The sequence below is a fragment of the Motacilla alba genome, chromosome 3, assembly GCF_015832195.1.
Source record: "Motacilla alba alba isolate MOTALB_02 chromosome 3, Motacilla_alba_V1.0_pri, whole genome shotgun sequence".
Taxonomy (NCBI): Eukaryota; Metazoa; Chordata; class Aves; order Passeriformes; family Motacillidae; genus Motacilla; species Motacilla alba.
The window spans coordinates 19,448,598-19,736,955 of NC_052018.1; the positions used below are offsets into that span (position 1 = coordinate 19,448,598).

At 36.3% G+C, this 288,358-nt stretch overlaps 1 protein-coding gene across 4 annotated transcripts; it reads right to left on the reverse strand.

Moving 5' to 3' along the window:
- Positions 1–4,331: 4,331 nt before the first annotated feature.
- On the reverse strand, positions 4,332–230,928 carry SNTG2 (syntrophin gamma 2). 4 transcript variants are annotated; one of them, XR_005256365.1, is made up of 18 exons: positions 230,810–230,922; positions 138,455–138,592; positions 122,944–123,000; positions 122,799–122,856; positions 112,085–112,128; positions 111,934–111,975; positions 95,897–95,984; positions 92,501–92,592; positions 80,362–80,489; positions 70,252–70,381; positions 62,503–62,541; positions 55,040–55,156; positions 45,701–45,772; positions 42,080–42,289; positions 27,366–27,458; positions 23,222–23,332; positions 10,377–15,920; positions 4,332–7,854 (listed from the first exon to the last, which is right to left on the reverse strand). XR_005256365.1 is itself a non-coding variant. In XM_038132325.1 (17 exons), exons 2-17 carry the CDS (start codon positions 138,490–138,492, stop codon positions 15,789–15,791), a joined length of 1,446 nt encoding a protein of 481 aa, XP_037988253.1. In that variant the 5' UTR covers positions 138,493–138,592; positions 230,810–230,928; the 3' UTR covers positions 4,332–15,788. The 4 variants fall into 4 exon arrangements, 3 of the variants coding, with proteins under 3 accessions (XP_037988253.1, XP_037988252.1, XP_037988254.1); XM_038132325.1 differs by having other exon boundaries at positions 4,332–15,920; positions 122,944–122,995; positions 230,810–230,928; XM_038132324.1 differs by having other exon boundaries at positions 4,332–15,920.
- Between the last annotated feature and the right edge of the window lie 57,430 nt (positions 230,929–288,358).

Sequence of the window (288,358 nt, forward strand, 5' to 3'; positions counted from 1 at the left end):
AATGAGCAATAAATTATTTATTCAAAAACATCGATACAAAATAACACTCTTGGAGATATACACTTTTACATTTTTAAAGTGCATCTCTTCATTGCTACAATATTTGATTTGCTAATTTACACTGTACATTCATAATTTATAAAAAAAATTGGTGAATATTTCTCCAGTTGGATGCTAATAACAGTGATGGGGAGCACATATTCCATTGTAGAAATCACTTTTGAAGTGTGTACATATACAAACCATTCATATCCAGTTTAAAAGACAATACTGTGACAATAGCAAGAGTATCACTACAAAGTGAATTACAGTGTACTGTATGATAATAGATTTTTGTTATAAAAGGTTTTTTTAAAAGTGCAAAATATATACACTCTGCCTTTATATTACTTCCTAGTTTAATTTTTACTACTTATTAAATCCCTTTCTGACTTCCTGAACAGATAAAATTACAGTAATTTTACACTATGCAAATCTATAATCATGCACATGTTGAGAGGCTGCATTTCCCATAAAAAAGGAACAAAAACAAAGCTGCACACACAAAAAATGCTGCATTTCAGATGTCTTATTTGCCAACTGAAACACATAAAATGTGTAGTAAAATATATAATGAATGCCATTTAGATGTGAAACACTATGAGTATGAAAAATTTTTTGTTAGTTTCATATTGATCATTACAGGATTACTTGCAAGTAGTTCCCTGTACTAAGACGATCACATATATGGGCTCATTTTCTTGCATTGCAGTCCCCAGTACCACCTTCCTCCAAAAAGGAAAGAAACCTGCAATATACAAAACCCCAAAGAGCTTCAACAAAAATTTAACTACCACATGGCAAAGATGAACAACATTCAACCTTTATGTGTCTATGTAGAATTTTGACACCTATTTCGGTTTGGCTCTATTATGAACTGCTGAACCAATGCATTTTTAGGACAGAGGTAGTGAACTGTCAGGAAACATTTAATAAGGTATAGTTACTGGCTGCAATGGAGTATGCTAATTCAAATCTTCTTCAAAAAGAACTTCTGAGATTGTGTTGTATAAAGTTTTAAAACTGAAAATCTTGTGCCAATTACCTGCTGTAGATCACTTTTTCCCCTGATCCATAGACTGCAATATACTTGATTGTTCAAATCTTATGTCAGTTACTGAAGAAAAGATGATCTTTCCATTTCAATAAAGATTTACAGGGTATGAATAAGAACAAATGGCAATTAGAGGGGAATACCTGAGTATTATGTCATCACTGACTATTTGATCCTAAAGCCCTGAGTTCTTAAGGAATTCTGCCAATGCCCACTGACTTTCAAAGGCATGTCTGGAAGTGGTTTGAAACATTTCCTATAAAGTGTATACATATCTTTTTGTTCTTTGGGTTAAAAAAAAAACATTAAAAGAATATCTGAAATATACACCTCTTTTCCCGTGAACAACAGTAGTTACGAGTCAGACTTATGCCACACTAAAGGTTACTGATCAGAATATGAACCAACCCTGGACATCACTGTCAATGATGCTCATACACTGGAGAAAAGCACCGATTTCATTAAAAATCTCCACGCTTCTCCCCCATCATATATTCTTGCAAGTTTTCACCAAGAAGCAGCAATTGCCTTTCACTTTGCAAACAAGATGGCATGATGGAGGGGCGGAGAAGCAACAGCTGCATATTTCAAACTGATTATTTTGGGATGGAAATTCCCACAGATGCACTGTGTGGCTCAGATACTGATGGTGCCTGCCACCCACACTGAACAAACTGCGGTATTTAAGATAGTAATTCCTGGGAATATTGATACAAAAGCACATGTAGGAATGCTCCTAATACAAATTTCAAGGACACATAACAACTAGTTTTTTCAAATAAAAAGTCACGTAGCATTCCCTTCTTTTCACTTTCAGAAAGAATAAAGTAATCTCCATTTTTACAGCTAAGTATAACCTGAGAACATCCCGAGAACCTTAAATTTCTTACTTTAAATCATAAGTGATTTATGGATTGTTATCTCTATCAACATAAGTCATTGGTCATGTTTCTGTTGAAACAGGACTAATACTCAACTAATATACTGCAAAATATGCAAAAATAGTTAAATTAAAATGAACTTCCCCAATGTCATTGCAAAATGTTTCTTTTTATTTTTAAATTAATTTCCAGTCAATAGAAAGATAAATACAGATCTGAGCATCTAACATCATAAATTGCTATTCCCTTTTTATAAAAAATCATGGCTTATATAACAAATATCCAATTTGTTCATGTAATGGAATAAAGAGAATGCAATAAGCATGAATATTTAATCATTTATGTACACCTGATAATGTCATGTCAGTGTAAAATTTTGAAATAACTGACATTTTGTATTGTCAATAAAGTAAGCTATCAGAAAATTCCAAATAGGGCTAAAACTCCTATCTCCATCTGTGTTTGAGAGATTTAAGAATTCCAAAATATTGGTTGCAAATAAGAAGTTTTGATTAAATTGATTTCTAGAGGCACTAGACAAGATATGAAAAAAACCTCAACCACTCAAGGATGCTCAGTGAAATAAATACAGAAAACAGCAGAAATACATTTCGTGAACAGACACCTGCCATGGGAACAGTGAATGCAGAGGAATGACATGAGAAAATATTCAGTGACCACCATTGATTTGACCTCTTGGAGAATGGAATTGCATCCTCTGAGAGAACATCTGTAATTTTCTCCAAAAGACATAATTGATATTATAATCTCAGGAATAGGGCAGTGAATTATACATTTACAGCCTTCAAGAAAAGATACATAAAGTACTTGCACTTGCAAAATCACTCACAAGCACAAAAAGGAAACCAAAACCCAAAGATTTCTCTTTCTCTGATAGGACCACTGCTCCAGAACAATTGAACAGTATTTCTGCTCACACTATGCAAGTAATTGTTGAATAATTCTCCTTTCCTGTTCTCCACATTTGTAACCATGTATGCTGCCTACTCTGGTCTTCATAACAGCTTCTCAGGATTCAGCATATTCCCAGGCATCTGGTTCCATGCTGCTCCAGTTGAGCTCATTAGTTTGCTTTTTTTTGGTTTGTTTGTTTGCTATTCACATCCCGAGTCTTTTTACAGTTTATGTATATATTTCCCCACCACTGAATTAATATTTAAAATTACGTTTAAGTATCAGTGGTGTACCTGTTTATAAAGCAGAGCACGTGGTCCTGTTCTTTATTTCAAACACTGCCACAGCTATGGCAGCAATGCCACATAATAAAGAATATTATTCAACAGGAGTAAGTTGGCCATACATAAAAGGCGGTTAGAAGCACTTATTTGTGCTTTTGCAGAGCTTTGTGTTCTACAGAAAAGAGCTTTGTGAATGCAGCTATCTCGTTTACGAGACGTTTTTAAAATAAGTTTTGCCTTTATGACTGTAATCACATATTGAATCACAACTACTCTTTTCTCACAAAAAAAAATTAATTATGTAAATATTAAGTGTTTGAAATTAAATGACAAGTTGCTCCAGTGGACTGGTCTCTATTTATATACTTAAAATTAGCCCATTGTTGCCTTTACAAGGTGAACAAGAGACAACTGCACAAATTCTAGGCTGTGAATTAGCCCAGCTCGATGTCTTTGGCATGAACAGGCACCACTTTCAACAGTGGTGGGTGCTGTGATCATCATGGCAATGAAAAAGCTGAGGATGCTCAGCAAAAATCATGGAATCATATGGAACCAAGACAAGCAGAGACAGCACAAAGAGAAAGAGGGCATTCAGGCACCTCTCATTTTCAGTACTTCATAACACTGAATTTGCTTCTGCTCTAATCTGCAGTATGGGAGGTTTTAACGAAAAAAAAGGGTATTTCTCTGTTTCTGACTGGTTACCCCTAAAGCTGTGCTGTTATTATTTGAGGAGAACTTGGAAAAATCTCTATCATCCAGGGCCTGTTTTCTGAAATGAAGTATGGTGGCAGGAAAACTGAAGGCTGAAAATTCCCCAAGTGCTGGATCCTGGAGCTTCAAGTCTCTGCCGTCTGGACTTGGGCAGATTAATTGCTGGTTGAGAGGCACTGCCAGATGCACAACAGATGTACTGGGATGCATGGAAATCTACTTCATTTATTCATCCCAGTAAGTACTCCTCCAAATTCATCTTATAATGAATGTTAGAGTATCAGAAAAACTTTTTTTTTTTTTTTTTTTTTTTTTTTTTGTGAAGGCAGAACAGTTCAACTAGGAAAAGAAGCCAACAAAAGTATATTACAAGTACAAAAAAAGTACAAGAAAATAAATCAAATTAGTATATGTTTCTCTAAAATTATTAATCTTCCTTCTCCTAGTAAGAGTTGAGAATCATACCTTTGTTTCACCCTGTGAGTGTAGAAGACAGGCTGAGGCCATGCTTGCTAGCACCTTTAAACTGCTTGTAATTCCATTTGACTAATTCATGGAGGCTTCGGGGAACGTAGAAAATATTTAGGAACACTGTGCTAAATTGAAGGGGTTTTTCCCTCCCTTTAAGATAGCTTTTAGAAACATAGGAACCATTTGGGTTGGAAAAGAATATTTGCCTCCTTTTCTTTTTCTTTTTTTTTTTTTTTTGTGTTTTAGTTTTGATAAAGGGAAGGAAAGCATTTTTCTTCTATGTCTAAACATAAAACTTCCTCACTTTCAAAAATATGAGACAAAATGCATCTAAGAAATGGTGGCTCTTTGCTTTCTAACATAGGAATGAGCAGGATGAAGGGCCTCCAGGAGTAAGTGGCGATGGCTCTGGATAACGACACAAATGAGTCAGGCATGCATTTAAAGAGAGAAACATAAGCAATGATGCAGCTGAACAAACAGGTGCTCTGAATGACCTCTCACATTTGAAAATGTGACAATACTACAACTTGAAGTATCACTTTCCTACACTTCATAATTATGTTGCCATGAGTACAAAACAGCTCATTTTTATATGATTAGAAATCCTTCAAGTTTCAAAACCTAAAGATGGATTTCAATAGACTTTTCAAGTACATCAAATGTGCTTAATTTCTTCTACTCTTAATGCAACTACTTGCTTGCACTCACCACACTAAGGAATATTTTGCAGAAAAATTATTATATTTTTAATTTAATTTCAAACCCACCACTGAAGCACACTTCTAGTGGGGCTAACCTATTTGACCTGAGAAGTCCAAGGATGGATACGCAAATAAGCAACTGTAGGAAATCAAGCTATTGCAGCTTAATGACGATTTCCACTCATCCACTGAGGCACAGCAATCATTTACATGCACACTCCCAGCCGGCTGGTGTTATTAACTGAAATATGCTCAGTAAACAACTGTGAAGGTCTAAGAATTAAAAGTGAGAGCCTAGTGTGAGTAGACTGTTGTAAAACTAGCAAATTTCATTTAGGGTGATTTAAATAATCACTTACACATAATAGTAGAACTGCTAGATCTAATTCCCATTGCAAGACCTGCTCAGCAAGGGAGAAGTTGATTACGGAACCCTGTTTCTTGAGCTTCCTGTGAAGAAACCCCCACGGGCATCTAACAGTTTGGATTCTCACTGTTCTCACTCACTAGAGTTCACAGACGATTATATATATATATATAAAATGTATATATATATATACATATATAAAATATATAATATATAAGATATATAATATATAACACATATATGTTATATATAAATAAATAATATATAACATACAACATATCACATATATCTATCTGTTGATATAACTACAGTTATATCAACACCTGAGGAAGGTTTTGCTTGACAAACCTGATGTTCCCCTATGACAAAATGACCAGCTTAATTGATGAGGGAAAGGCTGTGGATGTAGTCTAGACTTCAGTGAAGTTTTTTGACACCATCTCCTAGAGCATCCTTGCCGAAAAACTGGCTGCTGGTGGCTTGGATGGGTAGGGTCTTCCAAGAGTAAAAGCTGTCTGTCTGGATCCAGAGAGCTGTGGTGAATGGAGCTCAATCTGGCTGGCAGCTGACACTGGCAGTGTTCTCCAGGGCTCAGTATTGGGGCCGGCCCTGTTTGACATCCTTATTGAAGACCTGAACATTGGGCTTGAGTCCACCCTCAGTAAATTTGTAGATGATACCAAGCTGGGTAGGAGGGAGCATTGATCTGATTGAGGAAGGCAGGAAGCCTCTACAGAGAGACCTGGACAGACTCCATTAATGGGCTGAGGACAACTGCAGGAGGTTCAATAAGGGGAAGAGTCCTGCCCTTGGGTCATAACAACCCCCTGCAGTGCTACAGGCTGGGGGAGGAGTGACTTGAGAGCTGCTCAGCAGAAGGGGGTTGGAGGCGCAGGTTAACAGCCAGCTGAACATGAGCCAGTGTGTGCCTAGATGGCCAAAAGGCCAATGGAGTCCTGGCCTGTATTAACAGCGTGGCCAGCAGGGCCAGGGCAGTGGTTGTCCCTCTGTACTTAGCACTGGTGAGGCCACACCTTGAGTACTGTGTCCAGTTTCGGGCCACTCATTTCACAAAGGTACAGGAATGAGTCCAGAGAAGGGCAACAAGGCTCATGAAAGGACTAGAGAACATGTCCTGTGACGAACAGCTGAGGGAGCTAATTTTGTTTAGTCTTGAGAAGAGAAGGCTCAGGGGGGACCTCATCACTCTCTGCAACTCCGTGAAGAGGTTGCAGTGAGGTGAGGGTCAGTCTCTTCTGCTGTGCCTGCAGTGAGAGGACAAGAGGAAATGACCTTAAGCTGAGACAGGTGAGATTCAGATTAGTTATTAGAAAAGAAAATGTCATTGTTAGGGTGGCCAGACATTGGAATAGCTTGCCCAGGGAGGTGATGGAGTCACCATTCCTGGAGGTGTTTATAAGAGGCGTCTGGACCTGGAGCTGTGTGATGTGGTTTGGTGGTTACAGTGGTAGTGTTGGGTGGGCAGCTGGACTTGATGATCTTGGGGATCTCTTCTAACCTTTATGACTCTATGACTCTACCCTGGTTAAACGCTCTGTATCCTTTGTGTGGGTGTTTAAAATACATCTTTTACTTGTTCTTTGTTAGATGGAAGTTGATCTCTGATGGAAAATCCCACAGTCTGCAAATTGCAAGTAGCACACCGTGAATGCTGCTGGGTTATATTGTCAGGTAGACTTCAGCTTTTAAAGTCTGGTATATGATGCTTTAAAATGACAGATACAAGACGTCTACACAAGAAATTTTCTGAAGAGTTTAATTTCTCTGGGAAATTCCTTCCTATGTACTTTTTACGGGTCCCTGGCTTTTCTAGGTGATACAAAACAGCCAGACACAAATCGGTAGTTATATCCACATGGTTTGCAAAACATTTTAATATTAAAAAAAACCCACATGCCTGATACCAAAATGTCCCCTCTTCCTTATGCTATAGAAATGTTCCTAGTTTTTGCAATGTTTAATGAAACACCCATTTCCTCAGTTGGAATTTTATTTGCAGTTCAGATAATTAAAGTAGAGCTCCACACAGTTCTGGCAATTTCCAAATTCTGGTGTCAAACAATAATGTACAGTAACCTGCCCATGTATGTACTTGTGAGGTTATTTCACACAGTTTCAATTATTAATTTTTTGATTTTGGACGGTGCGATTTCCTGCCACAGAGACATAATTATGGGTGTATTTTGAATGTCAGGATTAAAAAGGAATGTGGGAAAAAGAAAAATAGGATGGAGCATGCAGCTTATTATTCCACATATAAATTTCTTCTCATTTTTTGTCAAAAGAAAAAAAAAGAAAATGAAGAGAAAAAAATAACATCAATGAAGCAAATTGTTGGAGAGAACGACAGAGATTTTTTTCAGGCAATTGAATTTTTTCTGACCAAGAGATGAAATAGTACCTGTAAAAGAAAAAAGTTTGATTGATTTTTTTTTTTAAAGAGCTGTGACAAATGAACACAACATATAACCTTTCATAAAAATGACCTTGATAAAATGGCAGTGGTATGATAAATCTAGGGGTAGTGTTTATTGCAGATTAAAATGCACCAATAAAAATTAAGAAACTGATTAGCAAACCTTAGGCAAAAATGGGACTCTCTCTTAGACACAGTTTACCACACAGGGATTTTCAGCCTATTGGGAAAGTAGTGCAGCTTCGGATGGTAGAGAATAGACTGTGCTTATTGAAAATAATTGAAAAAAATAACATCAATACCTTACCTACTTGCCTGTATTGTTACAAAACAAAAGATGTCATGTCAAACTAGGAGAACATTTTCTTTGAAGGCAGAGGAGCTAAGCAATTCTGAGTGAAAAGAACCACTTGGTGACTGGCCATGCTATTTAAATAAAGAAAAAAACCCCAGAAAATCTATGTGTCTTTAAGATAGATTAAGTAAAATCACATGAAAGCATGAAACATAAATGGATTTACTACTGATGAAAGGCACATATTGTTGGAGGCTGTATAATAATTAGCATGGGAAAGACCTACTACACTGCTGTGCATAGTATGACATACCAGACAAAAGTGAAGTATAGTTCAAATTTTTCCAAGAAGAAAATTAGTAAAAAATCTTCATGATTACAGCAGAGAAACCTTGGTCAGATCCTTTTCATATGAGCATTCAGAAACTGTCTTTTTAGGGCTAATTTCCTGATTGCAATTGTAGATATTTCTCTACAGTATATAAAATACTGAGTGAGAAACTTATTAAGAAATTAAAAGAAAATTAAAAATATTGAAAGAATAGGAATGGTTTAAGTGGCAACAAAAGGCATAGAAGCACTTGGCTTTATAGAATTAGGGTGACAAATATTGTAATGAAACAAAAGAATGTTAAGAATATTTTCTGCTATTAGTAAAACTCTAAAGTGCAAAAGAATACAACAAGCAAATAAACTAAGGGAAATTATTTGCAGGACTGGTAAGAAATTAACTCTGAGTGAACAGGAATGCAGAATCTGATGCTGTCATAAGAACATTTTTACCTACCATATGGAGTGATTTAAATGAAATTCCACAGTGCCTTGGTCCAAAGGAAGGTAAAGGGCAAATTAAATATAAGCTTGGGTATGAACCTGATTGCTTTTCCTTTCAACCTGCTATAAATATCCCAGAGATGGGGAGAAATAAATCTCTAATAATAATAATACAAATGCTGATAAAAATCATTGACTTGAAGCCCAGAAATGTCTGTGACATTCAACTCTGCAGTCATTTGGATGTTGCTGTTTCCTACTTCTCTTTGGCTGCACATATTTCCTCCTTTGAGTTCTGTGAAAGCATCAATATATCTCCAGCAACATGATGTGCTAATAACCGCTGGGGCTTTTGTGGAAGCCACTATTCTTTTAGTTTTAGACAAATGAGAAAAGTTTCTGCCTTTATTCCAAAGATTCTTCATTGTATTGAAAATGGTTAGAGTACAAGACAGATGCAAATGATAGCACTTCTCCAAGTCTTAGTGAGAAAAATTTAAGAACAGCTTTTTCCAGTTCTATCCAGCAATAAAACACACTGGTTCAGTAAAGGACTTCTACTTTAAAAGACAGGGAAAGTTTTATCCCTAAAACTAATTTGATATTCATATTCACTCCACCAGGGAATACTTGTCTGTCTTCTGTGCAAAAAGAAAACAGTGAGCTGATTATGTACTCTACTTATGAATGTTGTAGAGTAGTAATTTAGCTCAGTTTTGAATGTTAATTGAACAAAGTGCTTAGAGATACAGTAGAATGTCTCTAATATTTTTTTTATGAGTAGCTCTGTGTTCCAAGAGTCAGTGCATCTCCTGAGACACAGAACTCATCCATGAATTAATACAATTTCTACTGTATTATTTTAGAAATTTTTTCTACTATGCCCCAGGTAGTAACTCCTAGCTGGTAAAACAGGTTAAGACTTTTTTCTTCTCTCCCCTCTGCCAGTTAAATGGGATGACAAACTTCTGATTTAAATTTCATCACTTCCACATTGTTTTATTTTATTCCCATAATCCTGCAACATTGCTCATGATTGCTACTTTTATTGTATTGGTACATAAATCTGATATCAAACCTATCTATAGAAAATTGAGCTGCCGAAAATCTATGTGGTAGTGTAGTTTGTTGATGGAGAAAGATGCCTTCTCAGAACATTATTTATTCCACTAGTTTTAGGCATCTATTGCAGTAAGGAATAAAGCACTCAGATTTGCTGGTTTCTATCCACTGGTTATGGGGTTGAGACCAGATGATTAACAAAGACTGCACACCTAATTTCAACATTAATTCCTTAATAAATACTGAGTATGACATTTCCATCATAGTTGGGAATTTAGAGACTTGTAAGAAACAGTCAGTTAGTTAGCCTAGAAATATAACAGAAATAATGTTCCAAGAATAATCGGCAGTGAGGAAAGAAAAATAAAGTTCTTACATTTGACTTCCTTTCCATGCTTGGTTGTCTTGCAATCCTAGAGATCTATGCAGCTGAGATGCTTCTGCCACTCCCACCTCCTGATGTGTAAACTTGCACAATAGATCATGTCTTTGCACTGAAAAAATATCTGTGGTCCATTTAAACTAGAGGTCGGAATACCCGCATAAGTGCAGCTTGTACAGGGCATCGTGACAGCTGCTCCAAAAAAAGATTATGGCTTTCAGCCCAAATAGTTCTGGTTTTGATACCCTACTGAAAAGTCAGCAGTTTTTTCAGTAGGAATGAGTCCTTTAAGTGAACATGTAGGCAGCTGTGCACTGGGGCAATATTAGAGAAGAAAAGCATTTTGGTTCCTCTGTTTATTATTTAAAATCATTTATCTTCATTTCAGACAAAGTCCTGTAGAATTTACTGGGACTTAAAACAGCAGTGGATTTTGGCTCATGTCCATGGAGTTCGATAACTAAAAATTTCATAAAAATATTTTACTTAAGAATTTTTTGTGGTTGAACCATACTAGAATACATATTTGATTTCATCTTGCATGCTACACAAATCTGTTTTGCACTTAATAAATTTACTACAAGGTCTTTAGTTCACATAAGATAATTTCTTCTCTACATGCTTCAACACAAAAGTACCTAAACATTTTGAAGCATTGTTTAAAAAAATACACAATTACATGATACATTTTACATTTTTGCTTTGCAGTCTTTAACTCTTCAGCATCCATAGCTCAATAATAGCAATTCAGAGAACTACACTGAAAGATTAATTTCCTGATGAAGTTCCAAAAATTTGTCAAATGAGTTCCAAGAGGTGTTTTGCATACCTTAGTGAAGAAGTTTTTTAAGATTTCACAGTCTGTCTGTCTGCTTCCATTTTTCAGTGCTTTCTCCCATTTCTCATGTGCAGGAAAGAGGTACAGAAATCACCACTTTTCCTCTCATGAGAGCATGGAGAAAAGTGCTTCCTTGCTAACATTCGCCCTCTCTGCTCTGAAAAAGCTTACTGGGGGACACAGGCAAACTATATTAAAACAAAATCAACCACAGAAGTAAACAAAAAGCAGAAAAATGGCATTGCCATTATACACACCTCACTTTGAGCACTGTGAAAGAGGAGATACTCAGGTGGGCAGGAAAGTGTTACAAAATACTGACAGCATTTTGATAGAAGCATTTATGGACATGTACTTAAACAGAAATCCAGGCAATTTTAAATTCTGCTTAACCCACTGCAAAAATCAGATTACACATTAAAGGTTTTGTGGAAAAAGCATGCCTTTGTCTGAAGTTACTTATGAATTAATGTAGTTCAGATATAATACAGGATTTTAGATTAATGGTTGCAAAATTTGGCAGAGCTTAGTCTTCTTCCCACAGAAAATTATTTTTTAAGCTTCAGGCCTACTGGCTCAAGGTTAAGAATAATTTTGAAATACTTTTTCTAAGATCCTAACCTTAGAAGAATTCAGTCAGATTTCTAAGTTGAGCTTTGGATCAGCACAGCCTCAGCCTCCCAGACTTTATGATGATAGGCAAAAAAAAAAAGAAATATTATAGGTCAGATTAAGTCCCTGAAATGCTCTGGTAACATCTAAATTAATAACTAACATTGTCAGAGCTTGTTTTTTATCCCTGGGGCCATCTGGCACAGCCTGGCCACCTTCCCTCTATTAAATGCTTTGGTGTTTTCAACAGGGTAGCACAACCATGCCATGCACTGAGAACAGAGCCGAGCTGACTTCAGCTTGATTGTGAATACGTTTTTTTCCGCAGATTTTAATCACATTAGAGAAAAAAATGCCAGAAATTATATTAACAAATCATCATGTATCATTCAAGTCCAGTGCCTAAGTCTAGGCTGTGCACCTCCTTAATTTATAAGTCACTGATGAGCCTTGTTCTAATTTAAATCAACAATACTACCCATTTGCTCAAAATCACTTCAGTAGATGGAATTATTTTTAGCCTTTTAACCAAGTCCTGAGTTTCAATGAAGGCATAAAGATAATTTGGACATACAGAGACTGTCCTGTTTTCACTCATTTCTAATAACAAGCAGCTATCTTGATTTTGTGATGGGGCCCAATTTTATAACACTATGTTTGTATGCTTCCTTCCCCAGCTTGCTGTTTATGGTGCTGCTTCAGTAAATGTTTGTCTTTTCTTACTACATGTTTAATTCTGGTACGCCTTTGTCACCCTAGAAAAATATAAAGGAAAACTATACACAAATACATAATGAGATGGTAAGACTAAAGCTTAATATATCACAAGTATGTAATAAAGAATATAAAAATTTGTTTTATGATCTCATTAGAAATTAAATATTTGACATTTGAAATACCTAAAGCAGTTGTCCTCTTCCTCAGCCCACAATTCCTGAGGGGTGACTGAGGAAGGTATCCACCAGCAGATCTATTTGTGAATCCCACTATTTTCCTATTTTGAGGTGTTTTGCCAACTGAAATGTGGTGCAGACACTCAAAACATTGACAGAGAAAAATATATTAATGATATATGATCCATATTCTGAAGGCAATGACAAACTAATATGCTTTACTGATGATTAAAAATTTATCAAAGAAACATAAGCAACGGAACAAATTGGGAATGCAACATTTTCAAATATCAGGTATATGACTAAGAAATACAAGGTGCTATGGAAGTCCTACACAGCCTATAAAATAGCTGAGTAACTAGCAATTTATTAGCTTTTCCCAACCTCTGGCAACTTTCTCAAAAAACTGGCCTTTAGTCCCGGCCTTCAGGGTGTTGCAGAATGTGAAAGAAAGGAAAAAGCAAGTGAGCTAATTGGGATCTTCAAGTTCCCCATTAAAAATATGTTTGGAGAATTGTTTCTTAAATACAATGCTAAATTTCAGCAGGTGAATTTATGAGAATTTTTTTCTCTAATACTCCTTGAGATGGATTTGGACATACAGAGGAAAACTTCTGTGTTGCAAAAACATTAGCTCATCAAAAGACTAAAAGAATTTAGAAATTCCATTAAACAAATAACAAAATTAATTAAAATCAGCATAAGCAAATTCATATAAGAAATTTGAAAGTGCTAATGAAAAAGTGCAATATCCAGCTGCTTTGGAGAAAAAGATCAATAATGCTCTTTTTGAATTGCAGAACTTTTTTTGGTAGAAATGAAAGATTACTTAATAAATTAGGCCTAATTTATTTTAAGGTTTTATTACAGTATTTGGGGAGATATGCTACTTTATAATCACATGATTATTTAAACATTAAGTCTAGATGTCTGACTGTAGTACCAGTTCAGTACTAGCTGGTACAGTTTTCTACTATAATTAGCATGTTAGTATTGAACGTTGTCTATGAGAAGATATTAGAAAAACAAAACTGAATTAATTCCATAATTCTTCATCCTACTGAAACTGTGATGCTTCCAATTATTCATGCTAATAAACTGAACTGAGAATTGGCTGTAAGAATGATGTTATAATGTTAATGCTGTAATTTGTGAATGTTAAAACTTCAGTAAATACAATGAGCTGAAAATAAAAAAGAAATCTGAGAATTAAATGAAACATTTTGAATGTTTCATTGTTTCATTTTTCAATTAAATGAAACCATGCATGTTTGAAAAAGAAAACTTTTAAAATTATTTTCTTGAAATAAAATTATTATAAAATTGAGATTATGTATGTTAAAATACAATAATGGCTATAAAGATTTATTTAAAAATAATAAAAATATTTATCACATTTGCTAAATACTGTTTTACCAGGACTTAGCATGCCTCAATGCGAACAACACTGGAACCCTAAACAACGCTGGAATTACAAACAGAGTCCACTCCATTCAAATTAATTTCTCAATGGAAAACACTTAGAAACAAGTAGTCTTCCTGGAGGGATTAAATCACCGGCATCAGACACTTTATTTGTGCCCAAGCTTTAGGTGGACACAGACACATCTGTTTGAAGTAAGTGCCCCACTGCAGTCTGAAAAGACAGCTCAGACCTGAAGGAGAGAATTTCTCTGACTACAATTAAGCACTGAGTTTTGTAAAAACACACCTCACTTGAGATGTTTTAGAGGCACCAACCTCTTTTCGTTAGCCTACAGTAACATTAGGCTGTAACTTTATCAGGACACCTGACAAGACTCCTAAAATTTAGGGAGGACTTTGATGAATTCACTCCTTATCCATGGCTTCTACTTAAGATACTTGTTTGATTTTGATTGTTTTATTTTCTTGATGCTGCCTCAAAAGTACAAGTGAGAAAAACTGAAACTTCTATTACAAAAACCTGCAATATCTGCTATCACTTACAGGGAATATACCCTAAGACTAAAATATCTTCTTTTTTAATCATTTTTCCAATAGCAGGAGGAATTATCTGTGCATTTAAGATTATGATTTCAGAAGGAAGGTTAGGCATATGTCAAAAACAAACCAACATTTTTTTCCTCAGCACAGACAAAATTCACTTTTCTTGCATAAGAGTCAAGGTTAAAGCTATAGGATAAAGAAAGGCAGGTGTCTCAGAAAAATATTTATGTTTCGTTATGTTCGTCTTATCTTGGAAGCTTGTTTCTCCAAATAAAATTGTTCCCAAGCATACAGAGCATTACATCAAAGGATAGGTGTCAAGTCAATCTATTAATGAATAAATGAATGGGTCATGGAAGCTTTATTAAAAGATAAGAAAACCCTATGTCAAGTTTCTTAAAACTAAGTGTCTATAGTCAGGCTTCTTAGCTGAGTCTAAAGCTCTTCACAGTTGATACTTAAATACACTCTTAACAATTAGCTTGCAAATACACTGGGGCTACTGAGTATTCCTAGAGCCAAGTGTGTGCTTAGCTATGTTCCTAGATCTGAAATAGAGTATTTAGTGTTTTGCAAGAGCTAAACTCTCAGGCCTTGAAAGAGCCCAACCACAAAACTACAATTTTTCTAAGATATAGAAGGAAGATGAAAGTTCAATTCCTCCAGCAGTTGTCTTCAATAATTACTTCTTTTCTACAGTGAAGACTGTAGAATTGTCTGTATGCCCAACACTTTTTAAAACAGACTTAGAGGCCAAATTTTGGACATACACTTTTCAAATGTTACTCCACATTACTATGTAATAAAGGGTAGAATGTATCATCATGAGAGCAGAAATCAAAATGACTCTACAAATATTACTGAATGAATATTCACTTGGAATTTTCGATCAATGGTGAAGATAACAAACTTTGACTCAGTATTTTTTTAACTTATAGATTCAAAATATTTATCAGATTGTGAAAACTCTTAACATTACAGATAACACAACTATAGGCTTCTTATAAAATCACCAAGTTGCAATATCGTGAATGAAATAACTACTTTTGTTAAGAAAATAATTTATTTTCCATAGTCACAACATATAATCTAGTATCAGTTACTGTACATATATTTTCTTGCAATACTCTGACTGTCTATGAATACTGGATCCACAGATGCCACTTTTGCTGCTATAAAGGAGTGGATACAGTGTAAAACTGCCGTCAGATCCTGAAATTCAAGTTCCTGAAAGAAGTAAGAGAAAAAAAAGGAAAAAAAATTAATTCAATTCAGTTTTATGAACATTTTACATTAATAAAGAGCAGACTAGTTAGAAAACAATAATGGCCTTAACATGATCATTGAATTTTTATAGGAAAATGTAAAATTAAAACTGTTAAGAATAAAAACTGTATATCCATACCTTGTTTACTGACACTGCTGTGTGTCAATTTAGTTTTCACTCTGTGATACTTTATTGCTTACATTGTACTCAGCTTGTACAATGAAATCAGTCAGCTTGAAAGAACATTCAAATATTGCAACATAGAATAACTCAGGATGGAAAAGGTCTTGAAGATCGCTGAGTCCAACTATTAACCCAGCACTGCCAAGTCTACCAGTAAACCATGCCACTAAGTGCCACTTCTACACTTGACATACCTCCTGGGATGGTGACTCAACCACTTCTCTACAAAGCCTGTTCCAATATTTGACAATCTTTTTGGTGAAGAATTTTTTTCCTAATATCCACTCTGAACTTCCCCTGGCACAAGCTGTGCCCATTTCCTTTCATCCTATCCCTTGTAACTTGTTTGAGACTGTTACAGAGAGTGGTAAGACCTTTTGTGAGACTCCTTTTCTCCAAGTGAAAAACCCCCAGCTCCTTCAAGCACTCCTCAAATGTTATGCCCATCCAATCCTTCACCAGCTCCATAGCCTTTCTTAAAGTGAAGGGCCCAGAACCAGACACAGCACTCCAGGTGTGACCTCACCAGTGCTGAGTACAGGGGGACAATCCTTGCCCTGGTCCTGCTGGCCACACTACTGCTGAAACAGGCCAGGACTCCATTGGCCTTCTTGCCCACCTGGGCACAATGGTTCGTGTGCTGCTGCTGTAAACCAGCACCCCTTTTCCCACCAGGCACCCTTTCCCCTGGTCCTTTCCCACCAGGCACCTTTCCAGCCACTCTGCCCTCAGCCTGCAGCATCGCCTCGAGTTGTAGTGACCCAAGGGCAGGACTTGACACTCGGCCTTGTTGAACATTATTAAATTATTTGACGAGTTAAGGCTGCTTGAGGATGATGAGGTATCAAGAAGGGTAAGGTGAGGAGATCACATCTTTTGTCAACCTCTGAACCAGAGATGAGAAGCCAGAGGCGGGGTGAAAGATAAGGGGAAGTTACACCACACCCTAAGGAAAGAAACAAACATGGCTGGGTATTCAGATGCCCTGATTCACAAAGAAAGGCAGAATTATGCCTAAACAGTTTTCAGATTTGCTTGACTCTGTACAACATATTTCATCTTCTGTGCTCAAATTAATTTTCTTTTTCCCTATTAACCCATACAGTAATAGAGAATAGTCTGACACAATGACATGTAAATATAATATAAAATATATATATAATGTAAAAACATGTTCAATTTAAGAGATACTACTATGTGTGAAGTCTGCAGTTGGTAAATATATTGTGGGGACACTTGAGACACTTTTTGGTTTGAGCAGACTATTTTCAACAATCTGTTGGCTAAGTAGTTGTTTGTTGAGGCACACTCTGTATGCTTGTTTTTCAGCAAAAAGCAAAGCACTGGACTTCTGCTTTCTCTGTAACAGAACTTTATAGTATGTTCTAAACAAAATTGGGCCAAACAGAATATTTGGAATTCAAACTTACTGAGAAAAGTCACACCATCACACCATTTTGCTATCCAAGGCCAGGTATTTACTAGGCATAAGTGGTCCTACTACTAATGAATTGTTCACTATTTGTGGGGCATGGTTTTGTGACCCTGTTTGGGGCACAACAGGGAGATTTTTGGGAGTGGAGGGACCTGCATGCACAGCCTCTTCAAGGAGAGACCAGAGCTGCCCTGTGCCAGATACAGCAGGTTCTGGCCAGGTCCAACTAATACACCACCAGGCATGGCTGAGCCCCACAGTGAGACAGGGGTGCATCAGGGTAAATGTAGGTAAGAAAGGGCAGAAAATTCCCCAAAAAACCAAAAAGGCAAGTGAAGTAGAGGGTGCTCCATGGCAGAGCAGGTAACACCCCTGAAAGGACTGAAACTGATGGAGGAGCCATAGTGAAACAGAGGAAAACATGAGTGTATTTGAGCCCATGACATCTTTGTCCTAAATTCTGGGGACAAAAAGCTTCTGTTTTTTCTGTTTTAACTGACATTTAACTGACATTTGAGGAGCAAATATGGGAGGAGGTTTCTTAAAATACATTTTATTGACAGCAGATGTTGACTTTGAATATTAATATAAATTAATATAAACACTTCCTGGAAAAAACCCTACAATGCCACTATTTAAATCTCTTTATCTAAGTTTAATAAAACTAAAATTATATACATAATCATGATTGTTAATGAAATATGAAATATGAAATGTAGGCCTCAACACATACGTTTTGGCTCAATCAAATGTTTTGCATCTACTGAATTTCCATCTTCAAAACCAGGGAATTAAAAAATATTACCATTCCCATGAATCTTAGATTTGCTCCAAAATAACTGAAATCACCCAACAATTTCACCTTAGGTTCTGATATTCAACACACTGACCAAACACAGCCAAACAAACTGAGAGAAGGGAGCCCTTCAGAGTTCTCATTTCTCTACTCCAGCTTTATGCACTTCCAATCTATAAATGTTTATGGAGATAAGCAAACAGAGGGAACCTAACACAGACTGTGGACAGGATTTCAGACTGTTCTAACAACATTATTTGGAGAGCTTTAGGTTTAGAAAAGGACAAAGACAGGAACACCTCATCACTGTGAGTCAGTCTTTCCCAATGTCCCAACTGCAGAGTCCTTTCTCTGTTTCCATCACAGTTCAGAGCATGGATCAAACTGCAGTAGCCCCTCCTCTGTATCTGAGAGAAGCTGTCTAATCTGTTGTAAATAACCTTTTGAATACTAGTATGCTCTTGTTTCTGTAAGATATAATCTACATAGAGGTGGAAGACTAGCAGTAACACTAAACCTATGTTTTATGTGACAACAACACTACTTTCTGCAGTTAATACTGCAAGTCCCCTATTTTTGGATTATTTTCAAGACTGGTGCCAATTTTGAAAATTATTACAGAGCTGAAAAGCAAAACGTGTGGCATATATAAGCACTCCTCACAGCAGTTTACCAGCTGGTCCACTCCTCTTGTCTCTTCACTATTTTATGTTTGGTTTGAGAAGGATGAGCAACCCTCTGGGATCATAAAACAGGAGGAGACCTCTGGAGATGTTGTCTTACAGGCCTCAGATAGATGTGGCCACCCATGGTGGCATCAGAAAAGTGGGGCTCATCTGAGGTCTCATGCACCAGAAGCTTCTAGAAATGCAGCTTATAACAGTAGTATTTGATAAGGAAGTCCATAACGGGGTGATGCTGTGGAGCTTTGTGTCTGAAGGATGTTTGATGCCTGTGCTGGCTGCCTGTGCAATAGTGCAGCTGGCTAGTCAGGTGTAGGTAATGAGGAATAGCCACAAATAGCTGAGGACAAGCTGGGGTAAGGATTTGCTTACATGTCGATTACAACAGGGAAAGGGGAAGAGGACTGGGGATTAATTTGAAAATATGAATTTAGTAAAAGATAAGGATGCCCTTCTGACTTGGGAAAATATAGCTGTTGCACAGTCTGAAGACTGGGACACAATATGTCTTTTTGCCATCTTGAATATAGTTTTTATAGATGGAAATGTAGCCTCTTTAGCGTTGGAATGTAATATGAATTCTTCCTAGAAAATAACACCAATGACATTTCTTTCAAACAAATACATTGCTCTGATAGTTGTTTTTTTTTTAAAGTAACATTTGTCTCCGTAGTGAGTCAGGCAGATGAGTAACTGATCTTTTTTTTTGCATTACACCATCTAACAGCACCCTTATGTTTGCTTTCCTTATCTGAGTTTGCTGCTTTTTTCTTTGAGATTGTCAGTTTTTAAGGAAAATCTGTGCATGTCTAATATTTCAATAACCAAAGCTCTTTAGGTTTACTGTATGTTCTGTAATAAGTGGATTAAGTACAACAAAGGCACTGGAAGGAAGACACTGAGAAAAGAACACAATAGATTGGATTAAAGCAGTGGGAGGACAAGACTGCAAAACTTCCTGCTGCTACTGAAAACACAAAAAATGAGCACACTGCACTGACCTCCTTCACTGCATGTGCACAGCCAAGGAAGAAAAAGATATGTTCTTATTTCATCCACCCACTAGGAGAGTTGGATTTATTACATACCATAAAGAGCTTGACAGGCCTGCTGCATTATTACCATGCATGCAATTTTATTGAGAACTTCTGAGAGCTGTTGAATCACTGTTTGAACAAGACAAGCCTGTATCACATGAAAGGCAAATAATGGAGATGCTGACAGATAGTGTTACTGTGCCCTGTGCATTTCATCACTTTAAGGACACCAGTAAGCCTCAGTGTATGTTATTTGTTGACCAGAGCAGAACTGTTGCCACTGTATTATTCAAGATATGTCTTCCAATCAGACTGATTTTTTTAGTTGTTGTGGGGTTTTGTTGTTGTTGCTGTTGTTTGTTTGTTGGTTTGGTGTGGTTTGGGTTGGGGCTTTCTTTCAGGTTGAAAGCCCAAATAAAGATATTCAGATTTTAGCTGCAGACAACATCAAAGTCAAAATGGAAACCAAAATTCTAAATTTGATTCTATATCTCAGAAAATGTAGTGGGGCTTGGTTGCCATTTCATGGATGAGAAGAATATGCAGGGTTCTTAAGTTATCTTCTTGTAATAGATAAGAAATTTATGAGACCAGCAATATCTGGTTGAGGCTTCAGTATGGCTCACAATACTCTATTGACCACAATGGTTTCTTACCTTTCTTCAATACATATTTAAGACTAAGTAAGTTGAAAAGAAAAGGGAAATGCTTAATTCAAATAGGCTTGTTAAAAAAGTCTTATTTTTCAGATATATAGCTACAGTTTAGCAAAGGGAAATAAAACATCAATACAAACCTGAAAGTATTATTCTTACTTTTTTTTCATTTTTATGAGAAACCTTGAAATTTTGGGTAAAGAATACTATTAGTAAGATTACTTGTAATTTCTCAATACTAAAGGCAGGGTAAGTTCAGGGAAATACTGAAGTGGGAAACTATAAGAAGTTGTAGGGAATATGAAGAACCTGAAGGAGATAAAACTGACAGGAATCCTTTCCTTATTACTGTTCACCTAAAACTAAAATTCACAGGAAGAAGTACTTTGCTTAAAATTTAGAAGCCAAAACAGGAGAAGAAACATCACATCTAGCTACTAAACAAGACACAAAAATAGAATTCCCAAGTGTAATTTTTTTTACTCCCAAGAATTCATAATAATATAGAATTATACACAGTTTGGAAAATTCTTTTGCAACCAAGGGAATGTAAGTCATCTGCATCAAGCTTCTTTTGTTCATGGTGGCTCATTTACCCAGGAAAAATGAAACTTCAATTATTTGATAACATTTTTAATTCTTATTATTGGCTGCATTTCACCATATAGCACCATCTGGCCCTATAAAATCCCTTTCAGTGCAAGAAGCAGAGGCAAATACTGGATTGTATAATGGGTATTAGTGCTGGGCATTTTCCAGCCAGCCTGCAACTCTCAAGTTTAAGAAATCATACCAGTTAGGTGGTGGGCATACAGTTGATGATATATACCAGTTATCTGAAGTGGAGAGGCTGCACAGCTGTGTCTCAGTCCCATTTAATGTGAAATCCTAGTGGGTACATTGCACTTTGCAGAGGCAGCTGTAAAAGGTGCAATCACTGAAATTCTGATAAATCTTTAGCTACTTAGTATCAGCCTTTCTTCTGACCTTTAATGAGCTTTTTCTGGGATATTCCAACATTTGCAACACATATGTACTTTTAGGTCCATAGATATTAAGAATTCTGTATGAACCAACCCCTTATCAACTTCCATCTGATACTTTCAAGGTGAATTTTGCCAACAACAAGATGTTTTCATTAGAGCTATATAAAAGAATAATTTTAAATATTTTAACAAATCTGTCCCCTGAACAAAATTTACTGCAAAATTATCATAAGGACTCATTTATAATAAATTTACAGATAACCAAATTTTCATAAAAATGACAAAATTTACAATTTTTCTGTCAAAGAGTAAAATCGAGTAAAACCAATTAAAAACAATCTAATTTGCACAAAAATAAAAAGAAAATAAAATTTTAAAAATCAGATTGTTTACCACAACAGAAAGAGGAATGATACAGTATTAAAGTAACAGAATTCTATTACAAGCAATGGAATTACAGCCCTTGGCTAATCACACACAGGGACTATCTAATGATTTAATGCACAGAGATACACAAAGTAGCTTATGCATGAGTACAATCATCCTGTCTGACCTGAAACAAGTTATGTAAGCTCACTGCAGCAGATGATCACATATGAAATGAAGACAGTAGTCCTTTTCTGTCTCCAGGGACTACTGTGAGAAATGAAGCGGAAATGGCCTGCTACTGGACAAATTATTACACATAGTACCCTTTGTAAGAGATATTATAATCTTTTACAGTAGAGCCAAGAGGCAACTCAGGTCAAGCTTGCTGATGAAATCCTGAATAATTTACTAATATAGATGTATAAAGAAAGATATATTGCATGTACTGTAACTTTGTGAAAAATAAGGAAGTTTATGGACTTCCTTACAATTATTTTAAACATTAGAAGAATAGGTAACATATATCTGTTGTGTATGGTCAGTATAGAAAAATATTACTTTACAAGTGACTTTAACCTGTACAACTCCAGGTAAGAGTATTTGAAAACTTTCATAGGTCTTCAGATACTTTTCTCTTGTGTCACTGGCTTTTGTCAACCAAAACCCAGTTGAACCACAGCCTTATCTTCCTTTTCTATGTCATATCATGCCAAAGTTCTCCTCCTTCTTTTTAAAGCCACATAACTTAAAAACTGTCTAGTTTTTTTTATTCAACAGCAAGCTTGGGATCAAATTTTATTTTTACTTTATCTTTTTTAAACACAATTTTTAGACATATCAACTATACGTTGACAGACTAACTTCAGAGACACTATCTTTCTGAAAAAGTAAAATACTATCACAAGACAACTTATCACAACTGGCTTGTAGAAATAGTGCAATAAATCTGTTGGTATTACATTGCTTCCATTTATTGTGGAGTTTCTAAAGAGTTGGCAAAAAAAAATAATCTGTGATGTGTTCACCATATGCATGTGCCAGTAAATGGGATTTCTGATGCCTTGACAGTAATTTTATGTCATGTTTAACTAAATTGAAAAAGAGGATGTTGCTTACCTTTGTCTCAATTTGTTTTGTGTCTAGATTTTGAAAAAGCAGCTTTACTCTTGTTTTCCCATCATCTGATGAGCCTTTGAGCTGAGAGAATTTAAACCTCCACAGCACATTCTAAAGAAAAAGAAATTTGATTAGGGACTCTGCTACATGTTTTTACCTAGGACTATAGAATGATGATCAATATATGTGTACTAAAATAAAGCACTACAGCAGCAATGCAGTGCATGATAACAGGCTCTTTGCAGAGCAATTAAAATTATCATTTCTGTACCCTTTGTGAAAGCAAAAGATGCAATATTAAAATCCATTAATTAAACTATTTTGAAATTCTCTGAGATATAAATGTTTCAATTGCCTACATAGCATAAAGATGGCAAAAGCTTAATTCCGTAAAGATCCATGAGGATATTTGTATCAGTTTCAGTATGAATACATCTCCATGCCGTATCTTGATCTTTCGTATTTCAGTTGACTCATTTGCATAACGCAGATAATTGTCTTACACAGATATTGCAAAGCTGAACTTACTGATGTGTGAAATGTGGTTTGAAGTTCTCAGAAAAGCTATAGAAATGCAAAAATATTATTATTGAACATAATCTCAGAAACCACAAAAATGTGTCCTACATTACATAATGGTTTGTAAAATAGATGACTTCTAAGTGTCTTGGTCTCCCACAGGTTTATCCATGGCATCTTAGTAGTGCTGGCAAACTCTAGATTGACAGATATGCTTTATTATTTATGAAAATATTTTGTAAAAACAAAAATTGGGAAATTATTTTTGAAATCAAGGTTATTTTCTGTATTTATCTGAATGTTTTCTATTCATCACCTTAAAAGGTGTAATTAAAAAAAAAACCCACAAGGTAACAACTTGCACCTGGACTTCCTGTTGATGTTTCCTTTAATACCCATAACTGTAATGAAAATTCTCTGCACATGGTAAAGTGTGCTTCAGGTCCTGGACACTGCTGAAGAAAGACAATTTAAATACTTGGGAGCTTATTTCAAAAGCATACATGGAAAAAAGTTTGCTCTGGTCCATTTTCCAACATGCCTCTTCTCAAAATATTTTTGTCAAGTAGACCAGTGCTACCAGTGGGCTTCAGAACCCTATTCATAGTTTAAAATGGAATGTCGTATAAAAAAAACCTATCTCCTGGTTCCCTGCAGACATAAATGTCACTGAGTTCTTAGAGAGATATAACAGAAGAAGAAAAACTGAAGTAAGCTACAGCACTGGGATGGTGCTTAAACTTTACATTCATGAACAGATTTTAACTGGGTCCAGAGGGCCTAATTAGACCACCTGAAAAGTGTTAAAAGCTTAAATGAGTTTGGCTCTAAACAGGATAGATGAATGTTTGCTATCTAATAGCTGCTAAGGTGGAGATGAATCAAGAACTTAGGAACAATTTAGTAATAATAAGCATTGCTGGAGTCATCATCTCTCTCAACAGTTGACACCGAGTAGGGAAGACAACAAGTAAAGAGTGCTGGAAGATGGCAGAAAATGCACACTTTGGGATCCCTTTGTATTGGAGGAGTGGCTGGAGGCACAGGATGGGGAAGATGAACCAACCAAGCTGACAAGATAAAAAGAATCTCTACAGTGAGACATAAAGCAGATGCAGGCTACAGAAGTAGCTCAGTGATGAGCCAAAAAAAGATAAAAGCTGAATGAATTAAGTCCATCAAGAGCCTGGAATAGAATATGCAGGAAAAGAAACTGTTCTAGAAAAGTTCTTTAAAGATATTTTTCTTGTGCTGGAGAGATGAATGAGAATATGGGAGAGAAAAAGCCCTGCAGACACCATGGTCAGTGAAGAAGGGGGAGGAGGTGCTGTTCCTGAAGGATTGCACCCAGTGGGAAGAACCCACGCTGGAGCAGTTCATGAAGAGCTGCAGCCATGGGAAGGACTCATGCTGGATTCTGGAGGACTGTCTCCTGTGGAAGGGACTCCATGCTGGAGCAGGAGAAGAGTGTGAGAAGTCCTCCTCCTGAGGAGGAAGGAAGGACAGAGACAACATGTGGTGAACTGACTACAGCCCCTGTTTCCAACCTGCCTGTGCTGCTGGAGAGGAGGAGATAAAGAAAACTGGGAAGCAGAGAAGTGTGGGGGGAAGGTGTTTTAAGATCTGGTTTTAATTTCTCATTAGCGTACTCTGATTTGATTGGCAATAAATTAAACTGATTTGCCCAGGTGTAGTTTGTTTCGCCCATGATGGTCACTGGTGGGTGACCTTTCCCTGCCATTATCTGGACCCACAAGTCTTTAGTTGTATTTCCTCTCATTCACCTGACTCATGAGGAAGCCAGGGTCACTCCAAAGCAAAATTTTTTGTGCTTTTTATTTCAGAATTTGTAATAATAAGGCCCTTTTAAAATTGTTTTTCAAAGTGCAAAAAATAACGTTTTTCAATGACTACATGAGCTGGTTGCCCAAAATTTGAGATCCAGTTTTAGAGTCATAAAGCAGATAGGGGACTGGCCTGTATTTTAATAATCTTCTTTGAACACCTGCTGGGGTGTAAGAGCATTCTTTACATCAATAGAAGACCTTATTTTTTTTTCATTAACTTCAAGAAAAAGATAGATTCTTCAGTAAAACTTCTATGCTCCTAATGAACTGTTAAATGCTTGACCACTTTGAGATTCTTTTTTGCGTTGGTAGGAAATATTCTAAAATAGCTATGCATATGGGGAAACACAGTAAACTTCAGCTGACAATTATGGGAAGTAAGATGAACTGCCGAAGTTGCCCATTACTACCTCACTCAGGCTTGAGGATGCAGAGAACATCTCTGTCTCTCACACAGAGGAAGAATAAATGTGAGCTCTTGAGCTCTCCAGAATTTTTACTGTTTAGCAATGGAATTGGTCTATCTGCTGGTATTCTGTGTTTCTCCTTAGGTGAGCAACAAAAATTCATCTAAATCCTCCTCATCATCAATACTGAAGGTAGGTACGTGACACAAAGTCCTATTAATAGAGTAATGTTATAATTTTAAAGGTGAGAGTACATGCAATCATTCTTCACATTTAAAAGAAACCCTTTCAATAGGCTAGAGAGCTTACTTTTTATAGTTAATTTGTGGCTTCATGCAAAATGTTTATAATTGTGTAAGAAGCAGGATTCCAGAATGCAGTATCATCTGAGGGAGAGAAGTGTACACAAAAGTTATGTTCTGAAATTTTATCCTGCTGCATGGGATGCACACTTAATTAGTCTAAATTTTCATGCAATTTTGGTCATTATTTCTCTGCATTAAGATTTCAATAGATTTAAAATTTGGGGGCATTTTAGTCCCAAACCTACAAAATGCCAACATGCAAAAACTAGATCCTGCATCAGTATTTCAAAATGTAGTGTGTTCCCTCTTTTCTCAGAATTACTGACTGAATTTTAAAAAAATATTTGAGAAGACTGACCTTCTACTGAATAGCCTTATTAATGCAGAAACATTTTTTGTATATATGTTTTCTTCTACTATCAAAAAAATGTTAAAATCCACTTAGAATAATATACTTTAAATTATACACTAAATTATACAGAAAATAGTAGCATTGTAGACCGGGCTTGGAAGTTGGCATGTATCATTAACTATTCTCTGTAGGCACTTTCTATATAGCCACTGTTTTGCAAGATAAGTGCATGTAATCTTTTAGATTCTGACTTTAAAAAACATTTGCCTGTATTCTGTTAATTTTAGACATGACCTAAATTTCTTATGACGGAAGAATAATTAATCCTATTTTATATCCATAGCTTCAAAACAAATAGAATCAGGTGACATTTCATTTTTTTTCATTACTTGTAATCTTTTATAAATCTTTAAGTTTCTTCACTATAACAAACCAAGTTCTCTGCCAAGCATAACCTTCCTTTGCTTTTATTACTTGAAAAAGAAGTTAATTTTTTTATTTCTTTCTTCAAAACACATCTTTACATGCTATACAACTATACTCACCCCTTTGATGTCCCAAACTGACAACATTTCAGTAGGGCTAAATAAATAAATAGTACAGTATATTGGAGGAATAAATACTGGACATAAACATAAAGAAAATGCAATAGATGATAACTTCAATAACTATAAAACAAAACAGAGTTATGTTTTCTTTTTCTTTTACTCTTACCTTTGTTTTACTGTCAAAACAGGTAAATCCTAGAGCAAAGTCGATTGTGAAACACAGGGTATCCCCTTGCCAACTGCACATATATGTTTTAGACTGAAAAAAAAAGGTATGAACTTTGAGAGGACAACCATCACTGTAAATTATCATATTAAAATAATAATTTATGCAGATATTTTTGGCTGGGAAGACACTCAGCTGACAGCACTGGTACTGCTTTATATTACTATGTTTGAAAATGGTCAAAAACTTCTGACTGTAAATCAGTGTTCCATCTGTCAGCTAGACATTAACTGCAGATTTTTCATATTCAAGTCACTCTTCTACAAAATTAATATATTCTTGAAAACCAACCCTTGCAAAAAGCAACATAGAACAAACAAAACCAGATCTGACTACTCTAAACTGCTTAGACCTGAACTATTAATGACTTCTGATATCCCTTCCAGCAAATGTGCAGGCTACAGTGCCTAAATGTTTAGTCACTGCAATGTAATTATAGAAAAGCACTCTCCCTGCTTGACCTCTCAATCTGATTTAAACTTTGTAGAGAATCTTTCTATTTTACAGCACTTTTTAATTTGGGTCTGTTGACATGCCGACGCAGCCCTATGCTAAAGTCAGTTAATGTAATTTCACAGTAAGACCTAATAGCTATCACGTCTTGGTTAGTTTAGCACTGATACCTGCCATACCTGCCATACACTGCTATCTGTTCACCAATTCCATGATTAGCTTTCAGATCAGAAATGAAAAAGTTTGTTTTATCAACAAAACTCCAAAGTTCTGGTTAAACTTATGAATAAGCTTTACAGTAAAAAGTCACTTAACTCTTTCCAGACATTTTTGAGGCTCACTAACTTAGGTATATGACAGATTCTGGAAAGACATGAACGAGATTTGCTGTAATATGGAGCAGCCTGATGACATTCACCGTCGACAGCCATAATAGCAAAAGTCCCATTGTCTTCAGCACAAGTAGAGATCGGATCCTGTCTCCAGGCCTTCCTTGCCACACATTACCAGCCATTTTTAAGATTATACCCTTGTGACTTATGAAATTTGGATTTTTTTTTTTCAAAGGAAGCATTACGTCACTGTGTTTGATATATCATAAATTTCAATGTTGCCTCATGCTTAGACATTTGTTTACACAAAAGTTTTGTATCTGGATAGTTTCTTTTAATTAAAAAAACAAAACAACAACATCTCTTTACGTGCAAGAATTCCCTAGAGGAGACTGAAAGCATTAATAAAACTTGCTTAAAATGCAAACTACCATTTGAATTGTTTTTAAAAATTTTTAGTATAGTCTAAAACTTCTGGATGATTGTAAAGGTTTCCTCACTCCAATATTAATAAAAAAAGTTAGTCATACTAAAATAAGCACTTTTGAGTTACAGTTATGACATTTTAAAAAGGATTTTGAAAGGGCTAGGAGTAAAATCAGTTTATAAGTGCAGATTAGTATTATAATAATCTCCACAATAATGGAGATGTATAATATTTCTGAATAAATTAATTTGCTCATTGGTGTTCAAAGATAATATTATTTGGCATTTAAAAAGATTTCAGTGATTGATTTTCAATTAGAATGACATTTACATATCCTTACATTTCATACAGTAATTAAAAGGTGGCATTAAGCACCAGCCATAACTTATTCTCCATTATTCTCCAATTAAAAAGGTCATACTAGCTGAGCTCTGACTGAGCAAAGCAATTTTTAAAATGAATAAAATTAGATTCCCCTAATGGGTAAGCATCAAATTGCTCAGCCACAAACGGTGAATACTAAAATGAACTATGCACAAAGAATCAGCTTGGAGTACTTTAAAAATATTCACAATTGGGAATTAATGGAACCAGTCTGGAAATTATTCACAAATTCTAGAGACAAACATAATATGCTTCATTTTCACTGTTATTAAAAAATATATATGTGTTTTGTACTTACAAAACAGACTCTCAGGGTTTTCTTTACAACAGAATTAGTTTGTATTTTGCCATATAAATTTAAAAGCTTCCTCCTGGCATCTCCTCAGTGATTTTGAACAGATTCTCAGAAAGCTCTATGCCAAGAACACTCATCTTGACTCACTGACTCTAGGACAGAGCCTTATTCCTTTCCATTTTTGCCATCAGAATAAGCTTCCTATACACTTGCAATTGTGATCCCCCTTGGCTATCTACAATTGTTTACAATAATTGTGGAAATTTAACATCAGAGGTCTAGGTTCAGGTGTCTTTAAGTGAATTTGGAAAAAAAAAAACAACAAACCACAAACCACTACATATCAGCCAGATAGCTAAGTCACAGTTTAAACAACAGAGAAAAGAATAGGCCTCATAGTGCAATAGCTAAGAAAATTGTACTATATGATGTAAATCAATCATCTGACATTTTCTGGGCAATGTAAAGTTCCATAGAACATTATATTTGTAATAAAAGACAATAACAAAACTTTTACCTGCGTAATGTTCAGGTATCAGCAAGTTGATAATACCACTGTTCAAATACAAAAAGAACACTGTATCTGACTAATTTATAACAGAATTCCTCAGACAGATTTCTTGTTGCTGATCAGAAGCATGACTCTTGTCTGTCTCTGGCTCTGGCATCTGTCCTCGAAGACCCTGAGAGGGCTTGATATTTACAATGACTACACATATACACTCATTCCCACAGACAGATACTTCCCTGAAATAATTCAGCTTTGAACTATATTTGGTGGTCAAGAAACAACCAGACATAGCGCTTGGTCTATGTGCTCTATGTGGTCCATGGTCTAGTTAACAATGGTGGGGATCAGTCTGGTTGGACTTGATGATGTCACATGTCCTTTTTACCAGTTTTTACAAAAGGGCAAGGACACGGGACAGTTTGCTTCAGTACTCTAAAAGAATGACTGATGTAGGATTCTGTCTAACAGTAAAAGACATTACAAATATAAACAATGATGAGCCAATTAATTCCAAAACCAGCTTTTATGCTTATGAGTTACTATGACTCTTTGCCTCGTGGGAAAGAATGTGTTTATAAACAGATCAGCTAACACAAAAAATTAGGGCTTTGAACTCTGTTTAGCTGTTAGGGACCCAAGACAAGAGGTGAGGTAAACACTCAAACTGGAAAGTGAATGCATGGGAAGAGATAACAAGAGGGCTTTATTTCCACTCAGAGAGGAGACCACCAATATACCTCAGACACGTGTGAGAGACAAAGCCTGAAGGACAAACAGAAAAAGGGACCCCTTCGTGGGGAGTCACCAGGCTGTGATGAGGCTGAAGCACAAAGACTGGATGGGTAGCAAGCACTACTGCAGCCCAGACACAGATGTCTGGGGAAGGAAAGGCAAGAATAAAGAGGAACCCTCCTCTTTTTCAGCTTCCTTCTTTGTGTTGGTGTCCTTGTCCCCATTAAGCTGAAGTACAATGGCAGAAGGAAGCATGAAGGCCCTCTGGAACACAGACAGGCCTTCTGATTTCTCCACACATGTGGGTCTCCCATGTAGGCTGAAGCCATAAGTACATTTGGTTTCTTCTGGGACCGGGCAGTCCAAATACTTCTAAATACATCATGACATGCAATAGATTTTTTTTGCAATAGACTTTTGTTATTGCTGGAATATGAGTTTATTGCAGTGCTTTAGATGGAGGGATTAAAATTGCCCATGTTCTGCCACAGGCATCCAGTGTAGTATCTCTGGATTCTTTTTTGAAGACTTAGAGTCCTTAATGTTACTTAATGATGTGGGATTGTATTCTGTCCAAGAAATAGGGGTTCAACTTGCTTTTGTTTTTCAGTAAAATTCTTTAAAGTAAAGATTAATAACAATAACTTTCAGTCGAGGTAGCATATTCTGAGATCATCAACAAAAGTTTGTAGTAAAAAATACAATTTAACATAATTTTTTAAGACTCAGGGCACCAACATTTTCAGTCAGCACTCCTTTTTCTAAGTTCATGGCAGTAAGTATTTTAAGGATCAAGTGAGACTCAGTGATGTTGCTCATCTAAGTGTAACACAGAAAAATGACATAGTGTATATTCATTTTAAAGGATATTACTTTTACAAATCTAATGCTGTTGGTCCAAATGTATCATCAGATTTACAGTTTCAAAAATTCAGCGGGTGATTTGCTACATTGCAGTTAATTATTGTCTTGCATGAAGGAAACCCTCATTTTGCTTTAACTACAGCACCAATATGCAATGAATTCGTTAATTTTGGACTCAGACATGTTCTGTTGAGCAGGAATTTTAGTGTTTTTAATCAGCCAAAATACAGAAATAATATCTACCTTCTAGTCTAAGTGAATACAAATTGGGCATGCACATGATTTTGCTTGTTTATTTTCCAAAAAGCAATTGGAAAGTTGGCAGTACTATTACACTTTCCTGCTTGAACTACATATTTTCCCTGCTATGCTGTTAAATACTTTATAGATAAAGATGTACCTTTGCTCTAAGATGAGCTGTAAAGTTTTATTACATGTAAATGGGATCACAGACATTATTTCTCACTATACTCATGATATAGAATTTAGCACATTAACATTTTCTAAAACTAAATTCTAACCAGATAGGACAGCATTTAAGCAATACCCATATCCATGCAGTGCACATACTGCATTCTGTATTCACTTACTCACTTTAAGTTAAAATATGTGCTATGCCTCTGTGTGGAAATACTAGGCCATCAATGTAAAAATTGCTAAAATCTTTCTGAAAATTTGCCTTTTCTTAGAAAAAGTATTTACATTAAAATTAAATTATGCTATGAACCCAAAGAATATATTTTTGGAGTAGAACACTCCAGCATTGCCAATTTGAACTGATAAAATTTTAGCATCCTCCAAATATCACTTCTACTTGTTTCTTTTTACTTCTGAGACCAAATCTCTCACCACCTTACATTTAATATTTTTCTTCATTTTTCTGTCAATGTCAGTAAAAATTGAAAGGAACTTTGTAGGACTTGTCAGAGGAATTTAAATGCCTTAAAGAGAGAAGAACCTAAATGATGTGTTATTTTATTCTGCATTAGAAGTAATGTACACCAGCATTTAAGATACAGTGACAGGGAGGGAAAAAATTGTTTGGAACACAGATTCTTGCATTAAGACTTTATATGGAAGCTTTTCACAAGCTTCTAAATCATACAGGAGTGACAGAAGTAAGGTGTCTTAATGCATCCAATGTGTTTACAAAAATACAGAGTTTGGTAAAAGCCTTAATATGGGACCAGATATGTCAAAAAAAGTATTTTTGAAAATTCCCCTTTTAGCATTAAAAAAATCCAAGCAGGATGTGAAAATAAAGATAAGAGCAACGAGAGTTATTATGGTTGTACTGAGAAATATATATCAGCCCACACATAGAGAGAGTACTAGAAGGCAAAATTAAACCCCTTAATTCTGAACACAGCCTGTAAAACCTCCAAGAGTCTTTTTGCATAGAGTCTTTTGCTAAACAGAAAGGTTTTTAAAACTCTTTGAAACAGCAGAATCACTGAATTAAAAATGTAGATGCTTTGGCATTCTCATATTAAAAAATTGGGTTTTTAGCACAAAATATATATAGTCTTTTTTAAAAAACAAAACTTTCAGAACTTATAAAGTACACCAAAAGCATTGTTACTCTGAATTCACATTATATGTAAGAAAATGAAGCAACAATGAAATCTGTCATTCACCAAAAGCATGAGAATTTTCAGAAATTTCATCTAGAACAGACTCCCAAAGCTCAGGTGTATTCCTGTTTCATATATCAGTAAAAAAAGATCAGTGAAATAATTTCAGTGAGAGTGATCAAATGAATATCATCTTCACTTAAAAACCGTGGCAGATCCACTCATTTGCCCACACCTTTAAGGAATTCATCATGTCACAATTAAAAGGTTACAGAACTTTGGTAATTATGGATAGATACAAATAAAACCACTTCATCAAAACAAACAAGATCGGATTTAAAATCTTGGATTACATCTTAATATCCTAAAATGTCTCTTTTTTGCATACCTTGCTGGTGTTAGTATGAAAAGTGCATTCTCTTATAAAAGATGGTACTGTAATCTGATGATTTCAAGAAGACATTATAGTTGTTTTTTTAAACATTTATACACATTTGTGGTTCAGCACATATATATACAGAAGACACTCTGGCAGTAAAAGTAAGATTTTTCAGAGGACTAAAATGATGGCTCATTATATTTTCACTGAATTTCAAAGAAATTTTCTATTTATTTCAGTAGAAGTGGGACTAGCTCAGCGCTTTAGAAAATAAGACCTAGGTTCAATACATCCATGTTTTAAAAGCTTGCTTTTTCAGGATACTGCTCAACTTGAAACTTTTTCCTTTAGGTCCTCTATTGAAATAACTATTAGATCTATTTGTATTTTTTAATGCTCATGACATTATAGCAGCTAACTGCAAAAATGGTTTGCTTAGTAGAGCATGTGTTGGACAGACTGTCTTTTCAGAAACTTTCAGCACCACTGAGATAAGGCATTAAACCACCATTCAGATATTAGGATTACATGTCCATGTGGGATGAAGTGAATTTTACCCCACAGGGAATTGTGTTTCTGTAGGAAGACTGAGGTGAACTTGCAGGTTCAGCTACCCCTTGGCAGGAGAGATAATGCAGTGGTGGATGCCTACTGTTGGCCAGGGCATTCTCTCTGTTGTATGAACCTCTGGCTACAGTAAATCTGACAGAAGAAAAGACTTGCTACCCTCTTTGCTGAACAGGCAGACAATGGCTTAAATTGGTTGTAGGAAAAGGCATTAAAAAAATGGATGCAGAAGGACAAAATCTAAGGGCAGCAGCTTAGAAATGGTTATCTTCTAGTAGGGAAAATTCAAATGGTGTTCTTCAGCCTTCACTTATGTCAGAAAGAGATTGTGCTTCCTCATCTCTGTGTCTAAGGAATACCCTCATTATTTTACAGCAACTCATTCTTCCATAAAGAAAAGCAAGAATCAATAGTGACTTCAATGTTAAGAGCTTCCTACATGATTTCCTACCTTTCCTACATGTTTCCTACATGTCCCAAGCATATTTTCAGAAACCTGAGGCAGATTCTCAGTGGTAATCACAGTAGTCAAGCTGACACTGCTTGTTTTAATAGAACCAGTAGACCACTACTGGCTTACTTCAGCAAAGACAACGACTTCATTCTGATGCATTTCTTCTCTGGTGATCTGTAAATTCTGCAATTTCATAGTTGAAAAGGGAATTAATCAGAAATATCATCAAGAGACATTCCTGGGTACACAATTCACGTTTTAACTGGGAGTTTTTTCTTTTGCCTGATTCTTATAAGTTGTGGGTAGAGAATGACAGGGAACACCAAAATTAAAACCATAAAATCCTTATTTTAAAAGCATCAAAATTCTAAGGTAATATTACCCTATAAATTTGAAGTTCCATTACAATAAATTCTTCACAGCAAATTCCTGACAGATTTAAAAGAATCATATAATGGTTTGAGTTGGAAGGATTCCAAAATGGGCCCACCCACCTCAGGTAGGGACTGTACTTTCCAGTACATCAGGCTCATCAGAGCCCCATCCAACCTGCCTTGGACTCTTCAGGGATGGGGCATCCACAGCATCTCTGGGCAACCTGTTCAGTGTCTCACCACCTTCCTGTACAGAATTTATTCCTAACATGTAATCTAAACCTGCACTCTTTCAATTTAAAGCCATTCCCACTTGTTCTATCACTACGTGCTCTTGAAAAGAATCCCTCACCTGCTTTCTTGAGGTTTCCTCTTTATTCAAATCTATAGGATCCTCTGGAAAATAATAACAAACCTGGATTCCCATGACATAATTTTTATCTAAATATTTGGATTTATAAATAAATATATGTGATATGTAATATAAAATTATTTAGATTTATTCTTTCAATATAAATAAACATAATTTTAAGAATACCTTATATTTTCAGAAATAATGGTCAACATTTTATATTAATCATGTCAAAATACAGAATATAGAAACAACTTTGAGTTCAATAGCCTTGAAAATTGGTACATTTTCTTGCTGTTTTAAAAGTTCTAATAAATGCATTGTTTGATTTTCATCTGTTATGTGAATTGTTGAATTATTAATAATTATTGAAAATGTATTTACTATTAATCTGTATGGTTCTCAGAACCTTTCTTTGTGTTAGAGAATGGTGAGTTTTTTGCATCAGTGTGGAAATGAATTGGAATCTAACACCACTTCTAAAGGTGACCAGTTAAATTGTAATTGTAATTGTAACTGTAATAAGCTTTCTGTGCATAATGAAAACAATCTAAAACTTAATTGTGTAATTAAACTGAGTGCTTCTTGTAACAAACTGGAGAGTATCTTTTAATGACACTATAAATCTCACCTAATCTAAATGCTATTTAATATCTTGCCTAAATATAAGGAGAATATTTCCTTTGCTTAAATGTTTGTCTCAGAAATTAGTTCTGAAATTAGCATATGGTGGCATTTCCCTCTTAAAGGGACTCCTACAGGACTCCTACATAAAACTCTGTTTCATATATGCTTTGTAATCATCACAGAATAAAAAAACAAAACCCCAAACCTTAGCCAACCGTATTTAATATTTTTGCAATTCAATACAGTATTTGCAGCTCACAGGGCTTACACTGTGATCAACTAATCATGATTTATTCAACCTCTCAGGTCACCATGAAGAAGTAATAAAATCATAAATGTCCACTAATGGATCATAGAAATGACAATGGCTTCCTATCATGATTACCTAATTTCTGCTAGATTTTGTTTATTTAAGTGGACTTCTTTTGGCTCAGTCTCCGAGAGTGGTTTAGACTACTCTGCTACTATTTTGCAGCACCACTTAACTCCCAAAGATGTCCAGAAACAATGAGTGTGTTTGTTTTGATGTCAGTGTTACTGAGAAAGCCAAAGTTCTGAGTATCTCAGGAGGCAGGTATTTAGAAGACTTAAGTAAGCTGTGATAGATAAGTGGAAACATAACTAATCTCTGACAAAGTTCCAGTGGGGACACAGTCTCTAAAATCTATTCTGATTACATCTAACTTGAGTTGTAGTAAGATGAATTAAAATGCCAGTAGAGAATGACTAGAAAAAACACATTTTGTATAATGTTGCAGGAAGGAGACACAGGAACTGAACTTCTTGTCGGCTGTCTTGATGTGAATATCACAAACTCTTCTGTTTTCTCTAAATCCAAAATCTTTAATTGAACTTGTACCCTTCATGCTAAAAAAATAGTTTCAGATGGGGCTAATTCCACACTTCCATGAAGCTTAGCTCCCATACACTGAGAATGCAAGGAATCTATAACCCTGACCAGCACACATCACTATTTATATTGGCGACTTGTTGAACACTCAGTGTTAAGCAAATATGAAGGCATGTTGATAAAATATGCATTGAAGTTTAGTTTACAAAAAAATATTTAGGAGCCATTTGAGCTTCTATGTAAGAGATTTTCTCCATCTGGCTCCCAGTTTTGAAATCATGAGGAATTTACAGTTATCTCCAGTGGACAAATACTAAATGCCTAACTAAATTAATTTTGGCTCTTTCTTGAGCTGCTCAAGATATGGGAGCTATTTATCCATTAATTTTGTGAAAATATGAAGTCTTAAAATATCAGTGCAATTTTATGCATTTCTTTATTTTTGATCTTTCATCATTATGTGGTTTTACATATCATAGAAGCAAGTATGTGATTTAAAATATAAACACTGCTTTTCATGTTATGAATCAATTATTGTTTGTGACTGGTTAGTAAGTAGCATGTATGCATACAGTCAATACTACACTGTTATCTTATGCAATATAGTCAACTGAATGCTTTTAAAGGGAAATTATGACAAAAAAATCTGGTTTCCTTGAAAGGTTGTTCAGGTCAATTGGAAAGAACTTCCTTCTCTATGTCTTAAATTAATTTTAGTGAACCCTTTAAGAAGATTTTCAATAAGATATTAATCTAAAATGAAGTAACGGTCTAGAACAAAGAGGAGGTGTTGTAATGAGAAGGTTGCACAGATTATTTCCAGAGCTGAGAAGGAACAATGAGAAGGAAGCATTACATGGACAAGTTTTATAAAGAAAACTTTAAACCCGTGAGTTTTACTAGAAAACCAAGAGGTTAAAATCAACACCTGTCAACAGTATTCTGAAAGGATTTGTATAATGAACAATAAATTTTTCATGGAAAGAAACTTCATTTTCTCAGATGAAAATATTATGAATACATTAGAAATTAATTCAAACTGATGAACTAGCAAAATCTATGACAAGGTATTATAAAGAAATTAAAAAGATGGATAGAAGAGAGGATACCAAAGATATCCAGGACCAGATAATTAATGAAAAATAGTCCATCAAGCAAAAAGGCAAAGACATATAAAGCTGAGGAAAGGTTATTGAGTTAACCACTTCTTCAAAATAGTTACATGATTTTTTTGGTTGATTGGTTGGTATTAATCATCAATAACATGATTGCAGATTCCTTATGCATTTCGTACAGATCAGCCTGAAGAAGACACGGTTTATAGAGGGAAATGTTAAAGTGGAACAGGAAGATGGTGAACTAAGCATTGTGTAAGCTATGTCATTCTTGTGTCTGTCATCTTTTTTAAGCATATAAGACAAGTTCACAGAGGAAAACAGTGACTAGCTGGAATACCTAATATGCAAAAGTGATAAATTGTTGCTTACAAAACAAAACAAAATTATCAATTGTGCTTATCTATTTTGTATTTTTTTAGGAATTTTCATCATGGTGTTTTAGCAGTACAATATTTGTAGAAAGAAAATTAAAAGCCTAATGTGGGAATCCTAAAGAAACAAAGCTCTAGGTCTCCATGCACAATTATTCCCAATAATTATTTTTGCTTTATCCAGAATCAGACATAATCTGTCTGAGAGCAATTCTGAGTCACAACAATTCTGAATCATATATGCAGCATCAAGAATCTTACTACAGAGAATGGTTTGGTGTTAACTTCTCGGAAAATAAAGACATATTAAAATGCATACAAAAACATAAAACATCCACAGAATATGGGATTTATGTTAACTGATTTTAAAAGAGGGATATGCCAGGAAAAATGCATCATACATTTATGTTTATTATAAAATGATTTTGTATTTCCTATCATGTTAAGTGAAATAACTTGCAACATTCATTAATCTTCATTTGTTCACTTTGCTTGCTTAGTTTACTTTGATTTTATTTGCAATGTATATTCTTCACAGGAGGACCCTGTATAATTTCAGGAATAAGAATTTTACTGCTAACATTTCTCTATACATTCATGTCCCTGACTTAAAAAAAAAAAAAAAAATTGTCTTTCAAGGGTTTATTTATCTGTTGATGTTAGGCACTGAATCATGGAACAAAATGGAAAGAAATTAACTAGAAGTACTTACCTTTAAGCATGGAAAATATTGAGGCAGCAAAACTTCTTGATTATTCTGCTATAATTTAATGGGATCCAGCCTATTTTAATTCTTGGAGTAACTCATATTAAAAAAAATATTTTGTCCAATCAACACAAATGTTTTCAACACAGTAGGTTATTCAGCTGTATGGGGGTTGGAAAGAACTTGCAGCATCTTCACCACAGCTGGAAGTATGAAGGGAAAACTTTCTTTTGTGTTAGAATGGCCAGTGAGGGGAGTATGCAACCATGTCTTATCACTATATACCAACTGCAGGTACTTTAGAAACACTGTGGTAGATGATTTTCTCACTGCATGGTTTTTTTCAGTCTCCTGATAATTCTTTCATTTGCAAAGCAGATTCCTCTCCTCTGTCCTCTTCCAGCCATCAAACAAAGCTTACGTGTACAAAGTTTCAAGATGACAAAACTGTTGGTCCAATTTTTCTACAGCTGACAGTAAAATACATTACTGCCACTCTTTCCTCTGTCCACTATTCAAATATTCTCCTCCATCCTCCTACTGAACAGAACTGATCCAAATCATCCCTTTGAGATGTTTCTGCATTAATTTAATAATCATATCCAAGACTCAGATGAGCCAAAAAAATTTCCTTTGGAAAAAAATAGTCAGAGGCAAAGGAAGAATACTGATTGAGAAATTTAAAAAAGACAACACTGAAAAAAATGTGGAATAATACCCTATGCTACTGACAAGACCAACCTGAAGGGTCAAAGAATTAGTAAGAGCTCTGGAAAATGTGCTAGTCTCTTATTTTTGAAGATTTTCTATACCATAAAAATCTTGGAAAAAAAAAAAACAAAAGAAAAATTACCTAATCTGAGCATCATTTATTCATCTTGCACTGTTTAGGATGTTCCAGGTGAAACAAGCATTCTTGCTGGGATTTGCAGGAGATGATTTAACTCCAAGATATGACTGAGAGGATTTCATTGCCTATTTTCCACCACTGCAATGCTGAATTTTATTACCAGCCTCATGGAAATACTTTTTACAACACTTTTTCTCTCTTTCAATTGCCTTGCTGCCTTGCTTTTCCTCCATTTTTATTGCCCCCATCTATCCAAGTTATGCCATCAGCAACTACAATAGTTTTTCTAGGAAAAAACCTCATTTATTTCTAGTACATGGATTCAACATCTGTTTGTTTGTCATCATTGGCCGCAAATAGATTAAATTTACCAGGGTCGCTGAATTTCAGAATTTCTTTGTAAAATTCCTGTAAAAATTGCAGCTTGAAATAGGGGTTTAAGATAGCTGAAAGGGGAGCAGTATTGTGAGGGATGTTTCTTCCTGCTTTATTGCATTCTTTCTGTCATCTACTGCTGCTGCCATTATCAAAAGAAATGTAAAATAATCACATCACATGGGCAGAAAAAATTCAAAAGGACCACTGCACCTTAGCATTTCTCTTCATAGACTGCATAAGGACAGAAACTTCTCAGAAATACAGCTCTTATTACAGAAACACCAAATACAAAGGGTATGTACAAGAAAAGGTAAACAAAAACTCATAGGGAAGATCCTAACTACACTCAACATCAAACAGGACCAAGCTCCATTTAAATAAGAATGGCTGAAATGGCACAATGCAATCCAACAGCTGCCATGAATCTTGCCCAATCGTTTATGAATAAAAAATAATTTCCAAAATTCTCCAAAAGAAAGAACTTTTACAGACTGACATACCAGTGACAAGCTTGAATTTTCTGAATACTGGAATGCCAGTTCTTTTTCTATGACTGGAAATATTCTATGTAATATTAAATTGCACCTCATTCATGCCGCTCTTGACATCATTCTGAAAAGAAAGGCACTCATGACAGAATTTATGCTTTGAAGGAAGAAAGAAAATAGTGCACCAAAAGACTTTTCACTGCTGGAGACTGACCACAGTACTCTGAACTCTACTGACATAGTAGTTTATAGTAAATTTGGATTTGTCTAACTATGTGAGAGAAAATTAGGGCATAGGAAGACACATATGGAGACTTGAGCACTGTAACCAGGATTTGATTTCAATGACTTTCCTGGTGGTTTCAGATAGGTAAAACCACAGCTGTAGGAAATTTAATGTCTTTTGTGTGAAGTGAGTCTAGATGACTGATTCAAATGAAAAAGATCATTCCACAAGCAAGATATCACTCCCTAATTTTAAGGATGTAAAGGAAAAGCAAGTTTTGAGATTTAACAGTAAATAGTAAGAAATTCAATCAGATAAAGAGGCAGCTAATCTGCATGCTTGTTATACTTAATTTTAATATATCTGGTTTTTATATGGATAATATATACAAGGATCAATTTTTTTTCCTGAAGAACTGCATTCCTTCTCAGAAGTTCAGGATTAGGAACTGTTAAAAAATCTTTTTGTTTCTTTATTAGGTACCTTGTTAGAACCTAGAAACTTGTTTAGAATCCCAGAGATTTGGAAATTTAGACGAGCTGATTAACCACCTGCGATAGGACTCCTGCTACTTGCAAATCGTGTTAATACAATGCTGTGATCCAGTGTTCTCGGTGTTTCAAATGTCTTTAGGAGGTTCACAGGGCACTGGAAACCTGAGTACACCAAATCAAATTTGCATAAACTGGGCAAATATATTTTTAATTGGAGAAGGCCTATAGTTTCCACTAATACACTCCTATAACATTCATCCAGTTCACTTGAGAGTATGGATCTAGATTTACTAGCCAGAAGAAAGTGATAATCTGCTGTTCACTTCTGAGAATTCAAAGCTATTACAAACTTCTTTTCACTTTTATACTGTCTTCAAACTCTTCCAATGTTAACAAGGACAACCCCAATTTATAATTAACAATATAAGAGCAAAATATTTCTTCTTTGAGTATAGAAGCATTATGTAAAACATATCATATTTACCTTATGTGAGAAGAAAATTAGCTTTCTGGAAGAAAATGTTCGAGTTGGACTAAATAAAGTCCTGAGAGTTTTCCAATGGTAAAATGTATTAATTTCCAGTTTTTAATAATCAAGGTGAACTTACAAATGATTACTTTCAATTTTCAATCTGTCATAACATGCTCATTGACTGGTACTACACAGTCATTGACAGAGAAATATTGATGTGATGATGAAGCTTTCAGAAGTCTTCAGTGTATTAAATGTACTCAGATCCTTAGTCGTGGAGGACATCAATTGAATGCAATTATTAAACATACAAATAATTCAAAATCTTGTTATACCTATTTTATAGATTAAGTGATTTAAATTGTTCGCTACTTACCCCCGTTCTTTGAACTTCCAAGAAAATTGCTCTTTGGAATGATTTCTCCCACACTGCCAATTCACTGCCCAGCTCTACGTTGAAATAGTGGCTCTTGCCATGTCCAACCAGAACACTGAAACAATACGGCCTCTGGTCTTCAAGATCAAAGTCCTGGTGAATACCTAAATACAAGTTTGCTTGTAGCCAGCAATCATCAGCAAGCCAGAGCTGAAAGATATGTTTTAGTATGTGATTCTTCATCTGGCAAAACCAAACAAGTGACGCAACACTGTCTTCTGTAAGTGATGGGTACTTGGATATACTATGCCATTATGTCAACAATTGAGTTGAAGAAATGTTCTAGGAGTTAAATAATTCTGTCAAAGACAGCTTTTCTCTTTGCTTCTTATTTGCTTTATCCTCTATCTTTTAATCCAAGCTACTACTGCAGTTCCAAAATACTGTCAAAATTACCTAAGCAATACATATATAATTTAAAGGGAATTTGAACAAATACATTGTTTACAGTAAAAAAGAAGGAAATCCCTGAATGTTTCAGTACATTGCAGGAGCTATGTACGAGCTCTACAGGAGTCTATAATTACTCCATTCTACTTGGGTTCCAATATGCTAAACCCCAAGGAATGCAGTAATTTATCAAGCAACCCAGGGCTAATTCTGGAAATGACAACATGAGCATGTCCTCCAATAGCTGTCAGTGCTGTTCTGTAACTACAAGGAGACTGAGACAAGATCCTGCCGTCACCTTCAAGATAAAGAAGAGAAACTTTACATTAAACTTTTATAATAAAAAATATGCCTGCAATAAAATGTTTTTTAAATGTAAAAAAATTAATACAAGAAACTTCCCTAATATTTCAAGACTTCAGTGATTAACATAAATATAGAGGAAAATAAAACTAAATTAAAAAGCTACAACTTATATATCTAAGTACTTTCACAGCTTGAATTTCCAAATTACATATATTTTTATTTTTCTGTTTTTCAGATAGAACCCTTCCCTATCCCTCTTTCTCTGTGATTTTATGGGGCAGAAAAGACTGAAACCCCAAAATAATTAGCAATGATCCATGGGGCATCTTGGGAGGAGCACATATCGCCACCAGGGTTCAAAGCACTGGGTTGCCAAATTGGCCCTGCTACTACCTGAGGAGAGAATAGACTTGATGAAGCTCAGGTATTTTACAACACTCCTTTGTACGTTGTAAAGGAAGTTGAAGAAAATTCCTGCATATATTCTGGTGTTCAGCAGCTATGGAGTGACAGGTATTACATCTGCTTCAAGACTCAGTGCTGCATATCCTGGCTTGTAGACTACTATATTAGCATCTTTTAAAATTTGCATGTGAAAATACCAGGCAATAAAAGAAAATAAAATCTCTTTATGACCAGTGATTTTGAAAATGTGCAGGATTACAGTAAGAATTTGAATTATGAGGCAAGCTATAAGAATAAACACATGTGGTGCAAGACATTACATTTCAAATCATCTGGCTGTTTCCACCAAATGAACAGAAATATGCAAGGGCATATTATATATATGAATTTTAATTCACATATTTGTGTATTTATATGTATGTATACATGCATTCAAATCTAAAATATATCAAACATTCTGTTTTAAAAATTAATTTCCATATTGGATTGATATTTTCAATTTTCCTTGCATCATAATAAACATAGATGAAAAGCTAACAATTAGGTGTGTGACAAGAACACTTCTCCTTAAAATCCATCTTTAATGAGAAGATACAATAACACACTCTCCCACAGCTGTGCACTAGTTCTAACCAGCTTATGAAACTCTTAAAGAACCCCCTCCCCAAATGGCAACTTTTATAACATAAGTCTATCAAATGCAGAAACCTTAATCTCTCACTTTTTTTTGGATTTGTTCTGTTTGCCTCATTGTCATTTACACCAAAGAATCAACAGAAAAGAGGTTAAGGAGTTCAATTCGAGCTTTTGCCCTTTAGCTTATGTATTCATGAAGACTGGCAATTAAGCATTCATTTATTAAAATGTCAAAAACATTAAAAGAGTTGAACTGTGTGTAGTTTATTTCCCAACTTCTTTTTCTTAAAGAAAAAGTACTAGAGAAGTTGCAGAAGGACAGAATATCCTTGAAATTACCATAATATTCCAGGAAGAACTGAGTTTTAGCAGTAACACTTATAGGAGAAAAACCAAAATCAAAACCCAAGCCACAGGAAAATCTTCCCAAAAGACTTAATGTGTATATATTTCATTGGTGCCTGACTTATTTATGAGCCAAAAGTAAAATTATAAAAAATTTGAAGGAGACTAAATAAATTATCTGTGACAGAACATCTACTTTTTGTTGGTATGTTAGTGATGGGCAGGACCTGAATTTGCCCATATGTTCCCAGCTGGAGACATGGTCACACAAAAATAATGCCATGCCTACAAGAACATAGCTCTGCTCCTGTGCCTCTGGAGCTGAGCTCTAGTCCTGAACTCCAGGACTACTGTTCTCTTGGCATGGCAATGCCAAAACACTTCCTTCCCATGTCCTGAATAATCTGCATCAGCAAAAAACCCAACAAATAAAAAACCCTTACAACACAAAAAAACCTACACACCCCACACCAAACCAAACCAAACCAAACCAAACCAAACCAAACCAAACCAAACCAATCCAAACCAAACCAAAAACCCCCCCACCAAAACCAAATCAAAAACCTTAAGTACTCTTGCTTCAGTGCAGGATCTGTTACAGGTAACAGCAACAACCTGCCTTTTCCACCACATCAGTGTGTGGTCAAAGAGCAACAGCAGAGAAGGGCAGCAGCTGATGAGAACTAAAGATGAGCTTTAACTTTTCACTGAAATTGTATTTTATCTGAAAAGATAGGTTTTTTTTCTGAAAATATTCTTTACTCTCCTAGACAAGTAGGCTCTCATAGTAGCCTTATCTCACCTGCAAATGTTTTGTTTTTGTTGGAGGACAAAATTAATCTATTTAATTTATTAGACAATATTTTCTATAAGTCAATTATTCACACAAAGTGCTTATATTTTGACGCAAATCTTTAATTGGGACAAGCTAGACAGAAAACACGACTTTTTCTAGCTGGGGGAAGAAAATTCATTCTATGGGAAACAAACCTAACATGTTGCCCTTTATAAAGAAAAAACCACTACAATACTTGATACAACAATCAATACATATGATACAACAGGGACATAATTTTATATTTTTAATTACTGAAATGAAAATATCTTTATATGGATCAAGAATGACAGCAAGAGCATTTTTCATCATGTTTGCTTGAAAATCTGACCCACTAAGAAAAATCTAATATCATTATGCTTAGCAGTGAGTCTCACTGATACTTCATACAGCTCTTATACTGAAAACTTGCTTCAATAAGAAAACATGTTAGTAACTTGTTCACTTGAAGCTTAACTTATGTTCCATATTTTCTTGTACTTGCATAGCTAATGCACTAGCAATTGCAAATAGCTTTTTATAACAACAGATGAATTGTTTCAATACTAGTTATTCCGAGTTAAGATTAATTTGAGCTTATCATCAACAGGAAAAGGTAAACTTTCTTTACTAAATAAAATCACTGGAATCGTTGGAAAACCTACCTTGTGAATTTTAAATAGAACCTCACAGAGGTTATAGATTTTTTCAGCTCTTACCCAGTCTAGTGTGCTCACCTATAATAAAAAAAAATAATTATCAGCACATTTTTTATTTGAAAATCATGTTCAGAAGAAAAAAAATCTGAAAAGGTTTCACCCATCATTATTCTACTGGATCCTTTAAATACAGGCACATCACTACATTTCATATCCAGTATTTAGAAAATCCTGTGAAATAGTATTAAATTTTTACAGAAACAGGAATTAAAAATGTTAAATAATTTCATGTTTTCTTCTCCTAGTATGATGGAAATGTCTTTGTAATCTCTGTGGTTAGTTACATAAGCATTTTTATTTCTCAAGATGCTAACACAGAGAACTCAGTCTCAAACATGGAGTCATTCAGCTTCATGTCTCAATATGAAAAAAATCTTACAACCAATAAATAGATCAAGATGTATTCCTAAATTCAGTTTTGAGTTTACATGCACTAGGGAGGCAATAACTCAATATTAAGTCTAAAACTGGAAAAGGACTATGGGACTGCAATATTTATAATTAAGAAAAATTTCAACTGTGTGCTCAATAATATTAAAACACCTATATTGTGTTTTCTTTTAATTTCATTACCTAATCCTGTTGACATGACAGGCTGTTAAAATCTGAATAGCAAGAATGATGTTTAAAGTTTTTACCAAAATCCTACTTAATTACATGATGTGATAATCTGTTTTCTTTTAAAAACAATACCCAGCCTACATAGTTCAAGGGAAAAAATTTTCAAGGGAAAATTCTATGGGAATATGTATCATTTTTGCTTGTATGTTTTAGTAAAAAATCATAGCTCTTGGGGAATGCACAGGAATGGCTGCATAGATAGATGAAGGATTTGACTAGGTTGCACCTCTGAGACTTCTGGCATATAGGAATAAGTATTTTGGTAACTTTAACAGTAACTTGGATAATTTAAAATTCTAGGGCTTTTACAGCTTTGTCCTATTCCCACATCCCAACCAACAGGAAGAAAGCAGAAAATATAAATTAAAACAATTAACATAAAGAAAACATTTTCTGTCAAACATCTGGTTTATGTGGATGAAACTTAACTAGAAAAAACTATGAAATTCAATCACAGATTCTTTTTCTCTGTGTTCACAGTAGCACATAATTCACCTTTAAAAATTTAGTATTTCTCCTGATGATTTACATGAAGATATCAACATGTTTTGGTTCTTTTAAAATTTATTTAATGTTTAATTTTCAAGTCTCTTCAAATTCTAAGCTGTTAAACAGAATTGTAATAACTTGATGAGAATCCAAACCACTACAACACTTACAGGCCTCTAATGGGACTTCTGTTATGAAACGTTATTTCAGAGTCCTTTGGAGGAGTAATGTGAACTTGGTGTTAGTTTCTTTCTAATCTTAACAATCTGAATTAATTCTTAATAATCTAACCTTCTTCCAAATTCTCTTAGGTTTAGATTAGTTTTTTTAGATTATTAAATTTAGATATTATGAATCACCTACTGAAATGGGACTGAAGAACTCTAGAAATTCTAGTACCACATCTTTTCAGGATATAGAGGGACTCACATTCTTTGATTCTCCATTTCACAGTTTCTTTATCAACTGGCAAACATCACTTGAATACATTCACAAGAATATGTAAAACAGATTACGCACTTTGTTTTACTATGCACAATGTCTCAAAAATTAAAGCTCAAAATGTTACATACAGGTAATTTTAAAACTACATGATAAAAGCACACAGTACTACTTAAACTTTTTCAAATTTAAATCTAATGTCAGCTGGTTTAGCAAATTAGAAATTTTAGGTACTAAATTGTCCTCCCATCACTTTATAAAAAGGTAGAAATTTTTAAAGACATACCTTTCTATTTTTTAGGTTTCCATTTCTACTTATCTTCTTGTAAGTCCATTCAATATTTTATTTGAGTTTTGCAATTTAATTATTGTACAAATAAGAAATAACCTAAGTTTTGAAACAACTGAAACAGAGGACCTATAAAGTTAATTGATAAATAAATTCACATTTAAACAGGCTCACAATAGAGTAAGCACTGCGGGTCTTTGCTTAATGTCCAGGGAAATATTTTGCACTTTGCTGGCTGTTTTGAAAAGAAAATAATTAAATAATACATGTTTTTCCCCATTATTGTTGATCCTCCAAAGGGATATTCATGCTTCTTGTAAAAAAGTTTCGTGTAGAATGGAGGCTAGTTCATTATTTGGTCTTGAATTTCTCAAAGGGAAAGGATCTTTTCCATCTCAGTTAACAGCAGGAGAACCCTTTATTGCTGTAAGTGGCTAACATAGAAGCATAAGGACTGATTCATTTGCTGTTTATGCCACTGGCTTTGGTGACATAGGCTATGACCTGAAAGCTGTTGAGATATGAATGGACTTTCATTTGCTCATATTATTTGTTTTGATTCCTGAAGATGAATTTTAACTGTTGGGAATCTTTGCACTAGTAATGATGGATGAAGGTGACACTGCTGTGCCATTAAATTTTCTCTGAGTACTGCAGATTTCTTCCCATTATTCCATGCATCTCTTTCATCTTTTGATGCTGTATAACCTCATATGACTTTTTCAGCAAAGGCAGGCAGTGATAGTGACAACTGCTGTCACCTATGTAAGCCAAGGTTTTCTTTACCTGTGTATGTCAGAGAAAGGCCACTACACTTAGAGAGTGAAACGGTCTGAATACCACTGTGTGCAAGGTGCTCAGAACACAAATGACATGTTGAGAGGAATTTTAAGGAGGCAAAATAAACATATTATAAAGGAATACTAGAATCTAAACAGACAGCTGACATTATTTACAGTTTTATCAGCACTATCATAGTGTGTCTAAGTTTAAAATGTTACTGTTACAGACTGCTTCACTTTTAAAACCCCACAAATAACCATATACTCCTAGTCAAGAAGAAAAGCTGGAAATAATCAGGAAAGTTCATGAAAATTGCAATAATCTTCATTTGATTTAAAAAATGTTCCAGTTTATTGCAGGTTATCCATCATCACACATATAATAACTGGGTAACAAGTACCTAAGATAAATGAGATACCCAAGCATATTTCTTAGACAATAAAGTAGTTTTTCTCATTATTTCCCATTGGAATTGTTTCTGCAGGTATTCTATACATTGCAATTTCTTGGCATAACAGTGTTATTATTTTTTATGAAGCATTTGACAAAACATTTCAAACAGCTATATTCAGAATAGATGACTCAATGAGAAATGCTTGCATTCATATGAATTTAGTTCAGACAGTTTCAGAAATAGTGTCAAAATTCATGAGAGTTTCAATTATCATTCAGTAAGCCTCTACTTTAATTTGTGTTTATCTACTATACGAATTTATGACCAAGAGATGAACAACATTATTTATATTATTGGCAGACCACCTCCTTAGCTAACCCAGTGCAGTATGTGTGGAATACTTGGTTCTGTAGACATTTAGCTATATTAATCCTTTCAGGAACATTGCAAAACTAAGACATTTGTAAACTCAGAGGAACACTGAGCTGATCAGAAAGATAACAAAACCAAACAGGGTTACAAAAAATAGGAATCTGAAGTTACAGTTCTAAGTCTCTAATGAGAGACTAAAATAGGTACATAGAGTTACAAAAGTTCCAAGTGTTGCAAAAGTACTTTCTACTTTAGCATGAGTTTCTGCAGTTTCCTCATGATTTAAAAACAGGCATTACAGTGGAGTTCTGAAAATAAACAAACTGATAAAATCTAGCTTTACATAGACCAGGTGATCTCATCATCAGTTCAAACTCATATTCCAAATATACTTACCTTTCAATATGTGAGTTAATAATTGGCTTTTCTTTAAAAAGACATTATTTAAAATCGAGAGAAAACAATGAAGTTAAACTCACTTTGACACACACATGCAGTAAACAATTAGCTGACAAAGTTACTCCCTAGAAGAGAACTCTGCAATTATAAAGTAGGTGTTGGAGTTCTGGATGCTGAGAATTTTAGACTTTCTATGCTGACAGACTCTGACTCCCAGGAGAGCACTGCATTTGACCTGAGGCCGTGGAGAAGGCTTCCAAAATTGATTGATAGCACTGGGATTACAGGTAGTTTGTAGTTACAGGTGCAGTGTAGTTTGATTAGAAGTGTGTAATATCACAGGGTGTAAAACTTAAAGTTTTAGAATATAGTAATATATATGGAGAAAGATGGAGGTTTTAGGGCAGAGGCTGGTCCTTCTTCTTTACCTTCTTCCTTCTTCTGCATGGGTCTGGGTGGTACTTTGTAATTGGACAGAAAAGTCTGCATTGCAGACTTTGAGTGATTGGTTATTGGGTTAAAAGTGAAGATAATTTAGGTGTCGTTTCTTTAATTGGATAGGTTAGCCTTAAAAGACTTTGTAAAAAAAGATAGTTAGCCATTTTGCACCTTTTTAGTGAAATACTGCAGAAATCCCTGCCTGTGAGACTGTAACACAGACAAGAAAAAATAAACAACTAAGCCTGAACACAAAATACCATCTCAAGTGCCTTCAATCCCGACCTCAACAGAGGCAGAGAAAAGCAGCAGCCAAGAACCAGCAATAAAAGACTTTTGTGCCTGCTCAGAGATCACCACTAAATAAAGAAATATGGGGTGAATGTAAAAGAGAATCATACTTCAAAAATCACTGAAATCAAATTAACATAACATACTCTTGGACTTTCTCTGAACACAGAATCTGATTCTGGAAGTCTCCAGAGCCCCCCAAAATATTAAAAATATTTGAATAAATTTAAAGAAAAAAAATTAAGTGCTGATCGTATTTATTACTGGAATACAGCAAATTCTGCATTATCTGAGAATTAAGCAGAAGCATCCAACCTGCCTAGAAGTACTAAAAAGATCTAAGGAGAAGACGAAATACTTCTAGGTAAAGAGTAATTGATTTCACAGGTCTCTTCACTCCTTAATGGCAAAAAAATAATCCAAGAATAATTAAAAAAATACTATTTTTAGTATTTAGAACGTACATGGCAGCATTAAAAACACTTGTTGTCTTAATTACATTATGCAAGCTTCTCTATGCCATCATATGTGAAACTATTTCTGGTACTTTCACAATATTCTTCTATTTATTCTTTTCTTAAAATTGTAAAAAGACTATGCACTGGTTGTCTAGCTGTCTTCATGTTTAATCACTTCAGTGCTATTTATTTAATCACATTGAAAAAGATAGTTTTGCAATTGAGGGTTACACAACTGATCTAAGGTTATGGCTACTTGAAAACTTTAATGCAAAAATCATGATGAACTGTAAGGGAAACATAAAACAAAGTAAAGAGTAGAAATCTCCCCTCCATCTAGCCCATATTCCATAAAAACATTAAATTATTTTTTGGAAATTTTGAAAGATATAAAAAATAGTTTGATTTTGAATGATAATTTAGAATATTTTTTCCTCAGTTTCTTCCAGAATATGAATTTAGAACTTTTCCAATATCTGAAAATTGACAGGAATTTTATAGATGCCTTTAGAATGTAATAAAGTACTGCTTGTATATTAAAACTGACACAAGAATAATTTCTATTGGTTTAGTGGTGTTTTTCAGATTTTCAGTTTTTAGACATAGCTCACATTTCTAATATAGCAGTGTGTAAATGAAATCTGTAAATTTCTTAAATACAATCAGATAAGCCACTTCAGGGATGCAAAAAGCCCCTTCTCTGTTAATCACATGATTCTTGATATTTACTTCTGTGGTGAAGCATCTACATTTCTGGAATCACCATCTGAGATATCATAGAAATAGTATATAAATAGAATATTACTTGTCATAGTGAATTATTTCATAGTATAATATCCACTTTATTCCACAATTTTCCTTATTTTTGCTCATATATAACTATGTTTTCCATTTTTATGAAAATTAGCAGCTGTGTTTACAATCACGTCATCTTTTACACACAATGAAATAGAAAAAGAGTGGAAATTGTACTACATCCTTTTACAAGCAGTTGTAAAATTATGGATAAAGATAAGTGTAGAATTTATAGGCCATCTGCTCTGTGCACACCACATTGATACACTGATATGCAACATTGATTCAGAATACAAATAGCAATAGCAATATCTTTGAAATAAAACACGTTAAACTTGTATCTTCTAAAGAGCAAGCAAGTTGAAACATTTGTATTTTTGTTTATTATGGTTTTGTATATTAATGTTTTATTAAACAATCTTTTTTTTTGTCCTGCTTAAAATAGTTAAAGAAAACAAACCTCAGTAGGAGCAGTGGTAAGAGCGGTAGCATCAAGTATCTCTAAAACAGTGAAAGAGCTTCCTGCAGTTTTCTGGGGGTACCGTTGCTTCCAGCTACAGAGCGAGTGCCACAGGAGCTGTCTGGGGTCTGTCAGGGCAGGATCCCTGCCAGACAGGTCCCAGCTCAAGGCCCTGCAGTAGACTGACCGTGTCACACAGCCAAACACCCACACAGATCAATTCATGCAAAGGCAATTGCACACTGTTCACCCCAAGCAGACCAATGCCCAGCCATTCTCCATGCAATGGCTACTTTTGAAGACCAAATCCCCATTTTTTATTGCTGAGCATGATGTTTCATGGTACAGGCAATCCCTTTTCCTCTATTTAAATAATCCGTCCTGGCCGTGTCCCCCCCAGTCTGCCCCAGCCCCAGGCAGTTTGCTGGGTGTGCGGTGAGAATGGAAAGGCTGCACCAGCCCAGCTCAGCATCAGCCCAAACACGGCTGTGTTAGCTCTGCTTTAGCCCCAGGAAGAAACCACTGCCACATGGGCTGCTCTGAAATGGTGACCTCCATCCCAGCAAGGCCCAGCCAGGAGCAGGGCAGCCATGGGGACTGGGGCAGCCCCAGCTCTGGGGCCATCTCCCTGGGAGCAGTGACAGGCTGAGACTGGGCCTGGACATGGGTCCCTGGCTGGCCCTGCTTGTGGGACCATGGCTGGGCAGGGCAGGGCTGTGGAGACTGGCCCTGATGCACTGCAGGGCTGCTGTGGGGTTTCACCCCCGGACTGGGATGATCTCAAAAGATGGAAAAGTCTTTCCTCCAACCCGTGCCTTCGAAGAAAGACTCAGTAATCTTCTGTTGTTTGTTAAGGTTGTTTATTGTTGGTTATCTAAAAGATTCTTCTCCCTGAACTGCTGTGGCTCGTTTAGCAGTTCAGACAAGGGCACACTGCCCTCCTAGGGGGCTGGTGCTATCTTTTATATTATATATTATGTACTACATGTTTATGTTTTTTCTTTAATACTTACTATTTATATTGAATGGTGACTTTCTACTCTAAACTAATCTGTGAGTGCTAACATCACCAAAGACATGGAGGTTAGGAAGGAGAAAGAAAGAGGATAGGACACACCCAAGTCTCTCCATCTTAGATCTCCTTACCTCCATGTACAAAACTTGGACCCCTGCGTACAAGGCTTAAAACCCCCCTGTACAGCACTCAAAAATCCTACCCTTTACTTCGTGACTACTTCTACTACAATATCTAAACTTTTGTGACTTCTTGTTCTTCTTGCAAAGTTGGTAAACTGTTCCATGGGTTAGATTCAAAGCCACAGGGGTCTCTGGCTGCATGCTAGGGTCTCAGATGCTTTTGACCTGGGTCTGGTACGTCCGAGAATGTCTGTGGGACATTCTGAGTTCCGACAGGCTGCACTGCTGGGCTGCAATGGAATCGTGGAGTGAGCCACAGGGAAGGGCAGCAACAAAAGCCAGGGCTGGAGGTGGCCTCAGGAGAATGATAATCAGCCTCAAAATGTGGCTTTAGATCCAGGTTTGAAGTCTCCAGATAGGAGGGTGCTGGAAACTGAATTTGGTCTTTAGTTTTTGTGGGCTTTTCCCTTGATGACAGACATCTGGGGAATGTTAAAAGAGCAAGAAAACCGAACAAGTTTTATGATTTATAGACTCTTTCACATTTACTGGAGCATCATAGTATTGAGGTGACATAACAAATTGATCAAAGGGATCCCCTTTGTTCATGTTTTGAAAGCCAAGGCTCCTACAAAAAAATTTGTAAGAGGATAATAGAATCTATCAAGTAATTTCTACTACCACTTGTCTGTTGGTAGAGTGCTGAAAATGGTAAATGTAGTAGTTTATCCCAAATTAGTACCATATAGATGTTCAATTTTAATTATATAAAAAATGTGTCTTAGAAACAGGTCTGAAGACAATAAATAAAATTTATAGAGGAAAATAATTGATGTGGTGTGATATTTATTTGTTTGATATTTCTGGATAGTTTTCACATTTTTATTAAATTGTAGTAATTGAATCAAATTTTAGTTCCTTAGCTTAACATATAAAACCCCAATTTTTAGAGGAGAAATCCCCCTGCTTTTCTCAGATGTGTTGTCTCATTTTAAAAAGAATACTATTGGCCATTTTAGAATGTTTAAATTAATTGGAATCATTGGATTAATGATTTTAATCTAGAGAGGAGGACATTTTACTTATTGCATCTCATTGAGGTTCACAAATAACTTTTGAAAAGTATGCACTTCCCAAAGGTACTGCAGAGACTACACATATAAAGGATCAGAGTTTCTTTGGACCAGCAGACAAAATCGGGAGAATGAGCACCTTCTGAGCAAAACTGTAAGCAAGTTGTATGATTGAAATTTCATGCTAAGTCCACATTTTACTCTTTTATGATTCGTTTAAGGCAAAGGTTTTCTGGAGAAAAAAGAAAGAATTAAATGTGGTAAGTATGGGTAATTTTTAAACAGTTTAGAATTCTACAGCTCATTTCCATTTCACCCTTCTAAATTAATTTTTAGAAAAATATTAGATAAGGCACCTGTTGTGAAACAGAATTCTTGTTATGAGGTACAAATTATACAAATTATAAATTATATAAATTATCAAAGCAAAACTTGTACACTTAGCACTTTGATCTCTTGCTTGTGTGAAAAGTCCACAAGTATCATCTAATAGTATGGATGGTTTATTTCATGAGGGATCTTGTCTTTCAGAAAGCAGAGTAACTACCAACTCATTACATCTATAAAATACCTTAGAATAAATAAGGGAATAAATATTAGGTCTAACCAACCAAAATAAAACCTGACCATGACAACTTCAAAAAATATAACATACAGCAAGCTTTTCAGAGGACCTTGAAAGAGGCTAAATATCTACAGTTTATTGAAATTCAGTGGCATCTGTGACTTCAACTTGCATTGAAATCTCAGCTGAAAACTTCACTTGATAAAGGAAAACAAACCTAGACGTAACAAACAGGTTTCCATTTACAATGAAACTAATGCAAAAATATAAATTTTTTTACCGGTGGAGTGCTGAAAATGTAGAAGGATGAACCCTTCAGGGCCAGAAACTTGAATTTGTAGAGTTGAGATGAATCAGTTCCTTCAAGTCTCTCATTTACCCATCCCATATGTATGACCTGTAAAAGAAAGTAATTGAAAATTAAAGATCTCTTTCTCAGTGGATCATGAGTCATTTTAGTAGCATGGGATGCATCATCTACTTCACATTTTTCTTGCAACCATTTGGATATTCTTGAAGCATACAGTATAATGCCAGTGTGTCAGAAGTCCTTGAAGAGACTTAAAGTTGTAGTACAGGTAGTCTGAATCTTATTTGAAATAACCTGCCATTTGAAGTTTTTGGGAGTGCTCACAAGGCATTATACTACAAACTATCCCTTCTCAGCACTGCTTTCACTACTGTTTGAAAATTACCTGCCATTTGAAGTTTTTGGGAGTGCTCACAAGGCATTATACTACAAACTGTCCCTTCTCAGCACTGCTTTCACTACTGTTTGAAAACTACCCATACGTCAGTGATATGATATTAAGTTTCTAACATGCTCTAATACACTTTCCAAAAGTTCCTGTAAGAGGAAAATGAGCAATGGCACTCATTACAAGGAGATAAAACAAGTCACTAAAAAATGTAATCCAATCATAGCAGATAAATGAAAGTTCTTATTTGCACTTATTGTTTTCCTGCAGCAATAAAGCATCTAGATGCTGCAGTGACTGGAAATTTAATGTGTTAAATTTAATAAAGCAGTCAGTACATTTTGTATTTAGTACTTTTAGTTAAATATTTGTGAAAATTAAATGAAGCAAAACACTCAGGATGGAATTGAAGAAAAAAAATCAAGTAGATGTCTATGTATGACACGTCAGAACAGACAGATACACTTATGTAATTAAAGTGGGATAAGAATCTACAAGAGATGCCAGACTGACCTGCAAGTTAAGAACCAGTGTCATACCATTAGGCACAATGGAACTATAACAAATTAAGAAAGCAAAGAGAAGTACATCTTGAGGCATCTTAAATAATTTTGGGGGGGTCTTTTCCAAAACAAGTGGTAAATGGTATATTTTGAAGAGAACAGCTGTTGGGGCAGGATTGGGAGGGGGGACAAGCAGTCCTTATACATACATAAAGTTTAACTAAAAGTAAAATAAAAATAAAAAATAAGATTGTAATGCTGTAAGTTTTGTTGTATTACATTACTGTTTTCCATTTTACATCAGTTGCATTCAGTTATGTCTGAATGGCTACTATTCAAAACAAAATGTTCTAGAAAGCAAAGCATAGAGGAACTTAGAAATTATGACACAAGTGTCCTTTGTGCTTTCGTTCAAGAACGAAATTTATAACTCCAAGCTGGGCGCAGTTTGAACACCACAAAGAGCAACATATCCACTCTATGCTGAAGGGAACTATGAAGATAGGTATGTACCTGAATTCATGCATCTTCCCAGGCATTGTCTGCCTGGGCAAAATTTAGATTAAAAGGTCCTTTTGGGTAGCAATAAGAGTTTCTAGTCTTTGTTTGCTTGTTTTAACAGGAGGCTGGTAAATTGGTTCTGATGTCTCTCACTTTTACTCATTACAGCCTTCTTGTTCAAGTTAGGATCCAAAACACAAAACTCTATCTTGAAGACAGCTACAACCAGTAAATTGCCTTAATGGTTATGCACTCTTATATGATAGCAGATCAGTAGCACTACTTATGGAGCAGGAACTAACCAAACTAAGGAAAAATAGAAAACTCACATCCTTCACTTTTTTTTCCTATATGTCTGCTTTGTATTTTAGAAATATTACAACAATGAGTGTAAAAATAAAGAAAAAACTATTTCAAACTATAGCTGTTTATCTCACAGAGCATATATACCTCACAGCACGGCATATCAGCTGACTAGGGGTTTAAAAGCTCAGTGTTTTTAAGGGATTCTTCTTCTGTTTAAGTTTTTTCAGTTGAGTATCTGAGGCGCCAGAAAAAGTCTCTGAAGCAAATCAAGGCAATTTCATTAGGAAATAAAAGCTGTCCTCCCACAAACATAAAGTCAAAAAATCAAAGATCTCAATTCTATCTCTATGTGGTCTCTTTATGGTTAAAGGAATTTAGTCCTGCTCCCTTTCTACAGGTGTAAGTTGTAAAATTATAGTCTTCAATAACCTAACTTTTCCGGACTAACCATTAGGATAAAGTAATTTTATTGCTATTTGTTATATTTTTAGAAACATTTTTCTCTTTTTTGAAAAAAAAAAATAAAGAGAAAGGAAGAAAAAATGGTCTTTCAAGAGTAGGTGTAGGGTGTCTTGTATGCTGCAGGACGAAGCCAGGCAAACATGTTCATGGCACACCTGCAGCAGCAGTTCTGCTATGAGGAACAATGAGAAAACTCTTCATATTTGAAAAGCTTCTTATTTAGAATGATGATTTTATAATTATCCAACACAGAGAAGTATTTCCCATGTCAAGCATGAATCAACCTCACTGTAATCACAATTATTGCCCTATCCACTAAAGACTAAAATGATTTTCACCTTAGAGTGGAAAAACAAAAAAAACTTACTCAGTTCACAAATGGAGCAAAAATCCACAAATAAGGATATGTAGCTTGTGTGGCCATCATTCTTTGCTGCTTTTTACATGTTATTCTCTGAGCAAAAAGTTATCATTATTGAATATTTCTTTCATAGTTCTGTATTTTTTTCAACCTGTCCACAGAGGCCACAGAAAACCCCCGGTCAACAGCTTTTCAGAAACACAGTGCACAAAATCAGAGGCAGTATTCCTGCCAAGGCCCTACAGCAACAGGAACAGGTAGCATGTTCTGCAGTAGCTGGCTTAGGCACAGCCCACAGTGCCTGCCTTTCTCAAAAGCCATCAAGCAGACATGGTTGTTCTGGCATGCAGGTGAGCAGCCAGCCTGGCCTGATGTTAAATTGACAAGGTTACAGTGTGAGAAACTGCTGGACATCGCTCGCGATGCGAAGGGAGGAGCTGGCTGGAAGCTAAAGCCAACAAGGGGGTAAACATCAACATGGGGGTAAACTAGAAAGTGAAATACACTAAAAGAAAGTGAATAATGGGTGAAGAATGCTGAAAGATAATGAAAAAGAGGACTGATTTGCAGACAGCTGCAGTGCTATAACCGATTAAGGCTGAAATAACCAAACGAGCATGTAAAATTCAGAAAAAATAAGGGCCAATGGAGAAGCAGTAAAGTGTGGGTGAATTCCTTATTTGCAAAGGGCAAAAGGGGGGGGGAAAGAAATATTAGGTATACCAAAGGAATGCAAGTTTTTGGGGTGTCTGTTGGTCAACCCTGTACCTGATTACAGCATGCTAATGTAATAATAAACCATAATGATAAACCATAGTAATAAGACTTAAAAATGAACCTGTTGTTTTTCCTATTATCTCTATCTGACTGGCTTCTGCAGATAGGGTCATCTCTGAGTTCTAGTAAAACAATGGTGGATGAACAAAAACCTTTCTAAAAGAATTTATCCCTCCCCTAGATAACCATCAAGCATTTTGCAGTGCACCAAATCTCTCCAGTTTTTCCAAGTCTTTTACATACACTTAATTATTCTTGCATATATGCCATGTCCTAATTGGCTTCTATCCTAGTTTTCAGAGTCACTCTTCAATATGGCAAGATCATTCATACATTTAACATGGTGTTTTAAAGCTTAATGTCTGCAAAATAGGCTTATTTTTGCAAATGCACCATAAAGGCAGTATTCAAGGGAACTGGATCCAGGTCACCTCTTCAGCACTTCTAGTCAATATGTCAGTTTTGGAAATGAGCCATCTATACCTAATATTGGATTATCCAACAAAATCTGTACAACCAAATCCATATAATACTTGTTTAAAATATTTTAATGTCAGAAGTTGTCAAAAACCTTGCTAGAATCAAGATATGTTGCAGTAACCTCCTGTCACACATCCACAGGATATGTTACATGTTCACAAAAGAAAATTAGATTGGTTGTCACAATTTGTAATTGAAAAATCCTTCAGGGCAGTCATTTGACATCTTTCTGCTCCACACAAGTATTTTGTTTATTTATTTCAAATTTCTTTACAGGTATTGAAGTCAAATTGAGTATCTAATTGTCCAATTTCCCCTTCTTTATTCCATTAGCAACCATAATGTTTGCCCTTTCCTAATGTTTAGATACGTCCCTTGGGAGACACAAATCCCCTGAAATAATAATGATAAAAATTTAGGTCTTAAAAACAAAAAACTATCCAGCAAACAAACAAAAAAACCATTGCAAGCATTTTTTTCTGTACAAAGAATGAATTTGTTAATTTACTCATAAAAAATAAAAATCAATCCAGCATTTCATAGTTTTTGAAAACTGAGTCCCAAATCTAACAAAGAATCAAGTGCTTTCAAATCTCTAGAGCATTTTAATAAATTATATCAAGCAAAATCAAAAGTTATGATGCTTAGATGCTGTGTGTTTCATCATTGACACAGGTTACATAGACACTTAGAACCAGAGCTTCAGCAGTGTTACTTATTTAATACCTTCCAAATTTGTGTAATCCCTGAATATTTCTTAAAATCTTGTAGTCCTTGACTTGGAGTAACTATCAGGACATGTTCTGGTATAACTAGAACTTGCCAAACAATTTCCACAGATAGTCTGGGATTTTAGCTTTGGTGGAAATAATTTCCAATAGGCAGTTTAAATGAAAACACCCTACTTTGGTGGAAAAAAGTAATTTAAAAGTGTGGAAGTAGCCAGACCAATTAACTTCATGACCTGGTACTGTCAATATAAATTGATTTGTTTAACAATATTGATATGTTTAAAAATATAAACACATCAATAATAACTACAACTTCTACTACCTTCCCTAATACCTCTAACTGTGGATCATAGACACAGGGCAAAGTCATAGAATCAGGGAATCTTAGAAAATTCTGAGTTGGTAGGGATCCACAAGCATCATCAAAGTCTAAATTATGGCCCTGCACAGGCTAAGTATCCCACCATATTTGTTTGACATCTTTTGGCAAAGAGACCCATAAATAAAGCTGGTTTAGACCAGAACCAATACCTTAGTCCTATCCCTTTTTCTTTATTTAAATGTGTACAGAATTCATTATGTACTGGAGATTCAGTTTGCAAAAAAAACCAGTCAGAGGCAATGTAAAAGACAAAGAATAAAGCCAGGTTTAACAAAGTAATTCTTTACATTCTTGATAGCCCTGAATCCTAGTTTTTTTAATGGCCAGTGAAAAACGGAATCTGAATGAAACCTATCCACATCCAACTTCTCCCTTTATGAAAGATTAAGTTGGACTCTAAAAGCAATGAAGAAAACTCACCGCAGGCAACACAGTAATGAAACTCTAAGGATCTGTTTAATTCTTCAGGAATGTCCATGCTCAAAAGGAAAGATAAATTTGCTATCGTCAATTTTACTTCAAGGCAGTTCTTCAAGTGACCTTCAATCTCTTAAGGTTATCCTTTCTCTAAATTTTAAATCAATTGCCTTAATAAGAGCTATTCAGGTCTGTACAAACATTATGTAACTGACACTAATAGGCTCCATTAATCTAGGCCAGAAAAAGTTCTCTTCTGCTTTCAGTTATCATTGACAAATTTTATATGATGCCTTTGTGATATATATATGAGAATTCACATTTTGACTGCTTTTAAAGCAAATTTTAACAGGACATATAAAGTCTGAGTTGATCACAATTTCTCCTTTAATATTTTTATGTTTTCTAGTTTTGTTTACTTGATCTGCCCAAATTAATTATAAACTTTTTTTTTTTTCCTCACTTTTTGGCAGAGAACAATCCAATGTTTGTTGCTGTCAGTTGTACCTTAAATTTTCAACTTTTAAAATTAAGGTCCTAATTGTCCTTCTTTTCATACTTGGAATGGAAAATGTGAGATAAATTTGAACTTCCTAACTTTAGGCACCTACTTTAGATGGTAGGCCGAGGCAAGTGAAGATTAGCGAAAGTGACTCCTCTAAAGGATGATTTATAGCACTGATGTTCAAGTTTCCCACTTGAACAGCTCTCTGGAACAGAATATGTTTCTGCACTGATTATTTAGGCAGTTTATGGAGACTAGCCTTTTAATTTAGGAAATAAAACTATTTATCTACTGATATAGTTGTATGACTGTCTCCAAAATTTTTTGAAAATTGAGGGAGAGTATGTCCTGTTTTTTTTCAACTGAACTCATTATGTGTGCCCAAACTGATAAGGAAAAAACTTTGAATAGCTACTAAAGCACTTGTAGTAGACAGTTAATCCAATAAAAGACATCCAAATCCAATACCTTTTCCCCTGGCATTCATAATCACCTGTTTTTCATATTGGTTTAATTAATAATTAAAAGCCATGACATAGAGAGCAATTAAATCACAGAATTATAGAACAGTTTGGGTTGGAAGGCAGCTTTAAATGTAGTGGAGGTCAACCCCACTGCAAAAAGCTGGCACATCTTCAAATAGATCAGATTGCTCAGAGCTCCACTAACTTGACCTTGAATGTTTCCACAGATGGGGCATGCAGCACCTCTCTGGGCAACCTTTGCCAGTGCTTTACCACCCTTAATATAAGAACAGCTTCTTTTTTATAGCTAAACTAAATCAACACTCTTTCAGTTTAAAATTTCTACTTCTTGTCCGGTCACAATATGTTCTGCTAAAAGTTTATCCGAGACATTCTTATAGGCCCCCTTTAGATACTAAAAGCCTGCAATAAGGTGATCCCAGAGCCTTTCCTTCTCCAGGCTGAACAGCCCCAGCTCCCCCAGTCTCTCCTCATAGAAGTGGTGTTCCATCCCTCTGATTATCTTTGTGGCACTCCTCTGGATCTGTTAGAGCATGTCCTTCGTATTTTGGGAGCCCCAGGGCTAGATGCAAAGGTAGAAGGGTCTCACAAGAGCAGAGTAGAGGGGCAGAATCACTTGCCCTGACCTGCTGGCCACTCTGCTTTTGATGCAGCCCAGGACACAGTTGGCTTTCTGCTCCCCAAGTCCTCCCTGCCCTTCAAGTGCCTTATCACAACTTCTAGGAGGATCTGTTCCTTGATCTTCCCAGGAACATGGATGAGGCTGATAGGTCGGTAGTTACTGGGTTCCTCCTTTCTATCTGTTTTAAAAGCGGGTGCAATGTTTCCTTTCTACTTCTCACCAGGGGCTTCACCTGACTTCTATGACTTTGCAGACATCATGGAGAGTGATGGCCAATTCTCTTAGGACTCTGGGAAGCATCTCATCAGGTCCCACAGACTTGTTCAGGTTCCTGAAGTGGTCACAAATCTGATCTTACAGTGGGAGGGACTTTGCTCTCCCATCACTGGTCTTGCAGTCCATCCACTAGTCAGTTTTAAAACTGACTAGATGTGTATATGCAAGCTCTACAAAATTTCCAACAATGTAATCACACAAATTAAAAAAATTTGGATACTGTAATGGTAATCTTACCTGGTCAGAGGGAGAACAGCATTTATTTGCCATTTTCATCTATGAAAGAGAGGGAAGAACACATTGAGTTACTAATATGCTGAAGAGTTTCTGTGCTGGAATTACCATTGATTGACTTACTATATTATTACTTCCAAATACTATATTAATACTTCCAAATTATGTTTATAAGAAATTTTATCATTCAGTGCTTAAATACTAGATTTTTTATTAATATATGAAATTTGCAAAACCAAGGACTTGAAAGACAAAAGCCTTTAATCAGTTTTCCCTCAATATCTCATAAAAGTTTGCATTTTTGAATTAAACTTTGCCAGTCTAAGTGAAAATACTATACTGTACCGTAGACATCTCACTTAGGTCTCAGTTAAACAATTGCTTAAGCAGATTCTTAAATGACATCTGTAATTAAGTCCTTGTGACCACAGAGTATAAGATGTATTTAAAGATGAAATGAAAATTGCATGGGATTTCCTCTTAGTTTACTCTTCAAGACAAAGTTTTTCCTCTTTGTTTAGATAATGAAGAGTTTTGATCATTTTGACATTTCTCTGACAGTCATAGTTTGCGCATATGAGTGGTGGACAAACACTGACATACATAGTATAAAAATACTTCTTTGAAGTGTAACATTTTTTAAAGTGCAATTTTATTAAGAGTAGATAAGAATTTAGAAAGAAATATATTAGACTGTAAAACCAGACTTCTCTACATGCTAGGAGTAAACTGAAAACTGTCCTAGAGTTGATAAATACTTCCAAAGGACCTTGTTGTCAAAAAGCTTGTTTTATTAGAAATGAAAAGCTTGTGATAGAAGACCAAAACCCTACACCTGTGAACAGGGAAAACTACAATTGCTATAGGAAATGAACAGAAGGATTCATGGGCTATTGCTTGTATTCTGGGTACACCAGATTTGTAAGAATAAATCTGTGGATGTAACTCATGGTGATGCCATTGACTGCTGTGGTGGGTTGACTCTGGCCAGTAGCTGAGCACCCACATAGCTGCTCACTCCCTCCTCCCTACCAGCAGGAAGGGTGAGAGAATAGGAAAAGCAAAAGCAAGAAAACCTCTGAGTCAAGATGAAAAGAGCTTCAGTGAAAGAACTATAAAAATTCAAGTGATATGAATGCAATCACTCTCTGACTCCCACAGGCAGGCTTCAAGCAACAGCCATCTTGGAGGACAAACCACACCTCCTTTCTCCACGATGTCATTTCAATTGCTGAGCACAATGATGTGGAATATCTCTTTGCCCACTTTCAGTCAGCTAACCCATCTGTGTCCCTTCCTAATTCCTTGTTCCACCCTCTGCTGTGGTGGGTGGGGTGTGTCAGTGTGAGAAAAAGTCAAAGCCTTCATTCCATGCAAGCACTGTTCAGTGTGTTAGTAATGCTGTTCTAGCCACAAATACAAAACACAGCACCTGCTGCTATGAAGAAAGCTACCCCCATCCCAGCCAGACCCAGTACACCTGTATGGGCCAAGAGACTTTGTGTTATGGTAATGACACAGGCCTCAGGATGTTTCAGGCTTTATATGCACAGACACTCTTGCACCTAACAAATGACAAGTCATTGTCCTCCATAGAGTAAAGTATCTGTGATCATAAACAAAATGATTTTAGGAAAAAAGGCAATGTGGCGGGGTTGGATGACAGCAGGAGTCTTGACTGTATGGACAGAGGGTGATAGCAATGCTCAGGGCTGTAGGAGCTCTCTAGTCAGTCCTAACCCATCATGGGCCATGGGGGTTTCCTCTCCCTCACACACTCACTTTTACAGCCCTTTGGAATTGAACCGTGCAGTTAAATGGTGCAGGTGTGCTGGTGGGGTGACAGAGGGTCTGAGGTAGAGGTGGGCAAGCTGCTGGGAGCATCTGCCAGGCCTGGCTGTCACCTTGGGCTGTGTGTTGGAAGATCCTGCCAGGCTCTTGTAGTGGCCCTACCAGCTCCCAGCCACTCTAGAGGAGGAGCAGGGACTGCCACAACAGCAGGGGGTCACAGGCTGCAGGGCTGGCACCCACTGCTTAGCACAGGCAGGGGGCAGCCAGGAGGATGGAACTGAAATTTGGCTGCTGACTGGACAGAGAGGCCCCAGCAAGGCTCCTGGCAGGTCATGCACACAGGTGTGCCTTCCTCAGCCTGGCACAACTGCAGGTCTGCACTGTGCCAGAGCTGGCCTGGAGCACTGGCTGAGAGAAGAGGTGGCTGAGCTTTTTGGTGGCCATGGGGCCCCATCAGTAACAAACCAGCTGGAACTCAAGAACCTCACTCTGTAACTTGGTTAAAACAAATTGGTGAAATGGCCGGTGTTGCAGAAGGAAGCAGTCACCTGATTTGGTCTGATTTGGTGGTGGGCTTAATCTTGCTAGAAGAGTTGTGCAGGACATAATGAAAAATCACCTGGAATACTTCAATTCAGTAGAAATGCTGACACACCCTGCCCATAATCAAGTTCAACCTTTCTCCTATGCCTCAGACACAAGTACATACACAGAGTAACTCCAGAAAAGCCATGTTACACACACAGAAAATATAATTTCCTTTCAGGTATCCAAAACCATACTCAATAATAAGATTACTATAGCACAAACCAGTGCAAGTAAATGGCTTCAGATGTGCTTTGAAAAAAGTGTGTCAGACTGGTAATGATGGTTTCCTGCACCAAGCAGATAGAATATTTTGAAGAGCACCCTAATAACCAGCTCAGCTTCCCATTGGTAAGGATAATAGGGAAGAATGCTTTGGACTTCACAGTTGTTCACTGCACAGGCAACTCATTCCCTGTTCAAAGCAGGATGGCTGCAACCCCAAAGTAGGTGTGGGGAGAGGAAAAAGATCTGCTTCTATATCATGTTACATCCCAGTGTCACGGGGCTGAAAAGTACGAACTCTTCATTTCACCTGGCACCACGTGTGCCCTTCACATGTCTCCACAGCTGGTGCAGACAGGCAGGAATACAAATGGGATATATTTACCTTGCTGGCACTGCATGAATTCTCAGCACTGCAGTACAGAAATACAAGCTGGACACAGGGGAACTAAAACAAAAACCCGGGTCTGCAAAGACTGCAGGCTACTTGGAAAAGGAGCTATTAAGCAAATTGTAATTTCTATGCTCTGTTCTAAATGGATACATACAGGGCAGGAACTAAAATTGTTCAGAACCATTTACCTAAAACTAAATGCCTCCCAGGCTGGGATTTATTTCACATATAATATATCTTTACTGTCTTTCAAGAAAACAGTGAAGGATCTTGACACACACCTATTTTTTTCCTAGCTGTATTAGTGTCCCATGTGACTGCTTATTGCTTGGCCAAGTTTAGGGGACATGGATCCTATCCTTACTGACTTCCCTTTAGAACCTCTGCAGTTTGAACTGTGGTACTTTCAACTGGAAATTTTGCATTTAAAACAAAACAAAACAAAACAAAAAAAAAACCAAAAAAAAACCACCAACAGCAGTGAAGAAATATTATGCATTCTCACCCTGGGAATACAACTGTTAGTATAATCATTGAGGCAGTTGAATTTGTATGTTTCTTCCTACGCACAAGGAGTTTATTTCCATCTACATGTACCCCACAATCTGCTGTGTAAAGAAAGCAAGACCTTCTCAATTTTCTTTCTTTTTTTAAAATGTATGTTTAAAGCTCATATTTAAATAAGTTTTTCCCTATTATAACAGACATTTCACACAACTGCAACACAAAATATTCCCAGACACGTATTTACATGAAGAAATAAAAGAGAAGGTTTACTGACTATGACATAAACAATTAAAAAAGATATCATGGGCATAAATGTGATCTGGATTAATAACTAATATCAAATTTAAGTTTCTACAATCTTCCAATGAATCTACAGGAATGATTTATAAAAATCATAAATAATGTTTTAAGTGGAACTAGAGCATCATTACTTGTTTTCTGACCTGCTTATGACCTACTCATTTATTTACAATTTTTTAAAAAAACTAAAACCATTAGAATTTACTGTGAAAAAACACAAAACCTTGAGAAATTTTTAAATATAAGAAATAAATCTCTCTAATGTAAATAAACTGACAGCATTATCTTTATGTGCTTCTACTGATTATGACTGAAATTATGCTGATTGCTATATTTCAAGGACAATAATTAAGATCCATGAAAAAACCTGCATTATCTTATAGCTGTCAATCTGAATGGTGAAAAACAGAGAGAGAAATATAAATCATCCCAAAGACCTTTCTTCTAAAAAGTCATGGCCATTACAGCACTGTCACTTCAGCCTAAAAAGAACCCTTCAACTGAAGAAATTAAGAACAGGAGCAGTGAGAAGTACAGGCAGATTAATTAATTTCCTGTGCTTCTTGTTTAATCATGGAAGATTCACTGCCAGTTTCTGTTACCCCTCTTCCCTCAGTTTTTTCAACTGCACCTCCTTCTGCAAGAAAAGAGGTGTATGAAGAAATAAATCTGAGGTGCTGATTCACCTGCATTTGTTTCTGCCAAGGATAAATGTAAAAAGCTTTGAGAACATTGAAAATGAGGATTGACTCACAAAGGAAGATAGGGTAGTTTCATGCTGGTAGAAAAGTATGTGAAAAAACAGAATACAGACAGAGAGATTAATAATTTGGGGTAAGGGTCCTCAGAAACACATGATGCTTGTAAAGATGACTGTAACTAGGAGATTTTCTGAGCTAAGCATACAAAGCATGTATCAGCAATGAGAGTTGAAAGGACACTCTTACATTTTTCTCCACATTGCAGCATTCCCTGTTCTCCTCTGTCATCTAAGAATTAAGTCCAGACTGGTAGCAGAATCATTATTTCTCATCTTCCAAGTAACACTCTCTAAATATGTACTCCTATGCAGTGACAAGTTCTCCACGGCTGAAAGATGACTCCTCCTATACACTTGATCCCCAGAGAGCTTGCCTTTGTATAGACGTTAGATGTTTCAGTAGTACTTCAAAAGAGTAGTCTGACATTAGCAGAAGTGTCACATTGTGGCAGAGCTATTTTTGCACTACCTACACTAGGACTGTCTCCTGGCATCAGCAGGAGATCTGACAAAGAGCTGCTGAACATGACTTTATTAGGGTAAAATTAAAAAAAAAAAAAAAGTATATGAGAGTAAAGTGATACAGGAAAGATTGGGTGCACTGTACAAAAAAAAAATAATCCCTATTAGGAGCTCTTTAAGAATTAAAATTCTAAAATAAATTATTCTAAATGTCATGCAAATATGTAGGACAAAAATGTATATAAGAGTAATGCAAATAGGCACAGTTTAAGTAAGAATGACTAAGGCGCGAGAAAAGTTGCTAAAGTCATGAAACAAGTACCAGCAAAACAAAATGTAAAAATGTGTGGAAGTAACAAATGAATAATGGTAAATAATGCTTAAAAACCTAGTAATAGATCAGGTAAGGATGCTGACATTATGCCAATGGTGTTAGCAAAAAAAGTCCATTGTGACCGTGTATCTAGTAATTAATTTCCATACTGAGATGATGGTGTGGGACAGGAAATAGGAAATCAATAGTTTAACTATTTGGAGAAGCAACTGAACTTCGAGTCAGCAAGTACTCATGAAAGTAACCTATAACCAGATAAGGAACTCTCTGAAACAATTTCTGAATGAGTAGTGATTATCTTTCGTCCTGGAGAATGGGGAGACACTCTACAGAAGTGAAGAAGTGCAGAAACAGGAAGAAGCTCTGAAGGAATTACAGATTAATTCCCCAATGTCAGTGTCAGAGGTATGACAAGAAAAGAATAATTTTTTGAAATTATAAGACTAAGGTAACCAAAAGGATTTCAAATGGACCTCCAAGAAGCCTGATTCAAAGGCCCTGTCCTAAGCACTGTGGAGGGTGGTCTGTGTTTTCTGGCTGCTCAGAGGCAGAGAGTTGTCCAGCCTTCTGCTGTACTCCAGCCTCTCAATCCCCATCTTAAAAATAGTTTGCAACAAAAGGGATTCTCACTGACTACTGCATCTCCCCTTCTGATAATCAATAATTAAATAAATGCTCTGGCCTGACCTTTCCAGTTGTACCACCGGCTGCATGCCTGACAAAGCCTGTAAAGCTGCTGTACAAGCCAAAAAGTTTACATGCGTCTCATATGAACTGCATAGAGTTTACTTGGTAACTCACTGAGAACACAAAACATGGATATTCATCATAACTGTTGTTTCTCAGGCCCTTCCTGGGAACAGACAGTTATATGAACACCAGATGGACTACTTTGTTGACAGAATTGACTAGTAATAGATAGTGGAGAAGACTAAGAAAGTACTCAGTTTATAATAAAGAATTGCTGCTGGCAGGTCACAGCACAGTGAAGATACTGTGTCAGGACACATAATGCACATAATTACTGTGCATAGTCCTTTGAAAAAAACTAGGACCCTATGACAAACAAAAGCTGCCTGCATTTATTTTTATTCTTATTCACTTATATCCTTGGAGTGGCTTGTATTCAGTGAATTTCTCTAGAAAGAAAAAAAAAAGGCTTAGTAACTATGAATTGGAATTTCTCTAGAAATACTACCATACACTTTCTTAGAATTATTACATAATAATACCCTGTACATTATATGAGTCACTAAATAGTGTTTTAAAAGAATGTGTCATAAGCAAAAATGTCTGATTTTGACAAAGAGATTGTTTAAGCAATTGAATATTTTAAAATAATTAATGGAACAAATTAACTATTATGATCAAATGTGATTCATGTAGCTTTTGAAGAACAGGAAAAAAAATTAAATTTTAGGTCTGTTTTAACCAACAGACTTAAAGATTTATGTTGAAATTTAATACAAATTCTACACAATATAATTTGGAGACCTAAGCAACAGTTCATTTAGAGAACAAAGCACAAATAAAATTCAGGCTACTAAATCATAGTTTATGAAAGAAGTTAACAGACTATGCAGATGTAGACAAAGAAAATATTAAAACCTGCACAGGCAATTCTTTCAGGGACAGCTGTACTATTGTATTTTCATCACTGAATTTTTATAATTTCTTAAAGACAAATACACATTCAAAATTGTACATTACTGAGTTCCCTATTTAACTTCATAGTTAATTCCATAATTATAAATCTTTTTAGCTGCTCTGATGAAGTAATAAATGTGCTGTCCAAATAGTAATTTTCTGTTTCTCTGGGGATTAGTGAATACTTTTGCTTGCAAAGGCAATTGTTACTTATTAATTTACAGGAGTAACTTAAAATACCATAAGCATCTTTATACTTCTAGGAAGTGAGATGGAATAACGTAATCTTAAATAAATCAACTCTTAGGCAACTTAGAGATGTAAAATTACTGTCTCCAGTAAGCCTCAGTAAATCATTCTTCACTAGCTACAGAATTTTCACATGCTTGTTTCAAAATCAACAAATGCTAATTTCAAGCACAGTTTAACTACAAAAATGTGAAAATTAAGTATTTGGCCACATCTGTGAAATGACCACTATGGATACATATTTTGCCCTAAAAATCTTTAAAATGATAAACATAATTTGATTTTCTGCTGGCTTTTTTCTACGCTAACACCGCAAGCCTTGAAAAATTCTTGATACTTTTGATCAGGCAATCTCTCCCTATTTTGTCCTTTCGCTTTTCCTCCCCATACACAAGCATTTAATATATTGTACTTAAAGGTGAATTGTTTTTTACCCTTTGAAAACTAGAAATAACTTCACAATAGCATAAACAAGAAAATATGCGGAAAGTAACATACATTTTGAAGTGTCAAATCACTGATGTTAGTTGACATTGCTCTCAGCCAGTCAGCACTCTCCTGGGCTGTATAAAACTGAAGTATCCCAGTACTAACTCCATCGAGTGCCAGCACTTCAAATGCATTAGATCTGCAGTAAGAAGAAATATATCCGTAAAGGAAGATATGTCAGTTTTCTGAAACTGCCTAATATTTTTCAGTGTTCAAGTGATTTTTATGCCTTTTGACAAGTTTTTGAGTGTTTAATTTACCAATCAGTAGAAAGGCAACAAAACCAAAGATTATAGGGCAGTACCAAGTGTAGCAGATACAATAAGTACTTTCCCTGCACCAATATATACATGTGCTGATGATCATTTACTTCCCCTGGGTATACATATTATGCTCATAATTATTGAACTTAAGGTAGTGTATTCAGGAAATATGCATTGGGTCTTTTTGAAAAAAAAACAGTGTTTTTTTAAACCAAAATGCCTATTTTATTTATTGCATTTTGGCTTAATTTACTAGGAATGTATGAAGATTCAAAGCACTGTCTTCCCCAGCTTTCATTTCTTGGATTCCTAAACTTTTTTTATGTAGCATTCAAAGCAATGCTTACTTCAAGCACTTTTATGTCATAGGAATTTGAAAAAACTTTCTTAGAAGTTTCTTCAAAAATTTTCCCTAAATAGTCTTCTCAAAGCAGCGTTGTCACAGGCTAATGTGCACCTGCATTTTATTAACTTTTAGTGCAACTTTGATGTGTTTATAGCAATATTATTCTGCAAATGCCAGTGCTTTCCTTTCCTCACTATCTGCAGTAAGTTAGGCACTGCGTATGACCTTTGAAATCCCCTGCATCTGAATGCTGGTGGGATATGCTTTTTTTAACTCTTAAAATTTTCCAATCGGAGCCACAAAAGCCCATTAAGTACTGGCATGGAAATACATGGTCTAAATTTCAAAAAAGTGACACACAATAGTTGCAGTAACTAAACTTCAGAAAGATAACAAGATTATTTAAATGCCTATGATTGTCAGGAGAATTAGATTTTAGTTATATACTACTGTGAAAGACAATTATAATTAGCTCAATGATTTTGCATATGTTTGTTTTGTGTATAATATGGAGAATATTACCACTACCTTCTACATTTGTAAGTTAGATATTTATACTTGTGTTCCATATTGCTCCATTTCTGGTACCAACCTAGAAGAAAGCTAACTACTGAATCAGAATACTGCTCTATGAAGTTGCTGAGTCTTCCTGGGGTTCTCTGATCTAAGGTGAAGTCCTCTACTGATTTATTGATGATATATGTCAACATTCAAAATTACATATAGAGGTTAATGGGCAGTTATTCATTCCTGACTTAGTGAAAAAGTTATTAACCTAACCTTTGTCATTTGTAGGGAGTTTCATAGTGAACATGAATACTGAACTCTATATACTTGCTAGAAAAGGTAACATAAACTACTCATCATACAAAATATAAATAAGACAATGTATCTGAATAGATATATGTGAGATGCTTTGCTTTTAAAGGGATTGTAAATTTGCTGTTTGCAAAATTAACATGCTTGGCCTGAAGACTTAGATATGTATCAGCTGATTGTCCATTTTTTTTCATGATTGAATAATCATGGGAATTAAAACTTGATGTCAGTGGCACAATTCTTCCAGCAATCTCTTTCATCTCTTCAGAAAGAAAGAAAAAAATTTTAAAAAATCCTTTTATTGCCTTCAAGTAAACTGAGTAAAATTGTCACCTCCCAAACATATTGTTCTTTTTACCTAAGTTTCTGACAAAGATCCCAACAATGCTGTAGTCAAATGACTTATGGTCATCAAATGATCTCTTCAGCATCCCACTGAGACAGTGAGAATCTGTCAGCCCTTGTGCACTGATACACACTGGTGCCTGGAAACAGACTTAATTTAATGCTGTGAGGAGAAGCCCTTCCCAATGCCCAGCTTAGATATCCCATTCAAATATCAAAGCTAAGATGCTAGGATCCTTACACAGCAAGAGGGCTGCCCAGAGCACTTAAGAGAGCTAAGCAATAGGATGTGGTCTCCATGGAACCACAGGGAGTCTAGATACTAACTCAGCTTCTGCTGACATACAAACACCTGAATGCCTTATCCCAGTGGCACAAAGTTACCTAAGTGGCTGATGAAAGATCACAGAAGGGAACTCCTTGGTTAACAATTGAGGACACCAAAATAGGCAATCAAAATTTAAAAAAAACCCAACTTTTATTATATAACTTAGCGAATATTTTATCATTTGAAACAGGGTGCTGGTGATAGAGTAGATTACACTAAAACTCCAGTTGTTCTTTATCCTTTTTAAAATATGGTGATCAACTACAGACAGTTAATATTCAATATTTATCTAGAGATCTAACACTTCACTAACATGATATTTGCACAGAATCAAATAGGGTGTGAGGGATCCTGCAAGTCCCCTAGTCCAGCCTCCTCACTAACTTAAAATACAATCTTTTCCAGAGGAAGACCAAAACTGGACACAGAGGGAGCTACCTCAGGTGTGGCCTCAGGAATGCAAGTAGATGAGAATAGATGAGAACAACCATTTCCCTTGACTTGTTGACTATGTTATTGCTAACACAGCCCCTTGTATGGGACTTCATCACTGAACCTGTGCTCAGCTGACTCCTGCTCAGTGGGGAGTCTGCCAACATCCCCAAGCCCTGCCTGCAGAGCTTGCTCCCTTGGTCCAGCACACTGACACCAGGACATTCTTTTCCCAGGGCTCAGGCTGGTTCAAGGCTTCTGATGTGCCATTGGTGGTCACATTACCTGGCACACAAGACGGAGACCTTTGGGGCACTGCTGTCCCCACTGCGCTGGCTTGGCAGGAAGGTGGTTTTACCAGAAATCAGTTCCATGTAAATGACATAGGATAAAAACCAGCCAGTGCTTTTCAAAGTTTACATAGGCCAGTCATGAAGTCTGTGGTAGTAACACAGTGTTTTTGCCCTGAATCTTAATCAACTTTGCTATGATTATTTCTTGCTTTCAGTTACAAAAGTTTCTCTTTGAAGATCCCATAATATATTGATATTGTTCCATGTACCATGCTGTGTTCTAAAAATCACAGTGTGCAGAAGGCTACAAGTAAAAACAGATATCCAAACTAAGAATAAAAGCTTAAGAAAATAAATCCTGAGGCTTTTTTTTTTAAGCAAAACAATCAAAGCAAGCATCAAGATGGCACTGGAATTCACAAGAAAATAAATCCTACAAGCTTAAATGACATGCATTTCACTCTGCCATTTCCTCAAAACAGAGAAAAGAAAAAAGGAGACACAACAAAACACCTATTCCTGTTAGCTGTCAAGGAGGAGCTTTCCATTTAATACCAAATAATAAGTTTGAAAGGTTTCAAGATGCTATAAAGTTGCTGTAGGGTTTTTATTTTCTTTGTTGGTTTGTATTTCTTTTTTTACCTGAGGCCCTAAGATGATTTTAAAACACAGACAGAGGAAATTTCTACATCTTCTATTACTAAAGTTATGCTACTGAATACTGCAACTAGAGCAAGAAATTAATATTTGCATTTCCTTAATACTAAAAATTTGTGTTGAACTGCCATCATATTTCTTACTTTGAGATTTGTCTCCCTATCTGTAAATTTGTGTCCTTCAAGCTATTTGTTTCCTTCCTCCTGTTATAGAGCATGAGGCACAATTTTCAATACTCAGTGTCTTTCTATCTCACTTTCATGGTGAAATGATGAATAGATTTGCATTCCTGGTCTCTTCTGGACTTTGTTTATGGCATTAATTTCTTGTAATAAAATAAACACTCTTTGTGAGCATGGCAGTCAGAATAACAGATGAGTATTGGTAGACTTTAGGTTATCTTCTTAAAATTGACACCTTTAAACAAGTACTATTAATTGATATTAGTAAGGAACTTTTTCCATACAAGCAGTTTGCCACTATAGAGGTGTTAAATTCAAAGACTTTTCTAAGATGAAAAGTATTTTCAGTGCCAGCTGAAATGGGAAAAGCTGAACTTTTACTTTACTGGAGGCTAAGCATTCCAGCAAAGCATATATTTATATTTTTTAGTATCTGTGGCATGTGAAACCATCTCTCTTAGACTTATATAGGTATTTTAATATATAGCTATTTCTACAAAAATCTAGATGTAGGATTGATCGCAACTCTTTTATCTTTACTACCATGCTGATACAGAGAGATGGATTTTATCAGCTTCGCACCTTCCCAGGTCCTGAGTCAGTACTCCATCCTGCTTGTATGATTTTTTGATGTTTGAGTTAGTTTTTCTTGATTTTGTTACAACATTTTCTTGTGGTTTGCTTATAATACTACACAGCCCTCTTGCTAGAATATCGACTTAGACTGAAGTTTTAAGGACTATGGGTAGATCTGAGTGTAAATTCTCCAAAAGGAAGGATCTGAATTACTTAATCTCTTTGAAATGTCATGATGTTATGTTAGAAGTAATGAGATTTTGTATTGTAAATGCCACAGAACGTCGTACCTTACAAAATGTTTAACTATGTGCATAGAACTGGACTATCAACAGAAACCACGTAGCTCAGAAGATATCAAAACAATAAACTTGGATTGCATTTTATGTTTGTGGTTTTGGGGAGAACATTTTGATTTCAGAATTGTAACTTTTATTTTCATTACACTTATAGCAACTAAATAAAATAACTGAAGTAACACAGACATTTCTGCTTCTATAGATATTTTTAACTGATGTGTCAGAAAATTGTGAGAAATTTCATTCAGTTTTGTAGCTCTGTGAAATTGTGCTTAATTTCTAGATATTTTTCAAAACACTTTATTAATTTTCTTAGTTTTCAATTTATCTAATTAGAAGCATTTTTTTAACTTATTGAAATGATAAATGGAAAATACCATTCTTCAGAAAAAAAAATCTATTAGGAAACCAGTGAACACATTAAAAAAAATTAAAAATACACAGTACTTTGGAGTAATTGCAATGGTCAGAATACCAAGAAATAGAAAATAACACCTAAATCTAATTAGAATGTTTTGCAATTGACACCTCAGATACATGGGCTCATAGCTACTGGGCATGAATTGCTTTTGTTCCACTCACTATTTCAGTCTCCCATATTCGAAATAAGCATTTTTTCTTCAGTCTCTAAACTCATAATGTTCAAGATGTTATAGGTATTGTACCTTTACTCAAAACTTCTGCCAATACAGTGTATAAAAATTGTGCATTACTACCAGTATCAGCTGTAGGACTAAAAATAGTAATATCTGTATTTTCCCCAAATAACAATTCCATAACAAAAATGAAAGACTACAATGCATGAACTGTGTTCCACACCTTCTAAAAGACTACCTATCTTTACTTTTCTATCTTAAAAAAGAAAACCACCCCAAACTATAATATGAACCACAAATTCCTTTGGGTGAGAAAAGCTTACTGATATTATTTCTCTGTTAAGCTTACATCACATTTATTGACCCATTTAATCCTCAACAGTCAAAAAATGTTTCTGTTGCCAACTAGCAATTAAGAGTATTTACAGCAATAGCATTCTCACTACGTTTATATTACCTTTCTTCTTGCAGAGAAAAATTACATTGACGGATTAGTGAGAAGTCTAGAATAATAGAAGCTGTAGTGCTATATAATAAAGGCAAATGAATAAAAAAAGTTATTGAATGGCTAACTAATCAAAAATACTAATTAGCTTGCTACATATCATCAGACAGACTTCAATCATATCAACAGTGTGAAATACGCTAATCCAAGCTGATTTCAGTAGTTAATACAAAGTTTAATCTTCCATTGAGAACAGGCATGACATCTACTATGTTTCTTATCTTTCCTTTAAAATAGTCTGAGGAAGTTTTTTTTGCTTTTGTTTTGTGGTATTGATAAACATATTTCACATGCTCAGTGTGCAGTATTTTCAGCCATTCCTTTATATGGAAGGAAAATATCTATCCTATTCTCTCTTGTTTTTTGTAATACATATGGTGTTAACAGAATTTAAAATATATGAAAAAAATATTCTTGTGTCATTAAGTCACAGTCTAAAGACTTCCTGTGAAAAATACAATAAAAAGGTAAGTGAAATGAAAAGCCAAAGGCAAGTTGCCTTTCTCTTCACATGAACAACAAATAAGAATCAAACAAATACATGTGATCTTGGCCATCTCATGACACAGGACTGTGCTGAAAGTATGCCCTTTTTTGGCAAAGCTACCGGAAAACTGAACTGAAGTACAAAATTTAAACTGCACAGTTTACCCACAAAGGAAATAATACAGCCTAAACTGGTTAGATTAGATCAGATTTGATCTAAGGCTCACTAAAAAGTACACTGCAGTCCAACAGACAACTCTGTCTCTGTAAGGCATTTCTAACGAGAAAATTAATTTTGAGCAAAGTGCTGACATGCCTTACTTTGTAATATTCTGTATTTTTTTTAAATAAAGGAAACAAAAAGAGGGCCTTTAGTAAATATCTGACTCTGCCCAACCTTATAAGAGACAAGATTTTTCTTGTTCTAAGGTTATATGAATGTTACTTACACCACCAGAAAAAGAATGCTGAAAACATGAAACAATCTTGAATATCAGGGGGAAGTAAAGTGAATGAGGTCAGAGGAAATATCCACACTGGCAGATGGCAGTTTACCATGTCAGAACAGCAAGAATAGTTGAATTTACAGGTACTATACATAGGTTAAACAATACCATATATTTTTAAAAATTAGAGTATACTAACAAAAGTATGTTAAGTTCTACTGCAGCCAACTGCAAGAATTTCACAGGTAAAAAATATGTTTTTATGTCAGGGAAATGAAGGATTGAAGAAAGCAGAGTGTGAATTTCCTTTGAGTTGATAGACAATCTTTAATAATCCTTCAAAAAACCATAATGTTTTGCATATTTAAAAAGTAATGTCAAAAGCCTATGGATTATAGGTAATTTTTGATAGAAAGAATTGTATAAACCTTTCTGAATTTAATTCAAGTAGGAAGTAGGGAAAAAGACCTTCCATACAGCCCATCCAGCTGAGGAGAACAGCCCATCAGCTGCGTATGTGACGCTATAGATGACAGTTCCAATACTTCAACAACACTAACTTAGAAAGTAAGCTGGCTGTTCTGATGCCAGAGCACCTTTGCAAGACCAACTGAAATAACTTAGTGGATAAAAACATAATGAAGCATTGCAACAAAACACAGTTATGAGAAAAACATACAGGAGACATGTTACAAGTTTTGACAGACTCATGGACTCATGTAGTACAGGAAAAACAGGCATGCTGTCTGCCCATGCCTGCAAATAGGCTCCAAATAAATATGCAAGGTATGGTAAAATTAGGAAATCAGTCAGAAGGATCTGTGATCCATTCAGGGGAATGAATTTGGGCTCACTCCAATGGCTTTAGACTGATGGCTGCAATGTAAAAGGGAGCAAAGACATGTAAATATGGTTGAAAGCGGGATTTTTATCTAGACTGATCAGAGGTTTTATTTAATGCAAAGCAGATATTTGATTTTGAAAGTAATTACAGGAGACATATATTGGACACTATGCATATATGAACATGGGGAAATGCAAAAAAAGGAAACAAGTTGAATAATAGTAAAAACACATACATGCATTTCACAGTGCATGGTAAGAGCAGTCTGGTGTCCCTCAGGCACAAAAACCCCACTTTTAGTAAGAATATGGGAAATGCCTCATCCACAGTTAACCTCAAGGCAATATCCCTTTAATGCTCATAGAGCTGTTTTTGTTGGTTCACCAAAACAAGCATGGAGCACTTACTTTAGAAGTAAAGTACCATGGGATGGTGGTAGGCTTTATGGCATTATTTCATATTCCTTCAGAGTGCATACAACAATTACAAAAAATGCACTAATAATTAAAGAGTGGAATATATACTAAATGTAAATGGGAGTGAGATACATCACAAGAGAATATGTCTCTCCAAGACTAAAACTGAAAGCACTAAGTTCCTCAAATCTTACACAAAAAACATATCTGTGATGTGTTGATCTTGGGCCAGCAGCCAAGCATCCACACTGCCATTCACTCCCCCAGCCTCTCCAGAGGCACAGCAGAGAGGATATGAAGAAGGAAAAACCTCATAAACTGAAATAAAGGTAGTTTAATAAACAAACAGAAGAAGGAAAAAATACAGCTCCAAGTAATTACAAAAAAAGAAGTGATGCAAACGCAACCACTCACTACCTCTCACAAGCAGAATGATGTCCTGTCAGTCTCCAAGAAATGGCTTGCTTTCCTCAAGCCCTCTCTACTCAGTTTTTATTGGTGAGCAAAGATGCTACACAGCATGGAATATTCCTTTGGTCAGTTTGGTTCACTGGTCCTGCTTGTGCCTCCTCTTAAATTCTTGCCTTACCTGGGCTTATTTACTGTGTAGGAGCAGACCAAGAAAAAGAAAAAGCCTTGATGGTGTGCAAGCCCTGGTCAACAACAACCGCTATGCTGGGGTGCTATTAGTATTGCTTTAGTCACAAATCAAAACACAGCACCATATGGACTACTATAAAGAAGATGAGCTCCATCTCTGCCAGACCCAGTACAAAGATGAAGGCATTTTACTTCAAGGAATTCTCAAAATGCACATGCCACTCTTTTGGGAACTGCAATCCCTTGGGATTTCTCCATCTGATGGGCAAATTGCACAGCACAGGAATGAAAGCACTTCAAACTATAAGGATGGAAACTGAAGTAAGAGGTTTAAATGTTCTATCATCTTCTATTTATCCTTTATATTCTAGAACACAGATGATAAATTGATGCCTAAATGTGAATACTGAGATTTTTTTACTTAATTCACTGAATGTCTAAGCCTTGAATGGTTGGAAGTATGTGATAGATTGGACAAGACTGGACAGCATGAACGTGTCAGTTGAAGTAGGGAAGAAGAAAGTGGTGGAGGAAGTGATGAGACACTAAGTAGAAGAAAATTAAGCATTCAAGGAAAGTCTGTGGAAGAAGCTAAAACTTTTCTGGACAATTTATTATTATTCACCTGTGATACTTTAACACAAAGTCTGGAGAGGAGCTGCCAACTGCCTTAGAAGATGAATTGCTGTAATTTAAAGCAGCATATTTGTTCTACTAGAAAAATATTTCTTTTCAGGTCATTTTGAGGAAACAGGCAAAAAATCTAGCATAGGTAAAGAAAGGTATTCACATGAATTTCTGGCAGGTGACCTGTATATTGATTCTTCAATAGAGATTCCAATTATCTCCTTAATATGTATTAAAGGCAAATAAAAATAGGGCAACCCATAAAGACCATGGAAAAGAATGACAGTGAATGAACTCCTGTTCTGATACATATGGAGAACTATGGACTGCTTGGCCTACAACTACTGGTAGATTTGAGACAGTTGTACCACAGAATTGTTGGCAGAAAAAGCTTATGTATGCTGCAATGTGTTAAACTTTCTCAAGCATATTATTTATTGAAGCTTTATTAAACTTCACTTTTGCTTTCATATTTCCTGAAGCCCAGTAAAATAGCCTCTGACATCCTATTCCACAGTTACTTTATGAACCATTAGTTATGTCTCTGAGATGCAAAAAAAATCTATGATCAAAAATACAGTATTTGTACCATGTACTTAGCCAAAATCTCATCAATATGAGTTTCTATATGACACTGATAAAAGCATATCTATATGACATGATAGCACAGGCATGATGATAACTGTTATAATAAATGAAAACTGTGCTATCATTTATAAACAAAAAGAGAGTTAAGTGACAATATTAGAATTGGGGAATATAGAAGTATCCTATTAGGTATACTGAAGGAAATGTAGTAGCTTCAAAATTAATTCACGTAACACCGGGATTCACCTTTGCACTAGCTGCTGATGCTAACTGAATTCCCAAGATACAACAGATTATAGAAACATATTTGTAGGAGCTTTACCTTATCTTTGGTAATCACCATGAATACCATTAATCTTAGGAGAAGATGAACTGCATAGCTTTTAATAAGAAGAATTTCATATCTCCACTCAATTCTTTAAAGCCAACAATCCACAGCAAAACACTATGTACAGATTTTAGATTACAAACCTTAATTTATCTGTTCCGGTTTTGTACCTCGAGATTCGAGCCATCGACAGAGGAACTGATAAGGTGTCTAGCCAGCGCTTCTCGTATTTTGGTTCATTAGCTATGGGTGAAGAAGGTGATGATGGAGCCTGTGCAGAATAAATGAGAAACAGTAGGAGAGCTTAACAGATAATATTGTGAAAACCCCATGAATATGCATTTCTGGTTCTGTTTGTCTCAGAAGTGAATAATCATCACAATAAAAGTATTCAAGAAACTCAGAATGGGGTAGAAAAATGAAAACCCGTATGTTACCCATCTTGATATTTTGCTCTTGATGCAATTTCAGTATTACATTAACATTAAACACATCTAAATTTTCGTTAATATTAATAACTGATACTAGAAAGTAAAGAGTTTTCAGTCATAAATGCTATGATTTTATTCTAAATGCAGCATAATATACATTTTTAGTTTAAATTATTTTGTTCTGTATAACTCTTTGCATCCTTCTATCATCAGAGAAAAGGACAAAAATAATATCCTAATAAAAAACTACATTAGAACATTTATTTGTGCATTGTGCTCTTATATCATTTAGCAGTAGATTTAAAATTCTAATTCCTGTGTTATCATACTATAGATGGATGAATTTTGAAATTTTATCTTTGAGGTCTTTCTTCAAATGCCTCTACTAGAAAGGCAAGAGTTGAGCATTTCACTCTTTTATAAAGATACCAGTAAAATTTACCCAAAGTTGTCTGAGAAAGATTTACAGACATACATATTTAGGTCAAAGTTAGGCATTTGTGCTGTTTCTGAACCAAATGTTTTTTTATCCTGCACTGTGCGAAGAACTTTCCAGTAGAAAACAGAGTTGAAAGTTAGTAATTTTTATATGAGCTGTAAGTAAGCACTGAGTAGTATTTATGAAAGCAAAGGAACCACAGAATGACCCAAATTCAGTTCTGTTCTGCCAGGTGTTCAAAAGCCATAAAACTTACACATAATAAAAAGCATTCTGGGAATTGTCTATTTCATTTTCTTGCTCATAAGGATTTAGGATTATTTTTTCCCCTCTAAAGCCCCTTCTCATAGTCAACAAGGGCTAATCTATTTACTTCTTTAAATAAATCAAAATAGTGAGTTTCAAATTCTAACAGGATGACTGAGACTTAATGACAGAAGTATAATTTCCTAGTAAAAGAAAAATTTGTAATGAAATTGCTGGAGTTGGTAGCATGAAGGTATGTTTTAGACAGCAATCATTTTGGGGACAGGAATTTCATTTACAGAATTTGCTATCCCCTAGAACCATACAGCTCTCATTCGACTGAGATCTCCTGGTGGTTTTGCAGTATGAGTATTTCATAATCAAGTCCACAGACTAATTTTGTTTCATGAAATTAGACACAAAAGGCTAAGGTGTCTTTAAAATCTAGAATAAATTTATTAGTATCACAATGAAGAATCTGACACATATTAAGGAATTCTGCATGAACTAAAATAATTGACAGAACCCCATGAAACCTGAAGTTGAAAAGAATCAACATAATCTAACATTTTCTGTCTGGAAACCAAAATGTCTAGGAATAAAACAGGAGGTAGTTTATTGCAGTCAAATATAAATACTTGATTATTATCTCTGAATCCAAGAATGAGAAAGTAAAGGAAAATAAAAATTCCTGCAACAACATCATCTATTATTCCCACCCTCTAAACTCTCAAGATGCAGAAAACATCTAGACAATTTAAACATAAAAATATTTGTCTTATGAATTATTAGTTTAACTTCTTTTATCAGGTTATTGAACAACCTGATAAATATTCTGTAATATTCTAGGTAATTTAAGAGCATTTTGCAGAAAAAAAATAAAAAAAGGGTAGGTCACAGACGCAATTTAATGTTTCCATTTGAGTCCCTTGCACTTCAATCAAATGCTTCCGTAGGGTGTCAGCATAAAGAAAAAGTATCTCTATGCAAGAAAAAAGTTAGAATTTTAGAAAATGTACATCACAGCTATTCATTAGGTTAATGAATTGAAGGTGAAAATTGGCCAACATCACTTGATCAAAAAATCTATTAACCCCAAAGCTATGAAACTGCAGCATAGAAATATTCATGTCAAAATGCTAAACTGTTAAAACTGCCATGAACTCCTAAAGCAAATGGGTCTTCCCCAGACAATTTCAAAGATTTGATATTTGAAAAATACACTACAAGGAGTAATTTACTTTTTCCCACAGTTCCAAACTACTTATATCTGCAGAAACCCTACTGCATGATCTGAACATTAATGGCCAAGAACAGCAAAAGGGTATGAAGGGGTCAAGCTAGTCTAAGTTTCAAATATGTATTTCTTATGAAGTCATACTCTACTAATCAGTTTATGGTAGAGCATAAAGATGGAAATACCCCTCTTCATCTTCTTAAGGACAAAACAGGGAATACCTATGTTCGTAAGACCATTGCATAGAAACAAAATGCTATCATAGGACCAGCAGCTCATTTTGTTCTATTTAACCTATAATCTATTAACAATTCAATCTGAGATTCCTTGATATATTCTCTTCAAAACACATGGATAAAAATAAGAAACTGAGAAGGAGGTAAGTAAAAAAAAACAGACTGTGGAGGAAGCTCATTATACTGAAAGAGATAAAAGAACTGCTAAAAATATTGTAGACAAATGTATAGCAATGCACACAAAAAAAAAATCATTAACTTTTCCCACACTGTAATGGGATATGAACAGGTGATTACAACTCAATATTTAGATCTTGAAATTTAGACGTTGAACAGAATTGTTTTTTTAACAATTAGATTAACTAAGATTCATTGGTCTGGAAAAAAAAAAAAACTGATGAGGGAATCATATGACTGAGATATGTTAAAAAATAAATAACAATGAAAGGGTTTAAGAAACAGTGGTTCACTTGGCATTTTCACATAAGAAGCAGGGGTATTGATTAGAAGTAAAAGACATAGGATAAAAACAGAGAATGAATGTTTTAGTCTGTGTAACAAACTGGTTAAGAAAGTCAGAAGTCAGAAGTCACCAGAGGTGCAGGAAATATTCCCTAGAAAAACTGTACATATTTTCTCTGTTCTTGCATTCTCTTGAGGGCATCTTCTGGGCACAAGCTTTTTGGCTGGATGGTTCTTTGGTCTGACACAGTGTAGTGAGCTGGCTGACCTTCAAGGCATTTCTCCACTAAACAGCTGCTGCTGCTCATCTTGAAAACTCTTCACATCATTCCTCCAAAGCACTAAAATAGAGATCATCTCTGTAATCACAGCTTTTATGCTTTTGATCATTTTATACCTTCAGTTTTCTGCTGAGGTCACCAACAATGTTGCCAATTAATGCCAATTTGCTTGTGACACCTACAAATTAAGAAATGGATTGAACACAAAAACCTCGTTTTTGACAGAAGAGTGAACAAGAATCAAGTTTTAATGACACATAATCACTACCTACCTGGGACAGCTGTGTACTGTTGACTTGGAGGAGGGCCTGACTCTGTATCCCATTAGCAATCACTGACCTATGAATGACACTGTAGGCAAGTGCTTTAGTACTTTCTTAAACAACTATATAACTACTCATTATGGTGCAACCAAAAAGTCTTCCAAGAGGGTGAATAAGTCCAGAAAGTCCACTACTAACGGGGAGATGTAATCAGACATGTCTCTATAATTAAGTTTCCACTAAGAGCATAGGAAGGAAGGGAAAAAATCACAGCTGGCTGGGACCGTCAATTTTTTCCTCTTTTTGTGACATATAATTTGCAGAGTTTGGGAAACAGTTAGTTCACCTTACTTTCTTTTAAACTGTCATTGATTTTAAATCTCTGCAAGAAAAATATCGCGTCATCGGAGGAAAGTCTTTCTGAACCTTTTCTAGTAATTTAATTTCCAGCTGCTGCTAGGGCCTTACCTTGAAAGCAGCCACAGTATTATTTTAAGTTGACACAGCTTTTTCATTAAACATGGGCTTCAGGAAGGTTGATTTATTTGGAATCAGAAATACTCAGGGTCACATTACTCAGCAAAATTAAACTTGGTTTTAAATGTATTTGTAATCTCAAATTACAGTGTCTAATTTGCAGAAAGGCAAATGATGCCCCATCTTTGGAAGTATCCAAGGTCAGGCTGAATGGGGCTTTGACAGATAACACTCCCACGCCGCTTGGTGTCTGGACTTCAGAAAAGCTTTTGTTACTCCCACAGCATTCTCTTGGAAAAGCTGGCAGCCCATGGCTTGGAGAGGCACATCCATCACTGGGTAAAATCTGGCTGGGTGGCTGGGCCCAGAGAGTGCTGGTGAATAGAGTTACATCCAGCTGGGAGCCAGTCACAAGTTGTGATGCCCAGGGCTCATTTGGGCCAGTCTTGTTTAACATCTTTATTGGTGATCTGGAGGAGGGGATCAACATACCTCCAGTCAGTTTGCTTGGTGTCAGAGGACACCAAGCGGCGTGGGAGTGTTATCTGCTGGAGGGTAGAAGGTTCTGCAGAGGGATCTGTACAGACTCTATCCATTGTATGAGGTTCAACAAGGCCAAGTGCCAGATCCTCCACATGGGTCATGATGGTCCCCTGCAGTGCTACAGGCTGTGGGTAGAGTCACTGGAATGGTGGAAAAGAACCAGGATGGACAGCTGAGCATGAGCCTGGGTGTGCCTGGGTGACTAAAAAGGCCAATGGCTGGAGAAAAGGCAGCTCTGGGGTGTCCCTTATCGCTCTCTACAACTACCTGAGAGGAGGTTGTAGCCAAGTAGGGGTTCATCTCTTCTCTCAAATAACCAGTGATAGAACAAGAGGAAATGGCCTCAGTTGCACCAGGAGAGGTTTAGGTTGGATATTAGGAAAAACTTCTTTGCAGAAAGGTTGTCAAGCATTGGAACAGGTGTCCTCAGGAAATGATTGAGTCACTGTCCTTGGAGATATTTAAAAGATATGTAAACAGGACACCTAGAGACATGGTGTGGTGCTGGACTCAGCCATTCTTGGTTAAGCTCAGGTTGGATTTGATGATCTTAGAAGTCTTTTGTAACCTAAATATGTCTATGATTATACCATTTTATGAAATAAGAATCAAGTATGACATCCATTAGGAAAAAATATAGCCTCTTACTGATAATTTGGAATTTATCACTTTTCTGCTTTAGAGGATTTAATATTTCAAAGTGCATAATTAAAGCCTTGATCCTGCTACGTAAATTTATATTTCTACAAAGCGCATGTAAGAGGTATGACTAATCTTGATTACTACCTCTGTCAGCACTGGTTCAAAAAGAGATGATAATGATGATGCTGTTATTTATTTCTCAAAGTAACTTTTGCTGTTTCCATTTTAGTGAGCATTGCTGAGAATTTCTGAAAAGAATATAAAATATCTCTCTGTAAAATACGTATATGAAAATGGTAGCGACATTAACATATTTGATATTTATATATTGATAAATTTTCCTTGTAAAAAGTACTCTGTGGCTTAAATTTTAGAAACATAAAACCATAGAGTATCTCAAGTTGAGGGGGTCCATAAGGATCACTCAAATCCCTGCTCCTCACAGGATTACCTAAAATTAAATCATATGATTAAGAGCATCCTCCAGACATGCCTTAAACTCTGAAATGCTAAAATAGCTTGGCATAGCTTCATTGCCTTAAGCTATAATTGAAAACATTGGCCATTAAGTTTCAGTGGATTTCATGACAATCACTTATATTAGAAAATACTAGCTTTCATGCAGTTTTTTGATGCCAACTGGAATGTGTTTTGTCAAACCTCCATTACTAAAAATGTTTCAGCATACTCAAAAAAAAAAGAGCCTTCAATATAATACACTTTTCAAATAGACAGATTTGCCTTCCATTTATTCTGAAAAAAAGAGAATTAGAGCTACATAATTTCTTGCAACAACACCCAGCAACATTCAACTCAGAGTGCGTCTCTCTACAGTTTTTAGTCCAGTCTGTGATTGAAATGTATGTATATATACATATATTGGTAGGTTGATTTTCTGTATATCAATGAACCTATCTGACCTATGTATGGCTGAGCCTTTGCTAATATTTATTACAGGGACAGACAGAAAGCAGGGACTTTTTGTTGAGTGGGGAAGAAAACATGACTGCTCCATTTAACAGTAAGAATCTCACATTAGCTTACTTTAATCATTGCACAACACAAATACCAAATTTATAGCCAGGAGTAGAGACGTGAATGAAACTCTTGTGATGCTCAGACAACAAAACAAATTATGGTGATATCTACTGTAGATAGGAGTCAGAGCTTTCAACTTGTCTTAGAATTCAGAGGAATTTAATTACAATATCAAAATACCTGTGCATTCTTTGATGCAGCATGAATTCTGTCGAGGGCCTGTATTTATTTATTTTTAATGGTATTCATAGATGCAGGTGCACAATTCTGTGACAGTTTTAAGAAGACAGTAATTATCTGGTAAAGTATGCATCACCGAATCATTTAATAGATAAAGTTTTCTATAGAGGCGACACACTCTTTCAGGTGAAGTAACAATTTGGAGTTGTAATATGATGTCTTCAAAATTCACTGAAAGTACCTTTTAATTACATACAATATTTTAATTGACAGATGTTTAATTAAATGGGAAGAAGGTGAAAAAGCATGTGAAAAACTCCTCCTTTCCTATCAGAGAAAACAAATACTTTTAATTCTAATGCTGCATCAGATACATGGTTTTGAAATATAATGATTGCTCTTCAAGACATGTAATTCTTTTTAATTAATACATGAATTTACGGACACTGAGCACCTATATATGATGTTTACATAGAGCCTGTATAGCAGTACATGCCAGGGACTTACACTGCCTCATTTACTGTAATAGCTATGCACTTAAATCAATTGGATTACTATTCTACCAGTGAGGAACAAATAAAAACCCTTTCAATTATATAAATTTTTCTAGAGGTGATTTACAATGGAAATATTAATGAATATTTCATTATATCTGTGCTGGTAGGTGCTAATGCATTATTATTTTTTTAATGAACCAATGGCGTAAAAGTCTGAGTAAAATATTTTTAGAGAATACATATGGACTATTTGTCAGAATATTTCACCTTTTTCTTCAATTTGTTTCCCTTGAGCTACTATGTAATTGGTTTCTGAGTAACCTTAACAACCTTGTCTGGAACACTTTTCCAGATATATTCTTCCTGTGGGGGTAGGGGACAGGGACCAGAGTAGTTTGTATTAAATCTCAGCACAAAAAGTAGAAAGTAATTATGACTGCTCAAAAACTACGATAGCAGTCAGAAATAAAAACCCAACATTAAATGTATATTAGGAAAAGAAAAGATACAATGTTGAGATTGTTATACTTTTACACTATAAATGCAAGTGTACCCAAACTTCAGCTGTTAGACATAGCTTTTGGCAGCCTTTTATATTCCCAAATGGGGCATGCTGTCCTTGCATAGAAAAATTAGCTCAAGGTTAGCGAAACTCTTTGAATTTCACACAGTCTGCACACCCCTCAGGATAAATCTGAGCCTTGACTCTTGCTTCTCTCTCTGAGATCAGTGTCAATTTGTTGCCAGAGCTTGTGCAAAGACACTGGATGCAGCTTAGAGGGAGAACTTGTTACCTAAATTTTACTCTCAGTTTTCTCTATAGGCCACATACACATGTACCTGAACTGCTAGGGTTCACCTATGCTAACATCAAATTTAGAAACATTTTCCTTTCTGCTGCTGCTGCTGAAAACTTGAAATGAGCAAATTGATAAGAACCCTAAAAAACCATGCATTCACATTCAAGGGCTGTGTATGGGGAAAATATATATAAATATGAACTAAAAGCAGATACCTAACAAACTGGGGAATTTCTGTGCAGAAGAAACAATCAAGCTGATCAATCAAATGTTAAATACTGGAAGAAATAACTCTGCTGAAAGGATTAGCAGTGACTGTGGGCATTAATAAAAGGAAAGGACACGACTTGTAAAGATACTTTTTATTCCCTTCATTAATGTCATAGTGAAAGTCCCAATCAACTCTAATCACAATTAGAAAAACACAGCACTTCTGTACAGCTAAATCTGAACAGACATTTCAATCCAAAAGATTTTCCTTATAATTCTGTTGTAGTGAAGTAGGAAGGTGTTAGTTAAAATTTTCTTGCAGCTTCTATTGCTATGATTTCTGAGAGGTATAATCAGAAACAGAAAATCTGGATTATCTTTCACTGAGTCATTATAATAATTTCATATTTTGTTAATTGAGGAAAACTTATTTCCAGTGTGTTCATCTCACTTCATAAAGGTCTTCAGCACAGCAGAAGTCCAAACTACTGAAGCGTAGCTGGCTGTGTTCATCCGTTTTACCTTCTTCTTCAGCAAAAAATGGAAGACATGGTGAAAATTAATGAGAGTAACCATTGTGTACCTCCATGTGAGATATTTTTTCTATTTATTACAATAATTATTTTATGAATTTACATTGCTAAATGATAAATTGTGAACTGGAAGTCCATTCAAAGTTACCTTGCGTTCATATTACATGAGAAAATCATGGATTGTCAGATCAAGAGTTGCCACAGGCAACAGGTATCACACATGAAATCATTCCAATAGAAAATATATTGAACTGAAATGCTGAATTTTCTCTTCTTAAAGCAAGCTACAGGATGACAAAACCTAAAGAATACAATTAGCTTTAAGAATGGTGGTTTTATACTAAAATGGAAGACACTACAGGAATATTCAAAAAAGCAAGAGTATTGAAGCTTTCATATGTAGGACATCCATCCAATCTCAATTCAGTGTTCTGGTCATACATTCCCCGAGGGTGTCCACCTCCCTGTCTTGAATCCTCTTCCCTTTTTGCCATTTAGTGCTTGGGATTGAGTCATATCATCGTCCTACTCTGGAACTAGGACTACCATAGACATTAAAGATGTAGCATTCTTCTGGTCCCATCAAGAGCTGAGCATTTTTATTTTTTTCTTTTTAAAAACTTGGTGATGAAGTAAGCAACGTCTTTTTTAAAGCAAAACTGTTTAATTTAGCAGATAAAACAAAGGCATCAAGGAAAAAATATTTTAAAGCAATTTAGGAAAATGTAAGTGCCTGTTTAGCTTCATCTACCCAACTAACCTTAACATACACTATCAAAATTAAAGTAAGAGTTCTCAAAGTTACACAAACACACAGAAAACAACAATTTACTCTGGTCTTGCTTCACTTGTTAGAATATCACTTTTAGACAATTCAAGGAAGCTGGATTCTCAAAAAATGAAAACCTAGTGTATTCTGCCTTTGCATTGTAACTGTCATTTTATCCCATGGTGTCTTCAACACTAATTTGTTTTATTTACAGTATTTTTTTCCACCACTAATTTCTCCAGAGAGCTGGCCTGGATGTCTAGGATATTTGGACATCTGCTAGGAGATCTCTAAAGCACTTTCTTCATTGTTTTAGAGTTAGAACTCTCCAGGTAAGCAACCTGTACTCACTAGCCTTGAAACCACCTTCTTTGCAAGTTTCATGTCCCCCTCTGGAAATTTACATTGTGTTCAATAAACTACTTATAAGGTACAGATGAATGTGACTGCCACTGTCAATCCCTGTAGCATTTGTCACAGTAGTGCCCAAGCACACAATAATCAGGTGTGAAGAGAGCACTTCAGCTCATTTCTCTGGGTTTTAGAGAACTGCATTAAAATGCTGTACTGCAAACTGCTCTGATATTACAAAAGACATATATAAATCCTGAAGATGGTATCACATCACATACAGCATATATTTCACAGCAGAGGTGACAGATAGGTCTAACAGAGGCAAGACAGCACCAGAACTGAAAATGGTACAATCCTATTAGGCAGAAAGAGCTTGCTGCTGAGATGGCTAAACTACTGTCTCCATGCTACAAGCCAGCTGTAGTGCCTCAGTATTGTTTTTCAGAAGATATCCAAAAGAATGGCTTGGTAAAACTGGAGTAAGAGTAATTCCTTAGCTCTCATTCTTATCCTTTCCTTTACAGGGTGTGCTTTTTGGAGTAGAATTTCCACTTATAAATACAGGTGCACTGTCTATTATGGCATGGATCTGAGTGTGATTAGAAAGGTACATAAAACTGCAACACAAACTTACAAGATGCAGTGTTCAAAGTGAGTCAGATCTCCCCTACCAGAGTGATGTAAAAACAGGATTTAAATATCATTAGGCTTATTAGGCAATAGCATTACAGGAAATGTCAATTCTGCTTTTACTTTACCATAAACCTGAAAATATTTAATTGAATAAAATAGAAGTGCTGACTAGATGGTAGTTGAAACAGATTCATAACCACTTGTCAAGATATGTTCACAGCTCAGTTACACTCACAGCTTGAGAAAAGTTTAACCATGCAGTGCATCATCTCAAAATCCAGTCATTCCTGCTCAAAATATGTAGGGCTTTGCTTTTGACTTTCACAATAAGATTCTAGCAATTTTTCATTTTGTTTTCTGTGAAGGGAGATAACGACTTTTATGATCTTAGATATAGAGTGTCCTGTTTATTCCACTCCTAGGACATAGTGTCTATTTTATACATAGCTCTTCACGTGAGTTTATGTCAGGCTTCAGAAAAATTAAGCGCTGTGTAAAATCAACCTAGTGTCTTACTATTACACCTTTTGGATTTTTGTTTTTCTGCTTATATTTCAAGCCTATACGCAGTCTTTTGTGTGCTATCTTGTGTACTAACTATAAATGATTCTGTTACAAGTCTACAAAACTCCAGCCACTTATATATATATTTTTATAATATGAGAAGTTACAAGTGTGCAATTTCCACAGCAGTCACAATAATTGTTAAAAATCATCACAACACACTCATTCTAGCATTTAGTACCTACTAAATTTACAAAAATGTGCTCCTGCCATCACTGCCATAGCCCTTCTCTTATAATGAAAGCTCTTTGCAGAAAGGACTTTCCTTGCCTGCAGAGAACCCGGTAGACAGGCATTCCAGAATGCTGGATCTTGAGGTTTGGATTCTTTAGTACGACAACAGTACAAGGCAGTTCAAATTAATAATAATCTGGATAACTGCAAAAAAATAAACATGAAACCTTTTGTATCTATGACCATTTTGGACACCAAACACTGAGGTACAAGTATCAGCACAGAAAAGCATATTTCTATTTATTTATTTATTGTACATAATGCCTTTATACTATCATATATGAATATATGAATTTTTATATAATAATTTTAGCCGATGAAAACAAGCTTTAAAGAGTTACTACTTTTAGAGTAGAGACAGTGAGAGATAGTGCTCAAAGAGAGACAGTGCTCAAAGAAGTGCAAAGGTTGAGAGAAGTACAGTAAGCATCAGACAATTTTATCACTGTCTGAGAAGGAAAAGGGCAAACAGAGGAGAAGCCTTCTGTCCATTCAGGGTATTCTTTCTGTATAATTTAATATCCCACTGAAAGACTAGAACTGAGATTTTTTAGGTGTCAAACAGGTTTTGAGCATGAAGGTCCATGTCCTTGTACAGCTAGTATTTACATCTTCAACCTTCATTACTAAAAGGACAACACTGTTTCTTACTAAGACGTCCTATGTTCTTTGGTGACTACCACTTTTCCTGGAGAAAATATCTTCTTTTCTTTCCCCACAATGCTGCAATTAATTTAATCACAGTTGTTCACTGCAGAAAAGAGAACTGAATATCCTCTGAATTAAAGACACTTTTATTTCTCTCTCTTTTTCTCCCTATATTTCTTATTTTAAAAGTTTCTTCAAGAATTCAACTTTATTTTCTTAATTTCACCTACATTTCAGCATCTACAGCTGGATTAAATTAAACAGTTTAATGTAACAAAGTATGACAAAAGTTCACATTAATTCCTGTCTAAATAATGATTAAACTTACTGTGTTCACTCTTCCAAATGTCTCTGCTGTCTCAGAGTAGAAACCTAGCAGTTCAGGGCCATGTGTTGTGGACTTTGTAAGTACAGAATTTTACAGTATAAGCACTTAAAAATCAATCAAAGCAAACAACAACAAGAACAAAACTAGGTTAGTCTTACTCTAGCATTTTGAAGCTCAAAATGGAAAAAGAACTTCTAGAGCTCACACCCACCCTGCTTTTATTATTCATTTCCATACCGTGTTAGTTGAGTTTCCATTTAAATGTAAGCCACTGTCAAAGAGAGGTGATGAAGTTCCACTGCTGTGATCACTGGATGGTCCAGGGGAACCTGGAAATCAGTTCAAGAAAAATACCTGCTGATGTTAAAATATATGGATATATCAGACAATATCTATTCCAGTTGTAAAACAAAGGAATAATTTTTAATATAATTCCCCAAAAAAAGACAGAAATGCTACTTGTATTTTAGAAAGACAGACAATTAAATATCCATATGCTATATTTAATATCTAGGAAGAAAAAAAGGTATCTAGATGTCATCTGAGAGGGGCTGTGCTCATGGGATCTATTCTTATGCTTAACTGTTTGCAGGATTAAGCCTTTTTCACTGAGAATGAGATATTCAAAACAAGCAGTCCTTGTCTCATCCTTATGTGATTAATAAACCCATGTCAAATTCTGGAGTTTTGTTGTTGGCAATAATGGAGTGGAACAGATAAAAAAATGCTGTGAGAACTGTAGGTAGATATTTCCATGTTATGAAATCTTGTGCTTTTGCCATGACATGAGATGGTGTAGGGAAGGGAGATGTATAAGAAGGAAGCAGGGGAGGCAGATGCTGCTCCTGATGATGTTCTCATAGCGATGATATGGGTTGATGGGAAGAGACAGTATGATTGCAGTTAAAGTGAACACACCACAGCACTAAAACTGCCAGCACAGCAGCTGGTCTGATGGAATGCTGGAAGGTAGGGACCAAGTGCCTGAGTCTTCTGGGATGGCCAGAGTAGCCAAGATACTTCAGAATTATGCATGTATGCACTTAAATCCTGCCTGCAGTGTGATTTGGGAATTTCTTTATTGCATAATGGAATTGCTACTTAGCTTTCTAAACCTGTCATTGATGCTCCATGACTGGAATTCCCTTTTGTCCATGGACATGTAAAAAGCTCTTCTTGAAACGGAGTGCTATTCTCTGTAACTCCATTACTAGTCTCTGTAACTCCAGTTTATTTATTGTATTAAATCATAACTATTTTCCATAAGTTTATCTACTTTATTTGCTTATTTTCACTACAAGAATGAATATTTATAGCAAGCCATTTAACAAAGATCACTCGACTCACGAACCTTGGTTTCAGCCTCTTTTGAATGGCTACATTCTAGAGAGGTGCATGTGAGCTCTTGTGGAGGTCCAGGTTCAGTTCTGGAGAAGGGTAATTTCTTAAGTTTCTTACATGTCTGTTTATACCTAGCAAGTTCTTTTTTTGAGCATGTGGTATAAGGTGGCTGGGGTCACGCATGGGACTGGGGAGGGTAGTATAATGCTTGCCAAAAATTTCCTCATGCTCTGCATAAAGGAAGCAAGTCTGATAAGCTGCCCAAAATAAGCAGTTTGTACACAAGATGCCTCATTTCAGAAACACTGGTGCACTCCTTGATAGTCTAGTAGCTTGTTTAAAATGGCGCTGTCATTGTTCTTCCGGAAGAGGTTTTCTTTGAACATAATCAGGGGCCAGACCCCAAAAACTGCTAGCTGGTCACATTGAGATGGGAGCTGGCCTCCCTGATGATAACTGCTTTCTGTTTCCAGAAACAGCATTTTATGGAAGCAGTGCCGTGATCTCAGGCTCCCAGACAGGAATGCTGCAGTATCTCCTGGCGAGAAAGCCAAGCTCCCCATGATGTACAAAGAGGGCACCAATATTGCTGGACCTACGTGAACTACTTGTGAAGGTGGCAGCCAGCTTGTGTAGAGTGTGTACTAGGTCTTAGTGGCAAGGGCTTATGGGTTGGGATGTCTCCAGAAGTGGGAAATGGTTGGGGCTTCTCTGTGCCCAACACAGACAAATCCAGCCAGATCTCACATTACCACTGGGCCACGCACCTGAGCTGGTAGCACCTCTGGGTGCTATTTATTTAACAAAGGGTAAAATGCAGAAGGGCAGAGACAATAGTAAGGAAAAGAGTGACATAAAAGTCAAATGAACCCCAAGGTCAATGAAGAAGGTGATGGACAATTTATTTGTCTTTGTTTCTCATTGCCTGAATCTATTTTAATAGGCAATAAATTTATCTGAGTCTCCCCACATTGCCTCTGCTTTGGCCATGATGGTAATTAATGGCTAATCTCTTTTGACCTAAGAGCTTTTTTGTTCTATTTGTACACCACATTCCATTTGAGAACAGGGAGTGAGACAGTGTCTGAGTGGGAGTTTGGCTCTTCGCTAAGGTTAACCAATGACAGGCAATACAGTTCGAGTATGTGGTGTCAGTCTACAAGATACAATTTCTAGTAGCACAGTCATAGTCACAAATAAATATGCCCAACAACACAGATACTACTGGTAAGATGTTGCTAATTTGCCAAAATCATGTTAAAGCTTGGACACAGTTATCCAAGGCACAGTCAACATAATTTTAGAGTTCTCTGACGGAAAAGTGGGAAGAACAAACCTGAAGACTCATTATAAGAAACACTGACCATATATTTTCAAATGAAAATTATAAGCAGTAAGCACTGAAAGAAAGGTTCTAGCATGAAATGTATAGTTCAGCTTAGTAGAGGCTTGTCAAGTTGGCTTTTGACAGGTATAAAAATCTAGATTAAATGACTGACACTCTTCTAATGGCATGGTCTAAACTATGACACCTATGATTCTTCTGAAATTAGAAAAAAAAACCAAGAACAGAGTTGAGTGCAAATTAAATAAATAAAATCTAAATCAATCCAAAGAACAAGACACATTTCAAAACTTATTGCTTATTTTGGAGAGAAAATAATCTGTTAAAATAAACTGGTGCAAAATTATTTAATCTGATTAAATAAACTGATTTATTATGAACACTTTTCTACTTGCAACACTGATCACAACTGTGCAATTTGAATATTTTATCTGCTAACCAAAATAGCCACAAACTTCCTTGATCTGTATTGTTCATACACTTTTGAATATTGCTACTGTTAAACTACTCAGTTGTCTCAACATAATTCTGCTGACAAAACCAATCAAAATAATAAAGTAATTAATGAAATATACATAATTACTGTTATCCATTTGTTTGGTAAGTGTTCTCAAAGTACCTTTCAGTGTAAATGTATGATTCGAATGTTTCAAACACTATTTTATTGTATTCAGGCAAAGCTTCTATTGAAAAACTTTCAGCTATCACCCATGACTGTACTGCATTTTAAAGATTTTTTTCAGTTTTATTTTGGATAAATTATACATAAGCAGCAAGGCAGTATGCATTTGGTTCTTATATATTAAACAGTAAAGTAGACAGACAATTTTCTATTTCTTCCTGTAAAGCACTCAAGGATTGAATTTCTATTTCTGTCACTGTCAGCTTATTACAAGAATACTGCAGAGAGGAAAACAAATTACTCCCATTCACTAATTTCCTCTTACCTAATGGGAGCTTTAAAAATGATGGAGCTTCCCTGAGGTATTGAACTGTGATGGTAACTTCATCACCAGCATTTCGCAGTAGGTGTACCTGTCAAGTGTGACAAATAACAACCACTTTAAACCAAAGAACAATCAGTCATGGAAAGCACATTACTTACAATGAAATCAACATTCCTGTTGATCTATAATAAACTCAGTGTAAGCACTTCTGACTTAGAATGTAGAATAGTTGAGGATCAAGCCACACCAACAATGGAAAAGAGTAGGCAAGACCAGTAGAACAACCTGAATAAATAATTTGCTGGGCAACTTTAATTACATACCAGCTGAACACAACTTCCACTAACTGATTTTATAAAACTGACATAGGATAGTAGGGAAATATGTGTTTATGTAGATATAATACATTAATTTTGTCTGTATACAAACAGAAAGATACAGGGAAATATATTAATACATCATTCAGTATTAAGTATTTGGTTTGATTGATTTGGGTACCAAATTAAGCACACTTTTGTATTTCAAATATAGTCTTGAGTTTTGTGTCTTTATTGTCTGTAAGCATTTGTTAACCAAAACGGAACACACACACACACACACACACACACACACACACACACACACACACGTATAGACATGTTTTAAAACATCAGAATTCACTTTGGGGCATAGCACACTACCACATAAAGTGGTTTTTTTTAATGCAGAACTACAAAGAATATCTCTGATGGAACCCAGTTCCTGTCGGAACCCAGGAGACCCCTCTGGTGTTAGTTACTTACTGTAGCAAACTGAATTATATAGATGCATTTAATGGTTTAATGTGCTGGGAGAAAGCTGGTGGTTGTGTCGCTCCAGACCACTGTTTTAGCACAATGCCGCATGAGCCAACATCATGAGATGCAGGATTACCTCAAACATTTTAAGTCTTCCACTTGTGTACATAAAATAATGCTTACACCAGAGACTGATGTATTCACTTACATGAAAACATCACGCTTATGCCTGATGGAAACCAAGAACCTTTTTTCTTTTTTTTCTTCCACCCCCATCTCCCCCCTCACTCAATCTACTTTGAAATTATTTACTATGAAAAATATAACAGCCAGTGCTACCTACTCAACCCCAGAAATCTGAGTGTTGTACTTTTGTGGACAATTGACTATAAGAGAACCTGAGGTCTCATTGTGGGGAAAAATAATATGATCACTGATTTCTGACTAAACCATTTGAAGATGGTCACAACAGGACTAAACAAGAATGACAGTGTAGCAAACTGCATTTTTTTTAAAGGTCATACAAAAGTATGTTAGGGCTGCAAAGTAAACCAGTGTGTCTTAACTTCTAAGGTGCAAGAAAACTATGTCTCCTGACATCCTCTGCCCCTTATTTCCTGCAGGAAATTTCCTATTTCCTTGTTTATGCATTATTTATTACTCAATAAACACTGAAGATGATTGGTAGCTTTGCTAGGCTTACTCTACTGTTACAAAGATAGGAAAACCAATATATTTTCTTCCAAATTAAAAACGTCAGAAAGGGCAGGGAGAAGTCACAGTTGGCAAAAAATACAAGATCCTGTTACAAAGTGCTGCTGCTCTTGTAAAAACACTTGACTTTTACACATGGTAAATCTAATAAAAAGGCCTACTTTAGTTTATAATCAATACAGAAACAACAGTGTTTGGCATAATTAAATAGAAAATTTCAAAATCAGCACATTTTAAGTTTAGTCCTGATACATCTAATAGGAAGAAATATAAACCAAATAAAATTAATACTGAGAACTCTCTTTTTCACGATTGCCTTATTAAATAAGCTAAAGTGAAGTACTTTAATTTTACCTTTGGAATAACAAGAAAGAATTTTAATTTCCTAGTAGAAGTAAACCTATTGCAAACACAGAAGAACAACTATATTAAGCAAGGAATGTTTGCACAGAAACATTTATATTTGTCAAGAGATGAGAGGAGACAGCATGACAGACATATTGCCTAATGTACTTTTGGAAGACATTAGTCAAATTTTACAAAAATAAATCCAAAAATTGTTGGAACGAAACAGAACAGTAGACTAGAAACTGTAGCACAGTATGAGATTTCATTTTTTATTTCAAATTATACTTTGAAAAGGAAATAACTCCAATGATTTGGTTTAAAATTTCCAAGAATCACTAGTATCTTAAAAGATATTCACACTGTACCATACTCTCTGAAGCTGCTTAGTATTCTTCAGGTAATGCCTGAAGAGGGCAGAGTGTTGAACCACACACATACTAACAGAACTAAATCAATTTCAGTGATCACAAGAAGGTCTTAACAGTCAGAAGGTCACTAAATAATGCACTGCTCTGTGATGCTGAAGCTTTTGCAAAAGTCCACTAAGTTCAAAAAAGACAAATCCAGTATCTTTGTAGTAACATTCACTGCTACACTGTTGTAGTAAAATTATTAAAAGTGAATTGCAGAAGTGAGTGGGTTTTGTCGTATTTTCAAGGTTGATTAAATGCATTTAGTGCTGACTCTGTGTGTGTGTGTGTGTGTTCATGCATTTACTTGTGTTCATGTGTATAAAGGAAAAAATGGCTTCAGCTGAAATGCTTGCTTTTCATGCTGGCTCCCGTTTGCAGTCTTTGCCTATCTCTAAGAACATTTATCAGTCCAGGGTTTATTATGCTTCTCTTTCTCACATGCATTTCTCAGGAACAGAACAGAGAAAATATTACAAATTTAAATAGGAGATTCTATATCTCAACTAATTACAGCAGAGAGTCCGAAGAGAAAAATATGACATATTTTAGGAAAACCTAATGACATTTGTCATCTCATTTTTACTGTCAGCACTCAGTAAGGGAAATTTTATATGCATCTAAGCAGACAAGCCAATGGCACAATGCAAAGCTGCTGGCATTCTTTTTAAATTCTGGTTCTTTGTGTTTACTATGATTTGATCTAAATCTTCAAACATATCTGAACATACATATTCACACTGCTCAGAGATTTAGAAAAGGTTTTAGCTGTTTGAAACAGGTTCTGTTTTATTAAGAACAGCAATTAAAATTGAAAACGAGAATGTTTTTGATGAATTGTTTCACCCATATGGCCCCTTAGCCAATATCTATTCGGAGTGCAGAAGTCAAATCATTTCACTGTGGCCATTTAGGAGATTCAGCTCTAAAGTATTTGCTAATAGAGTTTATAGAAATCAGTAAAGATCTTAGGATAAAAAGAAATCCTCATTCACAGATATGTATCTCTGAATACAAAAAATCTGGATGATAACCTTACACTTCAAACATAGGAAGTTAGATGAAATTAATCTTATCTTGCATGCCTTGGAGAATATTTAAGTACATATATTGGACTAAAAGTCTGAAGCAAAAATTCTGAAGTAGAAGGATGTGAATCACCTGATGAATGCCTGGGCTTGAGGTACAAGCATTTCCCAAATAAAACACTTGAAATTCACATGAAGTGCAAGTCTTGGACTTGAAAAGTATCTAGATGGAAGGTTATGTACAAGCCTGCAATGGAGCAGGCAAAAAACTGAGATGTAGTAAAATATATGAAGAATTAGACCATAACATATGATAGTAAAAAAACAAACAAAAAACCAAAAATCACCAATGAAATATAGATAACTAAAAGTTTTAAAAAATTCTTCACACTCCAGACAGAACAATAGTATTTAACACCTAAAATGCCCCCTAGGCAAAAGTATACTTTAAGGCACTTTAGGAAACTTGGCAATTTCAGCTCAAAGCATATGAACAGGGCTAAAAATCTGGTATTATGCCTCTATCTATGAGTAGGCAAGGGAGATGTCTGAGAAACAGACACCTTGCAGTATAGGTAGATTTTAAAATGCCAGTAGACATAAAATGGCTTTAAAAATAGTTTTTAAAATTAAAATTGCATTGCAATTCATATAAGAAGACCATGAAGCAGAATTAAGTTAGTTCAAGAAACAATGATTTCTTAATACTTATCTCTTTTCCAATGGTCAAATATGGAATGGTTTCAAATAAATACTTTTGATTCTTCTTTTCCTTAGCATTGCCATTCAATGAGCAATAATCTCTTTCTAAATGCTTAGCCAGCTAATGCAAAGCAAGCCTTTGTGTCTGAACAATTTATACAAATATGCTACAAAAAATGGCAGTCAATGTAGCCTTTGGAAATTTTCACAGATTGAAACTAAACTGCAACTTCTTAGTTTACTCATTTCTAACTTTTCTCTAATTTCTGCCTTGAGTATAGTAAAAGACATTTTTACAGATAGCTTCAGTATCAATTTAAACAAATAATGCTGCTTCTGTACGATATAAATACCAGGCATTATGAACAAAAAATAAATTATTTATTTCAATTTTTTTCATTATTCTGTACATACTTTTTTATATTTAATTACACACTCTAGTGTGTAATTAGCATTGTGTAAACAATGCTTGCAAAACTGTCTGGAAGATCAAAGGTGCTGTTGCATATTGTGCATTAGAAAATAAATTTTGACTCAACTCGGCTGTTCCCTGAAGCCAGAAAAGTTTAAATAAATTTGCTTAAGGATAACTATTCCCTGAAACATGAAGACCTATTCCTAAGAAAATAACACTTTCAAAAAATTTCAAGAATATCAGAGCATTATGAGGACTTCTCTCTGGAAATGAAGGTTTGTCTCAGCTGTGATCAGTGTGCTATAAATAAAAAGGTTTCAAAACCACAGAACTCAAAATTAAAGAACAAGCAGTATGTTTTATTGCTTATCTTCTGTTTTGCATTACTTGTAAAAAGAAAGAATTGTCTCAGATATCAAAAATTCACAACAGACACATACACTTATCTGACTACATGTGATTGGAAACACATATGGTAAAGTGGAATCAGTATCCATAGAATTGCAAACATTTCTGTTGCAAAACCCCATTTCTGCAGTCCTTTTCAAGAAAAGAAATTGCAACATCCTAACCCTGCAGGTTCACAATCTTCAACTGTATCTAGAAATTTTTCCAGATTATATTTAAGTGGTTCAGTTTAGACAAACTCAAAGTAGCACAAATTGAGCTAAAAAGACTAAATGCAGGTTTCCATGTAGCCATTACTTTTCAATTTTCTTTGTTGTTTGCTTGTGTCTGTAACACCTGCACAGCTCTCAGAAACAGATTTTATCTGACCTGAAGTTTCTGAGAAGAGAGACATCCACCAAAAACCCCTGCCATCATTTAATGGCAATGGTATAAAACGATGATGAAGATAACTTCAGCTGAAGGATGGGCAATACCTAATGAAGGCTGTCTGGTGCTACCAAATGTAAAAACAAAACCAGAAGGTTTGGAAGTTGTCAAACCCAGCAGGTCATATGCTGCAGTTTCTGATTTAGAAATTGCTAACAATTTGGACATTTCTTCCTTTTCTCACAACAAACTTTTCCACAATGATCCCTTTGATCTAAGTCTTCTAGCCTAATCTAGAGTTAGTACAGGATTAAAGATAGGAAGCAACAAGAAGTGCTTTTGTCGCCTGCACATTCACTGATAAAGTACAAGCTAGAAGACCCATGGATTGATCAGTCTAATGGAGTGCTCTGCAGTTTGAATCTGCCACAGAATTTATTTATAATCATTCATATGTTCATTCTTTCAAACTTAAAGAACTGAGGAAACTAGAGCATAAAAACATTTCTCCGTTACTAAACTTCTTACTGTTAGAGAATAGATTGTGGGAGAATAGGAATGGGGCTATGGCAGAGCCTCATCCCTAATGGGGTGCAGCTGTATAAGGTAGATGAACAGCATTGAAGGAGAAGAAGTGTGGAATGCTGATGTGTATCGACCCATCACAAAAGAGTAAAAGACCATGCAGGTGTTATGCATGTGAGAAAAACGTTATAAAAAACGGTACTGGGAATAATAAAGGGCTGATGCTTGCCACCGTTTTTGGTGTCAGTCGTGTGTCCACTGCCACCTTACAGCATGTAGATGAACGTAAAAGAATAAGAGGAATACTTATGGATAAAGTTCAGCACAATTTCATAGTAGTAGTACCTCTCTATGCCACTCCTTAATGCTTTTGTTTCCCCAGTTCCACAGATATGAAAGTGTGACTATCACCATAAACCAGCAGATCATCTGCAATATTCAGCACACATCAGAGAGAAATCTTTTTTAGACAAAATCCCATACCTGAAACTTCTTCATTTTGTCTCAGGACCATAGTCCTGAGAACATTTATAGACCTGTTAATGATTGCTTGTACTTTTGCTACTGTATAGGCTCATATTTATTCAGTATAGACCACCATAAACTATATTATTTTATTCAATACTAAAAATTTCCTTCACTGGGAAAATAACATGCTATTTGATAAGGGGAATAGCATTCAAGTCCCATTGTCATGTTACAATCTTCTGAATTGGTTTCTCTTTCCTCAGAGTACTGATCACAGTTAGAGCCACAATTGTTTAAATACAGGGCTATAGTTTTTCTACTAGACATCTTTGTATTAAACTTTTTGATGCCTAATATCATATCAGACAATAAAGCAAAAACCAAAAACAAACCACCAAAAATCCTTTTGATTTTCTAATCCAGTCCTTTAATACTTTTGATGCAATGTGCTACTATGAATACACTTCTGCTCTATGAGTGTTTTGTCTGCTCTCTACAATAAGGAACAAGTGTAAATGATATTATTCATCCTCAAGTCAGCAGATAAGCAAATGAGTCTGAAATATTAGTGATACCTATAAGATCTATTCACTACAGATCACAATCATATTAAGTCAATAACTTTTTGAAGAGAAATAGTACTTATGTACAATACATACTCTGATCTCAAATGAGTTAATCTCTCCTGTGATCAGAAATAGACCACTTTTATTAGTGGATTAATTTTATGTGGTTGTAAGGCCTCTATTATACTTATATTTCCCTTTCCATTAAAAAATCCTTAAAAATACGAAATAACTGAGTTTCACTTATGTAAACAGATTAAGTCTAATCTTTCACAAACATTTATTTAATTTTTTTTTTTTTTTGGAATCACCAGGGTGCACACTAACTCTTTATTAGCCTGCAGCTATGTTGTGTTGATGACATTGAGCTAGAGTGTATAGCACTTCAAAATTCTCTATACCCTGATGAAATACTGAAGGTCACCTAATATTAGGCAGTAAATTAATGAAAAGCCAAAAACACTATTTAGATAGGAAAAGGAAGGTGTCAGAGAGAAATGAGATGGAGGTGACACTGCTTACATTAGTTTAGCCAGAGTGGAAACACAGCAGAGTGACTAAAAAGGAAGAGATAGACTACTTTGGGCCCAGTATATAAGGATCAAAGGAAGCAGGAGTCTTCATACTAATTACCAAGGATAACAAGGGACATAATACAATATGGTTAATGAATTAGCTTTTCCTTTTCCTAGCAGCCCTTTCAAAGACAATTGCCCCCACCTCCCCCACCCTCCCCACGGATTTACCCACAGATAGCTTACACCCTTTTGCTCTTATTCCAAGTCCCTTTTTTGTTCATGTATTTAACCTACCTCTATGGCACTCCGTTTTGTACAGGTGGGAGGTAGAGGAGGAGGTGGAAGAAAGTGCCCCTCTACTTATGACTAAAGTGGCTGGTATAATTTCTCATAAATCCTTTGTATGTCTTTCAACATTTATAAAAGACATAAATAGAAATTTAAAAGGGTTAAAAGAAAGGCCTTTTAAAAAAATTTAAATATCTTAACTCCCTGTACCATTAGAAGTTACTTAAAATTGTAGCTGTCCAGCCACACTGTTGTGCTTTACCTAAGTGCTACAATTTGCATCCATAGCTTAACAAAGAATTCAATCCTTCCTAGAGCTCCTTTGTGTGTGGTACCTGAATTCTTCCATCAGTTTTAATTACAGTAATTCTGCTTTTGTGCTCAAAGATTATACACATTGGAAATGCTCATAATGCCAGTGTACTTGCTGCTTCTCTAACACAGGAAATTAAGTTCCTGTGAAATGATGGAGGTAAAATAGTACTACTGAAATATAAACTACTTAATGTGAATACTTTCTTAACATATTTAGAGCTTGAAATAAAGTTGATTTCCACAATTACATTACAAAAGTTGTGTAATACTTTGAGGTGTACATTTTACATAGGTACTTATGTTAATCCATTTTTAAAAAATCTTTCTCTGAAATTTTGCTATCCCCTACAAAAGCACAGTAAGAGGGGGCAAATGGATGCAAATTTAAATGGCAAAATAATGTCTTAAAGCATGTGAGTTCATTTGCATGTGAAAGACATTGGAGACCAAAAGTATCCTATGACTTGTTAGTGATAAATGTTGCCAGATGCATTCGGTGAGGAAATAATCACACTTCTTAGAGCATCTGGAAACAATGAGGATGAATCGTACATTCCATAAAGTTGTAAACTTATACTATAATTTGATGATTTTATGTAGCTTTATCTTTATGCAGTGCTGGGATACAGAATACTTATGGGAAATTAGCACCTGGAGAAATGAAATTAAATTTAAATAGTTTTCATCCAAACAAGGTGAAAAACTTTATAAAATCATTTGTCTCACTGTCATGATAACTCCTGTTCTGCTATGATTAAATGTCCATGAAAGTAGCTCAGGAATATTCTGTAAGGTAACTGAAAGAAAACTATGTCCAGCAACTATCACATTTTAGCCTTTTTGCTATTGATGTTTATTTCTGCCCACCTACATAGCAGCAGAAATTTTCTGAAGTACACAGTAAGTCTTAATGAAAGTGACTACACTAAACTCATTAAGAAATGCTGCTCAATAAAAGAGTTTGTTCACTTCTCCCCATTCCTGCCTCAGGTCTGATGCATGCAGCTGTCCTGCAGATATGCATTCAGCATTAACAGGTGTTTGCTGTCTACATAATAGATAACTAAAACATTCTTTTAGAACTGATGAAGGCAATGACAAATGAACAATGAGAACTACTACTAAGATAAAGTTAAGAGAGGAAAATCTTCAAAAGATTGATAACTTTTCTTTGGTGTATCTGTAGTCCTATAAATACATAACAATGCATTAACTTAACAAAAACTTTATGAATTTTTCATGTGTAAAGAGCTTCTCAATGAAAACCAACTTATAGAAATTATGCAGTTTCTTGATCAGCTGTGTGTCAAAAGTGCATTGTGCCTGAAAGTAACTTCAAACGGTTCCAAATCTATATATACACATTGGCTGATCCCAACTATCAATTCCCTAATAATAAAGAAAGCAAGGGGTCAGTCTGAGATCATTTCAGCAAGCTCCCTGTTAATAATACTTCTGTGTGATGGATTCTACGCATGATATTTCTGTTCACACGTCTTTAGGTAATTGGAGACACTCTCATAGTCTGGAGCACATCAAAACTTTAAGCCACTCAAGATACCCTTATTCCACACCCCAAATTGTCCATTTATATAAAATGATAACAGCACCATATTGGGAAGACAGTATGTGTAATCAAAAAAATGTTAAAGTTTCTTACACAGAAACTAGTCATAGAAAAATTGATATGTAGAACCCTTTAAATGTCTTTTTGAAAACCTAATGACAATGTAGGTTAGTGTTGGAAATTAGCTAGAGTGAGAAAAATATAAGATGCTAAAGGTTTTGACTTAAACTCTAAGCAGAAAGAGTTTACTAAAATCTAAATCATCTAAAAAACCAAAAGCAATCTAAATCTAAAAGCAAACTCTGGAAATAACTGAGAAAATGCGAGAGCCATGCAGTTGAGGAAAGAAATCAAATGGTTTCATGACATGCAGAGAAATCACACAATCTTCACATGAGGTGAAAAAAACTCAGTTACAGGTTCTTATGGATCTGGTAGAATTACCCTTCCAATATTAAGAGAATATTTCTTTTATGCTGTGAAAACAAAAAAAAATTGTGTACAAAGGACAAGCTATTCAAATAAATCATGCAGAGCATTACTAAAAGTATTGTGAAGTTTCAGTCTTGGTACCATTAAGATAGACCTCCAAGACATGAAACATACACAGCTTGTCTACATAGAAAAATATTCATTTTTTCCTTCATTTAAGTGGTCAAGCTCTCATTTTATACTTGTTGTACTTGAATTACACTTTTCATTTCTTACTTATTAACCTCTTTTCTCTTGAGTGAAAAAGCATGTTCAAACCAAAAAGCATCCCACAGGAAAAACTGCAGAAATTCGAGGAGTAATTTGAAGTTAATAGTCAATCAAGGGTCAGAAAAATGTGTAGGTCTGTAAGGGTATCTATACATGTAGGTGTAGCAACTACCTGGGCAATATAGCTAAAAAAATTTCCTTGAATTTTGGTCTGTATTGTTAACTATTTCTAGCAGTAACCTTAAGTTTTTAAACCTTCTGTGTATATCAAATAAAAAACTTGATTTTTTATTTCTCTAAATGTCATAAAGTTGTTGCCTCAAATATTAATGAATTACATATTCCAATAATAACATGTGGTTTAATCAACAGAGAACAACACTGCAATTTTTGCATTGTAAAAACATTTCTTAATTTGTCTGAAGATTAATTCTTTTATTAAATCAATAAAATCTACTTATTAATTTATTCATATTTTTAAGATATCATTACACAGTAAAATTTGTAAAGAAAAATATTTTTGCTGCTTCTCAAGCATCTATTTGAAAAGCTATTTTATGATTGTCATGATTTTATTTTAATAATCCATCACTCCATGTTTTTTATTATTTTATTAGTTTTGGTACATTTGTTGAGTAGGTAACCATTATGTGCCTATTCTAGTTATGCATTCTCTTATTTTTCTACTTGATCTCTTTTTTTCTGATATTATATGGATAAAATTCATAATCTGTGCTCCACCATTTGGAACTGAATTCCAGAAGAACATGCAGAGACCTTCAATTCCAAAATAGCTAATGCACAAATGAAAATAGAATCTCAGTGTCTCAATGAAGATAAACAATTTTCAGGTTCAATTGTTGTATCTCAATTAATCAGCCTAAGAACATGTTCATCACTGTCAGTCAGACATGCCAATGACACATTAAACAGCATTACAGTAAACATCTGAAGTTGTGAAACGTGGGAAGTTGTGGCATTCACATTCTTTGAACAGAGAGCGTGCATAATTCTCTCTCTCAGGGTTTTTCCTGGAGAAGCACAGAGCGAAGAAGAGAAAACAATTCTTATCTCTACTTGCTGCTCCTGTTGTTCTTGCACATGTGGAATGTGTTATGGAGATTGTTTACTGAGAGTGAGTTCTTAATAGGATTCTGGTGATGGTTGTTTATATTAATTGGTCTATTAGGTCCAAGCTGTGTCCTTACTGTCTCAGACAGTCAAAGTTTTTCTTTAGTATTCTTTTAGTATCTCTTTAGTATAGTATCTCTTTAATATAGTATAGTATTATTGTAATATAGTATAGTTTTAATAAAGCAATTGTTCAGCATTCTGAATCAATGAAATCAGATGCCAATCGTTCCCAGATGTTGGGGTTGCCCTGAATTCGATATGAAGTACTGAATATTTTTAAAAAAATAATTACTATCAACTAAAATCTGTTCAAATTCTGAAAATCTAAAATTATTTCTATTGAATAGGTTCTCTGTTTTAATAGATATTGTTTATTTAGCAATGTCCTTCTGTGAGACTATTCATAAACAAAAAGAAAAAAATTTCTCCAAGTATTTTCCTGGATCACTGAGCAAAATTCCAAAGAGATTAACATTTGTATGGAATACTAAAAATGCATCAAACATACTAATTTACTATACAATACGTAAATAATATATAGTAAGAAAAAATAACACACAACACCTAATTTTCCATTTTTGTATAACTAAACACCCTCTCCTGCATTTTCTAGTTAATGGAAATAATCAGTTTATTAATCCTTGAAATAGGAATAATTTCATACAAAATTACATTTGAACTAATCATAGATTCATATAAAACAGTCTTCATGAGAGATTATGTAGAACCCTGTCCAATTTCCCTTTGAAAGGCAACAGAGATGGTTTTTCATCACATTTCCTAAAATTTGCTTGTGGTGGAAACAAGCAGGTACTTCTAGTGCATTTCAGCAGAGGGCAGTGCTTACATCAGGGACTCACAAAAATCTTTCTGAATCCTATTTTTATCTTTCACTAAGAACAGGGAGATAATAGTACTCAGACTCACACCACAAAAGAAGTCTGTTCAGCCCTGTGATTACCAGGGGCCAAGAAGATGCTCAAAGGTCTGGAGTGCCTCTCCTATGATGACAGGCTGTGGGAGTTGGCGTTGTTCAGCCTGGAGAAGAGAAAACTCAGGGGACACCTTCCAGACCCTTAAGGGAGGCTATAAGAGAGTTGAAAAGGGACTTTTTACAAGAGAATGTAGTGATAGCTCAAGGGAGAACAGTTTTAAACTCAAGAAGAGGAGGTTTGGATTAGATATTAGGAAGAAATTCTTTACTGTGAAGGTGGTGATGTAGCAGAGCAGGTTGCCAGAGAAACTGAAGATGTCTCATCCTTGAAGTGTTCGAGGCCAGGCTGGATGGGACTTTGAGCAACCTGGTGTAATGGAAGGTGCCCCTGCCCACGGCAGGGGTGTTGGAAGTAAATGATCTTCAAGATCCCTTCCAAACAAGCCATTTTCTGACTTTATGAAAAAAATTCTGTTGAAACAGAAAACTGCAACCTCATGTTTCATTTCCTTTCACAGTTTGTGAATATCTTGAAAATTGTAATCCCAACCAAAGAATACCAAGTGGTACACCTTTGTGAACTTCAACCAACATACTCCTTTATCTTTGCCTCCCTCTTTCTCTCCACTCAGGAGATCTGACTGCTCCTTTCATGTTATGCACATTGACAACCTGATTAGACACCAGGGAAAGAAAATTAAATTGCCTCTCTGATAAACAATACAGAAACTATATTAATCTCTGAATTAACATTTTCTGCATTCTCCACACCAGTAGACTATTTATAAAAATAAACTTAAGTTTCAAGGAAAAGAAATTATTTTCAATTTTCCACACTATTGTAATACCTACTACAAAAGCAGAATTTTTCTTGGCACTGATTCTGAATTATTTATTCTATCCATACCCTTAGCCAGAACTAATGTGTGATAGTAGCAGCTTGAATAATTGTGGAAAAAACCAAATTCTAGTATCAGAAGTTAAAAAACAGGAGAGCCAGTTTGTTGTTAAATTATTGCTGACAGAGTAGCTAATTGTGTGGCTTGCCCAGGAGTAATCACCTTTTAACACTGCTGAAGTTCAAGGGTCAAGAAACAAAACTACCTATTTGGTACAATCAGGACCAACTAACTACATAAACATCTCAGGAGGGAAGATGGTAGGTAGCAGACAGAACAAACTGTCCTACTTTCCTAAAGTTCTCAGATTTTGTAGCATTCTCTCCCATGTATTAACCCCAATGGGTTGTAGGTCTTTAACACCTGTGAGCCATACTGATGTATAATGACACTGAAGCTTCAGTTTTGTAAAAGAAAGGTTTTCCAAGTGTGTGCTGACTAACTGCACCTCCTTACATCCTGAAAGGGTGAACCTGCAGACATTCTAAAATGACAGAAAGTAAAAGCAAACAGAGAAAAAGTCGGAACAGCAAGGAATGCCATTTGTGAAACAAACAAAATAAAAAAAACTGAAAGAAAATTTTTGAAAACATTTGTTAGATTTACAATTTAAAAAATAAAATATTCAAACCACAACAAGACAAACAAACAGAAAAAAAAATCATCAGTTCAACACCAAAAAAAAGTAGGAAACATATTTGCTTCTGCCCCTTAATGGCTTATCATTATGGTTGGACTAGCAGAGTAATCCAGAATCTCTGTCTTTGCAAGCAGCATCACTTTCAGCAGTCTGTGGTGGCTTGACTCCCATTCCCCCCACCATTAGCAGGATGGGAGAGAATAGGAACCACAAAGGAAGAAAATCTTCATGATAAAGACAGTTTCCCGATAAAGACAATTTTGTAACTAAAATAAAGACAAAGGTAAAAAAACAAAACAAATAATGCAAAGGCAATCAATCACGACCTCCTGATGCCCATCCAGTCTTAGAGCAATGAAAACACGCCTAACAATTTTTACTGCTGAGCATGATGTTATATGGTATTGGATATTTCTTTGGTCAGTTCAGATAGGCTTTCCTGGCTCTATCCCCTTAAAACTTCTGGGCCACTCTCAGCCTACTCATTTAGAGGGGAAAAACCGAGGAAAAGAAATTCTTGACGGCCTATTGCTGAGGCACTGTTCAGCAACAACAGGCACACTGGCATGGTACGAATGTTGTTTTAGTCATGAACAAAAGTACACCACCATACTGGCTTCTACCAAGAAAACTAATGTAGCCTCAGCCTAGACCCAGTACACAGTCCCTTGGATCACACAGTACAATTCATAACCTTAAGTTCGGTGTTTGGAAAAGAGGTCTCCTGCACCCAGAACACAAGCAGCAAGAAATGCCTTCAAACTGTATTTCAGGATGGTGTTTCAGGAGTCCCACTGAATATGTCAGAGACCATGGTGTCAGATGCATATAGAGCAAGCCAAAAGAATTACTCAATAACCTTTGACAGGCTTCCATTTTATTATATTAGCATTGTATTATGTTAACAAGGTTGTGTAAACTTGAACCCAGAGTGGTTAAGAATAACCAAGCCTCATTGATGAGTGTGTTTTGAACAGAAGTGCTGGAGCACCTCTCATTTAACCTGAGTGACATTTCGGGCATCCTTTACAGAGAGAGAAGATGTAGGTATGATTTTCTAAAAGTTAGATGAGTTCTTCATCGTTAACCTCTTGCTTTCTGGACAACTACCCATAATCACTACATTACTATATTACTAGCTTAATATATAGTAACAAGCTTAATATGTTATATACCTTCTTCAGTGACATTTTTGGCTCCTAGACCTTCTTTTTTAAAGCATTTCCTTCAAATTGCAAACCCACCATGTTCAAATAAAGAGGACTTTAAATCCTTATTTCATAAAAATGCAAAGACAAAATTTTGTTAAAAGAAGAAATAATAAATCTTCTATTCTCTGAGGAGCTTTGTCAACAGCCCGCCTCATCTCATAGAACCTGTTCTTTTCTCTACTGCCTGACACATTCTTCTAACCCTATTCTGCTCACAGTAACAGGCTGTGGTAGTAGCAATTATGCCTAATGTTTCTACTGAATTCCCATGTACAGGGAAAGGAGCAGCACTATGCATTTCTCTCTCATTCCTCATCTCTGTTGTGTTACACTGACAGTTCTGGAGCACTTCTTGGTTTTTATAAACAATCCTTAAGGGAAGTAACTTACCATTTTGTGAGGAGTAGCTTTCTGGAAGTTAATTTTTTTTTTCTGTGTTTTTTTCTGTGCAATAACAACACAAGCAGCAGGAGCGCAGTTCACCAATACAAGTAGATCTAACTATTACTGAGACTGTCTGTAAGAGAGTCAGCTTGATGGTATTAATCAACACCAAGAAAGGACTGCAAGATCATGCAGCTGCACTTTATCTTGACCTAGAGAGATCACCTTCAAGTAATAAAAGCAAGTTTAGTTCCTTTTCCCATGTAATTTCTGCCCTGCTGATAAGACTGCCAAAGCCCATGTCATTTATGGTTGCTACAGATGTTATTCTGAGATACTGCCAATAAACAGGCAACAGGGGTAACAATTTTTATCTATATGGCCTTGCACTGCAGACCGGAAAAGCGCTGCACATTGAGTGAATGTGAACTGGCTTTGTCCTCAGACAGTCTGTCTGATAAATCAAGCAAATCTGTAAAACCTGACCACTATTCAATAATTTTGTTTCAGGTTATACCAAACATTGTGGCAAATATGATTTCAAAATGGAATTAAATAACTGGAAAAGTTTTAATAATCAAATCTATGATAAACCTGAAAATAGCACTGTCTTTATAGTAAAAAGAGTAAATTCACTTGAAACAAGAGCAGAGAAAGAAAATTTTGGACATAAGATATTTTGTACACCAATAAAAAATCAAAGTGGAATGACTTACCACTTCTTCATGGGTAGCACTTTCTACATTTATACCATTAACCTAAAAACAGATACGATAGGGAGAGAATGATTTGTAATGCAAAGTTAGTTACTGAAATAAAAGCAAGAATGAAACAAATGTCTGTGGAGAAAAAAAAAAGTTTACTGACCTGTATTATTGCATCTCCTATAAATAACATTCCTGTCTGTTCAGCTGTGGGATTACAGAAGGAGTAGATTTTAATTGATAGTAGTACTGAAAAAAAAGTTATATTCTCTTCCAGCAATTGCTTTAACACACTCTTTGTAGTCCTCATTTGAAACTGATTTGGTTGTGAAAAGACCAATGGCACAGCAATCAGTATTCATCCAAAAAAGGTAATAGATTCCTAGTAATTTTAAACAAATTAAGAGAGCTAGTTTCTAAGCATAAAGAACTTGCTTAGTATGGAATAGAAGTGTCAATTTTCACTAATGAAGGATTTCAATAAATTTTGTGGAAAATGTGATTCATACTTTTCATTATTCTTCCAGAAAAGGGAAACAGGGACTGCTGTAATTAAAGAGGTTATGACTAGAACTTAATACAATTCTAACAAGAAGTTTGAGTTAGTTTTGTCCCTAAGAATAACATTATTTTGATCTACAATTTGCATGTTTCCTGTCTTGCAGATTTAATGGGGATAATGTCATGAAACTTCAATGAACTCTCCATAGATACAAACAATTTTTGAGGTCTATTTGCTAACTTTCAAATGTTTAACTTTTTTTTGGTTGGAATTTGAAGAGTTTATCTCATGAAATGCATAAATTAATTAAAATCAAGGCTCTTATCCTTAAATACTTATAGTATTAAAGAAGGCCTATTAGTCTTATACATGACCTTTAAGGTTAGAGCTTGAGGCTTAGAAGAATGCCATCAATGTTAACGAAGACAGTATTATGAGAAATGAAAATAAAAGTAAAAAAGAAAGGACTGAATAGAATATTCTTGATTTCTGCAATTTAGTTCTTGCTACTGGAAATGTGCCTTTGTTACAAAACAGCACTTTTTAAAAAAGAAATTGTTCATCACTCTTTTGGCAGATAAAAATTATAGTTCATTAGTAAATAGGAAATATTTCTCTATTTATTTTAAAAATCATGTTATAAGTTGCATTGGAGGTGTTTACCCCACTTCTCATCCCAATTCGTATTTAAAATCATGCATATAATTTTTTATAGCTGGCATAGAAAATACATCTATGTACAGAAATTTAATGGAATTAAAGCAGTTCAAAACTGTCACAAAGCAATTGGAAGTAATCTCTTCTGGGTACATACATTGGTAGAGGTGATGAACATTAGCGTGGGCATCTCAATACTAAACTTCTATTTGAGATGTTAGTAATACATACACCAATAGTGGAAAATTTGAACAATTCAACAAAAAAGTGGAAGCATCTTTGAATTGGAGAAAGAAGGAAGAGGGTGAGTTTGAAATTGCAGTTGAGGCAAAGAAGAAAAGGATGAATTCAAAGGATGCATGCCTTGTCCACAGTGTCTGATTGACTCAGAAGTGAGTGCAGAAATTTTAAGCATTGTTTGTATCAGCAAGCTGCTATGGTTTAACCTAAACTGGCAACTATTAATCATGAAGCCATTTCCTCAACCCTCCTTTCCAACTCCGTTCTTCTACCCCATGCCAGCCCCCAGGGATGGGGACAAGACTTGAAAAAAATCATAAAGCCAAAAAACCTCGTGGGTTGAGACAAGAACAGTTTAATTATTGAAGTATAATATAATAATAGTAAAGGAGACAGTTTGCAGTAAAACCCCAGAGAAACAAGTGATGCACAATACAATTCCTCATCTCCTGCTGACTGATGCCCAGCCCATCTTTAAGCAGCAACTGGCAGCTCCCAGACAATTCCTCACAGTCTATATTCCAAGGATTATGTTCTATGGGATAGAATATTTCTTTGCCATGGAATATATTTTTGGCCAGTTTGGGTCACCTCTCCTGGCCGTGCTCGTTCCCAACTTCTTGTGCACCTGTTTGCAGGCAGAGCATGGGACAGTGAAAAGTCTTTGATTTTGGGAAAGCACTATTTAGCTAGAACTAAAATATCAGTGCGTTATCAACATCATTCCCATACTCAATCAAAAACATAGCACTGTACCAGCTACTAAGAAGAAAATTAATCCTATCAAAGCTGAAAACCAGGATACAAAAGGCATGTGTGAAGAGGCAGAATAGAAAGAGATCATGAATCAAAGCAGTTGATGATGAGGCTCCTTATATCCATACTGTAAGTTTCAGGGATTTTAAACAAGATCAGACTGGTCCTCCAGTCTAAGCGTTCTCAAGTTAAGAGAAGCTGACCAAGGAAAATTAGTACAAAAATCTTTCTATTTTGTGGACCCCTAAGCAGCTTATCCTAGGGCACACCAGTGCCACACTGTGACACACTCCTGATGCCAGTAACAGCTGCAAGAGGCCCCAGTAGGCAGAAGCAGACCTTGCTTACAGGTACTGCAATAGTCCCTGAAACTGGAATCAGTGTAGAACTTGGACAGCAACCAAACAAGGTGATACACAGGGACAGTGCGTCGTCAGCCTCATTCAGAAGGAAAACCCTATCAAGCCAATCCTCAGATATTATTCTGTGTGGGAGTCACAGTCGGACTCACGTTCCAACACCCTGCAGCAAGGCAGATGTGTTTGTTTGCTCTTCAACAAGTACCAGTCAGCTGATCTGTGGGCCACAGATGTGATGAGGACAGCACATGTGGGCAGCAGCAGTGCTGCTTTCCTGAGGCCCTCTGTTCTTGGCTCTGATAGGTGGTCAAAGCAGCTGTTGCTTTTGGGAAGATCAGCTGGAATCAGCAATATAGGAAAAAAGCACAGTAAATAAAGAGATGTGGAAATGTAAGAAATGAATTTGGAAAAAATTTCTGTAAAAGGTGGCAACAGAAAAATATGGTGCAAGAAAGCAAGTCATTCTGAACCAGTTTTGTGTGAAAGCTCAGATCCTGATGGAAGAGTGCATCATGAAGATTTATGGGTAGGTAGGTAGGTAGGTAGGTAGGTAGGTATTACCATTTTCCTAGATGTTTAGGTATCTGTGATCCACTGCATAATGACATAACAACACAGTTGTGCAACATTGTCTAAGTCTTCTGAGAATACTGCTGCATTGTAACAAAAGTTATAAGAAAATACATAGAGTAGTATTCATGCAAAAAGGAAAGACTAAATTCTAGACACAGCTAAAATTCTTGAAATAACACTATTTAACAGCTCAAGGCTTAAAAAGGAAAAGCAGTGATATGAAAAGATATATAACCTCAAGGAAGAAAACTGGGTAAATGGAGGATTGTAATTTGGCAGCATAGAAGACAATTCCCTTGTCGTTTATGGAGCAGTGGAGGCTGAACCTTTCCCCCAGGACTTTTGACTGCCAGGTCAGCAAAGACCCATTGCTCATTTCACAGGGGTGATGAATACTGCAATATCCCCAGCCACCTCATGTGTGTTAGCCAAAAAATTTTATAGTTTAAGAGCACGAAGCAATTATATCCTGCTTGCAGAATCTTGAAAAATAATCAAGGCTGTCTACATAAGTAAATGAGAGAAGGGGCATTATGTGGTCAATACCAAACACTCTATGAACTGAAACAAGCACAGCATTTGGGACAATCAGAGAATTTTCTCTAAAAGTGCATTTTGCTGCATACTAAACTAATAAACTGGACATCTGCCACTTGCTGACATGTCTGTGATGAAAGTCTTTGGGTTTAGCCAATAGTCTGTAATTTAAAATCAATGATGGTCACTCAAAAATATGTTTATCATTAATGAATTTGTAGAGGGTGTGTCACTACAATGCAGAATTTACTATATAGTTTAAAAATATATTAGAAATAAAGTGACTGGAAAAACTATTTGGAGACAAAAAGTCAGTCCTCTTTCTTTCAGGCATATTTTAAACCTGAAGATGAGACATCTATTGATGTTTCCATGAAATCACATTCTCCCCACATGACAAAAATATTAAGAAAAATCTTCCACACTTTGTGAAACTTTCTCCCACCAGCGACATCCTCATATACAAAGGTGCTTATGAAAGGCTACTCTAAAATTATCAGTCACTATGTGTAAAATGAAGCAAAACTAAAACCAAAATACTTCAAAAAGAGCTTTGGGCTACCACGGAACATATAACTTTATTCACTGAAGGAATATATTCAACTTTTTCAGAATCTAGTTTGCCTCTTGAAGTTTTACTTGAAAAATAGTGCTACATCACCTTTACTCTTCATCTTAATTATCTTTAAAGAGGTTTAATGCTGATTAAATGCTGTATATTGATTAAATTTTAAAGTAATACTGAATGAAAGAAAGCAGGATGGAAACCTAGAAGGGCTTATGCTGAAGTAATGGTATGAAAATAATCATTAAAAAACCTAAAATTTTATTTTTGAGAATATTACATTTGAAAAAATTTCACAAATGTAAATAATCCATCATTCTAATCTCTAAAAAAAGCCAAAAGCCAAACCTCTAACAGTGCCACGAACTATTAAAAATTCCTTTGCACTCAGTGAGAAGGGAAAAGAACCAGTAATTCTAGCTTTGCTTTGCTTACTTTTCCTATCCACTAGGGCTGAAGAAGGGGTGTATCAGATTTTCCAAAATTTCCAAGGTAGTGAAATGGTAAATTTACCAAACAGTCTCTGAAAATGCTTACTTACAGCTGGTTAATTAATGCACATGTCTATGCAGATTTGAGTTGGTAGATAATCTGATGTCTTTATATTTTCAAGGTAGGTCACAGTACAAATTTTCACTCAATTTTTGTTGAATTCCTGAATCACACGAGAAACATACTAGGTTTCATATGTCTTATGACAAAAAAAATGCTGCTTAAAGCACATAGTGAGCTTCACTGACTTCATGGATTTCTCAATTCGCATTAGATATACGCATAAGTATTTAACTTCATTAAGAAAATCCAAAGGCATAGTTAAGAAAGTGGATGAAATGAAAAGATTGGAAAAATTAGTATTAGGGATGCAAAAGGCAAAAGACAACTTCAATATATCCAGATGTATTTTTCCTCTCCTCTTCCCTGAATTGGACATAATTACACTCTTGACTGTAAAGATACACCTGCTGCAAGCAAGACCTTTAATCTGTGATTTAAAACACAACTATATCAACTCAATTATTGACAGACATTGGACTTTAAATACACTAGGTTGAATAGAAAAAAAATACTGAATCAGAGATCAAAATACCTTGCTTTTACTTGTTGAGTGATCTTCAACAGTTCATTAAGATGTTCCTTCTATTAAAGAGATACTGCCTTTCATGGCCTGTCTAGTCTTGAGAAGGCAACAGTTAAAAAGAAATCAAAAATGTTAAGAATGTTCTTCCATGCCTTCTGAAAATAAGTTTAGAGATGGAGACATAGGTCCATGAGAAAGAACAATGAGTATACTAATTTCATATATCATTAGCTTTCTAATAATAAAGAAAAATAACACTTTCAAAGATAATAGAAGATTGATAGAAAATAAGATTAATGCTAAAACAAAAACTGGAAGAAATTTTAAAGTGATATTAGGAAATAATGCCCAAAAATTAAACACCACCCAGCTTCAGCTGTCTGATATTCTAATGAGGCCTTATGTTCTAATGAGGCTATATGTTCAAAGATGGCCTTGCATTCAGTCTTCCTTATCACAGGGTTTAACAAATTTTTGATCCATTCTGGCTTCCTTATAAACCTAAATACCTCTGTTTACCCTTAACTCATCCTTAATATTGAGCTGGCTGGCTCAGTGGAATGAATCTCCAATGCTGATGAAATTAAGGTGGATACAGCTGCAGGGATGAAGAACATCAACTGTGGACAGAGCCATGCTGTGCAGCTCGGTGCAATCTCACATCATGCCAAACAGCTTGTCTAGACTAGGCTGGGTTACTGTGCTTGTACCCTTTTGGTGGTGAGTCAACACCAAAACCCAGAAATATACCATGGAGGAGGTATCACATACAATTTCACACCAAACCATCTTTGGCATGTGAAACTGTTAAAAGCCCTCATGAAACTGATACCGTGCCCTCCAGACAGTCCTGAATGCAGGAGACAGGATGTGATATTTGGACACAGTCTGTGTTTGCAGAGCACACAGTTTTAAGCCAAGAATGTTTCAGCTGCTGAATGTCTGGAGTTCATTCCACTCCTGGACAGCATCAATTTAGAAATGAACTTAGCACAGAACAGAAGAATTTTCAACACAGCAGAATGTGAGTTATGAGTCAACTCTTGCTACAGAAGGTGGGGAAATGCATTCAAAATAAGATTTTAATTAATTTTGGCTCTTAAGGCTAAAGGAGATTTTTTTGAAACTGGCACAATGCCAACTAACCCTATTCCATTGTGCTTTGTTTAATTTTATTTACCTATTTTCATCACGCCTCATGAGCTGAACCCACTGCTCTGTTTCATCATTGCAGCTTGTCTGACTTCACATATCACATGAGCCATGAGCAGAACTTGCAGCAGTAGTCAAATTATTGCAAAATGTCTCACAAAATGAAAAGTTGCATCAGATGAAAATGTGATTGTTAACTGGATAATTCTGCAACAAAACAGTACTTCATTGTTTGATGTTTGAACAACCAAAATTTCCAATATTATACATGGCAATCATTTGTACATAGGATGAACCTAGATTTCAAAATCCATTCATTTTTACAACCTCCACCATCTAGATTCTACAAACTCATGAACACTCTTCAGTAATTAAAAGTGGGAATACACAGAGCAAGATGAAAAACACATGAAATCTTGTACACTTTACCCACACATAGCATCTGAAGATTCTCTGAAGCATTTTTTATTGATCTGATGGATTCACTGTACAACAAGAAAACCTGACTGATATGATTCCTTTTCAAGTTCTGGACATTCCATTACATAGCTCTAAGAACATGGCTCTACATTTATTTGACTGTAAGTCCACAGCACTATTTGCCTTACAAAAATTGTTATTATGATTATAGCACATATATAAAAATATAACACATTTAGAAACTAATAGCAAATCACCAATCAATGTACAATGAGTATGATGTACTCCATCTTAAGCCAGTTTCAAAAGGAAAAAACAAAACCAATACTGTATTAAATTACATTAAAAAAAACCCCAAAACCCCAGCCAGCCTGAATCAGGCCTATAGAACATTACTGAGAAGTTTCAACATCAATAATTCTTTCCATAATCTGGGAGATTATCAACAATGTTGTTAATACCCTGAGTCAACTGATGATTTGTTATACGGGCAGAAAAAATACCTGGTTTTGAAAGTAAAATAATTTCTTATGGGATAAAAATTACTCTGTGGCTAATTATATCACTTTACTCTTGAATTTGTAACTCTGCATTATATTTTAAAGTTTGCATTTACTTTTTCTCAATCTGTCTGACACAGAAATTTCTTCCCTCTGCAATTAGCTTTAGCAAAAGTTTTGGAGGTAGGAAAAAAAATTTAATCTTTGCTAGAATGGAAGGCAGAATCAATAGAAAAAATTTGAAAGGCCAGACCTGGTGATGAGTCATTGGAATTAGCAAAACTTGCTCTAATATTGTTGAGGAGGATGTGCTTAGGAAAAATTCAATGTATTTTTTACTATGATTTGCAATGCATCAATCTCCAGCACTCAGTGACCAATTAATCTTGTATTTCAAAAATGTAAAGTTATGCTCTTGAACTGAGTTTCTGTGTACGTTGCAGTGAACTTGTTCAGGAAGGGTGATCTAGAATAAAATAATTTGAAATTTATAAACACAGTGATCACAGCTGAGAGGTCAAAACTATAAGAATAGTATTTATAAGCACTGCTGCGATGGATGTGCTTCTGTGAAATAATGAAATGAAATCCTATTGAAGTGTTAATCCTATTTTAAAAACTGAAGCACAAATGCTGTCAGCTGATGCTTAGGTCAGTGCCAACAAAATCACTTATCCAATTTTTGAAAAAATTAAACAGTACAAAAATAAACAACTAGTTACTTTATTTAGATAGCACAGAAATTACAGAGATCTAAAAAAGAAACAACTGTTTTATTCTATTATGCTTCTACCTTTGGAAGTAAAAATAGTACTATATCCATACAAAGTAAAGTTGTAAACATTTTAAAGTGTTGTCACAAAAAAGGCATTAAATTTCATGAAAAGTATCACAAATTATCAACCATTTTAGGAAATCAGCTTTTTAGTTATAAAGGAGAATTTTACTCATATACGTTCAGGCATTTTACTCAAGTACAGAAAACAGTAAAATGCCTGATAAAAATTGCTTTTTTAACCAGGCAAATTATTTCTTTTCTAATGTTGCTGCACAATAAAGCCTTTTTTATTTTTTAAAATTCAGTATATTTCTTGAAGCAGCAACAAATCTCACTGCTTAACTAAAAGCCACTCTTAAAGCCAGCCAATCAGTTTCACTACTATTAGTACCTTGTGTAATGAAAATCCATTGGTGATTTATCTACATTATGAATATACAGATTTTTAGTCCAAAACTTATTTTTATATGTATCTGCACCAGTCTCAAATCTCTGGCATGTATAACACTTCTTCTCATTATAACAAACTTTTCACAGATATTCTTTTCTATGTAAATACATCTGTATTTTGGTATATGTGTCTGTGTATCAATATATATATATTATATAAATAGAGAGAGAATGCACATATGTATAGAACACTTTTTGTTTTCCCTTAAATAATATTGCCAGATTGTTTTCTCTTACATTAAAACACTAGAATCTGAAACCAGAAATACTGCCTTAATGTCACCTGTGAGATAAATTTAGACAGGTTCTCTTACTTAATTTCTAGTTATATATAATACTAAAAGAGTAACATTGTGAATAGCCTTTGTTTTTATCTTCCTCCTGTACTGAATAACAGCACCTCTCTGAGATTTGTGACATCATATATCAAAAAAAAAAAAAAATTGCAGTATAAGAAGGTTGAGTACTTCCAAAATTCTTCTGAAATTTTTTTGATGCCTTTTAGAAATGTTCATTTTCTGGAAGAAACAAACAAACAACAACTCCATTCTATTTTCTCTTGCACAGAAATTCAGTAACCAGAATGAGAGTGCAGTAAGCCACGTGCCCCAAAAAGCATTTCTGTCTCAGACCTCTGATCTTTAGCACCTGCAGCACTACCTGAATCATAGACTCACGCAGGCTAGAAGGGATGCAGGAGATAACTGGAACCTGCCTGATTACTTTCTTCATACCTTACCAGGTGTGTCTATGTCTTCATTCCATTCACTGATCCAGCCAGGAACATTTCATATGGCCTTGCTGTGATACAGCACTGCCCCTGGTTATAATCACTACTGATTTTGGAGTTTCCTCAGACAAAAGATTTTAAGATCTTAAAACAAGTACATTCTGAGGAGTGATTTTCAAATTTGAAGTAAAAAGCTGACCCCATAAAATTGTCATTGCATTTTTTTATCTACAAATGAAGAAAAACTACTCGCAATGTACAAAACTTTGAATGTAAGTATTCTATATACAAACTCATTACTAACCTTGGTTGAGAGTACTATGCCCTAAGAGAGCAGGACATAGCTTTCCTTGTTGGTGATTAATTTCCTGAATTACTTCCCTTCGATCTGAATGCGTATATTAGTTTATTTTTATTATTTTCATGCACATTTTCTTGGTATTGTTTATTATACTGTGTATTTAAGGAGCATATCACTGTTCCATATACAGTAATACAGCTGATATAAAAACACCTTCTTTTCCTCACTGCAGAAACAATTTAATAAAAATAAATGTAAGTACTGTAGGAAAGTCCTAGTACTATGTAGTACATAGGAAACTTGAAGCAGGGTTTCCAATAGGATACAGGAATAGATAATCCATTCAATACTCATTAGATATCAGATGAAACCAGGTACTAATTTCAAATAAAAAAAGGACCCCCTGAAGAAAACGCAGAGGAGAAAAATCAGCACAATATGTGACCTAGTAAAGCATGAGTCTAAACATGGTGTCAAGCAAATGTGCTTAATCTCCGTTACAGCAAAGCAGGAAAAGAGCCTGATGAGTTAAAAAGATCATGTCATTGGCTTTGAGATCTTTAAGTAGCAGGACATGCACTGAGGATCACAGTCTTTGTCTTCTTTTGAAGGAAAGGTTACATGAAATGGGTAGATTTATACTAGGGAATAGAGAAAACACACAGAAGCTTTGGAAGACAAAAAATCCTAAAATATGTAAAAGAATGCCTCAGAAAACAAAAGAACAAGCTTATCCCCATGTCCACATCCATCAGAGAAGAGAACACAACTTTGCTTTTGATCATTTAAGACCCTAAGTTCATGTTGCAAGGCACTGCCCACCCACATGCAACTTTTCCTCACTAAAGAGCCCCTTTGTTTTCCAGACCAGTTCTCCAACTTGCCAAGTTCAGTTTCAGATCTGAAAAGGTTTCCCAAAGGTTCCTTTGCTATATAAATGTCAATGTAATACTTAACCGGGATAGACTGCACTGATTTAGGTGTTGTGTTATCTTCAGCATAATAAACATTACAAATCACTCTCTGCGGGCACCTCAGCACAGTTAGTCATACCATATGGTAGTGAATTACTGTGTGGGGAAAAAAAAATTGGTTTGTACTTTTTATAGCCTCTGGACTATAAAAGTTAAGTACATCAATAGATTTCCTCTGTCATACTTATGTTTTTGCAAGTCACTTCAAATATTTGGTTTAGAGCATAACTGTCTTACTGAAGTAAAAACAGATTCCTGAAACTATTAATAACTACAGTAGTATATAAGTAAATAGCATAAGTTACCTGCTTGGTTTTTAAATATTTTTGATATGACGACAGGCACTTTGTGCTCAGCACCACCCTGTAAGAGAGACATATTAACCATGAGATCTCAAGACTGAAGTGGTCATACTGAAATTTAAAAGAAAAAAAGAAATGTTACCCATACCTTTATGCTTAAGCCCAAGCCACCAACTGGTTGTCTACGAAGTGTAACAGTTCTGTGCTTTAAAAAATTGTAAAAAAATAAATTTAGGTGAAAATACAATATCTGAATTAGCACAAAAGATTTTCCTAGGCTCTCATTTACTTAAAAAAAATCCTAAAAGTAGTTTAGAATTGGAGTAATCAGTTCTGAAGTATCATTCAACATTGATTTATAGGCACTTAATTCCTTATCACAGAGAGCATAACTTATGAGTTTTGTATTCAGACTTCAGTATGCTTTTCTATCTCTGAAGTCATATTCTTCCTGATCAGTAATTTTTGCATACTTTTCCTTTGACAAGGGAAAACTATATGAAGAACTCAGATATGTGCATTTTCAGAGCTATTGTGTATGCACACTTGTTCTAATTTTTCAACCAAAAATATCAGTGCTTTCTAGTCTATATCTTCAGATCTCTATATTTTTTGTAGCATATGCTGAAAAACTTTTAGTGATAGTCTACTTCAAATGTTTAATTTTTTCATTTCAGTTTTAGGTGTGTGAGGAAGATAAACCTTTATCAATATTTTTCCAGAGAAACCTATCATATGTTTAACAGTATGCTGAATCTGATGTTTCAATAATGTGTAACTCATGGTGCCTGACAACATAATAATAGCACTTCATCTGTTCACAATAATTATACAGTTGATGGGAACTTTTTTTGGAACATGCTGAACAGTAGTGGATAGAATGCCATCTTTAGAATGTCATCTTTCAGTAATTCCTGAACATATAAGATAAAATATTTTTTCTTTATCTGTACATTAGAAATAGTACATAAGATTACTCCTATATGTATACTTTCTCTCTGGATGTTTTAGAATTTCACCAATTCATATAAATATAAATGTTAATTTTAGTAGACAAGACTATAATCTTATGATAACGAGCTATTTTAATTTATATAGCTCTTTTTTTTAACACACATCATGCTAGACATATGTTCATATTGAGTCAGGGGAAAACAAAACAAAATATATCTGGAATTTCAGTTTCATTTAAGGTAGATAAAAATGATCCATATGGTAAAAAAAATTAGGAATTGTTTCATACATTTTTAAAATTGCTTCTGTTCCAATGAATACTGCACTACACTAGTCTATGCTAAAAATTGAAAACTGCTGCATTATGAACATGGCACCTGACATTTGAAAAGGTTTATATGATTCAATTTCAGCTGATATAATTCAGTTTCTTTGAAATCCATGCCAATGCAAATTTTTTCATAGGTTTTTCCGTCATTTGGAACTGCATAATGACTTTTGATCAAAATTATCACACTCGCTGACAAAGCTCAGATCTGATCTGAGTCAGAATATATCTCTAACTTTGAATACAATGACTCACTCCCAAGAGATGCTTTCCAGGAACTAATGGCTGCCTGCTTACTTAATTCTTGTTTTACTCCACCTATACTCACATCTTGAAAATATATTATCTGACTATATCCCATCACAAGGAGGAGACAATGGAATAAATATTTTCACATTTTAGTTTGCTTTAGCATGATCATACAACAAATAGAAAGCTGCTACATGAATAGCTTTAGAAGTTTTATAAAAAAGACAAGTAGGGTACTACTAATTGGCATCTTATACTTTCAAATAGAGCTAACATGCATTTCTATGTGATTAATAGGCAGTCCTATGAAGCAATCTATTTGCATAACATTGGCATAATCTTGATATTTCTATTTAAATAGTTCATAGTATTAATATTTATATTAAAATAAGATATAAATCAAATGATTCCTATATAACAGCTTAGTAAAGGCTACATTTGAAAACTGCAAAAACTTTCTTCTTTTCAAGATGTTCAAATTGCAAAGTAAAATGCTAAAAGCTGAGCATGATTAAGTATCATGATGAACATAATTTACATAAATTTATTTCAATTCTATGATCATATATAATTTGCTATGACTAGAAAAACAACTTTCTTGCCCTGTTTGGCTTTTCTAAGGAAACGTTAATAGCTGCTGTCAGAAAAAGGACAGTTGGCTCAGTAGACTTTCGGTCTGAATAATCAGTCCTGAATTTGTTATGCAAGGACAAAATTTCATGACTATGAAATTTGGACTGAAACCCACAGTAGCTTTGCAAGTAACTGTGAAAGAAGACTCTACTCCAAAACATCTTGCCAAAAATGAACTGCAATGTTTGTGGGGAAATAAACAAACCTATCTTTTTGTGACATTAATGTCATGCACATATGCAGCTGAAAACCCAATGTGTACGTCTCAGTCAAACAAACAAACAACTTATTTCACTTTTTGGTTGCCTGCAGGCTAGATATAATTTTTTCTTTCCAGATGAATTTATTTATGATTTTACAATGAAGTGAGACAGACATTTGTATCAGTGTTAAAAAAATAAAAAATACAGTGCTATAGTTGACTGTGTAGTTTTATTTCATTATAGGCAAGGAAAACACTTTAGACAGACTTACTAATTATAAATCTGAACAGCAAAACTGAAATTAACATTTTTAATTAACCTTTTTTGCTTTTTAACTAGCAGGTTTTTTTGTTCAATAGTATCTACAGTTTCTTGAAGCTCTTTATTCTCATGGGTTCCAAAGCACCCGATGTGTACCCTGCAACAATCACTCATTACAGGTGTGCTACCAAGCAGAAGCAATTATGTACCCCCCATGGCACAACAGCCTGTTTTTTTTCCTGTTTCTAGGAGATTACAGGACAAAGTAGTACCCCACATAAAACTTCAGGATGCATTTGAATATACAGAATGTAAGAAATAAAACTGTAATTGGCAGGATACCAATATGAAATATTCCTATATTTTTGAGACCTTTTATTGTTGCAAGCTGTGAACTGGTGAGGCAGAAAATTTCAGGAACATCAAGAATGATGTCAGACAGAGAATATGTTGAAAAGCAGATACAACAGAAAATTTTATCCATACAAGATGCAGACAATATGCAAAAGAACACTATTTCAACAACTATATATATAGAGAAGAAACTACTTGGTAATAGGTGCAGTGCTGCTTATAACAGCTAAAATGAATAATGCAGCTGAAAAAATTGCTATACTTTTATTAGTTGCAAACTGAATGACACTTAAAAATACAATGGGGAGAACTATATGGTCAAATACCCATCTTTTAGGTATGAGGTAGCTCTACGCAGAAGGCTTACTAGATTCTGTTAAAAAACAATGACAATAGAAATTTCATCTCTGAGAAGGTCTTTTATGTCTTGTTCTTTGCTCATATGAAGTGGTATGACTGGATCTTAAGGGGCAACATGAGAAGGCAATTGCAGTGTTTATTTCTGTTGCTGTCTTTTAGGAAGACTTTATATCCACCTATAGGCCAATGCCTACCTAATATGTCATTAGTACCAGGCTGTTAATACCCAGGACTGGCACTTTTCTCATTAGAAAAAAAAGTACTATATTTATCTGTCTGTCTATCTATCTGTCTATCTGAATAATGTACTATGGGGATTTCAGAAGATACTGCTTTGAAGCACTCCAAAATCATTTATATAAAGAGACATTTTTGAAAAAAGACTGTCTATACAATATTTTACTTTTCTGTTCCAGTCTGCATGAAAATATTAGTGAAGAAAAATATTATTTCCAAGCATCAAACTGAAGTACGCAGCAGAAAAGACTGGAGCACTTGACACAGTTCATGTTCTTCAGGTTTTGTAGAAACTATTCTAGGAAACAAGCCCATTCACAATGCCTAGGACAGGTTGGACTCTTCCAACAGATCTCCAACTCTTTATTTGTTCTTTTCCCTTCTACTTATCAGTAAGACTACTGTGATGACCCTACCAGTGTCCTCCTGGAGTGCCCTGTCCCCATGGCAAGAAGGTTGTGTGGGGAATCCCTGTGCTGACTTGTGTCCTGTGTGGGCATCTTTCCTGCCGCAGGACCTGGATGCTGACAGCATTAAATTTGGTGGGAGTAACTCTCTTAGAGTAGGACATAGTTACAAGCTGGGCAGAGCTACCAAGGTCACACCTCCTCGTGTTGCCAATAACAGCCCTGGGGGTAACTAAGCTGACCACTGCCCCATTGTGATGGTGCCACTTTCTCTCCATCGTTTAGCTTCACTGACCAATAACATCACCAGGTTAAATTCCTGGTACCAACTCCACTTGATGGCCTAAGTCTGTGCCCATGGGCTAAAAGTAGTTGGGCAAAGCTCTGCAATTATGAAGGGGTGCTATGTGCCTTATACTACTTCAGACAGATATTGGCAAAAATGGGTCAACCAATTATTATCAACAGTAATGTTAGTAACAATGGCCACACCAACAAATCCCATGGAATGTAGGGGCACCAACAGGCTCAGTACCACGACATATCATCAAAATCACCAATTATGACAAAAATCACTGGTCTTCACTCAAGGGGTCTAGTCACCTTTACTTAATCCAGAAAAGGAACATGAATAGGTGTTTGATAAATAGCCATGACTAAACATGCCTGGGTACCTGAGCCTATCTAGTCCCTACACTCAAACCACAACAGACTATTACCTTAATAGATAGCAGATTAGTCCTTAAACATAAAAAGTGGATAAACAAGAAGATAGGAAAAAGTGAACAAAGAGAACAAAGAAATAATTGCTACATTGTTTACAGGATTTTTTAAAATAAATTTATTCCAACCTCTAAATTTGCATCTGGTATTTATTGAAAGAAGTAATCTCAGAAGTTCTCCTTACTTGTTGGAAGTAAGATATCAAAATAACTACAAATACTACATGGCAGGTTTGCAATAAAAAAAAAAAAAGCAGAGTTTGCTACCCAGGCCCTTGGGAAACATACAGAGGAAAGGAAAAAGCAAAACAAGAAAGTGCAATAATAAGACTTAAAAGAGAAGCCTGTAACCTGTCCACATGCATGCAGGAAGAAACAGTCTGATGCCTGAAGGGGTAAGAAGATAGTTTGTCCTGGTTTCACTTGGGATAGAGTTAGCTTTCTTCATAGAACTTAACATTTCAGCCATATATTCCTTTTCTTAGCAACTCTTGACAGGTACCATGAGGAATTTATGAGATAGGAAATGACTGAAGAAACAGATCTTGTAAGAATGTGAGACACAGTAAAATGTATCACAAAAGACAGAAATCCTGCTGGTTGTTACATATCCCAAAAGAAGAAAAGAGGATGTGATCAGCAAAGATATGTTGATATTCTTCAGGAAATTTTCTCCTCAAGTTGGGGAGTTCCCATGATGAGGGCTTTCTCAGCTCACAGCCTCCACCTCTCCAAACCTTGCGCAAATTGTTCAACATGTATTTGGCATTTTGTCAAATACATATTTCCACTTCTGCTCATTGAACCCTCAGCTTTCATTTATTGGCAGTAAAATTCCACCTACCCAGTGGCTGCAGGTTGGTGTGCACCTGCTGACTGACTGTGGCGAGATGCCTACCCTCTCTCCTCTCTACCACAGACGGCCGGTGCATATAGAAGAGATAACCCAGGGGATAAAAAGCCCAGCAAGGGTCATCTCTGGTGCCAAAAGGGCTCAGACCTCAGCTGAGAATCAACATCTAGTCTGGAGAACAGATGTGGGAAGAGATAAAAGAAATATTCTTGACTAAGAGACACTGTTTTACAAACTATAAAAGACACACAAGTTATTACAGAGGCAGAAGCCTTCTACACACACATCCTGAAATGTTTGAGACTCCTCCCTGGAATTTGGAAACAAATCCATGGTTACTTCCCTCTGGGAATTGAGGGAAAGGGTCTTGATGTGTGCCCCACCAACGATTGCATGGTAACATACATCAAATCCAAAGTTACATTATTTCTTCACTAGCTATAGCATTAATAGTTACCTTTAACCTTGCACTGTATGCATCTACTAATAGTTTCTCTTTTTATCCTTATTCCTGTGCAGTATTAGTTTATTTTAAGTCTTTTGTCTGTTAGTTTTTTGTCTACTAAGTGAATAGCTCATTCTATAATAGACTAAATCAGCCATTATTAAAGAACTTGTGAATGAAAGTGGGTATTGAGGTGATGAACACCTCAATAAAGATACTGCATGCTGCCAGAGGCCTGGACAAAAGCCAAGGACGTGTCTAAACCCCCACACCCATTTGTAACATTGACTTGTAGAAATATGGATTTAAAAGTAAAATAGGGGCTGCTTTTGCCAAAATTATTTCCAGATGGAATTCAAAAACACCATACTGAGGAGAGCAGGTATGTGCAACACACTAACAAGAGATGGGTTATGGTTAACCACCAAGTGTAACAATATAGGCATCTACATGACAAGGCTAGAACCAGATAGCCTCATGCTAATATGTAAAGATATGTAATAGCACACCATGCAGCACACCCGATGAACTGCAATGCTAACACCTAAGACTGGAACAGAGATTCCTTCTTCCAGTATATGGTAGTTGGGATCAAAGAATACTTTACTATAAACCAAAAACCACTGAGTTTTGATTGCTGCTTCCTTACTCACTGCTGTTACTTCTTATGTATGTCCTGAGTATATTAAAAAATGAGTGCAGTATGAGGAAAATGTAAATGTCATACAGTTAGCCACAGTCTGACTGAACATGCCATGTCTGAATTTTCACAAGTCCTTAATACTGTCCTCTCAGGGAACTGTAACCATAATCACCTTATCATTAACCAGGAAAAAAAACAAAGACTGCTTTGAAAAATAATGAAGCAGCTTTTCTATAAAACTACACTGGGGGTGGGGTCTGAATTAAAGAACTTTCAATACTGAGAGTAGGATTTGCTATATTGTTGGTTATAATGTCTGGTTTCCAGGAAAAGCTTTTTTTTTTAATGAGCGTCTGTATAAACTTTAGTTCCAAGTCTGGATAATTTTTTAATAGCCTTCTATATTCTTAGAAATAGTTACATTGTTTAAAAAGACAGTGTAACTCATTAAGTGGAAAAAATTATTGAGATAATGTAAATGTAAGTCAAGAAAACTTCAAGAAAGGGAGGGAAAGACACGAATTAATCCTCCATGGTAACACGTGATGCCTCCTTCTCCACTTCCCTGAAGTGAAGGCAAGATGTTATAAGGAGCAGGTAGACAAAAATCAAAATATTATTTTGAATGTGAGAGTTTGAAGCTTAACTTCTTGCACTGCACAGGTTCTCACCTTCTCCTAAAAGGACAGGAAGAATGCAGTTAAAATTAACTGAGGCATGTCATTTGATGTTCAGTTTTGTATAAAGTTAAAGCATATCCTTTCATGTGCTAAAACAGACCTGGGATACTTGCAGATTAAATATAATAACATTTTCATCAGTATACATTATTCTCTTACTGTAAATGTTATATTATCTTACTACTGCAGGTAAAAGTTGGTGGGTTTTTGTTTGTTTGTGTGGGGTTTTTTGTGAGCTATTTTGGGGTTTTTTTTAAGGGGAAAGTGGATTTTTTGGCAAATTTCTGTGGAGTTTCTTAGACAAAAATGAAGTCACTCATTTTATTTACAAACCTAGCCAAGCTAAGGGAGGATTATACAACAAAACCCAAAAACAAAACAACAACAACAAAAAAAACCCCAAACAATTTTTCTCACAAGTGTACAAATAAAAAGCATTAGACGCAAGCCACAACTTGCAAGAAAGGAAATTCCAACTGAGCATAACAAGAGGAAAGAACTTCACACAATTAAGCATCAAGAGCTGCTCAGAGAGTTGGCAGCATCTCCATCCTTGGAGAAATTCTAAACATGAATGGACAAAGCAACTTGGAAGCTATCACCACTTTCAGCAGTGGGTTGAATTAGATAACCTCAAGAGGTCCCCTTGAAAAGAAATTAGTACATGATTTATTCTAGTTGAGATGACTGACAAAGCCCATGGTGTTTTATTCCTCTGAGGGAAGGAATCATATTAATGTGTCTGAATGAAAAACAGTCTCAGTATGACTTCAGAATAATCCTCAGGTGCTCCTCCACTGAGTTGTCAAATATTCAGTTTGGGACAGGAGCTTTTTTTCTGGCAAGTGATGTGAAAAGACCCCAGACTCTTCTCAGATACAAATTACATCAATGCAGATCATCTAAAAATATGGATTTCCAGACTTAATAATAACACATATAAGGCCCTATGTCAAGATATGATAATACTTTTCCCATTGAAAATTAGCTGATTACTTTCAATTTAAATGGCATCCTGTAACAACAAATATAGCTAAATTCTGCCAGAATACAGATTTTCTCTGAGTAATGCCAATCTGCATTCAACTTTGCACAGCATTTCACAGGTTGGCTATAGTGAAGATGAACAACAGAAGATGAACCCATCAATATCCCAAATACTGATGCTGGAAAGCCTTGTGCTTCCATCACAGTCAGACAGCTTGTTCCTAACTGTTGAAAGTTTTAAACTGCTACAAGATCTCTCACAGTTTACCAGTCCTGACACTTTCACAGCTTCAAGTGTTATAGATTTATTGAAATTTCAATTAAAGGACACATTTTTTATGTATATGTGTGGCTTGTCAAACTTGTCATGCCTTTCTTTTATCTTGTTTGTAGGAGTACTCAAGCTTAGCTGAACTCTTTCCACATTTCAGGATGAGATTTTTTTTTCAGGGATATTCAAAGCATCCTTTGCATTCTTCTGTTCTATTTAGCAGCCTTTTTTAAAGCTACTTATTCTTTGTATCTTTGTTAATGAAGTTTTTTTGTCAGGCTGAAAAATACTCATATTTATTTTGAGATACAAACTTCTAATTGTTCTCAGATTGGCAGCAAGACAAACATATGATCTGTCATAATAAAGTTCCTAAGGAATTACTTGATAGCTCTCTTCTAAGTATCTAGGTCAGCTTTCCAGAGCATGGAAAACAAATAACAAATGGTTAAATAATGTATTTTCTCCATACAAATGATCTTAGTTTCAAAAGGAAGACTCTTAATCATTCACTTGATGCTTAAAACAAGATAGAAAAAAAAGATAGAAATTGTTCATTATTAGCTTTTTTTGGACTAAAATACCACACCAGCAATGGTAGAACAGTCACTGGGCAAATTGCAATATTATCAGTTCTTGTGACAGAAATTTCTTTGGGTTAATAAACAAACCAAAACAAACAAACAAACAAAAACCTTCTAGATTTTTTTTGCAGATCTGTTCCCTAGAGGTTTCCTAAGGTAACATTCTTCTGTGACGTTATTAGCATCTGAGTTATAAAGGAAAAGCCATAGAAATCTCATCAGGGATTCTATTTCTATTACACTGTTCCTATTCTTTTAATCAACAAAACAACTAATCTTGCTGCTTTTCTTCCTTATTCACCTACTTTGCTTCATTCTAACGCACAGCTTGTGAAGCTGGAACATGGAGTTTCCAGCATATAAAGGTTTTCATATTAATTCGATTAGACTCAAGCCTCTGAGGAGTCCTCTTGCAATCAAGATGCCATCCACCTGCATTCAAAAACTCTTTCCCTGACCCCTGACCAATTCAGAGACAATTTAGCTCTGTGAGAAGGACTAATTTTGATAAAAAAACAGATGGATTTCTGCTCTTTTTCTTACAAAAATAAAATGCAAAATAAAAGAAAGAAATTGCTTATGAAAAGAGGAGAGCATAAAACTGTGGACTGTCAACAGGAGAAGGATGAAGCAATATACATGGATGAAAAACAAAGAATATTATGGATGAGGTACTGTATGTAAGAAATGAATTTTAGCAGGTAAAGTGAGAAAGAATATATAGTAATACCTTCATGAAATATAAAGTTTAAAAATTAATGCCTTCCTGTTTATCATTTAACTAAAATTGATCACTCTCTGTCTGTCATGCAATTAATTTATTTCTGTGAGTATTGTTTAACTTTATATCTGGAGGAAAAAATATCTTCTATTAAGAATTCTTGACAGATAAGGAAAGCTTATTTATTTTCAATTCACCATTTCTGTCAATACTTTTGTGCTTGGATTCTATGAGTGTGCATCAATTCAGAGAATCACAGAATGAGTCAATTTGGAAAGAACCACAGTGGGTCATCTGGTCCAATTTCCCTGCTCAAGCAGGGACATCCCCCAGCACATGGCACAGGATTGTGTCCAGACAGTTCTTGAATATCTCCAATGAAGGAGACTCCACAGCCCTTCAGGGCACTCTGTTCCAGTGCTCAGTTACCTGCCTAAGGGGATACGGTGAGGGACAGTGACAAAACCCCGACTGAAGTTGAGGGTCAGCTGTTATCCATCTAGGTAGCTGTTTCATCATAGAGAGCAATTAGGTTGGTCAATCATGATTTACTTTTAGTCAATCCATGCTGAATATTCCTGATCACTTGCTTGCCATCCATGTAGATAGAGATGGCCTCCAAATTGAGGCATTAAATCACCTTTTCAGGGAATGAGGCGAGGCTGACTGGCTGGTAGATCCTCCTCCTTTCCCTCTTTGAAGAGTGGGGTGGTGGCATTTGTTTTTTTCCAGTCCTCAGGCACCCCTCCTGATTGCCACAACTTTTCAGGGATGATCATGAGCCTTGCTGTGGTATCCAGCATCCCTCTCAGCACTTGTTGATGCATCCTGTCTGGGCCCCTGGACTTGTGAATGTCAGGTTTACCTAGGTGTTCTCTAATCCAATTCTCCTTGACCAAGGGAAAGTCTGCCTTCCAACAGTCCTTTTTCCTGGTTTCTTGGGTCAGAGATTCCAGAGGTCTCGTCTTACCAGTGAAGACCAGTGCAAAGGTGGCATTCAGTAATTCTGCCTTCTTTGTATCCTCTGTTATGAGGGTCCCCTCTCCATGTAGTAATAGGCACACATTTTCCTTTCCTTTCTTTTTGTTACTGATGTATTTGGTAAAATCTTTCTTGTTGTCCTTGACATCTTTGGCAAGACGTAATTCCAGGAGGAACTTGGCCTTCATTTCATTTGTACTTACTCTGACAATCTCCCTACATTAATTCCAAGTGGTCTGACTGCTTCCATCTCCTCTGCATTTCCTGCCTACACTTGAGTAATGAAAGGAGTTCCTTTTTATCCATGCAGGCCTCTTGACCCCTTTGCTGAATTCCCTGCTTACTGTGATGGTTTGTTTTTGAGTCTGGAGAAAGTGATCCTTCAATAGCAACCAACTTTCTTGAACCCTTCCTCCCAGAAAGGCGTGTTCCCATGGAATTCTTCCAAGATCCCTGAAGAGGCTAAAGGTAGTTCTTTAGCTCTGAAGAGGCTGAAGGCTACAATTTACGTGCTGCCCTGCTTCTCCTTGCTCTATACTGAACTTCACAATCTCCTGGTTGCTGCAGCCAAAGCTGCCCTCAACCTTCACATCTCCAACAAAAACCTCCATGTTTTCAGTCAAAGAACAAGGAGCATAAGAACAAGGAGCACACCATTCCTTGTGGAAACCTCCATTATCCGTGTCAGGGAGTTGCCATAAATGTTTTCCAGGTTCCTGCCATCCTGCTTGTGCTTCACAGTGCTGCTTCTCCAGCCATGTCAGGGTGGTTGAAGTCCCCCACAAGAACCAGAGCCTGTGACTGTGAGGCTGCTCTGAGCTGCCTGTACACGGCCTCGTCCACTCCCTCCTCCTGACCAGGAGCCTGTAGCAAACACCCTCAACAGTGTCACTCTTGCCACTCTGCCCTTTTACTCATAAGGTCTCAATTTGCTCATCATCCACCGCAAGATAGAGCCTGAAACATTCCAAGTGTTGCCTCACATAGAGGGCAGCTCCACCACTGTGATAATGATGCACCCATACATTTACATACATCCTTTACCCTGGAAATCCGAACACCCCAAATGTTACACAAGTCATGAAGACTTGCTTAGAACACTAGAATTTGCCAAGTCTGAAAATATGAAATGCATCTTGATGGAACGATTGCATGTTTAGCACACAAATATAAATTATAAAAATATTTATAAATAGTTATATAGACAATTATTTTCATAAGTGTAATATTATAGAAAAAAGCACTGAAAATATTACTTCCCTAATTAGCTCCAAATCCAGAGGGATTTTTAAAGATACTTAAAAGCAGTTTGTCTGATGTGAAAAAATTGAATACCAAAAAAAAGCAGCTGATTTTACATTATTTTGTCTATATACACCTTGAATTTCAAAAACCACGTTTTTCTCTCATTACTCTCTCATCAAGTCCAAGATTGCAAGAAGTGAAATGGGCTGAACTATTGTTAAATTACCGTAAACCAGGTATAAAATTTCTCATCAAAGGTGAAGCTTTCTCAATGCTTAAAAGTACCACTTAAATGAATGGCAGGTGACAAAATATGAAACAGGAATAGACCTAGATGATGGTAGTAAAATATATTTTATAGTAAGAGTCTTTTATGCTTCGATATAATCTCTAATGCTGAAAGTCCAACTCATCACAGTAGCTTTAGTGATCACTGATGACTTTGCCAGTCCTCAGTGAAGCATTCAGAACTACACCAGATTAGCAGAGCTAAATATGCACAGCTGCAAGTCCTGTCCTCAGTGTTCCTCAGGATTAATGAACCAGTCAGTAAAAGGTAGGCTGGAAGCAAATGCATCCCACAAATGCTGTCCCATGTAGGTGGCTGAAAAAAAGTATTACCACAAGTAGAAACAGAACTTTCCTTTTCAATAATTTTCTATTCAAATATCCCAACTAAGAGGAAAAGTCATTCTACATGCAGTTTTTTTCTCCTCCCATGCATTTGAGGGGAGTACAAAAAGAAGGCCAAAGCTATTTCTATTTCTGTTGAAAATGAACTAATTTGATGAATGGCCACGTGTAAAATAAAGATTAACTGGGAGTACCTGAGAATGAAAAAGTACAGAGAAAGGAGAATAAATCAGTGAGACAATGTGATCATTTATGACTGCTATAGCATTGACTTTCAGGTTACAATTTTCTATTAATATTTTGAATCATACAGAACAGGGATGAAGACTATTCTCTTTAACCACTTGAAACATAAAGCATTTATCTCTGGAATTTCTGTCATGTAACTGTAATTATAAAACTTACCAAACTCAGCACTAGACAACTACCAGCTATTTCAACCTGATTTCAAATTCTGCTCTTGAGCTCCTATGTACTAGAAATTTATATATGATAAAAAAATGTTTATCTTCATATTACCCTCAAGTTACGTTCATATTAAATGCTATTTGGTTCAAAGTATAATGCAGAAAAAGTGAATATGGCCATGAAGACAGTCTAATTCTTTTTTCTCATTAGAGTTTGACAACAGAATCCTGTGAGGACTGCAGATAACACTTTCAGAAAGGGACCTTAAGGAGATCTTGTAAGGAGCACAGAAAAGGAGATCAGACCCTTAAATTTTAGTTTTCAGAGTCTTCAGTGAGAAAACGTAGGGAAAATAAGGATAATATTAACAATGTTTTCCAGGAAAGGGCAGCTCGGCAGGACTGCCCACTCTTATTTCTCAATAGTAGGAGGTAGGAGAAACCCCTTCTGAATGGCTGTCATACCTAGAGCCAGGTCTTTGCAATCCTAACCTAAATAATTATCTGAATTATACTTGAAATTCACTTACTTTTACACATTAACACTATATCTACAACCAGGAAAAACTGTCTCTCTTTGCCACAGTTTTGGGAATCACTTCTTTCTAGGCTCTACCCATTACTGTGATCACTGCTGGTGATGAACTGCAACCAAGAAACTTGGATTCATTTTGTATGCAGTGGCTGCATATCCCAGCTATGTCTCCTCTGCAAGGTCCATTACTTTCCATAATTTATTTCAAAATTCAATTGCTTAAATATTATCACAGCTTGTCTCCTTGCCCTGTCTTCCATCAGGAAATACTATTTAGGTTACCCATAAAATGTAGGAGTAAAAGGCATCAAAATCAGCTCTAATCTTGATACTAAAAGGAAGAGTCAGACTTGGGTTGTTCAAGGTACGTTTTTGTACTGCTTTAGGTTGGACATTGAGAATGTTGGGTGGGGGGTGCCCTGCTGTATTTTGGGTGTTGATCAATACAAACAAAGATTTTACACAGTATTTTCTCAGATACACCTAGCTTGTGTTAATTCAATCGAGAAATAACCTAGGAGTATGTAGGATAGAATTTTGATTCTTCTTCTATGAGATTCATACACAAGGCATTTGAACACCATCAAGCCCATAGCAATCATGTATAATTTATGCACAGACACTATATACTGAAGTTTTACATATTTTACTATGACTCTTGCTACTAGTTTGCATGCAACTTATCAGCATTACCAGCAATGCCTGGTAAAAAAAAACAACAAAAAAACCCCAAACTGTGTTTTTTTCATGCTTCTCAGTGAAGCAGACAGTATATGCAAAGCTGATGAATGAGGCTTATACTTATCTTAGCAAACCAACCAGAAGTGGACATGCCTGTCACCAATCAACCTTTCAAAACATTTTAAAGAGCAAGTCATGTTCCACAGAATTCCATGGACAAGTACTTAATGTTTTGAATTGCTAAAAGCTATTTCAAGTTATTTTATGTGTGATACTAAACAATTTATATAAATATTTACTGCAGCACAAATGAAATATTGACATATTATAGAGGCAGATTGTCTAACATACATATACACACACAAATACTCATTATATGCTTTTTTGCGTCTAATTCTTAGCAGAGCATCACAAACCCACTTATGTCCCCAAGTGCCAGATTTAAAGTTTACAGGATGCAATATAGCAAGTAGACAGAAATACTCTCCCTTGGCCTACTCTGAGGAGGCTGCCATGAAGAAGAGCACTCTGAGAAACACCAGCAAAGTCCATTAAATCAATTTTACTCAGTTAAATTAAGTAGATGTATTCCAAATTCACCACTGTTTATACGAGGAAATGAAATACATTACTTAGGGATGTTGTAACTTACACACCCTTGCTGTACTGCTTATGCAAAATGTCACCAGTTTATCTAGTGACATTACCAAATGGTCACACAGAAGGTTCCTCTATAGCTTAGAGGCTCTTAGCCTGCACCACAGGCTTTGAAAATGCAGCATAACTGAATTTTGGTTAAAAAAGCACCACATACGTGCTGGCACTGATTAAGCTCCATCTGTGCCTGAAAGAGAATTACAGTGAAATAAGTGTCCATCAAGTGTTCTCTCAGTCAGCTCAATGCCCTTGAACAGACATCCTGTCTGATATACAAATGAAGAAAACTTTGGTGTATCAATTTACTCTTCAAATGCTTTCACTGGAAACACTTTTCCCTTTTCTCTTTTAATTTAATGGTCCAGCAATATTTGGTGGAAGAATGCTTTAATTTTGTTATTTATAGACATTTATTTTTTGCTTCTATTAAGATTATAAATGCCATAAGAAAGTATGTATAGCAGTTTTTATACTTAGGAATGTAGGTACGCAGAGAAGACCCAACAACTGATAATTTCTTGTATTTCCATTACCCAATAAAATCTCTTTCACTCCAATACAATAAGGTGTCCTCTGCAGAAGACATTAAAGTGCGCAGCCAAAAGCACAGAGATATAGAAGCACTTACATTTGCACTCTGATCACTTCCACTAACACAGACGACATCTTGTTTTTGAATTGTTAATACCTCTTTTGTAAGCTTCAGTCGGATGTCATAAGCATTTTCAGATACTTCATCATACAACAATGCAATACCAGTTTTAGTCTGCAAAAAAAGAAAGTCATACACAAAAATTTAAGAATAGGAACATTTCATAATGGTGAATGACAAACTCTATCCCATTCAATAAATAAAAAGAATACAAATGAGCATTATTTACAGAAAGCAGAAAACTGGTCTGCTTTTCAGTCTTCAAATGGATTAGACACAAAAAGCCTCTTTTGTACTGGAAAATACAGGATAAGTGGTCTTTGAAGTAGACATTACTATGCAAAGAGTAAAAAAAATATAAAATGTTCATTGTATTGTTACACAAAGGAGTGTTGCCAATTAATGATGTCCTGTTTGACTTTATTTATACAAAGACTTATGAAAATATATTAGAAACAGATAGATATGTATAAACATATATGAACACATTTTCCATTTTTGGCAAGAAGTGGGGAAGTGAAATATTGTTCTTGTCTTGAAGATGTTCATTCCACTCTGTCAGAAAAAGAACTGTAGCCCTTCATAAAAGTTGCCATTAAGATACAGAGTTCTATTACAGTAAAAAACCCTATGTTTTCACATTGTAAAAGATAATTAAACCTAGTTGTTACAGAGTTCATTTTGTTTAGGATAAGATGAACATACATTTAAGTTACATCATCACTGGACTAATAACTAGTAAACTCCATAGGATAGTCAACTATTTGGTATAAATAACATTTTCTCCATTAGTAGTAGAAAAGAAACTTTATTTTAATTCCTGGCTTATTCCCTTAAATTTCGCACTAACATTCAGTCTGATATTTCCTCTTCCAAATAAAAACTGTGGTATTAGGACTGCTTACAGCTATTTGTAAAAATATGCAGACAAATGAAATTTCAGATCTTTACATTCACTGCACAGAAGACAAAAACATCTTTTCTGAAATGAATGATCATATTTAAAAGTGCTATTTGTTTATTAATTTATAATGTGTATAACAGCATCATCACAGCACTGCAGTTTATGTAAGTGAAGAAAAATCATGCATGATTTAAGCTTTAGCTGCAGTATTTTTTTAAAAGAAGATTTAAAATCAAGTTTTTCATCTGTGTTTTCTTAAATAGTAGACTGTATAAAAATCAGAGTAATGGAATTTAAGAAGAAACATGTTCCATGTACTGAATAAAAGCTTGAGGGATTTAAAAATAAAATTAAACATGAAAAATTAGTTTCATAATATTTCCACTTCTATAAAATTAAGGAGAAAGGTCTGTGATGATTGTCAATAAAACCCTTCAGCCTTTAAAAGCAGGATCAGGTTAAGCTTAATGCACTTAAATTTCTTGTAGCTCTATGCTGCAACTGAGTGTCAAAACCTCCCTTACAGTAGAAATAGAAAAGGTAGTCTAGACAGCAATTAAATTTATTCTGAATTATATACACAGCAGTTGCTCAGGTGAATTGTTCATGTAGTTGGGCTATCCCTGGGCTCAAAGCAATTGTTCCCATGTAGGTCACTTCTGCTATTCAAGACACTGGGATATCCTAAGACATCTAAGCATGTAAAGCTGACACAGGCTTTTTAGGATATCCAGGTCCTTTTCTAGCTGAAAGCAAGACCAGATTTCTATGTTTATAATAAGATACAAACACTGGTCATGTCAGCAGACATCCATCCACATGCAGGCATCTTCAGCCTCTAATGGATGTCACAAAAGGTTCACAGTGTAGAAATCACAGAACAGCTTGGGCTGGGAGGGTCTTTAAGATCATCTACTTCCAAACCCTTGGAAGAACATCTTCCAATAAACTGGGTTGCTCTAAGCTCAAGGTCCAACCTGGCCTTGAGCACTTCCAGGAATGGGACATCCACAGCTTCTCTGAGCAACCTGTTCAAGTACCTCATTACCTTCACAGTGAAGAATTTCTTTCTAATATGTAACTTAAACCTATGCTCTTTCAGTTTAAAGCTATTCTGCCCTGTCCCATTACTACACACCCTTGTAAAGAGTCCACATCCTGCTTTCTTGAAGGTGCCTTTAGATACTGGCAGGCTGCTTTAAGGTCTTTCTGGAGCCTTCTCTTTCCCAGACTGAAAAACCCCAATTGTCTCAGCCTGTTTTTGTAAGAGAAACCCACATCTACGACAGCTGTTTAGAATCTGTCCAGACAGCAGTGAGCAACAGACACCTCTGAAGCATGATTCTATCTGATCTATCTAGAAGGGAACAAGTGAGTCATAGCTCTCTGAGTTATAAGGTAAATATAAATAACAAGTCAAATATAACTGTCTAATTGTGGGAAGACAAGTCTATTCAGTGTTTGCTGGGTATGTCTAAGGGAAAGAAAGTTCAGTCATGGTATAAAGCCTCAATCATTCTCACTTGTTTGGAATCCAACATTTCTTTATTTTACCAAGACTTTGAGTGTTTTCACATTTTTAGCATGTGTGAATGTCTTATCAATACATTTTTGTGAATGACAGCATATGAAAACTATGCACGTACCATCTGCCTAAAAGCCATGCTGCCAGCAGGAAGCATTTCCAAACAGTAAAACTACAGACTTGAAAACCCACTGTCCCTGATTTTTGCTGTTGTTCAGATGTTGAGCATCACTGCCCCATCTGGACTGGTGACCACCGTTACTTTTGCTGTGTGCCAGAGCATGCTTTACAAAAACACTGCAAGAACGGAGCTCTGAAGCATTCTTTATACAGCTTACACCCAGAACAATTCTCTTGCTAGAAATTGTTACATATGTTTAGAAGAATCCCAATGAAAAAAACTCTGAACTTTCATTTGTACCAGATGATCAGGTAAGAAATGAAATATGCAGACGGACTTGTTAAATAGATAAGCATTTGCCATCACACTATTTAAACTGAAGTCCCATTGAAGCTCATCTATTACTATTAAAATCCAACGCCTACGCTACACTTCATCTAACTGCTGATGTGATCCAAGATGACATGCAGCAATACCATACTTGCTTTCAGAATCAATAAGAGTAATTTGGATTTCCCTCAGCCTTTCACATCAGCTTTTTTTGGACCATTATAAATAGCTTTGAATCAAAGTTCAGCACATTCCCTTGTTCATTCTTTGTGTTAAAAGAGATAGCATACATAACTCTAGTGGGCAAATCCCAGTCCAGACAAAGGTTTTCTTCAAATAAGAAACTTTAAATGAGAACTTAGTCTTTGCATGTATATTTTGTATTTTAACTAGATACATTCATCTTGATTTCTCATTTAAAAACTGTCTATATAGTGGCCACTCTAGGTAACTGATATAAAAAACTGAGGACAGAAAAGTCAAAATAACCCTCCAAAATGATATAGTATTGTTAGAGCTCATATGTTTTGTAATAAAAAGCATGCAGAAAGTTCTTAGGGAGTTGCATCTCAATAGGATTTCAGTGTTTACATTGAGAGGTAGGGGAATACAAATTTAAATTCACTTGGGCAGAAGAAGAAATCCAATGCTGATTTTCATATCTCTTAGGTTTTTTGGCACTGGCCTCAGGAAGAGGTGTGTGTGGGTGTTCATGCGCATGTTCACCATGTGGTGGGAGGAAGAGAAAAGATCAGTAGTACAAGCATTGCAGTAGCTGTGACTTTTAAGAGAGCATAGACGTTGCTCTGTTTTTGAAAAAAGAAAGAGCACTCAAACCTACTTTCTCAAACCAGCTCAAAAACTGTCAATATCACAGAAAACTGTGACTCTGTCAATATCACAGAAACATGACTCTTTCAATGTGCCATATCTGCAGTTTAAAGCTCACAGCTGTAAATTATGTTTCAAGATAGGCATTTCTACAAGCTTCAGTCTTACTGGCAAAAAATACTTGTCTTCACTGCTGTTTTATTTTGAAATACCTTGCAAAAAAAATTCCTCTGCATTGAGTTACTTTTGTTGTCCAGCAGAAAACACCACTTGAGGATCCTTAATAAATACATCTATAGCTCAAGGGCACAGCAGTTCAATTTTATCTGCTAAAATTCATTAATAAATGACCTTTCTTTATTTGTAAATAAAATTATTTAAGCCCTATATTTGAATTTTTTTCCCATTGAAATGCCACATAATATTTCCAAACTAATATTTTTTCAGCAACATTTATACCTCATAGGTCTAAAAGTTTTCTAATCTAATTTCATTTTTTTAAATGAAATTAACTCTGTGGTATACTTGTAGTTGGAAAACTTGCTGAAGACACATAAGAAATGGAGTCATCGATTTTTATCCTACATCATTTAAGATTAGGAAGAAATAGAACTTCAGGCAGTCCCACATAATGCCCTGAGCACTAAATTACAGGAGGCTCAAATCTACTTCCTCTTTCACAACTGGTTTGATGTTTTCTACAGCACTTTTTCTATCATGATCAAAAGAGATAGATACTTTCTCAGAGAAATAAAAAATTTTAAGTATCCTTGACTAACATAAAAGATTTAAAATGGGAAAAATATAAAGGGAAAAAAAGTGCAAGGTGTTACACTATAGGAAAAATAGTCATCTGTATGGAAGAAGAAAAGCTCTTCTTCACCATTTCCTAAAGAATGGAAACAGGTATGTAGACTGAGGATTGGCAGTTCAATATGGGCATCAATATTTTGTTGTTGCAATAAAGACAAACACATGCTTTCTTCACATTCTTTTGTTTTTTTTTTCTCAATCTTACAAGACAGTACCTAAAAGTACAAGTAAAAGTAAAGAACTTTAGAGAAGGTTCCTTAAACACAGCTGAATGTGAGGGAACAAAATTTCATGCCCATGAAGTAATCCATCATCAGTGTTATATTTAATACATCTTAGTATATTGTTTCCTTTTAGACAGTAATATGTCAGTGTTGTTTTGTGGCAACACTACATGAAAGAGATAATGAGCTAAAAAGGGTCATGAAAGAGACAAAAACCTAAAAGTGGTCAGAAATCTGTAAAATAGGATGTGTAAGTAATTCAAGATAAATTCAGGTTATTTCGTTTCAAGACAGCATGTATGAGAACATAGCAACAGTTTTAAGCACTTCATAATCTATTACAAATAGAGCAATCAGGAAAGAAAATAATTCAGAAATCTCCTCCTTTGAACATATTCTGGTTATGAGGAAACAGAAGTCCTTGAACAGAGTGCTTGGATGAATTATGGACATCCATTGCTAATGGATTCTGAGAGAAAATGGAACAGACATCTGCCCAAATGGTACCAGTAATCCTCTCACAGGGCAAAATCCCAGAAAAGAAAATCTCCTTTAGATCTATTTCACGCTATGTGACTTCTTGCATAAAAATGAACTTCTGAATCCAGGAGAAAACCTGACTGGCTTTACCAGGACACCTGGTATGAATAACTTGCAACTGCCATAGGATGTGTGAAAAGTAACTATTGAGGCCTGAAGAAGTTTATCACCTAGGGGCCTTGATAATGGATGAGTGACATTTACAACAAACTTTGGAAATAATCATTATTTTCACAGCACTTAATCTGAAAGATGACTGTAACCTAAGAAGAAATGTGCCCATGTCTTTCATGATGAAAAGAAAATTCCAGGCTTAAGGAGCCTTGAGTAAGAACACAAATACACACTTTTTAATGGACCAACATGGGACAAATGGATAAGGCAGTAGATAAGTGAGAGCAGTAACATCTGCGGACCACAGAGAATCAATGATTCCATTACCACCACAAACACACAAAGAACCATTAATAAAGCTAAAAGCAGACAGACATCAACTATAACTTGCTGAAATCGGTCATACAGAGCTCCCTTACAGAGGATGTTTTCTCCTGTAATTACACATAGAGTTGTCCTCATTCTCAGCTTTAACATACTACAACTTTTACATCTAATGACACTGTTTCACAAATGCAGAGACAAAAATACTTAACCTCAGTACTCCTTCCTGTAAGAAATTTTGACTATAATCATAATGAAGCCATTAAACAGACTACTTGGAGGATAGGTTATGGTTCCCCAATACCATGAGAGTGAGGGGTTCTGCAAACGAGTCAGAAGAAGCATCTTGAAAAGTATTGTGGGGAAGAAACGGTATAGATTTGTCCCATATCTCAGAAGAGCAGTTCAGGACTCCTATATTAGGAGAGAAAACATCATTTTACCATCACATGTAGGAAGGGATCAGCTTCAAAGCAAGGAAATTCTGTGACCAGCCTGGCTGACAGCTTATAAGGATGGAGGATGTTCCCCACTGCTGGGCAACCAGCTTTACTGCTTGTTTGTCCTCATGAGGAAAGGCTTTTTATTGTGTCCCATTTCAAGTTCCGCTTATTATCTCCTGTCCATCCAGACACCATTACAAAGAGACTGGTTCCTTCTTCTTGATCTCCTCGTCGACATGGAAAGGCTCCATTTAGGTCCTGATGAAGCCGTCTCCAGGCTGAACAAGGCCAGCTCCCTCACAGGGAAAGTGTTTCCAGCCCCAGTCAGCTTGGTGACTCCGCAGTAAACTTTCTCTGTATTATCAATACCTTTTTTTGTACTGGGGGAATCTAAACGGTATACAGTATCCTGGATACAATATAACGAGCATTGGGGTGAGAGGGACAATCCCTTCCCTTAATCTCCATTGTGCTCCTCCTAATACAGCTCAGGATAATGTTCACTTCTCGGCTGCTGACCCAGGTACAACTCATTACCCATCTGGACTCCTTGAGATTCTTCATATGAGCTGCTCCCCAGACACTCAGGCCCCAGTCTGTATCACTGCCAGGGGCTCTTCGTTTTGAGGTGCAGGATGTGGCACTTGTGGATTTTATTAATTTAGTTCATTAATTTCTTGAATTTCTTGCCAGCCTGTTTGTTAGCCTGCCTAGGTGTCTGTCAATGGTATAGTGACTGCACCCTCCAGTTTGGTGTCATCAGCAAACCTGAAAACCAAGCCCTCTGTGCCTTCTTCCAGGTCACTGACAAAAACATTAAAGAAGATGGTACAGAGGACCCATCTGAAAAACACCCCTTGCCACAAGAATCCAGACAGAGAATACCCCATTAACCACTACCTCCAGTCTGAGCATCAAAACAGTTGTCCACCCACCCATCTAGATGGAGGCTATGGCAACGAAGTAGCAAACAAACATATTTATTTCCTTACACTAAAATAAATACTGCTTATACCAATAAAAATGTTCATAATAAAACTGATTCTCAGTTTTAAGACATGAATGCATTAAAAATGTTAATTTTAAAAAAATCAGGAAAAAAATCATCACGCTTATTGCCACTATCAGGTATCTTTCTGCTCTACAGTACTTCTGCCGACTTTCAGCAGTATCCAATTCCCATGTACAGAAGGATGCAGCAATGCCTTTGCATCCATTAAACCCAGCAATCCTGCCCACCCCGTCTCAGAGTCCAAAGGCCAGGACACACCTACAGTCATGGCAGGGGCCACAATTCTCCTTTCACACCCTCCACACGAAGCCTCTCACGTCCACCAGCAGCTGCTTCTGCATCCCTTCCAAAAGGAGAAGCCCTGCCGCTGGGAAACAGCACCAACGCCAGCAGCACTGCTGCAGATGATGAAACTTGTGGCTGCCTCAGTGGTCCAGCCTGCACACTACTGCTCATGTCTGAAGGGAAATATTTCAAAGTAGCTTGATGGGAAATACTTCAAATTAAGATAAAACCAAGTCTGAATTTCATTCCAGTTGGAAAGAAACTGCCAATGTTAATTTTTAACACTGGATTATTTTTAGTATCACAAAATCAGTAAAACCCCCCACCTTCTAAACTAGAATAATATACAATCAAACTGATCTAATAGCTACCCAACTTTTACAATGTACTGGGAACATAAACAGCTTCTTTCAGCTCCTATTCAAAATAAGCACACCCACAAGCCAAATGCACAGGAAATTACAGGAAAAATACCACAACTGCTTTATAGCCTCAGTAAGAAGCTAGTAAGAGTACTTATGTTTGTCATGCCATTTTTCAAGACTGATAATAGATCATGCATTTTTATTAGAGCTGTAACTCCATTTCAAATTTTTATAATGTTCACAATTGTTCTCAGTGAAGAAAACCACAAATTTCTGATAACTACTTTCAAAAAGGTGATTCACATTCACAACCAAGCCAGTGGAATATTATTTGATGGACACCATTGATTCTCATGTAAGTCAATTAAGACTAAAGATACTGAATCCAAATGTAAATTTTAAATGCACTCTTAGATAAGAAATAAAGATGGTCTAAACTAGATATTTAGGAAATATTTGAGTGAATTTTTCCCAAAAGCATTGATTATGCTTGAAATATACACCTTCAGTAATACTGTTTTGATGAAGATTTGTTTTATACATTTGCATTTATTAATAACAATATTGTGGATTGACATTTCAATATACAGTTTTAAAAGGTGTATTAGCATTACAAGTCTTTACAAGATTTTAACTGCAGCATGACAGAATCACTTTCAAACAACTCAGAACAATTTTTCCTAAATTTTCAAGGGCCATACTCAAAGTAACAGAAGTTTGAAAAGATGTTCTCAATATACAAAATATAAAAGTCTGTTTTGTTTCTTATATCACAACCTATTCAATAGTCAAAAATAGCCTTAGGGATACATATCTGCCAATAACATTAGCCTTGCAATAAAAGTGATTTACAGCTGACTCACAATCTTAATCAGTAAGCACTAATATCTTGTTTAATTACTGCAAGCTCAGTATATCGTGAGCTAATAAGACATGATTGATTGTTGTCATTCTCATGCACCTCTCAAAATAACAGACACAAATATTTGAATTCTGTATTGCACATTTGAAAAATGGACTTCCAGAATGTCATGTCAGAATAACAATTGCCTTCTTAAAACTCTAACAGGTGCTAATAGACACATCTAGTTAAATATGTTCTAATAGAAATTCTTACCCAGAAAATTGCCAAGGCTCAAACTATTAGAAAAATTGCCTAGTTTTATTTTGATTTAGATCTTATCTTTAGGTAAAAGAATTAAGAATATAAAGAATATAAAACCTCAGAATATAAAGATGCTCCTATGCTTACAGCAGTTTCCTACCTGCCAAACAAGAAAGCATAAATTTCACACTTCAAAATAAACCAGTTAGCAATAGCTGGAAAAAATTCACACCATTCCCTTTGGAGATTATTTAAGAAACAGATTATCAGAAAATTAATGTGATTATTTCTATTGCTGATACCATGAATCTTTCCCTGGTGGGGCTTCAGCTGATTAATAAATATTCCTGTTGTTATATCAAAAGGCAAACAAAACTGAGAGCACAATAAAAACATCTCACCCATTTTTTTAACCTACAATAGCCAAGACAGAGCACTATAAAGGCATCACTTTTTTTTTTTTTTTAATAGAATACCAGATTTTGATTCATCCTGCTCTTGCTATCCTTCCCCTTTTGACTGATACAGGTCCATCACATTCATTCATTTTCAAGCTTTTGCATAAAATTCTTAGGGTTTTTTGTTTTGGTTTGGTGGGTTTTTTTGTCCTGTTAAACTGTTCTGTTACTCTGACAAAACCAAGAAGAAAGCCATATCTAACTAATTAATTTCTGAATAAGGTGGAAAAGAAAACAAGTCCAACTAGGAAAAAAGTACTAAAGCTTTCTGCAGAAGACAAAGACAAAGCAAACAAACAAAACAACAACAAGAACAAAATAATAATACATAAACAATTTCAAGATCTTAAGAAGTTATCCTTCCGAAACTGGAAGTATATAAACAAAACAGCACAGAAACCTAGGAAAAACTGAAGGATTTTTGTAATGCCCAGTAGCTGAATAAAAACTGCAGGCAATTTAAGTGTTGAAAATTCAATTATATATTTGAATTCAGACTTCAGACAAAGATTTCTTAAGGTGGAGAATATGTATTCTAAACCCCTTTTCAAAAGAAAGAAAACATGTAATCAGAAATAGCAAGTGGAGATACAGATTTGGCTCTCAGTTAAAAAAATACATAGTCTGGGATGAATGAATATTTGTCCAGAATTCAAAGAAACTGCTATTTTTTAAAGCATATACACTCTAGTCTCATTAACATTGTGACAAACAAGAAGATCAGTAACAAGTAAAAAAAAAAAAAAAATCTGGAACTGATGCTAAGTCTCATTGTGGCAGCTGCATATAAAAGTTGTTTCATATCTTTCTCCATTTCAATAATTTACTGATCAACAACCAGTACATGCAACTGACTGGTACACTGGCCCCTAACCATTTGACTTAAGCCTGTGGGGTGCATTACACATTTGGATGCATGTATCACAGAACAAAAATAAAACTACTTGGAAAAGAAACTAGGTAGGAGACAATCAAACATTTCTGAGTAAAAAGGATTCAAAAGTAAGATGCTTGACAAAAGAGCTGGACATTTTAAGTGTTTTATAAAATGTTGCAAAAAATCTGTATTTCAGAGTGATTAATGTGCAGCAGAATTTAATTTTATTCATTATCATCTGTCCAGTGTCATCTGTCCCTTGATGCTGTTGGTCACAAAGCACTGGACTGCCACAGTATTTGACTGACACCACATGGATAGTCTCATTTCCACCGGCTGGGGGTAAAGCTGATCTGTATCACCCACTGCAGACCATGGCAAAGGTCGCTGAGCAACCTGTGATGGACTCGTAGGTCAGTAGAGGCCTGGGCAGAGCTTCTGCTGGGCCTGACAGCGTGGGGCAAGCGGGCACCTGAGGAGAGGAGCACCAGCTTCTCCAGCACATGTGCAACAGCAGTGAGTCAGGAAAAGAGAGCTCCTGCATAATCAGCAATCAATGCTCAGCAAGGTGGAGCATTAAACACAAGGCAGATGGCAAAGTGACACCAGAATTTTTAACCCAAGGATTCACGAAATCTGATGATAACCCTCCTGTCCCAGAAAGGTATTCACCAGGACAACACAAGCAAACTCCTATCCTGAGAAATGGCAGAAGAAAAGGATGAGACTGAGGGGATTTATTTTAAGTTCAGAACCTGGAACCAAAGAAGTAAAACAGAAACAGACAAAACCCCCCTGACAGTTAAAGGAAGAGAAAACAGAAATTTTAATTTTTCTTTTCCAGACAACATCCACAGCATCATGAAGTCATACCAGTATCATGGCAGAACTACTGTCAGTTTATCCCATTGGTATTTCACATTGAAAGACTGAAGAAAGTAACGTCCCTACGTGCATAGATATTTTGGTGATGAGACACTGAGAATACCAATTCTTTTATTGTGTATATTTGAAGCATACTTATGAAAGGCCTGTGTTCAGAAAAGGTGCATGATCTTAAATACACTATCAACAGTTTCACAGTTTTATGCAAGTATACAAGTCAAACTTGCAGGGTAAGAAACATGATTGTATTTTGTGTAGGAAAGCAGGAGTAGCAGTATGGACGTGTAATGACAGGAGAACAGTTCTTGAGATAACAAAACTTACTTAGGGAAGAGGAAGAGAAGATTTAAAATAAGAACAGAAAACAGTAAGAGAAATTAACAGTAATAAAGGGGAAAATATAAAAATGAAAGAAAATTAATATTAAAAAGTAATTTCTAGAAATTTTATGCTTAAGAAAAAGAGTAGCTGTCCACTGAAAAACCCATCTATCTTTTGCAGCAATGATCACCATAGGTTACTAATCCGTAAAAGGATCTGACATATTAGCTCTACTCAGAGTATTAAAAATATGTGTGAAAAATGTAAAAATAATTTACAAAAGCCGTGTACAATAAATGTGATATCCAGTATTTGAAAGTGCAGCTAAACAAGAAGCCATAAAACACAGGTGGTGGTAAACAGCATCCTGCCTGAGGTTTACCCCTGCTTCTCCCACTATCACACAGCCTTCCGGGATGACCATTAATGGAACTTTGCACTCTACTGCTTTCTTTTCTTGTTGTGCCAGCCCAAAGATGGATAAGCCAACTTAATCATCACTGATCATTGCTTACCTAATACCATTTTCACTGCCACACCTATACTTATATGTGTTTATGTGTTTTATATCCCTTTAAGATACTGCCATACTTTCTATTACCCCTTTTCTGCAAAATAGAAAACAAGAAAACTATGTGCTTTTCTATGGAAGTGCTAAGGGGATAAACAGTGAGAATATTACTGTTTCAGTCTTTCTGTGACATACTGGTTTCAGACTTCACTATTCCTACAGCTGAAAATTGACTGTGCTTTCTTTTTGTTTTTGTTTTTGTTTGGTTTTGGTTTTGTGGGGGTTTTTTTGTTTTTGTTTTTGTTTTTTTGTTTTGGTTTTTGGTTTTTTTTGCAACACCATAGCACATAAAGCATCACATATGAGGATTTTCTGTTTTGCAGATAAGGATTTTTTGATTAGAAGGTGGAGTACAGGGCACCTCCCCTGCTCCTGCTTAGGTTTTCTTCATTACATGAATGTCAAAGGCTTACTTTAGCCTTTGTTACCCTCCTTTGATTTCTGTACTACAGGGACACATTTTCTAAGTTCAGATGATTCTCACTGGTGTTCATGGGCCATTAAAAATCCTGGGAGTAATCTTAGATAATCTCTCTCTATTCCTTGTAGCTGAAACTCAGCTATTATTTTATTCATATGAAAGAAGAACAGCAGTCTAGCAAAAATGCTCAAAAAATCCTGGGGATTTAATTTTAGTCCCAATGAAGCTGAAGTCAATTGAAAATTCTCAGTCAAGTCAGGCTTTCATTGTAAAAATAATTAGTTTAAATTTTGTCACAAATGTTGACAGCTTTTCAAGTTGCAACATTCATAGCATAGTCATTACCATAACTATAAAAATTCATGTAGAAGGACATATTTCAGGATTCTGCAGTTTTCTTACATGAAATCCACCTAAACCATTTTGTCAACTGCTATCAAGGCCTCCCAAACTATGCTGGTTTTCACACTCATTTAAAATTCCTTCAAGTTTCTGAACAAGAAAAGGGTACATTAACAAATTATAAATATACATAAAATTGTTGTCTAGGGCAGCTAGGGCGAGGCAAGAGATGAGAATTTTGACTTCATGTTTCAGAAGGCTGATTTATTATATTATGATATACATTATATCAAAAATGCTATATTAAAACTATACTAAAAGAATAGAGAGAAAGGATTCATCAGAGGCGAGACAGGAATAGAAAGGAATGAATAACAAATGCTCGTGACTGACCAGAGAGTCTGACCCAGCTGTATCTTTAATTGGTTATTAAGTAGAAACACTTAATATGGACCAATCAACGAAGCACCTGTTGCATTCCACAGCAGCAGACACTCATTGTTTACATTTCTTTCCTGAGGTTCCTCAGCTTCTCAGGAGAAGAAAATCCTGGAAAAAGGATTTTCATAAAAATGTCGTGGTAACATAACATCATCATTTAGAAATTAATATTGCACTTTAAAAACTATCTAAGTAGTATAGTTTTAAATCCTACTATTTCCAAGACAATCTCAGAATAACAAGGGTCAAATTACCTACTAAATATTTCAGGTTAATACAATGAAAATATTCGTTAATAAAGAATGAACAAACAATCACACACAGATGAAGCTTTAGTAATTGTGTTTTTAAAAAAGACAGTCAAAACTGAACATAAAAATAAAAACCTAATCGGACAGTACAATAGTTGAACAACAGAATAGATTTCTATGGAGATGTTCAAAAAAAAATTATGAAAGAGAAACAAGGGGAAAAAAAAAGAAACCAACAAAAAGCCCACTCTCATTATACCATATAATCTACTTAAAGATATGCAAAAAACATTAGTAGCCCCCTTTATTGCTTGTTTTCCTGATTGTGCTAAGATTTGTTTCATTTTTTTAAGAATGATCAATTATTAAAACTAAAAGCAATGTGGATCTTTTTTTCTGAAATCTGGTTATTATTATAAGCATGGAAATGCTAAACATATTCTTTTTCTGCTCTCACAAAGTGTGGGGTTTTTTGTTTGTTTGAGACTGCACACTTAATAAAAACTTCTCAAACTTACAGGAAAATACTAGGACAGAAACATTGAAGGGGTAAAGATGGAAGGAGCTTCTGGAGATCATCTAATTCAAAGCCCTGTGCTAATCATAGAATCACAGACTAAGTTAAGGGGTTGGAATGGACCTTAAAAATCATCTAATCCCAACCCCTCCTTCCATGGGCAGGAACAAATCCCACTAGACCAGGATGCTCTGCTCAGTATCATGTGCAATCAGGTTTTGAGTATTTCCAATGATGGAAATATTGCACAAACCAATGTGGGACCTTTTCCAGTGTTTGACCACCCTCACTGTGAAAAATAAAAACTGTGTTGCATTTTTTGTTCGTTGGCTCTTTCAGTGGGCACTTCTGGGAACATTCTGGCTCAGTCTTCATTGTCACCTGCCAGCTGGGAATTTTTCCACATTGGTAAGACTGCTCTGAGCCTTCTCTTCTTTATCTCTACAGTCACAGCTCTCTTAACCTCTTGTCATATGTCAGATACTCCCTTGATCTATTTGGGCCTTTTCTGGACTTGCTCCAGCATGCCCATATCTCTCCTGCAATAGGAAGCGGAGGACCGAATGCGGGACTCCAGATACTATCTCACAATGCAGGGCTGAGCAGAGGGGCAGGATCACCTCCCTCCACCTGCTGGCAATGCTCTGGCTAATGCAGCTGAGAGAGCTGCTGCCTCTAGCCACAAGGCTGCATTGCCAGCTCAGTTCAATTTGGTGACCTTTTCTGTGAAGTTTCTATCCAACCTGTCAGCCTCTACTGTGTCTGGAGTTATTCCTTCCCAGGTGCAGGACTGTGCACTAACCTTTCTTGAACTTCCCCTCAACCTATTCTGGCCAGTGCCAGTCCTCCTGAAAGGCAGCACAGCCATCTGATAGTATCAGACAGTCCTCCCAGTTTTGTATCATCTGCAAACTTTCTGAGGGCTTTCTCTGTCCCAACATCCAAGTCATCAGATGGTGAACAGTACTGGATCCATTACTGATGTCCTCACTATGGCACTAGTGACCATAGTCAACTTGGACTTCATGACACAGGTCACAACTCTTTTGACTGTGGTTAGTTTTAAATTGCACCTTCCCATTCATCAAGTAAATACTCCATCAACTTGTCTATGAGGATATGATGGGAGCCAGTCAAAAAATTTGCTATATGCAAGATAAACATTCACTCTTAGACCCCCATCCACCAATCCAATGACTTCATTAGGGATGACTATGATGTCAGTCAGGTGAAATTTCCCCAGTATAAATCATTGCAGAGTACTTCCAAACACTTTCTTGTCTATCAAGTTTGGAAGTGGATTTCTGTTACCCCTCCAAGGATCTTGCCAAGGATCTCGCCAAGTGGCCCCACTCAGGACCTCCTCTAATAGGTCCCCATCTTTCTTGTCCTGGGGACCCCAGAGCTGGATGCAGCACTTTAGGTGGGGTCTCACCAGAGTGGAGCAGAGGGGCAGAATCCCCTCCCTTGTCCTCCTGGCTGTGCTGCTTTGGATGCAGCCCAGGGTGTGGTCGGCCCTCTGGGCTGCAATTGAACAGTGTTGGCTCATGTCCAGAGTTTCATCCTATCTCAGGTGCATCCTGTCTTCACAGGACCTCATCCTTCAGTCAAGTCAGCTTTTCTTAACATCAACTATGTATACTTCCGTCCACAAAGATAATGTAAAATCAAGTGTATGGTGCAGACAGAAAGCCTTAGCCCTTGCCCAAGTCCTTGTCATCATCCCACAAAAAGAATATAAAGACACAGCATAAATGCTGCATGAATATCTGAATTTTGCAAAGCAGTCTCATGAATTTATTTCAGTAGCTTAATTATAACATAACAGTGGCTTACTGGGGTGGGTCAGATGGGAGGTCAGATTGAGTGTGTGTCAACAAATGTATTTTAAACCATTTTAAGGGGATTAATTTAAAAACAAAATGAACATCATAAATTTTAAATAACACTAACCATAGTAAGGTCAGGTTTTACAGTCAAGTAGAAATTTTTCCATACTCATACATAGGCAAATTTGTAAAATCACTGTAATTATATCAGTTCTTATGGGGATACACATAATAGCTAGAATGAAGAGCTGTCACTGTCTTAAAAAATACAACAATTTGAATGTATTTGCATCAAATGGGAAAATAAGGCTACCTGTAAAAAAATAGGTGATCTAACAAAATAGGGGTCCTTTCAGTGACTCAAAACTTGCTCAAGATTAAACTCAGCAAACCACTTTGGTACATACCCAGGATTTAACAAGAGCACTACTGAAATACAGTTCTACTCCTGAAATGAACAGCTTAGCACAGGCCACCAGTGCCCAGCTGCGTGTGCCACACATGGGGACCTCCACCTCGCTCTGCCTGCAGGATCTCAAGGGGGACCATGACAAGTCCCAGCAGACTGTGGGAAGTGGCAGGGGCACATGCAGAGCAGGAGCAACCACATCTCCAGCCAGGGATGGAAATGTGGAGTGTGTCAATAGGGATTGTTTAGAAGTTTGTTGGTCATACCAGTGGAAGGATAAGGAAAGACAAAAAAAGCAAATCTTAGGAGCAAACTGTACTTATGGAAAAACAAGCTTTATGCTAGAGAATATACCCTCTAAAAATACATGAGTGAATTAATTTGCTGTAAAATACTTCCAAGTGTTCAGAGGCCCTGTTCTGTAATTTTGCACCCCACTTGATGGACTGTTCACAAAGCTAAGGTCTAACAGGAAGAACAAATGAATAAAAAAGGGGAAGGATGCTGAAAGGAACATCAGTGACAAAATGCAAATAAATGGCAGATCACCAGCCTAACAAGCACAGATGTGATAGGTCAAGGGACCAAAAGAACTAGAAAAGAACAGCATAAGCAAGAGACTACGATTAAAGCCTATCTTAATAAAGTAGCCATTAAAGATAGAAAAAATAAAAAACCTGAAAGATAGGAAAGTCATTAGAAATCAGCAAAAATCAGACTTTATAAATCGCAAAAATCTGAGAAAAAAAACAGAATGAAGACAGGCTTTAAAAATTATGACAGTTGCCATCAGATAGCAATAGAGCACAGCTCACGACACCTCAGGCCACTGATGTTAATTAACAAGTCATGGAATAGCAGGAAAATTCAAAATGATTATTGAAAGCACACTGTTGCCCTATTTGCATAAGCAAATAGAACATCCTAGGTAACTACAAACAGATTAGCAGCTATTTTATACAAGTAAAATAATCATCATTCTCTGATATTAACACACTGGAAACAAAGTCACCAAAGTTAAAGGAAAACCAACTTCCCAAAAAGACTTTTATTTCTTGGAGAAATTCACAAGTCAGTTTGATAAAATGAGTGAATAATGGAATTTATTTATTCTGTAGATGTTGATAAATCTGAAAAATCTGAAGTGACCTGGTGAATTAAGTGGTTCCATGAGCAGCAAAACTAATCTTGCTTGGTTTTACGAAGATTTCCATCCAATATCCTCATAAAAAACCTTTTTTTGTGTTCCCAGTTTACCATGTTCTCCCTTTCTAAGTGTGTCCCAGCATTCCTTGGATTCCACTCCTTCCACAGGACTGGGCAAGCACGGGACACAAGTACATGCACCAGGGTATCCATGAGAGTAAATGCTACCAGCCACAGCACAGCCATAAGAGTCTTGTAAAGGCATTTTACTGCCCCTACTGAAGTAACTAGTTCAGCTTTCTCTAACAAGTTAAATTTCTACACAGGCTTCACTTGTTTGACAGTACACAATTAAACAGTCACCAAAGGAAAACAAAGGAAAGAGAAATGTGGACTGAAGGACAATTAGATCAATGGACTCAAAACTGGCATACACAGCTAATATTTAGGTTAAAATAAAAGGCTACCAAAATGGCTAGTAACAAACAAAACTTAATTGAATGATTAATGAATAAAAACCTCCATTGGGGAGTTACAATTTAAAAGTGTGATTTTTGATAATGGATATTAAAAGCTATATTTCAAAGAATATGTACAGGAGAATCAAATCTTTGTGAAGAAGCAAGTTGAAATGACTGCCCAACTCAATATTGCAATCCAATACAAGATATTATAAGAAATCTTTAAGTGGCAGCTGAAAACTACAGTGTCTCTGCACAGCACAGGTAAACCCTAAAACACTTCATTAATTTATGCTGTTATGTGTTAAAAAAAATTAAAATTAAAAAACAGTAAAAAGCTATAAAAATTGCCTTCAAGAACTTAATAGTGAGAAAAATGTGAAACTTTTTAATTTCAATCTATTAATCAATGATGATAAATAATTTGATAGGGATATTTATCTCATTATTGCCAAAAATATAGTCTAAAATGTCATTTTTTTATTAATGGATATTCCTGAGCTCTTGAATGTGTGAGTTTGTTGTTTGGTTTTTTTAGACTTTGGCATCCTTTTCATTTAATGTTACTCAGTATGGTTTCCCAAAATTGTATCATTACATCTCTCCAAACATCTAAAAAAATTCTGCCATAAATTCTTCATTAAAAAAACATTTAATTTCTTGATTCAGTTATGGATAGTTAGCTAAAATTTTGCAGAGCTTCATGAAGTAGAAGATGCAAACAGGAATAATTGTTCCTATTCACAGTGAATAGCCAGTTCTGTACATTTCATACAGGTTGTTTGTCCTGAAAGCTGCATTTTGGTGAATACTGACTATAAAACCCTGGAACTGAGCAGAACATTTAAAATGAAAAGAGTTAGGGACTTGAATTTGCTTCATCCACTGCCTTACTGCCTCTCTTACCAGGGCAGACAAAAAAATATCCAAGTGGAAGGACGCTAATGTCACTCTTCTTCATAATTTCAATTACACAAACATTATTATCCTATTACTGCAGGAAAATGAAAACTCCTTTAACTAGTAATTTTCTATTTCTGCATATTTAAATTCATCACTCAAGATGTCCAGGATGTCCTTGAGGACTTGGCAAGAGTCCATTACCTGAAGCCAAAAGAAACAATTTCCTGTGAGAGAAAAAAAAGCAAGGAATGAGATCGTTTCTCATTCCTCAAATTCCCTGAAAACCCATTGAAAGTCTCACTTGTCTGCAACACTAAGGGAAGTTGTAACTTGTCTGCGCTTCAGCTGGCTGCTGACTGCTATCACAGCCATCAGCCTTCAAAGCACCTGACTTTTCTCATGGGCACGGGGATCCTGGAACTCTGGAAGGAACAACAGCAGGTAAGCCAAGGAAATGTATCACCATTCCATTTTTAAGTCTGCACAAGGAGAGAAGGCATGGCAGCCTGGGTTTATGTGTAGATGTTCCCAGATAACACCCATTACCTTCACAGGCCTTCAGCTCTTCAGCGAAAAAGACTTTTTCATGAACAAACATCATAGTCTGAAATCTGTCACTGGTCAGTAAAACATAGGGTAAAAAAAAGGAAAAAAAGAGCTAAGTCTTTGGACTATTGTCTTGTAATTTGTCTTTCTATAGTAATTTTTTTATTTTTTGTTTTTAAATTTACATGATATTCGCTGGATTAGCCAAGGAAGTATGATAAACACATTCAGAAGAGATAGATTAGATAAATTCAGCTGTTGCCAAAAAACTTAATGAGTGGTTTATTGCACAGAATGCATTTAGTCTGGAAGAATTTGCATTATTTGCTTAATTTATAACTGCATTTTCAAGCAGTAGTTTCCCATATTTATAACGAACCATTTGAAAAAGAAGACACAAATCCAATGAACGCTGTGGGCTTCCTGAAGTTTTCAGTTGTGCTTTACCTTTATGCACACAAAGACAACAGTAACATAGTATAATATCTGAGTATGAGAATAATTTGAGAATAATTGTAACACAGTCCAGAAAGAACTCTTGGTATATAATACAGTTGAACATAATTTGAGACTGTGCACTTGATTTTGTCACTTGATCAATTTGCAAAAGATCCAACTAAATCACAAAGTCATCCACAAAATATAATGAAGACATTAGAGCAGGTAAAAAGAGAACTGTCAATATTTCCCTGCCACTGTTGCAGCACTATCATTGTCAGCACTCACTCTTCCCTTCTTTAATCTTCCTCCATCTAGAAGGAAACACTTGGATTCTCCTATCTTGCATCCATGCATGGTGACAGTTCTGTAAAGCCCTTGTGCCTGGCTGACTTTATTTCCACAACCATTTGCATTTTGTTCAAAAAACTCTATTAGAAATTTGTAATGGACTTATTCAATAAAATATTGTTATAAACTAGTTGTCATATCATTTGGACATATGACATTGTCATCTCATCCTTCTGTGCTTGTTTTACTGCCCTTTCATACAGTAAATCTCCAGTTGGGATCCCAGGCACATTCCCAGGAACAGAGCTGACCGACACCAAAGGAATATCTTACCCGTTAAGATTTTTCTGGGATCAACATTAATTAGCCTCATGATATTTGTATAAATCCAACATTCAATTGAATGCACGTTAAAGGGCAGTACCCTCTCATGATCCCCCATCTGACCAGAGATCAAAGTCTGGAAACTACCACTGCCAGCACGACAAAGTTTGGAGCTTTCCTTTCAGTGCCACTCTGCAGCAGCACACTGCTCTGAACAAATTACACTGCAGTGATCGCCCAACTAGATGGCATTATCTACATGTTTTAAAATTACATTCTATACTGAAAAGGAATTATTTTGTCATACATATGGAAGAGCTCACTAAATTAGTCAAATACACTGTGCTTGAGTGCCTCCAGTAGTAAATAAACAAACAGATTCAAAGACTAAGTAAGGTATTAGCATAGAAGTTATTTTGTTAGCAAAATAGAAAGGAATTGGAAGAAAAAGTTATGTATAGACTGAAAAGAGCATAGTGTACTTCTTGGTAAATAGTACTAAATCCAACCAAATCACTCTTCTATAAAACATCACTAAGGATCTAAGTGTCCATATGCAGCATTTGATGAACGTCTATAATGAAAAAAACCACCTTAAATGGCAATACAAAGTTAAGTGCTATGTCACAATACAATAGCCAGACTGCGTATCATATACTGGCAGACTCTCTCTACCACATTTTTTTTTCTTACTAACTGTAGATACCAGGATTTTCAATGGTCTAATGTGTAATTAATGCTGTATTCTTCCAATTAAGGTGAGCAATACTAATTATATTGGATTGTATAACAAACTTGGCGTTTTTAGTGTTTTACCATCTAAGGTTAAAAATCTAGCACCAGCAGTAATAACACGTAAACACAATAGTGCTGCATATACAGAAAAAAAAAAAAAACAAAACAGTATAGTGTGCTCACTGTATCCCCTGGCAAAAAGTAATATAATTCTGTGTTTGTGTTTTACAGTAATGCCTGAAGACATTTCAGTATTATACAGCAGTACAGCTCATAGAAATGCAAACATAACAGTTTCTGTTCTGGAAAGCATTCTCCTGCAACACCATTAAAGCTGGAAGAAAGAAAAATATCAACAAATAATGAATAAATTATTACCAAGAAAATGCCCTAAATTATGCTACCTCTTCCACATCAACTTTGTCATTATTGGAATGAGGACATGGAAAGCCTTTAATTTATTAATTCATATAACCAAATGAAACCTTGCTGAAACAGAAAGCATGATTTAAACATATTGTACTCCTACCAAAACAAGAGTGGGTGAAAATGGCAATAGAGAGCCTGGGAAGCAACAGAGAAAGTTCAGCCCTAGTCTTTAAATGCCTTATTCCACAGGAACAAAGGATTAAACATTAAAACTCACTGTAAAGTCTCACACTGTACTTCTACATTAGATATCCCCTTCATCTCCACTGATTTTATTTCAATAGTAAAAAATTACTTTAAAATTGTCCCTACCCAGGCACAGCCTGAGCACTGCTATTCCTAGCATGTGCAGACATCAGTCTAGATAGGAGTATGCAGTTTAACAGCTCCTCCACAGCACTTTGCTCACTGTGGTCTACTATTATCCTCAAGTAAACAGTTATATTATGAAAAGAGATAAGGCAACAGACATTCAGCACACACCAGACCGATGATGAAACAGCTACTCTGGAATAAATGACCCATTTTAAATGCACATACTCTTTGCACCTTTGAGATTAAAAAAAAAAAAAAAAAAGAAGTGCATTCAGTGGTAAATAGCTGGTTGCATAATAAGAGTTAATACTTTCACTAGGAATTAAAAGAGAAAGAAGTATTCAGATCTTTAGCATTACACAGCAGAAACAACCAATGCTGCTGTTCTCAAAATAATTTATTTACAAACCAGCTCTTTGTCCATATTTGGCATCTCCACAAACCATAATTAACAGCCCTATTTTTGACATAGGTGTGAATACAGACATGTGCACTCCATGAAGCACCTCTCCCACAATAAATGTTCATAGAGCCTCCAAAAACCTACATAACCCAGACAGAAATTCATTATCCAGCATTTGCTGGATTCACCAACAAGTTATCTAATTTAGACCAAATAATGTGAGGCTCTAATACACCAATTATCAGTGAGAAAATGATTGACAGAAGAGAAAAAAGCAAAAGCAGAGCAGCCTGATGGAGGGGGGAAATGAGCAATGTTTCAAGGTCAAGAGAACAGCTCAAGCTTGTATGGGAGCATCTTGTACACACAATGAAGTTGTAAAGAGGTTCTGCACAAGTAATTAATAAAAAGCATGTCTAAATGTAAAGCTTTAAAGATTATTTTTGGTTTTGCAATAACAGCATAAAAACATGCAGAGGTTCTTCCGCATAAATCTCCCTTTGCATGGTCAAATAAACTAAGAAGCAGTTTTAATTTCATTTCTGGTAACTGATTATTGCAATGCCTCATTAAGGAAAAAACCCCATAATACAAACATGAAGTTTATCTTCACAGAACAATCTTAAAATGCTTGTGTTTCACCAGCCAATCAATAAATCTTCATAATCCTTGAAAGATACAACAAGTAAAAATTTTGTTGAGGGTACACTGAGGGCTAGGGATCCTGTACATGGCAAGTAGTTTATCTGTTTAAACTTATAGAAGTATTTGATTTTGAATTTTTATTTCACTTTTGCTGTGTAATATTGGTGCCACTTCTGTCAACAGCAATATACTTACTGAGTCACAATCTTACTTTGAGGGTGAATTTTGCTGGAATCAAGATTTTGCCATTGGGAGGGTTGGGGGGGAAGCTGTTTGATTTTAGGTTTATTGGCTATAAATGTATCAATTTGTTTTGATGCTCATTTTACAGGGGAGTCACTTAAAAAGTACCCATTGACTTGTGTGTGTCATCTTCTTCCCTCCCCGCCCCCCCACCCCCACTTAGGCTCTGATTTTTAGTAAATTCCAATCCCTATTACATAAAAATCAATATTGAAGATATTGCAAAGCTGAATATGCAAAGGCTTGTAAAGTCACAAGGCTATACTCAATTGAAAAAAAACAAAAATCTGATTCTAGATTGAGCCATCTGACATAGCAGATGTCTCTTAAGGCATTTCTGAATGGATCAGCAAGTACTTGAATTTTTACAAGATCGTCTAATGTTAATATATATACATATCTACATTTAATTACATACATTTATGTGTATAAATAAATTAATAATCCTAACAGAATATCTTTTCTGAAGAAAGCAAAGTGGATTGGCAAAAAATTTAGACCAGAATGTGATTTTTCTAAATTCTTAGGTGTGGGAGACCTCTTTTCTTTTTGCGGTTCAGAACATGTTGAACCCAAATAAAGATATACTAGAGAGGTGAAACAGAAACCCTTGAAAAAGGCAGGTTTAGCAAGCTAAATTTTCTGGAAGCTGTGATGCCAAAAGTATAAAAATCAAGTTTTCAACATCTCTGATTGAAGTTCATATCTTACAAATTGCCTCAGTCTTTTCATCCTTGCAAAACATATCTATATTAACTCTATCCCCATTTACATATTTTCAGGAAAAAGAGAAACCCTGCACAAAGCAAAGTTGAACTATTATGCCTACAGATTATGGTGTCACCCACATTTAATTGAATCTCATTTCTTAAAAAATTAATTACTTTTTTATACACTTATTACACTTAATTTGTTGTTCTTTATTGGTAAGACAGATTAAGAGAATTAATTTTGTGTATTTATATTTGTATTTCTTGTGAGCCCCAATCTCTGGTTCCGTGGTATTAAGGGGAGACAGTGGAAAATACAGATCAATTCAAGAGGCAGCTGAGGGCACTACAAGTGTAGTACACTTCAGAAACTCAGCTCCATTTAGCATGGTTATGAAGTTTGCTTCTAAAGCAGACAATACAATGGAAACCATGGCAACTGCTCAACTATGGCAAAAGAGGCAAGAGCATGAACTATAAATATTCAAATTGCATGCAGCTTATAATTTTGCTTTTAAATTCATGATGAACAGAGAACTATTTAACTTTATACAGAGTATGTTTTGTTTTTTTTTTTAAATTTCCACTAATGTTGAAGTCTCAAAGTTTTCAAAGGCATCAGAGGCAGACACAACAGCCACAGTGCAATGAAGAGGTGGCAATCAAGTTATGAAAGCCTTACCCATGAGTCGTACTAAACATGTTTTATAAATTAGGTTATTATCCTATTAACACCACACAGCACAGCTTAGGACATCCCAATCAACACCTAGGTAAGAAGTCAGAGTTTCTCCCCACTAGCAGAAGGCAGCAATTCAAGATGCCCTTCTCCTTCACCCTGGTCATTTGCTGTAGAAGATGAATTCTTCCTCCAAATTCCAACTAAATGCATTTACCTGGGCTATTCTAGTTTCTCAATGTTCTAGAAATAAAGAACTTCTTTAATATTAGTCTTTTGACTGCATTATTTAGAAGTCACATGACAAAATAGCCAGTTGCATCTCTACAACAGCTTAAATGTATCTAAAGCAAGAAGTATCTTTCCTTTTCCACCTCTGCTTGCATATTCATATTCCACCTCTTGTTTCACATCAGACTCATGGAAAATCACTCAAAAGTTTTTTTAGGCCTAATTTTCAACAAAAGGACTGGACCACCAAAAGGTTTTACAACTTAACTGCAATAGTGATCTCTGAAAATAGCTTCATTGAGTAAGATGTTTTCAGATTCTAACATAAAATTTTAAAATTGTGATTTTTTTTTGTGTGTTTTATACAACTTCAATTGCTTTAAGAAATAAAATTTAAGCAAAAATTACAAGAATATAATCATGCAGGTCAGGGAAGCATCCTGGATTCTCCAGATGCTAACCATTACAAAATGAGTCTCATTTTCCTTCTACAGGATGAAGTGGCACATCAGCTATTTTTTACATATGGCAATTAATCTTTCAAAGATATATAGGATTATTAGTTTATCTTTAGAGAAATCACATTTATATTCCTAATTTAGGATTGTAAATACTTAATTTGGACCAAAACGATGCACTATTTTTCCCTGTTTAATCCCACAGAATTTTATTAAAATGTATTAAATAGAAAACTGGTACCTCTATTTCATGCTTGGTGTGAAGAGTTTTCAATTTAAGAGGAAGCATTATCTTCAAATCATAGAATCACAGGATATGCTGAGTTGGAAGGGACAGGACACACAAGGATCATCAAGTCCAACTCATGTCCCTGCACAGCACCATCTCCAAGAATCACATCATGGGCCTGAGAGCATTGTCCAAATGCTTCTTGAGCTCTGTCACGCTTGGTGCTGTGACCACTTCCCTGGGAAGCCTGTTACTGTGCCCAAACACCCTCTGGGTGAAGAACATTTTTCTAATATCCAACCTAAACCTCCTCTGACACAACTTCAGGCCATTCTCTCGGGTCCTGTCACTGGTCACCACAGAGAAGAGCTCAGGGTCTGCCCCTCCTCTTCCCCTCACAAGGAAGTTGTAACTGCACTGAGGTCTCCCCTCAGTCTCCTCCAGGCTGAACAGACCAAGTGACCTCAGCTGCTCCTCACACAGCTTCCCCTCAAGGCCCTTCACCATCTTTGTTGCCCTCCTTTGGACACTCTCTAATAGTTTATATCCTTCTTACATTGTGGTGCCCAAAACTGCACACAATATTCAAGGTGAGGCTGCCCTAGGGCAGAGCAGAGCAGCACAATCCCCTCCCTTGCCTGGCTGGTGATGCTGGGGCTGATGTACCTCAGGACAGGGCTGACCCTTCTGGCTGCCAGGGCACTGCTGGCTCATGTTTAGTTTGTCAACAGGACTCCCAGGTCCCTTTCCACGGCACTGCTTTCTAGAATCTCATTCTCCAGTCTCTCTGTACAGCCAGGGTTGCATTCCGCCAATGCAGAATCCAGCACTTGTTGAATTTCCTATGGTTGGTGATTGCCCAGCCCTCTGATCTGTCAAGGTCTTTCTGCAGGGCCTCCCTGCCCTCAAGGGAGTGAACAGCTCCTCCCAGTTTTGTATCATCTGTGAATTTGCTCAGTGCCCCTTCAAGTCCTGCATCCAAGTTGTTCATGAAGGTGTTGAAGAGCACAGGGCTGAGGATGGAGCCCTTCATGATAACCCTTTGCGTCTAAGCCATGAGGCAGTTGCTCACCCATTACATGACATGGATGTCTGTTCAGCTGTGTGCTGGACATTTATTCCAAAGGATACTGTGAGAAACAGTATTGAGAGCTTTACTGAAATCCCAAAAGATGCCATCAGCTGGCTTCCCTTGGTCAAGTAAGTGGCTTACCTTGTCATAAAAGTCAGATTTGATTAGCAGGACTGTGCTCCCATGAAGTTTGCTCACTCTACAACTCCCTGAATGAAGGCTGTAGCCAGGAAGGGGTCAGTTTCCTCTGCCAGACAACCAGTGACAGGATTAGAGGACACAGTCTTAAGCTGCACCAGGGGAGGATTAGGCTAGACATTAGAAAAAAAAAAATACAGAAAGAGTGGTTGGGCATTGGAATAGGGTGCTCAGGAAGGTGGTAGAGTCACCATCCCTGGAGGTGTTTAAAAAAGACTGGATGTTGCACTCAGTGCTGTGGTTTAGCTGATAAAGTGGTGTTAGGTCATAGGTTGGACTTGAAGATCTCCAAGATCTTTTCCAACCTAGTGGATGCTGTGATTCTGTGACTCTGTTCCATCAGAGTACTGGCCAAAATAGAAAAATGGTCTTTCCCTGGTTTTTAAAATAAAAATTTTCAGGTTCAGTAACATTTATGTACAAGTTCCGTTACCTAAGTAAATAAATTGATACCCCAGAACATTAAACTTGTGGAAATAATTCTACAATGTAATGAAGCATTACCAGCAATTCTTATCATTGGTTACCGTCAGACCCGCAACAGTCCTTTCACTAAATGCTCACTTTTGGCAGGAACGACTTTCTAAATTGGCTTTCTAATCTATTTTAAAGTACACTCTTTCCCGAGCAGCCTTCTCCTTCAGTATACTTACACAGAGATTCTATCAGAACAACGAAACACCACAGTATATACAGTGATTTGGCATCTACCTGCCCAGTAATTAAACATACACTTTAGAGTTCTATAAAAATGCCTGCAAGATAACACCTTAAAATGTCAAGAAAAGTATCTCTGAACACAAAAATTTTGAATCTTTTCCACAATTCCTAATTCAGTACAGAATTAGCCCTACACTCTTAAACCACCATATGCAGTTATATAAGAGAAATATCACTTAATTCTTTACCTAAAAGATCTCAGATACTTCAACACTCAGATTCTGCTCAATTGTTCAGTTACAGATTACCATCAAAATTGAAGTAGATGACCACAATCAACTTATATCTTCAATCTGTTTTAATTAAATTTAAAATTCAAATAATATAAGTATCATGTTGTTTTTAAGTACTCTTATCTGTTATTTTTCCCTTAATACTCCTACTACATCTTACAGATTTCCTTAGGTGACGTATCACACTCACCTTTCACTCACATTGTCACAGTAATCTACGATGTAGTTCTTAAATATTATTGCAAGGATGTCCACCTACTATTGTTTGATCACTAATAATCCTGATTATATATCAGACATATCATGTTCTTAGGCAAGAGAAACTCAATAAATCAATCCATTATATACCTCTAAATTACTTGGCTATAGCACAGGAACTTTAATGGCTGGCAGCTCAGCAGAGTCCAGGCTATCTCCTGCCAGTGAACAAAAATCAAACTTCTCTTAGAGGAATCTAGTATTTCATATTAAGGACTCATTACCCGTGCTTCTGAATCAATGTAAATTACTATCCTATTGCTATAGAAATTATAAAAGAAATGGCCTTCATTAAAAGAACCTCCTCAGAATTGATGAAGCACTTAGTCTTCCAAACTTAATATTCTCTCTATGCTCAAGAAAATTAGGATCTACATGCACAGAGGGCTATTTTTCTGCTTGTTTGCCAAGACTGCCAAATAGCAACCCCCCAAACAGCAATGACTGAAGGGGGCATTTGGCTGCCTTTACTAAAGTGTTGTACTCAAAACCTTGCGTCAAACTGGAAACTGTTCTTTGCTAACAAAATTATACTGATTGCACAATGAAGTTGGACTCTCACTGGTACAGACTATAGATAATTGCAACACACATTTTATACCAATTTGTTAAATGTAACTTCAAAAAATCATTGGCCTGCCTTCACAATGTGACTTGAAGACCTTGATTTTAACGTGTGTCAGTTTTCAATTTCTTTTTTGTATTTCCCCTGCACTCTAATTGATCCTAATATGCAAACTCCTTCCCAGCTCCATCTTTGATACCAGTGCTCTGAATGAGGAAGGAGAATCAGATACTGCGCAGACAGTAAACAAAACTCACAACTTAGTTCAACACTGTAGCCCGCACAAAGTGTTAATTAAAAAAAGCATTAATAATTGTTTTTTCCAAAACTTCAATTTTCACAGTACCTATTCACCATCAAGGCAGAAACAGTAAGATGAAGATACAGACCACTTTAGACACAAATCTGACTGCTTTATGCTAATGCTTCCTGCCTTGTACTCACATATAAAAGCTTGTTTCTTGTCAAGTTGATTCAATCTTCTGCCTACATGTGCTTCATTTTCCTGTTCCATACTCCAGTAAGAGTCTGACCTTTAAGTGTGATGAACTGGTAATGGATCAAACAGTTGGGAAATGATGACAAAACAAGGTTTCTGTTTCTACCTAGTGTAACAGAATGTGGCTTTCAGAGTCTTGCAGTGGGTCTTTACACATATTTTTAATACACTAAAGACATGATTCTGGAGAGTATTTTTTCCAGATCAGTATAATGCCAATTTTTTTTTTCATAGTAACTTTATGAGGGGGTAAGGTAAATAAAAAAATAAAATAAGGAAATTGCATTCCAATCATTGTACTTATATTTCTATACATGTCTCTATCAGTATTTACACATGAACACAAATACGTATGTTTTTGTGTCTATATATATATATACATACACACACACACACACACATATATATGTGTGGCATGTTAATAAAGCAGGAGGTCTAAGATTTTTCTACTATATTTACTGTGATGAGTACCATGTTAAGAAATTTGCAATGAGTATCCAAGTCAATTAAAGCACCTTTATTCCACTTGCACTTTTGCAAGGATGTATAATGGATAACTAAAAGCTCTTTTGACATGCAAGCTTGCATTGCTATGGGATGTTTCAGTTATAAAAACTAGAATAATAGAATAATTACAGACACGACAAATTATGCTACCCTACATATAATCTACCTCTCTCTGTTTACTGCAAGCAATTATTTATTTCCTTCATAAAGATTTGGAGAGACTACTGTGTATGTAAAATACCTGTATTACCTTCCAGAGGAAGGTAATTGGCAAGGATGATTTCCTACTCTGACTTTACTGATGGTACAAGGAGACAGTACAATTTACAAAAGCAGTAATTAAAGGACAGAGTAAATACAAAACATGATTAAACACATTATCATTATAACAACAATTGCCTTACACTACTTAATTTGGTATCGACCCTGTTCTTATAGATGGGAAGTCAGATAGAGCTAACCTATCAGAGATGTCAGTAAAACAAGTAAATAGAAAGCAAGAGACAAGTCTTAGAAAACATGGCACAGTTTACTTAAGGAAAAAGGTATGAGACAGAGAGTGTGCTTGGGGAATTCCCCAAAGGATACTCTTCTGCCCAAATGTTCTTAAGACTGCATTTATAATATTTATAAGCTTTTTTTCAAATAATATTGGTAATGGCAGAGGGATAGAAGAAGCATCAGTACCAAAAAAAAAAAAAAAGTTTAAAATATGAAGAGCAAGAATTGCAATTGCTCAATGAAATTGTTAAGATTTGGTACTATGTTAAGAGACTACAAATGTGAAGACTGGAAATATTAGCATCTCCATGTCTGGAAGAGAAGAAAGGCTGCACAGAGTTCCTCTGAACTATTAATGTAGTACACTCACCGAACAAAAAGATGTCACAAGATGATTGCAAACTGGAGCACAATAAAGATTTAAAATTGTGCTTAATTCCAATGAGTTCTCTTCAAGGAGGACGGAATTAAAGATAAGAACATTACAAGGAAATAGCTTGCTTTGGAAAGCAAGAGAGGAAAGAAAAAGAAGACAATTGCTCAAACATGGCTCAGGTTGAGGCAACATGTGAGAGGCAAGATCTAGTCCTCACAACAAATGAAACGAGAAAAGAAAAAATTGAGCAGCCAGAATTAAGCCTATACCTAAATAAACATACCAAAACTGTTTAATGTGTAAGTAGGAGCAATAGAAAAGATCCACTGATTAGGAAGTTTTCCTCTAATCAATGTTCCTACCTATTCAAATACAAACATTTCTGTAACTGTCAACTTCCTTGCAGTGTTTTAATCCCTGGCAGGAACATAACTGCCTCTTGTACAACAGAAACCTCTCACCAATTCCACTAAATGCCTGTGAGCTGGGCAGAACAGTGTGCACCTCTGAGGACTTCAAGGGATTTCTTGAAGCTTTCATTCTAAGAAAAATTGTTTTCAGAGTTATTCAGTTTAGCCTCGTGTGAACAAGAATCAGTTTCAAATGAACAAATAAATATTTCTACTTTCCCCATCTTCTCTGACCTAAATACAATCACAGTGTAATATTTTTAAAAAGTTATTATTTGACTTGAAAAAGCAACATATGCTAATAAACAGAGGTTTCATTTCTGGACACAAAACATTTGACAGTGACATCTTAATGAACTACTTTGTGAGGACACTGAACAGATGTAACAGTAGGCAACACTGAATACACCACTAGTTAAAAAGAACAAAACATTACATAGATATACAAAATAGCTGGTATATATTTCCCATGGATTATAAATCAAGTATAAATCATTAGTCTTTATTTTGAACTTAAAGAAGAAAAATACAGATAAAATTTAAATACATATTCATGGATGCTAGTTTGACAAAATAAAAGAGAAACTCTAAGCTTCACTCCAGGATTTTTCAAGTATTTCCTAATCATGAATACTTAGATTTAGTTAATAAAATATCATAGAATGGTTTGGCTCAGAAGGGATCTTAAAGATCACTTAGTTTCACCCCCCAAGTTTTTTATTATTTTATTAAGAAGAGAAACTATAAATTACACTCTAAATCTACATAGAGCAAACCAAAAACTTGCCAAGTAATAGTGACCATATAATTGTCACTGTAGTTTCTAAACCTAAAGTTTCGTCTTTTCTTTCACTTAATAACCTACCTTACAATAGCACTCAATCTTCTCTTCTAGCTGCAATGTTGAGAGGCTGGCAAACAGAAGGGATGATATTCACTCATCTGCAGTGCATTTGTCAGTCACTTGTCGACAAAAGCCTCTGATTGCACTGCTCTGTCCACACTGGTTCTCAAGCATTTCTCCAATGTTTTTCCAGAACCAGGATGCAGTTTTTGTAGAGATCCTATGTCGCATCACACACACTTTTGACATCATGATAACAAAAACTCATTTGTAGATATAACACCTGAAACACCATCTTCTAACTCTATACATGCTTTTGGTGATCTCTGAAAAGAAACCAGCTCTCCTGGATCCCTCTTTCCTCCAGGAACTGCATCCCATGGGATTAATCAATTGAATGTTGATCCCTGGCATAACCAACAGGTCCCTAAACACAAAAAAGGATTTGATCTTCATGAAACCAGACCAGATCCTTCTTCAATACCTTACTTTATTGTTTTCTTCCCATAAACTCAGATTCTTCCTCTTTACCACTTCTCACCTTTATTTCACCATCTGTCATTCTACTCAAGAGAAGAGATAGTTTGAAAAAAATAATTACTCTGCCACCTTCTCTCAAGCTGCATGACAAAAAGTCTTAAAGTATTCCTGCATTCCTAGCAAGAGATGATCAACTTTATTCTCCCTCTCTTACCAATCTTCATTAACCCAGTGAAAATTTTACTATTTTTCAGATCTGGTCCAGATTTAAACTAGACACTGATTCCAGAACCCCCCTGGGGGGAACAGGAAGAAGTGACAAAAGGTGGTTTATTGAGCAGAGATATAAAGAATGGTAGAAGATTTTTCTTGTAAAAACTTGTGTCAAAGCATTGTCCAGAGATGTCAACGATAATAAACATTATAAAGACAATTTAGCAACGTGGCAAATTTTCCTGTAGCATCAAAGTCTCGTTTTGTTCAATGACAAAGGAAGCTATTTCCTTAGAACCTCCCCTTTGAAGTTTTGTATCATATTAATTCAAACTCTTCAAATTTCAGCTCCCACTTTTTTTTTTTTTTTTCTGGGAAAATTAAGTTAATTTTAAGTTCACTGAACTTTATAATTGACAGTCTTTTATTTACAGATTAAGCCATCCTCACTAAGAAAAGATGACACAAAAACTCTGTATTAAAAGGACATCTTTTACAAGGAAAGGCTGAGAGAGTTGGGCCTATTAAAACCTGAGAAAACACAACTGAGAGGGGACCTCCTCAAAGCCTCCCAACGAAGGGAGGGTGTCCGAGGACGTTTCCAGGCTCCCCTTGATGGTGCCAAGCAATAGGAGAAGAGGGCAGAAACTGATGCACAGGAAGTTCCACCTGAACATGAGGAAGAACTTTACTGTGCAGATGCCTGAGCACTGCAACTGATTACCAGATGACCCCACCACAGTCCCTTCCAACCTTGTGTGATTCTGTGCTGTATGACATGCTGTCCAATTTGAACATAAAATGTCTGAATATTCCTGTCTACATAGAACACAACATTACCAGACACTAAGTGTAAAAAAATCTTTGCTAACTTGAAAGGCAAGAAATAAATTCAGACAATTTTTTAACAAGACAGAATATGGAAGTAAATTTCTAAGTACTTTAAAGAATAATTTCAAAAGTCTGGTTACTTAAATGATTACAACAGGTACTTAAAAGACAAGATTTAGTACATATTTTCCTCCTGTTCTCAGTCATAAGCAGAAATATCTGTAGGCACTCATACATATAGATATATCCACATTTTAAATATTCACAGCACATCTGTTTATGGCATATGAATATTAATAATGAAATTATAGGGATACTGACAGAGAGATGTGTAAGAGATTCTCAAAGATATGAAAGCAGATAGTATGCAGAGGTATAAATACACTGAAATTTCTATGCTTTCATTGGGACTGCTGTCTACTGAGCCTACACCACTTCTCTGCACAAGACAAAGCCTCAGCTCTTCAGGCTAATAAATGCATATGAAAACAAACATTACAAGTTTCCATTGCTAGGATATTTTGGAGAGAAAAGGGTAAACTCCCTAACACACAATAAGCTTTCCTTGCTTATATTATTTTGGAGATATTTTGGAGATGAAACGGGAAATATTTTGGATATTTTGGAGATGAAAGGAGAAATTCCCTAAAACCCAAGCTGTAACTTCACACTAAGTCAGTTTAATTTCCTGTAGGATATTGAAGCCCCTAAAAAGACGAAAAAACAAAAAACAAAACAATAAAAACCCCCAAATTAAAAAAAAAAAAAGAAACAAAACCAAATCCCCCCCCCCAAAAGACCAAAAAGAATCCCCAAAAAGCACTGAAAAAAAAACCCCACAAAAAAAACCCCAAAAAACCCCACCAAACAAACAAAAAACCCCACAATAAATGCAAAATAAGGTCAGAGGGCTGAAGCACCCCTCCTATGAAGACAAGCTGAGAAAGCTGGAGTTGTTCAGCCTGGAGAAGAGAAGGCTCCAGGAAGAGCTTTCAGCAGCCTTCCATTACCCAAAGGGGGCATGCAAGAGAGTAGGAAAGGGACATTTTACAAGGGCATGAAGTGATCGGAGAGGCGGGAATGGCTTTAAACTGAAAGGGATCAAGTTTAGATTAGATATTAGGAAGAAGTGTCTTACTGTGAGGGTGATGAGGCACTGGAGCAGGCTACCTAGAAAAGCTGTGGCTCTCCCATCCCTGGAAGTGTTCAAGACCAGGTTGGGTGGGGCGTTGAACAGCCCAGTGTACTAAAAGGTGTCCCTGCTCATGGTGGAGTGGGTTGGAACTAAATGACCTTCAAGGTCCCTTCCAACCCAAACCATTATATGATTCTATGGTAAATAAAGATCAATACATTTTAAGCTGCAATTGCAATAGAAAAGAGAAAAAGTTTGTCTGACAGTTTCAAAACACATTTAGTCTGATAAATGAATTGGATACAAAATAGACAACCCATATGTTTACTTATATATTTAGCATTGATCTCTTTCTTGAATATATCAGTTTTCTGAAGAAGTGCTTTCAACTATACATGATTCCAAAATAGTTTAAGTAAACCTTACATGTATACTGCCTCAAAACCTTTAACACATAAAATGTAATTGAAATAAACTTTTAATTAATAGTGTAACTCACACCATAACAATGAAAAGTGTATTTGTCTTTACATTGATTTTCTCTACAAAAAACATTGAAAGTAACAGATACCTCCTATACTTGCTTGACTGACTTAAACTTAATTCCCTGGATCTGTTCTGAACAGAAATTAATGAAGTTTTGCCAAAAATGTATTAGGTTCTAAAATTACTATTACATGTTATGGCTGTTGAGCTGGTAATGAATTGGTGCACCTTCTCCAATTCTGAGGTTGTTATGAAATTAGTGCATGTGAGAACAGTCTCTACTCCTGAAGCTGAAGTGTTGTATTACTCAATTGCAGAAACAATAGTTCTGAATACCAAACTTAAGATCATCCACACCAAACAGCACACAACAAACTACACCAGTCTTACTCTGGAATCTCTCTTCAACTTCCAATGGTAAAATTCAGGGAATCCATTCGACATGGCACAATTTCTATATGTAGTTCCAGTCTCTGGATCTCTGAAGTGTACTGCTAAGGAGTTGAGCAGCTGCCCTACACATAAATAAAGAAATTTGGAACTCTCAGAAGTAAAAGTCTGCAGAGAATATGAGCAAGTTTGTAAGACTGTAACAACAGTGGATTAAGGGGAATACCAAAGGGTTTTTCACCCAGCTCTGTGCAACATCAAAACACAGCATCAGCTCAGTAAGCAAACAAAAATAACTAATTTAGACAGCAGGTAGTGAACTTGGGAAATCTGTCATCACAAGGGTTCTCCAGACTGACAGCATTATGTGCACTATCAGTATTACTGAAAAGAGAAATTAGATACAATAAAGGAAAATAGTTTCTAAAGTTATAATATGCTTTAGCATCTTTCACTGTCACTATCAGAAACAGACTGGTGGGGTCAGACTGCGGCTCTGACCTCAGTAAGAACCCACTTCTGTTTGAATTCTTAACTTCTATTTTCTTATCTTGCATTTGAAGTGTACTTAGAGGCACTGCAAATCCTGACCACACAAAGATCAGTTCTCCATCCTTGACTTCTGGCCTTCTTTGCAGGAAGACTGTCAGAAAAACCTGATAGATTTAATTTTGCTACAATATTTAAGATGTGAGCAGCACTATATGAAGGACTTCGTTCTATAATGCAGCTCACAATAGAGAAACTGGCAGCTTATCTGCATCAGTATTTGCTGAGCCTAAAAACATCACCACAGTACTGTAGCAATGCTCTTTGAGGCATCCTGACAAGTGATTTTCTAACTTGAATTTAGGCACAACCAACCTCAGTTGTCAGGGTTGTTATGTCAACTCCTACAAACAATTTTCACAGGATTCATTCAACCAACTGCGTGGCAACCCTGTGCAGCAGAGGTTAAAACCTGTAAGAAACTGATCTGCTTGTACAAGCATTCATATCATCTGCTGTTTATGTTACCTCACACAGAGACCTATGTATCAAATCTTGATCCTCAATCTGTTCTCCAGGCTGCTTTATCAGATTACTTTTTAGTCTCAGGAAAGCGTTCCATATGGGGTTTTATCTGAGGGCATTACTGCAAAAGAGGATGGGGAGTCTGCTTCTCATTGAAAACTTTGCAAAGACAAAGGTGTGAGAAAGCTCATGTAGGCACTATAATCCTAATTCCTTCCAAGAAATTGGAAGTTTATGACATCCAAAAGCCTCCTGACAGCGGGAAGGAGCAAAAAGTACCACTTTCATTGCTGTGGGATGGACAGAATTAAATGTCCATTAGATTGACACACCAAGGATAAAGCAAGAAAGTAAAATATTTGGAAGAAATTATAAAAATTACTCCCTGCAGTCCCAACTATTCAATACAGAAAATGGTTTCATTAAAAACATTTGACTTCATATTGGTTATTATTTTGAAAATGCCAAATCCAACTCCATGAAAGCTAACTAAACTAAAAAAAGTTTCAAAGATGCCTTTGAAGAGGGAAAAAAAAGGTCAACCAAAAAACCAAACAAAAACCCCAACCCAATCAGTAATGCAAAAGAAATAAAAACAGTCAAGTGTCCTCCACAGTGAAGAACATAATTTTTTCAAGCCATTATTAGTATGCTATATAAAATTTGTGAAGTATTCAGTTTTCCACAATAGTCCCTTTGTGGAAGAAATATCTCTGTGGATCAAAGAAGACTTTCTGTGTAAAAGGGTTCTGAACTTCTGCATAACAACATCAGAAAAAGAACAGTCAATAACAAATATGTTTATTAAAGATAGATTTTGCTGTGTAACAAAGAGCTAATGAATATGAATTCACTACCTTTCAATAGTCCATCCCTTCTCTAATTTTTTTAAAATTTCAGTTTATGCTTATGGCATACAGTGTAATGTTTTTCAGCTGGAGGTAAGATGATTACATAATTTTTGTTCCTATTTGTAGTACAATTCACAAAGTCTCCACAGTAAATCTAATTTGTAGCAATTAAGTCATTGTGAAGACTGATTAGTTCTTCTTTTTCTCAGAAACTCATAGTTCTGAGAATATTTAGAGCACAGATTACATTTCCTTTCTCAGCAAATATTCCAGCCCTGCAGGATACTGTTCACATTTTCACTTGTTCCACTGAAACAATAAACATTTTACACAGTCATTTTATTCTCCCTTAAGTTTGCATTGACAGGTTGCATACTGTGTACCACCCGCATTATGTATATTATCCTCCTAAAAGCATATTTATGATATCATTAATTCTGAGTAACATACCAAATCCATTAGTCTTTTCTGATTACTGCAAGGCACACTATGTGCAACATGTATAATAAATGTAGCTAAAAAATACTTATAGTACAAGGAATTTTACTCACACTAGCATTCAATCTGTATTACCAAGAAGTGATACAACATTCCCTTACTCAACTAACAACTATGATAAAGGCCACTAGGAGTGAAGCAGAGATTAAACATCAACATGAAGCAAAAAAGTTGAGCAGAAAACTGATTGCCAATCTTCAGTTGGATCTTAGTGCAAAACTCAACAATGTTCCAGAGATGCTCCTGCATACACCGATTCAGGCTTGATACTGTAATTTCATAATGAATACACCAGTTCAAACCAGCTTGCCCATAAGGAAGATCCTTGTATCATACTGTGTAACAAATATTTTTCACAACATTTGTCATCATATCCTAATTATAGTATGTAGAGTTTGCTTGCAAGGATTTCCACCCCTCTTGCAAGTAAGTGATTAGTAAGCAAACCACTTCCACCTGATCCATCTTCACTTGCAACTTACATGTTTGTACCTCTTTTCCAGTCCTTACCACACACAACATCAAGCAAAAATACTCAGATGTGATTAAAACTGCAAACAAGTTTAAAAAATCCTACATGTCATTCATGGTATAAAACATCCTACAGTAACTCACATCACAACAATGCACCATGTAGCTGTTAGAAGATGCATGGAACATAGGCATGAGTACCTCTATCCTTCTACTTCAGAATGCTGCAAAACAAAACTTAAATAATCTCACTGTTTCTGTTTGGTTTTTGTTGTTTTTTGTTATTTTTTTTAATACACAGCCTGCATTGCATGCAAAGCAATTAAGATGCTACTAAGGCATACAAGTCTGTACGTATAACCTCTGGCCTAAACCAGCAGCTTTAGGTAAACTCCCACTTTTAAAAATATCTGATTAACATTTTGTCTCTTTTTCTCAAATACTCTCCCTCCTCACTGTATTTTCCATTTCTTCCCCGTGCCCTGCAAGCTCTGTCTCCACTGCACATCTTTTCCACCTCTTTGACTATTTGTTACATATTATCTCTCTGTATAGTTTTTCTGAGTCCAGCTCCACCTGTCTTACAGAGGAATTATCACAACTGCTTGCCCTATTCTTAATATCTTTAGATAGCAATAGAGAAAACTTGTAAATTAAGCCCACGATGGCTAGCCCTGCCAGTCATCCAGATTTACATAAACTCATGGCCATATCTCAATACATACCAATATTTTACTGAATTTAGAGAAGACAAATGTGATATTGACTTGACAATATCAAGTTCAACTGTTTATCAGATTTTTTCCTAGTACTCCAACACTTTATTTTAGAGAAAAAATATATTATGACTATATCCAACTTGAAATCTGTTTAGACTATATTATAGCACACTAAACCAACACTTCTTTTAAGTCAGTTGCTCTATGGCAGAAAGCACATGATGCAGATTCAAAAATAATTGCAATGCAATTATTAAAGGTAACTGTACATAAATGCTGCACAAATTATTTGGGTTTCCCTAACACACTGACTTTAAGAAGGATTTGACCCATAAAATACCCTTTAGAAAAGCTGAAACATTTTCCCATCAGGTTCCTTTCCCCATAAATGCTTTCTCATTTGCTAAGAATATTTTGTTTCTCAGTCTTTGATAGAAGTGCCTAAATCTGGAGAAAAAAAAGGAGCCACTAGATGGAATATTGCAAGCACGTTTTAATAACATGTCTTTCCATAAGGTTTTATTAATAGGTTTTATTAATAGGTAAGTTACAATTTATGAATATATCCTGAAATTATGAGCATACCATTCATAAATTACTTAAGTATTTTAATATTAGCACAGAAAGTAGAAAAAAATCAAAACTGATATATAATTAACAAAAAAGACTTGGAAAGAACATGGTAGTGCTTTTTCCTACACAAATGCAGGATGGTGAAAAAGAAACATGAATACACATGCATTTCAAAAGTGCTTTCTCCAAGCACTGCAATGGGACACTTAGTTAAACAAGACTTCAAGATTTAATAAAACCTTGTTTGGTGGCAAAGGCAATGTAAGAATCCAAACCAGCTCTCCAATTCCCCCAATCTACAATCTCTTCAGTTATTTAAATGAAATTCTCTATGGGGACAGGCTGCAAATTACCTTAATTAAAGGAAATGGTCAGAAAAACTTAATTACATCTTTGTTCCAAATAAAACAATGAGAAACTACTCTCTCATGCTCAGATTATCCTATTTTTATATCTAGGCACATTCCTCTATAGCTGTGCTGAAGTTAAGCCAAGTCTGAGCTGATGTCTTGGGAATTTTTTCAAGCATGTCATTGCACAGCCAACTTTCCTGCTGTCTTTTTCCACAGAGCAAGACATTACTACAACCAACCCAAACAGAAGAAAACTGAGATCAAGAAGCACTTAGAGATGAGGAAAAAAAAATCCTTTTTACTTCCTTGGTCTGCAGTTCCACATACCATTTAACTTTAATATAATAGTATGCCTTATTATATTTTATACTTTGGATATTTTTCTTTTTGAATTCCTAAAGCAAATTTTACGTAATTCCAATGAATTCAATCCCTCTGTGACCAGTAACTGAACATTTCTGAGCTGTTTATAGCTCTGGGATATGTGTGTGTCATCTTCTGTGCTCACAACTTAATTGCTTTGCTGTCACTCTATGCCCCTGGTCCTCTGAGCTATACCTTTCTCCTATGGTCATAGCTCATCTTACATGAAGTTTGAAACTTATCACACTATTAGTCACAGAAGTGCATGAGAGTCTGTGGGAAAAAATGTACTGTTCAGTACACAATCCTACAATACTAAACTAAAATCAAAACAGATAAGGGAACAATTTCTTGGTCACTATGCAATTGATATTACAGTTGAAGAAGCTGTAACAGAGCCCCAGGTAAGCCTAAGAAAAGTGCAAAGTATGCCTGACAAGCCTTGTCAGGAAGCTAAGTAAGGTAAGACAAATCTCTAGTCAGTGACAGACAATGAAAATATATCTTGTGATATAGGTATGAGTCTGCTACCTGAATAGGGCTCCTGGTTTGGAACCAGCAGCTGTGGAACTGCAAATAACTAGTCTGTAGGCAGAGCAAACACAGAAAATTACACCACAGATTTTAAGCAATCCTGCTGGGCCAGAATCAATCCTACCCACTTTTTACACTGGAGCTCTGTTATATGTCCCATAGCTGTACTTAGCTGGATGCACATCAACCCCTGGCCACTGGGTGTAGACCTATTTTTTTCAGCCAATGTTCAAAGCTCAGCAGCTATTCTGCCTGCAACACAAACTCCAGAGCATTTCCAGCAACTGCTGCCAACTTGAATCTCCAGTAACAACCAGATTTACATGCCAGGTTCACTTTTTGATTTTATTGCTTAAAGAGGGAATACTTCTATAATCAAGGTTCTCTCCTACACCTTCTTTATGACCTCTATCTTCCGAACTAATCCACCTTTTAGCCACATATTTATTTTTGAGTGAATTAGCCACATAAAATATGATAAAATATTTATTGACAAAGAGACATCACATTTTCTTACTAATACACTAATTCATTCCAAAATCCTATTGGAAATGTCTGACAACAGTCAAGACTCCTGGAATAATGAAATCCATAATGGGAGATGAACATCTCTACCATTTCTTTGAAATATAGTAACAAAAGAATATTTTCTTTTGCTTTCAACCACTTATATGGGAGAAATTATAATATACGTATTTTGTAACCAGAAGTTGACAAATAGAAGGGAAAATTTCAAGTGAAGATGGACACCTAGGTATTCCTCTAAATGCAGAATTTTCCAGAACTTAATTCTCTGCACTGTCTCTGCTGAATACATATAGTGTTTGCTGTAAGGATTTTGGCCCTCTTAATATTTTTTTTATCATTCAATTAAAGAAGAAATGTACCCCTTTATTAAAAAAAAAGAAAGAAAAAAAAGTACTCATTTGAACTAGGAATAAGGGATTCATCAGAAACCTAGTTCCACACAGAGAAAATCTGCCAAAATCTCATTAATTCACTGAGAGCTACGTCTGCAAGGAAAGAAAAATAATCTTTTTTAAAGAGATTATTGTTCTCAATCATTTAAATATGCACATTTCACTTTTGAAGCAGTTATGTTTTGTCTTCTAAGACAGGCAAAGTAACAAAAACATCTAGTTCCATATATCTGAATAATTTTTTAATACTTAAGACAGCCAGCTAATATACTTGTGAAACTGAAGCACATATCTGTTATAAACTTATAGTTCAAGCAATCAATTACTAGGTCAGCAATTGCACACATAAGCAGGTGCTAAATGAATCATTTTCCACATGAAAACACTGTTCAAGAAAACAATTTTTAAAGGCTGCTCTTAATATAGCAGGTTTCCATGTTTCAGTAATTTAATTTTATCTGTTAGAACCATGCAAGTTGCCATGGATTAAGTTTTTTTCCTTCAGCATAAAATGAAATGCATTTTACTGAATGCCTGAAGCCATTCTATATTTATCTGTTATTCAGAGGAGTTATTGCTCAGTAGTCAGTGGTATACACCATTGCACATGTAAGTCAAAAAGTGGGATCTGAGAGGATGCACAGTCCATGAATTTGGATAAGAAATGGCAGAACAGATTTAAAAAGTTACATTCTTTTGCGAAGTAAATGTTTTCACTATTGGAAATGCATTCCTCCAGATGATCAAATGACCTCATAACCCCCTGCAGTAGCACAGGAGACCTTCCTGCTCTCAATTCCTACACCCAACATTAGAATAAAGTACTGCAACACTGGTAGATGAAAGCACATACAGATAATTCCTTGAGATTTCAAGACTATTTAGAACTTTAAACTGACATTTAGAACTGAAAAAAAAAATCCCTATTAAAACACTTTTTTCCACCCAATTAGATTTACTTTGTCATAATTTTCTATTCTAGTTCAGAGATTTTGCTGATGTAAACACAAGCTATAACTTGACTGCCCTGCCCATACACACTCAACCATAAAAATAAACATGAGTCTCTTCCTGATGCCTTCTCTTTACCTGTCTGCTCTTTATGTCTACATGTTACTGATTTGGTAAATGGATTCTTCAATATTTGCATTTTGCTGAGCAAGTAAAGAATATTTTGTTCAAAGTATAAATTGCCAACAACCAAGAGACAAAGCAAATTATATTTAAGAATGGTATTTATTCACCCCCCTCCCACACACAATTGCATTGTGTTTCCACAGATGGCCTTTCTGAAACTATAACCCCAGTAGTGCCTTACCCATAAATTCCTGTTACTGCTCAGGCAGCAGCAACGAAGACAAAGTCAGACCAGGCCACTAGCAAACTAAAAAAAACCCCAAAAATTAAATGAACTTATTTTCTACTGGAAACATTGCAAGCCTCTATAAGTCAGGTCTGATAAAGGAGCATGTGGAAGTGGCTTGGAAGGAGAATGACCATGCTGAGCCAACTCCCTCCCATGGGAAGCCCTTGAGCAACAGGCTGAACTGGGTGACCACATGGCTGGAGTCTGCCTGACCCACTCCAGAGTCAAGGCACAGGACTGTGTCAATAAAAACCTCTGGAGGTCCCTGTACCTTGTTGAGCTTTAAGTAGGAGAGTATCCAGCATCTAGCCACCAATTTGGGTGTTGCCCTGTCTAGCTAAGCCTTGAAAATCATTCTGGGAAAGGTGTTCCATAGCCTTTAAACAACCTGGTCTCATGCTGCACTACTCCATCCTTCAATGGAAATTTGCTTCCCTACTCCTAAACCAAGCAACCCAAGCTGCATTTTGCACCCTTGTTATAATATTTGCTAGTACTAAGGTGATATTATCTCCATCAGCTTGGCAATTACCCTTCAAATACCTGGAGGCAGTTACTAGATTGCCCTTCTGCTTCATCTACACCAATGTTCAGAAGTACAACAGCAACACAACAGATGTTTTTCAAAACCTGAATTTAGACCCTTCAGAACCTGCCTGCTACAGAACCTAGAAACTTGTAAATCATTTTAAAAGGTTTGGAAACACCAAGTCTTAGTAGTCAAAAATACGGAAAAAAAGGAAGGTATGTATCTCTCAGAGTAAAGGCTGAATCTCTTGGAAGAGTTTCCCGCCAGAGCCCTGTGAAAGCATGAGGGCAAACATTGGAATAACTGACAGCAGATGGTTTTAATTACTGGACAGTTGAACAAATTACCACAACAATTTTCTCCAGCCACACAGGCAGCGCCTCCGTGGCGACCACCCTTCTCCACACCGCAGAAGCTTTTGCTGTTTCTTATACCTTGCAAAGTCTCCCCTGAGATCCCCTGCAGATGCAGCTCTGCACTGCAGCTAAAGTAAGGCTGTACCGAACATAATGCAAAGCCTTCAGGCAGTCTTTTCCATTGGAGTCACTGGCAGAGCTTTTTAAGTAAAAATGAGTAAATAAACACATAAAATCATTGTTTAACATAAACAGACTTTATATTTAAAAATTCTAAGTGTAAACTTTGCTGAAAAGCTTAGCAAAGGGTATAAAAGCTCACAGTTTAACTGGTACCTGCAGCAGATGTATCTAAAGCACAGTTATAATATATATTTTTGGGAGGGAGAGGACACTTCTGTCAAGGCATAAACAAAAGACTCAGCACATGTTGCTATGCTGGCATGTCTTTGTCACAAAGTGAGGTAAAATTAATTACTGTAACATAATTAACTCTCTATGAACTCAGGACCAAATTATAATTGCTGTTGAAAACACTATTTAATGAGAGATTAAAAATTCCAAATCTGAGCTGACTTTATGTAATTCAAATTAATATAGTATTAACTATGTAGCATGCACTAACAAGTTTGAGACAGGTATTTTCCTTAAGTGTCATTTGATGTTCTCATTTTCCTGTGAAGGCTGTTTACATGGCAAAGAATGGTTTGTAGCTAAATCTGGAAACACCAGATAAAAGTGGAATCTTTGCAGCACAGACTCTGATATTTGTTATTCTAGGACACTTTGCCACTCCCAGTAGGTGGGAGGTGATCCCTCAGTCATCTCTTCCATGGTAAGAAACTTTCTGAAGAAGTAGGGAATAAAGGTTAGCTGGCAATTAGCTCTACTTGTTCTTATCTTTTGCACCCCCACCAGTCAATTTTCCTATGCAGAATTAAAACAGATTTATTAAATTAGTATTCTTTCATAACCTTCTTGCTGAACAGACATTTTTAAATTATAGCAACTTAGCTGAAATTCATAAGAAGGTTCAGATATTCCACTGAAACCAATCCAAATTAATTTTTAAAGAACAAAATAGATTAAGGACTTACATAATCACAATACATTACTTTTAGTATACAATTAGATATATAGTAAAGATAATTTTTATTCTTTTGTATTACTGTATTTTTACTGACTTCACTGGAATGCAGAAATAAAACTTTGGGTCACTAACATTGTAAGATGTGATATGTCTGAGAAAAAGTCGAGAGACATGAAATTACATTTTTTGGGAAACATAAATTGGATAAATGCTCAAAGATGTTACTCATTTTAATTCACTGCCTGACTCGTGTTGCCAAAAAAGAACAATATTAATGTGATGAGATTTTTAGAGCATCATAGAGGATGCTGGATAGGAAAAACAATTGTTGTAGACAAGAGATGCTACCCTTCCCCTCTAAGAACTATTTCAAGTTGTCTAGTTTACTACAAAGTTTTACATAAAGCTTGCAAGGATCAACAACACCAATTACTGCATTAATCACAGTAATTAACTGATTCTGTTATTCAGTCAAAACCTCTTGAACTCAACATCACTTTTCCTTAAGATTACAAGAAAACATAAAAAGCATGTTCTGGGTACTTGAATTTATCTTCTTTATATTCTTAAATGCATTCAGTCATTTATGGAATTCAGAATATGAGTTGTTTATATTGAGTTAAGGATATATGAGATTCCAATACTATTATTTCCTCATTAGCACAATTCTCCTGTGGTTTCTATTCCACTGTATGTTTTGTGGAAACAAAGAAATAAATCCACGAGTTTTTACTTTTTCTCCAGAAATATGAGGCAGCTCAAGGACAAGGCATTTTAGCATGAGTGCAGAATGACCTGCAAGCACCAAGTGCATGCCTCTAAAGACAAAAGAGGCACACTTTTCCGCTGCTGCTGAGATGTGGTATGCCATGGTAAAGATTAAGATTTCAGTAAATTAAGGCATCCAAGTATTTTCTGTTTGAACCCAATAGTCCTCTACCAGTCAATAAAATAATCTAAACATTTTGGGCAACTAAACTACCCTGGAGAGAAAGTTTAGTGTCAAATAGCCAGCAGCCCTCTCAGGGTGGGATACAACATTTTTACTAATTGTTTTCTTCTGAAAACAAATGCACCAGCACTTCAAATTCAATTCCTAGGCTTCTGGTTATTAAACTGAGAATTTTAATATGATCAGAAAAACATCACCCTTGTGTATCAACAAAATCTGCTTAGCACAGAAATAGGCCTTTAACATTCTGCAAATATTTTCAATAAACAATATTACTAAAGATCAATTCAGAACCTAATGGGAAAATAAATATTATTTTAACAGTGTAATGAAATTTTTTAGTTGAATACAAAGGTTATCAGAAGCCAATAATGTGCATTTGTATTACTCTCACACACGCTTTAATATCACACACCTCTTCTATTCAGGAACACAGACAATGTAAGGATGGAAAAATTCTATTTCTGCCATACTAATAGGATTTGTTATACTCATGAGTGGTATCATACAGACCCTAAATCAGGTTAAATATAAATAATACAGTGCTGACATTTCATGAGAGTATACAGAGCAAAAGCTCTCAGGGACCTTCCCACCATTCCCCCAACAAGCTAACAGACACAATGGGATAAAAAACCAAAAGAATCCAATGGAGCCACAATCATCCTCCATCACTGAGGCCAGTGGGAGGAACAGCTCAGGTCCAGCCCGATGATCTGTTTTATGCCTCAGAAGAGGAGGCAAATACTCCTGGTGTGTACTGGGGATGGCCTTTGTCCCAGCGAACTTCCACAGGATGACAGATGGAGAACGCTGCATAGTCCACACGAAAACTCAAGAAACCTGCAGAAACCCTTGAGAGCAGAGGGCTGACCCATCTGACCAGAAGCATCTCCTGGGCCATCTCATATTCCTGCAGCACATGCTGTCAACAGCATAGAGAGGTGACGCACAAGCAAAAATTGCATGATATTCAGGCATTTTTCTGGGAGTTGTTACAAACAACATCCATGATTTATACATTTTTCCTTTACCCCAGTAATGGCTTCTTTTTATTTGTCAATCTATGGCTTTTCTACCATATTATATAAGCCATCTGTAACTCCTGATGAAGGGAATTTTAAATCCATGATTACATCAACTGGTTTCCCTTGATAAACTACATGGGTTACCTTTCACAGAAGGACAATAGCTTTGACAAGCAACACTTTCCACTCATAAAGTCCTGCTGGCTGTGACCACTGCCTACATTGTCTGTAAACATGTTTCAGTATCTCCCAGAATAATCTTTATAATTTTACCATCTGCTGAAGTGACACTGATAGGCCTGTAGTTTCCAGGGTCATATTTCTTGCCTTTCTTAAAAACTGGGACAAGGCTGGCCAGCTTCCAGCTGGGGCCTCTCTAGATTCCCAAGATCATTCAAAAAATTTTAAGAGAGGCCTCCCAAGGACATCAGCCAGATCTTTGAGTATTCCTGGATGAATCCCATCTATTACCTTTTGGGTGGAAATCGCCCAATGTTTTAATCTGTTTAGAGGAAAGCTGTTTAGAAAATATTTCAGGTGGTACAAGAACTTCTTCTGTATTTCCAGGATACTTCAAATTGTTTTCTTACTTTCATAAGTAAATTTGAGTGCTAGAACATTTGAGATAAACACTGAAATCTGATATTTCAAAAAAGTTCGATGTCTCTCCTTGAAAATAATCTAGGGTTTTCTAAAGCAGATCTTACATCTAATTCATTGATTCCTATGATTCAAAAGGATGTTTGAAGCAAGAGAAGATATTATGAAGATGCTTATATACACTGAACTCACTTTGGAATGAGTTCAATGGTTGCCTCAAGCTTCTCACTGTTATAAAGACACAAATTAGATGATGCCAAGTATCAAAATGTAGCATCAGCGGAGCTAGAGAAGACATCTTACTGATCTCAGATTTTGCAACATAGGAACATCTTATTTAATTTCTGGTGCTTTATCTGAGCATCACCAGTAGTTTAGAGCCATAAGCTAAATTCAGACAAACCTTTAAACCTTTGTAAGAACAAAGTAGCATTTAACTGATGCTAAAGAATACAACCTTTCTCTGAGAAACTGACTCAAAAAGATATTGCCATTCAACTAAATAAAGTCAAATTTCATTTGAGAAATTCCACTTCCTGTTTTTAGTCATTTTAGCAGCACAAACACCTAGCTCAGAAAATTTAAATGTTCATACAAAACTTTGTCATCTTCAAAAATAGCCAGAAACAAAGCTAACACACTGTGCGTCTAAGTGCAAGAACGTGATTTACAAGACACTCTACATTAGCATCTATACTCTGAAAGTTAACCAAATATCTTAGAAGAAGATGCAAGAAAATTTAAAATTAGTTAATACATACAGTCCACTTCCTACCAGAAATGCTGCTGTGGAGATTGCTGGATAGAGCTTCATTGCCTCTAGAAGAATTCATTGTTAACTCAGTCTGTGTATTCCCATTATCTTTAAAAATACAAGAAACAAGGGCCATACTGGTCTGCTTAGGGGCAAGACTGAAAAGAATTAGCTGTGCACAATTACAAGCAATGATATTAACTGAAAACAAATAAAATTTGCCATGCAGATCCTGAGTTCCAAGACTGTAGTAAGATATAAGATTTTCCACTAGCAACAGATAATTAATGCAGTCCTACTCTTGCAGTACACAAGATATCACAGAATCATTTTTGATAAATTCTCTTAGCTTACCAAGTACAACTCTCGAAGTGTTTCACACTACTTACTTCCATATATTGACACCTATTAAATAATGTGCATTACTAGAGATATGACCAATAAAACACCACTGAATCTTTTTGAATCCATTCTCAGATAGAAAGAAAAAACATGGCTTGGGATTATTTCCATCCATGCTCTTTAATCTATTGACCATGAGATCTCAAAAGGTAAGTGAAGACCAAGGGCATTGTCTTCATAATTTTACTCAAGGAAAACCAAACAGAAAAACATTTAGCCACTATTTCTACAGAAATCTAGTTTTTCACATCTCACATTTTGTTTGTTTTGATATTCTAACCTAAGAGATATGACTGGGCAAAAGAACCATACATCAACATTGAACTGCATGACATAGTGCCACAGAATTTCATCTGATGTGCTGCAGATCACCTCCCACATGCTCTTTCATCCCATTAAATGATTTGTTAATAATAATAATGATAATAATGATAATAATGATAATGATAGTGATAATGATAATAATAATAATAGTTATGCTTCTAATACTTGTAAGTAATCTTGGTATTTAAACCCAAAATGGTAAGGAAAAGTAAAAAAGATTGACACAGAAGACAGCACTCTTCTACCAGTTCATTTTTCTATTCAAGAAAAGGTACCTACAGAAATGCACATTTCTTCAAGAGGCACCAAAAACGTCTGAAAGGAACAGGCTACAATAATACCATTATCTTAACAAAGAGTAAACCAAAACATACTCAAAGAGACTTAAATTAGTTAAAAAATTTCATGTGGAAGACAGAACATTAATAACCTGAAAGAAGATCTTCAATATTTTTTTTCATTTAATTGATCACAGTAACAGCAGAACCTAACTTCCAACACAACTCAAAAGCTCCAGGTCTTTGTCCCCCAAACCAGAAGTAGTTGTCATGCAATGAAAAGAACACACTGTACATCTTGCATTAGTGGTCAGTGAAATAGCTGGTTATTAAGAGACAAACAAGGATGTAAAGTGAAAGAAAGGTTCTGCTATAAGGCATGAATTCCTTTCTTCAGTGTCAAAACAATTAGTGACAGAAAATACTTGTGAATTGTATTTGTGCTACCAAAATGATAGAGTTCACAGTATCTATCAGACATTTTAAAAATGAAATAACCCTTTGTCAAAACCAGTATTATTTTCACCAGTGTCTGGCACAATGGATTGCATCAATTAAAATATATAATCTAGAATTAATGAAATCTCTGCATAAGTAGAAGTAAGTAAATTCTCCACAGAAATGCAATTTGTGCTCAAATTTGAATATGAAACATGGACCCCTTTTTTTCTCTTTTTAATGACTTTTAGTAAGCTTTAGCTTAAACAGACTTTTTTATGGCTCTATTTGTAACTTCTGTTACAAATGTAAAGACCATGGTCCAGCAGGACATGCAAGGTCACAGTCAGCTTTCGCTGCAGTGACCATGAGACAGTGGGGTTCACAACCCTGAGAGGAGGGAAGAAAGCAGAAAGCAGACTGTTAGCACTGAGCTTCAGGCAAGATTTTAGCATGTTCAGAGATCAGTTTGGAGGAATTCTGTAGGATATGGTCATGGCAAAGGAAACCCAGAACAGCTGATTGATTCTTCAAGGGTAACATTTTCCAAGCTCAAGAATGGCTGATCTGAACAAGCAAGAAGAAAAAGGCAGCAAGATGCCTGCAGGGGTAAAGGTGTACCTGGCAGGACTGAGGCAGAAGAAGGAAGTATTCAGAAGGTAGAAGCAGGGACAGGTAATCTAGAAGGAAGAAAAAGACCCTATCCAAAGGTTAGGAAAGAGAAAGCCCATCTGGACATGTGATACTAAAAGATGCTGAGAGATCTGCGACTGTCCAACTAAGAAAAAAAAAAAAAAATCATGGAACCCCCTCAGCATATACAGATACTGATGGGTGCAGCAAGGAAGGCTGACTCAGATCCAGAAGAGACAAGAGGCAACAAGCACAAGCTGAAATACTGAAATACAACCCACAAAAGGAAGAGTAGAAAAGAACACTGATTAGGTCATTGGACTGTGAGGTGGACTGAAAAGCAGAGGGTGAGTTCAAAGGGCAGTGATGAGCAAGCAGAAGAACTTCAAGCTGTAGGCCAGTCACTAGTGGAATACCCAGAAAGTAGATACTGGGACCAGTACTGTTGAACATTGCAATTTATGACCTGTTAATGGGACGGAGAACATCTTCCAAAAGTTTGCAGACTATATAAAGCAAGCAGGAAGGGTGATACAAAAGATATTTGTGTTTCATTCAGATGAACCTTGAAAGGCTGAAGAATTAGGTCAACAAGAGTTTAATGAAGTCGAAAGAAAAGTGCTCCGTCCTGGGAAGGAATAACCTCATACACCAATGCAAATTTAGAACAATTGTTACCAGAAGGTAACTTTGCAGAAAAAGATCTGGGGCTCTGGGTGGAGGCCATGTTGATCATGATCAAGGATTGTGAGCCAGCAATATACTACTGAAGTAAAAAAGGCTGGCAGCAGCCTGGGCTGCATGAGGGAGATTGTTCTCTGCAGGTCAAGGCAGGTGATGCTTTCCCTCCCCACAGCACTGGTGTGACGTGGAAATATTGCACAAATATTTCCACAAATGCAGGGAATTGCACAAGGAGATGGACAGCTGGGACTGTCCAGCCCAGAGAAGACAAAACTGTGGGGATATCTGCTCAATGTATATAAGTACCTGGAGACAGTAAAGAAGACTTGTCCAGAGAGGTCCAGAACAGACAAGAGTCAATGAGCACAAATTGAATACAGAAAACTGCATTTAAACATCAAAGAAACTGTTTTATTGACAGGATAGTTGAACACCAGAACAGGCTGCCCTGGGAGCTGTGGAGTTTCCACTCTGGGAGATACTCAAAACTTAACCAGCCACAGCCCTGAACAACCTGCTGCAATCAATCTGTTTTGGAGCAGAGGGGTTTGACTACATGATCTTCCGAGGTCCCCTTCCAAAATGAAAAGTTCTGTGATCCTTTTTATTATGTAGGTGTTTATTCCGTCTGTTACCACTTAATTATGCGTAGGTTAAAACCAGTATTTTTTTAATCGGGAAGCATGATTTTTACTATAACGCCTATGGTATTTTGTGGTGGAACACTTACTTTCTATATTCTCTATGAATATTTAATGTATCTCTTATATAAATTATTCATTTAAAATTTTTTGCTAGGATTTTCAATCCAAGCCTTTCTGAAAAAATCATAATGCCAAAAAAGAACTCTACAGCTACTGCTTTTGAAATCCTCTATTACATTTACCTTAAAGATGTTGGAGAATTACATCTGCAAGGAGAGTTTGCTCTTTTGCATATAACAATTTTTAAATATAAATCCACTGGAAAAAAATCCCAATGACATAGACCTATTAACCAATGTATTGAATAAATATCCAGTTTATAATTATCAGCCACCACTACACTAGTTATTTCCTTGTTGTTTATAGCTATCAGATTTTTTTCATCTTGAAGAATATCTATGTTGTTCATTGTTAGAGATCCATAACTTGAGCTGCAGAAAACAAACCCAAAGAAAACCTTTATCCAAACAGTTATTACTGATTTTGTTGCAATTCAAGAACATGGATGTTCTTAGCAGGAAATCAAATAACAATAAGCATATTTAAAGTGACAAAAATGCAGTAAGTTACAGAAGGCCTGTCATCTAAAAGAACATGGCTTTAGCCTGAACAGTAATGACAGGCTGAAATGATCCCAGTCAGGTACATGCTAAAATGGATGACAAACTCTAAGAAAAGCCTGTGACTTCTCCCAAAGCATATTCATTCTAACAAACAGCTGGGCTGGGACATGGACAGAAATCATGCATACTAATTAACTGTTGGCTTGCTCCTTGGCACAGTTTGGCCTGTACTTACTAGCATTCTCCAGCAAATGCACCAGAGCAGGTCAGGAGACAGCAGTGACCAAAGACTGTGTCTGACAGGGGGTACACGTGGGGCAGAAAACTGATCAGCTGCTTTTAACTGAGCTGTCACTTGTCCTTGGGTAGCATCCTCATCCTCATCCTTTGCATCCCTTTCTACCTGCTCAATACTTTCACCTCATAACCATAGAAAGTTCAGCCACACAAACAGTTGCATCAGCCTGAAGCATAAGACTTAATAATGAATGTAGTATCTGTCATTCTTAACAGAAACTGTAAGTGAAAAGTGTGCACTAACCACTTAATAAATTACAGAGCTAATTACAATTTTTAACAATTTTTAATTAAATAACTGCTATTAAAAAATAAAGGAAAACAAACAAAACCCCAAACAAAACAAAAACCCAAACAAACAAAAACCCAACCAACCAAAACAAACAAACAAACAAACAAAAAATCCCAAACCCCACCAGAAAACAATCATCTATAACACTGCCCTTCTATGAAGCATTATTGGTAATAAACTGAAATTATAATCTCTAATATGTTATATAGCTCAATAAATGTTTGCATGTTATCATTTAGATTAAATGTTAACAAACATTATGTTCCTTATTTATAAAAGCCTTTGTTAGAAAACAATTACATCAGAGAATATAAAATCTAATTGCAACATATTGAGAAAGTATATCATGTTTAAAGATTATAAAAAACGAACCAAACAATTTTCAAGTATCAGCATGATAATTGATCCTGAAGAAATCAAGGAGGACCCAAAGCTAAAAAAAGCCCAAATAGAACAAACATAGAATGCTAGTCAAAATAGAATCCACTCGCATTTTTAATATCTCATGGAGTTTTCCTCAAAAACCCAGTAGATATTAATTAATGTATGCCAAATATTCCAAAGTCACTACCGATCTGGATTGCTACACAGTTTACTTACTCATTTAGTAAATGCATTCCTTAAAACTGCATCTACGAATTGGGCTACAAGAATGCATTGGCTGCATTTGAAAATGTTTTATTGAGGAAAACTCCAGCCCTATGTTCTACTTCATTTTAAGAGGACTTTGTAAGCAAGGATCACTTTTTAACTATCAAATAAAGTGAGATATGCATATTTTGACAAAAAGTGAATTCAGTTTACCAAATAGCTGTGCAAAAGTTCATCTGCACTGTCCCTTTGCCAATTAAGGGCAAGATACCTCTCATCCTTTAGTCTGCTTGTGGACATTTTCATGCAGTCCTTACAATATATTTATTAATATCTCTTAATTAGGCCAAATATTTATTGTAGAGTTGTTTAGTTCAAAGAAATTAAAAATTCCGCTCCTGTACCCTGAAAAACACAAAGCATGATAAAAATCCTCCCATCAGCCTCATGCTTCCAAACCTGTCCCTTCAATTAATAATAATAATAATAATAATAATAATAATAATAATAATAATAATAATAAACTCCAATAGTGGAACTTGCATTCTGAAGCACAATATACAAGTCTTTCTTGTCTCCATACTAGCTGAGTAACACAGCACAACATATGGCACAGGCATTATCATTCTGAGATTAAAGGAACAGATGATGCCTGCTGAAAACCAATGAATACAATGAAGCATCCATTACAACAATATATATTCAATCTTTTACATTTAACATAATGCCACTCCTAATTAGCACCACATGCTTCCATATGTTACAGATGCCATCTAACATATGATTCTCCCATCATTGTGTTATACCACCTAGCTATAGGCTGTTATCTAATTCTATAGGACTCCTCCCTTTCTTATTATCATCTGCTTTAATTATCAGCTCTGTGAACAGAATGGCTCTTCAAAAAGCCCTTCAAATATCCTAAACCTGCACTGTGAATCTAGAAGATAGAAAAAGCATTATCTATTGCTGCAGGGATTATGAAACCCAGAAATATGGTCTTTTTATTGCTAGTACAAGGCTCAGAAAACAGTTTGCAAGCACATTCATAAGGGATGCTCAAAGTATCCTACAAATGCCTTCAGTCTACACGATCTTAAAAAAAAGACTGTGTTACCCAAAGAACTAATTAGTCAAGAAACAAGCTAGACATAGTGTAGTTTTATCGTGAGTGGCTGAGTAAAGTACAAGAGTGCCTTGGGTTACAATGGAAGGTACAACCAAAAGTATGTATTCTATGACCATGTACACAAGCTGTTAAAATAGGTGGTGCAGTGTGCTTTATCTTCTCCATGAGTCGTCCTGATAACTCCCTCTGGGGAAGCAGCAGCTACCCTGAGGGGGCCATCTCCACTAGTGGGCCATCAAGGTGACTCATTACATCATCCCACTGTGAGATGCCCTGCCCTTGGGAGAGGAACCAAACATTCCTACCTGTATGTGATCTGAGACTTGGAAAAGCAGAGCAGCACTACCACTGGATTCAGAGGACAAGAGCTCCTTAACTACCACTGGACCTCCAGAGAAGGGCCAGGCCTTACTAGAGGATCACCCAACAAAACCACATCCACCACCCCAACGGGACTGTTGCCACGCTTTGATCAGACTGCCACCACCACCCTGACCAACAGGGTGTCAGGTAATTCTGACTTAAGTCAGTGTTTCTGTACTGTATCCTTTATCTTAATTTTTCTATTAAATTGTAATTCTGACTAGGAATCTCTCACAAGATATTCGTGGTAATTCCTCCTGCTGATTTGACTTCAGTCCAGAACAAAGAAAAATAGTCGTATCTCAAGACAGTACTCCCTGTTAGCACATGACACCAATCCTGGGTGGCTGGGCCAAGAGACCTGAAGAACGATCCAGCATAGTCAGAGCTGATAACCTTGGAGTAACTTTTTCCAGGCTCTCCTCTCAGTCCATCCCAGTGTGAGTTTAAGTTTTGCTCTATCATCTTTCCTCACTTCACTACATCACCAACAACTATTTTCTCCAGAGGCCTGAACTCCCAACCTGAAAAAAGTGATCTACAACCTATAGATGAAAAACTTAGCCCCTCCATATTCAGACCATATGCATTTATCTTGCTCAATGCTTTTCCTGCTTTAGCTGGAACAAGCAACAGCTGACATTAAATTAGCAGTTCACAATCTCAGCAGCTCTGTTTCTTCACAGGGACGCCATCAAACAGAGGTGAGGTGGCTAGGTGCCTATGCACCTCTACCCGCTCCAGGGAGGAAGCAAGATATTTTAATCAGCGATGAGCAAAACCTCAGGACTTGTTACAGAGAAATTTGCTGTGCCAAAAAAGATGATGCTTGGCTTCCCAGCTTTCTGACTGCAGTGCACCACTGCCCAGTGAACAGATTCTGTCTGGCAAGTAGGAGTTCACTTGCTCCAGTTCCCCAGCCAAGTACTTTGCAAGGTCAAGAGTGCAGTCAGCTCGCACTTGAAGCTGGAGTGACATTGCAGAAGTCTGGCATAACATATCTAGTTTGCTGGCTGCTGCCCCTAGTACAGCTTCTATCCAAAAAACTGTGTCTAGACTCATGAATTTAATGTGCCAGAACTATTCTTTGGCCTGGAGTCCTCCTGAGAGCCCATGTCAGGACTGTTAACCTTTCCCTCTCCATCCCAGACAAAGAGGCCTCACTCAACTCCTCTGGTTCTTGCTAACCTGTAATTCTGCCTGAGGAGGCTTTGAGTCAGTTGTAGCTCTTTTGGATCAAACAATGCTAGGTTCCATGGTGACAATATCCCAGTGCAGACCACCAAGGTGCAATGCCCTGGAATAGTTATCACTGCAGCACGATGCTGTACCTTGTACCCAAGCAAGGAGTAAGGTGTGTATGACTTGGCCAGATATCAAGACACTGCCTCTGCACTCAGTATTACACTTAACAAAGCAAAAAACTAAAATGACCTTGCCTGAAAATGTTGCTAGCTTACAGTTTCCACCTTGATTGTCATTCTGATTGGTACTTTTTTTATAACATTTTCATTAATGAGCCAGTGTTATAAATAAAAGTAAATACGTAAAAAGCCAGCACTTTTCAAGGCCATATATAAGGCTTGAAAGTCACAGGGCTTTGAAAAGGAGGATAGTCTGCATCTAGGTATAGTGGCATCACCAGTTGAACAACTTTGCTTTCTGGCCCGAACCCTCTACACTGAGAGATCATAAGCTGTAAAGAGACAAAATTAAACACTCACTGTCTGAGACCCATTAACCACCCTTCAGTCTCCTGGATCTAGAAAAATTTCAAAATGCTACAGTTTTCTGAGACAGCCTAGGAAACAGACTTTTGCCTTTCCTTTAAAAGGTCACAGGGAAGGTCTACACTAACTGATGGTGTTTAGTCTCTGCACTTCTAAGGATTTGGATTTGTTTTAGCTGTGCTTACTGTCATCTACCACTCAGGTGAATACCGTCCTACTTGTCCAGGTTAACATGGCATGGGTGTTTACAACCAAGGTCTAACAAACAACAGAATCAGCCTTGGCAATGGCCAGTCCCTGAGCACGTGGGTGAACACATTCATGGGACCATTCCCAAGAGATTTCACCAGCCTAGCCACCCCAGGGCCACTCCAGGCCAGGCAGGAACAATGCCACAAATGCAGACACAGAAATGGTGTAATGATCTTGAATTATCTCCATTGCTTTGGCATAAGAAAACTCAGGAAAAAATTCAAAATAGCATAAGGCATAATTTGTTCCTATTTTAGCTAGAAATATCTTAAAAATTGTTACATTATTACGGAGAATTTTTTTAAGACCAAAATCATGACAACGAATAGTTTTAAAGAATCCAAACTCTAGCATAAAAGACAATATGCACCTCTTGACAGTCCTACATAGTGACACATTCTACAAATTAAAACATTCAGTGAAAACAAATATGGTCATGCCTTCATCAACACCCAAGCAGACATGCATTCTTCATTCCTTTTAAAACCATCAGTAAATCCCACCAAAGTGTGAACTCCACAAAAAATGTGTCCATCTGACATAGACAAGGCATCTGGATGTCTACACAAAAACAACAAAACAGCTCACACTAGTGTTGGAACGTAAGGAGCAGGTGACAAACTAAATAATTCAATAAATGTTTTTTTCTTGACATTTTTTATTTCTTATTTTTTCAGTTTTGAAATCAATTCAGAAAAACACTTTGTGTCTAATCTTGCTATATATAGAAATCACTGACGTGCAGTAACAGCAAAACCCACTTAAAGCTCTGCAGAATGAGGTATTACTGCAAACTTGCTCAAAAAGCAAACTCTGCTGAGCATCTTCATAAAGATCAGAAAACAGTCAAAATCATACATGCTAGTCCAGAAGGATCTGTTTGATTTAAACAACTGTTCTGTTGGAATATATCCCAGGGAATCATTTTAATTTCATAATTATGGAGAGTAACATAAGTGCTTAACTGAGAAAAGATTTCCAAAATATATACTTTCAGCACTCAAGGCATGATTTTGAATATAAGCCCCTTCAAAACACGTATTTGGTATTTTAGCCAAAAATGCTTCCTTGGAATGAGTAAAAGCCAATACTTGTGCTCTCAGTGAAACAGGAGAGAGCTACTTGTGCTAGGTTGGCTCTGAGAAGCACCATAATGTTAGAGTGGCTCCAAAATGGCTGGAGCCTTCTTCATTTCTCAGTAGCTAATTGGTTAAAGGATACTAATGTATCTGTATTGCTTTGGGGGGCTAAAAATACCAGATTCAGTTAGGCCAAGTAGCTCTTCAGCAGATTTCCTTCCCTTCCATCAAAAATTCTTCAGAAGTGTAGTCCAGACTGGCTTTTCTGAGATGTACCAAGATGCTAGAGACTGTTGATGCATCAGCATTAACAAATAAGTGCTGTCTCTAAAGCCTGATAATTTTTAAAAGATTTTCAAAATTTCTTCTCCTAACTTCAATTACGCTATTTTGTCCCCCAAAGAAACAGAAGGCTTTGGTTTATAGTACATTGAACACACAGTTTTAAATTGGTTGGAAATAAGAATCTGAACCTTAAATACATGGATTTTCAAAATATGCTCACACAGACTCAAGCTAAAAAATTATTTAAACAGTTTTTTGTACACCTTTATACTTACCAACTGATAGTTCTATCTCATCCCAGTCACTTCTCTTATCACTTTTCCCTGTTGTTTTTCTTTCTTTCTACCCTGCTTATCTTCATATTCTCATCAGTAATCCAGATGAAAATTCAAATAACTACTTTTCTCAAAATCAGTGATAATAATCTTATTCATTCAATTACTGTCTTTTCACTTACTGACAAGATTTTCCCTATCCTTCTGTGTGTAGAGTTGTGTGTTAATAATCACTTTGCAGTGCAATGATTTTTAATCATTTGTTCAAACAAACCAATTCAACCTAGAGAAAATCTTTTCACTTTGTACAGTTGGCTGAAATCAGGTTTACCCAAATAAAATACTTTGGACTAATCTATCATAATATATTCCAGATGGAAAGAAACATGTTCTGAGGTCACCAATTTCTTTATTTTATCTACTCCCAACCATGTCATGGAAAACCATACATATCTGGTTACTATTTAGTACTGCTATACTGAATAAGGACTTTATTCACGCATTACAAAATCATTCATGTGGCACAACCATCCTCTTTGTTTTCAGTTTTATGTATGATTAAGCTAATTTTTGAGAATTCTAAGGAATCAGCAGTATTAACTATTCTATTGATTTAGTGCTGTATATAATTCGATACTTTCACATATTGCTTATTTAGAATTTATTTTATAATGTGTATTATTTTTCTTATGTATCTTCTTCAACATCTTTTAAGGGGTTCTGCGCAATGCAAGAGAAAAAAATTCTTTGTTTAGAAATGAAAAGTACAGTGTAACAGCTTAATTTTTTGTTTTAACTTTCTATTTATTCTATGTATTTTTTGGTGCTACTGCTCTCTGTATATTCTCTCTTTTATTAGCCCTGGCTTTCTTTTAGGTAATATAAAATACAGAATTAAACATACATTATTAAGTATCCCCAGCCTTACTTTGTAGCTGTCATGGTTTGGCATGACAAGAACAAGAACAGGTTTGGCAAGAACAGCTGAAGGAATGGCCCACTGCTGTAGCTAATTGTTACATTTAGAAATCCTAGGCAATTTATAGACTAATTTTCTTTTCCCTCTGGAGTTTTGACTGTTTTTAGAACAGAAATGAAGATAAAAATAAAATTCATATATTGAATAAGGCATTTTTCATTAGGATTGCTTAATGAAAATGCCTGAAAAGACTGGACACGAACTCAAGAATCCAGAGCTTAGGCATATACAATGAAATTTTCACCTGGGATAAAAGTCATGGGAAAAAATAGCAAAAAGAGTCACAAACAGACTTTCTTAGTGAGAATATATTTTACATTACACTGTAATTACTTCAGGCAATAATCATTCAACAACCAGCACAAACATTTCAAAATTTCAGCGGTCTCATTCTTTTAAAGTCACCCTGAAATTACATTTTTTAACACTGACAGACAATACTCAGGAATCCATAGTCAAATCTCAAAAATAGATCAAGAATGTATTTCTCTTGTGGTCATGTTCAGCGTCACTTTGAGGCTGCTCTCTCAGATACTTCAATACTGCATTCACTCACAACTGTCCCACATGACACTGACAATTAAAAGGCAACATACAGGTTTGCCCACCTCCACTGCAATCCTTTTAACACAAAGATTTTCCCATGCTGAAAATAGAAAAAAAAAAGTAAAAGTGGCTTGTTTATTCTGGTTTTCAAAAAAACACTCTATACCTCAAACTCTGAACATAGACAAAATAGCTGCATGAGCAAGGCTAGATGAGCCTCATTCCAAGCTGTGTTTCAGCCTCCTGATTGTTCAGGCTGCTGGTTTACAAGTAGGTTCATAACAGGTATGCTTTGTCTGACACAGCTTGCCTTTGTGATTAGCTGCTCTTTTAAAATAATGAGCTTCAAACACTGATATTTTTGGAAGTTCTAGGAGTGTGGCGTTTGTGGAAAAAAAAAAATATAAAGAAACATCATCCTGTCAGAGATTTTGCATTATCCTTCCTCTTGAAGAGAAGGGCAAGGTTTTATAGAAGGCCCCACAAATAAGAACAATTGAAAACATACAAAAATAGCAAGTAAGTTTCTATCTTTTCCTCTTCCATATACACTACTGTAATTAAATAGTTTGGTTATTGCAGCTCTCTTTCATTTTGAGGTTCTTGACACCCCAATTCCTTCCCCCAAGCATGTTGGAAACATTGTCTTTAAAGGTTTTTGGTTTCCTTTCATTCTGACTTCCAAGTAAGATTAAAGATTTCCAAACTCTTTTTTTTTCTTGGAGAAGAATAAACACTTTGTCCTTATTTTTTACAGTCCTATTTTTTTACCTTCACAAACTCAGCCACTCAGACTTCTGTGCAGCCTCTCCCTGGTCTGCTCTGACAGAGCAGAAGCAACAATACACTGTTTGCATCCATGAGCAAAAAGTAATATCATGTATTTTCCTACCTTATTCACAAGAAGGTCTGTTTGAGCAAAGCTGTTATTCTCTGTTGATGACCAAGAATATTTGACTTTTTGAATATTTGACTAAAGTTTCACATTACTGAATCCACTCTGTGGACACTAAATTAAGCATGAGACCCTGAGCTAATCTAAAGCAATGTGTAATCCCCATGAGGATTTACAAAGCACTGCACTCAGACCAAATGATTCAAATAGCACACATGGAAGAGAAGCCACTATTTTGTTTAGGAGAAAAGGACAAAAAGTTTGGAGCAGTGTGACAAGACACACCTTAGACCCCTACCTAAACTTCAGCTGAAGGGAAAGCCTTATCCTTTTTCAAGGGGAGTAGAAAATAGAGTCATAAATTGCTCTGGCTCCACTCTTGGTCATACTAAGATGTACCATTGAGAGATTCACTGTGAGGGTGGGTCAAGCACTGGAAAAGGTTAAGAAGCTGTGGAGTGCCCAGCCTTACACATATCCAAGCCCTGGCTGGGCATCACCCTGAGCAACCTCCTCCTGGTGAGTCCACTCTAAATAAGGGGTTGGACTTGACAAACTCCAGAAGTGCCTTTCCAGCCCAGTGGTCCTGTGATTCCAAGAACTGACACAAGCTGCCTGAAAACATTCACTGGAATGTCTCCCCAGTGGGTTCCAATGGTCTTCAATTCAAATGTCTACAATATGAGCTCCTTAGACACCTCCTCTTTCTACAACACTTCTAAATTCTGAATCTTTACATCATCCTTTTGTCCTTTGTCTTCTTAAAGGTCTTGTTTACAGGCCACTAAGATTAAAAAAAATACTCCTAAGACCATATAATGAGAAATTTTCCTTTCCATATTAGAATTTAAATTCTCAGCTGTGAATGCATCACTTGGTTGTGAAGACCAGATTTTTATGGCATTTACATATAAGGAAACAACATGTAAAAATTTTAAAAGTAACAAAATAAAATATAAACAAAACTAGTGCTGAGCAAGCAACATGAAAATGCTGTGTATAACTCAAGTAATACAAGCACATAAACAGCTAAGAGTAAACATTCATTATGTATCTGGATGCAGAAAGTCTTTTAATCAGAAGTCACTCTAACTCAAGCATGGAGTTTCCAGAAATCTGACCACTTTCATTTTTTAGAACAATTTGTGTAATGAGCATACATTTCAGTGCCTCATATTTAAACTTCACAATGCAACTAAAATTTGAAGATTGACTTAAAAGTTTGCAAAAACTTGCAGAGCAATGTGAGAACTTTTTTCTTAGTTTTAATTACTTATGAAAACATTCTGCAGTTGCTCATATAGGTGATGAGCCATCTTAAAAGTGTTGAAAAAGTCAATAACAGAAGACCTAAAAACAAAACACAATTGTGAAATATTTTCTTAGGAAGCATGAAGATGTTGAATTTTGTGTTGGATTGATAGAGTGGTCAAAAAAATGAAAAAAATGAAAGCTAGCAACTTTCTTCCGCATACATATATTTTTATCATTTAGCAAAGTAAACAGAGCCCACATGCTCTTTCCTTAACACTCAAGACAGACTGTTTTCTGGGTTGCATTTTATGTCTTGGTGAATTTTAGAGAAGGTAAACTGGCACTGTAATATTTAAAGCAAATAAAATTTGAGCACATCAGTTGCTTGATTGCATTTTAGTTCCATGTAATCTTGACAAAAATCCCAAACAATTATATTTAGAGATTTTGATAATATCACAAAGGCATTTACATATAACATGTAATGATACATTAATGGTTTTATAGAGGCCTCTGGAGATTTTATAGCAGCAAGCATTAATTAATTCTTCCTGACGATTGTTACACAAAAAATATATAGAACAATTTAATGCTCCATAGCTTCTCATTGTGCCTCTCCTGGTTATCAGAAATCCTTTCAGTTCCTGGGGTTCCATAATCCCTGAGTCTCTGCCATCCCCAGGTACTATCAGTGTTTGTGGTACCTGCACGTTGAACTTCACATTTAACTGCAGCAAAATCTACATTGCTCTATTTTATTTTCCATTTCTGCAGCATCCCAGCAAAGAGCAGTTACTTGTCTGTTATGCCACTATACTTCCAGATAGTAATTAAATTTTCATATCTGAAACTTCCTTGTCTATCAAAATGGCCACTGTTTCTCCTTTTTCACAAAGCCAGAAACCATTTTGAGGACATCTGCATATACCTCTGCTTTCTGAAAATCAATGGTTATTTGAGATTTATACTGATGTTAAACTGGCTTTAGATAAAATCTGCAATGTTGAGTGTATTAAGCATCGGCAGTTGCAGATATCTAATCTTAACACTAAACATAATGACTTGTGAATACTGGAACATTTGGTGTTCCGTCTTGTTTTTGCCCTTGTAGTTTACGTTATAGTAAGAGAACCACTGGTCATTAGGAAACAGACAAAATAATAAGCATATATTACAAGTGGGAAAAAAAAAATCCAACTAACTTTTTTAATAGTCATTCTTTTAAGTTTCCAGGTAGAAATATAAAATTTCTGAAACATTTAATCTAAATATACAAAAGCCAGAGCAAAATGTGCACCAATGGTATGTTTTAATTGACTTAAAATTAATTTAAAAGGAGTATTTTCTTTTAAAACTGAGGGAATGATAAAGTATTTGTCCCACATTCATCAAACAATATAATTTTTCATGTTTAAATTGTTTTAAATACAACTAAGCACATCCAAACTTCTATTCTGAAATCAAATTCAGTGGTGTTTGCGAGCATCTTAAAAAAATTGGTTTTCTCATAAAACCATAGACTTAAAAAAATTGAAGTATTTAAGTTGCAGAATGTTGCTAAATATGCTTTCCCTTTCTTCTATAAAAATGAAAGTTTAGTAGAAACTACATAAATAAAACTAAACCCTACTCTTTAGATACCATTTAAAGTAAGTGCTTTTGGAGTTGTCCAAGCTGAAAGAAAGCCAATCCAAAAACCTGCCTTGCGTGAAAAAAAACATACTCCTGAAATTTCTTTTCACTACAGACATTGAGTTGTCAAAGTCATAGACTAGTCATACAGAACGGAACAAACAAAAACCCCTCCATGCCTTCTCTTTTTAGCTCATAGTTTAATATTTTCATCAACATAACACAGGCGCTATCTTGGCTTATTTTAATTCACCATTAAAGAAAGAAAAATTGACAACAACCCTTCCCAAACTGACAAAGGCTTTCCTTTCCAGGAAGAAAAAGAAACAAAACTGACAAGAAGCGACAGAATGCAGTTGTTTGTCATGTCATTCCCTGCGATAGAAAAAAAGTGTTTTTTTGAGAAAAAGCTTAGTTTTTAAAAGCTTGCAAAAAACTTAAAAACCTTTTTGCTGGCATTAACTGTTCAGAAACAGAGTATTTGTGAAATCAATGTAAAAGCACTGTTTTCTGTATCAAAAATACCATGAGAAATTATTCCTGACAGAATACGTTGTAAAGCAGAATTTTGGTGTGTATTAATCATAGAACTATAGCATCACTAAGGTTGTAATAGACCTCCAAGAGAGTAGAGTCTAACTTTGAGCAAAAACAGCTCTCCATGAACTTCTCTGATGTGAGTCCATCCCATGAGCAACAGCTCCCCCCAAACTGCTGCAGTGTGGGTCACTCTTCAATGGGGTGCAGTCCTCCAAGTGCAGGCTTCTCCAGCATGGGAGCAGGGACCCTCTCTCCATAGGCCTCCCACAGGATCACAGCCTCCTCTCAGGCATCCACCTGCTCTGGTGTGTGCTCCTCCACAGACTGCAGGTGGATCTCCATGGGCTGCAGGGGCACAGCTGCCTCACCATGGTCCTCACTATGGGCTGCAGAGGATTCCCAGCTTGGGTGCCTTGAGCACCTCCCGCCCCTCCTTCTGCACTGACCTTGGTGTCTGCAGAGCTGTTCATCTCATGTCCTCACTGCTTTTCTCTGGCTGGAATGAAAACCACTTCTACAGCCTTTGTTTTGACTTCTTCCTAATTATGCTATCAACAGAGGGCTTCTGCCATCTCCAATTTGCCCTGCCTTAACTAGTAGCACATCCATCCTCAGAGACATCAGGGATTCTCTCTGTTGGACTTGGTGGGAGCTTCTGAAAGCTTCTCACAGAAGCCACCTCTGTGGGCCCCTGCTACCAAAAAACAGGCCATGCAAACCCAATGCAGCGTGCTAACTGGGATGAACAGAGCTTAACATCGTTACGAGGAACAATACTGACTCCCGTAAAAATAAGATCTTTCACAGGCAGTAATGTGAAATGTGTCAGCTTTCCTTTGTAACACGTTAAATCTCTGCTTTTTTTTTTTCAGTTTTCTGCTCTTTAACACCTAGCCAGGACCTCTGTCAATTAGGAACAGAGAATGATTCCATACACTGTGCCTTTCCTCCATCTCCGCAAGAACTGCATTGATGGAAGACTAGAAAAGTAATGAATTACGCACTGCGTCTTTTTATTGGACTGTTTTGTGAAAAGCAAACTGTTATTAAAATTTTCCAAAGTATTTCTTTATGAAAATGTTAATAGCATGAATATATATTTTCTTGTATACCATGTACATTCTACTACTTTATCATTCTTGAACAATACAAAAATTCTGTTTATTACAAGCATCTAGAGGGTAACTCATAAGCCTTGAGATGCATATTAACAAGCTTTGCCAAGAGTTTATTCCTCTGTTGTCCCAAAAAGTACTATGATGCTCCCTTTCAAAAAATAATTTCAATATAAAAGGAAGTCTCTTTAAAGCATTATTCACTAGAGAGATTTGTTATTTGCTGCTAAATGAAAAAGAATGCTTTCTATTAATACAAAACAAGAATATTTTCATAACTAATTTACTTTTGGTCATAATACGGCCTTAAAGGATTGCCAGAAGTATTGTACTTAATCATAACAAATTAAGTCTTTCATTGGATTTGCAGGAAAAGCCTGAGTGACAGCCACAATAGTACAGCATTACAGAAATTGAAACATTCATATTTTTCATCTTCTTGGAAAAGTAAGACTGACCCATCAAAAATTAATTTAAATTATTCTATTTTAAGCTGATTAAAACTCATACCTGGAGCAGTCAGTTATTTTTCTGTCTACGCAATATCAGAAGGACAGTTCACTAATCAAAAAAAAAAATCTAATTAAAAAGATGAAGAAGATAGAGAAGTCAGTAAGAAAGATATATAAGTATCTTCCTAAGAATGTGAAAAAAGTCCAAATGCAGTACATGTCAGCAGTCCCTCATGTAAAGTCCTTCATAATTCCCTTCCACACAACACCTAATTGTTTTAGAGTCTTGAAAGCACTGTACACAATGGGCTCATGAGGCAGAGCACTGCTTGCTGGCTCTGTAGATACCCAGACAAGGAAGGCAAGGAAGGGCATGACTGCAGGCTACCAAGCAGGCAGACAGGAACTTCCTCTGCCTTGCTCCACAAGGACCTACCACAAGCAAGTTCCAAGCACAATATAGTAGAGATATTATTAACTGCAGAGCATTCCCAAAATTCAAAATAACTATGGTTTTAGTACAAGCACTAACATGGCTCTACAGAAAAACTTTTGTAATGGAAAAAACCTGTGATGAATAAAGCAGTTAACCCACAGTTCTCTGAAGGCACTCTGTGAGCTGCGACTGTTCAGCCTGCAGAAGCCAAGGCTCCAGGAAGACCTAACTTCATCCTGAAGGGAGCCTGCAAGAAAAGCTAGAGAGGGACTTCTGCATGGGTATGCAGTGATTGGGCAGGGGGGAATGGCTTTAAGATGAAAGATGGTAGGTTTAGATTAGAGATTATGAGGTACCCAGGCTATATCTTCACCAAGGGGGCAACATTCTCCCTTCCTTTTAAATAGAAGGACTCAAGACCCCTGCACAAATATTACCAGATTTGATTTTTAAAGATCTTTTCAATGATTTTCAGACACATATGACTGGCAAAACTGATATAACTGTTCAGTGCGAAAAACCTCAAATTATTTGACAGAAATTATATGCAAGGAATAATGGAATTTTCTGTTGTACAAGAGACAATGACTTGCATGTTTTGATGCCCCTTTCACAAAATCAGTCCACTCAACTGCACTTAAACGGAGATTGTGCAAACATTTTTCCCACTGTTCATCTCTGTGAATCAGATGTTCATAGCTACTGGATCTCAGTAATGTTCTCATAAGGCATACAAAATCTTGATAGGAAGGCAACAATGGTTAACCATACAATCTTTTTCTGATGTCTGCAATGGCAATTGAAAATTTATTCTCCACATTAATTTTGATCACAAGTTCCAGAAGGCAATAAATCAAATTTTACCAGTAGAGATTTCTTAAGTATAAGATATGACATTTAAGGCTTATTCTGTCTTTAATTTTCTTCCAAACAAAAATTCTTTCAAAGTCTTTAATGTTAATAGCATTGCTGAGAGGCTAATCCTAAAGGATGCCAACAGTATCTGGCAATGTAACTGCCTGTGAATGTTTATGCACAACAGAAAGACAGTGAGAATGCAGGCTGTTCATACTGCCATGAACATGACCTCCCTGTAACAGTGGCAATGAACTTCTGCATCTCACAGAAGCACCCTCAGACACTTAATGCCACCCCAGTTTAAAGGTCATTTCTTGAAAATGAGGTGAAAAATCTGCAGCTGTACATAGCCAAGGTGGGAGGTATCGGTGGGAAACTTTTGATAGCATGTCAGGAGTCCTGCAAAGATACAAGGATGTAGTTAGCCAGGGATATTTTCAACAAGCACTGTTAAAAGAGAAGTAACTGATGGTGAAATAGAAGAAAGTCCTTGCAAATTACTTTAATCATCTATAAATGTACTGAAATTAGGATTATATGACTAAGACAGAAAATAATGAAGTTTCCTAATTGTGCCTCAAGACATTTAAATAGAAATTATATGTAGGGCTTGTATAAATGTCACTTTATCAAGATGTTATAATTTTCATCAAAATTACTCTTTTAATTGTCTTATTTCCCCTGCTCCCCACAAAAGTGCAGTTCCCAAATGACTATGTGAATATCAACCATTCTTATTTCACTTCATGAATATTAAAGTTAATCTATGGGTATACATTTAATCAGTTAGAACTAGTTGAATTCTAAGATGTGTATTATGGAAAGAAAATGGCTCCCAGGAAACACAGCTTAAAAACATGTCCTGCTTCTTTCAATAGCCTTCAGCACATGCAATTACCCAGCAACTCACTGGGGACAGAAGACAAATAGAAAAGGTTTGGAACATTCTTGCTTCAGTTGCCTAGAAAGTTATTTCTTCCTAAGAAATTATTTTCACTTATCAACCTTTGTCTCTTTACCAAGTAAGTTGCTACCTAACTGTGATAGTATTACTTGCAAGTATTCTCCAAATAACTACAAAACATAAGCACACAACCATCCCTTACACTTCTGATTTTGTGTTAGCCACTACATAGAACATATGCGAAGAAGTCTCTCTAAAGACACTGAGTCACCTCTAATTGTTTATGTAGAGTTTTAGTAAAACACTTTGAAGCTAGACAGCAACTCTTTGATCTTTAAAAGCTTAAGTGAGAGACTGAAGTGTATATCCTCAAACTTGCAGTTAATCTGAATTAAGACTCAAAATGAGGGACTGATTCACATTTCAAATTATTCAGACATCTTAAGATGACAGTGGCTAACTGATTAGTGCCCGAAATATGTCATTATTATAGAGAAATAAATCCTAAGAATCATTTACCCTGTAACTTTTATTGGTAACATTCTGATATGAAGACCATACTCAATGTGCAATACACTCATAGAGAAGCAATTTCAATTCTTCTTGGAGTCAATAGACACTGTACTTAAAAATTCACATGACAGAAAGATTTAATAATTTCAGTTTTGCTCTCAGAGCACAGCTAAAAGAAGGTAGTATTTCAAAATTACATCACTGCGTTTCACATCAGTGTAGAAAATTCCACAATAACTGAAGGGTGAAATGTAATACTAGGTGGGTTTTTTTCTTTTCATGATGGTGGTTTGATTTTCTCCACATTCTTTCCAAAAGGAGAGACATTTGTTCACATTTTTCCCCTTTCACTTCCATAAGTATGTCCAACTGTACTCCCAGCACAAACATACAGACACACACACCTTTTTTAAGTGATTAAATCAGACACATCTAGGTTTGAAGAAAGATGAAAAGAATACTAATACAGTAATTCCTGATGTTTCAGTAACATCACAAAACACTCTTCCTTTAAAAGGACAACACACTTAGAACAGCTGTTCTAGTCTAGTTAAAATTATGCTCAGTAGTCTCAAAAAAGGACACAGAGACACCTGGATTTACAAAGAGACTGTGGTTAAGCCTGAAAAAAAAACAACTTAGCACAAGAAAGGGGAGCCTAAAAGCATCCTTCTATGACTCAACTCTTTACGGTGGGGGACCCTGCAGTCTCTAATCAGTATAAGAAGACAAATATGTTAGACTTTGCCAGGCAGCTGCAAACCAAGCCCCCACACCCACCCAGCCGTCCAGCTGAAGTGCAGAGATTCTGGCTCTCTTCCTGAGCCCAGAACTTGAGTAAAGTCTCTCTACTCCACCATATGAGAAGATCATGTTTACTGCCTCATACTGAACAACAGGAAAATTAAAAAACCATTAATTTTAATATAGATACTAGGATCCTGTGATGCTAAAACACAAAAATAGTTGGGAAGAAGGGAGACTAGGGGTCTGTGAAAACATCCAGCTCGGAATGCTTTTGAGTCTTTCATCTTCACTTGGCGAAATGTCACAGAACTTCTCTCAGATGCATTTAATAAACCCGCACCTACTTAACCACATTCCTCACTGTGAGTGAATGCTGCTTGTTCTTACATGCAACATGGGACAGTAATCCTGAAATCCTCAGCTTAGTGTCAGCGCAGAGCAAGCAGCTGACACTTATGTGTGCTACAGATGCCTTACATGCTCAGCACTGGCTGTATTCCTCAGCTTTTAATCATACCATGACTGCAGAGCCATGCTAATAGAAAGTGTAGCCTTCAAAATGAGATATAACTCCTTAATTTGTCATTTATTGCAAGAGTCCTAGGGAGTTGCTTCAAGTTTTCCTCTATTATAGCTAGTTTCCTACTTTCTCCTCTTTATTTTAATATTAAAGGCTTATGAGTCTGATAGAGGGAGATAAAATAAATGCTCCAATTGATTATTAAAACAAGTTCCATTGACCACAGGAGGTTATGGTTGCATGCACAGCACAAAATGTAAAGTTGTATTATCAAGTACACAAAACATTACTCACACATAACTGATTTCAAAATATTAATAAACTTACAAGTGAGAATTATATAGCTTCTCCACACAGAATATAATAACTAATGCATTTACTATCCCAAAAGCAAGACACTTTTGGGACCTCTAGACTGCTAGCTGACAGTCAAGTACTGTGAACACATGGAGTAGCTGTGGCCTCAGATTCAAGACTTCCGTGCTACATCCCACAGTGGTAAGGAATATCTGTCAGTCCAGTGCAAATACAGATGTTCTCCAGATCACAATTTAAACAAAAAAAGTTCCAAAATAATAGAAGCATGTACTGTAATAATTGATCTTCTTAGTGGGAGACTAGTTGGCAAGACAATATTGTCACAGGTATTACAAGGTTTAAGAATTAATTTTCTGCCTAAAATAGTGAGATTATACATTCTAATGTAGTCTTCAGCTAACTTTGGACTCCAATGAGAACCAAATACTGCTCTATATTTGCCCTACTCTTTCCCATCTGCATTTTCCACCTCACAACCTATTTCATGATGAACCTGTAAATTTTCAATTTAAAGTGTTACTACATACAGAAACAATTTGAAATTACCAAAAGACATATGCTATATTATTTTCAAATTTCACTTAATACCAGTTTCCACTATTTAAATCCCCCCATATGTGTTGCTTTCTTTTGAATTTTGGTCAAGCTTCCTCCAGAACAGAGAAAATTTGCCATCAAAAATCACTTCTTCATGGAAATACATAGATTAAATACTCCTCATTTGACTCTTTGTCTCCAGTTACTGTTGTTATTTTATCAGACCCTTTACTGGGCAGCACAAACACATTAGAAAGAAAATTCTGGTGGTAGAGATGACAACTATTTTGTAATGTACCATTACAGATTTGAAAGAAGATCAGAATCAATTAATTTCATTTGTTCTTAATGACAGAACAAGAGGCAACACTTCAAGCTGCAGTAGGTACATTAGCCGCCCTACCAGAGGAAAAAATTACACTCACCAGATCATTAAACAAACTGCCAAGTGAAGTTACAGACTCATTATCACTTGAAACATGACACCTATCAGAGAAGCCAGAAATAATAAATTTGCCTTGCCAAAATGGTAATGGGTTGTCCATAAATTCCAGAAGAAACACATTCCAAAACTAAAATGGCTTGATTACAGTACAAGAATTACTTGTCTGCATCATTTTGTTTAGTCAGTAAGAAAGAACATGAGAAGTGCTACAGCAAACAGCCTCTTGAAATATGACTTGACTGGCAGTGTATTTAATGAAGATTTTTGTTATAAACCTTCACTTCTTTTCTTAGTGTTTCAAAATTCCTAACTTTGCATAACATAATGCAGTTTTGGGCAGAACATAAAAATCCCTTCAGTTGTGTTTTCTGCATGTATTTTCTGTACACATAAAACACCTTCCGTCACCTGCTGTACACCTGCTTATCATTTATCCCACTCTATATCTTATGTGAGGAAAACCATCAGTATGGGACTAAACACAGCCTCAAGCAGGCACCGTGGCACTGGCAGGGGCCTGGCTGTCACAGGCAGCTCTGCACAGAGGGCACTCAGGGTCCAGGAGCAGACGGATCAAGGGCTGCTCCTGAGGGGACAGCGAGCCGGCAGCAAAGGGGGTTTGAGCACCAGACTCTGAGAACCAGGCAAAGGGGCCAGAAAAGGCCAAGCCGGGAAGCCCAAACAAGTTGTGAGGAAAGCTGGCGCCACTGTGGGTCAGTCTGGGGGAAAGGGCATCAGGCTGGGCTGAAATGGGCCCCCCGAGCCTTACTTGAGCAGGGAGGGTGCCTAGTGGTGTTCTCAGAGTTCAGACAATAAATCTCTACCATCAAAATGCATTGGTTCTGGTTTTGAAGGCACAAGGGCTTTGTGAAATGCCATGCTGTAATTTAGATTTTACATTCTGGTTTGTTTCTCAGCTTTAAAGCAAGTTTTATTTACAATGGCCAGCTACTTGTGAAAATTAAACCATTTCAGTACAGGTAGGGTAACCTCTGTCAGCATGGTACAGCTCTTACTGTACAGAGATGGGTTAGGCTTAAAATGAGCATCTCTGCAAACGTCTGCCACAATGGGAGGAGGCTTCCTACCAGCTTTGGTGACTTAAGTGAATGACACAGAAGTCTAAAAGTGAGAGCTGTGAAAACATTAAGTTCACTAGCCTGCATATATTAACTTAGAAGGAATGAAATTAGCAAGGACAGTAAAAACACTCTGCTGTCACTTCAGCAGTGACAAACACCACGGTGCCTGATTTGCAAGCACTGTCTTTGAACAGGTTTCACAGCTTAGAAGAGGGAATATGAGGCCTGATATTTAACCCAAACACTCACAAATTTTCTTACAGATATCTCAAGCTACACATTAAATGGCTTTCACAGGCAAAACATCAAAACACATGCACTGAAGCTTCAACAAGAGTTCTCTTCCAAACAGAAATGTCATTGTCAGGCTGACAAAGAATTGATCTTGGTCCAGAAGGCCACGCACTTCACTTTCAAGGATAGCCCAGAATAACATTTTGTAAAGACCATGAAAAGGAAATACGTCAAAAAATTAAAAGATAGAATCTTGAGCATAGAAAAATGCTAGCTGTGAAATAGCAACTAAAGTTAAAATGATTGACAATTTAGCAAGGTTCTTTTTTTCTTCTTAGATATTAAAGTTAATTAAAATTGGTGAAGTCATCAAGTCATTTTTGGCTTATCCTAAATGTAATATAATCTCATCTGAAAAGCATGAAATTGCTCTGCCTATATCTATTACTTCAATTCTTGGTAACTATTATAGTCATTCAATAATCCAATTACTATAAATTACATTGCAGAAGTAGGTCTATGCAATAGCCAAAATAGAAGAGAGTTGTGACATTGTCTGCACAACATTAATTGACCAAAAGAAACTTATTAGGTAAAACAAACTGAAGAAAACAAAGCTTGTCACAATACATATGTCTAAAAGTCTTCCAGCAGAATACTCTATGAACATATATACATTTTCAAATGCAAAAGTCAAAATGTTTGAATCTATTGAATCTAGAATGTAATATTAACATTTGCTTTCAATGCAGTTCAGAAGGTGCTGTTTGACATCAGTAAATAAGCACTCTTGGATGCTGAGCAAACAAATATCCTAAAATACAGGAATTACATACTCATCCACGTAAATTTCCATTTTCTGGTGCCCAACACAAAAGGGTTTCATCTAATCCTCATAAGTATGGAGCAAATCTTGAGATTCAAGATTTGCATGCAAGAAAAATTTCCCAGAAGAAGAAATATTTAATAAATACTGGTATTCATTGTCTATTTCCACTGGTTTAAATTCTGTTTTCAGTTCAGAGCTTTTTAATACAAATAAATATTTAACTTTATAAACACAAGGAATAATTTACTTTGGCTAGAGTCTTGCCAAAATGTCTGATAAAAATCTAGCATTTCAGTGTCAGCTCCAGAATCAAAGCCAAAACCACACATGTTAAGGGAGAAAAGGTGACCTCATCTGAACAGTTCAAGGTTGTAAAAGGTTTGACTGAAAGAATGAATGGAGAGTAAATCAAAACTGTTTCATTGTCCAAACATTCCAATCAAAAATTTAAAATGTAAATTTAAACTCCATTAAACTAGATGGTGAAAAATTGCAATATAAGCCCACCTCACAAACAGTGAGTTTAAAAAAATCATTAGCTGTTATGCTAAGCTAGAGAAATGTTAAATGGTAAGACCCAACATTTGTATTTATCCTGTTTTACACTCCAGTTTATGAGGATGCAACATCCAAATGAGCAGGTCACTAAGCCTGATGGAAACACACTGTCACTGATGATCACAGCCAGCTGGGTTCTGTGCTCTGATGGCTCCCATCTACAACTAGAATCAATACACCCAGTGTCCCCACCCAAAGCTACAAAGCACTATCTTTCTTCATGATACAGAAAAACATATTAGAATTATCCTGAAAAAGTTAAGACCATTCCCAATTTCCTTCTTCGCTTGTATTTACAGAAGAAAAACACTTTACAGAACCCTTAAAACAGTATTGTGAAACAAAAAGCATGGGGGGTTATTTTGCAGATAATTGGAATATAATGATTACACAAACAACTTTTAACTGCATATTTCACTATACATAACTAACGAGTTTTGTAAAATCCATATCTAATAAAAGAAAGCCTCTAAACAAAGGTTAGAGCATTAACAAAGCATTAGTTATCATCATTTGCAACAGAAAAACAATTATTTCTTTTCCTTTTTGAAATTATGAAAAGTATCAGGCAAAAATCTGAAGTTTTTGAAAAAGTAACTTTTCAGAAATTGTTGATGTTGTTTTCTTCTATTGGTCTGGACTAAGCAGCCCAGAAAAAAAAACCAGTTCTCATACATTTCTTTAAGGTATTTAGCTTTCATATGTATCACAAATGAAATCTCCGTCTCATGGAACACGAAAGCATATTCTCTGAAGTTCTTCCTAAGTGCAAAGCACAGTCTGGCTCTTTAAATCTCCAGAGCTTACCAAGAAGTAATGTGAGCAAGAAAAAAAAAAGAATATACAAGGTAAAATAAGACACAACCCCAATTCTGACAAATTAATTACAAAAGTTCATACTAATTTATAAATTGTGCACCCTCACTCAAGTTTATATATCCCACAGAAATTGCACTTGTATGAATGAGATCCAGTGGTTCTAAAGTTACTGTCATAAAAGTGTAACAACTTATGTGGAGTGAAAATGAAAAAAAAAGAAAAAATAAGATACAGTTTTAATATGAGCTGTGAAATAACTGCAGATGTGTTTTATTTGAATTTCTACGTGGAATTTCATATAGAAAGAGATCTGCTTACTGTTTTAGTGTTTAGGACAAAATATTTCAGTTACATCTAGAAAATGATGACAACTACAGCTGTGGAAGAAAAAAAGTTTTACTGAAAATAAATAGTATGTTTCACTTTTTCATTTTTTTCTGCTATATCCCCTTACAATTTGCTTGGTACACTTCCTTCTTTTTATACCTCTGCATGTTTTAGTTAGTTAGTATTTCATCTTTTTAAATACATATAATTTATCTCCAGAGTTACAAACCAGGTTTGCTGATTCTCTGTCCTGGTTGAGATTCCGATTTCTATTCAGCCGGTTCATGACCTGAGCTCTTCTATCATAATGAAAATCCTGAACAGCACAACACATTTTTATCAGCTATTGTTCATTTAGTTTCAGCTACTTTTTAAAAAGCTCTGATATTAAGTAATTAAAAACTGCAACAGGAAAGCTAAGTTTGGATTTGAAATGCAGTTGTGTCTGACCCAGTAATACCTCCCTAGTATTTTGCAACACCAAGCTGTGTGGCGCAGTCAACAAGCCAGAGACAAGTGATGTCATCCAGACAGACTTGAGAGGTGGGCCCATGCAGACCTCATGAAGTTCAACAAGGCCAAGTGCAAGGTCCTGCTCCTAGACTGGGGCAATCCCAGGCAAAAATATAGGCTGAGTGAAGAATGTACCTGAGCCCTGAGGAGAAGACTTGGGGGTGTTTGTTGAAGAGAAGGTCACGGTGATCCATCCATGTGTACTTGCAGCTCAGAAATCCAGAAATTGAAACAATCTGGGCTGCATCCAAAGGAGCATGGCCAACAGCTCAAGGGAGGGGATTCTGCCCCTCTATTCTGCTGGTGAGACCCCACCTGGAGTGCTGCATCCAGCTCTTGGGTGTCCAACAAAGAAGGACATGGACCTGCTGAAGTGAGTCCACAGGAGAATCATGAAAAGGCATGTGAGGAGCATTGGGCTCCTCACAGAATTTGGGGAAACTTGAGAGCAGCTCATCCTAAACCTACTCCCCAGTAGGGTCCTACAAGAAAGCCAGACTTTTGACAAGGGTTAGCATGTGTTGGGGTTTAGGATTTTTCCATTTGTTTCTTTCTCTTAGGGAATTTTCTCCCTTTTTGTTGCTAAGAAACAATAAAGACTGGTACTTAAGAGAGACAAAAGTAACAACAGAGAAAGGGGAGGAGTCCAGCTGGCTTTACCATCCTAGCTGAGGGACATTCTTCTGGGAAGGGCAGAGATGACAGGAGACTTGGGCTGGGGGAAGGGGGTGGGCACAGCTCCCAGCCCTCTCTCACTGTCAGCTTTGGAGGAGGATGGTTGAGTTGCTGCTTACTGGGCTGGAATTCACTGGCACCACCAGAGCCCAGCTCTGTCCTGCTTCTTATGCCACGGGGGAGCCTTTGCTCATGAGAGCAGCCACTGAACTGGGACCTTATTAACACTCTACCTCACTAAAAAAGGGACTTTCACCATTTGCTGGGGTGCCTCAGGGGAAACCTCGAGACCCCAAGTCCTTTCCCCTTCAAGAGAGCCTCTCCCTACTGTGTTCAGGAGCTGGGCTGACACTACCCTGCACTGCCATGCCTCTGCTACTGATCCAAAGGTTTTTTCCGGGACCAGCTCCTGCTAGAGCTGCAGAGGATCTGATACATCTTATCCACCAATCCAAGATCTTCCAGGTCCCTGCCGTTCCAGCTTGCCACTTCTGAAGCTCCAGGTGCAATTCCTTTTGCTATCCAGAGAGGGCACCAGGATAGCTGCCCCTGGGACTTTGTAAAGGAAGCCGCTTCCCCAGCCATTTCTGCCGGCTGTGCCCGCCATTACCGCATGGAGAGAGATGGCTGACGCCCCACGCCACAGCGCCCTCTGCAGCCGCGGGGGAATCACCGCACCTGCCCTGCCCGGCCAAGAGCCACCAGCGCCCCTGCTGGCTGTGACCCGTACTGCACCAAAGGGGAAAGTGCCCGCAGCCGAGAGACCGGCTATCGCAGGGTCTCTGCTTCTGTCTGCTGTTCCTGCTGCTGTTGTTGTCATTTGTTTGCTTTGCTGCACATACTAGTAGAGAACTGCTATTCCTTTCCCCTTATCTTTGCCTGAAAGCCCCTTAACTTCAAATTTATAATAATTCAGAGGGAAGGGGCTCATATTCTCCCTTCCAAAGGAGGTTCCCTCCTTTCTAGGCAGACACCTGTCTTTCAAACCAGAACAGCATGATAGGACAAGAGAGAATGGACTTCACGTGGAAGACAGTAGATTTAAATTAGGCATTAGGAAAAAATTCTTCAGTATGAGGGTGGTGAGAGCTTGCTCAGAGAGGCTGTGGATGCCCTGTTCCTGGAAGTGTTCAAGGCAAGGCTTCCACACCATTCTATGATTCTCTGATATGAAAATAAAATCCATTACCGAATGCTGGAAGTTTCAAGCTTTTTATAAATCAATTGTTGCAGAAAGGCATTATGCATGTCACATAACAGAAAGAAGAAATCAGAAGTATAGCATTAGCTCTCAGAAATCTCCTAGAAATACTATCTCTGTCCCACTGCTATATATCCATTAAGTTAAATCTTCCTGTTAGAAAACATAGTATTTCTAGTTGTTGTTTAATAACACAGTGTACCATGGCCATTGTACCATGTGGCTTTCCTGTACTTCGATCTCCTCAGATCTCCTTCTGCCTTAATTAATTTTATATTCAGCATCTTCAAAGGAACAAGAGCTTTAATATGACCTTTTTTTCTTCCCCTGACAAAATTCAGGCATTATTATACTAATTAGTACATTATCTGAAAAGAAAGTACTGGATACTGAATCTGTAATTCCATTCAGGTTATCTAACTTATATTTCACTTCTTGAAGTACCACAGAGAGGCATCAGGTCCTGGTATGAAACGACCCACTGCAGGGACCCCTGGACATGTCTAATGCAGGCTTCTGCTCAAAGCAGGGTCTGCTGTTAAAAGTAGACCCACAACCACTACCTCCAGGCTCCAGATAGTTAACTCATGTCACCTATATAATGTACCCATATCCTTGCTACAGGAATACTACAGAAGGCAGTTTCAAAAGCATTACTAAAGTACAGGTAAACAAAATCTGCTACTCTCTCCTTGTATGCAAATCCTATAATTTTATTACAAAAGGCAACCAGGTTGGTCAGCATGATCTACCATTGCAAAGTCCACACTGACTGTTCATAATCAACTTCTCCTTCATGCACTCATGAAATCTCTGTCACATTCTATTGGATCCAACTCCACAATACTGTGAGGACCCAAGCTGAGGCTGCCAGCTTCTATTTCCCCTTATCTAACTTAAGGTCTGTTATTCAGATTGGTGCAATGTATGCCTTTCTCTGTTTATCTCCGTTTATGTTTATTTAAAATCTCCCCTAAAGCCTATGATCTTTAAAAGATGATAGAAAGTGGCCTTGCAAGGACATCACCCAGTGGTCTCAGCACTCCTGGATGCAGCTATGTCAGGTCCCATGAAGTTCTTGCAAGGCAACTGTGTTTTGATCCTCAACCACTGCTGGCAGTTCTTCTTTTCAGACTGCCCTAAAAATCAGAGGCCTGGGACACCTGATAGCTGAAGACTGAGAAAAACAAGGTACCAAACAGAACCACAGAATCATTTAGGCTTGGAAAGGCCTTTAAGATCAAGTCCAACCATAAACCTAACACTGCCAAGTCCACCACTAAACCATGTCTGTAAGTGCCATGTGCACGTCTTTTAAATAACTTCAGGGATGGTGACTTCTCTGGGCAGCTTGTTCCAGTGCTTGACAACCCTTCCAGTGAAGAGCATTTTCCTACTAGGCAATGTAAACTTCCCCGTGTAGAACCTGAGGCCATTTCCTCTCACACTAATTTGATGCCTATTTTTCTCATTCCAAAGTATCTCAGCTTTGTGTCAGCTTTCACCTGCCCTATTCAGCAACAGTTCCACGTTTCCCTTGTTCAGCCTTTTAATACTAATAGAGTGATGGAAACTCTTCTTGTTGCTATCAGCGTTCTTGCAAGTCTTAACTCCATCCGAGCTTTGATTGACCTGATGCCATTCCCACACAACCATGCAATATTTACAAATTCCTCCTTTGCAGTCCACCTCTGCTGCATTTTTTGCATCAAAGCATAGCTATGAGTTTAACAAAGTTTCTATCCTGCCAATTCTATTGAACGTCCTAATTATTGTGACAGACATTCTTGCTCACGGAGCAGCTCTCTTCATGAGGTTTCTAGTCTGTCATTCCACTCTGGTTGGAGAGATGGTTGGACCTAATTACCTACAAATTTCATCATGAAATAAAGTAATCTCACACAGATAGGTTAAATCATAGCAAGACAGAATGCAATTATCAGTGTTTATTAGTATGAAGTTACACTAAAATCTTACATTGCTTAGATCCAGAAGTTTCCTTGATCAAGAGGATAAATGCTATGGCCAAATCTTTACTTAACATACATTAAAACAATGTCTGCAATTGAGGCTGCCTTTATTCTCTGTCATAAACGAACTCTGATAGTCAAAATAATCTGGATAAGAATAGAAACAATGAAGAATATTTCATAATCCTCAAATTGTAGTCTTTGCCCGATTTTTCTCCTTAAAGTAATAGATACTAAGTGGTAAAAGACACACTTCAGAAAGATGGCCTTCATCTGCTTGTGCTTCTTCACCTTCCTCTTTTTAGAAATAATTTTTAGAATTACAATTGGAATGCATAAAGAACACCTTCACCATGAAACTTCAAAGGAACAGATGGCTCAAAAAACTTTGCTCATCTTTAAGGATGGAGATCCCATGAAATCTAAACCTGAACCTTGGATCTGGGAATTGTCATATCTAACATCTAACGTATCACCCAGATATTTTGGAAATCTTACTTTCAAGAAGCAGATGCTCTCAGCTGTAATGGAAAGTTTTTAGGTTCAGCCTAAAAAGTCAGAAAAACCTAAAATACAGAGACACATACATGTAGTTGTAAGTAGCTTAATATTATAGCATATCAACCCTGAAAGGTTCCTCATTCCTGAATCACAAATTGCCACTTTAGTTTAGTGCAGAAAGATGAAACAGCAATTTAAGTTAAATAATTCTTCCATAGAAACACAAAATAAATGGAATAGCAATTGATAATTCTATTCTTACATATGCCAAGCAAACAAGTGGTAGAAGATCTGTGGTCTTGGTTGTTTGGTATAGTTCTAAAAACTCTTTGTAGAAAAAGCTACACAGAAATCACACAATCAAACATTTAAACTGGCTATCACTGTTTGGTTTGAAAGACAGGTGTCTGCTAAGGGATGCAAGAGCCTCCCTTGGAATGAAAAATGTAACCCACTTCCCTCTGAATCATTGTAATTTTGAAATTAAGGGGCTCTCAGGCAAAGATATGAATATAGGAATATGATAATAGGAAAAACAGTTCTTTACAAGTAAGAATAATAAAGCAAAGAAAAGCAACAACTATGGCATTAACACCAAACACAACCCGGAACCCAGTCCCAGTCTTCTTGGCCATTGGCACTTTCCCCTCTGGTGCAGTTCCAGGCACGGCCAGCAGGGGTGCTGGTGGCTCGCGGTGGGCGGGGCAGGTGCGGTGATTCCCCCGCGGCTGCAGGGGGCGCTGTGGTGCAAGCCCAGGGAGCACGCGGTAATGGTGGCTTGGCCTAGAGGGGAAGGGATGGAAGAGAGGCTTTGCCTCACAAAACCCCTGGCACGGCTGATCCCGGCGGCCCAGCAGGAACCTCAGAGGCAGCGAGCTGGGACGGCAGGATGTGTCTGCAGGCAGGGATTACAGGGCTACAGTAGAGTGAAAGCTCGGAGCCAAAGAGACAGCGGGGTCAGGGCAGTGGTGGCCTGGCTCCCAGCAGGGCAGGGAGAGGTGACCTCAGGATCCTGGGTACACGAGCAGATGGTGACAGTCCCTCTTTTAGTGAGATGGGTGTTCATAAGGTCCCAGTTCAGTGGCTGCTCTCACAAGCAGAGGCTCACCCCATGGCAGAAGAAGCAGCTCTGGGCTGGGCTCTGGCAGCAGCAGCGAATTCCCTTCCCCAAGCAGCAGCTCCGACCATCCTCCTCTGAAGCCGAGAGAGAGGAGCAGCTGCCCCAGCCCCATCTTTCATCAGCCCAATTCTCTGGGTATCTCTGCCTCTCAGAGGGAAACTCCCAGATAAGAGAAGTGTAACATTTTAACAGTTATGACCAAATGCATTTTAGTGCTTGGCACCCTGCCATGGTCGTTTCATGTACTCTTACTGAATACATCTTGGTAGTGTAGGCAGTACTAACTCCTACCCACAGAAGGGTACCATTTAAATGGAATATTATTTTGCTTATACAGCAGTTACTCAACATCCAATAAAACTCCCAGATCCCAAAGCAGGATTAGACCTTTAAATCATAGATCACCCTGTACCACCAGTGGAAAAGTTGGAAACTATTAGGTCTTGAAAAGCTAAGGCAAGGTGTTACTTCTAATTAACTGAAACAGTCATAAAAAGTATCTGCAGAAGTCATTAGTGAAAGCACCTTAATTTCACATAAGAACATGAATTACTTTCACAAGACATCTGATCTGTAAATATCAAGCAAGCTGATGAAAGACTGTTTAGACTGCAATGTATAACTAGCGTATCTCATTTTTTATTCCGTGCAATAATGTTCAAGATGACAATTTTCCATTAGATTTAAGCAAGAAAATACTTTTCAGTATTTCTTGCAGATTATATATAGAGAACACAGAATACTACTTTCATTATTCTTTCAAGTCACATCCAGTTTAATGTAAGATAATTAGTTCTCAGTGAGCAGAAGCCCTCCTAATGAAACATCAACACCACAAATAAAACCAGAGATTATAGTCAGACTAGTCAGTTACAGAGAAATATTATTCTTAGACCTAAATAATGTTTCCTCATCTTTCATTTTGGAGAATGTTTTGATTACTTAATTTAAATGGAAAAGATCCCTTCTCCATAGGACAAGAGTTTTTCAATTTATATTGATAACACTCTCTTGGCTGGCCTCTATTTGACAAAGTTTCACAGAAATAATTAAAAAATAATGATGCTTTGCAAAACAATCTATTTTTTTACCAATTATAAATTCCATCCAAGAGGAATTTATAGAATGTCATTATGTTAATCTCATACCTCAGTGCCATAAACTATGGCAATAGGTTGGTGGATTTGTTTTAGTTTTATTTTTTAGTTCTACTAAATATGCTTGGCTAAGCCATAATTTTTTAAGGTAGAATACTCTGTCTTGCGAAAAACCATTTTTATCATTTTCCCAAGCAGACAACACTAACACTAATTGCTTAAAATTATACATGAAGCACTCTCTGTACTTCTTTGTGGCACTTGGCAATGAATCACATATTGGACTAATAGAGAGGAAATTTTATAAATTTTAAAAGATGAAGTCTTCATTTCATGCTATAAATTGATGAAGCAAGAGATTTTTATGAAACAGAATTAGGTTGAGCCTGGTTGGATTAAAATGACACTGGTATTATGAAAATTAGAGACTCAACTCAAGCAGGTTTACTACATTTAAGTATTTTATGTTATGAAAGCTTCAGCCAGTTGACACTGAGTTAAGCTCAGCAACATTCATAAAATTCTATCAAACTGCTAAAAGATGTAAAGAAGAAACAGAGATAGCAGAGATCTAAGTATGGACTTCCTCTATTACATGAAAATACAAATAATCCATTAAAAACAACTCAGTACTCCCTGAGGTCTGGGCAACATGTGTCTGCCTACTCACACCTTTCACACCCATTCTCTTTTTATAACTACCCCATAATGTTTCTGATGGTAGGAAAAAAAAATCCTCATTTTTTCGTTAACTGAATGGAGGACTAATGGAGGACCTACAAGAATACATGTTCAGCTAATAGGAAAGTCTGATTTATTTTTATTAGATCTACAGCAAGGATTATGAAGAAAGAGTACAAACTACTGAAGTACAGAATTAGAGGAGTAAATAAGCACAATAGCACATAAGCACCATTAGTCACAATAAACTAAAAAATTGAAGAGATGATAAAACAATCCCTGTATCAAGTCATCTTGTCAGCTGTGGTTGGTTTGGGTTTTTCCCTTACTGTCGTTAAAATATTACACATTTTTTTCCTTTTTCCTGACATTTGAAAGGAATATTCTTGAAGATTTAGTCACAGATGAGTCCAACTGCTACAAGACTGCACTCAGGAAAAATTAGAAATCTAATTTTTGTTTTCTTATTCAAAAGGTTTAATTACAGGTAGTAAAAGTATGAAGAATGAAGCATTCCTTCAAGCTACAATTTATATTATCTGACTCTCTGTCATAAATAACAGAGAGCTTCTTGGGATTAGACATGCAAATCGGATTTAAACTATTTCAGTGTAAGTTGAACCACTGGGTTGTTGTGGTAGCATTTTAAAGATGAGAGGACACAGTCTTAAGCTGCACTGGGGGAGGTTTAGGTTGGACATTAGGAAGAAGTCTTTCACAGAAAGGCTGATTGGGCATTGGAAAGGGCTGCCCAGGAAGGTGGTGGAGTCACCATCCCTGAAGATGTTTAAGAAAAGATTGGGTGTGGCACTCAGTGCCATGGTCTAATTGACAAGGTCGTGTTAGGTCACAGCCTTCATGATCTCAAAGGTCTTTTCCAACCTAGTTAATTCAGTGATTTTGACAACTCAGACTTCAAACTTTCTTCCTGAGCCATCTACCTTAAGGAGTATCCACCTATTTCAAAGCCAAATATGCTTAAAGCAGGCAGCTTTCTTATTGGATTAAGCAAGCTTTTTGAAAAAAATGTTGCTTTTCAAAGTCCTTTGAGAACAACATATTCTGCTACATCCCCAGCTTTGATTGTTTAAACAGAGTTGTGACAATGCCATGCTTTTGTTAATGTCCTGATTAACAACACACCTACAGCTGTTAAAACTTCTCAATGTCTAATTTCAAGGAAGAAACTAATTTTTTGTAAATTGAAGGTATGCTGAATATATTTAAGTCTCAACTTCTGAAACTTTATAAGTAGAAAGTTTTGTATCAAATTTTATTTGATTGGGAGCAAAGATGTGTAACTCCAACCAGTGAAAAAATTAGCCCATATACAATTTCTGCCATCCTTCCCTTGACACTTTGGAAATGACACTATGGAATGAAGTGGTAAATCAGCCTTAAACTAATGTCAGTCAATGATTTCATCTACAGTACATTTCAGTAATTTTCTAATGTAAAATGAGTGTGAAGATTATCTAAAATATATGAAAGAAATTGGATGTTTGTGTAGAGTTAAATTCAGTGGACTGAAGTATATCTATTGACTACAGGTTATCTAAAGACTGAGAAGGTTTTTGTTTAAAGTTTTATAACCTTGGAGGACATACAACTTCTATAGATCATAAGAATAAAATTTTCTTGACATATAAATTGTAAATGGTACTACCATAACACACACTTCTGTGATTATCAGTCACAGAAGTAGAAAAAGTATCATATAGTTAGCCCATGTATAATACAGTTTTCAACAGAGAATAATGTCTTTTTTTACCCCTCTACTTTTCAGATATTATGAATACAGACACATATAGTTATGCACACATGTTCCACTAGAATCAAAGATTCCTTTAATGATCACAAAATCCTGTAAAACAGGCTTGGAGATTTCAGAACAGTAAAGTTACTCTTCAAAGCACACTAGGAAGTCTAATCCTTTTATGCAGTGTATTTTTCCCTTATTATTCAAAAAAGAGCATTCTGTTTAGCACACCCGGCATATGAACCATATGATGCACCAGATGCCTTAGTAAATAATTCATCTCTTAATGAAAGTACAATAAATAGTTGCATAAAACTCTGTTATGATGCAACTGATAACTATCCTTTCAAAACTAGAAAAAGAGGAGATTTTATAAAAAGCAATAGCTATAGCACAAAACAATACTGTCAGACTGAACTGGAAACATATGCTTAATTATGCTTCAACTGTATTCTGGAAATGAGCACACAGCACAGATTACTGCATATCCTTATATTGCTGCTCCATCAGGGCTCATGAAGGGTGGCAGAAGAATGTCTAAATGCTGCATTTACAATGCCTAAGACAGCAGGATAGGTTGAGAAAGAGATGAAAAGACACATGACATAAAATAAGACTGTAACGCCTGCTTGAAGTGAGCATTTTACTGGTAGAGAAGACACTAGCATTTTATTAACACAACAACACCTATGAGTAACTCCTAAAGCCTTTCTAAAATTGTGACTTAATACTGTTAAGATAGGATTTGTATGGAAAGAAGTGCCCACAAATTTCCTTGCAGTATCTATGTCATAGCTGCAGCCAGTGAAACAAATGAAAAACCTATCGCTTTGCCTGTTGATTTAACAGGCTTGCTGGAGAGGAAGATGGCAACACACTTGTGACAAACAGCTTTCAAATATGTGTGTGTCCTCATACTATCCCATATGAGATCAATTCTTCTGACACTTTCCTCCAATAAACTTACTATTTGCACATTTACCTAGAGGAAAAACACAGATTCTATAAAGGAAACAAAATAATACTCCTTACTATCTCCCATTTCGTTTATCACTGTTTTGAATGTGCATTTTTGTTCTTCTCTATATTTCATGTTACATATTGTAACATGATGTATCCATGTTCATGGTAATCCTAAACATGCTAGTCCTTAGTTAGACAAGTAGCAGCAGCCAATAACTTAAATGAATGAGATTTCTCCAAAGTCTGCATCTGATGGGAGAGGATAGTGTGTGATATAGTGAGAGGAAAAAAGAAATCTAATTGAGATACAAAAGAAAACTCTGAAAAACATTCTGTGCATAATATATGGGGAAGTTTTGTCTGGTATTCACAAAATGTAAAGTACTGAAAGACAATTTCCTCAATCCAAATTAACAAAGAAAACCCCAAAACCATCTCAAAACCTTAACTGAAATCTCTTTCCTTCAGTTTTTCCACTGATAAAAGTAGTAACAAAAAAGCTTACCCACTTCACAGAGTGCTTTGGAACTTATTATGTTACTATTTACATTTTTTGTGGTGTACAGATAGATATTAACATCATTGAGAAAGAACCAGTGTTGTATCTCTATAGAAACGCTGTCCACCAGCATGCACAGTGTAGCCAACACAATGGTTTTTCAATGGCTGTGTAAGAACAGACCGCCACGAAACAGAGACTGAGCCACTCTGAGCCCCATTTCAACTCATTCCATTGTAGACAGGCCTCCTGCAAAACCTGGGCATAAACAAGAATTCCCAACAAAAGCTAAAACCAACAAACTATTGTTTTGTGGCATGGAAAAATCATCAAGAGCTGATGATACAGCTTTGACACCAAAAGGTTTTGATTCCAGCCCTGCCTAAGACTGCTTCTGTGGTCCTCAACAAATCAATTAAGCCTGTGCTGCACCTCACTGTAACTACTGGTTTCAATCAAGGAAGTGCTATGGAATTCTGCCACTCAGACTCTGGGAAGTCACCAAGCTTACAGTAAGGATGTTAAGCACCCATAAAAAAAAGCTACTCCAGATGCACTTTGCAGGGCAAATGGCATTACACAGAACTTGCCTGTTTAGGGAAAAGGTCTCTCCTTAGCTTTTAATCATCTGGTGACTTAAAATTCTCAGATAAGCTCTGCAAAGGTAAAAATCACAAAACAACAGGCATGAAACAGTCCTTCAAGTTTGGCATGGTGGAGGGAAGCATTATAAGGGTAATGATTTTAGAGTATCATACAGCACAAGCATGTACAATGCCTCTTTAAACACAGTACAAAAACCCCTGTTGTTTTGCATTGATTTTTCTGCCCACGACTTCTCTAAATATGAGAAGTGCATTTTGTCCCTACAACAATCTGAACTTCACAAGGAGATGATAAATGAGATAATATTGATTAGATTGTGCTAAAGGGTTCCAGCTCTTCAAGGTTATATCCTTTAGAGAGTTTGTAAATCTCATTATAGAAATCTGCCTGTTGATATACATAAATAAAGAGTGGCAGAAGTGTTCCAGTACGACAGCTCTCACTGGAGTCACGCTGTTCTTCAGACAGAAAGTTCAGACAAGCAGGTACAGAAGAGCTCAACAGAGTAGAATCAGGTTCCCTTTTTCAAAGAAAACAGACCAATAAAATTTAGATCAGAACTTCTGTAAGAGTATTACTGACAAAAAGTGTCTGTAGTGAAACACAATCATGGGCCTCAGTTGGCTTTAACTGTCAGCTTCATCTGTAATGTGAAGGATGAGTAAGTCCACTAAATTGTTCCAACTAGTTTAACATGAAGTTCTCATAGAAAATGAATCAACTTCAGGAAAAAGTCAGCAAGAGCATTTTTTCCTTGTGGTGGTGAAAAAAATCCCAAAAATGTCAAGGAGCACACCAAAAGGAAAGTGCAATACTACACTAAATTCCCCTGGAGTTCTGCATTCACTCTCAACTAAAGGAGGACAAGAAGAGGCACTTAAACAGGCCATCTGCTTTTTAAAAACTTCAGCTTTCTCCCTGAGATGTGGCAGGAGAGAGGGGGCAGGTGGGTATGTGTGAGGTGTGGGGAGGAGTATATACTGAAAAGAAGCAGCGGTCCTTCTGTCCTGATGGGCAGGAGTCAGCAGTGCACAATGTCAGCCACAAATGCTGACAGCATTAGCCACAACAATACAACAAAGAGAGAGCAATCCATGTAATCATTTCCCTTTACTTGGCACTCATTACACAGCACCCAGGTTTGGGCCCTGCAACACAAGAAACACTCTGACAAATGAGAGCAAGTCCCATTCAAAGCCTACTGAAATGGGTGAGGGGCTGAAGCACTTCCTCTGTGAGAAGTAGCTGAGTAAGCCAGGCCTGCTTGAACCTAAGGAAGTAGGGGCTTCAAGGGAGGAGCTAACAGCACACCCCCAGTTCACGAGGAAAACAACCCAGCAGGGAGCAACTTGCACAGAAAGGTTGAGGCATCTCCATCCTTGGAGGTTTTGAAGGTGCACTGGGAAAAGACCTGAGCAACTCAATCTGAATTCCACACAGTAATTGCTTTCAGGGGAAGGTTACGCTCGTGGATGCCCAAAAGTCCCTTTCAACCTGATTGAATCTGATTTTTGTTTGCTGTCTCCATTATTGTGATGCCACTGACAAGCAATAATAGGTGTCAGTTTTGCAGGAACATGGTCATGCTCTGTTCCTTTCTGCTGACCTTTACTACCATTTCTATTCTAAGCAGTCTCTGAACTCTCAAGTGAAAGTAATTCTATTTATATTCATCTCATAAAACGTTTAAAACATCTGAAAAAAAACTCTGCCTACAATATGAAACACAGATCTGAGGTGTAAAAGGAATACTGATGCTCTTCTTTTTCTGAGTGGCAGGTGGGCACAAGTCTTATTTCCATTAATGTATTAAAGCCATAAGCTTGAATATGGGTTTTTTATCACTTTGATAAGTGTTTTCATGAAAATATGTACAGGTAAAAGCCATATTCAGATTTGGTTTGTGAAAGCAAGGAAGCCAAGTGAAGGAAAATGAAACGTGTTATCACTCTGATATTTAGTAACTGGTAAAGTCTTTAATAGGATCCTAAAACAATTAATTTCACAGATTTTTTTGGGGAAAAAACATCTTCTCAAGTGGGAAGACAAAAAATTTACACTAGAAAGTAATTATTAGGCTCCACACAACAGAGTACACAGACACCTCCTCCCTGTCATGAAGCTCCACCATCTGTTTTCTTGTGTTTGCCATCCCCAAATCAGAAGATAAATTCTGTTCACTTTACAGCAAAAGCTTCTGAAATCAGCTTTTGAGAAGCAAGGAATTTTAATAGAAAATGCGTATCTGTGAGAAAAAGCTTCAATTAGTAAGTATATCCTATTGATTTGTATTGTGGGATAGACAGATCTTGGAAACAATCTTGAAATCCATGCCACCTCATTTCTGATAACTTCTCATAAAAATCACAGGAAGATTGAAGCTTCTCACCGTAACATACAGTATGACTGAATGGATTCCAGACTTACTAAAATACTGGTCTGGAATAAAATGGTGGTCATATATTTTACAAAATTGTCAAGATTAACTGTTGACCCTGAAAAGACAGGGAGGAGACAAGACACTGAGGCTTGTGGTAACATGACATCTAGTGTTCACTTTCAGGAAGCTTCAATATTGGTGGGTGCCAAATGCTGAAGAAACATCAATGCCCCAGGACCTCTTTCCAAAAAAAAAAGATATTTATACTAGCTTCTCTAAGCAAGTGCTTAATAGATACAGTGAAAACCAAGAGGAGGAAAGGAAAATCTGCCTGTGCTGCACTTGCCCCTCCTATTGAGTACACAATTTGGATAACTGCAGAGAAGAGTGCTATCCAAACAAGTTTCATGTGGCTGGCTTTTTTTCCTTTGGGTTTCTGCTGCAAAAAGAAACAGTCTACCTATTGATTTTTTTCTGGTTGTGTATGGAAGCTAATAGAAAACTGGATCTACTACATACAATATGCCCAAGTTTAAGAGAATAGTCCCTATTAAAAAAAAAGAAAAATTATTTCTACATAGCAATGAACACTACATTTATTTCTTCTTTTAAAATCGTGGTGTATCAACAGTACAAGTGCCTCTTACATTATCATTCCCTTCCAAGTTTCTAGCAACACATTGAAAACCACAGTAACTAATGCATACTAGATCAATGAGACCATAAAATCCATGTAAGAACATGGCACAAGCACATGGCACAAGCATAGTAACAATTGCTAAGAGATATGACCCCTGCAGTATTTCCTAGGGCAAAGGGTGGAAGGGATTATATGAGAAATTAGAACAAAAAGTTCACTACAGATAGAGGAAACATACAGATAGAGGAAACTGATTTTTGAAATCAGATGAATAAGAATCCATGTCTGATACTGACTGAAACAAGTGTTTCATTACACTGAGATTGGCAAACCATTAAAGACAAGGTCTGACTGAAACTTCAGTTCTACAGAACTGAACATAAACAACTGCACTTCAAGAAGTTTATAGATACATGCATGCAAAACAAATTAGTATTGTATTCCAAATTTAGAATTGTCTTTAATTTAAAATATGCTGAGTTATTTTCCAGGGGATAGTATTTAACTCTTATCCTTCTGAAGAGGAAAAAAAAAACCATAAAGACAACCCATCTATCTTTTAGTATTAATACTGTCTAGCTACCAGAATCTCAAACAATTAATTTGACTCAGCAAGCAATATTTAGTAAACACTAACTACTGTTATTATATCTTATTTCTGAGAAAAATGTGCACACAGTCAATACACAGGCATTAAAACACACATTTTTCTTTTAACAAGGTAAACAGGTCTAGATTCCAATACTGCTAAATAACTTAAGAAGATGCAAGTCAAGCACTTGTCACACTGTGAATTATAAATCAAGTTCTTATTTTTCAATACATTTTGAGCATAACTTTCTTCAGAAGTTTAGTATGTGGCATATCTGGGGAGCCAAGCAATTATGAACTCACCTAAATAAATATCTGCCATAAGATATTGAACTTGAGTCTAAATGGTTTTTTTACTAAGACTATTTATTAATTCCTTCTTTCAGTCACATACCTCTATCAGAAATAGCCAGGAAAGTGAGGGTAAATTTGTCTGTTTGTTGGAAACAGACATCTTGCCAAAGCCTTAGATTCATAGCACTGTTTCTCATTTAGGGTCAAGGTAAATTGTGTAGTCACAAGCCTTTTTTTCCTATTGCTCTTGTCCAAGAGGTCAGTTCACCATTCGTGAAGTGCCTAGTTTGATCCCAGGCAGAAATCCCATGAGTAACAGCAGAAATGGCATGTCCTGTTGGTCTTAAACATACACATTTGACACAACTACAAGAATACCAGTCATAAATTTCACCGAATGATAGTGATTATCCCTCACCTTTAACACTGAAATACCCTGAACTGCCATACAACCTACTCAGCTGTTAACATTTTAGATAATTGCTGCACAGATTATTTTTGCAGTTCCTGAACGGGTCTTCCAAATTTAGAACTGTGAAACAATTTTAAAACACAGAAGATTCCACAGTAGGCTTAATTCCATTATTTCTTTTTAAATTATAAAAATTCTAAAAGCTCAAAGGTTAAAATTATGCATCTCCTCACACACAATCAAAAGATAGATGCAAATACAGGCTGTGAAACCTTCTCAGACAAGACAACAGTTTGTTTCCACAGATTTATGTGCAACTGTCATAGATGCTTATGATGACAGGTATCCTCTACTCTTTTCTTCTACACTTGAATTTCCAAATATTACTTTCATTTTTATGATTACAGAAGCCTGAAGTAGCTACAAATTCACTGTGAGGGAGAAAGTGTCTCTAAGTCAGCTTTCACGCAGCTGAGGCACCTTCTAAACAACACTCCGGATAAAACATCAGGAAGACAAACAGTTTTTCTTTTAAAAACTGCAGGGTTGTGGTCACCAAAACAGCTCAAAGGATAGGGGCAAAAAAAAAAAAAAAAAAAAAAAAAAAAAAAAAAAAAAAAAAAAAAAAAAAAAAAAAGTTTATTTTAGCACAGGTACACTGGTACATATTTTATATAAATACAATGAATAATTTTGTAGCTGGTGATCGAAAACGATTGCAATGACACTGCAACAAAACAGCTTTACAAGCCAAGAAGAGCGGCGTGTTAAACCACAGAGTCTGTAATGATTTTAGAAGGCAGACCTACTACATTTTATATAAACCAGGACAGCGGAGAGCCGCCGTCAGAGGGCATCATTCATGAATGATTTGCCAAATACGCTGCCGTGAAGTAGCAAGTTATTTTCTAACTCCCTCACGGGCTTCTCCTAGAAGTGCATGAGGTGCTAAATACATCCAAGTAGCTGACCTTTGCGGGTTTTTCTGGGTTTTTTTTTTGGTGTTTTTTTTTTTTTTGGGGGGGGGTTAATTTTATTTTTTATTTATCATCGCAGGCTTGCAGCTGGGTTTCAAACTGAGTGATTCAGCGCGGTCTCCGGGAAACTCGACCGTCACGCTGCAGCCTGTCACGGCGCGCTGAAAATCGCGACCAGGATCAACCGGGACAGGTCCCGCCCGGCCGCGCTCGGGCCCCGGTGCCGCCCGGCTGCGGGAGGGAGGCGGGATGGGCTGTCCCGCCCGGGGAGCCGTGGCAGCTGCCGCCTCGTCCCTGCGAGAGCCCCGCCGGCATCCCAAGCCCGCACCGCCCCGCTCGCCGTCCCTCCCGCAGGCGCCTCCCTCCCGCCCTCCGGGCAGCGCCGCCGGCGGGACCCTCCCCACCCCCGCCCCGCCGCGGGAGTTGGCACCGGGACGGGCTGAGGGGCAGCGGTACTTGCCCAGGTGGGGACGAGGAGGCTGCCGGGCCGCTCGAGCGGTGCTGGAGGAGGCTGCTTCCCCGCCACACTCATCTCCTCCCATGCAGCTGGCGTATTCCTCTCAGTCGGGCGACTCGGCGGGACGCGGCGCCTCCGGCACCGACTCCCAAGCGCCCGCCCCTCCCGGCAGCGCCGGCGTCCCGGCTCCGCGGGGCAGGCTGGCTCCGCGCTGCCCTCCGCCGCCCGCGGCCGGGCGGGGCGGGGTGGCACGGGGGCGTTCGCCGAGGGCTCGGAGCCGGGAGGGAAGAGGAAGGCGGCGGCGTGGCTCTGGCTATTTAACTTGGCTCTTGGCGGGGGGAAGGTGCTGCCGCTCCTGTTCCCCTCCCCTCCGCGGCCGCATCCCGACAGCCGAGCTCTGGGTGCTCCTGCGAGCGCTGCCGCGCTCCTCCCCGGCACCGCACGGACCCGCTCGGCCCGCCCGCGCCGCCCCGCGGGGCAAAGGCGGGCGGGGGCTCCGGCCTCCCGCACCTCCGGTGGAGAAGGGACGCTGCTGCTGGGGGAAGGTGGCCGACGTGGCGTGGGGGAGAGGGTGCTGCCGCTCCGGGCGCAGCCCTTCTCGCCTTGTCCGCGCCCGTAGCGGGCAGTTGTGCCTCGTGTTGGGTCACAAGCGACCCTCGCATAACCCTCACTCGCTGATCTCTGAATCAAAACCAAGAGTAGTTTAACATCCCTCGAGTATTTTTGGTGCCCTTGCAGTGTGTAACAACTGGCCAGGAAAAGCCCCCAGTCCTAAACACTGTCATGAGATTTTGCTTTCCCATGCATCTTTAGCTTCCATTCAATTCCTGACCATGGTCCGTGGCCCAGACTATCAGTTTTGGAGGAGCTTCTTGCAGTCCAGTGGTAGCAATGTTGAAGCTGTCCCTAGGCAAAGAAGTTCATCCTGGTCCTTAATATTCTACTTTATTAGGAGACTATTATTCCAACTCTTAAGGAGAGAGCAGAGAAAGCTTTTAAATTTTCCTATCAGTTGATTTAAAAATATGTGATTCATGCACATAGTTTTCTGTTTCCTTACATAAATGTAATTTGAAAAGGCATCTCTGTTCCCTTTTGACACCTCTACCTTTGTCATGTACAAATAGATAATCAAAGTATGACTGGACTATTGGTTAGACTTTATAAAAAGTTACTCTTTGAGTTGGGGTTTTTTTCTCCTGTTAAAGCACATGAGTAAAGCAGGAAAGAAACATGCATTGTCTTTCTCTTGGAGGTAAATTCATACGAAATATTGGTTGTCACTGCTATACTTTACCCTAGAATGAATTCTTCTCTTCCCAGGTTTTCCTGGTCAAAAATACCTGATGTCATCCCTGTTTACTGTTTGATGTTCATACATACCAGAGCCCTGGAGAAGATGGGGAGGGGTGGACAAGAGGGCAGTTTGCTATGGGATTTCATTTGTTCTCCAGTGCTGCACAGGGCCCTCCACCTGTGCCTGAGTTGTTTTATTTACCATGCACAGAAGTGTGGAGTTCAACATGCAGCAAGGAGTTGATGCCACTCTGCTAAAGAGCTGGAGCTCATACTCAAGCCAATCTGCCCCAATCCATCCTGTGCGTGAATAGGCATTTATCTCACTCCGTGCCTGTAGAAAAGTGCATGACTTTCACACCAGAGTGTGAAATATAGGAGGAGATGAGACTGGGCCACTGCCTCGCGTGGTCATCCAAACTTAGGTGCATGCAGACACTCTGAGAGGTGAGTCTGTTTCAGGCTAAAGACAGCCAAAGAAAGGAAAGCAACACAGATGAGCTGCACTCGCTTTGGAGGTGGGCTGCTCCAGGCTCCATGGGAGTTGCCAGGAGCCAGCAAATAACAGCAGCAGTCCTGGCAGGTATTTGCTAGTATAGATAATAGTTTTCCTGTGACAACAAACTTGTTGCCTCATCCAGCATTGCTTCTCATGGTTCTTCTTAATAAATATGGCATATATGTGGGGATTAAAAAGTAGAGATAAAAGTTAGTGTAAATATAAAATAAATGACAGCTGTATGATAATGTACAGGGGATATATATAGGAAATTAGTGGAAGAGATAAATAAAATAGAAAGAATTTACTTTCTAGAATGTTTCTCTCTACCTACAAGCTGTGCTTTTTAAACTTAAAAATCTTTGTCAGTTGATATAATTAAGCCTTGTACACAATATATGACTTCCTGAGTGGCATATCTTAACATTGACAACTACATAAATGATTTCTGGAATTCATCAGAAACTGGATAGACTCAGACAGCCAAAGAACTATTAATGTTAATTGCTTTTTGGAATTAACAAATGCCCTTCAGTGAATCATATTTTCCTATGGTATTGCTGTACTGAACATAAGTGGGTACATATAATTTGGGGAAGGATTAGGAAAACAATAAATATTTTTACTTAAGTTGAGTTAAGCAAATTTGTGATAGCCCCATCTAATGCTTTATTTCAAGGGGTTATCAGGTTTAATAGCTTAAGAAACCCATGAGCTTCTTTAGGAGCTGATGTCTTGTCCAGTTTGTTACTAGTTGAAAGCATATATGCATTTTTTTCTTTCTTCTTTTTGTACTTTTTCAGTTTTACTGTGTCTCTGGTCCTGCAAAATCTTATGCTTTTGCCATTTCTGAAATAAAATAAATAGAAGCTGGCTGTCACATAGCTATTTTAGTGAGGAGAGTTTTTGTTTTTCTGGATTATATTAAATCCTATAATTTGAAATAAGGCAATTATTTGAAAATTTCATAAAAATCTACAAAATATCAAGAAAGTAATCATGCAAAGAGACAGCAGTTCAAGACAATGCAGAATGTTTTCAATTAGATGACTTTAAGCCACACTCATTATTCTGGGGTGTTACATTAGATAATTGCCAAGAAGTTTCATTCAGATCTGACTTGGTTCACAACAGGAAAATTGAAAATTGTGCAAAAGATTTGAATAAAATCAGCATGCATGAAAACAGATGCAAATTGCTGAATCTGAAAGGTATCATGTTACAGACCTGTCTTTATTTCCTTCTGTTTTCATAGAGATGCTTTGCATTTGTACATACAAGCACACACACACAGAGATGATACATAGCTTAGAAAATAGAAACAGAAGACCATTAGCACTAAAACAATAAATAATTCATTTTACTAAGAAGCCAAGGATAAAGACTTTTTCCAGAGAAGTGAATGAAAGAGTATAATTTGGTTTTCCAGGAAATGTAGGTATGCAGACATTAAAATATAGATCTGTCAATACAAGAACCTTCACAAAGCTATTGAAGTCCATTTGTTGTCTTAATACAAACTCCAAAATTTGGAGATGCCATCTTAGTTTTTAGATATTAATATTTTCTGTATTAATCGGGAAGGAAGCCTTTTGTAAAACTTAATTGCTTTGTGAACTTCATTACACCTAATATTTTACTACCAAAATAAATGCTCTGCCATTTAATTATGTGTTGTGGGAAGAGATCAAAGATATGGCGAAGCAAAGAATACTTTTTAGTCTATTGGGTTTGCATGGCCAAGCTTTGGTAGTGGGGGGTCTGCAAGGGTGGCTTCTGTGAGCAGCTGCTAGAAACTTCCTCTGTGTCCAGCAGAGCCAATGCCAGACAGCTCCAGGATGGATGTGCCCCTGACCAAGGCTGGGCCAATTGGAAATGGTGGTAAAACCTATGAGATAACAGAGTTAAGAAGAAGAAAAAGAAAAGTGATTGTGCAGGTGTAATTGTGCAGGCCAGAGCAGAGTGGAATGAGAACATGAGAGTAATGTTCCGAGGCTCTGCAGACACCAGGGTCAGTGCAGAAGGAGGGGCAGGAGGTGCTCCAGGCTCTGGAGCTGGGATTCCCCTGTAGCCCGTGGTTCTAGCCCATGGTGAGGCAGCTGTGCCCCTGCAGCCCATGGGGATCCACAGGGATGCAGAGATCCACTTGCAGCCCGTGGAGGAGACCCACACCAGAGCAGGTGGATGCCTGAGAGGAGGCTGTGACCCTGTGGGAGGCCTGTGCTGGAGAAGGGTCCTGGCAGGGACCTGCAGGGCTGTGGAGAGAGGAGAAACAATGAGTAATAAACTGATCATAACCCCCATTCCTATATCCCTGCACTGCTGGGGTGGGGTGGGGGGGGGAGATAGAGCTGGGAATAAGGGAGGGGTCAGGGGAAGGTGTTTTTAAGGTCTTATTTTACTTCACATTATCCTGCTCTGATTTTGCTAGCAATAAATTTAATATGTCTAATATGCATCTGTTTTTCCTGTGACAGTATTTGATTTGATCTCTCCCTGTCCTTATATCAAACGATGAACTCTGTTATATTATCTCTCCCCTGTCCAGCTGCAAAAGGGAATGAGAGATCGGCTTTTGATGGGAGTCTGGAATTCCGCCAGTCAACCAACTAGAAAAAGAAGTTTTTGACTTGGAAATTGTAGGTAAGGCATTATAAAAATGCCAGATGTCCCAAGGAAACTGTTACCTATCCTGATGAGGATGCTGCCATTTAGCCACCTGTATTTTCCAATTTAGGAGGAGTAAGGAAGGCACTAATATGCTGACTATCAGCATTAGATACCTATCTCAATCTGCTCTCCATTTGCCACTTTTAATTGTGTCATCAGGAATAAGGAGCAAATTACAGGAAATAACAACTGGACAGCCTATCAGAAGACAGTAATGTTTGAGTCTTCTTAAAATACACAGTGGTAAATCACTAAAATTTCACAGATATGTTCTTTTTCTTCAAAAGAAGCATTCCCTTGCTCTCCAAAACTATAATGTGCATCAAATACCCTATAAGTTGCCCCAGAAATTTCTTTAGTTCATTCAGTAGGGTAAAAAACTGTAACTGTAAATATGACAGTAGCAAACTGGAGACAGTAAAATTGTCTAATATTAAAGGAAAGGAAGAGACTGATGTATTTCAAAGAAACAAACAAAATCTTTCCTTGAACAACTGTTCATTGAGAAAAGGTGATTGAAATAAATGTCTCATCCTTTGGGGCAGGCAGCTTGAGCAGCATGTAGGAGACACTGTTGAAAAGTTTGCTGAACTGTCTTTCCCCACCCGTTATTGAGACATAGGTACATGTTACCAGGGCACCCTGCTGCTAAAGTTAAGGATCGGCTAGGGCAAGCCAGTACTATTTTGGCTGTCACTATCACAAGAGTGAGTATTTACTGCATCAATCAGGAATTCAGCATCCCAGGCTATTCAAGGCAGCAATTCATCACTGCTGTCCTGAGCAAGTTATTATGCAAGATAATCAAAAATGGGTAACTGGACATCTAAAGTGGACATCTAAAAGATATATTCCCAGTGGGTGTTTATAGAGCAACAGTGAACTGATTAGTATGTATTGTTCAAAATCAGACAGTTTTGATAACACTGAAAACATCAATGTAGACTTCGAGCGCTTATCACCAACTGAGGAAAAGTAGCAAGTGGCAAGCAATTGGCTAAATGGCACTGTGGAACCAAGTAGGATTTTAGTCCTGCTTCATGAAGCTGCTGATAAAATATTCATTCTTGCCTGTCCTTGAAATCTGCCTTATACTGCCAAGCGGAGGAGCTGATGTTCTGCAAACTTGAGTATTTTGTGTGTGCTGGTTCTTTGCAGACAGCAGTGTGCCAAGACATTCTGTGGAAGCTCTGCCAATATGCAAAAGGGAATATGGTATTTCATGGCCAAAGGAAACACAAACAAGTATTCACCTTGTGAGAGGGGGAAGAAATAAGTTCTGGAAACCTACAGTCATTACTCAGTTTTAGAAATTGCTTGGCACCAAAATAGTTGCCAGTTCTTGGAGGAGACAGTAGCGTATAGAAGTCCCTGCTTCTTGGGAAGTGACTGTCTCCCTGAGATAGGATGTGATGCTCTTTTCAGCTTTCTGTTTCACACTGGTTTCTGCTCATTACATTTGGGTTATATTTGCTTATACAATATATAAGCATCACTGTGAGCTACTTATCATATCACATCATTTGTTTGCATAGATTTTTTATTTGTGCTTCAACATTACTTGACCAAAATCTCTCTTATCCAATATGTATATGCAGGTAACCAAGACTTATTTAATTAAGAAAGAAAATGTGTTTCACAAAGAAAGTAAACATGATTATATGTCAAAGCACTGGTAAGTTATAATCAATGAACCAAGCAATGTTATGTGGTTTGTGTCACAAATAAATAAATAAATCTGATGGGAACTTATGAGTACATAATTCATGGCCAACTTCTGTCAAAAACTCCATAGCCTTGTCTATTTATAATTTCATTACAGATGGACATGATTTTTACGGATTTGTTGCTTCATTTGTGAGTAATTCATTAGCAGAAGCAAGGGTACAATTCTTGAATTGTTCCAGTAGCTGCATTCCTATCCCATCCTATCCCATCCTGTCCTGTCCCATCCCATCCCATCCTTATACTATTTTGAATCAATTTATAGCTAATTTAAAGGAGATTCGTTTGAGACAGACATTCTTTGTTGAGAAAAAAAGTAAAGTGGATAATTAGAAGAAAGTAAGAATTTTATTGCTGGTTTTATTGCCTGGAAAATGCTAGGAGAGTATATATTTAATAGTTCCCATGGAAAATAGAATAGGAAACACAAGAAAATGTTCATTGCAGTGGTATTATCCCTTTTCTCTCATCTTTCTATAACAGTAAAAAAGTTTTCTCTGTGTTATGGTACCACAAAATATTACTTGTTTTAAACCAGTTTTTCTCTAGCTTTTAATCTCCTAAGATTTAGACTTATACTTGTGTATGAAAGATACAGCAAAAATATGCTAAATCTTCATACAAAATTAATTTTTCATAGACATTTAGGTACCAAATTATTTTTAATCTTATTTTATTTCTTCATATTCAGTCATAGATTGGACAAAGTGCTGATTAAGCTAATTTCCTCTCTTTACAGAGGAATTAATTGCAAGTATTAAGTTAACCCAAAGAAAAGCAGCCAGTGGTTCTTTTTATACACGCTTAACCACAGACCTTCTAATAAACTTAACAATTGACTTCAGGAATTTTCACTGATGTCTTGGGTAACTGTGGATGTGTAACAGCAAAGTGTCATAGGAGGCTATTGCCCCACTGCAATATGTTTTACATTAGCTTAGCACTGAGTGAAGTTTTATGTATAGTCTCAGGAAGTGTTGCAATGAAAAAGTGGGTGTTTGTTGTATAACTAAGCTGAAGGTAATAGGAAGAGGCAGGTCAATCAAAGGGACCTGTATAAGATAACCCTAAGAAGACCCAGAAGCAGAGAGAACAGCAAGAACAAACTTCCCAGCAAAGAACTCAGGTCATTGGTGACTCAGTACAAACCCTTCCTCTTCTGGAGTGAGGCTCACAGTGGCAATTTTAGTATCCTGAAGGTCATGGGGAGGGTAAGCATAACACAAGAAGACAGGGCTAGATTGCAAAAATTCAGCATACAACTGAAAAAATCAAATTAATTTGGATTAGCAATAATTGGATAATTTGGAATACATGTGTTAGTATCATTGTAACTGGATTAATATATGTCTTTGTTGTATTAGGCTGCCAAAACACTAATTAGACTACTAATAAATTCATGGCTCTGCATATGATGAGTGTTCTGTTAAGCCAAAACATATTGCTCGTGGTTAATGCAACACAGTGGTGGTGTATGAAGACAGTGTGGGCAAATGTTGCTGAGAGGACTTGCTGAAAATTTGAGAGGGAGAGGAAACTGAGAGAGAGGTGCGGGAAGTTTGTGTTGTTGATGAGAAGGACTAATCCGAAGAATTCCTTTTAAATGTTCTTAGCCAAGCAGCAGTCTTATTCTTCTTCCCTACAGTAGAGCAGTTCTGAATTTATAGGGTAAACATGAAAGGTCAAAGAGATAAGGAATGAAACCCTATAGCCCTACAGAGGGGATAAAATATAAAAAGGAGGAAGGGAAGAGGAAATAAAACCCTGCTGAATTAGGATTTCTGAAGAAGTTTCTAGGAGATTCACTCTGTCTCACGTCCACATTTACCCAGGCACACTGGGATGACCCAGTTCTGTCCTGGTTTGGTGGGGGAAGGGGAGGCTCTGATTATGGAGAACAGGCTTTTTCTCTAAAGTGAGGTAAAGACCAAAAAGCTAAATGCTAATTGAAGGCACTAAAATGTCTTGTACTAGTAGTAATTGGGGATGCATGTGTGGAGCTACCCAAATAAATTGCATGCAAACAAGATGCTTTTGGTTTAGATGCCTTTAAAATACTGTAGGCCCAGTATGTCCCAAATGACCTTAGCACCTCAGTGAAGGTAGTTATTCAAGCAAAACTATGTAAAGTATAAATGACTTTGATATACTATCAGGAAGAAAGGGCCTGCTCAAATTTAGAGTATTTTAAATTAGTTTATGTTCTCAGACTTTTACCAGTTCAAGTTCAAGATCAGTATCTAATATGCTACAGATACCCTGTATGAGGAATGTAAAATTATGAGTTTTCTAAATCCCAGGTAGGATTTATGTAGTAGAGGTAGGAATTAGATACAATTTTAAGTGCATATCACAGCAGAAGTTCTAAATTTAATCAATATATAGAAGCGTGTCCATAATCCTGATACCTGTTTCCCCACACACACGTTTTTGTGATTTCTTTTATCAACTGACATATTCAATAAGAGATTTGTTACAATAATTTCCCTCAGATTTTCTTAACAGTTTTGTTTTAACGTAATGAAAGACAGTACAAAAAACTAGCCACTGATTCAGTTCCTACTCTCTGTCAAAGGTGAGCTATTTGCTCTAAATACTTGTTAACATCTCTGTCCAAAGGAGTTTACAATGAGCTTCACTGAGATGCAGGTCCAGCTGCAAATGTCATACTTTGTGTAAAAATGCTGTTACTATTCTGATCAGGTCAACAGCCTCTTCTCCATATGCTCAGATCTAGTTTTTATTAAGCAGGGACAATCATGTCATTAAAATAATCTGTATGTAACTATTAAGTCATGTTTTATACATACTTTAATTGATCAGTCATGACTTTGAATTTTTTAAATTTTTCTTGTAATCATCATTAACTTTTGTGGCTTCTTACCAATTGTCAACCTCCTTCTGTTTTTGATACCAATTGGCATTTATGGTTTTATTTGGATATGAAATTCAATCCAATTATAGATAGATAGATGATTGATAGATAGATAGATAGATAGATAGATAGATAGATAGATAGATAGATAGATAGATAGGGTATACACTGTAAAAAAAATCAGCTGTAGAATTCCCCACTCACCAAGGTCCTATTGCAAAATACATTTTAAATTTTTTATGCAAGAGGATCAGGCAAGAGATAATTAATATAAATAAAGTGGTTTTTACTTAAAATTTATCTACTGAAGAATGAAAGAGAATTGTTTGGGTTGCTATTTGTATAGTAAGCAGAAAAAGTGTTGACAGGTTTTTTTTTGTTGGTTTACTTGCTTCTAGCATTCTTCATTCTATTTATTTTTGTTTCTTCTCCTTTGAAAGTGAACTGTTCTATTTTAGGTTATATAAATTAAGGAACTGCTTTAGTTTCCTATTGCAATATTTAAAAAGAATGCAGTGATACATATACCTGCATTATTTTTGCGATGGAAATAGAAAGTGTTTTTAAAAAGCTCAAATATATTTTTAGCCCTGAAGATACCAGTGTTAATTATGACCAGAGAATAGCAGCATCAAGAAAAAGGAATCTGAACTTTAAAATGAACTATTTCAATGCTATTTTCAGTACAAAGTGTTTTAATATTATGTTTTAGTATAGAGTATAGAACTCAAGAAACAATCTGGGTTACTGAATAGTTCAAGAAAATCCAGAGACTCCAACCACATTTCAGCGTGCCAAACAAAGTGAAATTCAGATCTAGGCTCTCACAAAGATTAAGAAAGGAGGCTACAATTCAGGTATTAATACAGAGTAATGAAACAGTGTCGAATTTGAATTGGAACTTTTGTCTGATATGTAAGGTTATGCTGAGGAAATAACATTGCAGTGCAAGGAGAGCTGAAGAAGAATAACAAAAAAAGCTCCCATAGAAAAGTGTCATTGACTTCTTAAATGTCAGTGGGCAGATGGCTTATTGTCTCTATTTTCACTATTTTCCCTCATATAATTAGGCTTAGTTTTTATTAGAGAAGTGTTTTGGGACAAACAAACTAGAAATATTGAGAAATAAAACTAACTTCAGGACATAATTAACAGAATTAGGTGAAGACACTTATTCCATTTACTAGTACAGAAATTAATCTGGTCTGAGGCAGTGCCTGAGATTTTACATTTGTGGTAGAATGGGAAAAAAACAATAATAGATAATATAAAAAAGAAGAAGCATTAGCTTAGGCTGTTTATAATTTAGGAGTAAAAAAATAATGTAAAATAGGATGAATCACCATATGAAGTAATATGGTTCAGCCAAAACTGAAGGAAGAATGTTTTTATTTTGGCTGTTGATTAAGAAACTTTCGCATCCTTCCTATGTGTGCTACCCCTTGACTTGTGCTGTAGACTACATCCATGAACAAATCAATGTTAAAAATTACCTAGTAAGGAGAATGAGGTGCTAGGGTAGCAGATGTAGCAGTCTCCAAAGCCAGTATTGCTTGTAAATCTCTCATAAATCAAACCTTGAGACAAATTATTTGAGTTTGTCCCAGGAAAAATGTACTTGAAATGCTGAAAATAAAAATCAAATGCCCAACCCAAAATACACCCTTATATTGCATCACTCCTTTAATTTATCAGCCATGGCTACCCAAGCAATAATGTGATTAGTATGGTTCAAAAATATGATGCAGAAAGAGAGAACAGGTGTGAGAACCTTATGCCTACACCATGTGTGTTTCAAGGAAAGTCATTTTTGTCTGGCCTCCTGAGCTGAATACCGCAGCCTTTCAATTGATTTCCAGACAACACATCATCATCATCCTGGAAGTATACCCAAAGGCAGTTTGAGCACAGCGAGTTCACTCCATGGTGCCAACTGAACCATGGTAAGTCAGGAGATGCACTTCAAAAATTAATCCAAACTAAAACTCTAATGTAGGCGCATTTTTTTTTTCAGCTCTCTTGTGAGAAAGTGAAAAGATCCTAAAATTTGCTTATTGCTTCTGTCTGTGGTAGGAGCAAAGATCTGCAGGAACAACCCAGTCTGGGGAGCACATGAATGAGAACAGGTCATGCTTAATATCATCTCAGTTCAAAGACCTTTGATTACTAAACCTATAAGCTTTTCTGAAACTTTATGATGACCTAAAAACCAAAACTGTGCCCTCCTCTTGATTAGGAAGAAAATTCCAGACAAGAGATGCCTGTTTTCTGTCCTCTCACCAGTACAGCATTTGACCATAGACCATCTCCAATTTTGCAGTGTTTCATAGGAAGCATGAGATGAATTGATTAGGTTACTTAAAGCTTATAAATATTAGACAATTTAATAAAAATGCTTGAGGCAAAGCCAGGGTGTTGGGCTATGACTTTTAACAGCACAACAGAAAAAGATGTTGAAGAATCTTGCTGCTCTGATCTGTATTGTCTGCAACTGGTATTTGAGTTTAAAAATATGATACCACACTGAATGAAATAGAGATCATCACTTCAAAGAAATGGTAAGTCACCTCCTAAAAAGCCATGTCTGTAAAACTACTTCCCTATATATCTGTGCAGTAGCTGTAGGGTACTAATTAGGCAACCTACCTGCCCAGGTTAATTTAGCTGGAATTTACATGAACCATAAATTTATTTGTAGTAAGTCTTCAGCACTTTTAAGAAACTATTCATGCAATACGGTAATTCATCAACACTATTCCTGTCACTGGGATTTTCCTAATTTATTTGTGTAACTGCCAACATCAAAGATTACTCATGAAATAAAAAATCATCCTATTTCAGAGCAGAAAGAATTTAAACATCAAAGTTTGCTAATGGTTCAGTGAATTTGTACGTTAATTTTTAGTTCCTGACAGAAATGCCTCACTAGGTCAGAATTATAAATTTTTTTCCAGAAGCAGTTTGCCTTACAGAAATATAGAATAATTAGTGCTTTCATAATTAACCTGTTAAGTAAATATCTCACCTGAAAGAGTTGATGTCAACATATGCCAAGTGCATTGATGTACTCAGAAAAAATTTTTAGTTTTAAACTAAGAAAAATTTATTCTCAAAAGCATATTATTTATAGCAAAACAGGAGCCTCAGTGTACCCATAAAGTTCAAGACACAAAGACTGTCTTCTTATAGAAAGGTCAGATGCTTTTTTTTAAAACAAAACAGAACAAAACCAAAACCCACGGCCCCAGATTTTCCTCTAATGTAAAGATATCGATCATAGTCAAGCATATGTCTCCATTGTATCATAGAATGGAAGCTCAACCGTAGTTCCAACATATGGTAACCTGGTTCATGATTCTTTTCCCTGCTTGTGTTTCAGGGTCACTTAAATCTAAGAACTTTAAAGCAAACTACGACTTAAATTGTCAAGTTTTGTTTCCCTAACCCACTTCTTTCTATTTGAAGTGAATGCATTGTTCTTATTTGTTAAAGGATCCATCTTCTACCTCACTGAGATCACTAAGAAGTAAAAACTAAAAATCTGAAGCCAATGATCAGCTGCTATTCTCTTTTTTATCAAAAAGTGTTCGAAGGAACTGGTATTTTCCTTCAGTATTAGAAACAAACAATATTAGACCATTCGACTAAAATTCATCAAGCTAAACACTATGAATAAATTTTAAAGTGGGCCAAATTTTCAAAAGGAGTTTCTAATTTGCAAGCCCAGTTTTGTGTGTACCATTGATAGTATGTCTGTTTGAATCTGCAAATTATGTTTTGAATTGTGAAGGCTTGTGTCTTATTTGTGCTTTTACTCTTTTCATAGAATCACAGAACACCAGGTTGGAAAAGACCTTGAGGATCATTTGTTTACACCTTCCTTGACAAAATTACAGTTCTTGGATCACCTTTTTGTCCCTTGTCTGGACCCTTTCCAACTGATCCACATCTTTTTGCATAGTGTGAGCCAAAACCAAGCACCATGTTCCAGGTATAGCCTGACAATCACTGAGTGGGAAAATGACTTCTGTCCCTGTGGAGATGCCCTTGTTGATGCAGCCCAGTGCCCTGCTGGCTCTCTGTGCCACAGCAGCACCACTCACATTGAGCTTGTCATCCCCAGGCCCCCCAGGTCCCTTTCCACAGAGCTGCTGCACAGACAAGTAGGTCTTCCCAGGTGCAAGACTTTAGACTCTTGAATAAGTGGTCATAATATTGGTGATAAACCTTTCAGGAGCTCTGTTTGGGAGCAAGGTGTGCTATAATGTTACAGGTAATTAATTTAATATTAACATTTCTTACAATTTTTCTTCTATTTATCTTGAAATAGGCCTTTCATGGTTAAAAAGTATGAACAAGTTTCTCCTCTTTTGAAATTTCAGTGTTACTTTTGAAAAATACTTTTGGGCTTTTGTGTTAATTTACCGACATTATCACAGTTCAGTGGGAACTACAATTTAGATTTAAAATGTAATGACCAGTTGTCATTTTTCCATTTTCCACATTCTGCCACTGCTGACATAGTGTATTAATTTGAATAAACTAAATTAATGTGTCTTACAGAAATTTAAAAATAGGTCTCTAAACTACATAGATTTAAAACAATCTGTATATTAAAAGAAACACCATGAGCTGTCATCATATTGGCTAGCATAGGTGGGTAATCACCCCAGGCAAGATTGCCTCTGTGATTTAAGCAGGTATTTTCTGTGGACATACTATCCCATCTAGCTCCCATTGCCTGGACATGGTTGTTGACAAAGAGAATTGCATCCTCTCCAGGGACTTTGTCCTCTTCATCCTTGGTGAATGCATGGCACCTTGACATATGCAGGTGGAATCATAACTTAATTTTAGAGATGGGTAAAACTGGCACTAAAAAGAGAATGCACATGCAATCTCTGAGCCTCGCAGCCTGTTGCTGTGGCAGAATATTTAAAAAACACTATCAGTTTTTTAGGAGAGATAGGAAGTAGAAAACACCAGGGGGTCTTGTGTTTTCTTTTTTTTTTTTTCCTTTTTACATGGGATATTGCCTCTGCTTCTGCTGCTGATGATAGTATTTCATCTTTTTGTCAGCATAATAGCATTTTTCTCAATGTTATTACAAGTGGAGATACTTAATGATAAACACAATATCCATTAGTGAGAAGAGTTTTAGTCTACAGAATTTTATCTGTAGACTGCTGTCTTTTTAAACCTATCTCATTTGATGGATTTAGAATTGTTAAAATCTTGTGGTCACCTAGCTAAAACTCATTTTTGTTTTTCTCTTCTTGCAGCCTGCTCTCCAGTGTAAATATTTGTGTGTGTGAGAAGATTTTCAGGGAGTTTGCTTTTCCCCTTTGATACACAGAAACTCAAGTAAGGAACATCTGTAATATCTGACCTTCTGGGCACAGGTTCCCTAGTGTGCACAGAAACAGCCCCCTTGTATTTTGATCCCTCAAAGTTCAGGGATATGCTGCAAGTAAATCAAAATGAAAATATTTAAATAAATTCTGAGGATTTGAAAATTAAATAAAAGAAGTAAAATCCATGGATTTCCTTACATTTTCAAAATTTGTAGTGTGTTTCAGAAAGGTCCACTGAAAATCAATTTTTCATTGCAGAAAGCAGTAACTGCAATGAAGTCTCAAAGCACATATTTCACTTGTCCTTCACTTTCCTAAACTTCAAACTTTGAGGAGCAGTTTTCTAGATCTGATTTCATTCCACAGGCTTGTTGTTTCTCTTTAAACCTTTAAACCAATTTTTAGAACATTGTGATAAAGAAGAGTGAAATATGTTTCTGTCACATTAAAGGAAGAAAACAAAACAAAACAAAAAAACAGTTGCTACTTTTTTTTTTTTTTTTTTTTTTAACAGAACCACTCCCACTGCTGCTGATATCAAGTGATGAAGCCTGGCATGGAAAGACCTCTTTCTGTGGAAAAGTGTGTCTGCATATTCTAGTTAACATTTGTTTTGAATTGAGTTCACAAATCACATACTGGATATGTACAATACATTTAATTTGCACATTTTTGCTAAGTTTCTAATATATTAAGGCTATCCCCTATGCTGGATAATGAAATGTGTTCTGCAGGTGCATAGGTCTGAGGAAAATCTTCAGCAGGAGTCCTGCCTGCTGTTGATAACATTCATCAAAGAAAACCCACCTACTGCAATGCAGAATGTGAGGTCATAGACTGGAGAAACATAGAATCATTTAGATTTGGAAAGACCTTTCATATTATTGAATCCAACAGTAAACCTAGCACTTTCAGGTCCACCATTAAACCACTTCTCTAAATGCCACATCCACATGTCTGAAATACCTCCAGGGATGAATGCTCAACCACTTGCTTGGGCATCTGGTGTGAAAGGCACAGCTTGAGGACTCCTCTTCCTATCACTTACTATCTGTGAAAAGAGACTGACCTCACATTGCTACAACCTCCCTTTGGGTACTTGGAGAGCGCAAACTCTCTGTGCCTCCTTTTCTCCTGGATAAACCACCCCATTTCCCTCAGCTGCTCCTCTGCACTAATCAAAAGCTAATAGGACCTGTCCTCTGCACTAATCAAAAGCTCCATTTTCTTTTCTTCCCAGGAAGCCTCAAAACTCACAGAGCTATCATTCTGCTCCTTTTCCCTCTTACATAGTTTGGGAGTCCCATGCATAAGCGCTGGTCTTGGGATCCTTTGCTCAGTGGGAATAGTTTCCATCTTTTGGGCATGAGGGTCTGGATCCTCACTGGGTATGAATGGCTTAGGTTTGAAGGTTTCTTAGAGATCATGTAATTCCAAACCCATCTGCTATTGAGGGGATGCCACCCACTCACATCTGGCCTTGAGCACTTCCAGGGATAGAACATCCACAAGATGTCTCCAAGTGGGACACTCTTCTGCAAATATGCCCATACAAGCCAAGGCAGGCCACCTGTTTCAGATAAATAGAACAAATCCAGGTATTTTTTCTCTCTTACATTAAGAAATTCACCTGAAGCCTCTGCCTAGGGGTAGTCTTCCTTCAAAGTTACGTGTATTCTGTGATAACAAGTGTGATTCTGAGACAATGTTCAAAATATATTGTAGTGATATCTGACACCAAGGAAGGGGCAGAACACACCATACATGCCACAGCACTAATGAATGTTTTTAATTAATGAGTGTTTCCTATCAATGGTTTTATTCTGCAAGATTTCAATTACAGAACCTTTAATTCTTTGATGTATCTTGACTGGAATTCTTTTTTTTATGCGCAACTGGTGTTGTAAAGTAGTTGAAATTTTTCAGCAAAAACATATAAAAATTTCAAGTAGCTGTTTGAATGTGTGACTTGTTCAAACTGCTTTAGACATTCTCTTATTATTTTTTTGAGGACAGCTAGTGTTTAGCAAATGAGGTCTCTAGTGAGTGAGAACATACATGAGAGATGGGAGACATGAAAATATGGAAGCCATTGACCACGTTTTTTGCTAAATATTCACTGAAATTTCTGCATGTCAATTTTGAAGAGTATGCTGATATTTAATAAATTTTACAAAAATGTTTCATCATTTTAATTTTCAAAGTCCTGTTGAGACAATATGTACTGTAAGAGAATGAATACCTCTGTTACTAAAAGTATAGGAGGAATTTAATTTTATCTTTTGTAAAAAAAGTTGCAAACTTTTATTCAGCTCCAAGAACAGAAATGTTCTACAAAATAACTATAATCTTTGTGGATATTAAAATTTTATATTAAATATTTCTATTAAGATAATATGTAGAAGATCCAAATCCTATACATAGATATGTTTTTAAAAATATCATATGGGAAAATTCTGCTCTTGAACTTAAGGAAAAGGCAGACAGACTTGGGAGGAAAACTCTTGGCAGAACTCACAGTAGGCACTTAATTGACTTAGGATGAGAAGTCCATTAGTAGTGAAAGGCTTATGCATTTTTAGAAATTACAGACGTGGCAATTCCCCTAAGCTTAAACAGGGATAAAAAAGTTGTGAAGTGTATCCAATCCTTTTAACAGACATAAAAATGATACCTTGACTGGAAAACTCAGTTTATCTCATATTAACTACTAAATTTAAATAGGTGTTATCCTTATCTCCTTTTTTCTTGTTCACATGATCTATTAGAGTCACAAAGACTCCTGTTCAGATTATTCCTAGATAATCAATCCTTCAACATAAATTCAGCTGGGTTTATGGCAGCTTTATGCTCCTCGAGTGGGAGTAGAAAAAGCAGTGTTTATATTCCTGACCTGTAATCCAACCCTGAAGATGACTGCTCACCAGTAAGTCACATGTTTGGGGCTTTTTGCATGTCCTTTTTTACCATCTGGAGAGCAAATCAACAGTCCAGGGGTTCTGCATTTTCTTTATATTGCTACTTCTATTGCAACACACATAACATACACATTGTATATGAATCAGGTATTGAACTGAAGTGATTGCAGGCACTCACATTTTCAGGCATCTGTGCTGATTCACTGGGGGCTGAATCAGCAGAATCAGTCTACGAAATTAGCTCTAACATGTTTAATGCAAAGGTGAAATTCTTAATCTTGGAGGCATCAGCTCCTCCCTATGGAAAATACCTCAAAAAGCTAATGAAATAATTTATTACCAGATTAATTATTGTCTGTAACTTTTAAAACTCAAAAGCCTATTGTAACCAATGTATGAAGTTACAAGGAGAATATATGATCTGAAATTAATACAGAATTTTATATAAGGATTTTTTTATATACCATATAAGGGGTTTTTTAAAAGATAACAAACTCAAATATTTCAGTGTTTTGTATAAAGAAGCATTATCATTTTGAGAAAATTGTCTTAAAAAACAGAGAAGCAGAAACAATAACTGAATCACCAAGATAGCCTAAAAAGAGCAATCATAAAGCACCATCAATGTGAATTCACTTTAACCTCAGTGTCTCAGCAATAGGATGCCTTTACTCATGCTGGGATAGGCACCATCAAGAGATTATTACTCACACTCAGAACTGGGACGGCTAAAGTAATATTCCGAATACAAGAAGGTTTAAGGGAAAAAACCCCAACCAACCAAAAAGAGGCAAGTGAGATTTGTGCTGTGAAAAACCTGCATTTTTTAGTTTTGCAATTTGATGCTCAAGGAAGCGTGAACTGCCCAGAGAACACACCAAAAAGAGGAAAACAGAAGGAATTAGAAAAGAAAGATTAGATATAGTTATTTTGTCTATGACCAGTCTTTGGTATTTGCATTTCCATTAAAGCAAGCAGCAAATGGGAGAAAAGGTAATGGAAATCACAGAAAACAGACTGAGACGTGTAAAGACTTTTAGAATTCTAAGGCTACAAATTAATTCTTTTTCTGATACTTTGGGCACAATTAAGAAATTATAAATAGTTTTGAGATGTTCTGTTTAAATATTTGGAACTGAAGGACTCTTAAATACATTGGAAAAACTGCATCCATCTGAGACTACTTTCACAATTTTTGTATATTTATTTTTAAAGTTGAATGCTTTCTATAAGTATTCTTAGGACTGCAACACACCCATACATGATTAAATTTAGCTCCTCTCTGCCATAGTTGATACAGTAAATAGAATGACATAGTTTAAAACAGTAAGACTACATTTGAAAGCAAACTTGATTGGATTGAAAGAAAAACACGAGCACTATCTCACAGTTCTTCCCTTCCAAATGTTTAGCTGTCCTCTACCTTCTCTGTCCATCAGCTTGCTCCAATCTCTTACTGTTTTTTCTTTTCCTGGAAAAAAATTAGCACAATGTTAAAGTATCAGATTAAAACCACTGAGTAGCAAAATGCAAGTGCTGCTTAGTTCAAAAGTGTACTACCAGACCAAAAAGAGAAGAAACAGAGTGAAGGTTATAGTTCATGATTTCCAGGCTGTCAAGCTATCCAATTTCATGGCACCTTTTAATGTTAACGTTCCACTGGAACTTCTAAGGCATGTACATTTTCACATCAGTGTAAAAAGTTGGAAGGTTCAAAGCATATTCAATATTCAAAGGTAAGTGATATGAATGTTTCACTTGATGTTTTGACTATGTTCATGGTTGTATGGTAGCTCTTATTAGTCAAAAGAATATTAAAATCCAAGGTCCAAGGATGTAGTAATTTCTCTAAAATGTAACTGAAATATAATTCTCTAAATTGGTTCATTCATTGAGGATTATGTACAACTAAAAAGTTTGGGGTGCTCAGGATTTTTAATTTTAGAGCAGTAACTGTTTCTCAATAGGATTTGCTTTTAGCAAAACTCCTCCTTTGTTCTTTGTGTGCAGGGAAATGACAAATCTTCAAAGATAAGTAACTTCCTAAGAAGTAATTTTTGGATATAATTCTTACATGTGTGATATACACATATCTTTGCTGCGGAAAAAGCAACGTACCTGAAAGGTTTTTATGTATTATTTTGGCATAACATATTATTTTGGCAAGGTTTCATCCTGCTTCAACCTTCTAAAAACTTGGTATTTATTCCAGGTCTATACAAGCCATTTTGGTAGTCAAAAGGGAAAAGACACCTAAGTGTCAAATGTATGAAACTCCATAAAAGTTAACACATGTGGTGTTTGGTTGATACAGTCTGGTGTTTGCAGAGTCTCTGGAGAGTTGCCCTGAGATAGCTAAAGCTAGACTGGATGGACCATTTTAAACTTCCTTCTCTGGCAGCCAGGGGGACACACAGATCACAACCAGAATTTTTTTAGAATCTCCTTTAATCATTAAGTTAGTATTAACAAAATCAAGCCTCTAGCTGCTCTTGTTAGTGGCAGGCAGCTGCTCACACACTTCTTTGCTCACAGCCTTCACCAGCACACTTTGCACACTCACTCGGTTACCTGCTGGCGCCCAGCAGAGAGGACAGCCCTAGCTGTTTGCTTAGAAGCTCAGAGTTAGGGAGTTCTGTAGCCCATAGCAGAAAATAGCCTTAGTAAAGCAAGATCACCTTTAAATCATAAAGATACCACTCATGAAAGAAAGATGGAACACTACACTTTCCTTTTGATACCTGCGGAGTATATGTGTACTACCACCTATGAATTATCAAGACAAATGCCTGATCACTGTTAGATGTATGACAGTATCTTTCACAGTCAATATTATATAAAGAGCATGCAAGATTAATGATCCAGCAGAGGAAATCTATAGCTGCTGGCCCAAACTTATATTTTCCTTCAAAATCTGTGTATCAATTACAAGACTTTTACATAAGCATACTTTGGGAGGATTAAAGGGTGAGTGTGGGGTCCTAAGCACCAAGATTTTCCTTATGAATCTGTTTGCCACTTGTTGGTACAGGCACAATGTACTCAAAACCGTCCTCTTTTGCAGAATATATTAGTTCTTAACAACTACTTGTGATTTCATTCCTGTCATTGTCAAAGTTGGAATCAATGTCTAGTCCAGATATCAACAGTGCAGACTGGCTTTCTTGTTTCAGGTTACTGAAACAAAGTGATGTAATAATGGGAATAATAATCCAGAAGCAGGGTACAATTATTTCTTCAGTATAAATAAACCTATGCAAAACTTGCAGCATAAATTGGACAATTCTTCTTGGGAAATTCATTTCACAGAGAGCTTAAGATTCTGATTTCTTCTTTGTTATGCTTTGTCTTTATACATTTTTAGGCTTTAAATTTCTTTCATTTGATTAATTTTTATTCATTTTTTATTATTCATTTATTCTTTTTTTTTTATTCTTAAGCTGCATTTTTGTGTTCTTTATATATGTCTTTTGTTTCTGTCTTAAGCGTTTGTGATGCCTTATTTAGAATACACATAACTAACGTTGTACAACTTACCTGAGCTACATCTGAACGATTCGTATGGACTCTTGCAGCTGAAGCAAAAATGGGAAGAAATTGACTTCTAAGGTAGAGTTCATATTTTCATAGAATAGTCATTTAGAAGGAGTCAAATGAGTTATATTTTTAGGATGAGGTATTTCTCCAGCACTGACAGCCTGAGTAGCTTGCGGGAAGCACCTCAGATATCTATCAATAATAAGCCTAAAATTAGATGAGATAGATCCAACCTTGAAAGTTTCCCAAACAAATTCTGTGAAGAGGTGCTGTTTATGCTGATGCATCTAAAATCATTCCTGGTGATCAGAATCTTCCTTGATTGCTGCTGCCATCTTTATGCAGCCTGTAGCTGTTCTGGACTGTGCTGCTTCCTCTCTGCAAAAAACTTAGCTTTGGTTCTCTGGAACTCTAATTCAAACAGTTACAGCAGTTCCAGTTAAAGGCAGACGCTGTACTGGTGTTTTATTCCACATCTACTGTGGTACTCGTCTCTTGCCAAAAAGGATAAGATGTTAGTATTTTGTGCACTTGCTGGAGTAGAGTGTGGGGACCTGCTTTTCTTTTCTGCAGTGCAATGCTCTCTTTTACCTTGCCAGAACATGCAATCCGGGCTGAGCAAACTGCACTGGCTTCTACCTTACATCGACCACTTCCAGTGCCATTCCTTCACTCTTGGGCTATTGAGGCCCGTTAAAATCTGATCCCACACAGAGCCTAAAGATTCATCAAAGCTCAATGTTTACCTAAATAACACAAAAATCTGACTGAAATATTTTATATTCTTACTTTCTCTTGCTTTATGAGATTAAAGAAGGATCTTTCAAAAGCTTTATTCTTCTTAGGAGTGCAGCGATCTGCAAACTTACGTGACGTTACCTGAGAACTTTTTCTTCCTGACCTAATTGAAGGTAGTGGCATGTCTCCAAGATAGCACTTTATTTTTGAAAATATATTTATGCAATTGCTTTCAATGGCTTCTCACTTTCATGAAGAAATTAAATGTTGGGGTTTTTTCAGGCCTTATTTCACCTGCACTCCAAGTCTTGTATGTAAATTCTAAATTGCTTCCACATTTTAGTTGCTTTTTTTTCCATGCCAGCATTTCAAGGTTCTCTCTTTGATTCTGCCCATTCTGTGATTTTTTGCTCTACCATCACAGTTAGGGAGTTTTTTTGAGGTGCTTTTGAATGAAAAAGGACTGTAATGTACAAACATTTAAGCTACCAGCATGGATAGCAACCTTTTAAAATGGGGAGATAAGATCAGTGGACCAAGTCTTTGGATATTACATCTTGTGTAAACCAGGAAGCTAATTTTAAGCAGCCGTTCAAATACTTTGACTACATATTGCCTTGTCAGGTCCCTGAAGCTGCCTAAGCTTACTTTTCAAAAATCCATTATCCTTATTTTCTACGCACTATTAAACAAAATTACCAATTGTTATATATCTATGCATTATAGATACTTGAGGGATTATTTCTTCAGCCCAATGAAATAAAAATAGTTTAATTTAGGGAAAATACAGTATCTCTATGCTTTAAGCAGCTCCAAGAATATTAAGCCAGTTTATTTTACTCCAGAGGGACAATGTTCTGAGCTCACTAATGACCTTATTTTCCTTTAGCCAAAAATTTAAGTTGTAAGTATTAGTAAGTCTATTGCTGCTTTTGTTATTGCTTTATGTTTGTTCGAAAATAATTCATTGGCTGAAGTACAATTAAAATCTTATCTTTAAAAATATGAGCATGATATATGGGATATGTACTTATAATGCTATAAAATTTTCTGCAGAATTACTGGACTTCTACTTTGTTATAATTTAGAGTTGTGTTCCTCTGGTTTATAATCAATATATATAGATTTTGAAATAAATCAGTAGAATACTTTCAAGCCATATTTCACATTTGCTTATGTATAATTACTGGCAGTCTGTATTACAATCCTTATGAGACTAAAAAATCACAGTACTTCAGATGATGTCTCAAATCTGCTGTGCTCCTGACAACACTTTTCATAGACCCTCTGGCTATATCGATACTAGCAAATTAAATATGCCAAGTACCATTCTCTGCCTCTGAAGCTGTCAGCAAGCAACAATGAAAAGTTTAGCCTTGAAATTTGGAGGGGGGATGGCAGAGGCACACTTCTTTCAAGCAATCAGAAATTCTTTGGGAAATCTGTTATGTGACCTGGACCCAAAATCTCCTAGGGTCTGGTAGGTAGTTCTCTCCTGACTCATATAGAAACACAGAGACCTGAAATATTTTCTGATGTGGTATAGATTACAACTCTGAAGTTCAGCTGCAAGTATGTTGGACCCTTTCCTTGCTTTCTCAAAGTCAGAAAATGATTCTACTGTAAATGTGTATGGTTTTTTCCTGGCTTTGAGGAAGGGTTCACATCACTCTGTTTCTCTTTAACCTCCTGCTCAGGAGGAGTGCCAGTAGTTGTGCAACATGGATTTTGCTGGGGCTGAATCTGGTATATTCAGAGAATTTTACAATCTTTGCAGAACTCCTCTGATCCTTCCTTTAACAGCTATAGGCTTCTGAGGAAGCTATAGATGGCAGGATAGAATCTACTTTCAGAAATTTATTGTATATGCAACTGTTGTACATACATGCAATACTGGTTTAGCAGGAGAAAGTATGAGCTTGGATGTTTTATCTCATATAGTCAGGCTAAGAATGGCAAAAGCAGGCATTAAAAACCCTAACAATAGGAATTTCAATTGAAAAATTGATATAATTCTAATCATACTGAGGCAAATATCACTGAAACTTTGACTCCAGACATCTTTAGCTGGTGGGGATTCCTGCTAGGCAGTGCAATCCACTTTTGTCAGTGTGAACATCTTGTCATGCAGTGTCATGGTGCTAGGCTCAATGCTGACATGGGCCATCCATGTATAGCAAGGGGGAAAAGCAAAAAGTCAGAAAGGTTTTATCAAGGTTTAGGAAGCTCCTGTGGGACTGGACCCCACTGCTGTCTAGGGGAGAACTGCCCCTGCATTTGAGTGAATGTCAGAAAAATATTTCTGGAGGTTCCTGTAAAACATAAACAATTTACTGTTACATAGGCAGCTAACTACTGGTTTTGAAACACCACAAATGGTGCTCTTAAGCTATCTGTTTTATTCCTTATGCCAACTCACATATAATGTGGTAATGTGTTCTGCAAGAAGGGGAAGTGCTGAGGAAATCTTCTGGGAGTTGCTCTTATAACAGACATCACAACTTTTCCATTTCAAGCACAGCCACTGGATATGTCTAACTGCTGAAGTCAGCCAACTTCCAAAAATACCAGTGCTTTACCAAATAAAAGTATTTGCATTTTTAGATTTATCCATTGCAGCTAATGTTAAGTAGAAGGTTCTCCTGGAAGACCAACAGTAGAGCAAGTATCTAGTCTGAAACTACCCTAACTCCAAGTAGCCCTAGAAGAAAGATTCTGAATAGGTGCTCTGGGGACTCCCTCTCTCTAACAAGTCCAATTCCTGTGACAGGTTAAAAGCTCTTTTGCGGTAATGTCAGTCCAATCCTTCAAACACCAAATTTGAAATAAATATATTTTGAATATAGTATACACACATATATAGAGATGGACATATTTCAAATATATTTGAGATATAATCTTGAAATATATTATGTATTTCAAATTCAGTGAACAAATTTCATATAGTCCACACATATATATATATATTTATAAATATACACTTATGTATATTTACATCTTTATATTTATCATATTTATTTATTCAGCTTTTTGTCTTATAGGTGTGTATTTCTCAAACAGATACAGCAGCTGGTCTCTTGAGAAGAGAAACACTATGCTATTTATAGAAAAATATTAAACAGCAGCTCCTTTTATTTAATGCCTTTGGCTAATTTTTGCAAGCATCTCTGTTTTCAGTAATGGGATTTTCTTTAAAAGAACAGTGTCAAAGCAGAAAATTTTCAAACCATAGAATTCACAGCTGAAGAGTCAAACCTGCATTAGCAGCTCAGAAATAGGGGTGTAAGGAGGATCCTATCTGCTGCTAGTTCTCTAAAAATAAAGTACACAAGAAACATCTATGAACACTTATTTTAAGCAACAGAAGTACACAAAGGCAGCAAATATGTAGAAATAAATAGGAAAGCTTGTTAAAAAGAATGCTTTATTCCTAATGAGGGATTTGTAATCTTTCTGCCTCTGAATCTGAGACCAGATGTTTCTTTCTTCTCTTGTTATTCCTGCTTCCTCATTTCTTCCTCACTAGTCTGTGTGCTTTGCCTCTTCCTTTCCTTGCCTGCAGACCAGGGATGTCATTGCCATCCCGCTCCCTGCCTACCTTACACTTCAGCTCACATCACTGTTGCATGTCAAGCTGCCACAATAAATTCATATTGTTAGCACAAATATTTTATTAAATGCTTTTATAGATTAGCAATATGTTTCCTTTGAAGTTTTTTATGTATGTTATTTTTCTTAATTGTTGCAATATAATAAGATGAATTCAACAACTGAAGGGGATTAAATGAAATTTTAGATCACATTGTAAGACAGAAATTCTCATGTTCCATAAAAGAAAATTTGATAGGTGGTTTGGTAATCCTTTTAGAAGCAAGCTTGATTTTCTTCTATACATCTGTAATACTTAAATGCCATATTGCATACCTGACAATATTGATTATTTTTGGTGACAGTTTTAGAGGTAAATAGATAACTTTGTGTCTCATTACTTATTGAAGTCCTCTTTTTTATCTTGGCAAGAAGCATAGGCAAAATGACTACAGCACCTCAGTCAAAGGAAGGATTAATTGGATGCATCACTGGTTTGTGAAGGGGTAGGAATGAGCAAAACTGAGGCCTGAACAAGAAATCCTAAACATCAAATCAGATTGTATAACAAACTTGTACTAAAAGTAGTCATCTAGGTTTCTTCTTTGAGCAGAAGAAAAATTCAAAAATATGTGGGGGACAGATCAGAAACCACAACAGGCTTCACCCACTGCATTTGGTCCCAAGTTCATGATAAGGAATGAGACAGTCAGAGACAGCTTCTCTTTATCCACATAATTAATTCAGGGCAGAATGAATTGCAAAGAATTACTGACCTGACTTTCCTTTTTCAAGATCACAGCAGTTTTCATCAGTTCTGGCTTTTCACAAGCTTTGCTGGCCTGACCAGCTAAACTAATCCAAAGCAGTTTTTATTTTTTACTGAAATAATTAGTTTGCAAATATGTCAGTGACTGCAATAATAGTTAAATATATTTGCTTTTTCCTGGAATTATTTAATTAATAAAACACGGCTAATGTGCTCTCATTTAACTTCAGACCTGAAAAAGGATTTGATTCTTAATCCTTCTGAGATTTCTCTTCTCTCGTGGACTGTGATCACTGCTCAACAACCAATTTAATACAAAATTTTTTAAGATTCTAGAATATAGATTAAAAATTGCACAATTAAAAAAAAATAAATTGGCACCTCTTGTTTTTAGTCTCAGAGGTTACGTATGAAACTGTACCTGAAACTATAGACTAAGAGTCAAAAACATAATCAAAGTTGTATTGTGTCCATAGAGACAATTGTTTCAATGTAAGTGTCTATGGTACAATACAGTGTATATTGCTGCCATTTTTCTAGTGAACATTCAATGTAATAAATTTTTACAGGTTTATATACATTTTTAATAGATTAATTTTTTTATGTATGTTCTTGAGTGCTACAAAGACAATGGATGATGGAGGGCTAATAGCAAAGGAGCAAAAAGGCCTGGTGAAATAAATGAGGGCTTGACCTTGTCTCTTCCTTTCAGGTTCCTTGACATGCTCAGTGAATCCCCTGCCTTGACCTGCTCAGCTGCTGTCAGGATGGCAGCAGTAAAGCCATGCTAGAAAGATCTGGGGTGAGGAGTTCTTCACTCATTTCTGGAGCATGAAACTGCTGTCTATCTCATGGCCTATTCACCCCACTCATCTCACAGCCTCAGATGCAAACTTTTACAATTTTGTCTGAAGAAAAATTATTTCATTGCATAGCACTGGAGTTGAAGGAGGAATAAAGGGGTTACTATAAATGCCAAGCTGGAGAAGGAAGGAGTTTGGCTGGGAAAGGGTAGCTGCAGCTCTTGCATTTTTCCTCTGAAATCTTCCTTCAGGGATCACAGGAAAGGGGTGAGCATGAGCCCTGACTGTGCTGACTAAAGTCCCACACAAGGCTGTACCTCAGCTGGTCAGAGCACATTAGGAAGGCAGTCACGTCTCTGTTTTCTTCTCCAATGAGAGCAGCTGAGAGCAGCTGAGAAGTGAGGGGATACATCACTGCTAACTGAGCCTTACTGTGGGTCTGCCACAAATTGATTCATTAGCTGGGATTCATGGGTCTTGAATGACTAGCAGTATAAAAATTGCTCTGTGAGCTCTCAAAAGGTCCTAAATTAATTCTTCTGAGCAAAACTGTTGTTCTTGCTTTGAGATCTAAGCTCTTCTTCACACAGAGCTACATGAACCCAGGCTAAAATCAGATAACTTTCACTGCTGTTTTCATGACTGCTCTTTACTACAGGAAATACCTAAAATGCAGTGTTGTAGTGATTCCAATATCTGAGAAGATCTCATTTGGATCAGCAGGAGACCACAAAGAATCAAATAAAATAAGCAAAGACATAGTACGACTGAAGAAAATTGGCTATTAAAGGTCATGTACTTAGCACTGAAAGAGATTATCACTGAAAGAAAATTTTGTTCACAATATTTTCTTGTCTTGTATACATTTAGTGCCAGCTGAGTATTTATTCACCAATATGGCTGCCAGAATAAGCAGAAGAATCTTCTACCAAAAGCAGTTATTTCAGCTATCTTATCTCTTTAGGTTTAAATGTAAGAGTAAAATAAGTTACATTTATAAATTGTAAATTCTCATAAATCGATATAATCATCTTGGTTCAGGCAGGAAAAAGCTTCAGAAATCACATCCCTGCAGAACCAAAAATCTCTGATGCCTGGGAGCACATGCAAAAAAGGACTAATTATTTTTCCTTTCCTTTTCCCGTATGTTGTTCAGTTATTCGTAAAATAGAATTTAACATTTCTGAGTCTTTGATGAGAGCAAACATATAGCTGAAAATTTAAGGTACTCCTGTATTTGTCTCAATGGTGTGCTAATTCTGAAAACAAACGGTGACAGACTCACTGCCAGTATTGCTTATGCATATTAGATTGATCTAGTAAAAAATACATAATTACTAAATGTTGAGAATCATTTAAAAGCATAATTCAAGTCAATGAAACTGAACATAAAAATCTTTTTGAAATGGCTATAATTTAATATTGAATTAATTTGTCTTAAGTGTGGTGGGATCACCATCTCTGTTTTATTTGTGTACAATTGTTTCAGAATGCTTGAAATATCTTGGATATCCAGGTAGTGGTTGTGATCAGTCAAAGGAAAGAAAAAATTATATTTGTCACTGAGTAGTTGCTACAGATTATTACAGTAAGTAAGGGCAGAGGATGTTAAAAGGACTGCCACAGCATAATAATAACGAAAAGGAACAGACTAACAACAGAATAAGGAAAAGAACTACTATTGCCATAACTGAAGAACAGTTAGACGTCATTGATCTGATATGTTATAATGCCACAAGGATGGTCAACGTTTTTTTCCAAGTTCAAGGTTTACCAGGAGGTACAACTTTACGGGAAATCAAACATCAGTAGTTCCAGTGTTCATGGAAATGTATATTTTTTATTCCAACAAAAACTGAGGAAAATACCTGGTTTTATTGGATCCAGGGGCTGCAAATTTAGGGTATGCCTCTGCAGCACAGAAGTAAAATTCCTGTGGTTCAGGCTTTCTCTGACTACATTCTCCAGCTGTATTCTCTAGCTACTGCCTTTGATCTGTCAAATATTCATTCAAAATACTTTTTATACCACCTCCGATCTGGTCAGCAGCAGATATTTAGGGAAAGAGTGTAAGAGTTATGTGATATCTAGAACTCAATAAAACTTCCTGTCTTTCAACAAGTTGTGTTTTAGAGAATTAGCAATCCAAAGGTTTCTCTGGCCCATTATCCTTCAGAGACGTGACTGAATCCTATCTTATATGAGCATCCCATCCCCTTAAACAGCATATTACTTTTGGATGAGATCCTGTAAAGGAGACAAATAGTCATGTTCTGTTTGAAGAAAGAAACAAGTAAGGAAACCTAATGCCTATTGAACATTTTAAACTTACTCCATGACCTTTTCTTTACTGTCACGTGATTCTTGTGCTACAAAAAAAAAGAGGTTTTTTTCTTAATCTTTTACATTTTCTATATTTTCTTATATTCCAGATCTAGGGCCTTTTTTCTTGCTGCAGAAGTCTGTTTCAATGATGGTCTTTCCACATATTACTAATGGTCTTTCCAGCTATTGAGGCTGCCCTGTAGCACTGACTACTCTTGCTAACATTTTCATCATAGAAGTAGTTTCAGATTTCAGAAGTTAAAGAATTTTCTTTTGTATAATATTGATTGTCCAAGTTTCCCTTTTTTGTAGAGGGTTGGATTAGAGATTGGCTAGACAGACTTAACACCCATAAATCCATGGGTCCTGGTGTGATGCACCCACAGGTGCTGAGGAAGATATTTTTGCTAAGCCACTCTCCATCATCTTTGTAAAAGTGTAACAGGAGAGGTGCTTGATGACTGGAGGAAGACCAATGTTATCCCTGTCTTCAAAAAGGGCAGGAATGAGGACCTGGGAAACTCCACTCAGTCAGCCTGACTTCCACTCTTGAAAAGGTGATGGAACATATCCTTCTAGAGGTCATCACCAAGCTTGTACAAGAACAGAATGTCATGAGGAGTAGTCAGTATGAATTCACCAAGGGGAAGTCATGCTTGGACAATCTGATAGCCCTCTAGGATGGCATGGTGGGATGGCTTGACAAGGGGAGAGCACTGGATGTAGTGTACCTTGACTTCAGCAAGGCTTTGACTCTGTCTCCCATAACGTCTTCATAGGCAAGCTCAGGAAGTGTGGGTTAGATTAATGGACAGTGAGGTGGACCAAGAACTGGCTGAGTGGCAGAGCTCAGAAGGTTGTGATCAGCAGAGTAAATCCAGTTGGGCGTTTGTAGTCAGCAGCATTCCCCAGGGATCAATACTGAGTCTAGCCTTATTTAACTTATCAACAGCTTGGATGAAGAGATAGAATGCACCCTCAGCAAGTCTGCTGGTGATATGAAACTGGGGGGAGTGGCTGATATACCTAAAGGGGTCTGGAGCATTTTTCTAATTAGGAGAGGCTGCAGGACATGGGCCTGTTTAGTCTGCAGAAGAGTAGACCGAGAGGGGATCTCATTAATGCCTGTAAATATCTCAAAGGCAGGTGCCAGGCCCTTTTCAGTGCCTCCCAGCGACAGGATGAAGAACAATGGCTGTAAACTAAAACTTGAGAAGTTCCACCTCAACATGAGGAAAAACTTTTATACACTGAGGGTGACAGAGCACTGGAACAGCTGCCCAGGGAGGCATGGATCTCCCTCTCCAGAGACATTCAAAACACACCAGGATGCATTTCTATGTCCCCTGCTCCAGGTGACCCTGCCTTGGCTTGGGGTTGGACTGAATAATCACCCTTTGAACTCCAATTATTCTGTGATCTAGCTCCTGCTACTTTATACAAGAGGTGTAGTAGGGAGAAATGAGAAGGATGAGATATGTGACTTAAAAAAAAATACTGATGGGCCACCTGCCTCAGAACAGAAGCAAAAGTAGAGAAACTGAAGTTTCTTGTTGCAAAATATATACCCAGGCCCATTCATCTGGATATAGTTGAGGTGCCATGGAGTACTTACATCTTCATATAGTCACTTGGCTGAAAGGGAGTTGGAGTCCAGGTGTCATTACTGGCCAATGCCAAAAATAACACTTGTATTTGTTTTCAAAAGTTTCACTTCATACTGCAGAAGACAAGCTTTCTACTTGAGATTACTTTTAATCACTAACCAAAATAATTCATAGTTATCTCTCTCAATAGCTATCATATTTTAAACTGTTATGGTTTATCCTCTATTTGTATCTGCTTTAATTTGAAACAAATATTATTTACTCACATTGGTCCTGTGAATTTGTAACATTTGTACAGTTATTACAGCATAATTGATCAAGGTATTGATAAATTACCATTGAAGTGTCAGTTATATTGCATTCAATCCAAAGTGGTACTGTGTCCCAGAGGAGATCTTCCTCCACTTATCAGCTGTGCCAGGATTTGTGAATCTAGAGCCCATCAGAAATACTTAACAAATCATACAAAAAGCAGCCCTAATTAATTAATTAAAAAATAAGAAAATATAAATACTTGAAGCACTGAATACATTTGCACAAGAGCCTAGAAAATGCTTCAGTGACTTTAATTTGCACAGCAGTTGTCAGTATAAGCTCCTCAGCTAACTACAATTTTATTTGACATGAAACTTGCATTCATGTACACCCTAAAAAATATGTGTATAAATTAAGTTGCTGATGATTTGCTGATAAGCTTGTATTAGCTACTGATGATATTTACAAGACAGTAAGAAAATGAACATAAATTGAATTATAGGAAGGGGGAATGCAAAATTTGGCTACTATACCTTTTACTGCAACCAAGTTACTTTTCTGGACAGTTGAATTATAACTTGTCTAGGCATGGCATTAAATCTTCTGGGTTCTGCAACATACCCCCAAAATGAGCAGCATTTCCAGATCACTGGAGTTCATTTGAAACAAAATTTCAGCAGCAGAAAATCTGTACTAGACCTAAATAAATATCATTAATTGTTATAGAGTAAATATCATTAATTGTTATAGAGTAAAAGACTATTTATATTGAGATCTTTAGGTTTGTTAATTGAAATACTAGAAATAACTTCTACTATACTTTTAAACTACTGAAAACTTTACCACATTAAGTACCAAAGCGAGGCCCTTACAAAGCTATAATACATTTTAAGACTTGTCATAACATTCACGTGTTTTCCAGGGTAATCCTTTAAATTGAAATTGACTTGTCAGACTATGTAGCTTCTAGGAAAGCTGACTGAATCACAGCCCAAAATTACTCATGTTGAAGAAAAAGGACAGGGAGTAGTTAACAAAATCATGGCACAATTTAGTTTGTAAGGGACTCTGGATATTGTCTAATAAAACCAACCTGCTTGAAGAGGAGTCAGAGCAGGTTGGTCAGGGCCTTATCCTGATGAGCTTTGATTGTCCCCAAAGGTGGAGATCCTATGAAACTTCTGGACCATCTGTGACAATGCTTAAATACACGGGGTGTGAAAATAGGTCTAGTCAAAATTTCCCTTGTTGCAGCTTGTGTCCATTGCCCCCTGTTACATTGCTACAAATTCCAAAGAAATACCTGCCTCTTTTGCTCTATATTCTCCCATTAGATAGAGGAGGACCAAAGTAAGATACCCCTGATTGCACAGGTATTTATTTATAGTTGCATTGCAATAATTGCAAATGCTTTAAGTTTTTTATTTTATATTTATAATTTAGTTTCTTGGTCTTTGTCAGCCACAGATACTATGAAATTTGCAGTTCAGAAATCACTCTGCCTATAAATTAAGAAAGCAAAATAGTCTTTCAGATTCCTTCTCAATAACTAAATATTCTGGGTTAGAAACCCCAGGACAACATTTTTCTGGTTAGTCCACTTGCACCCAACATGACAAAAAGTAAAAATTAGGCTGCTCTGGAAGACTACATTTAAAAAAAAAAAAAAAAAGTAGACTGGAGCATAAGAAAGAAATATGGGAGACCTAGATACCTCTTGAACAGCAAAAATGAGCCATGTCTCCTCACCAAACAGCCTTTAGTCAGTCAGTCACAGCAAGCATTTCTCCTATTGCTACCCCTTAGGTGGAAACTTCTAATATTATTTTTTGAAGATACATGTTTATATAAACCTTTTTTATATATGATAATCTTGTATATAAAATATTATTGTTCAATTATAACTAACTCCTAATAATTATTGGCAAAACATTCCTCTATCTAAAAAAAACCCCATCCTCATAGCACGATTAAACAAAAATTATATGCATTATAAAACAAGGTTTATACCTCCATGGATTAGCAGAAATTCTTCTTAAAAACAAAAAACCAAACATAAATAGGCAAAAGTATATATACACATTGTACTATGAAAAGAATATGATATTTGAAACCAAGTTAGAAGAACACAGGTAAAGTGTACCATAAGTCTTGTCCTTTGTCACATGTACTCAGTTGCAATTTGACACAGAAGTCATCCTTTTCTCAGAAAAGAAGGGCTATAGCTTTGCAGCCTGTGCATCTCTGCCAACTTGAGCCTATTGCCAGTGTCTGAACATACAATGATTTAGTAGTAATAGATACAGCCCAGGAATCAAGGCTGTCAGGGTATATACATGAAATAACTCACATATAATGTCCACCAAAGATGGACTAAAATCTCAACCCTGCAATGCGCTAAGAAAAATTATATCAAATTTCCATTACCACCATCTTGCTGGTAACAGGTATACTTTGGGTGGATGCATGATTCATGAAAATGGGTAATTAATTATAAAGGACTCTCTCAAGATGCACTCAGCAGATGTCATCACAATTATTTAAGTGCTACTTCGAACTGAGTAACAGCAGCAGTCTAATTATGCCATGGAATAAAATTTCTATGTTAAACTAAGATGTACCATATATAGAACTTCCCAGAGCCTGGATCCTGGGTTGTAAGTATATTCTTCCACTAACCTTTAGATAGATGGTTGCATAATGTACCTAAATGCTACACATAATGCTGAGAAATCTGCACCTTGGAAATGTTTTTCAGGATCAGAGAGAAGAGGGAAAGGTACTCAAAATTCCCTCATTCTGAGTACTTGAAAAATATTGTGGCACTTCAAAATAGTATTTGTTCTGTCTTAATACAAGAACTTGATGAAACAAACAAATGTTGCTTACTAATTTTAGTGCCTATGTGATTTGCACTGATTAGATATCATATGCCCCTGTTCTGTATTGGGGTGGGAGTGAGGGAGGAGGGAGAGGGAGGTGGGGGAGGGAGAGAGAAGGAGAGAGAGCAAGCATGGGTTCTGAATGATTCTCAGTAACAAAGGCCCAATAACAAAAGCCAGTTAGTTAACAGCTTCACTGAGACAGAGTAAGAAGAGGAATACAAAAAGGAGTCAATCTTATGCCACTTAAGATGCTGGGCATCATTTGGGCATCTGTATTGGGCATCTGTGCAGCATCAGATGGACCACGAGTGGACTTTCCCACGTCATACAGCAGACTCTGTCCATGGGGGCAGCTCCCTCTGTTTTGGTTGTTTGAGGTATTATATAATTTTTCTAGAAAAGAAATAACTATTCACTATTCATAAAACATGTTCACAGGAAAACTTCCTGCTGCACTTTTAGATAAAGGCAAGACTATGGAGGTGGGATAATTGCTGGTACAAAGTGGGAGCTGCCCCCAGGTTCCTCTGTTACAAGGAGACAGCTGATGCTGTCATGCAGCCATAGCATTTGTGCAGCTCAACATAATGTGAAGGTGCTAGAAATTATGTGTGGATTACTAAATCAGGCTTACACAAGGGTTTTCTGGTCAGGATCACTGCAATCACCTAATGGACTTTTATTTTGTGCAATAACACTAGAGGAAAACCCTGGAACTGTAGTTTGACAACTGTGATACAATAACATTATTCCCTGCTTAATCACCAAAAGATCAATTTAAGACTTTTGTGGAGCATATGGATGAAGGCTAAAGAACTGTCCCCATTATGATGTTAAGTGCTTTGTCTCCTTATGTATGTCATGTTAATGACACATTGCCATGTGTTATCAAGGTGTACACATGGAAGTAAACCTTTTGTTGTGGCTAATCTTGTATAATGATCCTAATTCTTGTATAATGATCCTAATTCTTTTGTCAAGTAGCTACTAAATAAGACCCAGAATATTCCAGTGTATTGAATATTCAAGTAAACATCAAGTGCATTAATGCATGTCCAAGAAATAGTGCAAAAATGCACCTTATTGAATATTTCACCATTACAATTGTGAGGAAAATAGATACACAGTGAAAATTACATTTTCATATATGTAAAAACAATTAAATTAAAAATTTTGCATCAAAAAAGCAGCTTGTACAATGCATCCATGAAGAACAATTGGTGGAGCACTATTGAACAATTCAAGTGCACACATTATGAGACAACTAAAGATGGCTGCTGATGAGGTATTGATTATTAGTACATCTAAAGAACCTGCAATGCATAGAAGATATTCAGAGAGCTGTTTCTGACTCCAGATTGCTTAAGAAGGAAATTTTAGGGTATGATGACGTTGTTTCTACAGTAGATGTGCCTGCACTAGCTCTGCCTGTATTCAAAGCCAGCATGGAGGTGTGCTAGTAATGAACCTTCTGGTAACCTATTTCTCAGGTTAGTTATGCTCAGCCATTGGCATGCAGCTTCTCATTTTGATCTGAACCTTGACTTCAAACCATGGCAGCTTGCTTCCATTGGAAAGCAGTTTTAGTAAAATACCAGTCATATTTCCATAGTTCATGATGCTTACCCAAGTATTGTATCTGTATCTCCTAACAGTCCACTGCATCTGTGAGGTGAACTATTCACTGACCCTTGAGCCACAATAAGCTCATCAAAGATTAGTTATGTCTGCAGCAATTCACCTCTTCAAGGCTGTGTAAGGAAAACTAGAGACTACAAAAGGGAAAGTCTAAGGACAGGGTGGCCATGGAAGTACAAGAGCAGGATAACATGAGAAGCCCTAAAGGTAAAAGCTGAATTCATAATTGATCAATTACTGATCATTTCAAAAAATCTAAATATTTGGGGCTGGAAAGGATTGATTTTAGGGTGTTACTTCAACATGTATAGAACTGTGTAGCTACCAATTACTGCCCACGACTCGCAGAATAGGTGGAGCCATCTTTACTTTGAAAATAAGAAAGCCATTAATTGTGCCATTAATTCACATGTGCCTTAATTCAGAACCTGACATGCAAACATTATCACTATTGTATCTAGAGTTGTGATATGTAAGTTTTATTTTGAGCATCAAAGGGAAGTACATATTCTATTGGTGCTATTTGTATTAGTCTTCAGTAATTTTGTTGGATCTGACATCCTGCCCTGATTTGATTCTCTGTCCTATAGAACCACTCTTAAATTTGGCAGTATAGGTGAAGTTAATAAACTGGCAAGAGACAATCTTATGCTGAAGGTCAAAAACCAAAACCATGTTTTCAGATGGAGAGCAGCTTTTTTCCCCAATAGGAGAATCATAGAGAATCACATGTGACCATTGTGAACGTAACTGCTCAATATTCACTGCATTGACAGGAAATACATGCTTGGTTATTTTAATAGGGGCTTGCTGAAAAATGAGAAAGGAAAAAGAAATTGAAATCTGGCATAGGAAAGTTTGCATAGCTTTGCCACGAAGTCTGTTAATGAAAATGAATTTCTTCTAGTGCTGTTTCTGACTGAGCAGAAGTCCATAATCTAATGAAAAAATATATACTAGAAGACAGCCTGAAGGCTGAACATGACAAGAGCATTATATGCTAAATTTCTTTTTATTCAGTCAATTTATAGGATTAGACCATGTTACAAATTAGGTCACATGATGTTACAGGTCTTTCTGACTTTCTTTAAAGTAGTTCCTTTCTCCCTTACTCTCCTTAGCATTTGTTTATTCAGAAGTCATACCATATAATTTATAACTGCTTAAGAAGTCCAATGCAATTCAAAGCTGCTATACTGAAATATGTTACACCAGCCTAAAAAAACATTTAAAAACAAAGGCCTATTTTACAGTATGAGGAACATAAAAGGTTATCTACGTTCCAGAGTATTGAGTCCTGGTGGAGCCAACAGTGTGCCCTTGCTACAAGGAAGACTTAGAGTACCTGGGCTGCCTTAGACAACACATTGTGACCAGATCACAAGAAGTGTTCCTTCTCCCTTATTCAGCACTGGTGAGGCCTCCCCTGGACTGCTGTCTCCAGTTCCAGGCTCTCCAGTACAACAGATAAACATACTGGAGAGAGTCCATGGCAGGGCTGCAAAGATGAGGAAAGGATCTGTCCTGTGAGGAAACGGTGTGAGAGCTGGGACTGTTCAGCCTGAAGAAGGCTCAGGGGGATCTCATTAATGTATGTAAATAACTGAAGGGATGGAGCCAACATGTTTTCAGGGGTGCCTCCTCACATGACCACAAGTAATGGGCATAAGTTGAAACACAGGTGTCATCAGAACATCAGGAAACACTTTATTACTTTGAGGATCTAGCACTGTCACAGGTTGCCCAGAGGGGCTGTGCAGTCTCCCTCCTTGGAAGATATTCAAAAGGCATCTGGTCATGGTCCTGAGGAACTGGCTGTTAGGTGGCCCTGCTCAAGCAGGAGGGTTAGACAAGCTGACCTCTAGAGGCCCCTTCCAATATCAATCATTCCATGATTATGTGATTTTGTATTCCCAAACTGAGTATCCACATTTAGACAAGTTCCTTTGATGAACAAATTCAAAATGTATTTTTTTCAAGATATTTCCTGATCCTATGCTAACGCCACAATGTATTTAAATCAATCACAAAATTTTGTATGTAAAATATGGAAGAGATGTAAAAACTCATATGTTGAGTGATATGAGCATTCTATTGATGGCAGAAGCCCTAATTCTAGACTGAAAACTAATGTCTTTTTGAACTGTTAGTTTGTCATTTGTTTTAAATGGCTCAGTAGAGAATCTGTGTGACTGAAGGAACAACATCATAATCATATAGCATCAGGAATCTTCTCTCACCTGCAAACTTAGTGAGAAGGTGCCAGAGGCACCTTCTTTGGAGGTGCAAACTACCTGCAGAGGTGAGTGCTTTCCGGTCTACAAACTCAAGGAGGTGGATATCTGTGTTTTGGTTTTTTGGCTCTTTAAGGGACGTAAGCATGACTCTAGAATATACTCTTGGTATAGGAGGGGCTTTTTTCTGTTAAGAGTTGCACAGTACCACCCCAATATGAATAATAAAAGCAACAAGCAGGGAAGCCTTATCGCATATTCATTAAATAATATCAACATATGAGTGGAAATCAGTTTCTGCATACCGGCTACTTTTACTTGCCATAAATTGCCCAAAGATGTGAGGCTTTGTGGATTTCTGAAAAGTTTGGACTCCATTGATGCAGAAAAAGCCAAATGTATAATTTTCTGTTATGATTCAAGTTAAAATATGCCATGTGTGTGTCAAGAACAGAATATCTGTAAAGGCATAAGCAGTTGCAAACTCTAGTCCTGTCACCAAGTTTCACACAGCAATTTGCAAAGTTTGTACCTTTACTGTGAAAATTCTCCTAAGGAAATAAAAAGGAGAGTGAATTCTTGAAATTTTGAAATTTTCATTTTTCTTTGAAAAAAAGAATGCTTGTTCTTGAAGATTTCTTCAAATACACCTAATTTGATGCAGGATTTGTGTAGGTCTCTGATTTCAGCCAGCAATGTAGTCTCAGTCAGTATTATGTCAGTGTGTATGCAGGACGTTGGTACTTCAAGTGTTTTGCTGAATTGAGGTCACGTAACAACAAACCAATAAGAGCCCAACCTTTGGCAGGTCTTAACTAGGAACCTTTAAGAGCTGATTTTTGGTTGCAGCTGACAGAAACAGGTTAGAAATTGAAAAATCATTAGTGAAAGCTTAACATTTTTAAAAATAAAATTGAACAAAATCCCTGAGGCAGATAACTGTGGAAACAAGGAGAGTCGAAGACATGATTCTGTTTCATCACTAAGGACAGCAGTAAAACTGTAAGCCTTATGCTGGTATGGCACAGCATAATATATTAAAAAGAATTCTAATGTCTTTTTCTCTTTCATCTTTTTTTCATGTTTTCAAAGATAAGCACTGTATGAGATTAATATTAGAATGACAGGGACACTGAATTGGAAATTCATCAGGGGTTTGAAATACCACATTTCAGAATTTACTGAAGGGATGAGGAAAATAAAACAGGAAATGGCAAATTCGATGCAAGAGAGTGGTGAGCTGCTGATATATCACTATTTAGGTTGAAATAATATGGAAATCTAAGTATAAGTTGCTAATAATAATAATAATAGGCCTCCTGAAGGATGTTAAAATAATTTATATTATTCGATTATATTTCTAGAATATTTTCCCAGAATAATTGGAAGAGTGATAATAATTCAAAGAAATTGAAGAAAACTTTTCAAAGAAATCAGAAATTTAGGTTGCTTTTGAATAGACAAGTTTGGCTTTTTCCATAGGTTGCAGTACTTTGGTTTTTTTACAGTTTCTTTAAGAGTTTTCTTGGGAAGAGGGCATTTTAAAAGCATTCATAGAAAAAAAGAATAGTAACCAAGAACAGTGGAAGAAAAATGAATGGTGGGGCCAAATAAAGGAACATTTGCCTACATGCAACAGCTCTTGAAACTGGCTGTGTGGGAGGCAAAAGGATGAAACAATATGAACCATGCTCTGCTATGTCTAGGTAATTAATGTTTTTCATTCTAATGCCCATCAGAAGACAAACAGAAACCCTGAAGTTAACTCAGCTTAGCTTACAAGAGCCTCTGCTCCTGATCATCATCATCACCATAATCAATAACTTATGGCATTCTGTCTGCCCTTACTGCTTACTGTCTGTAATACAGAGGTGTAAAAATATGCTCACATAAATTCAAGGACTTTTTTATTGGAGTTCTTCATGAGCAATAGTTTGTAACCAGAGCTTTGGAGGTTCTTAGGTAGAAATTCTCTGAAGATGTCAAAAGGCAAAAAGAAAAATTATAAATGAAATTAAAATAGATAATAAAAGCTAAAGATATACATATTCCATGAATATATTCTGAATTTATATATCCATGCATATTTGTGCATATATACATGCTTAAGAGTTTTGATAGTGTTTGAACAGACAAATGTAATACTCAGGGGGGAACACCACTGAATTACCATATGCTGCAATCCTTTAAGTATCATTAGTGCTTCTCGTTAAACTATTCTTTGGAAACCAGTTCTTGGCTGTATTTACGTCTGCTCTTTTTGGTCCTGTTTATAAAGATTATGCAAAACTACCCTCTCTTTCCTGCTGATGTATTCATTATTCAGACAGACAAAATGAATGACTTCTCAAAAATTTTCCCGACATGTATTCTTTACGAACTAGTAATATGGACTACTCAGTGAGTGTGATATGTCTCATACATCTAATTGTATATTTTTTCTTTAGTTAGATGACTGAAACTCTTTAAGAAACAGAGATGATAAAAGGCAGATAGTGAAGGGAAACAAAACATAGCTAGAGCATATTTTTTGACACACCCTTGTTTATGCTTAACTTTGTAATCCTTTAAGGATTTAATAATATTTTCATGAATAAATAGTCATAAATATCAACAAATATGAGCTAGCATATAACAGTAAGATATTTCTTTTGTATAATATTAGTGAATTAGTTCATCCTGTATTTGACCAATCCAATTTACACACAGAAAATGAAACTTAAATATCCCAAACCTTTAGGCAAAAACTGTTAAAATTGTTGTGACTGTGGCAGATGAGGAAAGTTGACCATGATAAACAGTGACTATTTTTTGCATTGCAGGTATTTACCATAATTTTTAACTTCTCAATACTCCATATTTAAAGTTTATAGCACAGGAAGTCTTCCCTAAGATATCTTTAACTGGTACATTGGATCAATTAAAAAGTTGACATCATGATATCTTTGGCATGTTTGCTGTTTGTTATGCTTTGGAGTTGGGTTTGATGCTGGATTTGAGTTTTGGCTTGGATGGCGGGGGTTGATTGCTTTTTTTTTTTTTTTTCCTTGAAATGCGAATTCCTGGACTACATAGGATGATTCTTCAGAGCTATTCTTGAATTGCTGGATCAAAAAATAGCACCGCTTCCAAAAATTGAATGAATGTAACAAAGAAGGAAAAGTATATATCTGTAAAATGAAGTTCAAAGATTGAGCTCTTCATGGACCAGTCCCTCACAACTTCAGAGATCACTTCTGTTTCCACTCAGCTCTATTTGTTGGCACAGCTGGAGAGGTCAGCCAGTCCTGGGAGGATCATGATCTTCTGAGAACTGAGCTTTCATTTTGGACAAGAATTGATACCCACTGATGCAGCAAAAAAAAAATCACTTAAATTTTCACATGTACTCTAATAAAACCAGCATTTATTTCTTTTGCTTATTTTCCTTTTGTAATATCCTGTCATGGCCATCCAGCTGTGTCTCCTTCAGAAGAGAGACAAGAAGAGAAGTTCTGCTAGATATGTGGCTCTGTTTAAAGGGTTGGGAAGCAGATAAATACTGATGATAACAGCTACATGAATGCTTACACATACAAATAGGTGATGCATTAAAGATTATATATGATTTTTTTTATATATTTGAGCATAACACTTCTGTTCTTCCTCCTGAGAGTTACAGATTGAAAGAGATCAGTTTAAATCCTGAATCCAGGGTAGCAGAGTTTTTGACCTCAGAATAAAATATTAATGCAAGATTTTCAACTTCAAACCACAAGCTGTCTGCTAAGTAGACATAAAACTGATTAGAAAAATACTAAAAGGATAATCAGGGACACAAAAATACACTTATTGAATTGCAGAGTGCTTTTCAGCTAATAGTAAATTGTTCTGCAAATATATTTACGGGAGACTGAAGATAAAATGAAAATTGCTGCACTGAAATTGTAGCTGAAAAGGGATAGAAAGGATAAAAGAACACCAGATTTGCTGAACTGATGCTTTATTTATGTCTTTTCAGAGCAAAATGAGGATGGAGCACAAACGGAGACAGGAATCATATTTCTTGATATAGCCTAGAACTAGGTATTAGACACAGTGTAGATAATAATAGAAATAATTTTCAAATATAACACAGATGACTTTACAATTTTCAGATTCTTTGGTTTATATATATATATATATATATATTTTAGTTGTCACTGTCATTCAAAACATTCAATAACTTAAATATGATTAATATTTTGAGCTGAAATAATGGTCAAATTAAAAATTTTATAAGCAAAGAATTAACACGGATTATACAGATGATATCCTAATGAAACTTTGAAAAAAATATGTATAGTAAATATCCAGATTTTTATTTGATAACATTCACATATAATTTTTTTTTTTGTCAGGATCAGAGTAAAATGCCTATGCATAAAGACAGTTTAACACAATGCAGTGCAATCTTGGGGCCTTTGAACAAATGATTTGTTGAATTTGAACTGCATCTCATTTTGTCTGCAAATCTACTCAACTTATTCTTCTGAAAGATAGCAAGCCCGTGGTTTTGCTATAAACTTTGAGAATAAACATGTAAAATTGTAACAGTATCTTCCTATTTATCAGATAAATTAAAAAAACAGAGATTAGTCCCCTTAAAAGGGGTACACAAGATACAGAAAATAATTGCTATACAATTATTTAAGTATCTTTTCTCAACATCTTTTCCCAGTTTTTGGTTGGTTAGTTGGTTGGTTGGCTGTGGGATTTTAAATTTTTTTCTCTGCTAAAATGAAGCTCAAAAATTTACTTTTGGTTGGGGAATAGTGTCCTGAAATTCAATTTAGGCTAGCCAAAGGAAAATTATTAAAAGTACAAAATATGGTTTGATGGTTTCAACAGCCTCATTTTCAGAGAAAAATTTAGAAAAAAGGTATGTTATTTAGATCCAAGCTGTACCATCCTGCGCAGTAAAATCAGACATATGTCTTGTATTATACGTGCTGATAAAACAACTTTTGATTTGTTTGTGTTGCAGTATAGCCCCACTGGTGGTATAGATATTGAATTGTAGAGATAATTTAAAAATATCAAACATATATAGGTTGAAAAAATATTCTCCAGAGCTGAACTTCATAGTTTGTGTGTAAGTTTCTTACATGTGTCTTTAGTGATGTAAAGCATAAGTCCAAGTGCTTTGCTAAAACTCATTTGAGACATTTTTTTCCTGTCATTATCTAGCATAGTGCACCTGTTGTAGCAACTTCAGTATTAAAGGGATATTCCATAGATGAGAAGAAGGAAGGTGGGGAATGTTCAGAGTGATGGAATTTGTTTTCTGAGTCACCACTATATGTGATAGAGCCCTGCTTTCCTGGGCTTGGCTGAACACCTGCCTGCCCATGGGAAAGTGGCGTATGAATTCCTTGTTTTGCTTGGCATGCACACGTGGCTTCTGCTTCACTTATTGTACGGTCTTTATCTTGACCCATGAGTTTTGTCACATTTGCTTTTCTGATTCTCTCCTTATCCCACTATGGTGAGGAGAGAGGAGACCTGTGGGGCTGAGCTACCAGCTGGGGTTAACACACAACACTACAGAAAAAAATGTTTTTATAGCATCCATTCACACAGAGGTTAGAGATTCCTAAAACAGAGATGCTGAACTCTAGGTTTTGGGGGGTTTATTTAATGAATTTTTCCAATAATATGCATGTTTCACAGCCAAAGTTTGTTGATATTGATGCCTAGCTAAAGTCTGTATCTGGTCCCTGTCATGACTTCCTGAACTCTGAGAGGAGCAGAGCATTCAGAATCATGGTTTTACTCCTGTGTTGGGATTTGTGTCTTTCTGGTGATCATCTTGCAGTAGCAACATCTGTGGGGATGCTGTATGGTCCCGTGTATGACAGTGCAAAGTGAGGGGTTGCTGTAAGTGCATATATATGTAGATGCAAATAGATTAATTGGAGAGCTAGTAGGGCTTTTTGCACAGCAACAGAAATTTGAAGGGCAAGAGAAAACCTAAAACAGATGCACTTACTTACACTTTTCTGGGATTAAAGAGCCTAGAGTGTGGACAGGAGTTGTGGAGGACAGTTAAGTTTCTATAAGGTTCTGTTCCTGTAGAATAGCTGAGACAAATGTTAAAAAAACTTATGACAAAGAATGACTTGTTTCATGTTCAAAGACTTTATGAAGTATTTATGAAAATACAATATATAATGAAACATGACTATGAAACATTATTATGACTGAAGAAAGATTACATGACTTGTAATCATACAAGTTTCAAAGAAAAAAAAATAGAAAAGCTTTCAATAATGATGAGGACCCCTGAAGAGCAGATATAATGAGCACTGAAGATTCTGGATAGTTTTCCAAGTCATCTAAATTCTTAAAGTGTAATACCTGGCTGAATAGATGGTGAAAAAACTTTCCACAACTTCTCATTTCATGTTTGCATAAGCAACATAATAGACTAGAAATTAATGTGGGGTTTTTATTTTGTTTTGTTTTCTTGAAAACTGGTAGAATACAAGGGATGAATAAGAGATTTAAAACAGTAGATAGATTTGCACTTGAATACTAACATATGCAGAGCAATAAAGTGAACTTAGAGTACCCTGGATAGCATTAAAGCTCATCAGCAGTCACCAGCTTATAATATCCAGGCTATGGCGGAACAATGCGTAAAGGTATTTCCTATGCAAAACACTGGAATCTTATGATGACAGCTATGCTTTATTGTAGGTAGAAAATGAAACTCAAAGAGCTGTGTCATTTTAGGTCTGACTGCATGGTGAAAAATTTAGTAAATATTGACTGTCCAAGTTACATGCTTTATTTAACTGAGAAAGGGAGTCTCAGTAATTTAAACATGTATCTCCTAGTCTTTTATTCAAATTGATTTTAGTGCAAAGGAGGAAGATATACTTAGGAATAAAGATCAAATTTTGTTATTAATTAAGCACCTAGATTTAGTGCAGGGTTATGGAGTTCAAGTAACTCTTCTTTTGGCTTATTGTGGGACTTTGAGAAAACACCTAATTTATTCATTTCCCATTCTGCTGCCAGCTTTTCAGCTGAGTTAGATTTAACTGGGATCATGAGGATTTTCATCCCACTTTTTCCAAAAATCCATTAATTCTTTTGGCAGCTCTTCAGTGTTCACTGTTCAGTATTTCATATCATCTCCAGTGCCTAAAACCTGTGAGGAGCCAGGGAAACCCTACATCCCAATGTAGAGAATACTTTACCAAGTGTGGAAATTTAGAACTTGTATTGAAAATAATTTGCTGGAATTTAATCTCAAATCTCTTCTCACAGTTTTCCAAGAGAAGAATTCCATTTAAATAAGTAGTCTAGATCGTTTAGAAAGGACATTAGGTATGCTACATGACCTTTTAAATGAAAATTTATTTTAATTAGAAGTGTTACAACTTCTTATAAATTAATATTTTTCAGTAATATGGCTGTAGTATAACATGGCTGATACACTGCTGGATGATTCATTTTTTTTTACTATCTTTAAAGAAAAATGTAAAAAAATCCTAATAAAAAACCCAGATTATTCATATCTAGGAGCTTTGAAATCAATATAGAGGCTATGAATGATTTCAAGCCACATAGTGAATACAGTAAAATATTTTAATTCTGAACTTCATTGCCAGAAAAGGTGCTAATTTCATTTGATACAAGAGATGAACTATTCTTGCATTGTAATACACTACAATAACTTTCATGACTTACCACATAAACTGGAATATATTTTTATCTAAAATGTTTAAATGAATTCATTTATTTTGTATTAGGCCTTGATTGAATTGCCAACATTCTTTCATTTTTATAATTGTGTTTATTCTGATTAAAAAAAGCCTAAGAATGTTCAGCTCTGTTTCTGTTTTCTTTCCAGGAAAAACAAGCTTGTGGAAGAAAAAGGACTGCCAAAACATGTTTAAAGCAAAGTTAATGCTGCATCTCCAGAATATCTGTCTTTTTTTTAATAGCCAAATATTATGCTATATCTGCAGAGGATAATTCACACAGCTGATCATTTCTGGACAGCAATCTTTTCTGACAGTTCAACAGGAATACTTTCAGAGAAAGATAGGAAGAATCTTTCTTTTAACTTTCAAAACCAGTGGTGTGTTACACTCCCAAAAATATGTTCTCATCATGCAGAAACAAGGACATGCTACACTTCTAGTGCTGTTCAAAGAATTTTTCACTATTTTCATAACAGATAATAATAGTAATATATGATCCAGCTTGCACATCACATACAATAATACTGCAAATTGGATAAAAATGTGCCAAAGCCATTGGCCTGGATTTTGGCAATGAGGAAAATCTTCTTCTTGGCTTAAATGTCTCTCTGTTGCAAGCCAAGTAAAATGCATAATTTTTTTCTACTCAGTGCAAATGTAATATTCATCCTATGAATTTTAGGAATGTCCACTGTCCACTGTGATTTCAAATCCATTAGTATTATATCTTCAATAAAGTAAATAGGGTAAATTAATGAAGAAGTGTGTGCAGGAAGATATCTCTGTGGACTTCTTATGATGGGGTGCATGACATTTCTTTTCAGCACTTTTTAAAGAAAAAAGAATCAGCTGCTATTGAAAAAGGTAGTGCAGACATCAAAATTAAATTTATTGTTGCTGTGAGAATTTAAAAGGATTTTTTTCTGAAGACAAGATTAAAAACTATTTGTAATGACAAAATCTTAGCTGTTATTTTAATTAATTGGGTTTTGGGCTACGTTGAAAGATGAAAAATTGCTTCAATTTGAATTCTGTTAATAAGAAGAAATTTTTTAAGTCTCACCCTGCACAGAAAACAACCGAAGACAAACCAAGTAGCTGTAACATCTTTCCTATCACTTCCATGAGAATTGCAGTTGGTGTCTGCAGTGAATGCGAGACTAATGAGAGATCTACCAGATTGTGCAGCATTTCAATATCTGAGATACCTGTTCTGTGCAAGGGGTTGAGTTTTGGGCCCTATGGTGTCAGTCTTACCTCTGTCCCCTTTTCTGATCCATGTGTACCTCTTTGCCCCTGGCACTTGCTTTCCAATGTCTCTGAGCTCTCCTACAGTGAAACGTTGCTGTTAAGGGCTCTCTCGTGCTCTACAATCTTGAAAAATGACTGAGGTTAGAAATGAAGTAAAATATAGTGGAGAAAAATTTAGTAAAAGTGAAAAAGGAGTTGGAGAATATAGACAGCAAGGACAGCAGTGACCTAGCCTTCATGAGAGGCATTGTCCCTGTGTTTGACTTGGGCAAAATGATCAAGGAAACTATTTCTCTGGGAAGCTTTTATGTATTACTGTAATTCACTTGCTGTAAATCCTTTTATAATGATTTCAGGGAAATGTTGATAATAATATCTATACAATCTACAAAGTAGTTAATATTTACCAAAAAGGAGTGCACAGAGAAGCTTTCAGTTAAAGACCAAACATGAATATGGATACAAGAGACTAATATTACACGAGATAGTAAGACCTTGGTTGTTTCTTCACATTTGGCACTTTCTGCATTTGTCAAACAGAGATGTTCAGAAAATAATTTTTTTTCTTTCAAAAAAGTTTTTTGACAAGGCTATTAATATCTTAACAGCCTCAAGTAATAACTCTTTTAAATTGAAATGTGATATGGTATAATGTGTCGTGTCTTAACACAGACATTCCACTGCTACAGCCAGAGCAGGCTGTGCAATTAAAATTATATTACTCTTCCTTCAGTATTTTTGCACCCTGATTAGTAATTCAGCTAGTACTGTGTGACAGGTGAGTTTTATGGCTTATGATACTGTGAAGTTGGTGACAAAAAGAAACCAGATGTAAGCATATGCTGCTTAAGTTCAGCATGTCACTTAGCATTTTTCAACTATATGTAGAAATCTAAGCAGTATTAGGAATCAGTTTAGGCAGAAATGACATCCTCGATACTTGAGCTTCTCTTGCTGCACATTATTAGATGTTTCATATATCAGTATAATTACTTTCACCTGAGAGGGAAAACCTTCACTGCATCATACAGGCATGCTGTAAAGAACACATAATAGATAGATAGGAAGGAAGAGCAGTTGATTGATGAAAGAAGTATTGCCTGGGATAAGCTGTATATACAAGCACTAATATGCTATAAGACTACCAATTATTGATTTATATTGCTCCTATTTGCAGAGGTGCTATGTCAGATCTTACTGTCCTCAGGAAAGTGAGGAAGATGTGATAGATATCACAAGCAAGAGAATATTTCCTTGTTTTTGTTAACCAAAAAGTCTAGGGATTAGGGATGTATGCTTCTTTGTAAACCATGAAGGCAGGTGGATTAAAACTTTGTTTGAGAAGTAGCCTGCAGTTGCTACTCATGTCTCTTATGGGATGCTAAGGGCAAATTTACTCATCTTTCCAGTGATTCAGTCCTTCCCCCTTCTCCACTAGGAGAAACCAGAACACCATGCATGCAGTGAGCTTTGCAGTACCAATAGTAAAGTGTATGATACCACACTTTAACAGCAGAAGGAAGAATTTCTGGTATCAAAGCTAAAATTCAAGTCATAGCAGAGAAAGCCCAGCTGGTCACAGAAGGGAGAGTGCAGTGACATGCCTCACCTGCCCAGCGAGGGCTGTTGATCCTGCCATTGCCTTTGCCATCCTCTCTTCTATCCAATCTGTAGCTGGGGGAGACATTGAAGAACTGTGAAGAGAGAGAACGTCCTTTGGCTCCTGGAGGTTGACTGTTCCTTTTTCATATTCTGCTTACTTTCCAGTATTTCTCACACCTACAACAACAACAAAAAAAAAACCAAAAAAAAACAAAAAAAAAAAAGAAAAACAAAAAAAAATTAAGAAAGAAGAGTAACTATCCTGTTTATCTCACCCCACAAGGCTATTTCAGAACAAAGTCTAGGTTACAAGGGTAACATGCTGAGGGAAGAAAGAATTTCTGCAGCTGGAGGTACCAATAGAGGCTCTTGCATTGCTACCCTAAACCCTTGCTAAATATGCTGGATTTTTTTTTTTTTTTTTTCAGAACTTTAGGCATCTCTGAGCATATTCTGCTCCATTGCCTTCCTGCTAACGGGAACAGCAATTAAATGGAAACTGTGTGGAAAACTGACAAGTACAAGTCACTAGTGCTAAGTGTGGAATGAAGAAATGTTCTTTGGCAAAGTGAAAAACAGCAGTGGGGAAGTGGTAGAAAATGGGTGCAAGCAATTAAATATTTGCAGAAGGTAGTTTTGGGATAAAGGACATTTGAAAACATCACAGCAGGTAAGAGGAAAACAGGGAGAAGGCAACACCTAAATAAAACAAATCATGCAGATTACAAGCTGGAAATTACAAGAGATTTCAGTAATGGTCATCAGCAAGAGGAGTCTAAGAAATAAAATAATAAAGACTAAGAAATAAAATAATAAAATATCCAGTCATAACTAATTTTATCTGTAGTTCCTGCATTTCCTTCATCCATCTTATCACATTTGTCTGTCCTACTTTTCAAACAGCTTATTTAAGAAAACAGTATACATGTTCTCAACCTTCATTAACAAAACTACTGATTACCAGTAAGTAAAAAATTTATTAGGTAATAGATCCATTCTTTGAACTGGGTAGAGTTCTAGGAAATACCTATCTTTTATAGAAAACAGAAAATTCAGTGGAACGAATGCAAAGATGTCTGTGCCTTGAAGATGAGATAACATTATGCTATCTCATGGTAGTGTACTGCAGAACAGAAATTGGGATTAGCCGATTTTGGAACAGTAACATGACAGTTTAGCTTGTAAAAGACAATTGCTTTTAACCAGTTTAACTTCAAAGATGAAGAAAATTACTGAGTATAAATAAATTTTAAAAGCCTTTAGAGAGAAGTAACATATAAAAATGTTACAAACCTGTACACCTCATGTATCAAATCCAGTTTAGTCTGCATTCCACTGAGATACAGGAGACCACAGATGAATGTTCCAGAAGAAGAATGGACTTGGCCACCAATGAATGAAGGTTGACACGTCATTCCATTGCAAAGGTATATCTGAGAGGTAGTAATGGATCATTGGCTGAACAGGGAATCTCTGCATGTTGGTAGAGCGCACAGGAGCTATAGGAGAGCAGGAGAACATCAGGAAGAAATAAGATATGCTTTTTTTTTGATTACATCACTGCAATTATTTCATCCAGTTCTGAAGTCTAAAGTTGGAATGATTTTGAAAAAAATTGGAAAGTATTCAAAACAGGTAGAAAAAAGAATATGAAAAAAAGTGAGAGAGGAGGAAGAGTAAGATGCTCAGTTCAAAAGCCAGTATGTGAACAAAATATTTCCATAGAGAAACATAGAAAAGTCAGGTATCAAAATATTTTGTGAGGAATCTAAAAATGACTGTTGGAGGAATAAGACAGGAATTGACCTTAGGTGCTGGCAAGGTTATCCCTAAATGATATCCCCTATGGCTCTTGACAGGGAAGGACTATTGAGCCAGAAGGACAGTTGTTGTGAGGCAGTATGGTACTCCTTGTTATCTACATGTTCCTTAATATGAAAAAGGTCCTTCCGACAAGGGATAGCGCTAGAGTGATAAAACAAGGCAGTACTAAAAATTTTAAACAAGGGCATAGCTTCTAATATTGATGATAAACACAACTTGACCTACATGGGAGATCACAGAGATTAATTTTATAGCAATTACAAGTCATTAAAGAATCATGAAACTGTAACCCTGTAATCAGGTTGAACGTGGTCAAAAAAATGAGATAATTCTTCAAGATAACTATGACAAAAGTTCATGTGTGTTCTTTTAGGCTGTGGCAAATGAAAGAAAGTTGATCTTTTGTATTTCTGCTTTGCTATGTTAATGAGAAAAAGTATAGTAATTTTTTCTTTGATTAGATGTGGATAACTTTGGAAGAGCACATAAGGAACTAATATTAGATGGAATAGGATAATAAAAGATGCATGTGTTGGGAAAAATGTTTTTTTTCCTACCTTGTTAAATCCTTAGTATTGAAGAAAGGAATCTTGGGGAAATTAAACAAAAAAGTTTGTCCCTAAAATTCTTTTCATTCACCTCTGTAATGGTCTTCATCTTGTTGTATCTTTACCAATGAGATGTCATCACTGGTAGATGCTCTGGCAGCCAAGTGTTGCAGTAAATTCAAGAAAGTAGTGCTTTGTGTTTTGTTCTGGCAGTACATTTCAACTTCGTAATGTACTTTCATAAAGTTGTGGGTTTAGTTCATATCTACCAATTGCATCATTCAGCTAAATCATACCAGTCCTGGACAAACAAGGACCATCCCCTTTTTTGGCTGGGGGAGTTTTCACAGCTTGATGCCATGAGCAGTTGTACAGAGCAGTTATCTTCAATTAGGTAAAGCCTAATATGCTTGATTGTGAAGGAACTTCAGAGATCTACAGAAGTGAGAACCATTAATCTACACAATGTGTAAATACCATTTACAGAGGTTATAAAAGTTAATCTTGTTGACATAAATCTTTAATATTTGGATCAGACTGCCAGAATGCCTTTGCCTTTTGATTACAAGTAAGGAGAATTTGTTATGTGGAGTACATAATGGGCAATAATGTCAAAGAGCAATGCCTAACAGGTTGAATAAATTACTGAGCTATTAAATATATGGTCTATTAAGACACTAAATGAGTTTGCAGAATTCTGCTAAAGTCAATTAAAAGAATCAATGTACATAGAAACAAGCTAATTAGTGGAACTGATGAAGGTGTCAGTGAAATCAGTGGGTATGTAATATATTATGGAAGCAAAGCATTATTGTGTAACAGTGTCTTGTACTATTTTAAGAGGGCTCATTCTATATGAACTATGTTATAACACGTTGACATTAACAGATAGACAAAAATGTATTCAAAGGTAGTCAGTTCTAAAACAAACAAAAAAATTGTAGTCAAAAGTAATGTCAGTTCTAATTATACAAATTGGTGCATATACAGCATGTACAAAGCATGCTGATATGCTGCTTTATTGGTGACTCTGTTCCTACTGTTATGCGGAAAACCTGAAATTGTACATGCACAGACAGCATTCCCTCCACCTTCCCACCTGGAGTGCTGTGTCCAGTTCTGTGCTCTATGGTACAAGAACACATAGCATTAATGGTGTCCAGCACAGAGCCACAAAGGTGATGAAAGGACTGGAGCATCTGCTCTGTGAAGAAAGTCTGAGAGCTGGGACTTGTTGAAGAGGAGTCAGGGGTATCTCAAAGATGTGTGTAAGCACCTGACAGGAGGAGATGAAACAGAAACCAGCCCCTTCTCAGTGTGCCCATCGGCATGTCAACAGGCAATGCGCACAAATGGAAACACACCCCTGGGGTTATTTGAAACCTGACTGGATATGGTCAATGGTGACCATTTGATTGAAACCAGCTTGTTTATGTGAACTGTATAAGTTCTTATTTCCTCTTGAAAAGAATTCCTATTTAAATGGCAATTATAGATTTAGATCAGGACTTCATAAAGTTTTGCACGTGTGCTGAACATTTTTCTTGTAGCTTATTTCCTTCCTTATTATTGTGGCTGTCCAACAGGCATTCAATTGAATCAATATGTGAGGTTTTAATAATTTTAGTCAAACATTGTTTCTTAGTATTGTTTTATGCTTTATACTATTCAATGTCTGCTGCTAATTTTCTTCACAATTCAACGTGACAAAACAATTTCTTTGAAGTATAATTAATTTTTTCTACAGTTAACATTTCAGTCTAGTTAATTAGAAAAGAACCGATCTCCATACACTCCTTAACATGACTGAAAATCTAAAGCTGGCATTGCCCAACAGGCTTATTCATTTATATTTGACTTTGTAAATTAGTGAGCATTATCAATTATGTACCAAGTAAATGTTGACTGTGGCTGTCCACCATCACAGAAAATCAGCCTCAGTATTATCAATCTCTGTGTTCTACTACACTGTGTTCTATATCATGAAACAAGGACCACAGAGCAAATTATATGGACCACTGCATCTTTGAATGTTTTTTTCTTTGAAAACAAAAAAAAAAACCCACATTATTTTTAATCCATTATACCCCAAACTAGTTTTGAAGCCACTGTTAAAGGCACTCTATTTTTAACAGAGACTGAAAAAAGAAATAAGCTGTGTGTTACCTGGTCCTGCTGTGGTTTTACCTTGCTTGTGACTCGCTGTCCTGTGTGAAGGGACAGAGCCGTTGCTCTGAGAGAGCAGGAGCACTCTGAGTGTTAAAGATCTAAATGGGAGTGGGGCAGCAGAAGGCATCCCACCAAAACCAATGATACCTTTGGGCCTCCTGGCTACCCTATGGGGAGTTGTGGGCTGCGGTGACCAGTAGTGTAGCAGAAAATTAGAAAGGTGGCCCTGCAGAAGGATTGTCCTGAGCAAAGCTAACCAAAAATCTTTCAGGAAAGTACAAATTTTGTACTAGAAATTCCTATTTGATGACTTTGCACCTTAGAGGTCTAACATGCTTCAGCTGAGACACAGGTGGGTTTCTGATAAAAGAAAGTGTCTGAAGACAAGGCACCCCAGGCCCACCTTGGCCCTGCAATGGAAGCAGTGCATCTGGCCAATGCACACCATGGGCATATCCCAATGGCTCTGGGATATATTTGCCATATTTTACATAGTTACTTCATGGAAATCTTCAGATTCAACTGTCACTTGAATTTGTCTCTAAGGGGTATGAATATTCATAAACAATAATGCATAAATGTATCTTTGTGTGTATGAAATGAATGTAGAATACAAACAATATTAGTTTATTGGTAAAATGCTGCACTAAAAAGTGCTTTTACAGCTGTCTTACAAACTAATCATTATGGTCCTTCAAAGGACAACCTTACTCTAGTTATACTCTTAAATATATCTATACAACTGTGGTTGAGCAGAGGGTTTTCAAATGCTTTCAATTTTAAAGTTTACAGGAATTCACTGTTTTTTAAGAATACTTGTTTGGAGGTTTTTTTGCATGATTATTAAGTGCTCTTGTGAAATGAAGCCACTACCTTTCATGGAATTCTATCAAAAGCAGCTGTAATTATCAGTCTTCTTTCAACAGTAGTAGAATTAATTCAGACTAAACAATTGATTAAAACAAAATTAGATTTTTTTCATAAATTTTTAGGGAATAAGGATTTCTTTTTATCAATATGTTTTGTTGAACATGTAATTACTTTGTTGAACAAAGAACAGAGTAGATAATTTTAGGTTTATCCATCTTTCTTTTGATAATTTACTGTTTATTCGTACTAATATTTTTTTAAAATGCACTGGACATATTCTGGATCTTAGATAACAAATACTTCTTTTGTTAAAAGAAGAAAAGAAAAACAAAGAAAAATCTGTGTGGTGAATCCATGAGGAATTGTTTATTTTGAACTTTAATAAGGCTTATATGCTGCCTTAGTTTATTCCTATGGTTGTGCCAGTGGTCTGGCCACCTGTTATATACTAGTTTGGAAATAAATCAGATTATTCATTCTTAGATAATTATTAACATTTTTTGACCAGTCCTAATTCCAGTTTGGAAATTATGTCTGATTTTGTGGCTAGGTGGATTATTTCTTGATCTTTGAAAAATTTCTGAACCTTGGCAAAGAATGAATATTTGCAGGCAGCAACATGCAACAATCATTTTAGTGACTTTGATATTTATCATAATTTTAGTTTAATAAATGTATGCGACAGAGACAGGCACAAGTCCTTATAGGACATCCCTAATGGTTTAAATAGGAAGATAATGCAAAGTTAAAGCCTATATCAGTCACAAAAATGGCAAATAAGAGATTTTGAATTCTCTATGAATTTTTTTAAGCCAAAATTATGTACTCACTTGTTCATAAACTGTAGTTTTTTACTTTTTTAGATCATCAATACTCATTTTTCATTTATCTTTAGTAAATTCTCTGGGCTAGGAGGGGTAGTGCATCTGAAATTCAAATACGTTTCAGTACAAATAACTGTCATCAACATGACACTCTGGGAATGCAACATTGTGTGATTTTCATAACAGAATAGTTGTCCATTTCTGGAGCAGAAACCATCCCACGTGACTGAATGCATACTGCATCTGACTAACAGCAAACACCCAAAGCCCACAGGCCATCTCTGAAAAACACTCACCTAATGTTTTTGTGAATGCCCATGAATAATGGATACAATCAAAGAAAATCAAGCCTGGTTTAAGGGGACTGCATATGATTTTCTAACCAAAGGAAAGGAAGTAAGTTGATAACAAATAATCACCTCTGAAGAACTCAACGATTTGTTATCCCTTCCCTCAGGAACTAGAGATGGAAAACTGTCAAGCATGTCTTCTAGTCTCTTGGCTGTCTAGATTGCTTTTTTACAAGAAGCTCTTGTCTGTTTAAGCAAAGTGAGTTTCTTTAAGGGCATGAAATCAATCCACCAAGTAGAGAAAATGGTAAAAATTTGGATTAACGTTGTTAGTTAGGAGAAGTTCAGTAATTTTATTTCTGCTACAGCTCTCCTTCAGTACCTTAATTCTAAATCCTTCATGAAGAACTTCCATGTTCTTACTTAATTTCTAGCCATCTGCCCTAAAGGTTTCAATACTTTGTATTTTAGACTTTTACTAGCTTCCCAGTATTTATAGTCATATCTTATCATGTAAACCTGGCATTAATATCATTATAAACAGGACTAAATTTGAAGGTAGTCTCCATTTGCACATTTTATAAATTTCTGTGAAATTTGCATAGCAGAATGGGAAATCTAAATATAAATTAATTATCTGGCTTGTTAAATGTGAATTTTGAAATTTAGAATTCTGAAATTTCTATAGTAAAACCTTCAAGAAATTTTAGCTTTCCTATAAGACAGATGTCTTATTTGTTTACATTTCATAGTAACAGAGAGCATCTGTGGAAAACCTGCCTACTCTTCAGACAGAGACATGCAAACAAGTGATTGCATGGGTAACTATTAGAGAACACTAGGACAATCTAACAGTGTTATGACTTGGTGGATTGTTTGTGTTTGGGTTTTTGTTTAGATAAAGATGCTTAGGTTACTATAAACAACAAGAAAAACTCCAAACTCCAGAACTATATTGGATTTTCACCATTCATATTAGCTAAAGTTAAAATGCACACACCAGTGTTTGTTATTACACCCTTCCTAGAAACCTGAAGGTTTTATCTCTGAAAATCTTTCTTATGAACTCATTATGATTGAAAAAGAAAAATAAATCAACATCTCTCAATAAAAGCAAAAGAGAAATGTAAGCATTGTAATATGTTTATGATCACTTCACAATTCATTCTGACAAGTCTGTTTTTGGCAGTTCTTGTGGATGAGAAAGGTAAGTTCTTTAACTTTTATCAGGTGTGTTATTGCACAGATGTGGACATAATTACTTGGATGATAAAAATGTTGAGATTTACTGAATTGTAACCTTTTAAAAGTTAAAAAGTAATAAGAAAGTCATATTGAAATCATGTTTTACTAGTTGACTGTAATTGAACTGATCACACTAATTAATCTGCCCGTTATACTCTGAAATACTATTGATTCAAATTTTTACAAATATTAAGATTCCTGCTATTCACAAGATAGCATGTAGAAAATTTCATGCTTGCTCGACAAAGAAATAAAATTATGAATTAATAACTTGTCTAACAAAAACTATTTGGGGTGCATAAACAATATAACAACCTTTATCCTTGCTTCCTCCTGAATCCTGTATATTAAGTTTGAAAAAGTGTATGCAACTTCTACGTGAAGAACTAAGTGTGTGCAATTTGAAGGGAGTGTGGAGCTCATTTGAGAATATCAGCTGAGAGGAAGTGGAGACATTATTCAGAACAAGTAAATACAATATTTCTATATTCAGGTCCTAGAGATGTAAATGTTTATTGCAGTGTGTGATTCTGAATTCTCTGTGGGTATGTTTACTAGTTTTTCAGACATGATTTGCACACTCTCCCTCTTTTTTATTTTCCCCTCATAGGAAAAGCTTTTTTTCTTTAAAATGCAATGTGAAACAATTTATACTCTGGTCCCAAAGAGAATTCACTGTTATAGCAGCATATGCCTTTCACCATGAGTTGAATGTGCAGAATTCTCCCAATGTAATTTGATGAGCCCCTCTGCTTTTGGGTCCCATGGAGCTTTCCTCTGCCAGTTGCTGATTAAAGCTATTCTGGCTGAATGAGAAAAAACCCAACTAATTAACATAATATAATAATTTTATCTTTTAGTTTTCACAGAAACTGTCTGGAATACTTTCCTGGTTGTTAATGATTCTTAATAGACCAGATGGAATTCTCCAGTCTGAGCAGAAGCTACAGAAGAGTCTCTGAGGTTTATGATGTGTCATTTGGTTCACATCTGGCAGAATAAGCCAGAATAAATCTAAAAAAAGGAGAATGCTGAGGGGCTTTGATTCTGTTGCTGAGCTATTCCCTATATAACATGTGTTGTGTTGCTAATTTGCTGACTTGGAAACACCAGCAAGGAATTATATTGGGAGTTTTAAATTTTAAGTAATACAATATTAAAGAGGTGGCATGATGAGACACAAAACTCTAAAAACAAAGGTAGAAAATCTCCATCTAAAATGTAGCTTTAATGCACTCTAAGGGCTAATACCCAAAATCACTCCAAAGGCCAGTTGCCTTTGTAAATGGCTGAAACTGCTTTATATTAAAGAAAATAAAATAGTAAAACTCTTTTTGGCAAATTCTTACACAAAAATTATGACCTCTTAATCTTTGTGGACCATAATCCGTCTTTGAATATAGACCCAGATTCTTAGTCTGTGTTTGCCTTGTTAGATACCTTGATGCTTAGACATCATCCATAATATAACCTCTGT

Excerpts from the sequence above, each read along its gene's own strand:
- SNTG2 (XM_038132324.1), bottom strand. The coding sequence starts at position 230,881 with ATGAGTGTGGCGGGGAAGCAGCCTCCTCCAGCACCGCTCGAGCGGCCC. Across the intron at positions 111,976-112,084 it reads TAGGAGATGCAATAATACAG|GTTAATGGTATAAATGTAGA; the intron begins GTCAGTAAACTT and ends ATCTGTTTTTAG. Across the intron at positions 23,333-27,365 it reads GTTTTGACAGTAAAACAAAG|AATGTGCTGTGGAGGTTTAA; the intron begins GTAAGAGTAAAA and ends CTTTTTCTTTAG.